Here is a 283096-nt window from a genome sequence, read left to right on the forward strand (position 1 = left end):
ACATCCCATAAATTTCTGGTGAATGTAAGCCTAATATTTACATGCATATTAGCTGATAAAGGATGCAGAGTGCTCTGTACAATGGTCACAGCGTATGTTTGCAGCAGGTAGTGTGCATGCCATATACCTCAATAAAAACCACTACATGAACTCAAGTAATTTTAGAACGTCTCAGAAGGTTACTGGGTTTGAATCTGATGGCTGGTCAGGATGTATTTGGACTTTACATGATCTCTCAGGGTTCTCCAAATAGATGCATGTAGGGAAACTGGTGATTGTAAACTGGACGTAGGTATGAGTGTGCCTGTCTCTCTGTGACCCCCACCCTGTTCTCACCATGACCCTGAACTGGTTGAGAATATGGGTTATTAGATGTCTGACACAACCAAAAGCACGACAGCAAGATCTCGCATTAGATCAGTGCACGCAACACACGGGATGCATATTTTATTGATGCAGTCCTTTCAACAAATTAAAGACATGGTACAACAGTATAATTACATTAAAACTCTAAACATTGTGGCTTTGAAACACATGATTTACAACAATTAAAACAGGCTGAAACAACTAAAGAAACAGAAACAGATTCCTGGTTTTAGGCTTTGATGTACAGCTTCATCTAAGCCGCCTGGTGTAAAGAATGTTTTCCTTTTCTCTCTCAGACTGCTTCTACAAGTGCATCGAACAAAAATAAAAACATCTGAATGTATAATTTCCTCATGGGATAAAAAAAAAAAACACGGGAATTTGGTGAAACCACTACAGAAATCTTGTTTTCTGTTGCAAAAACCAGTGAATTATTACTGCTGCTCTGCCCCGAGGAGGAAATATTTGAAAAATTCAGATGTTGTGCTCTTGTGCTGTTCTCTCTGTCATTAGAAGGTACACATAATGGTTGAGGGAGGGGATGGCCAGATATCACTATCTTGCCACATAGTTATAATATTTGTCTAAATTGCAATTGTATAATTAGTATTATTCATAAAAGAAGAAGGACCGAGAGAAGATGTGGGTCGATTCGTGACGATAAACTGCCTCTGCGAACAGGCTGCTGTTGAGGAATGATTATTCTTCTTGTGTTCAGAATAACTAATTTCCTTGTAGTTCTCTGTTGAACTGTATCTAACTGGTTCATTTACACCTCCTCATGAAATTTGTTATCTCACAGTACAGCCGACCAATATGGAACATGCCCTTCAGCATTGCTAATCATAAAATTACAGCTGTGGGAATTTTACCTTCACACTGCTGCCTGACTGCTAATGCATACGACCGTGTTTCTGTGCTAAAATACTGCTAAAGGGACATGCATATGATTTTTCAAAAGACATGGCAGGATGCGGCGTTATCCTCTGAAGGAAGGATGCCCCGAAACTGTTTAAAGTAGCCTGCATCTGTGTCTGTAACCAGAGGCTTCTGCAGCTTTCCAGCACTACCACACATCAAACTGCAGGGCTGGTTAAGCCGAGCAGAGCTACTGCTCATCTTTGTTTAAAACTGTGTGAGATGGGGAAGGCTAATTGGACTAATTAGCACCAAAACAAGGCTTGACGGAACAGTCTTTCTGTACCACAGATGTTGTGCCTCTTTTTAGTTTAAAAAAAGATGCAGGAAGAAAAGAGGCTCACTTTCAAGGCTAAGCCGGTGTGCCATTTTTAAGCCCTGTGCCGTTACAACAACGCTGGGAAGGCAGTTTTTGATGTACCGATGCTTAAAACTGACCCTTGCCACAATAGCGGGAGCCTTGGGAACTCCAGCCGAGTTTCTTGACAGACCGGGTTGAGCCTCTCTAACCCCTGTGGAATGCAAGATTTGCCAAATTTACACCTTTCTTGTGTGAACTGTCTGGTTTTACAGTTACCCTAAAAATGTTTGAAGTTCCCAACTGCAGTCCCAACACCCCGAGGCTTCATGAAGACTCAGAAAACTGCAGCGCTCTGCCTCAACACAGAGACAAAAACAGTGAAGTCTTGCAACACCTTGAATTCCATAAACAGTCAGTGTGTTTTGCAGAACTGTGCTCAGGATCAGATGAAGAACATGAGAAACATCTGAAGATTTTGTGCCTCATTTGCATCATTTGACACTGCAGAGTTTCACATTATCCTCATAAAGTGACTCCACAGTGCAGCTTATGTCGTCTTTACCAACACAAAAGTAACCCAGAGGCTTTTTTGCTTTTTTTTTTTTGCCTGTCCCGTTTGGCTCTTTTGCCATCAGAATTATTGTCTAAAGGCAAAGAAAGATGCCCAACGGATTTACTTTACCAGAGGCTTTTTTTGCTAAATCTCCCTATCTTGAAAGTCTTACAAGATTGCTGGAAGGTTTATGGGATAGTCTATTTTTAATTATAGTAGTTTATACTAGTATTAAGACTTAGAAGCTTTTGTAGATTTAAATATGTTCATCTGTTAAAAAAAAAAGAAAAAGAAAAAAGAGGCTCATTTCAGTGTTTACAGGGTCATAAAAACTACATTTACAGAATAACCAGTTCAATCTGATAAAAATGCATAAAAAGTTTGCTCCAAAATAAGCTTTTCAAAAGCTTCTTCTCCTTGAAAGTCCAACCAAATTGCTTTTGCAGAGTTCTGCAAGAGATTTCAAGGTTTTAAAAGTCTTTGAGTGCCACAACTTTCTTGTATAATGTGCAGTATCTGGTATAACAACCTACAGTAGGAGTACTTTGTTAAATAGAGTCTAATGCATCACTTTACAGGTTTAACACAACATGTCGATATCTGTGCCTTTTTATTTCACCAAAATATCTTTATCTTTGTGCCACTGATTCAACAATATGGGAAACATTTACCAGAGATTTTGGTCCACACTGACATTATACCATCACACAGTTGCTGCAGAATCCCCCCCCCCCCCCCCCCCACAGTGGGTGTTTAGTTCTTAACAGATGTTATTTTAATGATTCACTATATTAGGGACAAGTCCTTCCAAAGTAAGGCCTTCTGTAAAGCAGCAATGCAGTGCTAAATTCACTAATCACACTACAGTAACTAATCTAACTCAATCATTTGCACTGTGCGGGAGAACAATAAATAAAGGCAAAAAATTAAATAATCAAACTTGCTCTTTTTCTGTGCTTGTGGAAAAATACGAATATTATGCCTGCTTGCTGTTTTCCTGCACCAAAGGACGAGAAGGTGACGGTAAAGGGCGAACTGCACCTTACCCACATACAACTGCTGCTAACACATCAGCTCTCTGCAATCAACCGCAAAGATAACGTGCTAACACAAAGCTAGCAGATAACAAACCTGAACCCAGTGTAAATGAGTTTGAATATTGACCACAGCCGAGGCAAGCATCCAGAACTTGAGCTTCAACAGGTAAGAAAGAAAAAGCATTGAGGCGTGGGAGCGTTGTGGCCTCCATTTCTACCTGTTTGTCCAGCAGAATCATCGCTGTGACCTTTTTTTGTGCAGTGTTTATTAGGATAGAGATCTGCTTACACTGTTAGCTGGTTATTATGTAACAAAGCATCTCAGGTCATGTGGCCAAGTAGCACAAGTAGTCTAATATTAGTGTAATTAATTACTTTCTCCAGGGAGTATTAAATGACGTAATTCATTGCGGCAACAATGAGTAATACATCACTTTTCTGAGTAATGATCCCAACACTATTTATAATACGCAGTATTTAGTTAATGGCATGTTTCTTTTGTCTGAAAGCAATGCCTGACTATAGATGGTGTAACCTTTGAGGCAGCATTCAAGCACAGTTGGTTAATCAAGTCTTCTTATTTTCTGTGTTTTTGGTTTTTAAAAAGGTCATTAAAGAACTTTTTTTGGATACATAAACTAATTACTGTAGCAAAAACCAAAGCCTGATAGACATTCTCATTTGAAAGCACTCAATAGGTGTCATATGCACCACCTTTTTAAATACTGTGAAGGTAATCGTTACTTAAAAATACTTATACCGGTCACTTAAACTACAAGTATAACTTTTAACCACCAATTGTTACCCCTGTTTTACTGTACCTAAATATTAAATATCATTAGGAACTGAAAATTATATCCTAAATTCTGAAAATCTACACGGTGAATGTGAGAAATGGCACACCACCGGTGCAGTAATGCCTTTTAAATCTCTTTAAATCTTTGTTTCCTAAGCAAAAGCTAAAGCATGCAAACAGGTTCTGACATTTAAACAAAAAATCTTATTTTAGCAGCTTTGACATGAAAAAAAAAAAATTATCTCTGCACAAATTACCACCTTAGTACTGCATCTCATCACAAGTGATTTCCAGCTTCACTTCAGTGTTAAGGTCCTTCCTGTCAAGTTGCTCTGCATAACAATTATGCTAATTTTAGAAACCTGGTCATGAGTGTCAGTTTTGTCCAAATTGAAATCCAAATTTAATCGTGCACTTTTTTAAAAACCTTCATAATGAAGAGCAAAGAAATATCTGTAAAGTCAGATAAAAAGAAATCACATCAAGGAGCATTCAGAAGCAATTTTTCCTTGTCAGTGTGTATGTGACTGAGTTTAACTGTGTGTGATGAGCTAGATCTCAGTGAATCTGAGAAGGTGTGACACTTGCCAAGTAATGCAGTCATTAAAATCTCTTCCAGCTGTTCATGAAAATGTACACTGACTGGACACTTTATTGCAACTTGATAGTCTTGGACCCCGTTTTGCCTTTAGAGCTACCTTAAATCTTCGTGTCACAAATTCAACAATGAGCTGGAAACATTGTCCATGTTGACATGATAGGATCACGCATGCTGCAGATTTGTAAGCTGCACATCCATGATTGTGATTTTTCCATTTCACCATACTAAGGGAGGCCGTGGAGTTTGAACAATGTTTAGTTGAATCTGTGTGGATGTTAGCCTCAGTTTCCTGTTCTTAGCTGAAATGAGTGGCATCAAGTTTTTATGTGTTGTGTGTTCAGAGAAGCTCTTCTGCATACCTTGGTTGTAGTGAGTAGTTATTTGAGTTACTTCCTATCAGCTCACAACAGTCTGGAAATTCTCCTGACCTCTGACATCAAGAAGGCATTTTCACCCAGAACTGCTGCTCACTGGATATTTTCTCTTTTTCGGACCATTCTCTGTAACCCTACAGATGTTTGTGTGGGAAAATCCCAGTAGATGAGCAGTTTCTGAAATACTCAGACTACCCCGTCTGACACAAACAATCATGCCCTGTTCGGTTTGAACTTCAGCGAGCTGCCTTGGCCATGCCTAAATGCCAATCATTGCATAGAGTTGCCATGTGGCTGATTATATATTTGTGTTAACGGTTGAACTAGTATACCTAATAAAGTGGCTGGTGAGTGTGTGTAATAATCCTTCTGCTTTTTGCTTTGTGGGTTTCCAAGAACTCGGCTTTCTGCATTCTAACAGAGGATTAGATCTTTTTTTTGTCCTGTCCGCTCTAATTTATTGTGTTGTCCAGCGTGCTAATGAATGTCTAGCACCATTGGGGGCTGTAACTATTGTTTTGACAGTCTTGACATGTCACATCTGTGTGTAAATTTATAGCACAACCAGGCTTTTCTCAGCCATTTATCCCATGAAATCAGATCACTTTCAAGGCATCTGTTTTCCTGGAGGAATCATTCCAGTAGTGAAAATATGTATAGATACAGACTAGCACCACAAAACTGTCTGTGTAAATCAGACGTATAGTTGGGCTACATGACAGGACATAAAGGACACATTGCACAACGGTGTCGAATAATATACAAACCTCTTTTTGCAGGACATGGGTTGAAATTACAAAAGGCAGGACTGACACAAAATGATCCAAACCCTCCTGTGCACTTTGTTAAACTGCCTGCACCTGAACTGTAGATTCATCCTCTTGAGAGTTATTGCCTTGTTGAAGCAAGATTACAGCCAAATCAGATAAAACAAAGCCTGTGCCACGAGCGGCCCTGTGTGTTGAGCGAGTGTGTATTTATCTGTGAGTATTTGTACCTGCAAAGGACACAGCTGAGTTCCAGAGCAGGATGTGTACTACACCTCACCGATTCGTGTTTGAGGCCGAGTGTCAATGACAAGCTCACCTCACACACTCAGCCTCTGTGCAGCTGCAGAGTAACGCAGCCCAACCTTGCCTTATTTGCCAGCATTGTTATAATGAAAATACATGCTGTGGTGGGGGGTCGTGCATGTTTGTCCGCTCGTTTGAGTGCGAGTGCATGTATGCGTGTGTCTGTTTGCGTGCTGGTAGGTGTGTTATACCTGTGGCCACGCGTCGTCCATGTTAATGAGGATATAAGGGCTCCTGTTCCTCAAGGTTACCCACACCACAGGGATTTCATACCTCCTGCTTCCTCATTCCATATGCTATGAATATATCAGTGGACACCCACAGATTAAATTGATCTAAATACATATGGGTTTCTATTTGTGCGAATAGATACATGTATACCCACATGTGTGTTTGACACACTCTAATTTTATTACATCTATAAAAAAATTTCGGACATTCGGACTCTTGGATGAAGTGGTTAAAGTTTGGTGGTCAAATGTCAAAGGTTATGATCACAGTAAGCTCAAAAATATTTTTATGGATATACATTTATTAGTGCTGGGGGAATAAATCCATACAGTGTAGTATCGTAATACTTTGCACTGTTACACCCACCGGAAATATTGATATTTTATTAGATATTAGATACAGAGAAAACTTACATTAAATCGTCTCAAATGAAAAACCGTCCAACACTGGAAACACTTAGCTTGCTAATTAGCAAGCTAATGGCTTAATAATTAGGACTGCAACATCCTTCCATCTAAAAAAACTAAAATAAAATCATTGGCTGCCTGGTGATTGTAATAGATGATTTTACGTTATGCAGCCGATTTCAGCTTGTGGTGACTAAATGGATGCCCAGAACTTGAGGGTGTTGCACACTCACGGCCACATTTGAGCTCGCCGGGTAGAAAGCTGCAATCACTCTCAGAGAGACGGTTGAAGCTTTGCAATAATTGCTGCTTAATTTATAAATGCAGGAGTTTGAATGAGTCTTTGTAATTGGACGAAACACGAGAGGACTCGACCAAACTGGCTGTCTGCTGGTTGTCTGTCAAGAGTGTATATCCCCAAATATGAAACTATTCTTTAGCACCAGGTTACATAGCATGCAGAAACAATTATGTGACAGTGTTGCTATGAAGTGTTCAGTTGCCAACTGGGACTTAGAAAACATCCTGGCATTGCTTCGTCCATTCCACAGTTGCTGCTCTATGGCTGCCTCTTTAAGCCCTGCAGAACGCTTCCAAGGAGAGATTGCCATGCTTGAGCTAATCTCAGAACCCAGAACCAAATCTTTCGCTGTGGCAAGCTACTGGTTGTGTGTCAGGAGAGATTCTGCTCCCTCTACCTTCACATCCGAGCTGACCAGGCATGACCTCCTCCCCTTCAACCGAAGACCCATCTAAAGCCAAGAGTCTCTCCTGCCTTTGTCACTGCGTCTCTTCAAAACGCTGTAATCCAAATTGATAGGAGGGATGAGGAAGGCCTTAAATGGATGCCGAAAAAACCTTTTCCAACTTTTGAATTGTTTTTCCACTCAGCTCTCTCAGTTTCTTGTGGACATAACTGGAGCAGAGGGTGCTCAACAAGACAGTTTCCAGTGGTGCTGCTGTCAAAGTTGTATAATGTGCAGAGCAGCAGCAAGTGAGTGTGTTACATTGTGCTCTCTGTTTGATTGCCCTCTTTCTACAGGTATGGTAGACTGCAGGTTCAGTTCGGGAACTGTCTGTTTTGGGGATTCGTTTTATTGGTCAAGCACACTTGAGCTGAACAGGCTGTGTCTCGCAGCTCATGTACCTGTGGTGTGTATTTGAAGGGAGTTTTTCCCTCGTGACTGTGACAGTCTGATTAGGAAGTACTGGATACATTTGTTCAGGAGCTGTTCTGCGTTGGTTTATCATGTTAAGAGGATGCGAGCGGGATTGATAGCGGCGAGGTAACCAGTGGACACCAGGTTACTCTCCCGCATATGGAGCTATTTTCTCAGCTTAGGAATTTTGTTGTGTGAAGATTGAACAAGAAATTTGGTCCAAGAATGAGGCTGATGTGTCCATATTGCTGATGCACAAGAAATGCTGGAGCAAAGAAATATTGAGTTTTTAGCTTCCAGCTGCATTCATTCAAATGTATCCATCATTCAGTCAGCGGGAGGGGGAGGACTGCATGCAGAGACATTATATGGGAGGCATTATTTCTCACTACTGGATAACAGTCTGTTTCACAAAAGCAGATCTTAGGTAGTGAGTAACCGGCCCTACAGAGACATGGATTATGTGAACTGCGGACTTTGACGCATCTCTACCCCCTAGTCTCTTCACATACTAACATGATGCACACGCTGCCCGCTGTCCTTAAACTCTGCAGCATTTATTTTTCTGTCCGTCCCACATGACTCAAGCAGGGCTCACTTTTTCACACCTCTCTCCATTCGCCCGTTCATCAGTGTAAAATACCTCACCCCTGCAGACAGAGACAGATGGAGGGAGCAGCACCAGCCCCCTGCTCAGCTCCAGTGATTTATGCCACAGTAGCAAAGACACACATGCACGCACACACACACCTATGCATCCACACATACTGTATGCATGTGATCATACATCAGCAGATGAGGTCGCATGCATAAATATACACACACACACTCAGAGCTGAATGCATGACGGCACCTGTCTTGTGTTAATGCTAAATGCCACAACTCGAGGGCTTTTTAAAAGGACATGTGCATCTTTGAAGCAGTGGCAACAGAGTCTGACATCATTTGTCCCTTTCTATGACAGTTAAAGAGGAACAGGCTGCAAGCACATTCTTCCTCCTTATTCCTCCTGACTGAGGTGTCAGACCATAAAAAGCTATGTTATACTCGGCGGCAACACTTCACTGCTAGAATGGAATATCGGGCTCTCTTTCTATTAAATGCCAAGCGAGCAAACAGAGTGAATTTTTAAGGGCAGATAATGAGCATATAACGCTGCAGCAGAAAAAGAGAGTGAGAGGAAGCAGTCAGCTGTTTGTGTGTTTGTTTATGCTGTGTTGTGGTCTGGGGCTCGGAGCTGTTATGCTGTTGCAACAAGGACATGGTTGCTGTACATGAGGCAACGATTTGCGAGTAAGGTCATTGCAGTCCTCTTCTCATCACCCCTCCCTCCAACCATGCACACGCACATATGCAGACGCGCACACAGGCACCTTTATATTATTAATTCTGTTTTGTCGAGGGGTGGAGAGGTAAGAGGGAGTGTGGAGTGCAGAGATGGGCTTGGGATGATGAGGAGAAGGGTTGTGGAGGATGTGCAGGGAAGGGGACAGAGGTTGGAAAGTAGCAGTCGGCAGACAAGTAGAATAGAGGAGATGTGAGCTGATGGTAGAGTGAAGTGAGGTAAAATGGCAAGAAGCGAGGTCGAGCAGTGGTAGAGGGGAAATCGTTTATACTGCAGCCCAGGTAAGGGTGACCTGTTTGTCTCTGTCGACCTCTGCTACTCCCCTGATGTCTCTATAATAGACCCGTGAAGCACGCAAGCACGACAACACAATGCAACCGCCCATAGTAACAGAGGCCCAGAGGCACACTTAAGCGCCGTTCCACCATGATAACTTTGGGGAATTCAGAGAAATTTCAGCTAATGAATTTAAAATCACCATTTGCAAAATACCAAACTCTCTGGGGTTGCTTTGACTGATACAGCATGCATTTCAAAGTAGCTAATGGCATGGCTTTACTGGTTATAATGTCAGCCTGTTAGTTGGTTATTTACTTTGTTTGGTTAGTTGGTCGACCACTTTGGTTTGGAAATAACTAAAAATAGATGCCATGCTTAGACTACCGTGACATTTGCTGTCTCCAGATGATGAAGCTGTTGTGTTTGTGTGTATTTTTCTCCAACTCAGTGTGACAACAAGCTATTGGCTGGACCAGGCTGAACTTTGACTTTGTTGATTCTGTGACCTTTAATCTGGCACCAACGTGAGGTTGACATTTAGAATATTTAGTTAAATGTCTTATGCACTAACAACCAAAGACATGCATGTTAGGTTGATTGGTTATTCCCAATTGGTAGTAAGGTGTGGATGTTAGCGTGGCTTGCTGTCTCTCTGTGTTAGTCCTGTGATGGGCTAGTAATGATAAAGTCACACTAAGGAAAATAGTGGTTGGCGACTACTGCACAATGAACATGAATTCTTGTTGCCTTTGAAATGGTTGCTTCAATGACAGGAGCATGACTTGTCTTAACTTCCTGTTAGTTGCCATCTTCAAAGTGTCTTTGGAGTGTCAAAATGGCAACAAAACAGAGTCAGTTTGCAATTTGCATAGGGTCAAGTTGGGAGTTATACACAATATGTTTGTGATAACTTTTAAAATGTACATCAGTTGCAAATCTGTTGCAACACAAATATTAAACAGAAATACGGGAATTCCTCCACAGATGGCGACATAGTTGCTGCAGGATGGTGATTTAACTACAAAATGACATAGATGGTCAACAACCGTGTTTGCATTTAGCAATACAACCCGAAGAGCTTTATGTGCCCCCGTAGCTCTCAGTCCCTAAATCACGGCTCACATCATGCAATCTACTTCATTGGTGGTCTTTAAATCCAGGTTAAAAACTCATTTTTATTCGCTGGCTTTTGACTGAGTGGGTAACTGGCACTGTTGTTTTATTGTTATTTATTTATTGTATTTATTGTTCTTATTCTACTGTTTATAGTTCTACTGTACAGCACTTTGGACAGCCTTGTGTTGTTTTTAAGGTGCTGTATAAATAAATTATGGTACTTTGTTTTATGGAATACCATAAACCAGTTTGCAACAAATTGCAATGTTTCCCATTTCACAAAGTGATGCGTTGCAGAAAAGTTGCACCCACTGGTGCAGCTGCCTGCGATTGGTCTCAGTTGACAGTAAATTGAAGGAAATCCCCAGACAGCCCCAGATTTTTTTTTGTTGTTGTTGCAAGGAGGTTTCCATTTAACTCTAATATGACTGAGCCATAACCAGGTTCCACTAATAATTTGATGCAGGTTAAGTGGAGTTAGTTTTTGGACTAGATTAGATCAATGGTAATATGTCACTCTTCACCAGATTAACGCTTGAACTGGATTAATACTTTTTTATTTATGACCACAAAAGCTGCCAACAGTCCCCTCAGCTGTATTTTGTTTAGAACCTACAAGTAACAGCTAGCATGCTGACAAGCTAAGCAGAAATGGTGAACATGTCAGAACTGTCACATTATTTGTGCTAAACAACAGCATGTCAGCGTGAATATAGTGTAAATACAGCATCACGGAGTTGCTAGTAGAGCTGCACACTCGAAGTCTTGTTTCCCATTAATGGCTGTCCAAACACAGATGTTGCTACATCCTGTCAAAAATATGTCTATTTAGCCAAACAGCAGAATTTTTTTTTTTTTTTGCAAAAAACATCACTGACATGTTTGTCAACCATCAAAGAGCAGAAGCTTTTGCACCACTGTTCAGTGACTGCAAAGAGGGGAATGCACCGTAGAGTAAAAATGCCAACACTCTATGACAAACAGACTTCTCCAGTCCACTGAACGCCACAGACTGTTGACTTATAACTATCTAAGAGTATCCAGCAGTGGGTTTTTCCTTAAGGCAGTAGCTATAGATCTAGCTGGAACTTGAAATCAAAGTAAGCCAGGCAGCCAGGTGTTTTTGATTTGTTTCTCTGCCCACTTCCTCCTCCCGTTTCTCATTTTTATCATTGTCCTCTCCACATGATACCCCCCACCCCCCACCCCCCCGCAATGAAATCATCTCAGTGAAGATCCATTTTATTACTTTGATTCTGAAATAACACAGAGCGCAGTGGCAAAGTTGAAAATGAGCACAGATGACAAGTAGAAAAAGACAGAGGGTGAGAAGCAAGAAAGGCGAGGAGGAAAGCTTGGCCTGGAGCTATGGAAAGTTGTAATAGATGTTATGTGAGCAGCAGGAGAATAAAAAGCATGTGGGCGTTTATATGGAATTAAGATTTGGGTAGTCATTACCATATTGTCTAAGACTTTGGTGCTTTTTATAAGCCTGCATTAGTTTTTCTCAAATTACATCTACAAATAACACACCCAGGTATACAGTTACACACTTCAAAGAACAATAGGCAACAGGGGGAAGTAATCATAAGAAATATATATCTATATATAAAATGTAGTGTGGCTAAAATACAGTGTGTGAGAGAAGAACTCTGCCAGCCTTTTACAGAGAAATGAAAAAAGTTAGTCCACCCTTTAGCTCCAGACAAAACCAGGTCAAAAGCTTAACCCTGCAGATCCACAACAAAAGAAAGAAGGTCTCTGTTTATCAGCCGGAGAGTTCAGCTAGAAACAGCAAGTAAAGACACTGACCCTACAAAAGTGCAGCTGCAGTGTTATACTAATCCTGGTGGTAATCGAGACTGAAGTGACAGCTGGCCTGGAAAAATGAAAGGTTTCTTCTACGCTGGTGTTCAGGTCGAGTAGCGCCTCACTGTCACCCGGAGCTGTCACCTGAAAACTAATGAGCTGCCGCCACGAATCTGCCCATGTCCCACTTTACTGTCAGTTACGAGCAACATGTCACCCTGATGTGTAAGTCAGACACACAAGACAAAGAACACAAATACAAAAAAGATAAACGCAGTATAATTCAGTATATTGTTGATAGATGTTCACATGCAAATCTTTTTGGAAATGTGCTTGTTTGCTTTTTTTTTGGTGACAGAAACAGATATGGTGCTTCCTCCGGTTTTCCCTCTTTGTGCTCAGCTAAGCCGGTGCTGGTCGTAGTTTCATATTTATTGCAGAAAGTCAACTGTAAATCTCTCAGAAAGAAAAATAAAAGTTTAACAAAACTTTTAAGTGAGGGGACATGAAAGGTTGGATTGGACTGAAATTTATTTACTGCTGTTTTGTGCTTGTTGCTCTTAGTGATAAATTACCTTTGTAAGGTCACCGAGTAGCAAACTGCGTGCTACCTACAATCATAGACTGTATTTAAAAGATGGATGTTTCCACGCTGACATCACTCTTTGATTTGTCAAGCTCTGAACTGTTGACTTTAATGTCACGGCCCTCTCTGTCATGTTTTTTTATACCAGACACAAGAGAGTGGAGGATTTAACTGAGACACAATTCCAGCGATGTGTTCATGTTGCAGCCCTCAAATTTTACAGTGTCTGTTTTACAAAAGGAAAAAGTTCATTTTAATAAGACTTCAAAATGAGCAAAAAATGCAGGTTGAAAGCATTACTGTGTTGGCTCTAGTTTCATTTATTTATTTAAACCTGAGTCCTGTGCCAGTCAGTGGGATTTGAGGTTTAGCACGAGTTTTCAGTTGTTAGTTTTACTTCCTTTTATAATGTCTTAATTATTTTCAGCTGTGTCTTGGTTTACCCTCCTTCGTGTACTGTGCTCTTCTCTGCATGCAAGGAAATTTTTTTGTTTTGTTTTTTTAAAGAGCATCCAATGTCTTTGTCTTTCCCAGAGAGAAAAGTAGATTCTTATCAAGTTTATTCCTGATTCATCTATTTATACCTGTTGACCTTGTGTCGAATTTTTTGCCTGAACATGTGTTTACATTTGGATTTGTATATTTTTTTTCTTGTTGTCAGACAGTTAAACCCTAATGTAACCTGTCAGATTTTCCTGTGTTAATGACAGAGCTGTGAATACTGATCGGTCTGTTAACGTCCAGAGTCGGCTTCTTTGTCCGCTTCCTGGCTTCGGATTGGCTCGACTTCTTGAATATAGGAGGTCTCTTCTAGTCTTACTGACTAAAGCGTACACATATTCAAACAGAGCCTTTAATACTTTTCCTTTGACACAAATTAGTCTCCAGCACCTTTTGCTCCTTTCAGTGTGGATTATGTGTTTAACCCCTTCATATTTTTGTATCAAAATCTGTCTTTCTGCTGCCAGCAGACCAGGCCATGCTTGTTATTGGTCAGATGTTGCCAACACGACCACTTTCATGAAAGCACTCATAGCTGGATTGGGAAACCCTGGATTGACTTATTGAGTTGATAACCACCTCTGTGTGACCACTTACCCTGATTGCGGTCGTTAGCGTAAGTGGAGCCAGATAACGAGAAGATTTCCTGCATATGTTTAACTTGCTTTATCGTACAGGCCACTAGATGAACAAGGCGTCCAATATTATGTGATTCAAACAAGTCGTGTTACTACAAAATGTGTTTGTAATCAACTGCACAGTGACTCTCGGCAGCAATTTCTGATCGATACTGTCACAGCCAGAGGTGGAAAGTAACGAATTACATTTACTTGCGTTACTGTAATTGAGTAGTTTTTTTGTGTATTTGTACTTTTTAAAGTCTGTAATTTTACTTTTACTTAAGTATATTTTTTAAAAAGTATTGTAGTTCGCTACGTTTTCAATCACACCCGTTACTGAGTAAATTAAAAATAAAAAAGAACCATTGCGCTTTGGAAATACTGCAGGGAATGATGGGTAGTAGAACAAATTGGCGCTAAGGTCACGTTAAAGATGGAGTCTGACGTCGGTGTTACGGATCTAGTGAAACAAGAAGCCCCGTCGAATTCTGCTGACCCTGAACTCGAAGAAACGGATGTGAACCCCTGGCCGTATTTAAGGGACCATTTCGGCTTCAAGTGCAAGAAAGGCAACAGCTTTATTATGCAGTGTAAGCTGTGTTTGCCCAGAGAGACCGAGTTAGCAGCTTTTAAAAAATTCCACATCAAACCTGCGCAAGCATGTAGAAGTAAGTTAAATACAACTCGTACCGTTAAGGTAGCAAAAAGTGTCATGGTCGGCTGTGTGGCAGGCAGGCAGGAGTGGTGGACCCAAAATGCAGGACTCTTAGGAAACGAGGTTTCAACTGAAAATGCAGCTTTATTGCTGGAACAAAACTTCAACATAAAATAAAACTCACAAAAGCAAACAAAACTCTAAACTGAGATGCAGGAGGACTGGAAATCATGAACACACAGCAAGTGAGGGTGAACAGACGTTAACGACGCGACACTGACACAAGGACACACTGGGCTTAAATACACTGAGGGAGTCATCAAGGAATTAGAGACAGAAGGGGGACACAGCTGGGAGGAATAAGACCTAACGAGACAGGGAGAGCAAAGCCGGAACACTGACATCAGACAGGAACAAGAACCTTCAAAGTAAAACAGGAAACAAAACACACTTTACTAAGACACGGACTAGACAGAGAGAGACAGACTTGACACTGACCAAGCCTACTAAATAATAATCATAATCAAAACAGTATCACTGATAAATCAACTCATAATCTAGAAAAACACAACACCAAAGCATGAAAAACAGAAAGCTGGGTCAACATGACCCAGAACCGTGACAAAAAGGCTGTGTTCAAATTAATCACATTACGTTAAGACATCTGTGAAGAACACAGATAACGTTGGTTGGTACTAGCAACTTGCTGTAATCGGGCACGTTGTTGTTCACGCAACTTACATTTTTTTTACTGGGTTGGTAAATTGCCAAAAGAAAATGTGTTTACCTACGTTTTTCCTGTTTGTTAATAATAATAATTTATTTTAAAAAAATAGTTAAATTAAAGACAGAAGCGGCTACTTTCTTACTTAACCCACATATGTTCACACTGCAGGCAAAAGAATAACAGAGCGCTCACTTACCTTAGATTAGTCAAAGACAGCTGACTTCTGTTACTTGTTAATTAGCACTTGCAACCTCCCGTTAACTAGCCTGTTACTGTCCAATAAAAAAAAAAAACACGAGGTATATTGGTATAATTTACCAGCGGTAGCTATGTAATGCATTGATGTCTTATTAGGGACGTCAAAAAACTTTCTCTCAAACTTAACACTGGCCTGCCTGCCTCAGCTGCCTTCGAGCGTCTCTTTAGCTGTGCTGGACTACTGTTCACTGCAAAGTGAGCAAGGATGAACTCTACTAACTTTGAAAATCAACTGCTCCTCAAAATTAACAGGAGGTTCAGAGAGTAACACTCTAGGATGGATACAGGAACTTTAATCTAGAGGTACAGTAGGGCAGGGCCAAGTTTAAAAAATTAAAAAACATTTTTAAAGCAGCTGCCGTTCAGTTCAGTACTTGTTCTCTTATTTGACAGTTTAGAACACATTCTCATGTGAAAGAATGATATGGTTTTGTATTGAAAACACTGTGATACCTGACAGTTTGGTTGATTGGTTTGGTGACCATTATCCATTTTCATGTATAGACTTGCAGTTTAACTGCCACTGCACTTTAATTTGTAAAGTTTTTCTTTTCACTAAAAAAGAACTACTTTGAGATTTATATCCCACTGTCTTGTTTTGCACTACTCAGAAGCGGCTGTCCTCCTGCTGACAGAAAAGTAACTATGTAACTTTTACTCTGAGTACATTTTAAATGAGCTACTTTTTACTTTTACTTGAGTACATTTTTAGACAGGTAATTTTACTTGTACTTGAGTAAAATTTCAGCAAAGTAATAGTACTTTTACTTGAGTAAAATATTTTAGTACTCTTTCCACCTCTGGTCACAGCTAAGGTTTCCTTAGATTTAGATATCGAATTAGTTATTTATATGTAGTTAGAACATATTGATGCTGTAAATCAGCGGTCCCCAACCCCCGGACCTCGGACCGGTACCGGTCCGTGAGTCGTTTGGTACCGGGCCGCGAGAGTTGAGGCTCAGGTGTAAATGTATAGTTTTCAGGGTTTTTATTGGTTTTCAGCGTTATTTTGTTATCGTTTTTATCATTTACTCGGTTTTCCTTGGTCTTTTCACGTGTGTTATGAATAAATTTTCTTTTTTTCGGTACCGGTACTAGTTTTATTTTGTTGTATTTATCCGCGACACCTTAAAGGCCGGTCCATGGAAATATTGTCGGGCATAAACCGGTCCGTGGCGCAAAAAAGGTTGGGGACCGCTGCTGTAAATGGAAAGCAAACCTGTGTTAAACAACAGTATACAATGTAAATGCTTCATTGTGAGTACAGGTAATTATTTAATACTTTCATGGTACCTGCTAAGGCTGGGCCATATCATACCGTACGTATCACGGTAATACAGGTATAATGTTAGGCAATGATAAGAAAATGAAATATTGGGATAGAATATGAGTAAAACGTGCATGCGCAGTGCCTTTGTTTACATACACACATGGCGGAAAAAAGCATGGCGGCGACGCAGAATGAGAAGGGCGAAAGCGGATCGTTGAATGAAACAGATGAACCAGAACTGGTTTGTAAAAATGCTGCAACTTCAGTGGTGTGGAACTAGTTTAGCTTTCGTCCATCTGATACACAACAAAGCACTATTTTTGGTAGAGCATGCTAGCGGGCCGTCGTTATTACCGTGTTTTTCGGAAAATACGGCACACTTAAAGTCAATCCTTTGATTTTTCTGAAAAATCGACAGTGCCCCTTATAATCCGGCGCGCCTTATGCATGAATTCTGGTTGTGCTTACTAACCTCGAACCGTTTTTATGTGGTACACGGCGCTCGAAAATCTGTCAGAAATGTTTTAGTACGACTTTCGTAAGCTATGAAGCTGCACCGCTTGATGGATTGTTGGAACATTACGGCTACCGGAGGCAGGAGCCTCGCAGAGTAATACGTACTGTGCTTCAACATAATATTACCGTATTGTGTGTGTATAACCTCTTTTTAAGTTTTGTGGATATTATACATGGTTGTGCTGAGGATATGTCGGCCAATTTCCACTGGAAATGCCTTTTGGTTAAACTGTCAGCAAGGAATTTGCATTTGCACTGTTAAATTTTTATATAACTTTAATGCAAATAAAAAACAGCTGCTTGTTTAAGTGAAAATACATTGCTGTTTGTTTGGTTTTTTGCACTAATAACGTTGTGGAGTTGTAAAGTATTTTGTCAATTATATCATCAGTTTATATCGTTATCGCAAATTTTCAAATGTATATCGTGATAAATATTTTGGGCCATATTGCCCTGCCCTATGCAAAAATATAGCTTGGTGCTAATCAGAAATAGCTGCAGATCAAATTTAGTCCATTTCTAAGCCAGATGTTTCGTCTCTATGACAGAAAGCATCTCGGTTTTTAAAAAAAACGTGTTTTTCCTTGAGCCCACTGTTTGAAGCATCTTTTGTTTCACAGGAGTACAGCACTTTTTCTGTAGTGTCTCTGAAGCATCTCTTGTTTTACATTAATCTTGTCTTCTGGAGTTTCTTTACAGTAATGGTGGTTTATTGTTCTTTCAGCTTATGAAGTGTCTCCTGCCATTTGTTTACAACGTTGTTCTTTGAAAAACCCAAAGAAAAAAAAACGTTATTGTTTGTATGTACATGCTGCAGGAAAAATGTAATTCTACCTTTGTAGATCAATAAAAACCATTGTATTCTAATGTATTCCACTCACTATTCTAATCCATCCTTTCCCATTAGCAAACATATGGGCATGCTGACTGCAATGGCTGTTATGTAATTAATAGTCATGGCGGTGCAATTAAAATTGGGAGACTTTATGCGCTTGCTGATTAAGATATTTAAAGCATGAAGTACCCAAGGCTCTTATTTTTGTGCAAGTTTCTGCTGCGTCTCTTCTTGTTTATACTCGTTCTTTTGTTTCCTCGAGCAAATGTGTGTTTGTGTGAGAAATGAGTGCTGCCTCTGTGTTTATGAGTGAAGCAAGCGTATGTATGCGGCGGGGAACAGTTTTTAACACTTATCCTTGACTTTTCCTTTACCCGCATGCAATTAATTACTGCCCGGAATAACGGCCCTGGGATCAGCTGCTGCTGCACTAATGAAAACACATCAGTGTAAATGCAAGGCCAGCCGGAGTGTTGTCGTGCGGCGCTTCGAGACCCTGCACCGCCATCCATTTGCAATGACAATCATTATCGCGTGAAAGCAGTGGTCTCCAACTCTATTCCAGAGGGATTGTGTGTGTTCACAGTCCCACAGTAATCCATATTCACTTTCTTAATTGGCTCAATTAGTTCACTCAGATACTGTATGAATTTTACACTCTGCCTGTCCCCAGATAAAGTCCAGTTAACGTATTACTGGGCAGAGGTTACAAATTGGGTTCCCAGTGGTAAGGCTTAATACACGGAGGATTTAAAGTCTTTTAGGTGGTTGAGAGAGCTAAAAACTGTATTGCTTACACTGTAATGAGGGAACGCAAGCATCTTGGCCTCACCGTTTAATCTCATGGGAGTCGCATACCCATGGGAATTCACACGCAGAAGCACACTCACATGACATATCAAACAATGATAGCAACACAATGGGAGGTAAATATGCTTATGATAACATTGATGGAGACCCTTTGATTCACTTAACATCCATTCTGTGGAGAATATATATCTTTTCAAACCTCGTGCTCACACACACACAACCACAATAAGCCTTTATCAAGTCAGTGTTGGTGTGTGGATGAAGTTAGACATGTTAAACGGTAAAGCTTAATGTTTATTCTCGTTTAATGTCTGAGTAAGTTACTGCACGGTCGGGAAATGGGAAACAAATGAGGTCGTTTATCGATAACTTCAAATCACGGTGATATGCACTCATCTAACCGTAACTGTCGTCCGCCTACCCGAACGTTACCCCAACCTTAAAACATGACATCACAGGGGCTTGCTTTTTGCCCCTCGTGTTGAGTACGCACATTATGTCCCCACAACATGAGTAAAATGTCACGGGGACTCGTGCACACACCACGACGTCAGACAAATGAGGCAGTTGCATTACTGTCTGTGTAGCGTATGGAGGGCGTGTATCGATCTGGAGCAGAAGCTCGTTCATCAGTGTGGTTAAGCAAAATACCATTAAGGCTCAGGAGAAATTGTGTACACACATGGCCTGCAACCCCACACAATCTTTTTATGCTTTTCTTTGTCAGAAACAAACCGCTGCTCAAACTGCTTTCCCATTTCCCGTTCCTTTAGCCCTGTTTCAAGGCTCCACAAAACCGAATCTGCGGGACGGCGGTGGTGCGGCTCTGGAGAACGTCGCGTATTTCTTCGACCGTGCTGCTTGTGGGGTCTGACAGGTGAACTGGGAACGGCTGGGTGATTCAGCACTACAGGGTCAGGATCTATGATAATGCACCACAGGGAACATTTCCATAAAATGAGCCCAGTACATCTTCTTTAGAGGCCCTCTTGAGGAATGAAGATGAGGACACACAGATAAAGAGAGGTGAAAGAAATAAGATCAAGGGAGATTTCGAGAATGGGGAAGCGAGCATAAAGGAGTAGGATGGAGGAGAGCTCTGACGATGGTAATAATGAGAGAGAAAATTTAATGGGAAACACAAAGAAGTGAGAGAGACAGAGGTGATGTTAGTTCAGTGCACCCAGAAGTTTGTGCTCCCTCTGCAGTGCTTGTGAACTCTCCTAGCTGTGGTGAGCACTTGCGCTTTCATATCAGCCCCCTGCTGCTACTGTAAAAAGAGACAATAGGGAGCAAGTTTTTTTTTTTTTTTTTGTGCGTATGTACTTACGTGTTTGTGTGTATATGTGACAGCACGTCTGCAGCACTTTGTTGGGAATCTAATAACAAATTGTCATGCTGGCTCTTGATTTGTATGGGTAAAAAGAAGCCATAATGAGCCCCATAATGCGAGCTATTTGGCGTGCCATTCAAAGCAAGCTGCCATGTCTGTCAATCACGGGAACTTTCAAGTCTCTCCATGACAAGCCTCGCTTTTGTCCTGAAGTCTTGAATAATAAAGTGACAATGAAATGACAAGACGTGCGCACACACCCACCTCATCTGTGAAACAATTAGGACTCTGTGGCGTCTTGCAGCGGGGAAAACGTCTGGACTGAGCGCGTGAATATTTTCACGTCCGCTGCTGCTCGAGCTGGTTCCACATGGCACACGTGTGTGAAATTGGTGAGTAGATTACATGCGCAGTCTGTGATATACCAGCGGCTGATCAATACTGATCAAACATGGCTGATAATGTGCGGATTGAGTCCATTATTTTTGCTTAAACATGACACAGCTGAGTCATCACATTAGAGAGAATTTATATTTATTAATCAGAGCAGTTATAAAAGACTATACAGTGTAACATCTATATGATTTTCCATCTGATTCTATTTAAACATCCAGTAATTTTACAAAAAAAGGCAACAGCAGTACGTAACACTTTATCATACAACTTACATCTATTCAGTTTTCATAATTACACCCAGTGACAAGAACCCATTCTCCCTTTAAATGCACATGAGCTAATAATGTTATAAATGCTCACCCCGTTGATACATAATTGAAGTTTAGCTCGCGTTTGGCCCAACACTCAGCTAAGCGATCAAGGAACCAATACAATGCCTCACTACCTTCTGTCAATACACTTGGTCTGACCTATTGGCTGAGGTGGGGAGGGGGAGCTGATCCATTGCATTGACAGCCCACCCCCCTTCTCTCATGCTCTCTCATTAGATCCACTCTATTAAACTCCTTATGCATCTGTCTGTACGCTCCTGGTTGGGGGCTCGGAAACAATCGGAGAGCCCTGCTGGGGGTCCTGCACTCCACTCTAACCGAGGAACTGAGAGAAAGTGCTGAAATGCACCGTGTCTACGATCTGTCGAGGACACTTGAAGGTTATTTGTAGAAAATGTCTGAGTAGACGCAAGGCGCTTGTGTGTTCTTGTGCATCTGAGCGGCATTCTGTAACATACTCCATATCAACAAAGTAAAAAGTAATGAATAATTCTTAGGTGGTGCTGGAGGATTAGTTTAGTATTTTGGGAACTGCTCTGTGCTGCTTTTTGGCAGAGCGTTAGATGAAGAGATCGATACTAGAAACTGTAGCCAGCAGCCAGTTAGTTTAGCTTAACACAAAGACAGAAAACAGAAAGAACATCAAGCTCGGCTCTCTCCAAAAGTAACAAAATCTCCCTACCAACATTTCTGCAGCTCACAATTTTTTTTCTTAAAGTCATACAAAAACAACAGTGAAGTACTTTTTCCCTGAGCTAGAACCGGTAACTTAAGGCAAAAAAGAAGAAGAAGGTATTGATATCATACTCTGCTCCAGAAAGCAACAAAGCATTTTCCCAAAAAACGGTGTCTGTTGGATCATGTTGCTGTTTGCATATGGGTGTGTTCATATTTGAGAGATGACATCACATGACTCTGGTGAATGTTGACACTGTATTTGAGTTGTGTTTGCACTGTGCAAGGTGTGTGTGTGTTTGTGTGTGTGTGTGTGTGAGAGAGAGAGAGAGAGAGAGAGACAGAGGCGTCATTCGGGGGTTGAGTTCAGGCGAATGGGACTGTGTGTCACATGGGAGGGGTCAGGTACGGCTGCAGTGGTCACTCCCATCTTCTTAAGGCTGCGCTCATCTGTCACAGAGATGGAGCGAGAAAACGCAGGACGAGGGACGAGCCCTGAATCTGAGACACACAGATACATCCACTGTTACACGAGGCAAGAAAGAAGTTAAAGAGAGGAAAAAAATCAGAAGGAAAAAGGGAAAACTGTGAGCTCACAGCTCACAGACTTGCCTTTTCATTCAATTGACTAGAGTAAATGACATCAGTTTACTTTTATTACACCAGATAAATGAAATGAAAACAATTCCTCAGTCTGTGCAGATCTGCATGCAGTGGCAGCTTTCAGCCTGTAGGGGGGCCACGGCAGTGGAGCAGGCTGCAGCAGGTTGAGCAATGACTGCAGATTTGTTGCAGCTTGATGTGTCTCATCATAACGCACAGAGGGAGAGAAGGAGAGAGAGCGCAGGCAGCAAGATGCTACAGGCCATATTGGGAATTTTACCTTTGATATCTCCCACAGCCAACTGAGGTTCACCAGACTAACCAGCAGGTGGCAGGTTGACCCCCCCCCCCCCCCCCCCACACACACACAATACACACACACACACAATACACACACACACACACACACAATACACACACATTCACGCACACACACGTACCCACACCATATGCCCAGACACATACCCCCACCAGGTCTGACATTTGCAGCTAAGTGCTGCAATGGTCGGTTATTTATGTTGAGAGGGCTCGTGATGGTGAGAGTTCAGCAGGTGGCTGCATTACACTGTTTATCAGACAGACGCAGTGGCATTATCACTTCATGAGCCTTTCTACCCCCCCCGCCCCGAACCTCGCACACACACACACACACACACACACACATAGACACACACTACATCTGTCTTTCTGTCGTCCTTTTCTGGGCATACACCCTCTGTCTCTCCCTCCTCACTGCTCCTTGTGTTGTGAAATGCCTCCTGACTGCTCTTCCTTTCCCATTTTTCTCCCACAGATGTACTCCAGCCATCTGGGTACTTGTAGGGCACAGTGAAGGCACTAGTGGTGCAACCAATATCTGTTCAAGCATGCCAGCATTACATGGTTATTTATTCATAGTGTTTGCAGTTTGTTGACAGCATCTAATAACGTACCAGGCTAAAAAAAAATACCTGAAAACAGCCTCGGTACATCTCTTGCTTATTACGGTATGAAATTAATAATTGTAGAGCACAAATATACATTTCAAACTTCCTGTTCCCTTTTTTTTCACTTACATCTATTCCTACATCTCCACTCCTCTCATATCTACCTCTATTATCCCCCCCCCCCTTCTCGTCTCTCCTCCTCTGTGGTATTTCAGTACAGTGCAGGTCAGATGCTGAGAACTCACCTGTGCTGTTCTGGCTGCATTTGACTTTGCTGTTGGTCTTCTCTTGCATCGTCCGCTCGTACTCTCTCACCTCCTCCAAACAGAGCCCTGTGGGGAAAGCAGTGCATAAACACAGGCATGCATTGAAACAGAGTGGAAGATACATATTTAATTTAACAGGCTGTAGATCGAGGGTAAAACAACAGCAAAGTACAAGTACAAGTGCGCTGCTCAGAATAGATTATCTCGTATCTGTAAAATATAAAATTTAGCAGTTTACTGTAATTTTGACCCACCGTGCCATTCGTCTATCCATGCCACTGCCTGCCGGTGGCCAACCAGGAGAATGTCTCGTATGTTCTGCAATTACACAGAAAACAAAAACCTGTTATGGGAAGCAAATGTAATTAAAAAGCTACAGCTGTTGTGTGTAGTCGTGTGTGAAATGCTGCTTTTAGAATGATTTTACAGCAGATCAGTGTCAAAATCACGACAGTGCCTTTGTGTAATTAATTCAAACATATGAGATTACGGCTGAGATAAATGAGGATTTATTTAATAAGGAGGCTGGGGCGGGTGGATGTGGCTCTGGTTGTAGAGGTTGTTGCTCAATCGTGGATGGTGGCTCAGTCGCTGGACCTTTTATGTGCCAAAGTGTCCTTGGGCACGACACTGAACCTTAAGTCGCTTCCAGTGGCTGGCCATCTTCCACAGCAGATCCCCTGGCATTGTTGTGTGTGAATAAAAGTGGTCCATCATGCCTAGCTAAGGACTCATTTAAATATTAGTTGCTCTTTGATTGTATTGAATTTTTTTGCATTCATCAACAGTTTGCAAGTAGTTGCAGCGACCAACCTCTGCAACCTTTGGGTGACCAAATGCTAGAAGTAGCTGCTTGCAACCACTTTTAATCGCTCAGGTGATTGCTCAGGATCTTGTTTCCAAACAATCGCAGTCCGAATCAGAGCAACTGCGACCTCTCTAATCGTGAAGGTTTGCAAAGGAATGAACACAGATGGATTGCCAACCTCGTTGCAATCAACCTAACTTAGCCCTCTGCAATACGTGCACCTCGTCTGTGATGCATTTCTTTGCGCCAGGGGACTCAATTCTGGTTACATTGCTACATAAAAGCGAGGTTGCAGAACACCTATGTCATTTTGATCTTAAATCACTGTCATCGCAGCAAGTATGCGACCGTTTTTGGAGGAGTTTTTTGTTTTTTCTGTCCCAAAATCTATGAGGCTTTTGCTCTTGATGTAAGTAGTTAATGTTAATGTATGTTATTGGGAATTTCTGTGTATGTAGACAATTAATTTTTGTTTGGTAATGCTGTTCTGCATAGTGTGACTGTAGCATAAGGTTAAAAGACTATGAGTGCAGTGCATTTACTATTAGTTTCATCTGTTTTGCTTGGCTTTGTAAAAAAAATAGAGCCACAATCCAAACATTCTTGCTCCTCACTGACAGCGTTGGGGTGGGTTAAAAGGCATTATTGCTAGTTTAGCTGCTGGTGCTTCTGTTTTCTTTTCACACTTCATTGCTTTGCCTCATTGCAGAGGATAAATGTTGTGAAAGTGTTTTTTTTTTCTTCCCACCAGCTGTACAACTTCTTCCGCTAACTTCCAACTATGCTTTGTTAAAAGTGGAAAAACAGATGTTTTCTTACCGTTTTGTATAATATAATACAGATCAGAGGTCATTTGACGCCAGCAGCCGTTAATGCTGGTAATTATGCTAATGTCTTAAAATTAATGTGGTAGTGATTTATTTGTGTCACAATGCAACACATGGCACATTCATATAATGAATGACCGAATGGCATTGAAGAAGATCGTGATGTCTCCTTGACGCAGTCACGTTACAATAGCAATGGAATGAACATAAAGGGAAAGAGTCCGATCTTACTCGATGTATGAACTCCTCCGTCCTGGTCTGGAAGCCGTAGACCTCAAAGCTGCACTCCACCCTCTTATAGGAGCACATGACAGGTTTGTGGCTGTCCCTCCAGCCCTTCTCCAGAGGTCCTCGGCCAGTTTTACTTGACTGCCACAGACTCAGGTCCTTTACAGAGTAAACAGTGTGTTATAAAAGCTGTGTCTGCAGAAACTGTGACAATATCTGTGTGTGGAGGTGCCAGCAGCATGTTGCACAACACATCGCACAAGAGGAGTGTGATAACACACATTATGAATCTGATGAAAGTATGATGGGCAAGTGTTTGTGTTTGTGATCTTTTATTTCACCTTGTCACTTAATATAATTGATTGGTGTGCTTGTGTAGCATGCACATGTAAAGACGTGTTAAACCTTGGAGGAGAGACAATGAAAATAAGCAGTGATGCAGAGGTGTTTGTGTGGGGTGTGTGTAACTGATTTATTTAGAAGCAGAAACAAAAGGCAGTAAAGTAAAAAAAAACAAAAAACAGGTATGTGTTTTTGTCTTAGTGGATCATTGTTTGTATATTAAGCACTATGCATTATGAGCCATTATCACTTAAAAGACAATATTTTGAGTTGGATGTGGCTTACATGTCTGTTTGAGTAGTCTTAGCTTAATATAAAGTCAGGAAGTGGGAAAATCAGCACAGGAAAAACAAAACAACAACAAAGCCCCACTAGTTTAAGTAATCAACAATCTGATCAATGCAAAATGCAGATAATAAAATGACACATCAAGTTAGAGAAAATTTTAGACTGTTCCACAGCAGGAAACAAGCATATAGATCATTTGCATGAGCTGTTGTTCTGACCTATAGCTGTGGGTTTAAGTGGATCAACCTATAGCGGTCATATGAAGAAATGCATGCAGAATGCATTTTTTAGATATGGCATGTCTTGGCACATAGAAACAAAGTTTCATATCACCTCTTTAGTGCTGCTTCAAAGGATTTATCTTTTCCATCACTGTTATCAAGTTTCTTTGTTGCAACATGTGAAAAATTCTCCCCACCTGAGACTCAAACTTCAGTCACTAAATTGTTTTATTTGCCTCTTTGCGTAAAGTTTCTTGGCTTTGAGAGTAGAAATGCCCATATATGTTGATTCCTCCACGCAAACTAATATGATTTTTGGGTGGAGTTGTTCAGTTGGTTGCATGCTTGCCATTAATTAAAAATTATGTAATTCATATTTATTGAGAAGGGCAAACATAAATGGAAAAACAGGATCGACCTGCTTCTTGTTCTGTTTTCTGTCAAGATGATCCCACGCTTCTTCAGTAATGTTGAGGTCCGGGCAGGAGGCCAATCGATGAACACTAGTGTTTAATTGTTGTTGTTTTTTTTAATTCTGGTATGCTTCAACTGCATTGGCCGTGTGTTTGAGTTCACTGAAGCTGTTGCCAGTCAGACACATTATGGATGGTACTACACAGTGGATTAAGATCTGATGGGACTTATCATCGTTCACAGTTCCATCAGTTTTGATAAGATGCCCAACACCACTGACTGAAATGCAGCCTAAACCATGACAGCGCCTTCACCGTGTTTTACAGATGGCTGACACCAACCTCTCTCCTAATCTGCTTCATACATATCAACGACAGCTTGATCCAAATTTGGATTCATCACTCCATCAGACCTGGAATACTTTGGAATACCTCAGCCTTTTCTCTCTGTTTTCACTTCACGCAAAATATTATTTCATGCCTGTCAAACTGTGATGTCTTTGGTATTTTTCATGGATTCAACTAAAGAAATGTGACCAAATTGACAGACTGCTAGTAACAAAGTGCCTAAAGATGCAATTTAAAACCGGTTCTTTGCTAAATTGTCTATTATGTGTAGACACAACACTGATTCATTCCTCGAGGTTGGTGCCTTTTTATGCTTGAATGATTCATAGTTCAGTGTTAAATGGTTGAAGAGAAAAAAATACCTCTGAAAATGGTCCTGTACAAGGACTGGACTGAGAATTAGTGAAAAAGCAGCCAAAATCCAAAGCAAAGTTAGTGGGTATATGTTTGAATTAAGTAAGCTTACAGTTTTGACTACTTGTCTCCTATTTATTTTTTCACAAAATGCTGAACTATTCTTAGAAAGCAATCACATAGTTTTCCATTTGGAAGAGAAAGAATATCAGAAAAAACAACTTTTTTTGTTCACAGTCATTTGTTTGCACCTCTGTGAAGCATATGTCCATGTTTGTGGGTTTTTTGCCAGTGCAGTGAGTACCTCTGATTCTTTGTAGTGCTTTTCAGGGATGGGGTCACTCAGGATATCCAGGAAACACACATTCTCTGCTGGGGTTGGCTTGTCCCCAAACACCTACATCCAAACAGATGGGGGAGGTCACACAGTTAAATGACAGCAGACGCACATACACCCACCCGTAGTGTCACACACGTACAGTCACTCACTCGGCATAGAGCGGGACTAAGAGAAGATGAGTAACAGTGTAGAAAACGGAGGTCACACACCATAACACCCCTCACTATATCCCACCCGGAGGCCCTTGGAGCAAATCACACTGGCGCAAACAGAGGAGAGAACAGATAGAGAGCAGAGGCGGGGGATGAGGGGAAAAAAAACAAGGACATATGAGGGGTATTAAAAGAGAGGGGGGAAAAAAGTTATGAGAGCCACGTACACTTTTCCTTGAGAGAATGGAAGAAACCTGGAGAGAGAGGGTGAAAGAGACGAGACTGCACTTTTATCTGACCTTGTTTAAAATTTGCTCTAATGCCGCACTGGAGTTGTTCATTTCACAGCTGAAAACTAACAAATAAGAAAAACCTGGGGTAAAATAATAGCCCGCTACGCTCCTGCGGTGTTGTTGTTAGTCTGTGTCTTCACAAGGTCTTGCTCCCTTTTATGGAATGTGTTGTGTTAGCTGCGTGTTTGTGTTGCCTTCTACAAGTTGCTTGGGGTTTTCTCACGGTGTCGTAACGATTGTCAATTGAATTGTATAAACACCATAACTGTTCTAAGGACATGCAAGAAAAAATCTATTCATATATATGAGGCCCTGAAAGCTTAAAATTTGGGGGATTTTTTTAAAAAAAGAGGGAAAAAAATAAGTGTTCAGCGTTGATAGTTCACAGCAAAAAGGTTCTGGCTCCAAAACTCCTGGTTGGAGGTCCTTCTGTGTACTACTTGTGCCTCTGTGTATTTTCTTTAGGTGGTCTTTAGGTGGCATGTTAGGCTAAATCAGGTGTGGCTGTTAGCCAAGGTGTTGTCGCCTTCTTTCCTTGTGATTGATTGGCAGCCTGTCCAGGGTGGACCCCGCCTCTAGCTCACTGTCATCTGGAATAGGCTCCAAACTCCAGAAAATGAATGGATGCGGTCCAAATTGGTATTTTGTTAGCTCAAATTGTATGCACTGCTTTGTAAAAGGATCGTATTTTATAATCTCTCCGCATGCTTTGTATGTAAAGCCTGATTTGTAAAGCATACACTTAGGCGGGTGAATAAGTGCAGCTGAGTAAAAAGTATGATATTTCCCTTGGAAATGTGGAAGTACACTAACAGCAGGGGTTAAAGTGAGTGGGAACGATCTGGAGTAAATAAGTAAATAAGTCTGATTGGCAGTTTCATACATAATAAAGTCCAGCAAGCTCATTTTCCGGGTGCTGCAGCCTGGCGTTCCTTCCAGCTGCGGCCATGGAGCTACTCAGTCAAGAAATAAGAAAGTAATGTCACCCCACGATCCCGCCTCCTCACTCAGCATCCTTTCTTTCCATTCTCATTCCTGCCCTCCCTGCATGCGTGCACGTGTTGATAGTGTTAGGTTCACTTAAATCTAAGTGTCTTCAACACCTTGGTAACGCTAGACAAGTGTAGCAGGCGTAAAAGGAGTTGCTTTTTTCCCCCAAAGCAGCAGATCATTTGAAATGCAGCCTTTCAAATGGGGCTCAACAAATATGACCAAACACACAAGCTGTTTTCAATATGCAGCCAGGCCATCTGTCTTATTCGCTACTGGGAGAGTATCTGTACTTTGCAGTTAGAAAGAGTGGCAGAAAGAGAAAGTGTCAAATTATTTCTAGGATAAAATCTGCTCAGTAAATGAATTTGAACTGGAATAAATTTAATGCTCGCATAAATAGTTCCTTTCATTCAGTTCTTTTAATCAGGCTGTGGGTATTTAGACTACGTGATGTGTAGTTAAAGTTATCTGACTAATGATATTTAGAAATGATACTAAATGAAATGGTAATTGTTTTTGTGTTATTCAGAGGCTGTGTGAGAATACAAACGAGTTCAGGCTCGTGCACTGAGAGCTGTACTGAGTTGGTATGTTTACTGTTACAACAGTTAGGTCAGGTCAGTAGTTCTCAAACTGTGGGGCCGAGTTTGCAATAGTGGCGTAGAGGACGAGGAAAAATATGAAGAGAAGCTGACTTAAATAAATAAAATTTAAAATAAAAAAACATATTTTTGTTTCTGAAGCTGGGCATGCTAGACAAACTTTCAGAATCAGTGGTTTAGGATGGCATTCGTCTGTTCACATTTCCTTCTAGACAACATATCTAAGAGTTGCTCCACACGTAATGGATTAATCCCAGAGTAACTAGATGAAGCACTATGAAAGGAAGATGCTAAAGTAATGTAAATACTTAAACTTTATACTACCATAAACAGCATAAAGCATGGATGTAGCTTCAAGGTCGGAAAAATTAAGCCAACACTTTAAGTGTCTCAACAGTGCGTCCTATCTGAAGGCCATTAGATGATGATAGCTGTGTTTTTAAAAAGGACTTCCAGTCCTTTTAGAAGTCAATACGAAGACAGCTTCTCTAAACACTTTTCTGCTGAATTCAAGGGTTCGGCCTCTCATTTTGGGTCATATTATATTAAAAAAAAGGAGCAGGTGGTTTAACAGGCAGACCCCGCCCCTCCACGTCACATCTGTCTGTTGCAAGATGGCAACAGTGGAAACGCTCATGTTGAGGCTTCAAAGTGAGACAACAGAAAACGGTGGGTGATGTCAGGGTAGCTACATCCGTCTCTTATGCTGTCTGTAGTGGTTAAAAAAGGGGAAATATTTCAGTGAGAAGGTGGTAGAGACCAAAAACTGAGCAAAACGGAGTGATTATTTGATCACATACACCAGTTAGCCATGCAGCGACACGACTAATTGGCTGATAGCGTTGCTTTGTAACCTTTGATGTGTAAATAAACAGCTGTTTGCTAACAAATTACCAACTTAAAAGATTAAGGCATCTCAATTTGTTCCCCCAAGTGTATAAATCACATGTCAGTGTGCATGTATGTGGCTGACACTCAAACAGCAATGGGACTGTTTGGAGTAAACTCGTGTAACCTGAAACTACATGACATAAAACTAGATTCACTGGATGCACAGCCCAAGAAACAACTCTTGGATCTATGCATTTTTTGTTTTGTTTTTTTTGGTCCTCCTGTCTTGACTTTTCTCAATTACACCAGGCAAACACAAGTGTCAGACAGAGCTGCAATTGCTGGTGACTTTCTGTCTGTGTGTGTCTTTGCGTGCCTTAGACAAAATGCATCGTGGCAGCCATGATCAGCACACTGCATGTCTGGTTAATAGATCTGCCAATACTGCATTTTGTGCCTTGCTTGTTTTCCTTGTAATGGGCGCATCAATTTGATGAACATTTTTGTAGTGCTGCAGAGAAAATTGCAATTTCTCTCCAGACCCTTGTCGTTCTCCTCCCCCTCGTCTCTAATCACTCTATTTTTTCCTCACCTCTCACACCCCCCCCCCCCCCCCCCCCTTACGATACTCACGTTATCGTTATCACCGTTGTTGTTCTCGAATCTTGTCTCAATACGGATGCTGAACTTGGGGAGGAATGATACCTACAGGGTGACAAAGAGGAAAAATGGGGGGTGGAGGGTTGAGGGGCAGAGATAGTGTGAAAGCAGGCTGCAGATTAGATCCTCTGATACTGGAAAGAGATGAGCTCTGTTGCATTCATGTACAGTAAATGATGTGTGAGAATACTTACTGAGTACTCTGCAGCACCGGGGACATTCAATATAGATGGGAAGAAAACAGCATAAGTAACTCGTATGCTTGAACATGAAATTGCGCCCACACACATGCAATTTACCACAAGGGAATACATGCATACATAGTTATAAATATTTGATGTCACTTGAAAAAGCATCTGTTTTCAGTAAACAAGCTTTGTATAATGTATTGAGGTTAAAATAACTCTGTGTTTAACACAAAGAAAGGCAAACACGCACCTGTGATGGTGTATGGGTAGAAGTTCCAGGCCTTCTCCGTAACGTAGAAAAATCGAGGGACAAATGGTTTTACCCAAGATGGCAGTTTACTGAAAGCAAAGAAAGAAGGATCACCGTTGCAGAGTGTAAGAGCAGGAGAGATTATGAAGGGAGAGACGGAGAGATCCTGAGTGGGTCTTGTGCCGTTTATAGCCAGATTACCTGTAGGCTACTCTCACCACAGCATTCATTTGTATGACTCATTCTCAATTACACCTGTGGTGATGAACTGTTACTGTAGCTCCTAGGTCCCATGTCAGAACATGATTGAAGTAGAATACAGTGTGTGTGTGTGTGTGTGTGTGTGTGTGTGTGTGTGTGTGTGTGTGTGTGTGTGTGTGTGTGAAGAGAGAAAGAGCATGCGTGTGTTCTTACATATCTTTACTAATGAAGACCAAATGTCCCACAAGCACATAAAGATTAGAAAAATCCTCCACAGTGTGAACATGTCTTTACTTCTTTGAGAGTTTATTTTAGGATTAGGCCTTGGGTTTGTAGTGGTGATTGGAATAAGAGCTGAGGTTACATGAGGGTAATGAGTGAGGTTATTTCAGGGTTAGGAAGTGAATTTAGAGTTAGGAGATTTATGTTATATTTGAGACTGGGCTTTCATTATGAGCACAATTAACTGATGGGCTGTCAGCCTGAGCACAGAGAAAAGTACATGGACACAATACTCTCTCGCAGAGCAGCATTATTAAACCTTTTTACTTGTAGCAGTGCAAACACACTTAATCATGTAGGAAAAATCAACTTCTATTTAAGGTTTATAATCAGTGTGCAGCCTGTGGCTGGTTTATAACTCTTATCACTCACAGGGTGTGAAATACTCCGTTTTGTAAACAGAGCAACAATTTCACCTCTGACTCATCATTTGTGGGACCGCTTGGTTTCACAGTGAAGCACACTGGGTAACTGTATTTTCAGAATATAGTGTTAATATTAATGTGCTATTATACTGGGTATATTGCAACTGAAATTGCAGTCTCATGGCTCAGACACTCCAAGAGTAAAAGGACAAAACCTCAGTGTGACTAGAAACAAATCGGTTGCCCTTTGATTTGGTGACCAATTGCAAATAGCTGCAGTGAACACTTTGATTGGAGGCAGCTTGTCTCCAACCAACTGCAGTCCAACTCAGATTGCCTGCAGTCTTAGACAAATTTGATTAAGTTTGCAAATAGTTGCAGTTGAGTTTATAGTTGAGCTCTAAATGCAGACATGTTACCGACATGTAGCAATCAGTTAGAGTAAGTCTGCGCTGATGAGTGATCTGTGACAAATTTCGTTGCCGTAAGGGACTTGACTCAAGTGACCGCCGACTGAATGTCCTGCAGCAACGTCACTTTTAGGGAGGAATTTCTGAATCTCTGTTTCACATCCCCAGAGTTGTGCAATATTAAGTACTTAGATGAACTATTTAATCTTAGATGAACTATTTAATCTACGTACTTAATATTAGTTTCTGTTCGACTGGATTTTCTGCGTATGTAGATAGCAGCAGATGCCAACAACTTTGCAGTTTTTTGGTAATTTATTAGTTATTTGCCGTATTGTAATGAGCAGATTTATTAAATTAAAATTAATCTAAAATTAAAATGCCAAATAAAATGAGCGGATTCTCCTGGCTGAAAAACTTACTAACCGACCTTCTTATTTTTCAAACATGACCATGAATTACATCGCAGTGTTGTCTTGGCCAGTACTTGAAAGCACTGATGCCAGTGGGCACTGCAATGCCAGTAGCTTTGGATAAAATGGCAGCATGTGACACCCTGGGATGTCTGTATAGTTTTAAGTGGAGGAAAAAAACAGGGCAATACCATGCTAATAAATTATTGTATGAGAGTTGTCACAAATACATTGTAGCACTAGCTTGACATTTTGGGAAATGTCAGTTCTGCTTACCAAAAATGGGATGCTGGCAGCGTACATGCCCAGATCCAAGCCAATAGGCCGGGCATTTTACCCATTTAAAGTTTGAGAATATGTTTATATAATTTTGAGCTGACGACCCCTTATCATTCGCTTTACCAGATAAAAATGTAAAGCTTGAATGCCAACTATTCTGGGGGAATCATCATTGGGAGCCAGGTGCTTGGTGGTTCAATTAGTCTTTTCCCCATATATCCTGTTAGATGACAGATTTGCATGTGAACACCACTGCAGGCCTCTGGTGGAGTTTCCTCTGGCTTTAGCCTGACCAATCATCAGTTCTTTTGTGGTGAAGAGTTGTATGATAAGAAAAACACTCTCAGTATGTGTATAAAACATGAAGTGACACCCACCTAAAAAGATCAGAGAGAAATAAAAGACTGGATATGGTGGGAACAGTAAGTCTCATTCCATCCACAGGCAATAAACTTCACCTACCAGCACTAATTAACTCACTGTCTGGCTTGCTGAATCAACACTGTTGTATAAAAACAGTAGATTTAGTTTTTATTGGAGGTTTTGCAGTCCAAAGTTTAAAAAAAAAACAAAGAACTTGCATGACAGTCAAGTGACGTGGCTTTATGTTTGAGCTAAACACTGTATCATATAATAATTAAGAGTTTATTTCCCAAAATGTTACATAAATACTTAACAGAACATTTTAAACCTTTTTTTTTATGTACTCAAGACTACACTCTATAAACATTCACATATATGTCCTATAAAAATATGCATATAGACAAGTTACATATTAACACCTGCAGTCACAATAGCTATCGATGGCTTTCGCTTTATTCTGTAATTTTCTTTCCTGTTTTTATCTTTTTCCCCCTACGTGTAAATAATATTTGTCTTATGTAAATATTGTCACTTCTTTCTTACAATAACAGAGTTCCGATAGACCACTTAGAAAAGCTTACCAGGGGTTAAACACATCCATTATTTGAGTGTAAGAACTTGGAGGTAATTATCTGTACTTTTTCTATGTATGGTTATACTGTGACTAGACTCTGATTGCCAACAAACTTTGTCAACTCTACAAAGAAAATTTAATGAGAGGCTAAATCTTCCCACATACCCTGCAATTACCAGCACTGGGATGATGTGGACGAGTTATGCCCAGCTAGAGAACTTTACTTACGTAATCCAGTGTTTACTGACCTCACAGTACAGTAATATTTCCACTTATACCTCAGCATGTCTAGACAAAGGGTGTTTGGACTTTGTAAACAGGCAGGTCGCAATGCACGCTGGGTGTTACTGTGTGTTTCATGTAACTTGGATCGCTGAGATGTGAAGCTTTACAGCGCAGCGATCAGAACACGGCAATCAGTTATTCTAATGGCCCGTCATGTGTACATCATTAGTGCAACAACACAATCAAAGAGTTTAATTGTACCTGCTGAGGTAGATTCGTTTCTCGGTCAGCTGTCCCGCTCCGTACTTGGGGTGATTATCTGGCTCATTCCTCACCACCTCCACCCCCTCTCCCCCACCACTCTGCTCACAGCTGTGCTTACTGATCATGTACAACTGCCCAATCCTGTACTGGAGCCCGAGGAGAGGTTTAGGATGAGGTTTATGGCGGAGAGGACGGGGATGGCGTGAAGAGAAAAGAGAGAAAGAGAGAGAAATGTGGTGAGAAAATGGTAAGCACAAAGCAAAAATCTCCCTCGTCCTCCTCCTGCTAATCCTCAAGATGCCATCCAAAGGGACACATTTAGAGTGCGGCCTTAGTTGAATTGACCAAGTGTTTGTTGATTGTGGTCATCCTTCGTTTAAACACACAGGTCCTCACGTTCATCTACCATAAACATGTAGCCTTTGAAATAACTCACACATTTATGCTTCTTTTTTTGCAAACAAACAAAATAAATATGAATTTGCCGTGAACTCAAAGCCATATCCAAATAACATGCACTGCTGCTTGAGTCAGTTCTCAGAGGTTTTGCAGCTGTAGCCTCTCTCGTCTCTCGGTCTGGTACTGGAGTACATTTTAATCCCATTTTTAGTCGCTTTTTTACATTTAAATTACTTCAACATTTATTCTACACATACATTTGAACCATAATAAGGAACTGCATCTTTACTGCTGCATTTAACTAAATCGCAAAGTGCACATTCGATTTTACTCTTCACTCCTCTCTGTGTATCATTATCCAACTGTTGCTCGAGCAGCTGTAGCTGCTCTTCAGAAAAGTTGTATTCTTAATCTGAACTTTTTGGGAGCATTTTAAAGACTGGAATTGGCATTTAAGCTGAAGGAGGGCAGACCAAATTTCTCGTGGAGCATAATAATGGATATGAGGACTTAAATAAGAAAAAAATTCATCCATAACAAATCAATACAATGCAGGTCCCATTGAAGAAAATGTAATACCCATCTGCCACTAAGAGGAAGTAATGAGAATGATGGCAGAAAATCCTCCTGGCAGCAGGTTCAGCCCTGGTTGCTGAGTCCGGTTTTGTCTCGACAGGCACTTACTCAGGGCTGCTTAGGCACAGGCTTTGTATTTGCTCTTCATTTTTCAAATCTTAGCCACTTGCTGTGTATAAAGATTTCCCTAAAGTTCCATTTTAGATATCAAAAAATTAATTTGGCTAGTGAGAGTGATTGCTTAGTGTCTAAATTAGGGGAAGGGACTTTGTTCTCTGCTGCAGCCCCAGTTTGTGCACGCTGATGAGGGAGTATTTTGTGTTAGTTAGTCTAAAGAGGACAAGGCCTTTGGGCATCTGGAGTATCTCCTCGTTTAGCTAAGCCTGATACAATCAGTGTATTTAAAAAAAATCTCTCACAATAATTCTTTTCATTTCTTGCAGTGCTGCTGCTGCTGCTGCTGCTGTTGGTCGTTCTCATCTCTTTTCTCCCTAATCTTGTTCCTATTTGCATTTTTCTGTTTGCTGCAGTTGTAAATCACTTGGTAAACTTTTGTTTATAAAGTTATGAAAAAGCTGAGAAATTGTACCATAAAGCGCTTCGCTGTTCTGCTGTGACCACCATAATGCAATTCATTTTGTTGCCCTATATTGCTGTGGCACTAAAGCATTATTCTAATTAAAAGCAGAAACAGAAAGATTGGGAGGAAGAGAGAAAGAGGACGGCAGACATCAAATTGCCATCCTTCACTGTGCTCTGCTGACATCATGTGACACTCCTCCTTCTTGTTCCAATTACTGTGGAACGTCAACATTCAATATTTACTTCTTGGATATTCATGGGACTTAATTAATCATAGTGATGGGTGCTTTAACACCATCTTAAAGCCAGCAGACCGCAGGACAGAGAGCTCCTCCCACACAGGTTGTGAATCTTTTCCCCCCGTTTTAGGAAAAACAAGGAAGTGGAAAGTATCTTTCTTTCCTTAAATCACTACATACAGGTCAGGAGGGATCGTTGTCAGCTCTTGGAATGTGTTTCCTCTTACTGTTTCGTTTTTACAGCCCAGGATTTGCTTTACAAGAAATGTCGTCAGACTAAAAACACAACGCATTATCAGTACAATGCCATGATTCATGATTGAAATATTTAACACTAAAAACACAGACAGCTTTTGTCTTTGATCGTCAACTAGCAAAACACAACGACAACAATGCAATTAAGGGGGGAAAATTGAATCTTGCACGGTTGTTGGTGCCAGTTTTTCCTGAACTGATGATCTACTGGGACTTTCTCCCATAGTGATCTGTAGGGTTTACAAGAAATGGCCCAGTGAAGAGCATCTCTCCTGCATATGAACGCACAACATGAACCCTCAAGCTGACGGGCTAGTTTCAGAATACCGCTATATTGGCATACTATAGGGCCCTTTGTACCAACTGAGCATTGTTTTAATGTGGCAGCGTGCCCGACCTTGCTGATCCCTTTATGAGCACAGTTTATCTATCTTCTAATGCCTGCTTCCAGCAGGACAATGCGCTATATTATTTTATTAGCCCTTTATTTATCCAGGTAAAAATCTCATTGAGATTAAAAATCTCATTTCCAAGAGAGACCTGGCACCATGGCAGCAAAAATCCAAAACACATGCGGCACATAATAACATAACAACATATCACAGAACTGAGATCATCTCTCAGTGGTTTCTTGAACATGACACTCTACACAAATGACCTTCACAGTCATTGTCATGTGTTGGATGGGGAGATTCTCATCATGAACGTGAGCCGACAAATCTGCAGGAACTGTGTGACACTGTCATGTCGATATGGACCCAAATCTGTTTTTCTGAGGCTTTTCTGAATCTACGCTATGAAGAATTAAGGTCATAATTCTTGGAGTTAAGGCAAAAATTATCTGAGAAACTACTTGACATATTTTTTTTTCTTAAAAAACCCCCCAAACACATTACCTCAACATGCACTTTGGTTTATACTGCATATGTGTCTGTATTTATTTGACCCTGACTCTCAGCTCTGCACACAATTTCCTATGTACCCGGACCCAGTGTATGTGTACAAATGTCACATCTTATCTTTATCTTTATCTTCAAAGTTAAAAATGTCACATTGATTCATTGCTGTAAAGCAATAAACATACGATCTTCTGAGAAGTCTGAATATTTTTTATGGGGCACTGTATGTTCCTGTGACACTGCCTTTTTCATACACGCCTCTGTGAGAGGTGTCTCTCAAATAAGGATACTATTTGTATTATAAGTGCATTAATACTGTACTTCAGTGGAGTATTTGAGTAAACGTGCAAAAAAAGTTACTTTCCACCATGAAGCCTTATCTAGTCTGCGCTCTCATACAGTGGTGCTAGGCAGCATAAGATTAACAGTACCCTAGTGTAAGGGCTTTGGTGAGGGAGAGCCGGGGGGGGGGGGGGGGGGGGCAATCAGTTTTCATACACCCCTAAATGGTTGTAAAACCTCACAGACCCAAATAGCAACAAACAAAATTATGATCGCTGTGAGCGTGAATCCTGTTTCCAGCATTTCATGAAACAAGATTTGTGGTTGAAAGCAGCAATGCTGAAAACACAGACAAAGGGCACGCTTGAGTGAGGCCTTCTTTTCTGTAGCGACTGAGAGCCGTTAACAAGTTTGAACACTGCAGTTTCCTCCCTGCCAAGAGAATAACCAAGACCACAGAGACACAAAAGCCTGTGTTCCTCACTTTCAAATGAAGTTTTTTTTTTCAGATACAAGTTTGTAATTTATTTAACCACAAACGTGAGTGACAGTTTGCACACTGCAGAACTCCAATTTTCTTATTCATTACATCTCGTAGCGTGTGACGTTTCGTGAACCATCTGCTTTTCATCAGACAGTAGAAACACAGGTCAGCATGACTGTGACCGCTGGCAGTAATGTAATAATCAGACAGTGTCTTACATAGGACAAGGCTTCATACGTATCGCTTTGGCCTAAATCAGAAAAAAATTGGAAACAATCCCAGCAACAAATAGAAGAAAAGCAATATCTAACAATAAAATGACTGACACAAATGGTTAGATTACAATTAGATTTCTTTATTTAACTAAATATAGATGGTGCAGTGCTCTGTGTATCCCTTCTGTTCTACAGCAAGTGTCTGGGTTAATTTGGCTGAATACTTTAATGGGGACATATAATTAAGAAGAGTTTGAGAACCATTGCTCCAAATTATTTTTAGCATGTGCCTGTGGAAGAAATAGAAAGTGAATCAACAACAGAATCGACACACCTGCCTACCACCTGAGCCACTATCACCTGCCGCCTGTTTCTTTTCTTTGGCAAAAGCAACACAGAACATTCTTCGCCACGGTGCGGGTGTGCTGTGCATGTCACACTTGAAAATCTGCTCACTTTAATAGTGGAGAAAAGGTTGCGGTCTGTTGCGTGGTTCCTATTATGATTTGATACCTCCTCAAATAAACTGCAGTTAAACTCACATTACACTTAAGCGAAAGAGGATTTGCTGCAAGCTCGAGTTCTGTGTGCTCTGTCCTGATACTGTAAATCCTATTTTGGACTGCTATTTGTCACTGTCATTGTTGTGGTAACAGGTAGAAGTAAGCCGGTTGGGGGTAGTGGAGACGACAAGGACATTTCTTTTTGAAGGGCACTTTAGCGCATAACAACCTCATCCGCTCACCTTTTCCCTCTCCAGCGGGATCTCTTTGTTTTTCCACCCGCAGGCCAAATGCCTTTAAGTTGGGATCTTAACCAGTCTGACTAGTTTGAGCTTGGAGCGCTCAAGCAAATGTAGAACGTGTAGTGCTGTCCAGGTGTTGTACGCTTGACTCATCGCTCTATCCCAATGTGGAAAAAGCTCCCACAGGGCAGCTGCGGGAGGTCTCAGTGCTGTGTTGGCATTTTGTCTTATCAGTACGTTCACACCTTCACGATTACAAGTAAACAGTAATAAAAAAAGACCAAACAAAACATTGCCGCAGTTAAACCCCCAAATTTTTGCTTTTCACTTTTAAGTGGTGGGAATTGTGTGTGTAAAAGCGTGGGAAAGACAAACACACTTACCTCATCCACGGTCAGTGGCATGCATATGCGGTACTCTTTCATCAACATGGTGCTGATACCGGGAGAAGTTTTTTTTTTTGTTTTTTTTTGGGAAGTAAACAGTGGGATCGTGCTTGAGTTTGTCTATCTCAGCTGCCTCGGTTGCATAGTAGACAAACTCAGGCAGGCAACACACCACCACAGTGACCTCTTTTTTCTTTTTTTGGTGACGCTCTTCTTCTTTTGTTTTTGCTGATGTCAGTAAACCGTGGAGTTAAGTCCGGTGTTCTCTGTCAATGAGTGTCTGCAGTTTTCTTACTTTCCCTCCCTCGCTCACTCCTCAGAGCCTCGTCTCTCCCTTCTTGTTTCGCTTCCTCAATTTAATCTCCTGGACTTTTCTTTTTAAACTGCTGTCTCTCACTTTTTTTCTCGCCACTCCCTCCTTTTCTTCCTCTTCTCGGCTGCACCTTCGCTTTGCTGTTTCTCTCTCGCTCTCTCTTTCTTAATTTCTGTTTCTTTTCTTTCTGTTGCAGTGAAAAAGTAGTAATTAGTGCTGAGGTAAGATGTAAACCTACTATCAACAGCTCTGCCTGTCCTTTCCCCTCTGTCCCCGTCTGTGCTTTGTTTAATTCCTCCTCGTGTGTAACCTTGCTGTCTGCTCGGTGCTCCTCCCTTTCCACTCAGCCACACTCTGCTGCTTTCAGTTTCTCACAAATTCCTTTGCGGCTCCCCTCCTTATCTTTTCTTTTTCCCTCTCCCTCCCCCTTCTCCTTCTCTCCCTCTCCCATAGTATCCACTCCCCGCCCACTATACTTTACCAACTCTTCACCTGCATCACCCCCATCCTCCCCTCCCCTCCCTGCCTCAGATCCTTATCTGTTCTTTCTTCTCTGTGGCCAAAACTGCTGTCAGCAATAACACTCGCATCCATATCTGGCATCTGTGCTAGTCCAAATTTGAAGCACATTCCTTAAACTTTTACCCCCAGCTTCCTCCACTCAGGTTATGACAGCACTCAGGTTATATGAATGGCCGACACTGAGGGGTAGCTAGACAGGGCCATTGGTTTAAGTATTACCAAAGCCATGAGAGCTTCCATTAAGCTCAGTGGCAGACCCGCTTACATTGTATTACCTCATGACCTTCAGCTGGGTTTAATTGAATCCGTGTTTGGTCACTGAATAGTGAAATCGAAGCAGTCATAATTTTTCGTCCGTGCCCATCCGTGACCCACAGCCTGCTCTCTTTTTAAATGAGCGAGAACTGACGGTGGTTGCCAAGTCCAACCCCAAAAAGAAATAAGAAAAGCAGGTGTTTTGTTTCTCGGGGTCAATCTGACAGGGGGCAAAACCAATAACCGGCTTCTAGATTCCTCCTCTCAGGTGGAATTTGCCTGCTTTTCTTAGTGTGCCCCGAGACAGGGCCGGAGTGGCTCTGTTCTCCACATGTCTTCGCTATCATCCGCTCTGCAGTGAAAGAGCAGTGAAAACAAATTCCTAGTGGGGTTCGCTCCTATCTTATCAGATCAGTGTTTAGAGAAGGGAAGCCACTTCAGAGAGCTAAGGTGTGCTTTGCTCATCTCTGCCTTGATTTTTTTTTTTTCCCCCCACATTCCACACCGAGCTCTGACAGCACATGCGTTGCTACAGTTTAAAAGGATGATCGCTGGTGACAGATGTGTGCATTCAGCAGTTGATCCAGTTACTTTACTTTGATTATTTAACCGTTGTTTGGGGGTTGTTGGGGAACTGTGGTGAAGAATGGCGGCGCTTTGAGACGATGGATGACACATGTGTTTACTGTAGTCTAGGCTTCTTTGAAAAATTTGAATCAGAGTTGGATGTGTTTACTGCACAGTTCAGTAAACATCATTTCCTGCCATCTCTCTTAAGAGAGACGACAGGAAATGATGGAAAGACATGCAAAAAAATGCCCAATTTAGACTGTATAAATGATAGATATCGCTCCTGGAGTCTGAAAAGTGAAGCCAGCATGAGAGTGTTTTAAAACATGTCTTCTTGGCAATGGCCAGCAGGGGGCGACTCCTTTTGTTGCAAAAAGACCTCTAAAAGAGGTCGACTTTTACAGGCTTAATCATTAGCTTCAGGCTATGGTAAATGCATTTTAAGTTCTTCTTGTTAAAGTTGGAAAGGGAGGCAAATTTATTGGCAAAGGACTTCAACCACAAGCCAACGAGTGTCCGATTTAATGACGGGACTTATTTAGAGGGGACAGCGTGGTTCTGTGGTGGTCCTATTCAGAGCGTAGCTGTTTACTGTCACCAGGGGTGGAGTGGCAGAAACAAGCAGTCTGTGGGCTGCTCTTGCTTGTGCTTTTGTTGGTTAGGCAACACACAGTCCCATGAAAAAGTTGTATTCCCTTCTTTATTTTTTTTGCATGTGTGTCACACAAAGCTATCTAAACCTACCTGGCCCTCTGTGAAAAGTAACTGCCCTCCTCACCCCCAATTGCACCCACCTCTGAATGGCTAAGAGAAAATATAATGAAGGTTTTGGAGTGGCCAAGGCAAAGTCCAGACTTAACTCAGATTGAGATGCTTTGGCGTGACCTTAAACAGGCTGTTCATGCTGGAAAACCCCCCAATGTGGCCGAATTAAAACAATTCTGCAAAGAAGAGTGGGCCAACATTTCCCCACAGTGATGCAAAAGACTCATTGTCAGTTAGGCTTGATTGCAGTTCTTGTTGTCAAGGGTGGCACAACCAGTTATTGCTTTTCACATACAGCCAGGCTGGTTTGGACAGCTTTTCCCTTTAACAAATTAAATCATCATTTAAAAACTTTATTTTTTACTCAGGTTATCTTTGTCTAATATTAAAGTTTGTTTGATATGAAACGTGAAAATGTGGCAAATATATTTTAAAAAATCAATTCAGGGCAAATATTTTTCTTGTACTGCACTGTTCACTGGAGCTGACATCTGTGCTTCTCATACTGTACTTTCAAAGTTTTTCGCACTTTTAACATTCATGGTTTCCAACCAATCACCATTGTTATCCACATCAAGCTTTGCGCTATTGGTTTCCACTAGCACGTCCATGTAAGGTTGCATGTGTATGCTTTATGTAGGTAAATACCCAGGCACAACTGCGAAAGCATAAATTCACCATAATCAGTGGTTTGCTAGTCTTTATTTTATCTCATGTGTGATCAGGATACTTTGCCCAGAGAAAACCATCTAATCCATAACCATTTGCATTTATACTTGATATTAATAAACCTGGAATCAGCTTCAACTGTGATAACATCTCTATAAGCAAATTATTTGGACAAGGCTGGTGGAGTCAAAACACAGTAGCTGCTGCCTGAAGTACAATTCATAGTACTGCATTTTTGGCCATTTGCGTAGGTATTTGTCTATGCAGAGTTAAGGATGCAACCTACACAGACTTGCTTTTATACTTTCCTCCAAAAAACCAAATGTGTTAGCTAGCAGTGATGGTCAAATGATGATTATTTAAAATGTTGGCTGGAACAGGAAGTGAGTAACTACAGTTCACTATGAAAAGCACTACGAGAAGTGTAACCAGTCACCTCATTTGACACTTTTTAAAACTCTGCTTCACTGCACTACAAAAAGGTTTCTTGTCTTTTATGACCCTCTGTGTGTTTTTGTTGAAAGCGACCAACAACAGCACAAATATGAACAAGAATAACCCACAGACCAGTATTTTCTGACCTTGCCCCCTTGTGACGGTAAGCAACATACAAATGATGTTCTGCAAAGAAGTGTGTAGGACCAGTGCACGAGTGTGCCCCTTGAGTAGAGTGCATGCAGGAAGCAGCAAATTCAAGAACTGTTGCCACTCATGTAAAAAAAAAAAATCATGGCGGTTTACTTACTCCTGGAAACGTTTACTGGAAATCTTAAGCAAACAGGGAGGGGTGAAAGTTAAATAACAGCTCAACCTGGAAGCATGTGGTCCCAGTTTATTACGATCACACCAGATTACAATTTAATTCATTCAACCTCCACCTCTGTGGTTTGACTGAGTCAGTACTGGTTAAATCACAGTGCACTGTGTGTGGATTTATAACTGTTTAAAAGGTTGTTTTTGTGCGAGGTCCATTAAATAAGATGCTTCCAACCCCAAGATAACCTTTATCTAATGTATAACCCTTGAATGTGTTCAGAGAAATTTCCCTACACACTTCCAGCTCCCCTGAGCACATTCACATATTTTTACTTGTTTCCATTTTCACTGCCAGTAGCAATGCTAATGTGACATAACAGTAACTGACAGTTGATATAACAACAAGTGGAAACGTAGGATTTAGGATCTTGTGGTCAGACCTGTGTGTTTGCATGTCTCATGGGTTTCATGATGACTGTGGTATTGGAAAAGCAGAGTTTCCACCAGGAAAGTTGAATATTAAATGTTATACTATTACACTAATATTTAATAGCAGAGCTGTGTTGGTGCACTTCTCCAATTGTGGTCTTCATTGTTTGTCATTCTGTTTCTTCATTTTCTCTCTGTGATGCTTGACTGTGTGTGGATGCTCAGGGATGCAAGTAGAGAGGAAATGTCAGCGAAAATATCACTTCGATGGGTGACCATCTCGCTATATTTCCCCTCATTGCATATGTGCTGAACACAGGCCAAGCGACCCCTGACAACCTTGGTTGCTAGGGGGGAAAAAAGTAAAATCCCCAACCGGCTAGTCTGTGAAATCAATTGCTAAAGCCCCAGTCACGCTGCTCAGTGACTCTCTGGCAACCTCTGGTTGCTAGGGAAAAATTTGTACACCCCAACTGGTTGGCGAGTGACTGCTGTTTGCTGGCAGTGAAATTGTTCCAAAGAGGAAGACGGTGCTGCTCCAACATTCTCCGGTCATTTGCCATGGTCGCCACTAGTTTACATGGAAGACGTCACTCGTCTGATTTGTCAGTAGCTTTCTGAGTGGTAGTGAAACTGGCAAGTGTGGCACAAATGTTCACCCATTCGAAGTAAAACTTGTGCTGTTTTGAAATATTGGTTGAGCCAGTGAGGCACCACGTTTATGTTACAGGTAAACATTTGGCCTTGTGTCACTTTTTTTTCAGGTTTCAGCATCATCTTTGCGAACTATTTCACCAGCTTCTACTTCATCAACCAATCAGGGATACAGATTTTTTCCTAGTGACCGGAAGTTGCCGCAGGGTTGTCGATTGATCTCTGGCTTGGTGACTGAGGCTTTACACAGTGTTTTTGAATTTTTAAATATATTTTTGCATGTGGTAGTTGGTCATGCTGCGATTATGTCTACACCATACACTTAAAAGGTTCCTCTTCAGGGTTTCTTCTTCTCTGGATCCTGCAGTGTGGACACCCAAAACAGGAAATAACTTCCAAGGGTTAGGAACTGTGGAAATAACTTGTTTTTTAATTTGATTTAATTTAAATGAATTTGTTTTATATTACAGTATTATGCTTGGAAATAGAATAAACAAAATAAAGTATTGTTTGTTGTATGTATGTTAGAGCACAAGGCTAACTCACTTACATCTGTGATAAACTCTAATTTGTCTTTTAGCACTGATTAATGAAGTTCTTTTGAAGCGTCACAGTACTTGACCTGAGTTTCACCTGACTGAAACATTTTAAAAGATTTCTTCTGGTCAGAGCTGCCCGTCTTTATTTCCTGTCCTGCAGCATGAAGGAGCAGGTGCCAATGAAATTGGAAGGGACTTCATCATCGTGCTCTCGCCTATCAAGTCCCCTCACGTCATTTCATGAAAAATAAATGGGTGCACTTAAAAACTGGTGAGCCGTTCTTTGACCTCCATGTTTCCTGTTCTGATTGTCTTTGTGTGTGTGTGTGTGTGTGTGTGTGTGTGTGTGTGCACTAGGGAGACAATGTGTGTGTGTGTGGCTATGTGAGGACACAATGGTGAGCAGTATGGATCAGTATTAAGCTGAAAAACTGGTGGGCCAGCTGCCATCGCTGCATTACTGGCTCTTCAATCTCTCGGTGTGGTCACAAGACAAGGTCAGAGGTTCTCTGGTGTGTCCCCCACCCCCAGAGCGTGTGAATGATGGACCTCGTGCCCAGGCCAGTTTTAGTAGTGGATTACTGTTTCAAAGAGCTGATACACTGCAGCTTTTTCATCTCAATGTGGGGTGGAAGGTGAGGCTTTAAAATGAGGTTTGACTGGTTTATGAGCTCCGTGTTGTACAGTTACGAAGTGCGGTAAGTACCAGAATCTCTGCATGAGTGTGTCCAGATCCTCTGCCTGCCTTCCTTCTCTCCATTATCACGACAAGCCCGCTGGACGCCTCTGATCTCTGTTTTGGTCCAATCATCAAAAACCTGAAGTATTTAGGTCAGACTTTAGCCTAGCAAAGAGACAAGAGGAGAAAAATAACTGTGAGAAAAATAGAAAGTACACATACCATTAATGCCCTCTGTTCAGAGAGTCTCTCAAAGCAAAAACACCGCCAGATGCAGCCGCACAGCAGACAAAAAGCAGGCTAGTTATTTGTCCTAAAATCTTTGTGCTGTGATGTTATAATGTGTGTTTTTTTTGTGTTGTGCATGTGGGGCCTTTGTATGTTTTTTTTGGTGTCTTGCTCACTCCTCTGTGTTAAGATGTAAGTCTAGTCTTAATCTCCTTGTAGCTGAGTATCAGGCTGGTGCTAAGACATTGATTGGGCTTCCTCCTTAATTGATACCACTGGAGGACCGCCCGCCAGGGAAATGTGGTGTGTGTGTGTGTGTGTGTGTGTGTGTGTGTGTGTGTGTGTGTGTGTGGAGTTTCTGGTGTTTTAGAAGCTAGAAGCGAATTCCCCGGTGACCTCGATGAAACAGAGCGCTCACTTATCCTTATCGAATCCTAATCTTGAAATACATGTGCACACCAGTGAGTAAGATGGCTTCTTATCCAACATCGTTAGGGCTCCAGATATGGTTTCAGGACAAGCCAATGAGTACAGCAGCCCAGCATGATAACTTGGCACAAGAAATTGTATTAGTGTCATCATTAATTCCTCCAAACACTCACACACTTACACATATTGTACCCATATAACAAGTGGTAAATAAATAGAAAAAACAAGTTTCATAGTAAAATGGTAAATGGTCTGTATTTGTAAAGCGCTTTACTTGGTCCTAAGGACCCCAAAGCGCTTTACACTATACACAATCATCCACCCATTCACACACACATTCACACACTGGTGATGGCAAGCTACAGTGTAGCCACAGCCGCCCTGGGGCGCACTGACAGAGGCGAGGCTGCCGGACACTGGTGCCACCGGGCCCTCTGACCACCAACAGTAGGCAACGGGTGAAGTGTCTCGCCCAAGGACACAACGACCGAGACTATCGGAGCCGGGGCTCGAACCGGCAACCTTCCGATTACAAGACGAACGCCCAACTCTTGAGCCACGATCGCCCCAGTAAGGTGTATGTCCACACATGCCACCAGAATACCTTCACTGGCAGTTAGCACTGATTCTACAAGTACACTATATCCTTGTAATAATAACTTTATTAGTTGTTATTACAATGTGATAATAACTGACAATAGAGTTACAAAATGCTTTGCAGTTCAGATTAAAGCTTCACATTGAAGATAAATGAACATGTAAAAAAAATACATACACATAAACACACCCATAATCACCCATATAGACTAAAGTACTGGGTCATGTTCACTTAATTCCAGCATAATACTGTGAAAGGATGCCAGTGTAGCAGCAAGACAGTTTGTGAAGTTCTTTTCCCCTTCTAGATATTCAAAAATCAGCTGCAAGTGGTAAAAGTAAAACCAAAGTAAAATCATTTAGGAAACACAGTAACTCAACCATGAAGTGGCAGACCACATAAAGCTACAGTTGCCGAGTGCTGAGGTATGCGTAAAAGTCACTAACGCTCTGCTGACTCAATAACTGCAGAGCTGCAAACCTCTGGCATTAACATCAGCACAAAACCGTGCACCGAGCGCTTCACATGGCATGGGTTTCCATGGCTCCCTTTAAGTGTAATATGGAGATGGCCCAGTACTTATGTCCATATAGTGTATCACAAAGTCTGTTGGAGGGATGGGAGCACTATTTTACCAAATAATATCCCTTTGGTTTGTTGGTTTCCACTGTTTAACACTTGGATACAAAATCTCCCACAAATGTTCAGATCTGGTAATTGTGCATTATGAATTTTATACTCAACAAAACATTTGGTCACTTCGGGTTCTTTCTAACTTTGTGTTTTCTTTTCATTATTCTTTATGTTTTTAATTGCAGTGCTTTTCTTGTAACGTGTATGCTTTTTTGTTTCCAGTTTGGAATGTGGTGCTTTTTGGCTATTGTAAAGACTTTTGAGACTCTAGTGGGTTAAAAGTGTTGTATAAGTAAACATTGCATGCTTGCTTTCTATGGATGGGTACATTCCTATCCCGGAAGACTTCACTCCCATCAGGATAGGAATGTTTCATCAAAGGATGAAGGTGAAACTGTTCCTTCTAAAGGCACAAACACACCACCAAAATGTCCACACAACACGACAAAGATGACCAATCCCCTCCCTGCAGGGGTGAAGTGACTGTTAGCATTCGCCTTTAATTTATAACCCATTTGCATTTATGTTATCACACACAGGCTTCTCCTTTAAAATCAAGTATTGAGACTACAATTAGATTTATGTGTATAAAAAAAAGAATAATTAATTTGCAGCTTTACTCCTTGTCCATGAACTCAGCAGTATAGATTGAATTGCGCACATTCAGTCTATACATTGCTGAAAGTATTTTCCCCAATGAATTATGGATGTTATTTGAAAATGTTCAGTGTTCTTAAATGTCATCATTAAGCAGAACAAGGAGCAGCATCACCAGCTCATATCCACAGAGGAGAGCGAAAATGTGTTTTTGTCTCTGCAGAGTTTGTGTGCGTGTGAAGAAAAAGATAAAAGATCCAGATCTATTCTATAGCTTGCATTATTCCTTTGTGTATTTGTGAGTCAGAGAGAGGAGGGTGGGGGGAGGAGAGACAATTCTTATGTGCATTGGAGGCAGCCAGAAGCTAGTGTGTATCTAAAGGCGTTCAGAGCAGGGATGATCAGAGGTTGCGAGCCCAACACATTCATCAGGGCTCTCCACAGGGACAGAAGTTAAGGCATGCCACTGAGACGAATAAAAATGCTGCGGACCAAAAAGAAATGAAATAATTTATTCCAGGAATGGAGTGGAGGGGATTTGGAGACAAGTGTGTGTGGAAGGGGAAGGGCAAGGGAATGGATTAAGGCTGCGTTCAGTGTCTGCATGAGATAGAGGCTAGCGCTGTGGCCCTGCACTTTTTCCTATTCCACACACTGCTCTGAAAGGAAATTCAATTGCCACTTTCCCTCACTTTCTGCTGGGTTTGTGGGACAGAGAGAAAGGGAGAGAGGGATGGACTCAATGACTGAATGCAAAGTAAAAGCACGCATATAGAGTAATTTGCAAGGTGGGGGAATTTACAGAAAGATGAAAAGGCATCTCGAGCTTTATTAAAGACATGACAATGCTCTATGGCCCTTGCACATTACTCTACCAAACCCCTTCTCCAGTGTCTGTTTATCGCATGTAACCAGCCCCCCTTCATGCAATTTTACGCTCAATTTTATAGCATATAGTCTCACCAGTACTATACAATTTAGTGGTTTCTTAACAACTGTTGAATGCAGCACTGTGTGGAAATTTCAGTGTATTCCCTGTGGCTCAAGATCTGTTTGTTTAATGACATCTATGCCAGATGGAGGAACTTACCAGTCACACTGAGCGAAAACAACCGGATATTTAAGAAGAAAAAAAAAATAAAGCAACAAAAACAATAAAACTGAATGTGAATTGGTGAACAAGGCGAAGAAAATATTTTACCAGAGGATCAGCCCTCAAATACTGCAAGGTGTTTGAGGGCTGATCCTCTGTCATGTGGCCTGCATGAACATGCCAAATTCAATTTCAGGTAGAGTACACTGCCAGTCTAAACCACTCCTCTGAAACACTAAGCCTTCTCACTACTCCTCAATCTCTCACTGCTTGTGGTATTCCCCCATCTTGGATATACATTATGGCATGCCTATGTTTCAGTAGAAATAACTGTCTTGCTGCAGAACATATCAAAGATATCCAAACCTGTAGTCTATGTAATAAACTGCAGTTTGAATTAGCTGAGGTTAGATTCCAGTCATTTATTTGCCTGTGTGTCTGCAGGTGCTGAAAGGAGGTTGGGTTGTTAACGTCCTCCTTCTAGCATTGATTAAACCCCTAAAAACTCATTACATATTCTTTTCCATAAAATTATCCTTTCACGGGGGTGGTTGTGGCTCAGGTGGTCAAGCACGTTGTCCACTAATACTAGGGTTAGCGTTTTGGTCCCTGACCATCGGGAGGCACTGGCTTGTGTTAGTGTGTGGGGGGGAGTGTGAATGGGTAAATGAGAAATATATTTTAAAGGGCTACAAAAGCATGGCTTATTCACAATTTAAAAAGCTTTAATTGCAACAATAATCTTTTGCTTCATGAAGTATAGTGTGTATATATTCCGGCAGCCTCTCTTTCTGCATTGTAAAGCTCCACTGTTGTGTGGTGTGCAGTTTTAAAGTGCTTTGTAAAACCTAGTTAAGGTTATAAAGAGCTACAGCAGAGCTGAAATTGAAAAAAAAAATACATAGACGTCATGAGCTCTGGAGCTGACTAATGGCCACTAATACATTGCTTGTGCTGAAAAGTTCATTCTGCAGGTTAATACTGATTCACTAGCTTTGTTACAAGTGAAACCTAAGGCGGACTGAATTGGATGCAAACCCCTGAGACTGAAAATGGATGCAGTGTGAAAAATTTGCAGGTGCAGATCTGATGTCTCCTCTTGGTGTTGTTCCCACATCATTTTTAATAATGTTGGTCCAGGATTAATATTGCAACTGAAAAGTCACATTGTTGTGATGTCATAGCTTCGAAATGTGGAGGACAAAGAAAAAAAATGCCTTTGCTTATATAAAACAATGTTTTGGAACAAATGGTAAGTATTTAGGTGTTTTCTTCATTCTTTTATAAAATATAATAAATATATTATACTAACTTAGGTTTGCTATTATTATTAGCCAAATTTTGGTTACCCGTGCTGGTTTGCTAGTGATTGTTTTTTATAGCAATAGCTAATTGGCTAATGCTAACTCAATGGTCAGACAATATCACTGGTCAGTAGCAATGCTGATCTTGGACGAGCTTTATTAAGATGATGGGTATATTAGATCAGATTTGTCGTTTTGTCCTGCAGTTTTCGGGTTATCCTTGGGGGAAATTTTAGACGCAGTTCTATTTTTTGGTTTTCCTTTAAAATAGTTTTTCACGTGCCAAAATGAGCATTCCACCTAATGTCAACAATATTGCTAGCATTAGCTGATAACTACCAGCTCTAACCTCTTACTCCTGCTTTCACAAAGAACACAATGGCTGTGGAGAAATATGTCAGCCAATTGTCAGCTTAATATAATGCAATTTCATTAGTGAGAGTTTGGTGGTGGCATGTTCACTAAAGCTTTTACTTTTACTTTTGGCTGCTGCCTTCTCACAACAGGTCGCCATAGCAGGTAGTTTCAGCTTACTCAGACACCCTACCCGATGCAACCCATAAGGTGATTCGTGTCACCGGCTGGTATTGAACCAGCAGCCTTTTTCTTGCTAAGTAGATGTACATGACTACATGAGTTTACATAATTCTCTAACTGTTCTAAAATTCACGGTTGTGTATCCTAGCTGTCACAGGGTGAAAGAAAGGGTGCTCCCTGGGCAGGTTACAGAACAGGGAGCGAGTCATTCAAACTCACATTTACACCTGCAGACATTTCATCACAAACTGTAACCTAACATGCACATCTTTGGACAAGGGGAGGAAGCCGGAGTACCCAAAGAGGACCCAAACAGGTAAACTCCACACAAACGCCAGCCGGATTCCAGATTTGAACCAGGAACGCTCTTGCTGGGAGGCAACAGTACTAACCGTTGCACAACTGGGCTTCCCAGTAATATAACTCACCCCTAATGTTATTTTATTAAAAATACTAATTGGTAAAAATTATGTTATAATGTTCAAACAATTCACCACCTGGCACACGTGAATTATTTTCTCCAATCCATGTTTCTCCCTGCTTTCACTTGGAACTAGGAAATCAAATTCATTTCCTAGAAATCTTGTAATCCCTAAATGACAAATCTTACAGAACTGGCTTGGCGACAAATTTCTTGCCAGTGAAAAGTAAAAACAACTCTTGTATGAACACGCTCCTTGTGGGTAGGAAGAGTCTTAAGTAGAGTTTGTTAGGCTTATTGTGTTGGCTGTTAATCTGCAGGCCAGCCATGTTTGTTTATCACTTGTCTTCTGGGTTGGATTTTCAATAAAACAGCCACAGATGTTGGATCTTCCTAACAGCACATAAATGCAAAACAGTGGTATTCAGATGCAGTGCTTGCTTATCTAGTATAATTACCATACTCAAAAAATACTACATTACCAAGTCATCGATTGAAAATGTTTTAAAAAAGTATCATGACAGTGGCATGTGTGAAATATTAAATGTAAAAGTACTCAGTGAAGGAAATATACAAAAAACAAACAAGCACATTAATACATAAAAAAATAAAGTGTCAAATGCTGACAGCTGGAGTCATGCACGCGTTCTGGCATGAAAAATGCTGATATGATGACAACATTTCCAATTAATATTTTGCCATTCATTTAAGGAATTAATACCCGAATCTTTTTTAACATATGCTATTAGTTTATTAAAAACAAAGAAGCAAATGTGAGAACATCTTTGGAGAAAATAATCTTAAATGATAACTCTTATTCACCTTTACAATATTTCATCGGGTATTCAGTCACCATTTCTGATGTTACCACTAAATAAACAGTGCAATGCAAAAGTCTTGCAAAAATTGATCCAACCCTCATTTATTTATATCTTGCTAGGAAAATGGAAAACAGATGTTGCAATCTACTGAAATGTGCAAACATCCATGGAAATACAGAATTTAAGGCAAAAACAAATTTTGTACAATACTAACGAGTTGAAAGTCAATATTTGTTGTGACCGTCTTTATTCTCCAACACAGCCTGAACTCCTTCAGGCAGCTTTCTTATAATTTCTTTAATTAGTCTTCAGGAATAGTTTTTCAGGCTTCCTGAAGGACATTCAAAGCTCATTTTTGGATGTTTGCTGCCTTTTCTTCCATTATAGGTCAAGATGATGCCTCAATAAGGTTGAGGTCTGGGCTTTGGGGAGACAAGTCCATGACTGATAGTGCTCCACTGTTTGTGTTTGGCATTATTTTCATGTCATTTTCATTACCAATTAGACACTTTCCAGATGGTATTGCCTGATGGGTCAGCATCTGATGCTACTTTTCTGTGTTCATAATTCAATCAGTTTTAACAAGATCTCCAACACCAGTGGCTGAAAAGCAGCTCCAAACCATGACTGAGCCTCTACCGTGTTTCACAGATGGCTGTAGACACTCACTGCTGCACCTCTGTCATGACCTTTGTACATATTGATGACAGTTTGAACCATCACTTTTTGATTTTCAACTCAGTTCTTGTGTAGTTTGGCATACCTCAGTGTTTTCTCCCTGTTTGCCTTCCTTAAAAATGGCACCTTTACAGCCACCTTTCCCTTCCACTGAGACCATTTGTGATGAGGCTTCAGTGAACAGTAGATGGATCAACTGAAGGATCAGATGCTTCTCTCAGCTCCTGTGTCAGGTCTTTGCTGGATTTTTTTACACTATTTCTTAAGGACGTTACTTTGCAATACTACTACTATAGATACAGGCCTGCTAATTCTTTTGTTCTCTACTCGTCTAATTTCCTGATATTTTCCTAATATTTTAAGGGCATGATATGCCAAGTTCAGCAAATAGCTCTCTTGAAACCACTTTGTTGGTACAAAAGTATTATTTTATGCCTGTCAAACCGTCTTATCTTCAGCATTTTCTATAGATTTGACCATTATTTAGTCTAATCTAATCTATGACTGAATGATTCATAGGTTAGTGTTAAGTGGTTTAAAAAACAGGATTGGACTGAAAAGTGACCAAGATTTGAAAGACCTTCATAAAGCCTGGAGAACTATTGCTCAAGACCACTTTAACTATGTACAGGAAAGTCTGGCTCCTTAGAAGCAAGATAAAAAGAGATAAAGGGGAGCTCGAGACTTTTGCACAGCACTACATTTAGTAAATCTCTAGCTTAGAAGAAAGATTTTTCTAAAAATTTAAAGACTTTTGTGTCATGGTGGAAATATACATTTCAAATAATGTGTTTAGGTCAAGGTCAAGGTCAAATTTATTTATATAGCACATTTTAAACAGCCGATGCTGCACAAAGTGCTTAACAATATAAAAATGGTATTAAAAAGCAACAATGTAATACAATAATAACAATAAAAAACAATAAAAGGACAGTAAAAGAATTAAAACAATAACTAAACTAATTCAAATAAGACCAAAATGCTTGGGTCATAGTGTGTTAAAAGCCAGGGCATAGAAATGTGTCTTTAGTAAAGATTTAAATTGCTCAAGTGTTTGTGCAGATCTAATATTTAAGGGGAGACTATTCCAAAGTCTGGGACCTGCCACAGAGAAGGATCTATCACCACGGGATTTGAGGTTAGTCCGTGGGATGGACAACATTAGTTTTGAGCTAGACCTCGTGGTTTTTCCTGGAGCATAGGCAGAGAGGAGCTCAGACAGGTAAGGAGGGGCTCGGGCATTAAGTGACTTAAAAACAAAAAGTAGAAGTTTAAATTGGATCCTGTAGGAGACAGGAAGCCAGTGTAAAGAAGCTAAAACTGGGGTTATATGCTCTCTCCGTTTGGTACCAGTTAGCAGGCAAGCAGCAGCATTTTGAACCATCTGAAGACGATGGATGGTGGCCTGATCTAGACCATAATACAATGAATTGCAGTAGTCCAATCTGCAAGTAAGAAAAAGGTGAATAACACGCTCAAAGACGTTAGCCGGAAGGTATGGCTTTACCTTGGCTAGCTGTCTTAACTGAAAAAAACAGGACTGAACTACTGCACTCACCTGCTTATTCAATTTAAAAGAACCATCAATGTAGACACCGAGGTTTTTTACATGTGTTTTACAATACGAGGAAAGGGTGCCCAGAGTGCTGTCGATATGATTAAAGTTGCCAAAAATGACAACCTCAGTTTTATTTTCATTTAGCTTTAAAAAATTTAATGACAACCACTGTTTGACATCATCAAGGCAGCGTAATAAGAGCTGCGGATGGTCTGACCCTGCTTTTAAAGGTAGATAAATCTGCAAATCATCAGCAAAACAATGAAATGAAATGCTGTACCGCGAGAAGATGGAGCCCAATGGCAACAAATAGAGTGCGAACAGGGCAGGACCCAAAATAGAGCCTTGAGGTACACTTTATGCACATTATCTATGCACAGCTTGACGTTTGTAGTTATTTCTATCTCATAACAGTTCTGTATATTATTCCGTACTTCGACTTTTTGCAAATGAAAACAGACAGCATACTGATGACTTAATAAAATGCACAGTGTTAAATTAATTACCCAACAGAATATAAAGAAATATATATTAGTTTCTCATTAGCAAACAACAGGAAAATGCTGCTCACACTTTAATTACATAAGTGATGATGTAATGTGTAATACATAGTAAGGCACTTTAAATGCATTTTTAGCACTGGATCTTTGATATTTTACATCTGTTTTGTCACAATATGTTTTATTTATGCAATAAATACATAAACTAGTATTTTTTATGTTGTATCAGCAAAACTTTGCCTAATTAAGGACCCAAATACTTCCTTCACCACAGGTTCTATCCAGATGTTTTTAAACTGATAAACTGTAGACATGGACAGAAACAGAAAAACCACAATACATATAAGGTGGGACAACAAGTAAGAACTGGTTTACTGGGTTGTGTCTGATATGTGCACGTGAGCATTTCTGTGTGCATGCTTGCGCCCCACAGTATTTGACAAGGAGTCTCATCTTAGGGAGGAGGAAGAAGGGACAAGAAAATAAGTAAGCTGGTACTATTACTGCCATCTTTGTCATCTCCATCATAATTACAAATGACCTTGTCACGTCAGTCGGGGGAGGAAGTACGTCAGCCACCAGCAGAAACGGTTAACCATGCCTGGTGAACAATAGCTCTTGAGTTTTCTTTATCTCTTAAGATAATCACCATTGGTGTGTTTCCTGTTCTTTTACTGACATATTTTACATGTATGTAGACACGCAACTGCTAGATGACCGACAAAAGATATTCTGTTTTTGTGGCTCAGGTGGTTGTTTGATCCCTGGCTCCTTCAGCCTTCGTGTTGTTTTATCCTTGAACAAGATACTGAAATCTAATGAATCTTGAAGGTTTAAAAGTGCTTAGGCAAAGAAAAAAAAACACGTTTTTGTTAAGGAGTGAATGAGCCTTGTAGTAAGAAAGCACTTTAAACGCTTAAATTGAGTAGAAAAGCACTGTGTAAGAGTCCATTTTCTTTATTTTTTTACATCAAAGCAGCGGACCCATGGATTCACAATAATTTGGGTTTCCTAATTGGACAGATTGATAATCAATTGTTATGGGAAGAGCCTGACCTAGTGGGTTTGATCCATTTCAAACCTCTGAAGAGGTTTGTAAAATGTTTTTGCCATTATGAAAGTAAGAAATGTCCATTTTTAAATAGTTTTTGAAGAAAACAAATAGAATTTAAGGAGGAATCTTGTCATGGAGTCCACCATACTGAAGGCAATTTCATCCTTGCGCTTCTCTGCATCTGTACACAAACTATATGTGTATTTGTTTGTGTTTTTGCAAGAGAGAGAGACTGTAAGAGAACGAGGGAGAGAAAACCTTACTGTTTGATTGTTAGCTCAGAGCTAAACAGATGCGTAAATAGAGATAGGAGAACCTAGTCACATCAGATTACAGCAAACAGCAAAAATCAAACTGTCTCTCACACTCTCACTCTCCAGCACACAAACACACATATGCAGTCACAGACAGTAGTCATACCCTGGAAAACAAACAGACATCAGCAAAGCAATGTGCCTCGATTGTGCATCCAGCCTTTATTTGTCACAAGCGGAGAACGTGTTCCTATACTGTAACTATCCAGTGAACACATTCAGAAAGCGTGGGTCTTTGTGTGCTACAGAAGCATGCCGACGCGCATTGAGGAATAAATACAGTGATGATGCATACCATCACATGCCTCATAAACCCTAATGTTACCACTTGAACATCTCCGTAGACCCCAGGCAAAACGGAGAGCCCACCACAGGGACAGGGGGAAAGAGCGAGAGAGAGAGGAGCGCACGAGCGAGCTGTGATGATGAATTGATTGATGAATGCAAATGAAGATGAATGCATGTGGCAAATACAGATAACAAGAGGAATATGAAGAGCACAGCAGCTGGTTCACCCCCCCCCCCCCCCCCCCCCCCCCCAGCAGAAAATAGGAATAGCTGATATGTATCTAGCCTATTAATACCATGACAGCGACAGTGAACGCACCACTAAACCAGATATGGCTCTCTTATCGCAAATCCTATGGCCTAGGAACAGCGGCCACCAGTCTTTCTATACCATCTGGAGCCTAATCACTGGGATGGGACAAACAGATCAGCTTCATCGCCTAACATCCTAACCTTTATTGCCATATGGAACGTGCCCTTAAACTGACTACACATCAGTGTGCATGTAGATTAACGAGCAGTGGTTTATGTTCGTAATTGTTTGTCCCCAGCGCAGCATCGCTCCATCACAAAACATACCGAGTGGAAACAACGTGGTGGGCACTGGTGTGCGTGGAGGTGGACTGCGCATGCTTGTGTTTGTGGACTTAGCTTTATGATATCAGCAGATGTCTCACAGAAGTATCTGTCAGTATTTGCAGATTAATCAGTTAGTAATCACGATAAGTGAGAAGATAATAAATAAAAGTAACTTAGTTGCCATCCAGGTAATGTGGATGAACATGTGTGTCTCTTTTCCTAATTTTACGTGTAGAAAATCAGCTTCTTCACCACCAAAATAAAAATCTAGTTTTTCTTTTATTTCACCAGCAGCGAAATTAGTTTTGTGTTTATTTCCCAAATTTTTATCTCTGAGTTTTCTGTCTCGGTGTCAAGAGGTAATGTTTTTCCTAATGAAGTTTAGTCTGTGTGAAAACATTTTGCAGCTCCTAATGACGACACAGATTCTGGAAATAGATTCTGTCTCAACATTTTTTTTCGCTCTGTTTTTTAAAATGTTGTGATTAACAAAAAATAGATTTTTCTGTTTGGAATATTTTTGGATTTTTTTTTTTGTAACTTACATCTTGAGATAATAAAAAAACACTTTACCAACAAAATCTTTTTTCATGCACATTTGTGATGATGACTGTGTGATGCAGTATCTTTAAGACTGATTGCTCAAAGTCTGATAAAGGACTTTGAGCCTCTAGACATTTGTCTGAGTCTGCATCTGCACAACTGCAGTTTGTGTGCACACAGATAATTTTCAAATTGATGATGGCTCAGTTGGAAGCGAGGAGTGCCTTCATTTACTAAGCTGCAATACTCGAATACATCAATACAAAGAGACTCTGTCTCTCTTTCTGTGGTTTCTTTTACATGCATGTCTACTTTTTTCCCCACAATCTCAAAGTCTGCTGGAAAGGTTAAACTCCTATCACAGCACCATTTCCAGAGCGATCTGAGACTAACTATTGATTAATGCTGATTTGACATTACACACAGATGAGGACAACACCACCTTCTACATTTAACAAATTAATTTTTGGGAGAGAGAGGACTGTAAATAAAAGAGGGAGTAATTTAGTTTATTATTTACCCCACTGTTTCATTTGCATTTCTCTTTGCAAACGGTTGTGAAAAGTTACTTTAATATAAATGTGTAATTTCAGCTCTCAGGCCTAACTCAGCTGCAGCGTTATGATCCTACTGCATGCGTCTTGATCCTCCGCAAGCCGCTCACACATGGTCACTGACATGCTACTGTAGTAAAGATTTCTCATTCACATGCACGCTTGCGCACGCGCGCACACACATTTAAACACACACTCCATGCAATGCAAAGACGCACCAGGCAGGATGACACTCACATGTGGATCCACAAACGCTGGTGTGGCGCCTCCGTTTTGCTTGGAGAAGCAGAAAGAGGCGATAGGAGGCAGGAGGGAGGGGAAAAAAAAGGCAGGACGGCGAGGGAGGGATGCAGGGAGGCAGCCGGTGATGGATGGATGGAGGGAGGGAGAGAGGGAGGGAGGGGAAATGCGGAGGGACGCAAGGGAGGTGGCGATGGTGGTGGTGGGGCAATGAGAGGGCTGAGTGGTTCTAGTAAATATTTATATTGCATTATGATACGCGCGACAGTGAAAGAGGGAGACGGGGAAGGCAGAGAAAGGGGGGAGATATAGAGCGTCCATCCCTTTATTAATTTTATTCCGGACCGCTAAGTTTAGCATTCAACACGTGTCGCCAGTGATGGAGAGAGGGAGGGAGGGGGGGAGAAATCGAGAGAGAAAGGGGGGAGAGAGAGAGGTTGACGGTTGCTAGGTGACGGGGCGCATATACTGAATTTTAACAAAAGATCGGGGAAAGAGGGAGAGCTGGAGAGGGAGAGAGAGAGAGGAGAGGAGAGAGGGAGGGAGAGGAAAAGAGAGAGATCGGAGAAATTGAATACATGTAGAACATATATATATTTAGATATATATTTTCACAGCGCGCGTGTCTGTGTGTGTGTGAGTGTGTGTGTGAGTGTGTGAGTGTGTGTGTGTGGCGGCGGCGGCGGCGGCGAGAGGGGGACACCCGCAAAACGGATACCTCAAAAAGGAAGGATGTGAAAAAGGATGGAGGGACCCAGGAAAAGAGGGGGGACAGGCTGCTGAAAAACAGTAAGTACATTTATTTTAATGATATTTGCAATGCGGAGGCATCTTTTCTTTTTCTTTTTTCCCCCGCTGCTTCACTCCTCGCACACAGACTCTGTGCTGCTGCTTAGATTAATTGCGGCTCGGGCAGTGAGAGGGTGCTACGCGTCATTGAGACGGGGATAGCGGGCTCGGGTGTCGGCATCTGTGCGGACGCCGGTGATGGAGAGATGGATGGATGGATGGAGATGTGGAAACGGCCGGCGCACCGGGGCTTTGACCCCTCTGTCATTGCTGCGCCTGAGAACTCACAAGCACCTTAACGCATATGTTCCTTACAGCAGATGGGATAGATAGTCTAATGACACACACAGACACACACGCAGGCACACACACACAGTTTACCGGTAGTTCAATTAATCATATGGACTAAACCTTTAGGCTATGATTTTGTCTGCCAGGAAATTTCTGTGCATTATTAATAAAGACAGAGTTTGGGTTCCGTTTAAGTCTTCAAACACCGGCGCTGGCTGCAGTTTCCCCCTCACTTTGCTGCGGATGTATTAATTGAGGCGATCATATCTGTTGATGCTCATTTTGTCGGGCTGCGTGGTCAGTGTCAGTGCGTGCTTGTGTTTGTGTGTGAGTGAGCGCGTCTGCTCGCTCGTCTTGCACAGCTATAGCGCTAAGCCCGCAAGATTGCCGATCAGTTTTGCCTCTTGATCTATTTATATCCCGATATGCTGAATATTTGGGCGTATGGCAGCGCGCAGTTATCCCTCTGTTGCCACCGAGGAATCTTCCCCCAACAGGCTGACTTGCCTCAAACATTCTCAGACAGCTGGAACAGGCGGTTTTTTCCTCTCTCTCTGCTTTTTTTTCTTTCTTTGCCCAGCTGCGTAAAGGAGTATGTGAGAGATTTCACTCTGTATGTACATTTTCTGCACCTCTTTGGGTGCCCAAATAACTTTTGTTTTTGCCTTATGGTACTTTAATAGAGTGAATAACAGGCACAACCAACACCATCATCATCATCATCATCGGTCATTTTCTAGAAAAAAAAATAGGCCTTGGACCAAAGAGACCACCAATGGAGAAGCTCATGCTGTTGACCTGTAAAACGGAGAGGCACAGTGTTGCTTCTATTACAGATTTGCTGCAGTGTTTGAGAGTGGCAATGCATTGTGAGGCCAACATTTATCCAGATGGAAATTGGAATTAATGTGTTTGTTTTCCCCCGTTTCTGTGGGGTGTTTGGTCTCCCCCCCGCCCCCCTCACCCCTTCACTCTCTCAGCTGAATTCTGTAGCTGATATCCATTTCAATCAGCTCTTTCACCCACAGGTGACGTGCTCGGTACAGTTTATCACTTTGCCTCACAAACCCTGTGAAATCTATGCACAGGCGTACTGCAGCAGTGTGCTGCCTGCACTGCTGCCCGTAAACTGTTGCCTTCAGTGTCAGTAGAGCCCCCCTTCTCTGACGATCTGTCGTACAGTTGCCCAGAGAGAGCTGTACTGTACCAGCTGTGAGTAGGGGCAGGCAGGAGGGGAGGGGACGAGGATGAGAGAGACAGCAGGTGTGGAGGGGCAGAGAGAGGAAGACAAGGATGAGAGGTGTGAGGACAAGGGGGAGGGGGGGTGGAGGAGGGATTTGAGCGGGACTACTGGGCGAGAGATTGGGAAGGCAGGAAAACGAGGTGGAGAGTAAGAGAAGGAGTTGGTTGGAACTGAATCTGGGGGGGTGGGGGGGGGGTAGTTGGAAAAGCACATGAGAAGAGATGAGGAGAAGCAATAGAGTCAACATTTGTGTGCTTGTTTTCTTCAGCCCCTGCTCTTCATCAATTTCATCTCATTGATTCTTCGACTCTGGCACAGAAAAGCTTAGCTCAGTCCCTGCTTCGCTTGTCTCTGCACCCCCCAGTCCCCCGTTCCCTATCGCCTTCATCCTTTCCATCAAAACTCTCACCTCTGCAACCTGTAACTTCCGCTGCAAGGTTTCCTGTTCTCCCCCCCTCCTTCCTTCTGGCCGCCCTTATATCATTTGCTCAACGCAACGTTAGTGGATGGTTTCCTGAATTCTGCCGCCCACCCAAACCCCTCTCCCAGCGTCTGCACACGTGGCGCCCAGTGTTCTTTTTAATACCACTAATTAAGGTAAAGCTCGTTAGCATAGAACATCAATTAGTCTTTAACGAGATCAGAGGCCGCTGTTTTGGAGCGATTACTGTACTCTCCTCTCTCAGTCTTCTCCTCTGGACACTTCTTTGGGTTGTATTGATAAACGTGTTGCATATTCACTTTGGCCTGCAGCAGTGCAGCTCAGAATTTAATACATGTGGTTGGGAGTGTGCTGTGAGATGCCCTTTTTTTGATGAATTAACTGACTGTCTTGTGCTATTTTCATTTGAAAACCCTTCTTTGGCTTACTCACAGCAATAAATAAATCAAACTCATTAAGGACAAATCTGTATTTTCCTATGATAACACCTCTGACTGGTGCTCATTAAACAAATCCATATAATTTCAGGAAAGAATGCCCTGCATTGAAATCAGCAGGGAACACAATTTATCAAACTGACTCTTCTCTACAGTTTAAATTGATCTAAAGTGTAAAATTGGATACTACAGTCGTCAAGCTTTTAATGCCTCAAATCACTTAAAACATTTTTTTATTAATGATGCAGGTGTTTAGAAATTAAATGATGTTCTGTTATGGCTTAAAAAAGAAACTGCCACTCAACACAAGACTTACAACTAAAAGTCAATTTAATAAATCTGAATCTTTTCAGGAAGTGCCATTGTGAAATTTTGCACAGTTGAGATAATAAATTAACTGCCTGCACAAAAAATAATAAGACATCTTAAAATTTCTATCATTTTAGACCTTTTAAAGCAAAAACATATTTTAAAAAAATCCAAACGTTTCTCGCTCCAGCTTGTCCGGTGTCTTTTTTTCCTTCATTGAAATTCTGGGTATTTAAAGACAGTAACACACGTCACACTGGACAGGGAAGTTTATAAATTGTTAATGAAGGAGTCAGGCTTCATTAATGAAGCTACAAATAGGTACATTTAGTAGAGGATGTTTATTTATGGCTTTATTTCTAGCAAAATTTTTAAATTTCCAGTTAAAATCAGGAAAAAAAAGGAGTATAGTAGTGATTCTAATATATTCAAATTGAAAATGTGTCTGCTAGTCAGATTTTACAAAACAACCTTTTTGGTAAAATCAGTGCAGGTACCTCAAATTTCTGCTGATTAGCTCTTACAGCTGCCAAGCTATCAGTGACAACTCAACCAACCTACTAGTAATTAGCTATACAAGTAACATTATGATGCACTTGATTGTGACAAGTGCGAGGAAAAACACAAAAATCATCTGGTTGCACTGGTTCACCATGTTTTAGAGAGCGACGTCTCCCAGAATAAGGTATTTGGATAAACTTGTAAATGAATTAGTAGCTGTTGATGGAAGTGGTGCAAATATAGCTTTCAATATGATTTAAAATAACTGGAAAATCCAATACAGTAGTACAGTATCAAATCCTTTATGCTGATAGAGCTACACAATTGTGTCATTTTAGTAGAGTGACTTCAGAGGTGCATTCAAATACCTGGACTATATCACCTGTATAGTCACCTAACAAACAGATGGGAAGTAGAATCAAATGGACAGGTGGACAGGCTGGCTGACAGACACACTGATAAACAAAATCACACAGACACACACAAAACTGAGGGACAATTTAGCGTGCACTCCTTGCACAGTGCTGTCTAACAGGTGTGTGCACACACTCAAGCAGGCATGCACACACACACAAACCTGAGCCAGAGCCCCACGGCTTGTTTTGGGAATACAAGTCTGGAGGCAGAAAGCAGGCACGCAGCTTCACATGGCTGCATGCAATACACAGGCACACAAACTCTCAAAAAGTACATTCAGGGAGAGACCCATGGGTATGCAGTCAGACACACACGCACACACACACCAAAGCATACCCCAGAAATACACACAAAAGGAATACTGGCACTCAAACAGACACAAACACACAGTTTTGGATCAGAGAGGACCTTGGCCACAAGATGCGCACATTTATACACTGTATATATACACTTGTGTGCACACTGCATTGAGACACATGCGCACACACTGACAGACACAAAGAGGAAAGGCAGGACGAAGAAAAGTAATGAAAGAAGATAAAGAGATGCGCAGGAATGTTTTGCGGAGCGCAGCGTTTTGCAGCAATGTGGTGCGGTCCTTCATGATGATGGATGGGGCAGGAAATGACAGCATAAGTGGTTATTAAAAGAGGAAATGGGGCCTTTATAAAAAACTACGTTAGGCTGTGTCTGCAGTCCATGTCTAGAGTCATCCCGAGCTATTGTGTCATGCCTTCGGATCTGTGAGTCTTCCCCGAGCTGCATGCGGAGCGAGCTTTGTTAAAACTCAATGTCATTCTCCTTTCAAAGAACTCGGGAGCTGGCATTTATAGTAGACTTTGTACAGTGTGCGATTTACAAGGTGCAGGTCCCAGGTGCGAAGTCAAACTTGTTTTATTGTCTTATCACTTCATATAAAAATAGCTTTGCACTATTTTTATGTTAAGTTTGAATGTGAAATTCCTCCATAAACAGGTGCCAACCATACAGCTGCTGCAAATGCAAATATGTGTGTTTGCACCTGAGTGGAATTTGCACAGTGTGTTATCTACAGTACAACAAGGAGGGGAAGACAAGGAAGGAAGAGGGAATGTCAGCGCAGAGATGGAGAAAAGGCTCTGATGAAGATAGTTTGATGTTGCTGTGCTGTTTTAATGTGCCTCATCTCTGCATAAATAGCTCCAGCTTCTAAAACTGGCCTTGTGATTTGAGACAGTTCTACAGACTCTCTCCTGCTTTTTTTTGAGTGAAATGTACAACGTGCACCGATGCTGTTAGCCTAACTCAGGATTACAATTAATTTGTTTTCATTTCTGGTTGCGATTTTTCATTATTCCTCCCGAATATTTTCTCACATCGAAGTCCTCTTTAGTTTATCTCTAAAGGTAATTAGGACCGAATGCCTTCTTTTCAATTATGTAATTGCAATTTGAATCTGATGTGTCAGATTGTTGTTGTTCCCTTGTTCGGACTCATCAGGGCGATTGTTATGTGATCTGTCCCGTGGTGAACTGTGGCATATACTCTATAAAAGACTGCAGCTTTGGGAAAAGAGAGACACTTGTTCACACATTTTGCACGGAGCAGTATAGGAGACGGAAAGGAAATCAATTCTTGGCACTACATGCTCCATGTCATCTATACCCAAATATTAAGTCAGCTGTTTGCAGCTCCTATCATGAACTGTCCGGGGCAATGTCACTTTGTGAAGACTAGTTTATGTGAGTATGTGTGTGGATCAGTGTTCACTGTTATGCTGTCGTTAGCTTTTAATTTGACTCAGTATTATCACTGACTCGACAAAGATGAATCATCAGTCATATGTTAGTCATGCCATAATGGCGGAAAAAGTGGGTAATGCGATTTTTATTAGAACTTTTCCACTCAGACCAGATGAATCACATTAAGACTAGTTTTTCTTTTTCTTGTGATAAAACACACTTTCATGTGAATGCTGTTTTAACACCTAGAGGGTGTTGAAGACACTCCCCAGTGGCAGTGGCCTCCTCCAGAAGGATAAAGTGTTCTGCCACAACACTAAGGGTCAGAGTTACTAAATTGGGCAACATAGCGCAATCCCCAAATAGCACTGATAGATGTGGTTAGCTTTACAGGTTATTCACAAATGTTGTCCTGTTTTCTAAACAGAGGTGCAATCAATTAATTTCAATACCAACCGCCAAAAATAAGCTTTAACTATTGGTGCAATTAGGGTCATCCGCACAAACCTGAGTTTCCACCTTTTATACACAATCTTGTCACTGCGCTCTCTTTATAATACAGAGAGTGCTTCTTTTTGTATATCTGGCACTCAGAGTGGTCAGGATTGTTGTGAGGAACATGTTGAAGAGCCCAAGGCACTAACCTGAACTCCAAACTCTCCAAATATCCAATCTGATCAGGCATCAGTGGGATGTGCCATTTCTGTGTCCCATCTTTCAGTTGTGTTTTGCTGGCTCGATAAAAACCTGCATGATATTGGCTGAAACATTATTGTTGTGGGTTAATGGTGTTATTTATTTACATGTAAATTAGGCCCTGTCACACAGGTCTTGAGAGTCACACAGATCACTAGGAAAAAATGTATATTCCCTGACTGTTTGGTGAATAATTGCTGAAAGCTGATGGCAGTCACTGTGAAATCGATTGCTGAAGCCAAACGCCCAGTCGCTAGGTGAAACTGGTCAGAAAGAAGAATATGGTGCACCACAGAAAACATCACTGCGATCGCTTTGCTCACTTGCAGGTTGCTTGTACGTTGCAAAGTCTGAGCTGACTTCCAAGCTACTCATCGAGTGCTTGTGTAAAGTGAGACGTAAACTGCAAATGAAGACTATTTGCTTTCTAAGTCAACGTTGTGCCTTTTGAAACATGTTGGTTGCAGCAATAAGGGATGACTTTCACTTTTGCAAGCTTTACCTGCACAGTGAGTGATTGCAGACAAGTTGCACTGTGCACATGATGGGCTGCTGTGGCAGAGACCAAAGCGACCACAGGGAGGTTTTTTCCTTCTTGGGGTTTTTTCTCCTCTAATAGCAAAAGCACAGCTGTCAGAAATTTTTGATATCTCATGACACGAACCGTTTTCTCACTGCTTATAATTGCATTCTGTAAACGATAATATGAAATCTGCTGAAAGAGCTGTGGCCATCTCAGCCTACTGAGCACATCTCTGATGAGATACCACAGTTTCATATGTCAGGACTTTAAAAAAAAATGGAGAAGACAGACATTTCATATTTGTTACTGTGAAGCAAACATCATAGCATTAGTGAACTCCGAGGGTGAAGAGAACACAGCGGGGCTCTGACATCCCCTTCACTAACCTCTCACCACCTCTTATTATTGAAAATCATCCTGAGTCCTGATTTAGACTTCTGCGGTAGGTAGGCAGGTAACTTTTGCAGTTAGTGAGGTTTGGTTAATTGGTGATTCTAAATTGGTCATAGGTTTGAATGCAGGTGTGAATGGATGTGTATCTCTCTGAGTTGCGACAGACCGGTGATCTGTCCAGGGTGTACCCTGCCTCTCGCCCAGTGGCAGCTAGGATAGGCTCCAGGCCCCCTGTGACCATGATAAGGATAAGCGGAAGAGAAGGGATAGATGGATAGATTCCGGTGTTGGGTTCAGAGGGGTTTGCGGTTACGCCGTAGGTTGCGGCATAGATTTCCCACTGAAGCTATAAATCAGACCCTGAAAATGTTTGCTGGTCTCGATCTTTATATTCTTCTCCCCTTGCTGGTTAGGGTTGCTCTGTCTGCGTCGGAGTACATTTCCTGATCCACCAATGTTTAGACGATAGGCTGACAGAAGTGTTGCTAACACCTTTGGTTATGAGCGCGGGTGGAGCCAGATGTGCTGTGAATGCAACTCAGACCTGCATCCAATATTGTTACGCGGCTTCAAATTCAAGCAGAAGGAATCCAGCTTGATTCAGCAACATTTGGCACCTTCCTTGGAATGAGACGAGCTTAATATTTCTCCCACTTTAAATTTTCCTGAACATTTGGATGCCTGTGTAAGTGTCACAGACGAGCTATACACAATCACCCGTACGTGCAAACCTTGAGCACGCTCGCCTGCTTGTGCAACTGTGTGCGTTGGCACTTGCCTGTGTGTGACCTTGTACAAAAACACAATAGTTATCAGTGAAGGTTTCCCACACCGGTTTAATCTGTTTATCCCCAGAATAAGATTGTGAATCATTACTATGCAGAGCCAGGTGCTTTTTTCTGCTGTGAGTCTTGAGCAGCTTCCTAGTTTGTAGTTGTTAAAGAATGTTTCACCTTACAGGTCCTGAAGGGCTGCTGTGTCGGCTGCTTTTCATCTTGCTCTTTTAATTAGTGACTGATTTAGATCTGGCTAGGTGATCCCAGTGTCTGGCCAATCAATGAGGGAATTAATGGAAGCAAAGCAACAGTGTGGCTTTGCGACTACTGGTTCGAGTTAGAGTGGGAAAATAATCTGTTTAGCTTCAATCCTTAAAAACGTGGTATTTGTTCAATGCTTTAATGCGATGCCGCTAAATGGCGAATATTCCGAGGCTTATTTCGACTGCCTCATCACGTATGCTGTGACTCCTTCATCCATTTTGTTCCTAATTTCAGTCTCAGTGCTTGTTAAAAACATCAATCAGTCAAGCATTTCATTCATGAATGTACAGTATGTTATGTAAATGCTCAGTATGAATGCATTTTTATTATTAGATGCATTGATAGTGCTCTAATATTGAAGCTATTTTCCCTAGACCGAAAGCCCTCGGAGTTTCTGGATGCAGGTTGTGCAGTGAGAATTTATTCCTTTTTAAAACAAACGTAATAAGATAATCCCCCAGGCTGTGCGTTGTAAGCACATCTTAAGAGATTTGAGGGGGGGAAGGAACTACAGAAAACAATTTATATGTACATTAGAAGGAGTAAATTATATGATATCATAGTCAACCTGGGAAAAGAAGGGAGGGCCAGGGACCAGCACTGCAGTCCTTTGCTGCCTTTTGTGTTGGGAAAATGAAATACCTTTGCTCCTTTTACCAGCATTAGCACTGGACATATAAGCTATGTAGTCTCCCTACAAAACCATTTTTCATTCATTCTAGTAAAGCTAGTATAGGCTATTTAGGCTTATTGAAATAATGCTTTGTAAGGTACGAATTCCAGCTGCAAGCTCCCCAGACGCTGGCCTTTCCACATGAAAGTTTATGACCTCGCTGGTATTTATGTCTGAAAACTCATGAGAGTAGTAGATCATTTGTTGCCGATGTTTACTGAATGGATGTGTTGGTTGTGAGTTTGAGGGAGGGAGAAGATAAAATAGAGAATAGAGAATATTTCTGTTCATCATTCATACACAAATTGATTTTGTTTATGCAGACTGTGCAGCTCAAAGCACTCTGTGTGTGAGCTTGAAATGCCCCGAGGATTAAATGAATGACGGGGTTGAAAGATAACACACACACACAAGATAGTTGTGTTTTCATCACTTCTTAGGACATAGCACTGACTTATTTGCTGTACATGTACCCTTAACCTAAACCTAAGTACTACTTGGACAAAACATAATTCTTAAACTAAGGATTTATGTTAGGAGGACATGCTTTTTATCCCGAAAAGTGAGGCAGGATCTTCAAAATATGACCATGTAAACAGATTTATGTGCCTGTAGCTTGACTTATAAAACACACACACACACACACACACACACACACACACACACACACACACACACACACACACACACACACACACACTCAAGCACACACACAAAACCAAAGAGAGAGAGGGGGAAAGCAAGAGAGTGTGGATAATTTAAGATGCCTAGGCTTTATTACAGAGAAAAATTAAAGGCCATGAATTTTATCAGCTGATTTTTCCTCTCGGGTTACGTGAGTTCATTTTTTTCTGAGCATTACAGCAATTACCCAGCATGTGCAGGTTCATAATAAGCAAAATCAAAAGGCATTCTCCACTTAGGTAATTATACACTCTGTCCTGAATGCTGCGAGTTAGAAAGATGAGATGTGGATAATGTCAAATATTTCAATAATGATCATCCGTAATGGATGTGATTTTCCCGTCACTGCTTTGTGTGTCTGGTGTGCCAGAAACCACAGAGGGTAAGACTAAGACATTTTCCTTTTTGTTAAAAAACGAGGTCAGCGAATTGTTAGTGCAACACTGAGGCAGGGTCCAAGGTCAGCTTCATCTCATTTCCATCAATCCATAGAGGGATGAGAAACAAGGAGTGTCCTCCCATTCAAGTAATGAAAGTTATCCCCTCAATGTACAGAAGTGGAGCCCAATTAATTGACACTGTCTCTTGGCAGGAGAGTTTAATCCGAAAGGTAAAAAAAAAAGAAAAAAAGCCTGAATTAAAGGCAAGATCCTCTGAACCTCGGAGTGAGGTGCATTTTGTACGACCACATGGAAGCTTGAAATGTCAGAATAAAATGCCGTCTTGCTGTGAAGAAACATCAAAGTGAGATGTCAAGGTGACTGTTTCATTTTGTTCTTCCAAAGGGTTACGAAATATGAAAAGGACATGTGGAGACTACCTGCCAGAAACAAATGTTTGGCATGAAGAGCCAAGGGGAGATTTTGCTTTCCCATCTCACATAGTACTGCAGCTTATATGAAATAATATCATATACAGTATATAAATTTGCATTTTGTGGGAAGACAAAGTAAAGCGGCGGCCTTGAGACTTAATATCGAAGAGTTTTTTTTTATTTGATAAAGAGGCAAACTCGATTTATTTCGCATCTTCTATATCACCTAACCTTAAATTTAAACAATCCATATGCAAAGCTGTCTCATAACAGAAGCAACATATTGTGATTTGTCTTTCGTCTTTGAGGACCTGCTGAGCTGATAGATGCCTGTGTGATTTTTTTTCCTTGAATGGCTTATGATAGTCACAGCTCTGCAAGTCCAAGCAGGGCAGCTGTGGCTGCAGCAAGCTTTACTACTGCTGTTTACAGCCATGCAGTAGAAACACACAGAGCACTGTACGCCCTACTGCTGCACGCTGAGCTTCTTGTCGATCACTCTGCACACTATGCACAATGGGAACAAGAGCCGCTCGCCTGCCTGGTGGCTCTTCTACTCGACAGGGATCAAAGAGAAAGAGAGCGATAGGGACAGGGAGAGAAATGGGAGAGAGGAAGTAAGTGAGGGAGGGAGGGGAGGAAGCAGAGAGTGAAAGAAGCGCAGGACAAAGATGTGCGTGAAGGGAAAGAATGGGGAGCGATAGAGGAAAACAGAGGGAAAGGAGAGAGGGCAGGAGAGTCGGTTACAGTGGCATGCTGCAGAGTGAGGTGGTAGAGAGACTGAATGAATGAATGAATGAATGAATGAGTGGATGAATGAACGAGTAAAACACCAAAAAATCCAAAGTGACTTAGTGAGACAGACTGAGTGAGGGAATGTGTGTGTGTGTGTGTTAAGTGAGGGTGCATGAGTGAGTGGATGAACAAGTGCAGCAGGACAGAGAGGGAGGGGGGAAGGGAAAAAGAGAGAGAGAGAGGGTGCGATATTGGGAAGGGGGGAAAGAGAGGGAGAGAGGATCTGTTCCGTCAGAGAGGACACACTCCAGTGGCTGTGATTGAAGTATGGGCCAATTAACACGAGGAGCATTGAGCTCCAGCTGCACTCTTCTCTTCATTCCTCCGCTCCCACACACTGCCATATTATCCCCCACAACACACACACACACATTGATACACTCACATATATGCACACTATGGACACCACACTGTGCTGGCACTTTATCTTATCTTTTAGTACAGTATAGCTATGTACCAAAGAAAATTATCGAGGCTACACATGGCCGTTTTCTCAAGCACACTGTCGGGCTTAAATGTGGACAAATGAAAAAAAAGGAGATGAATTGAGTCTTCATCTTCATGAATGTGTGTTTCTTAACCTAGGCACTTAGAGCGAGAAGCTGCAATCTCTTCTAATAGAGTATAGCACAGTATTTATTAGATTGCATATATTTCAGATATGTTTTTTTGTGTGTGTTGGCTGTGGAAAATGGCCTAAGCTGATTCAGTGCAGCTCGTGCCACAGGCAGCTGAGAGCAGGTCCATTACTCTGCGTGACAGCAAGGAATGAAGCAGCAGAGCCTCATTGTGGGCTAAACACAACGCTGAACACCGCACTTCCGCAACTCCACACTGCACAAACTCCAGACTACTCAAACTCCCATCCCCGCTCACGTTTCCCAGCAGATCCGATGCAGCGCGCGGTCTGGCACGCTGCCTCCATTGGAGTTCAGTGTGAAAGGGGCTCAGAGAAGTGTGGATGCCAGCAACTGACATCTACCCAAGAGCTCCCCACCTCTCTCAGGACGTGCTCTTCTACAGTCACCGCAGGCGCTCGAGCATACAGAAGGGGGAGTAGGTGATCTTAAACATTGTGATTGTTTCCCTACCATCGCACTGACACCAAGAATCAATTTCATTTTTGTGTTCAGAGGCTATACAAGTTTTTTGGTCCCTTTAGCTTTGGCAGGAGTAATATAGGCTTCGCTGTTCTCCTTTATAGAAGGATGTACTGTACCTTCAAAGCTGATTTGCCTTCAGCTGCACAAAGCTGCAAACCTATTTTGATATTTCACAGACCAGGGAGAGAGTTTTCGCATAAGCTGCACATACACTCGCCATTAATTCCTATAAGTAATGATTTGAAATGGCAGCGAGCGCATTATGCAGAGTAAATCAAATGTTTAAGCAGAAATATGATAAGATGTGTTTTGATTGTGAAGTACTGGCTGGCAATTTTGGAAGAGAAAGACGAGACTGGCTTGCCTGTGTGAATGTTTTCTCTCTCATCTTCTTGATTAGCTGTCTCTGTCGGCCTAAGAATATGCTCTGCTCTTAAGTACCCGGTAAATATTCCTGAAGGTGTTTTTAGTTTGCTTCTAAGAGTCACTGGCATGTACGCTGGCTTTCTATGGTGCTGTAAATGCCACTTTCTTTGTTTAAAAAGACAAACTAAACAGCCTCAGCAGAAAAAAAATTATAATAATTAAACTGTAGCTACAGTAAGCGGCTTATTACAAGATTGATTGACAAACGGAGAGATCAACACTACACAGTGCACATAGTTTTAATGGAGGCGCTGATGTAATGATTTAGAGAGCTTATAATGATTGAGGGGCCATGATGAATTTAAAGTTGTGGTTAGGTAAAAAAATAAAAAATAAAAAAAATCAAAGGAAGCACTTTTCCATAAATTCAGATTTTCCGTTACATATTTATTGCATCTGCAGATGACAGACAAGGTCCAGGCAGTTCACCTAATAATGCACACGTGTTTAAGAAATGACTCTACAATAATAGATAACTTGCCTTTAATGACTTTCAGTAAGAAACAGAAATCTATACACCTTTTGATTAAGTGATCCCACGTAAAGCAATCCCTGGATTGTGGGCAGCCTCTTGCCAAGTACATTTGGAGTATCCAGCGCTCGTCTGGAGGAAGCTCCAGGGGACTGAAGAGGATGGTTTTTAAAGTTGGGGGGGGGGGGGGGGGGGGGGGGGGGGGGCATACTAAAATGGAAGAGAATAAAAAGCATTTTAACTAAGGATTAATTTACGTTAGAAAATCAAATGGAACTGTAATCTCTCACTCGTTCTCTCCCACTCCTTTTCATTCCTCGCGTGTGTGTTAAATGTAAGCCTGCTTTTTTTATTCAGTCTGCAAAATTTCACAGATTGGAGGAAAATAATGAACTTATAGTAAGATATATTTAAATGAGGATTTATTTATAATTAACTTTATTGAAGCACGCCCCAGTGAGATGTTGCACTTTTGATAACGGGCAGAGTGCGCTGTAAGAAATGTGGATGCTGAATGTAGTAATGCGCTGTTCGCGCTTCCAGCGAGGCTCACCGAAGGTGGAATAGCACACGCTGGTTGTGCAGTGCAACGTAAACACCTCGTGAGACTGAAATACGGTGACAGCCCTAACAGTTAATGGCTGTGAGCTCGGCACCGTAGAATACATCTTCTCCAAATGAAATGATGTACTGTATTCCTGCAGTTCTATCTCTGGCTTTCTCATTTTCTACCTTTCTGCCCGTCTCCGTATGTCCTTTCCTACTGCAGCTTCCTTACCTCAAAAAACACAGAAACCAAACCAAAAAAAGAGGAAAAAAACCCAACAAAGCCCTGTTTTCCTACCTCTCCTCTTCATTATTAGCTTCTCCTTTTCCCTTTCTTCTACTAACAAGTTTGTCTCCCCCTATCTCTCCACATCTCCATCTCTTTTTCTTACCCTTTTCTATCAGCCTCCCTTATTCACCCTCTCATCCCACTCTCGCTCTCTCTCATTCTTCCTTTTTCTCTCTACTTCCCCACCCCACACACCCTGTCACTCAAAACAGAAGGTTTGGCAGTACATTTGCCTAGGCCAGACACGTATACACATCCCAGTGATCAATATTTCTTTTCCTGCTACTCTCCCCTGTCATATTTTACACCACCTCCAACCTCCCCACCCACCTTCGCCCTCCCCTCTCCCCCGCCACCGTGTGGCCTGCTCCTCCACACAGTCTCTCGCTCAGTACATCCTAAGTCATATGCTCCGAATATTTACAGTACTTTTCATTCCTATTCATTGCACAGCTCTCTCTTGTGGCTGCTCCCTATCTTTCATTCCTCCGGTCCTTCTTTTTCTTCACTGCTGTCTTTTTTTATCCAAAAGACTGATCAGGGTCAAAGAATCGGCAGACTGTGACAAAGAGAGGCGAGTCGGATGAAGACAGAGCGAACAACATAGAGGGGAGGATAGGCCAAACAGAGGCACAGAGAGGGAGAGTTACTGTAGAGAGAATATTATGTCAGAAGGCCCCTGCTAATCAATGCAACTGTGCCTGGTACCTGAAGCCATGAAAAACTGGGAGAAGAGACGGGAATGTGAAAACGGCAGAGCACAAGAGAGTGGGCTGAAAGTGAGGAGGACGTGGGGAAAGGGAGGGAGGAGGGAGGGAGGGAGGGCAGCTGGCACCAGGAGCAAATTGAAAATGATTTGCTGTGTTTTTTCTCTTTTTTTTAGTGAGAGTGTGCGTGTGTGCACATATTAACCCTGCTATCTCCCAGGTAGTCATTATCTTTCTGTGTGGCTGTTTGCGTGGATGTGAGCGCGTACAGCCATGCATACTGCATTAACCCTCATATCTCTCTATCATTAAGGTGCTCTACAGGCGCAGTGCTGCTATGAATTTATCTCAGGAATGTTTGTGTGGCTTCAAACGCTTGCATGCTTGTGTATGCGCGTGGACGCGGTTGCGCGTGAGGGCGAGTGTGTTTACAGTTATCTTAATTGTTGTTATCATTCATGCAGCACAATAACCACCTCCGCCCCAATCTTTGTCTCTGTCTGCTATTAACTCTCTCTCCCTCTCACCCACCTTTTCTCTAACGGCCAGTTTCTATTTTTCCTCTTATTGTTCCTCCTCAGCCTGCAGCCTAAATAGCACCCATTTCATCTTCTCTCTGTCTTCCTTTCTTCTCCGTCCTTCATTGTTTTGTTTTGTTTTTTTTCTTATCCTGCATCTTTCGTCCAGTATTTTCTTCAACCAAAACTAACTTTCATTACCTCATGATTGGATTCAGAATTTGTTTCCCAGTCGACTGTATGAAGTCTCTGATCACTTTCTCTCTCTTTTTCTCCCCCGTTCTTTCTTCTACAACTCTTACTTAGTGTGTCCTTCTTACCCTCTTCTTTTCTTCAGTTTTTCTTTATTCTCTAATTTGATTTGATGTCCTCTGTATTGGACATGATAGAAAAGTCTAACTTAATGTCTTTGCTCTTGCTTTTTTCCTTCTTCTTCACCTCCCTTTTTTTCTTCTCCTTGCTGTCTCTCTTTCTTTCAGGCACCCTCTCTTAGTGCGATATATATCTGCCTCCCCCCCTCGGCAGGTTGCCATGGTCGCCATACCTACTCTCTCTCTCCTATTGGTCCTGGCAGAGTGGGCAGGTCTGGTGGACGCCTCCCCCCACCTCCTGCTCCGGCCGAGTCCGCGGGAGCGTGATGCAGGGGCCATGATGAACTTCAACATCGCCGTGATCCACGCCGGTGCGACAGTGCAGGCGGAGGCAGCGGTGGCGGGGCCTGGGGGAAGGGTGCTCTATCCCGGCTTTGGCCGGGTCTACGGCTCCCTGGGGGAGAGCGTGGTCACCCAGTGGGGCTCTGCTAACGTCATCTGGCTACAGGTTAGACACTGTCTCCTCTATCTAGTGCTTGTTCAGCTTTACTTGAAGGAGGAGAATAACAATGACGATCCATTATTCATAATCACTCATTATTTTAGCTGAATAGGCAGCACATTGCTGCTGTGTGTATAGGCCCTGCTGAATGAGCAGGGAGCTCTGCTCCTTGACCACAACTTGTATGAGGAGCCAGACATGCCATGAATACTACAGACACCTTCTTTGTGACTAAGGCAAAGTCAAGACACACTGACCCACTCTCTTTTTCTCTCTGTCTGTCTTCGTTCCTCCCTTCATCTCGCAGGTGAATGACAGTAGTCCTAAGACAGTACTGTCCCAGCTGTGTGAGCTGCTGGCGGCACGGCCCCTGCAGGGTCTGGTTTATGAAGAGGAGAGGCCCCCTCGCACAGCTTGGGGACCTTTGGCCCCCATGCTGGAGTTTGTCTCTGCACAAACAGGACTGCCCATAGTGGCTGTAGGAGGGGGAGCGGGGCTGGGGAGGATGCCACAGGTAGGAGGAGGGAGGTTGTAATTGGGGTAGGTGAGGAGGTGTTTGCGACTTGAGTGTGTGTGAGATAAAGTTAGGAGAGAATTAAAAAAAAAAAAAAAATATGTATGTATACAAGAGGCCAGTGTCCCAGATTGTGTAGCTGCAATTGAGAGAAAAAGCAGGTAAAACAATCTTAGTATGATGTGTCGCACACTGAAGCATCTCGGATTGACGGGATTTTTAATGGACTATAAAGGGAAAACTGCTATCCCCATAACAACAATGTCACAACTTTGCACATCCTGTTTGTGAAGAAAAGGTGCCAGGGAAGTGCCTGCGGGATGGAGGGCAAGCTGAAGGTCAGGGTCACTGATCTGCAGAAACTTTACAGTGTTTGATCTGTAAATGGCACCAACTGGGGCTATTGCTATGCCTGTGATGTTTTGGGGAGGGAAGCAGTGAGCAGACACGAGTGTGTATGTCAGTGAGTAAGGATGTGTGTGCAGACTGTACATTTTTTTTTTAATTACATGATTGTGTATGCATCAGAGAAAACTAGTGCCAAATTTCATCACCAAACAGGGGGGGGGGGAAGAAATAAAAAGCAGTGCATTTGTGCTTACAAATAACTGTTTTAACCATTTACTCTTGAGGAATTAAATTGTAGCACTTTGATGAACTTCCTTTGAAGCTGTACCCTCGCCTAATCCTCATTCCCTCCCACCTCCTGCACAGACTTTTTAGAAACACTCCCTTCTGGATGTCATAAGAGAATTCGTGCAACAATCCAAGCTGTTTTAGCCCTGCGGCGGAGCGATTGCTGCTGCTCTGTAACAACTACAAGCCCCGTGATGCCTCGATGTTGTGCATAAAGATGGAGCAGTCCAGGGCATTGTAGTTCTTTTTAGTGAAAATATTGTTTGTTAGTTACTCATGCTAGTGCAGCTACAGTTTAGACACAGAGGGGGAATTTTAAAGTGAGATTTTTAACCACATCTGCCACTATCTTCCCCAAATTAGGAATCAGGTTCCGTCTTTCTCCAGTTCAGCTCCTCTACCGCACTCCAATTAGAAGTCATCTTTGAGGTGTTGGAGGAGTACGACTGGACCGCCTTTTCCGTGGTGTCCACGCGCCACCACGGCTACCAGGATTTCCTGTCTGTGGTGGAGGGCCTAACGGACGGCTCGTTCATCGGATGGGAGAAGAAGAGCGTGGTGATCCTGAACGTGACCGACGACCCTGGGGGGGCACGCACACGCAGGCTGCTGAAGGAGAACGAGGCGCAGGTGAGACAGGGGGGAGGGAGGAGGGAGAGGGGGAGGAAAGGGGAGGAAGTGCTGCAACTATCATTGGGGGCCCCCCTTTCTGACAGGTGGCTTCCCAGCTTTTTCCTTCCTTCTTCATCTCTCCCTCTGTCCCTTCACGTCTCTCTCTCCCCTCTCTCCTCTATCCCTCTGTTCTTCTCTTCCCCTCCCATCTTGCCAAAGCATAAAGAGTTCATCGGTACAACGAAAAACCACGAGTCGGTCTGACTTTGCCGACTGGCTTTTGTGTGACATTGTATGTTCTGTGGTGATGCGGAGCGCTGAAGAAATCCAGCACTTATTGTACAGTTTTCACCCGTTTTCCTTTTAAGAAGCTTTAAGGTTAAAAAAGTGGACAAATGTCTTATGTCGTGTTCTTTTTTTTGGTGATTTCAGCCTGTCATACTCGTTACTGTATGAATAGAAACTGGATTGTAAAAAAAAAAAAAGATAACCAGGACTGTTTATTGTCTTAAAAAAACAATATTTAGCCGCACAGAATGAGTTTGTAATGAGCGATCAGTTAGTGCGCAGCTGCTTGTTGGAAGAAAATGACCGTAACCGATTTTCTTTTTTCCTTTTTCTAATTCATAATTCATCCATTAACAAGCTGATGCTACACAATTGCTTCCCATTATGTAACTCTCACTCTCTTTATTTTGGCTTAAACTTAAACTGGCTTTAACTTAAAATATCCAAATATTACAAGAAAATCAATCAATTCTAAAGCTTATGCTTCAAATTTTCTTTGACTTATTAATCTCGACCAGGATGATTTGTGGTTTTGCTTTGTACTTCTGACACGTTTCATTCCTTTGTACTGTATGCTTGCCCCTTCTTACCTTCTTTCATACATCCACTTTCATCACACTGTCTTTCACTCACATTTTTTTATACCACCAACCTCTCTTAAGCCCCCTTTTAACCCCCATGATCCTCCTGTTCAGATTTGTTACTAATGTCCGTGTTCTTATGCCTACCCCACCTCCCCTTCAAAGCTCCCTTTCTCCCTCTCTGCCTCCCCTCCTGTGCTTCTTTGCCTGGAGACAAGCTCAGTCTCCTCTGCCGCTTTGCTTTTCACCTCCATCTCTGTATGGCTACCACTCATTCAGTCGCACATCCCTCCTGCTGCACGTCTTCCTGGCCACAGACTCTGCTTACCGTTGGCTCGGTTTAGTCTGGGTCTCAATGTCATCGCTAATGTCCCAGAATGGCTACTGCAGCTCTGCGTGTGTGTGTGTGCGCGTGTGCATTTGTGTCTGTAAGTGTGTGCATGTGTATTGGATTCCTTAGGCTCCACTCAGCTGGTGTCACTGTTAATCTAACATACCGCCTGCGGCGAGTTGCCTATACGGAGAGCCTGCTTTTTAACCTTGCTTTTCATGACAGCTCCCTTGTTTTAGCTTTTCTCTATTGCGGCGGCTAATAAATGCTCGTGATTGGCTAGTGATGTGTGTGTTTGCATTGCATGCTCTCTTCTCTCTCTCTCTCTCTGTCTCTTTCTCTGCGCTACATTTATGATAATGTCTTCCACATTGTAGATGGCCCCGTGCAGGTCTGGGTCAATTTCAGCTCGGCTCTCTCGCTGTCTTTCATTTGTCCCATTCCTCTTCCAGCTTCTGCTTTGTCAGTGTTTCTTCTGCTCCTTCTGTCTTCATCTCGCTCTTTTTGTCTGTTTTGTGTTTCTCATCCTCATTTCCTATCTTTAGATATTGTGTGTCTTTTTTTAACAGCTGATTTCATCCTTCCTTCTCAATTAAGTCTCCCAATCTCTGTCTTCCACCCTCTGTCTCCCTCCTCCTCCTCCTCCTCCTCTGTCACTCTCATTCCCTGCCTAATTCACTGGAGGTTTATTGGCATACAGGCAGGATTGTTTTGCCAAGCCATTACAGTTCAAAATTCAATGAAGGCGCAATTCTCAAAATGTGCTTTCAGTCTGTTTCCCTGACACCCCCCTCCTATTGCATGAAAGAGTTGTCTTTCTCTTTTTTGCCCTTCAATTCTGCTTTGTCTCTTTTTTTCAAGCTGTAGTTTTATTTTTGGTTTCCTCATTTATTCTAAACACTTCACTTCTTTTTTGGTATTTGCCCTCACCTTCTTTCTCTGACTTCCTGCTTCCAGATTCTGCTTCCTCTCTCCACTTCCTTCTCTCTCCAGTTTCCCAGTAACCCCTTAAAAACCCTGTCAATTTCATCCCTCCTTACCTCAGCATTTGCAGCAGGACGCTCATCCCGTGTCACTTCTGTCTAGCTTTAATATTTTTTTCTCTCTTTCTTCCCAGCCCCACTCAATCATCCAAACCCTTCTTTCACAAACATCTCTTATCTCTCCAGGCACTGATTTCACCAAAATATCATCCTTTGCTTTTCTTCTCTAACCCTCCTTCCCCCCTTTTGATCTCCAAGGACTGACTATTCTCTGACTATCCTCCTCATCCGCTCATTTTGCCCCGGTTGTCTCCCGTTGTCTTTCTCTATCCTGTTTTTTAATAACATGTCAGAGCTTAACCTCTTCCCCCTTGTTTTCCCTCAGGTGTGTTTGGACTTTAACCGCCACCCCTCCTCCTCCTCCTCTTCTAGATCCCCACCTCTTCCTTGCCGCTTCTCTGCTCCACCGCTTATAGTTGTTTGATTTTTTTTCCCTTTCCTTGTTTTACTTCTGTTTTTATTAACCATAAATGTAACTTGTTTCATTAGGCCTAAGCTCATCAAGCACTGACCTTTACTGCTACGCACCTCTTAGCACACATCACATGCTGCCCTGCAGTCTTCCCTCTTTTTAGAGCACCTGCATCCCTCTTGAAGTCTAACACCCGACTTCCATGCACCTTATCACATCAGCTTACAGCTATCGCTCCTCTTACCTCATCCAGCATCCTTGTTATTTGCTGATATGGCCTTTTTTTATCCAACCTCCTCCCCTCCCATTCAGGTACACCTCTTCTCTGGCTCTATCTTTCTCCCCTTACTTCTCCCACCCTCTGTCTCTCTCCACGTCTCCCCTTTCCCCTCCTTATCTCACTAGTGTGTATGTGTGTGTGTGTCTCCCCTCGTCCCTGTTCCCTCCCTGCCTTCCTGCTGTCCTCCAGGTACGTTTGCTGTACTGCTCCCAGGAGGAGGCTGAGCTGGTTTTCCGAGCTGCCTGGGCCGCAGGTCAAGCCGGAGCCTCGCACATGTGGTTTGCTGTGGGACCAGCCCTCTCCGGTTTGGGCATGGAGAACCTGCCCCGGGCTTTATTTGCTGTACGGCCTCAGGGCTGGAGGGACGAGCCCCGCCGAAGGATCGCTCGCGGTGTGTCGGTGCTGACTCATGGGGCAGTGGCAATGCGAAAGGAATACGGAACCACGGGCGGGCCAAACTTTGTCACCAACTGCATGACGGATGCCAATCAGACCCAGAGGCTGCGAGGCAGGATGAGGTGAGAGAGATATCGGGGAAAGAGTGAAGCTCTAGAGAAATGAGGAGGGAAGGAGGAGAAATATTAGGTTGGAGGGTACAACACAGCTGGCAAGCTCCAGACAAAATCTTTGAAATAGGAAGGAACAGAAATAGAGATGGAACATGGTTTAGTCTATGAAAGGAGGTCTGGTTCTTCGCCAGAATGAGCTGGAAGATATATGGGTGGAGCTGGTAAATTCAGTGTCAGAGAGCAGGCACAAAAGGGATATCTGAATTTGGAGCTGGCTATCATCCATGCAAAATAGATGTTGTTGGTGCGTGTAGTTGTGAGTTGGCGAAATTACCACAGCATCTGTAGCAAGCAGACCATGTCTCATGTATATTAATGAACTAGCTTTAATATATTCCTCGTAGGCTGTACAAACGCACAAGCAGCACACTCTTAACAGGTATCTCAGGTGGCTGTGGTTACCCCGGTTCATATATAACATCAGTCATTCTCACTCTATGTGCACATTGAACACAATATTGTATGGAGAGAGTACTCTAAGTAGTTTCCAAACATGAAATTGATTAGTTTATTTGCTGTAATTTTTTTGGAAATGATCCTCAGCACAAACGGTGAGGCAATTATTGGGAAATGATTAATGGATTCTCCTCTGTTTGTTTATAAATTATGTCTAGGAACAGAGCAGAAAGATGTTTTCATTTCCATTTTTTTGCACTGCTACCTGCTGTTCACTGTCTGCAACTACAAGCTGCTGTTCCATATGAAGCTTTCTGTCATGCATTACAGAAAAAAAAAGAAAAGCTCTCATATTTTGTGTTTTGAAGCCAGCAAGATGACATAAGGAGACAATTAGAAAGCCTGTCCTGCGTGATTACCAGACAAACTATAGAGCCCGCAGCCGATGCCGAGAGCAGCAGTTGTTTGACTTCAAAGATCCTGACAATTCTGTGTGTCTGATCATTCGTCTGTACATTTGATTAACAGACAAGCCCTGACTGTCACCACAGAGGATCTGTGATTTAGTTTCAAGTGAGAGCAGGGCAGGCATTCTGTTGCATCAAACACAAATGATGTTTCTTTTCTCCTCATATCTTTAAGATGAATGTTAATTAATTCGCTGATATTATGCGCTTTCTGTCCTCTCCCCTTCTGCCGCTCTTCAATGCAGATATTTCAGCAACATCACGCTTGGTGGTCGAGATTACTCTTTTAATAGTGACGGTTACCTGGCCAACCCCTTCCTGGACGTCATCTCGTGGACACCTGGACGTGGATGGGAAGATGTAAGGACATGACATAACTTCTTTGAATCTTTTATTTGCAGATTTATTGAGGTGTAAAAGGATAATTAGTTTTTTGTTGACAGTCTTGAGACTACAAGTAGGGAAAAAAACAAAAGCTCTTAGCTGCTGACCCCCAGAGCAACTTTTTTTTGCTGATTTGAGCAAAATGAATAATATCTCTACAGTATGAGAGCAAGTAGAAGAGATTCATGTTCGAGTAATAGGCACATAAACTTGACAGCGAAGATATGCAGGTCACAAAGGTGCATGCTCATGTGAAGTTCATGATTTTGCTGTTGGTGCCTCAGGAGAGAGAAGCTGGCTGCTGCTGCTGACCATCTGACTGCGCTTTGTGAATGTGCACACTTGCTGTACTCTGCCTGTTTGGTTAATGCTGCTTATTCAGTTCATTTCATGGTTACAGTGCATTCACGTAATACCACAAACAAGATTGCACACACACACACACGCACGAACGGACACACTTATTACTCCGTAATGATTGGAGCATTGACAAACATCTAATCATCATCAAGTTTGATGATTATAATTTTTTGAATTCACCTATTAAGCAAAACATGCACGTTCTCCAGCTTCTAAAATGAAATTTCCTGCTTTTTTTTAAAATATATATCACTTTAAACTGAATATTTCTCATGTTTTTTTGTTTGGTTTTCTTTGGTTTGACCAATAAGCAACAATGGCCTCCCCCCATGACCACAGGGAGGCCATATTATTTGATAATTTTACTGAAATTGCTTCAAAAGGCACCAATAGAGCTCCAGTTTAGTGACTTGAATTAGTTGTTTTGAAGTTGTTGGAAAGGGGCATGGAAACATATCGCCATGGGAGTTTATGAGGATTGACTTGAGTGGCCGCTGGTGGCAAAGGTTTTATTCTTGGACTCTAAAAGAGCAGTGTTGCATGATTCATGTTTCAAAATAATCCCTATTTATCTTCAACATGGTCTGCAGTCCCACAGTTCATCCACTGTCTGAAACAAGCTGCTTTAGCTCCCTTTCCTTTAAGCCATCGTTCTGTTTGCCCCATAAAGAGCACACTCTGATGAGCACCACCTCACTTGCTGGTGTGGCGGCTCTGGAAACAAACTGTAAACCTACCAAAAAATACCAATTCCATTCCACAAATAACTGTAACTTTGCAAATCCGTTCCCAAATGTCAGTTTATATTTGAGCATGAATCTAATGAAAATTAAGATTGGACTGCAGCAAAAACATTTCAGTATTTAATCATGAGCTCCTTTTTTGGAATAAATAAATGCACTCACCTGACACTTTATTAGTTACATCTTTCTGGTGCCAGGTGTGTTGGCTCTTGAACTGTTTTAATACTTTGTGGCATAGATTCACCAAAGTGCTGGAACCATTTCTCTGAGATTTTGCTTCATGTTATGATGATGTTGCTGCAGATTGGATGTGCATTCATGATCTCACATTCCTATTGGATTGAGATCGTCATAGTCAAGAATCTACTTTGGAGATCATTTAAGCTTTGTGACATAGCTTGTTATCAGAAGATGGGCACCAGAGATGGGCAGTAACGCGTAACGCGTTACTGTAATCCGATTACTTTTTTCAAGTAACGAGTAAAGTAAGGGATTACTATTGCAAAAACGGTAATTAGATTACCGTTACTTTCCCGTAGGAACGCTGCGTTACTGCGTTACTAAAACCGTGATTTTTTTTTTTGCGAGAATGTCTCATGACAGTGACGTAAGCGAGTGCGACATTTGTGACAACAGCTGTGTGCAGATCAACAGTGGATCATATATCGAGTGCGGGAGAGAGTATGAGCTTGCAGCGTTTAAAGCTTGGAAGTACTGACCTTACTTTGAGTTTGATTCCATAAAAAGTGACAAAAACATTAGTGTCCGTTGTGCATGGGAAGAAAACCTCTTTTTACAGCGAAAAAAACCCCCTAAACTTCCAAGCAAACACCGAGTGCGCTATGACGTAATGGGAAATTCACAGAGAAACTCGCGGATTCTTCCACTGACCACTGCGGCACACCTGCACCAGGGTAAACCTCCGCCTACGCCACTCCTGCTTTACAGGTGAAAATAGAGCAAAAGGACCGCTAGTCTTTGACTTTATTTATTTTCTGCTGTGTTTTACTTGCATCTATTTGAAAGAGTGAGTGTAAACACACACAAAAAAAATATTTTATGTGCTGGAATGTGCAGAAAATAGGTTTAAATATTAAACTAATTTCTTCCAGTCAGAGAATGTTGCATATAATTAAATTTTTGCTTGATGCATAAAGTTAAAAGATTAAAACTAATAAAACAAGTTTTAAAAGGAGACTTTTCCATTTGATTACATTTTGTATGATGGATTATGCAGAAAAAGTACAATTGGGCTGAAAGATCTATTGCTTTATCACCTATTCAGGTTGTAAATCGTGTTTTTAAAAAGTAACTAAGTAACTAAGTAATTAATTACCTTTGAAAATAAGTAATCAGTAAAGTAACGGGATTACGTTTTTGGTCAAGTAATCAGTAATTAGTTACTGATTACTTTTTTCAAGTAACTTGACCAACACTGATGGGCACACTGTGCTCCCCATGGTCAGCAACAATACTCAGGTAGGCTGTGGTGTTTAAATGATCCTCAGTTGGCGTCCAACCTTTGCCAAGAGAGTATCCCCTATATTCTCACACCACCAAAGGCCTGAACCATTGGTACAAGGCAGGATGGGTCCATGCTTTCATGTTGTTTATGCCAAATTGTGACGCTACCACCCAAACATGGCAATCAAAACTCATCAGAGCAGTCTTCTATTGTCTAATTTTGGTGAGAATGTGTAAATTGTAGCGTCACTTTCCTGTTGTTAGCTGACAGGAGTGGTCTTCTGCTGCTGTAGCCCATCTGCTCCAAGGTTCAGTCTGTTGTATCTTCAGATGTGCTGTTCTGCATATTTTGGCTGTAGCAAGAAGTTACTTGAGTTACTGTTGCCTTCCTATTAGCCCGAAGCAGTTTGGCCATTCTCCTCTGACCTCTGGCATCAACAAGGTATTTTCACCCAGAGAACTGCTGCTCACTGGATATATTTTCTCTTTTTTTGGACTATTCTCTGTAAACCCTAGAGATGTTTGTGTGGGAAATCCCAGTAGATAAGCAGTTTCTGAAATACTCACACCAGCCTTTCTGGCACCAACAACCATGACACATTCAAAGTCACTCAAGTCAAAGTCCTCATTCTGATGCTTAGTTTAAATTTCAGCAGGTCTTTTCGACCATGCCTACGTCCCTAAATGCACTGAGATACTGTCATGTGATTGGCTGATTAGATATTTGCAGGAGTTGTTGAGCAAGTGTACCCTAATAAAGTGGATAGTGAGTGTATGTAGCTGATGACTGATGTTTCTATGTGTCTGCATACGATCGTACTTGAGATTTAACATTTTTATACACGTAGTAACAGCTGCAATTATAGAATTATCAGAATTATAAGGTTCAGTAAAGCTACACTGAAATATTCCCATTGTCTTTACAGAAAGTATATTAACAGGCTATTCAGTATGATCATTAAGATCAACATTTCAGTGATATGTTAATTATATCTCGCCATTCTCACTCACTATTCCCCTAGATGAAACGCTTTGTCTTTTATCTTTAATGAAGCAAAAATCCAGCTGTATACTGAGCTTTGTGAACAAACAAAGCTCAGTATACAGTCTGTGCCACTTTTGTCTGTTGATGGCCTTAAAAAAAGAAACTATATCTTAAGTTAAATGTAAAGTATTCTAGCTGATGAATTTTATTTTATTTTTTTTTTTGCTTAACCTCCAAAACTCATGAGTACTTCAGAGCGGTGAACAAACTTTTCAAGTTAGACTAGAACTGTGTGCCCGACAGGAGTGTAATTAAAATATCCTCAATCTTTGATGTCATCCAGGTCTTAGAGTAGAAGAAATTGACTGTTTAGAGCAATTCTAATAGTGTTTATATATGTGTGAATTTATATATGTATAAGAGAAAATAAGTAGAACTTTAAGAGAATTTTATTCAAATGAAAATGCAGTTAAACATGTTTATTTACTTTATTCTTTGTCCATTCACAGAAAGCGATTTCTTGATGTTGTTTAGATTAATAGTTGCTGATTTGTTTTTTTTTTCTAAAATAAAGTGAAAACCAGACTTAAATAGTCCTGAAGGTTTCTGGGCTTCATTTGCATCTGATTGTAGCCTCACCATTGTTTTGTGTGCACATCTACCGAGCACCTGTACGCCTGACGTGTCATGCATATTCTATAAAACAGCATTTGTTCAGGAATCCTTAATACGAAGCCTTGTCACCTGTTGGGGATGTTTTCCCTTTAATGCGCTGGGATTTTCCCCTCGTCAGTGTCAGAGGAGAGAAAGCGAGGCTCATTTTCACACACACCTTTCTTTCCCACACTGCACATGCATAAAGACACAAAAATCTCAGAACATTAATTCTGCGACTGGATTCAATTCTGCACAAATACAAACAGCAATGCACCAACATACGCTCACACACAACCACAAATACACACATTGGTGGTTCTCAGCCTCCTGCTGGTTTTAACAGCCCACCAGAGTCCAGTCTCAGCATGTCGTAACATGCTGACTCCTGCCATATCCCTCAAATCCCTTTCAATTAGAAGCTCCTGCGCTGGTCCTTCGACTCTGTGCAAACGTAGGGTGCGAAACTCGCCCACATACACACATGCTTAGAGCTCACATGCAGACATCTACGTATGTGCACACAAATGAGAGAGCATAGAATATGCCTACACCCTTCTTGCACAATCCTTATTACACACACACCCACACCCACACACACACACACACCCTCAATAAGGATAAGACGCCTGCATCTGCCTATTATGCACATCCACGCTGTTGGCTCTCCCTGAATATTTAATGTTCTCTTTACAATGACTGCACCATTACCTAGAGCATGGGAGCACCCAGCTTAGCACGCTGAAACACTGCAGACTAGTACTGAAGGTTGTCCAGCTTTTGCACGGCTTGTTTCGCATATGAGAAAAGCACAGAGAGACAGATTACTAGAATGAACCTTTATTAATGACAATCAGAACTGCTAAAGAAGAAGGTTTGAGTTTAAAGTGGCTCCCAGTTCCCGAACTTATGAATATATTCAGCAATTTTCATTTTTTATGTTTTTTGGCTGGTCTTTTTCAGACATTTGCGCTTTTGCCTTTTGGGGTATGTGTCTTGTAGAAAGTAATGTGTTCTCCCATAAGCTTTGTCTGTTTTCTCTGCGTTTCCTGAGTGTGTTTTGATTGAACGTCTGCTGTGGAGCCTTGGTCGAAGTGCTGTCGAAATACAGTCATTGTTGTCACCGCCTCCTCTTCTCTGCCAGTGCTCGCATTATACAGACAGGAAGGCGGCACAAAGCTGTCAAACTTTACAGTACTGGCCTGCTAAAGCACTCACATTTTCATTTCTTATCTTTTTTTATGTGACTGTGTGTGTGCGTGTGTATGTGTGTGCATTTAACGGCATATCTTCTTGTTTGTGTTTACAGTTTCCATGTGCACTTTCTATTATGTTGTGTCTTTTTCACTTGTCACGACACTGTGATGTGACTTTTATTGGGTGATCACGCCGAGAATTGTCAAGAGAGGCAGCTAGAGGAAGTTTCACAAATAAACTCACTGTTCCTGGGTGTGGTTCATCCTTGTGCTGTTTAAGAAGTGTGAATATCCCAGGCACCCAGGCAGAGGCATCCAGTCCATCCCGGCTGCATTGCTATAAATAATGCTAAGAGAAGGAGACAACGATGATACTAGTGAAAAGATGCTTGATAGACATTTTCAGGTCGATAGTGGACACAGAACAATCTGGTCTCATAGCTTCATGTAAGATTATCAAAACAAAAATAAAATTTTAGGGCCAGTTTTTTTTTTTTGTATTAAAAAAAGTCAAATGAAAGCATAACTTTGGCTCCAGGCTGTTAAATGTCCAAGATGTTAAAGCTATGGATTTAAGCTCAGCACAGTTAGCCCCATCTCAGTAAAGCCCTCCTTCTATTTGAAACTTAATGGCAAGTCAAGTCAAGTTTTTAACCTTGTTCATATGGTGCTTTATTTATTTATTCATTTATTTTTGGAAGTCGGATCATGAGTAAAAAATAAAAAATAAAAAATCCAGTCAGAGTTGAGGCTGGACATGCAACAAACCGATTGAAACCAGTCCTGTGAACTTGCTGCATCTGGCTAATTTATCAGAGCAAAGTTTGTATAACATCAGAAAGACACTATATTAACTGATAAATGACATCGTGAAGGGTGATACTGTTTAAGGGCGCCTTTTAAAATTTCCACTCAGTGTGTGAGTCTTCTGCTCTCTGTGTCATCACAAGTGTCTCACCTGTCCTCCTCTTCTGCTCTGCTTTACAAACAGACAACAGACACACAAGGAATGTAGCAGAGAAAAGACAGGTGAAGTAAGGATAACGTTACTTAAGTCATCAACAAGCTTCCCAAGAAGAGTTAATCCATCAAAATGCTTTTGTTGTGATTGTTTAGTTTTAACACTAAGCTTTAGCATCATCTACTCCTGGAACTGGATGCAAACCTTGGTTTTGTCTTTCCTCTGAAACACAGAAACAACATGTGCTTTGGACATCCTGATTTATAAATTAAGCACATTTTACTCTACTAAACAACCCTAACAAAACGTGCACTTCGGCTGTGTAAACCATGATGTATTTAATAAGAGAATTTGTAAGGCAGATGCAGAGGGTGAGTGGAGATGGTCTGCAGGCAGTTAGCTGAGGAATGATGTTAATTAAATAAGTTAAAAGCACAGAGTTGCATCTAAGGCATTTTAAGACATGAAGGCTTTATTTTCAGGGGGGGAAATGAAATTTGTCATTTTAATGAACAGAGGTGAGTTTTGGCAGATTTAATCAATGCCAGGAGATGGATTTTAATTGCTTCATTCTACTCAGAACCATTACCATGAATAATGTTCTTATTTAGTTTAATGTCTGATTTGACATGATGTAAATTATTAGTACAAACATATGTGAGTAACAGCTGCACCCTTTGCACAACCACAGATTGGCCACATGACAGTGAATATTAAAGGCTCGGTTTTCTAAAACAGAGTGAGTAAGCGCAGCATCCAGTATAAGTTATTAACAGTAAATATGATTACAGCCTTTCACAAAGTGCTACCTTTATGACCCCTTTAAAATTCAGTTTTTGTTGAGACTGTCAAACAGATCTTCATTGTAGCTGCAATCATCTGGTGCCACTATTTTGTGTGGTTGCTGCATTGGATTGTTTTTTCTGTCTTTTTTTCTATTTATGTAATACAAGGATTTCAGAAAACATCCAAGCCAACAAAAACTACAGATATAAGTGTATTTAATAAACATGTCTCTGTTGAAGGGCTTTCTGAGATCGTGTTTATGCTCTGCCCTTTGGTTGTGATAGGTACTCTATTACTTCATACAAGCATACATACACTTAGGTCCATAATTTGTTGGACAGAGATAACTTCTGTAAACCACAGCAGTGGATCCAGCCATCGATATGTGATGGAAGTGGAGACTTTGAGCTTTAATTCAAGGGTTTTTGTGAAGAACACTGGGCAGAATGGACCCAATAGCAGGATTTAGAGTGGTCAACTCGAGTGCATTTATTAACAGTGAAATACCAGGGTGATACATACAGATAGTGATCAGCAAGTTCTCTATAGAACTTGGCTGCCAGCATGCAGTCGAGTCCTATAGAGTCTTGCTAATGACCTACTAATTTTAGTCAGGTGTGTTGCAGCAGGGACACGTTTAAAAGTTTCAGGACACCAGCCCTCGAGGACTGGAGTTTGACACCCCTGATATAGAGGCTTCTGAGGACAACGCTGTGAGAGCGTTGCCCATAGTGAGACTCTAAAGCGAATGTTTGAAAGAGACATTCTGGTTTTTATTCCAGTCTATGTTTTGGTTATGGCGTCTTGACCAGGTGTGACTAACTTCGAGAGGAGCGAGAGGGGCCTCAAGAAGACAGACAAAGTTGTTTTGAGTTGTTGCCAGAGAGAATGAGAGGATGATTTAAGATGATTTCTGCTGGAAACATTAGCCTGGGTAGAGTTGAGCCATTTCACTGCTCGCTCGCCAGTATCCCTACTACTACTTGCGAGCGTGGTCTTTTGGGTGCACAGGACAGGCATGAATGAAATGTCCTTTCACTCCAAAATAAAGGCACTCGCCAGCTGAGAGCTGTTTTGCGAGGGAGAGTCGGCCCGCGCAAGTTGCACGGGTTGTTCCTTATTGTCTTCACTAACGCTCGATACCTGGTAGCAGGTGTGTTCAGTCAGAGGCAAACCGCAATGAGTCCCGTCTATGAACACAGATACAGAAACTCAAGCACAGAGAGAAACAGGAGGACTGAGGGGGACAGTTTTACAAACATTTTGCATTAATTTTTTAGCAGTTACAGCCATTTTTATATAAAATGAATTGTTGACTGTTTTTAATACTTGGAAAAAAAACCAGTAGATTCTCAACATTTTTTATCAAAACTCTATAGTAAGTGTTCACATAAAATTATATTTATAGTACCACCTGTGCCTTTAGACACTTTTATAATGAACTAGTCTCTTTCAATAGTAGTTCTCACAAACTGCTGAATGTAAAGGCGCCATCTTGTTAAAACACAACTAGAGTTCAGCTTCTTGCTGTAAAAAAAATCTTTTTTTTTTACAAACCTCTCTACCACATGTGCTCAACTGTTGACCTGCAGAAGAAGAACGCCATCTAAGTTACTGTTACTGTGCCGCATGCATAATTGCGAGCATTTATTTTACAGGCTGTGTGAGTCTGCAGGTAAATATTATAAACTTCAGATAGCGCATTATTTCTTTCTTTTAAAATTTTTTTTTTTAAATGGCATATTATTTCTAAGCCCCTCAGCCAATACTTATTTTTGACCGACATTTCACTATGATTTTTTGTTGTGTTTGTGTTTGTTTTTTAAATATTAAGGTGCTCTAAAAACCACTGCTGAGAAAAGACACGCAGAAACTATTTTACTGTGAATTAGTCTGTGTGTGGAAATGTGACCATTTGGTCCTAAAACACTGCAGTCTGCTCTGCTCACTGTTAAAAACAACGTGGCTGTGTGTGTGTACCAATATGTGCACCTCAATGTGCGTAACTTGTACTGGGATTCTTCCTCTGTGATCAAGTTACCAGTATGATTGAGGACTACAAATATATGGGACTGAGATCTAATAATAATTTGCAGTGAATTATGCCTCAATTTTTTGCCCTCTGAAAGAGAACAACAAATACATGGACGGCCACAAAAACATCTCTGTTCAGTTGGAAAATCAACACTGCCCCCCTTTAGTAAATACCAGCAGCAGCTTTTTAAACAGAAAATCTCAGCTGTAGCGCAGACCATTATTAAATCTCGTCTTAAACTGCATAAACAGTATTTTCTGAATGAGAAGTCCTTTCCATGCCCCTCCTCAAGCCAGCTAGACATCAGAGAGATATCTCGGGAAAGTCCAGGAAAGAAGCAAAGCAGACCAATAACTGGAAGTTAATAACAATTCATGATCTGACAGGAATGAAACTCGGCCGTGAATTTCGGAGAAAGGAGTCTTCAGTCAGACACTGAAAACTTCGCAGTGCTGCTGGGAAACGTCCACAGGTGCATAAAACACAGCCTAACAGAAATACTCTGAATTTCTAATGCAGATTATATGCACATGGACACACATAAATTTATAAAGTAAATGGGAAAGAGAGTGAGTCTAACACAGTTCTCTGAAATATTTTGTTACTTGTTAAGGTTAATTCAACCCTCCTGGCCAATCAGAATCCAGACTTAATTTGAGATAACTCATGAATGAACTGGAATACTGCCATCTTACACCTCTTGCTTCTCTGCCAAGGTCACACATTTTTATCAGCCTTTCAACCAGATGCCCAGATACAAGATTAAAATCAGCCCTTGCTTCCAACTTTCTTGCAGATTGGTGAAAAAGACAACCCCAGAAATGGGCCTGAAAAAAGCCTTAAAGATAGCAGCGGTTTGAGCCAAATTATCTTCTGAGATTAGTGAACATTCTGTTTCCAAAAATGGTTACACGAACTGATTCTGTTACACATTTGGAAAACGCTTGTTTGAATTACTTGAAACATTAATCCAAGTCAATTTAGCTTTTACTTTCCAACAAGTCTTGAGACAATGTGAATATGACCTGTCTAAGTTTTTTCTAATGCTTTTTATTCTATATGGGAAAGATTACGTGCTTATTTATCATTACAACTAAAGGTCTTATGCACTAGAGTACTGCACTTCCTCTAATGTTTCTCTTGTCTGTTCCCCTAGGTAGGCTGGTGGGAGAATGGCGTGCTGAGGTTACGGTACCCAGCCTGGTCCCGCTACGGGCCATTCCTTAAACCACCCGATGATGCCCAGCACCTGCGTGTTGTCACACTGGAAGAAAGGCCATTTGTCATTGTAGAGCTTGCAGACCCTGCATCTGGAACCTGCATTCGTGACTCAGTTCCCTGCAGACGACCCCTTAATGCCAGGTTTGAAAGCCTTTAAAGGAAGAGGGAGAAATGTAAAAGAAATAACTCATGTATTTTATTATGTATGTGATGTGATTATCTTTTCCATACCTTATTTTTGGACACTTTCATTTCAAAGATGGTGGTACTTTGGGAAAAGAAATAACGGAGGGTAATCTAATTGAAAGGAGTACTAGAAACTGCTTTATTTACTAGTGTTTGGAATGGAGTTCCTAAGCTCTCATGATGCCATCCAATTGAGGTGACATCAGTCACCTATCAAAACTGTGGTCTCTTCACTCCCTGGCCGTAATCAATAACAGACTGCTCTCCAGAGGATCAGTGGAATGACTCAGGGGTCTGGAATCAGATATGACCACAGTGGAGCTTTATGGTTCATCAGCTTCTGAAGGGATGACAGCACCTATCCTGCACAGGTCGATCAAACCTGTCAACAAGTGCTTGGCCACAGTACTCCATTTTTGTGACCATATCCAACTGTCTTCCTTTCCTTTCCTTTCCTTAAAGATTTTTGCCTTTAAAGTCTTACTATGATTATTTTTTGCTATTATCTTTTACTCTCTGTGCTGTGTCTCTTTCATAGTGCCATCCACGAGGGTGTGGCTCCAATGAAGCAGTGCTGCAAGGGTTTCTGCATTGACATCCTCAAGAGATTGGCCAAAATTGTCGGCTTCACCTACGATCTTTACTTAGTGACCAATGGGAAACATGGGAAGAAAATTGATGGGGTTTGGAACGGCATGATTGGAGAGGCAAGTCTTTGTGAGTGTGTGTGTCTGTAAGCCCGTGGAAGCTCCCGGTTCTGCCTGTCTGCCTTTGTGAGCAATGTGTTCTCAATGTCGCTCCCGTATCACTTGTGCATGTGTGAAAAGGGTGTGTGTGTGTGTGTGTGTGTGTGTGTGTGTGTGTGTGTGTGTGTGTGTGCCTCTGCATATTTGAGTTGCATTTTCGGTCAAGTAGTAGCATTCCTCAGTGTGTGGTCTCGCGTCCTGGGTGACCAGTTAAACGCTAAGTGTCACATCAATCGCTGTGAGAGTTATGGCCACTTAACCACTGCTAGCAATCAGACAGCTGTCATTTATTACACACTGCAGCAGGCATGCACACACACACACACACACACACACACACACACAAAACAGAACGCGTACTGTATTAGAGAGAAAATAACTCACGGTTAAACAAATTAGAAGGACAAGCATAATGTGTAACACATGCAGTGAGCTCACTCTCCTACAAACGCATCCCGACAGTGTGTTATCTGCAGAGACACATCCTTAGTCACAAACGCGCACACACAAACACACACTCTGTCAGATACCCCCTAGCTGGTAGTCCTTGATATTTTCGTGGTAATATAGTTCATGATCCACCATCAAGTAAAGATACAGAGATGCTGGCAAGAAAATGAAAAAAAAAAAAAAAGAAGCATGCACAGACAGACAGAAAAGCATGCACACATCCTCACACACCAGCCGAGATCGATATGGGAGCTGCTGTTTCATTGAAGCGCCCTGCTGTTTCTATCTTTGTCCCAGAGGGAACTTGCCAAACGCCAGTTGTCACAGGTTCCAAAACAGTTCCACTGCGCTCTCCTGCTCTATCATTTATAACTTGAGCCCGTCTGTCGAATCTATTTTTTACATGCAAAAGGGCAAGCAAATTTTGTTTTCTCAAACTAATGTCTGTCTTTTGATCAGATGTTCCAAAGCCTGCCATTCTTTGATCAGGTAATCCAGAGACTTGGCAAAGTTGAGAGGAGGGTGCTTTGCTTTCCACTTCGCTTAATTTTTCTGCTGATTTGCTCTGAAGAGCGAATGTGCCATGTCTAATGTAGATTAACATTTCACTCATACAATCAGCGGACACAGCGGTTTTCAGGTTTTTGCTAGATGGTGGCAGGGTTGAGAAGCGTCCTAGCTCATTTTGTATGCTAAAGGGATGCTGAAGAGACACGTGTTCAGTATTTGTACAAGACCGAGTTTCTCATGCAGGCAAATTTAATGATGTACAAAGGGTCAAGGTGTGACTTGTCAGCACCTTACCTGAAAACCTTCTGGACTGAAAAGGATGGGCTTTGTCTAGCTGTAACAGGTACACGATTTACTCATAATTACAGCCGATTTATTTCTTAGCGGTGCTGTTTGTCCCCCTTTAGGTGGTGTACAAGCGGGCAGATATGGCCATTGGCTCGCTGACTATCAATGAGGAGAGGTCAGAAGTTGTGGATTTCTCCGTGCCCTTTGTGGAGACGGGGATCAGTGTCATGGTCTCCCGTAGCAATGGGACTGTATCGCCATCAGCTTTCTTAGGTAAGAGGCTGTGTTTGTGGGCGGCGTGTAGCTGATGTACAGAATCGAATCTAATTGTGGAGCGCTGAGTTTGCATAAAACGCCCCAGCCTTTGGTTGCTAGTTCTTTACATCAAGATTAGCCATTAGTTTTTCTTAGGTTCACGTCTTCTTAACTTTTACTTTCACTCCGTCAGCAGACTCCAGGCTCCAGCGGGGAGAACAGTGTTATGGGCCTATAGACTACATTGAGATGATTGAAAAGAAAAAAAAAAAAAAAAAAAAAGAAGAAGAAGAAAGAGAAGAGAGGGTGTTTATGGGCTTTTGGAGAATATATTTGCTCCAGTGGTTTTTATTTCTCTGCATATATAGTCTCCATTATGGGCTGGATTTATGAAATTCTTGTTTCTTATACTGATAATGACAGTTACGATAATTTAATAATGCAATAAGAGTACAAAAAAGTGCATGTTTTTGTTTTTTTCCACAGAGCCCTACAGTCCAGCGGTGTGGGTGATGATGTTTGTCATGTGCCTGACCGTCGTGGCTGTGACTGTCTTTATTTTTGAGTTCTTCAGCCCCGTAGGCTACAACCGCAGTCTCCAGACCGGCAAGAGTGAGTGATGAGTCCAAGCTGTCTGTGTTTCCCAGTGTGATTAATGCATCTCTGTGAAGTCCATCACTGTTGCCAAATGGATCAAAAGAACAAACATTAAACACACTCCTGGAAAACTGGTTAAAAAAAAAATCTTAGTCACAATGATCTTATGAAAGCATCTGATTGTTTTTTTGTTTTTTGCTGTCTCGTTAATTAGCTGTTACATTAGAGGGGAAAAAATCGATGTGTATTTTGAATCAGCTGCCATGAATCTTTAGCTGTGAGTGTAGCAAAGAGGAAATTATACCTACAGTATACTGAACTCCTTCCAAGTATTCTCAATACCGAAGAAGCCATTTATTATTCAGCAGCATAGTTTGTACCCCTGTGATATTCAGTATGCCTGATGCCTTGGTCCAATACCCAGCCTGGCTTGCCTCTTTTACTGCATGATTGCTGTGTTCTACATAAATTTACTCCTCTGTCATCCTCCCATATATCCCTCTTATTCACTCTCGCCTCTCTTCTTCCTGCCTCCTTTATTCCCGCTGTGTAAAGGCAGGAGTGTTTGAGTCCTTTTGAATAGTGTTTTTGCACCAGGTGGTTTGTTTGATCGTGTAGCAGATGAATTGATATCTGCCATCTACGTAACGTATAGGCGCCACCTTATGAGGTTTGTTGTCAAAAGAAAATCTGCAAGGTTTCCTTTTTCATATGCTCTGAGACTGTTTTTCATTCAGACGCGTTTAATTTGAGTCAGCCGCGTCATTTACAGATGCCTGTGAATACACTTGTGCTGAGTACCGGCTGGATCACTTCCTAGAAGTAAATATAGTGTTACAACTGCTCTTTTTAAACTGAAAGGTCTTCTTTTTAATTCCTTCTTTTCTTCCTTATCTTTCTGGACAGAGGCTGGAGGGTCTACTTTCACTATAGGAAAGTCTGTCTGGCTTTTGTGGGCCATTGTCTTTAACAACTCTGTGCCAGTGGAGAACCCAAGAGGAACCACAAGCAAGATCATGGTGCTGATTTGGGCCTTCTTTGCTGTCATTTTTCTGGCCTCCTACACTGCTAACCTGGCTGCCTTCATGATCCAGGAGGAGTACATTGACACAGTGTCAGGCCTCTCGGACAAGAAGGTACTTCATGGCTTGAATACTGATTAAGCAGAAAAAGCAGAAGGAGAATTAAAGTCTTAGAGTGAGCTAAATCCCATGCATTTGAATGTTAAATTGATTAAAGCACAGGAATTTAGAAATGAATAAAATCTCATTTAACAGAACTCAATTACCACAGTTCTCGAATACTTAAAAGACAGTCCTAAATACTAATTTAAGTCCACAGACTGCTCTCTTTTCAAAGATTTGACTGTGCATGGAGTGTTGTAAGTTAGTCTGGAGAGTGGACAGAAATAGGTCAGACAGATTGGTGCACAGCCTGGTGTGTCTCATGCCCCTTCCGTCTCCCTCCCTCGTCTCCCTTTGCTCTGCTAGTTTCAGCATCCCGAGGAGCAGTACCCACCTCTGAAGTTTGGCACGGTGCCCAACGGTAGCACAGAAAAAAACATCCGCTCCAACTACCCAGACATGCATCAGTACATGGGAAAATACAACCAGAAAGGAGTGGAGGATGCCATACTGAACCTCAAAACCGGGTCTGTCTGCCATGAACCTTTACCTTTGTCTTACTCCACTCCTCTCTCACTCCTTCATCCATCCGTAACTGCCTATCTAAATAGAGTAGCAGGGACTTTGGGTAAAAGGAGGGGCGCAGCCTGTCAATCACAGGGTTAACGTGGAACGACACATCCACACCTGCAGCCAATTAAGAATCACTCACATGCTTGTCTTTGGGCTGTAAAAGGAAACCAGAGTACCTTAAGAAAACCCGCACATGTGCAGCTACCCCACTCAACAAGCAGACTGGAACCCAGAGCCTTCGTTTTGTGAAGTGACATCCACTGGGCCAACGTGCCACCTGGTTTGCACATGTGCTCATTTTTGTAAAATGTCCTCAAATTTAACATAAAATCATTTGACTTTAAGGGGACAACAGATAAACCAATATATATTATTACATATCAAAGTAAGTATACAGTGCTCTGAAAAAGGTTGTGCCCGCTTTTTTTCTTTTCGTATGTTTGTCACACTACATATTTGAGATCATCCGACAAAGTTTAATATTGGGCAAAGACAACCCGAGTCGATGCAAAATTCAGTTTTTGATAAAGGAGAAAAAAAGCGATTCAAACCTGCCTGAGCTTATGTGAAAAAGTAATTCCCCCCCTTGTTAAATTATAAAATAACTGTGACTAACCACATATTTAGAAAGCTGGATTGGATTTCACTAGCCACACCCAGGCCTGATTACTGCCAGACCTGTTGAATCAAGAAATCCTTTAAGTTCAGCCTCTCTGACAAAATGAGGTAGGCTGAAAGATCACGATTCAAAAAAGCACTGTGTCACAATCTAAAGAAACAGCTGGGAAACAAAGTCACTGACATCTATCAGTCTGTAAAGGATTGCACCACCATTTCTAACCACTGTAAACCACAGTGAGAGCCATTATCCACAAATGGAGAAAACCTGGAATGGTGGTAAAGCTTCAATGGTGAAAAATGGCATCTGTGTGAGAGATCCTAGCAAAAACTACTGTTTGAAAAATATTCTGTGGACTGATGAAGAAAAAGTTAAACTTTCTGGAAGGCTTGTATCCTGTTACATCTGGTGTAAAACTAACACAGCATTTCATAAAAAGAACATCACACCAACATTCAGGCATGGTGGTGGGAGTGTGATGGTCTGAGGCTGCTTTGCTGCTTCAGGATGACTTGCTGTCATTGAAGGAACCACAAAATCCTGAAGGAAAATATAAGGCTCCCTTCGTGCAATGAAGCCCAAGCACACTTAGATTATGCAGCAGGAGAATAATAGGAAACACACTAGCAAATCAACCTCTGAATACCTCAGAAAAAGGTTTTGTTGTGGCCCAGTCAAAGTCCAGACTTAAATCAGATTGAGATAATTTGGCACAACCTTAAATCCTTCCAGTGTGGCTGAATGAAAACACTTCTATAAAGAAGAGTGGGCCAACATTCCTCCACAGTGAAGTGAAAGACTCATTGCCAGTTATCGCAAACTCTTGATTGCAGTTCTTGCTGCCAAAGGTGGCACAACCAGTTATCAGGTTTGGAGGCAATTACTTTTTCACACAGGACCAGGTAGACTTGGATAGCTTTTTTCCCTTAATAAATGAAAACCTCCATTTTGTGTTTATTCAGGTTATCTTTGTCTAATGTGATATTCTATTAAATATTGTCTAAAGTTTAAATGAGTTGGATGCTCTGAAACATTTAAATGTGCTAAATATGCAAAAAATAAGCAAAGATGAAGGGGCAAAACAGGCATCAGTAGCCATGGATGACATTTATTAATTCAGAATATCACGAGTGGCATGAAATGGAGGAGGTGGTTTGCAAAGTGGTTTGCAGAGAAAGCAGCACTTCTGTGCAGGCTGAAGCATCTCAGATAGCGTGTCCCAAATTTGCTAGTGAGATGTGCAGCAGGCCAAACAGCTGTGCTATCAGCTGATGGGAGTTTGAGCTGGAGTCAGTGGCCTGCGTTTGCATAAATGCAGGTTCCTCCTTGACCTGGGAAGCTGCAGTTGACATTCAACAAATCCGTGTGTTTGAAACGCCTCTGGCACGTTTGTTTGCGTTGGACGGAATGGAAATAATTGCAGCAATGAACGACAGCAGATATGGCCCGCTGTCACTGTTTGCTCCGGGTTTTTAATGTTCTCAGTCTCACACCAGCAGGCCATCACACACAGCGGCATTCTTTTCAACTCCAGCTAACGTTTCACATCTTTTGTCACACTTCATGCTTTCCCGCAAAGATTCTCTCACCTTTACTCTTTCCCTTTCTCTCTCCACCTTTGCCGCTATCTCCACCCACCCACGCAGTGCAAACAGCATTTCCCTCTTCAGTTTCTAGTAGAATCTCTATCACCCGTCATGTGTTGGATAATCCCAGTTTACTTTATCCTAAGCTTCTGTCACCCCCCCTCCCCCATCAGCCCCCACTGAATCTTGCCTTGACACCACAATTATAACTCAGTGTTAACATGCAAAAGAATGAGGAACACCTGCTTTTCTCCAGCAGCTTTCTCTTCTGCTCCTCGGTACTTATCTTTCCCTTCTCCTCTTCATCTGCCCTCCTATGTCGCCATGTCTTTTCTTTCTCCTCCTTTTTTTTTTTTGGTCCATTCTTTCCCCTCCCAGTGTGCTTTCTCAGTGTGTCTGTATTTAAACTTTATAATCCTCATCACTCTCTAGCTCTATCCCATGTCTTTTCCCCCCTGAAGTGTGTAAATCTCTCCCCCCCTCTCTCTCACTCCCTGTCACAACGCTCTCTGCACCGTATAAATCCCCATCCTCCTCGTCCCCTCCGCTGCCTCCACCACCATCCCGCTCCCTCTTACCCACACATCTTTTCCTGATCTCTGCCTTTTTTTATTCTCCTTGTGTTTTCACTCTTTCCGCCGAACCTGCTTTACTATTCCACTCTTCTTCCCTTTTCTTGTCATGATTTAACTTTTTATGCCCTCTCTATCATTCTGTGTGCCTGTCTGCTATATATTTTTGCACCCTAACTCTCTTCCCAGGTACATTGCGGCGCTATACCTTTATATCCCCTCTCTTGCCTCAGTCAGTCTCTCCATCCCTTTGCTCTTCTCTCCCATTAAATGATGAATGAATTCTCCCTTCATCCCTTTACAGGAAACTGGATGCCTTTATTTATGACGCTGCAGTACTGAACTATATGGCTCGGAAGGACGAAGGTTGTAAGGTGAGGACTTTTTACTCACACGTATGTGCATGCGGCATGCATCCACCTCGGTGGTTTTCTCAAGTTCTGCTCGTTGTCCTCTCTTTCAAGGTGATGACCATAGGCTCGGGGAAGGTTTTTGCCACCACAGGCTACGGTATCGCCCTGCACAAAAACTCACGCTGGAAACGTCCTCTTGACCTGGCCCTGCTGCAGCTGGTGGGAGATGGTGAGGACTGTGAGGAGGGGAGGGGTTCAGATGAAAATAATTAGGACAATGCAGGAGCAAAGAGAAGGTTACAGTAAAAATGAAAAGGATAGAGAAACAAGCCACAGAGTAGTAGTTGTAAGGTGTGTGGAGAGGCTGAAGGCTCTAAGGTGTTTTGATTGTGACACAGGGAATAAGAGTGTGTAGGAGAGGGCCGATGGCGCTTTTAAAGAGGTTTGCACATCTCTTTATTGGCCAGAGGAGAGGAGGAGAAACAACAGAGCAAGAAGAAAATTGTTTTGTTTGTTTGTTTCTTAGCAAAAATGACTTGATTGTGTTGATAAATGTCTGCCTCCCCCACTGTCTCGCTACTCTCGTACAAACCTGTCTGAATTTCTCTGGCTTTCCTTTTCTCCCTGTTTGAAAAGCTAACAGAAAAAAAAAAAGATTTACTTGTGTGAGTCACTGTTGTAAAAAAAAAAAAAAAAGAAAGTCACAACTTGTGTGGTGGTGACAGATTTATACCTATTGCAGATTAGCTGAAACTGACATACAAAGTGAGGAAGTGTGGCAAAAAAGTGAAAAGAAACACCTGAAAATGCTCTGAATAGGAAAGTAAAACGAGGTATAAAAAACAACTATCATTAAATAGAGATGTTATTAGTGCACTTTGTCTACTTTACACACTCGTGATTAGCACATGAGAATCTGTTTTTAGTCGTCGGTACACTAATGCTTGATTGTCATTTTACACAGTCCGCCACACACGTTTATTGTCTCAGTCGGATGCCGCTTGTTTGGCTTTTTCTCGTGTTTTAAATCAGCTTTGCTTATGGCGTGGCGGACAAAGCCCTTTAGCTGTTTCTGGCATGCAGACGCTTTAGCTGCTTACACACTGATAATGCCAATTTGGTGCCAAGATCTATTAAATAAGACTGGCGTCTGGAGCTGAATAGCTGGACCTGGAAAAGGATGCGAGTGTGTGTGTGTTAGCTAGAAAAATAGGGAGCCCAGACAGCCTTGACATGCAGTGTTTGTCATTTCTTTTAATTCTTGATAGATTTCCTTGTCCTTGCTTATGTTCATTGTAGCACAAACCCTTAACAGCTGTGCACGCTGGATGGATCTAGTTACAGGGTGGTGTTGAATGCTGAGAATTGTAGTTGTAGGAAGGCATTATTGGAGTGGATTACTAAGGAAGAGGATTAGTTTGTTTGGATGCGGAGAGCAGCAGGGGGTGGGGGGTTGGGGGGCTCGCATTCAGCGTGCCCTCAAAGGCTGCATCTCAACAATCGCCCTGCGGCTCAAGGACTCAGCGTCGCACCTTCAGCGGGGCTAAGTCGTGTCACAGTGTTACATCATTATTGTACCATGCTGTGTTTGAGTGCTATCATTTTTTTTTACAACCGAATTAGAGGATAGCAGAGCACCCGAGATACTTTCCACTGCTTTCTCCAATGTGAGCACATTGTTCTCCTTGTTGCCACCTCTTGTGATTCATACCACAGCTTTAAGAGCTGGTCCATTGATCTCACTACAACGTTTTTTCGTGATAAATCAAAACTGCTGAGTAACAAGATTTCCCTTTCCCCTTCTTATCAGATCCACTCCTGTATTTTGCATAGTATCATGATTTTGATTCTAATAATATATTATTCAGTGAGTAGATATTAAAAATGTGAGAAGCTGGGTTTTTAGCTCTTGGCTGGCAGATTTTTAATTTTTTTTTCCCCAGAAATCTTGCAATGAATGCAGAGAGGTTTGTCATGTTGCGATAAAAGCATGGGATTGTACGGGTCATGGTTTGCTGCTCAACAGCTGTGGAGCTCAGTGTCTCTGGACATGTCTGGCATCATGCCCCATCTGGCACAGTGCAAAATGCAAATGTACACTTGTACATTTACATATGCACACTCGCCCACACACTTAGACACACACACACAAATACGTTTTTCTCTTATTAAATAATGTCTTTGTGGTGCGCTGCCAGCTCCGTGTTTGCAGTGTTGCCAGCTCTACCTGACCTGACCTGCCAGAAATGACATAGGTAGAGTGTGGATTTGACACACCTGTCAGATTTGGCAGACCTGAGCTGGCTGTGACTTAGAGGCAGAGACAACCGCCATCATAAAGGTCTAAGGGAGAGAAGAAACATGCACATTGAAAAAAGAGTCCAATTCATGAGGGAGACGAAGAAGCAGAAGATGAATCACTCGGAGTCAACTGGCAGCGGAGCCAGGAAATGAGAACGAGAGATCGGAGAAAGCATTCAGCTGAGACTTGTGAAGTACAGGACACTTGTGGGACTACCTGTTTATCTGCACCCTCAAGTAAGATATTTGATGTTTCCAAATCGGGCTCCTGTTTGGACACACAACTGCCACTGAAGGTCAATAATTCCAATGAATTCTCCACAGTGGGGACTACATTATAGAGTTAAAAACAGACATTGTGTCTAAAAAAGTGTGAGCATAAGATAAGACAGTGAGTTGTTACCTTAAACTGCCAGCGGGCTGCAGTAGCAGTGTGTCCATCTGTTGATGTAGCTGGAGGCTACGGCCTGTTGGCTGATGATGTTCTACAGGAGACACATTAACCAGTTCACACAGATGACTGCATCAGCTTCATCTAAGCTACGCGAGCAGGGCTAATGATGGCACAAATGAAAAGGCAAAAGGTTGAGTTTTCGAAGAGAAGTGCAGTGTTATGATTAGATGTGTGACTTGTCAGCTTTTAAACTCTGCTCTTGCTTTTCATTTGAAATAGTTCAGAGACTGCAGTGTGCAGTGAAGGCAACTTCATACCTGGTTATCGCAGCACTGCTCATCGGGCCGTTGTTATTAGTGTGACAGAAAGCTCTCATTATGACTTCTGTTAGTCATGATATAACTCTAACATGAATCATGCGCCGCATCTTGTAAATGATCAGCACTATGGTTACACCAGTAACCCCTGCAGACAGTCACACATTTAGCCTGGAAACTCTGATTTGTTAAGAAAAGATATAGTTATGGGTAAAAAGTTGGTTCTCGGTAGGTTATTAGATGGGGATCTTAAAACCCCCTGAGCTTACCACCTGGGTGAGGATCCTGACCATCCCTCCAGCACAATTAACTGATTATGATCTTCTCTCCCCGTCTCTGCCACTTTCTATCAAATCTCTCTCTTCACATTTTTCCTCTTTTTCTCTCCTCCCATCCTCTTCAAGCTGAGGAGCGTTCCACTGTTTGTCATGATGACACAATCTCACACAGTCCTCCATCTCTGTTTTCCTTCTTGCAGCCCTCTCTAACTCTGTTTGTCTCATTCTCCCTGACACGTTCGTGGACGGAGAGAGAATGCCGTTCCTCCTCTCTCTTTCTAAGGCTCCCTCATTACCTCTCTCACACTTTTCCATGCTCGCTCAACCTATCCAGCCATCTCACTGTGGCTCCTGGTCTCTCTTCTCTTCTCCTCATTTACTCTGGGTTACAATGTTGAGATTAGGTTGTCGATGCCATTTTGCTTCTCAGTGCTTCTTCATTGTTTTGGACCCTCTCTCCCTCCCCCTCCCCCTCTCTGTCTCAGTCCCCTTTCTCTTTGTTGTTTTGGACTCTGTTCTTTGTATTGCTGACCTCTGACCTTGAAGTGTCACCTTGGATAATGGGCAAAAAACAAGCCTACAGACCTGTACTTCAGTGCTTATCTATCTATCTATCTATCTATCTGTCTGTCTGTCTGACTCCTTAAACTAACTAAAATCCTATTGTCTCTTTCCCTTCATTCCCTCTACTTTCACTCGTTACCCCCCTTCTCTTCTATCCTTTATCCTCATCCTTCCCTTCCAGATGAGATTGAGATGCTGGAGCGCCTCTGGCTGTCAGGTATCTGCCATAATGACAAAATTGAGGTGATGAGCAGTAAACTGGACATTGACAACATGGCTGGGGTCTTCTACATGCTGCTGGTGGCTATGGGCCTCAGCCTGCTGGTGTTTGCCTGGGAACACTTAGTGTACTGGAAGCTGCGCCACTGCATGGCCACTAGTTCTGGAAAATTGGACTTTCTCTTGGCAATCAGCAGGGTAAGTGTTTTCCCCTTCGTGTGTGGGGTTTTTTCTTAATGTGCAAACATGTTAAATTTCTCACTGTTTTGAAGACATTCTGGCTGTCAATGTGTTTTATGTCCATGTGTCGACGGCCATTTTCACCCTGAAAACCTCTTTTTGTGCTAAATCTGGCAACATGATTGTAGACAGAAGGCTGTGCTTGTCACCATCTGAACACACATGTGTAAGCATGATCCTGTGTGTGACCTTTCCTGTTACTAAGCGTGAGTGTTAGAAATTGTGAGCTTTGGGGTCATTTCAATTCCCCTCTGTCAATTCGGGAGATTAATTGAAATTCAATTCTGCTCACATACTGGATATCCTCTTCCTCTGACAGTGACCTTGACAGAAACAACCCACTCCATGTATGTAATTATTGTAGCTTCACTGACAAATTATCCATTTCCCACTACTGTGGTCTCAGTTTATGCATTTATGAATGCATTTTATTAACCGTGCAGCGCACAGCTGTACTTATAAATAGTAATGAATGTAAAACTGAAAACGGCAAATTTGCATTTCTTTAAAACACCGTAAGTTTATGGATAGCTGTTTTATTCTTACGCGCTCCATTCTTATTCTGTTCTGCTCTTCCTCGCTCCTTCATTATCTTTAATGTAAGCTACATATACAGTAAAATACTGTGCCTTTTGTAACTTTGTAGCAGTCACTTTTAGGGGGTTTAGTCAAACAGTTTGCAATGTAAACTGCCATCGTTCTTGAGGTCCTCACCCACAGGAGCATTTCCAGGATTTTAGAGTAAAGCAGCAAAAGCAAATTAGAATATTTAATCAGAAATAAAATCAGTGTAGCAAATTGGCACAGAAAACATTGGGCATTATTTTCAGACTGCACCCCTGTGTGCTATTACAGATTTGTTAAGTGAAAAGTGATGATGCACAAGTTTTAAAATATAATTTTGTGTTAGATAATTGTTTTGCAAAATGTGGGAAAAAGTATTTAGACTTTTATTAATAAAAGTTATAATCCTACTTAAGTTTTATAATCAAAATATATCGAAAGTACCGAAAGTAGTAAAGCTCATTATGTAGAATGGCACTTTTCAGATTACTACATATGTATCTATATATGTATTACTGGATCACATTTATTGATCATTTATGTGTGTATATATCTCACTGATTTTCCAACTGCTGATGATTTTAATTACTTTTATATATGATTGAACTTACTTAATATGGCTGATGTAAAATTGCAATTGATTTGCAAAATAATAAGAAACTAAAGGTTTAAAATAAATGATATGAACTACAAAGTATAATATTTGTATCCAAAATATAGTGGAGTAAAATCAGAAAGTAGCATAACATAGAAATAGTTAAGTACAATTACAATAAACCTTTAGTAAAGTACTTGAGCAAACGTAGTCATTTCCATTCTGCCTGGATCTGTCCATGCTGTTATCCAGTGGTGTTGGGCATTATAAGATTAACAGCACTCTAGTCAAGTGACATTGGAGGGGAGCTTTATTGCTATTATAGCGGCATGATAAGACACTGAAAAGAAGCAATGTAAAAGTGGAATGCAGAGCGTGGATGTAAACGCTGAAGTGGGTTATGGGACAGGCTACCCTCAGGAGGCTTTTGTGACAGCCATGGTGGAGAAATGGAACGCTCACTTGATCAATGAGCTGCTAAGCTACCAGCTGTTAGCTATTGGAATGTTAGCCAAGCTTTCTGGTGAAATTCACAGTTAACAGTTTAACATATTTTTGCGGTGTTGTGGCAAGCATGTTGGTATAATAAGAATTGAGAAATAGCTTATCTGGGTGTTGAATGGAATGCTAATTAGCCATGTGGAGGTGTGGCGTTTAATACCTGATTAAAGCATTGCTAATCTAGTGACAGCTTAAATGTTTAAAGATGCTTCAGGTGAGGAGGTATGAAACAAACCGTGAATTTAAAAAACTGTTACATCCCTAATATACTTACATTTATTCCCTCCTCAAAGCAAGATTTAATTAATTATGTCCTGATTTTTATTTGGGAGAATACATTTGATTCTTTAGCCTTTTAAGTGACTAGTTTTGTATTTGTTCTCTCTTTGTCTTAGGGCATGTACAGCTGCTGTAGCTTTGAGGATGAAACAGCAACAGGTGGAGCTAAAAGTCTGCCAACGCATCACCACACAGCAATGGTTACAGTTCCGTCACAGTCACATGTTGTCTCAACGTCTTTGACCAACCCAGCAATTGCAATGGCGCAACAGCAGCAACAACCGCAACCGCAGCAACCGCAGCCCGTGTACAAAACACCTCTACCGGGCTCTCCTCCCACCGTGGTGCATTCTGGGACAGCACTGGGTCCAGCTAACACACCGATAGCTGGTGCGCCCCTACCTTGCTCCACCTTCCTGCCACGACCAGACCGCAGACTGGCTGTGGTGGATCGTTGGAGGCTGCCCAAATCTGCTACAGCCACCAACCCAATGGCTGTAAGGGGGGGTATCAGTGACATGGGACCCTTTGCTCAGAAAGTCCCACCAAACTGGGCTTCCACTGCTGGAGGGGCTGGGGGACTTGATGGTTATAAGCGTTACTATGGTCCCATTGACCCTGAGGGACTGGGGCCCTGCATGGAGCAGCAGGCAGGGTCCCAGACCCCCAAGACTATGCCCAGGGGCCACCCTCAGCCCCCTCCAGCCAGTGTGGCCTTCTACTCAGAGAAGGGCATCGACCATGGGGTGGGGAAGAAGGTGGTAGGAGGTGGCAGCGGGGGTCAGGGGAAAGGGGCTGTTAAACCTCTGGGCACTCCCAGACTGCCTCCTAAGAGTCAGGCACCTCTACCTCCTACACCCCCGCTGCCACACCCCTCCCCCCCTCTCCCCTCATCCTTCTTGAGGAAACGAAGGCCCAAGAAGCCCAAAGAGTCCGGGGGGCCACTATATGAGAACATTCTGCCCCTAGGGCGGAGGGGAGGAGCACGAGATGGTGTGAGGGAGGGAGTAGGGAGGAGGGCACGCCCCCTCTCTCCCCCACTCTCACTTCCTGTACCGGTACCCCTCAGCCCCTCCTATACCCCTCCTTCTCCCTCTGCATCCTTGCACTATACATCCTCGTCCTCTTCGTCAACCACATCATCCACATCCACGTCGTCATCTGCCTCATCTTCTCGCTCCACCTCTCCTACTTACTCTTACAGCTCCTCCAGGAGCACACGGGACAGAACTGGAGGAATAGATGGAGAGGATGATGATGACGATGAGGAGCTGACAGAAGAGTCAAGCCTCCTCCTTGGGAGGGGAAGAGAGAGGGAGCGCTCAATCATCCGGCCTCGTTCTCTCAGTCACGGCCGCCTGCCACCACCCATACCCCCCAGGAAACCACGCATGTCCTGGGGTGACAGAGAAAGGGAACGAGGGAGAGAAAGAGGTGGGAGCCAACTGTCTCAGCTCCAAGAGTGGTGGGCAAGCTGGAGTGAGAGAGAGAGGAGTGGAGCAGGTGGAGATGCTGAGCGGCAAAAAAGGGAAAAGAAGAGAAGAAAAGAGAAGGAAAAGGAGAAGAAGAAAAAGAAAAAGAACAAAAAGAGGAAAAAGCGAGAAGAAAGGGAAAGAGAGCGAGAGAGAGAAAGGAAGCGTAGAAAAGTAAAAAAGAGGAAGAAGAAGGCCCTTAAAACAAAGAAAAGGAAGAAATCAACAGGGGGAAAGCGGTCTGAGACAGAGGAGGGTGATATAGAGGCAGACAGGGAAGGAGAGGCAGAGGGAGAGAGGGAAGGAGGAATACAAGACTACTCTTCATTTTCTGCGCAGTATCGGAGCACATTTGGGGAAAAGGGGCGCGATTCATGGGAAGGAGATAGGGAGAGATGTAGAAGAGAAGGAGGAGATGAGGGCAATGACAGGGAAGAGGAGGACAGTGGAAGAAGCAGGGATAGGCGCCCTAAATCCTCACACTCTCATTCAAGGCATCGTACACCCAGTAAGCGCTATCCTAACCTGAACAAGCTCCCTGCGTCCGTCAAATTTTGGGTAAATGGAAGAGGAGGTGACTCTAATGCTCCTCCAATATCCCTCCATCCGCTTCTTCCGTCCTCTAAGCGGCGAAGAAGTGGGGGGATGGATAGAGATGATAGCGGCAGGCTTGGAGAACGGCGTCCTTTGTTAATGCGTTATGAAAAAGAGAAAGCACACACAAGAGAAGGGCTATCCTTCCATGAGTGGGACTCTGAAGACGACGATGACGATGATGAGGAGGAGGAGGAAGAGGAGGAGAGGGATAGAGTGAGGGAACGGGTGGAGGGCAGGGGAAGGAGGGCAGGTAGGGGGGCCGTCTCTGAGTCAGAGAGGGACAGGGCCAGGGCAGAGGACAGTTACTCAGATGAGGGCTCGTCAGGGGAGTTTGGCCGTTTTGAAAGATACTGGGAGGGAGGTTCAGGGGGAAGCGTCACTGGGATAGGGGGCATAGGAGGAGGAGGCTGGTTCTTTGGTACCTACCCCTCCAGAGAGAAAGGGGGCAGTGTCAACAGTCGAGATGATTCATTACTAGGAACTAGAGCAGAAGGCTGGATTGGAGCTGATTTCTGGGGATCGGGACCAGGTGTTGGTTGGGGTTCTGGAGGAGGGAGTGGGGGTTTGGGTTCGCAGTGGCCACCACCTCCAGCAGCTTTCCCTCCACCTCGACGATACTGGTCTATGGACAAAATTCCTGTGAAGGGTGAGAAAAAGTGGAAGAGTGGAGGAGGGAAGAACAAGGGACGATCTAGGGAAAGGGAGGAAGAAGCGCCACGGGCGACCATGTGTTCCTGTAGCCTTTACCCCCAACCCCATCCTTATCCACATCCCCACAGCCGCTCACACACCTCCCATTCCAAGAGAGGATCCACAGCACTTTCCCATAGCCAGGAAGAGCTTCTCCCCCACTGCCACAGCTTCAGCGGTGTCTCTCGTCCTAAGCCGCTGCCCCCCAAACCCGATTCCAGCCAGGCCAAATCAGGCAGCCAATCTAACCTCAGCCTTAGCACACAGCCCACAGACCATCCGCCTCAGCCCTCACCGTCACCACCACAGCAGCCGTCCATGTCTCCCACGTCCCTCCCAATGCCCATCCCACCTCCACCCTCCTCATCCTCTGTCTCGCCACCAGCAGGGGTAGGGATGGAAGGCCAGGCCCAGGCTCCGGCTTCAGCCAGTGCCAAACTCCAATATCAGAGACTGCGCTCTGTGCCACAGCCACGGAGGTTCTACTCTCCCCACCTGCCACTCAAAGCCAAGAGCCTGTGCTCACGTCGAGGGTCGGCCCACTTCTCTAGCCTGGAGAGCGAGGTATGACAGGGGGAGAGGAGAGAGGGAGACGTGAGAGCGAGCACCACTGCTGTTGAGAACCGTGGTGCCATGGCAGCTGGAGCCAGGGATGACGTCGGAGATATGGCTGCCCAGGTGACCACAGGTAATCAATTAGCAACTACCACTGCTGGAGCTGATACGGACAGTAGCTCTATTGTTATCACGAGCCAGTGTGAGAGCAACACTGCTGCCACCCGCTCCATCGTACGCGTTCTAGTGAGGGCGACAGTGAGACGCCATACCAGGGTGAGCTATGTGCGCCTGGATGGTTCCCACGATGATGATGAGAGTGAAGGTGAGGCTGCATCTCCGGGGACAGCAGCCCCAGAACTTCTTCTCTGCTCAGAAATGAGCTTTGTGATGTCATCTTCGGTTCTCCTCCCCTCCCCGAGTCACAACTATGGATAACAGTAGTCTCCAACCTGTGAGTAATGATGTCATGTTTGTACACACACACACACACGCACGAACACACACACATACACAGATAAAATGCTCAAAACGTCTCCCTCCCTCTGGCTTTGAGAACACACCTCGGTGGGATGAGGAAAGACCCACCTTCTCCAAAAAGATGCCAGAATAGTTGTCGTGTCTGGCTTCCTCTCCTGTCTGGGTTTTGGCTTTTGAACTGGACTGGAGGACTGCTTGTCATGTGTTGGAGAGACCACTCCTTCCTCTTCCCTTTTGTAAATCAGATGATATGATAAGCAATGCAGTCACCTCTCTCATGCACTGTCTGCCTGATCACCTTTCACTGGGCAGTGAGGACAGTGCTACTTATTTGCCCTTTGACCTCATGACACCATCAGACCCATCTAGCTCTACCCCAGGACCATCTACGTGATGTCATGTTTTACTAGAAACCCTTTTAACCAATCAGAGAGAAAAGGAACAACTTCTCCTCTTCCCTGTTGGAGCTTGTAATGCTTGAACACAGTTGAGTATCGACATATTTGAATAACAAACTGGAGATCAAAAAGAGAAATAACAATAAGAACAAAAAAGACATGTAGCAGATTTTCTTTCATGTCTGTCTTTTCTTTTCTTATTCAGACTTTTCTCCCCATGCCCTCTTTTTTATTCTATCAATATCTGATTGTGTTAGTGTTTTAATAAAGAGGAGGCTGGATGTGGCTAGTGTTGGAAGTGGGAATGATTCAACAGCTGTGCCAAATTTAAGTGAAGAGCTTTTAAGTAAAATTGGTTTGCAAGTTATCCGTCTTCACAGATGAAATCCCATTTTTTATTTCCACATGCAAACAGCGCATAATTCACCCTCATATGGAAGTGGATCAAGAGGATGATTGGTGCAATATCTGTAATTGGCACTAGATGGCTGCATAATATTCAAATAAGCTTATGAGACAATTGTGCAGGAGGCAGGAGTTGGAAGCAGGAGTTGGAAGTACATGATATGGAGGAAGGGTTGTTTAGCTATAAACTTTATTACTTTTATGAAAGTGGCCAGTCAGGATTTATTCTGAGGAGCTGAGGAGAGTTAAAAAAAAAGTGCAGTGCATTGGAAAAAGCTCTCTTAGGATGTGATTTTATGTTGCTACTCTATTGTACCTTGGCAGAGTTTGTAGGTGATGGATTATAAGAAGCACAATTCCTCATTATATTTTTTTTCAAACACGTGTGCCACACTTGTGCATGCACAATCTCCAGGTACCATATTTTGTTGGCGTAACTATTAATTTAATGTTGAAGTCATGTTGCTATAACGGAGAATAAAATCCACTGTAACCAGTGTTTAAGTACCACGACACTTGTGCTGAGGAAACTGCCCGCTGTGGCTGTTTCCTTTTGGCAAATAAGACTGAACGATATATATACTGTGAACGTTTTGAGGTGCACCTACACTAACTGACACTTCACTGAATGCAGTCAGTGATAACTCGCGTTATCAAGATTATCAGATGACTGTTTGACTCTGAGCAATATTCCCACCTCCAATGTGACATGGATGCAATAGCACATCTTTTTGCATCGAACACATTCAAGTTTTATCTCTATTTTAAAATGTAAAAAATCAGAGGTGTTCCATTCGTTCAATTATTTTCTTATCGGTAGGACAAATTTCATCTAACCTGGTCAGATGCGATTGTGATCAGGTCTGTACGTCCAAAGCACCAGGCTGTAGCTGACCAGTATGACTATTTAAAAAATGTGTTTCAGAGAGGGTAGTGTTGTGTAGCATTGCACCTTCTGTGAGCTGTGCAAAAAGCCATCTACTGTGTAAACTGTGCCAATAATGCAGTGCATAGACTCTGTATTTTCATAATCCACCTCATCTCTCACGCTAAGACCAGCCACAGCCCAGCTCTTCTTCTGTCGTAGTTGAATGTAGCTTTCACATGATGTAGCAAAAGAACACCTACTTTTAGACTTTGTAGCTTTTCGTTTTCTTTTTCTTTTTTTGGATGCTGTTGATAAGGGTTAGAAGGAGGGAGGGGGTTGACCTGCTATGTCATGGGCTGTGCGTTGTGTTTGTGCATGTCGTCACAGATCGAAGGGTTAGTCGACCTTCTTGTATCCCCCTTTTTAACTCCTTTGCCTTGCAGTGAGGCCAGACTGTACCTTTTATCTGCACATGGATTGCTTTTTTTCTAAGTCTGCGTGGGGCAATTTTTAAAAACAATCTGTCGCTGTTTTTAGAGAAATGCTTTTGCCGTTTCCCATTCTTTGGAAAGCCCCGGAATCATTGCATGTTTAGCTGAATGAAACCTCAAAGATTTGTGGTGGGAGGGTTGTGTAGTTCAGTTTTAGCTAATGCTTAGGACCCAGGACAGCCACCTTTCAGTGAGATAGCAAGCTCGCTCTACTCTGCACCCCAACAGTGGAAAACACGTCAACAGTGCGACTGCTTCCTGCACACTAGAACAAGGTTCTTTCCAACCAATCAACAGGGTTTAAACCTGGTATGTCATTGAGCATTATTGATTTCTATTGAGGCGCTAATACTTAAGTCTGTGACTGCATGAACAGAAGTGACTCTTAAAAACCCTCTGGCTTATTTTGTTTTACTTATTTTATTTTATGCTGAGAAAAAAAAGAATATATTAAAAATATACTATGTTTTTGAGAATGTACCATGTTATACTGTGATTTAACTGAGATATTTTATTGTATTCAATTATCATTTGAATTCTATCATTTATCTATAAAGAAATATATATGTACAAATAAATATATACATATATATACATACAGGTATATATATATATTAGTTAAGTTTGGTATATTTGGAGGAAGTGTTAGATGAAATAGTTTTAAATGTTTTAGCTTTGTAGCGATTCTAGACACTGAAATCATTTTTGAATTTTGATTCCTCCTATATGACTGTGAAGACATTAGTGCCTGTGACAAAAAAGACAAGTAAAAGTCGAAACTCTCTATTCATCTGTATCTACTATAGCTATCAGTCTGTCACTCCTCTACAGTACTACCTAACATGACTTTTTTGGCATTTGCTGCTTTTACACATCAGTATGTTTCTCCCACACAGTCTGCTGTCTCTTTTGCTTTTTACTGCTCTCCTCTGCAGTTCCTTCTCCTGTTTTTTATTAACAAGCTATGAACACTCTCCACCTCTCCTCTTTTAAAGCCGCATCTCATGGTGATTACATCTCTTTGTTAATTAACCCATCCATTGACCTTTGTTTTTGTTTCCTTTGATCACTTTCTTTTTTTTTTTGTTAAATCAGCTCATTACTCTGTCTCTCACTTAGCAAAAAACAGAGACCAGTAGATACTGTGTTCTTGCTCCTTTTGACTGATTGTTGATGATGATGATCAATTAATTGATTGATAAAAAATAATTAATGAACAATGTTGCTATTACTGATGTGACTGAAGTGTGTATCTGACGACCACACCACTGTAGCGAGTCTGGGCTGTACCACACCACCAGGGAGCAAATGGGGCCACAGTTGCTATGGTGTTGCCATGGCATTTTCATGGCGTTGCCATGGTGTCCTCTGCACCGCCACCACCTGGTGCCTGCTGGGTAATATAGCATAATGTCCTTCACTTTCCCCAAAGTAATGGTCATAGTTCCGCTGTACTTCCCTCTGCATAGCTTAAGACCTTAAGATGTAGGAATGTTGGAATATTTAAAAAGGGGCAGCATGGTGGTGACATGTCTGCTGTTGATGCTGATCTAGACTGGACTGGTTTGGCTCGAAATGGCTATGAGTGTCAATACTGAGTTGATCACCTAATCTTTAAATCATCTGTGTGTGCTGCTCAGCATGTTCTCCCTTCACCTTCATATCACTTATAGCCTGAAACCAGTCGGGATCCAGATGTGGCTCCTTTGCCATGTTCACACTGCAAGCCTCGGTGCTCAGTTTGAATTTCTTGTTCACATCTGCCATTTTTTTCTTCTTCTTTTTCTTCTTCTTTTTTTGCTTGTTTAAATTAGTTTTTGACCCCTGTATGAATAACCTGCATGGTAGAAAGAACAAATCCAAGGGCATTACAAGCAGAATGTTGCTGTAAATATAGAGACCACTGAACACAGCGATTAGAGCATCGTTAATAGGCTGATGAGCAGTGGAAGCTAGCAAATTTGTGAGCAGATGTTAACAAGGGCTAGGATGAGAAGAAAGAGACTTCTCAGTTCTGACATTTTTGATGCAGCGCCACTTCTGTAAAAAGAAGTGTGTAGAAGCTAGAAAAATGCACCATGCCAAGAAGGGGCAGGTGCTAGGTTGAAAACAGGCATACAGCAAAGGAAAAAAATCAACAGCTTGCACACTGCAGGGCTCCAGTTTTACCTATTTATTGCACCACAAAGAATGCCACGTTTCCAACCACTGCTTTTCATCAGAACTCTTCAGCAGTGGTGCTTAAATGTCACATTCTTTGTGATGCAATAAATAGGTAAAAATGGAGCCCTGCGGTGTTTCTTTTGTTGCAAGTGCAGTTGAAGCCAGGAATGGTGGGATTATGAGGTGAATAGCCTCAGTGAAACAGATTTGGTCAAAAAAAAATTAAGGATATTTTTTTTTGATAAACTATATAGCAGTGTACCTCCATCCCAACACAGTGAAGTAGAAAAGTGTGTCATTTCAAATTCACTGTTCAGACTGAGTAAAAGTAAAAATCTGATTTGTATCCAATTTAGCAAAACGTGGAGTGGTCAAAATTAGAATTGAAAAGATAGGATTGCATGCAAGTTGTGCAGACACACACACACACACACACACACACACACACACACACACAAATCAGATCTAAATCACAAATGAGCAGAAAAACAACAAAGATCAGAACACCTTTGCCTGCAGTCTGAATGTAGCCTTTGTCTGCAATTTCATATTTCTGATTTAAAAGGTTTTTGTGTCATGGTGACATATATGCACGTGTATCATGCGCATAAATGATCAAAAGCATTATTTCGAAATTTTCCTGTTCCCGCTTCACTCAAGCAACAATCTTCATCTTCTCCTAACCCTCACTGCAAATGAATCATTGCCTCAAGTAGTCTGATGATGTCACACAGGTAGATGTCTGGCTTTGAAAACGCTCAACACACACTAACACACCCTGTAACTTATTTCTTAAAAGTGTCTTTTTTGCAAATTTAGCTACCCTGTGGAGGTTAAGTACATTCACAATGACTGTTCTGCTTGTTTTAAGCTGTCGGTCTCTTGAGTTTTCTGTATAGCCCTGCACTCTGCTTTGCTCTCTAATCCTTCAATTCTTGTGTTGAATAGCCAAGTTCAATTTATTTTACTTGCTCTTCCTTTGATTTACCCCGCTGGCTTAATCTGCTTTGATTCATCAGATTTTCCGTTTGTTCAAAATGCATGCATTCAACAGTCCAGTCCAGCCTAGTACAGTGTGCTGTAGTGCCTGAGTTTGTAAGAGATCTTGGTGCAGCCTCAAGCTTATTCCCTCTGTCTATTGGCCCGTGACCTGGGAACTAATACGTGTGGCGCTCCAGAATTCAAACAGGGTCCTCATTGGCTGAATCGGCCATGAATTATATCACGGAAATACCGGAGTGTCACACGTTAACACTCGTCAGGTCTAGGGTCTGCATGTCGCTCTGTGAAAAGCTTATCCTACCACAGTGACAGGGCACATATACCCACAGCAGCCAGTGCGTGTGTGTGTGTGTGCATGTGTGTGTTTTCGACATTGTACAAGGCCCAGTTTTGCTCTAGTAACCTTGCCAACACTACAGGCCTACTTATGGGTTGCTAAGGCGGGTTGCTAGTTGGGTGATGTCGCTCCTAGCCCAGACTGGTCTGGTCTATGCCCTAATTTAAATGTGTTAGTTTATTTGACATTGTCTGTCTGGGGTGGGGCTGGAGGGTCAGTGCTGCACTTACTTCCTGAGAATTGCTTCATAAAATATGATTCTCTTTAATTAATGCCAGTGGTGCTGTGTTTCCTTCCAATTCTGTTGTCTCGAATGCGCTCATAAATAAGGGCCGCTGAGATTGTGTTTGTGGAGCGTGGCATGTCTGTGTGAGTGTGTTTTAGCTTGTGACAGTATTTTCCATACAAGCTATTACTCAGTCAGAACTCCTTCAAAGTAAATTTATGGAGAGCTCAAAGAGTAGTTTCTTTGGCATTCTATCAGGCTGTCCTGCCAGAGTGTGCGTGCGTGTGTGTGCGTGTGTTTGTATATGTGTGTGTGTGCATGCTCTGTAGCATATTTTTCCTCAGAGTTTTCTCAGCTCCTGTCAGACTTCTGCTTTGATCTGGCCAGAGTTGACCTAACATAATCCACTTCTTTTGCCCTCAAAAAGAGGAACACACCTAACACGCTGCCTCAACCCACAACTTCAGGCTACAGAGTACAAATCAGAGCCGCCTGACCAGCTCATGCCCTGCTAAAACACACACACAGATGTGTTTTCGATGATCAGAATAGAATTTCACACACAACAGACCTTTTCCCTAATGTCAATTTCTAAGACGTCAGCTGTAGACCCTTGTAGCATGTTTGTATTGGAAGACCACTGTTTAAACTGCATGGACAGAAGTCATTATCACGAATAGTGAATATAGAAAACACAAAGTTATATGAAACTGACTTTGAAATTGTCATCATCACCATTTCTTAAAAATCTCTTATCTAGTTGCCACAACTGAAAATATATTAAAAGATACGGCACAGCCAAGCGAGAAAAAAACATCTAAATATTACCTGACACATGATATTCGATAAGAGCGTTGAGGGGGTCTTAAATATGTTTTGTTCAGCTCCCCGTGCGCCTGTGATCTCCTAATTAGCCGTGCTTTGTCAGTGTGATGGGCTAATGGCTAATTGCATTGTGAGGCCTCTGTGTGTACATGCAGTAATGACTTAACGCTCTAATAAGATTGAGTTACAGGCAGTTGGATCATTGTGTCCCCAAGCACTGATCTGAGGTCAGTGTTATGCTTTTCTCTCTAATGACTATGATGGGAGAGTAGATGGGGATAAACTGTTCCATGATCTCCCATGTGATACTTCTATCAATTGCATTGTGTCTCATCATTTATCTTAGAGCCGTGTGCAGTTGGATGCCAGCAGTGATGTAGTTTCCCACTGAGCGCTTTTGTGAATGTCAAATATGGGAATACAAATTTTATTTGATTAAGTATACATTATATTAAGTGCATGCTGCTCAACTCTGCTTTTCTCTGGAAGTTTTATAGTAAAAACAGTAGTGTGCAAAAGTCTTGAGCCACCCCTAATCTCTTTATATTTGCCTTCCAAGGAGCCAGATTTTCTTGTAATTTTTAAAAGTGCAATGGTTCAAGTCTTTCTGAAGTTCTGTCAAAGTTTTTCTTTTGACATTGGCTGCTTTTTTTTTCTTCTTAATTTCAGTCCAGTCTTTCTGTCTGACCATTTTCAGTGGAATGTTTTTTTGTTAAACCACGACACTGACCTATGAACAGTGTTGGGGAGTAACAGAATACATGCACCGGCGTTACGTATTTAAAATACAATATATGAGTAACTGTATTCTGTTACAGTTACCGTTTAAAAAGGTGGTATTCAGAATACACTTACTTTGTTGAAATAAATGGATTACACGGCGGTCTATTCCTGTTTCATATGTTAGGCTGTGCCCTCTCTATTTTTGGTAATTCCACGCCGGTGGAAACCCAAGCAAAACACACACTAAGAGGCTCTAATGCCTGTGTCTCAATCTCGCGGCCCATGTCACCTCTACTTGCGGCCGCATAATGACGTGACGAAATATTTGTAAAAATTATTATTCAAAAAATGATTTAATATGAAGGCAATAGGCAGAGTGTTACAGGTATAGCCCTAAAGAATGTAGCCTCATGGGCAGTGTTGCCCAGTTGTAAGTGAGCTATTAAGACTCGACTGTATACACTTTGTTCATGGTTTTCTCCGAAACAGTAAATTTCGTTGGAGCAACCTTTCAACGCCTCTCTCTGTCTCTCACTAGCAAAGTTGACCCAGACAGCAGAGCAAAGCTAGTTTTCGGCTACGAGCCCAACACAAACCCGACGTATTAGCCAGAGGTCCCTTTACTACGGTTCGGAGCCGCGGACCTGTTTTCTATACGAGATCACTGCAAAAATTGCAGCCTTACCTAATGTCCACCCTACTGTTACTCATTTTATGTTAAAAATTAAAAATCTAGTTGGTATTGGTATGGCAAGTATTCTTCAGTAATCACACAGCAATAGTACATTCATGTAGTTGTAAAAAAGTAATCCAAAATATTCAGAATTCGTTACTGTCATTGAGTAACGTAACGGATGGGATGATGAATGCAGAAAAATACCATCAGATTTTGATCCACCATGCAATACCATTTATAAAGCTTCTGATTGGCAGCGTCTTCATTTTTCAGTAGGACAGTGATCCTAAAGACACGGCCAATGCTTTACGAGCATAGCTGGATAGAAAAACACACAGTGGAACTATCAGTCATGGATTGGTCTCCCTAGAGACTTTGCAGATGACCTAAAGATATATTTGCCTATAAAACCAACAGCCATGTTTCTATTCAGACACTAGTAAACAGTCGCAGAGATGTACAATCCTGGTTGGAGATAAACTTCTTTAATCTGAATTTGGGTGACCCGACCTCTTAGATGGATATGACAGCGCCATCTGTCTTTTAGCTTTTTTGCAAGGAACCTTGGTGTGAGTTGACAGTGCTTTAAAATTTGATGTTAAGACAAGTTTCTTTCAACTAAGGCTTCTCAGTAAGGTGAAGGTCTACCTCCTGCCACATGACTTTGAGAGATCACACTATAATTTACTTTTTGTCTAAACTATTGTAACACTTTATATGTTGGCTCTGATATGTCCTTACTTTGTCGCCTGCAAGCTGTTCAAAATACAACAGCTGGCCTTTCGACTGGAAAGAAATGGTGTGATCACATTACACGTATACTGGCCTCCAGTCCATTCCAGTTTTATTACTTGTTTTTAAGAGTCTTAATGGAACTTTTGAAATCCTACCAGAGTACCAAGGTTAAACTAGCTGCTCCCAGTCTCTCAGTCATTTTAAAACTCTTTTAAAAACGTATTTGTTGCTTTCAGGTCTAGTTGAGCATAATACCCTGGCTTTGATTATCCAATCAGTCTTATTTACTTGTTTTATTTGTTTTTTTAGTTTATTTTTATTTTTAATTTAGTAACTGTTTTCTATGGTGTACATTTTGTATATTTTGCACTTTGGTCAACGAAGGTTGTTTAAAACATGCTATATAAATAAAGTTTCTTTGACTTGACTTATAAACTCTGTTTTTGCCTTATATACTGCTTATGTTTCAATAGATAATTGGACCTATTTCACATTTTCCTCGCAAAATATAAAGAAATGAGAAGTGGCTCAAGAATTTTGCACAGTACTGTAGTTTGGGTTAATCTGCTGATGAATAACTAAACCCAACCCAACCCCCAATTTTCCCATCTTCTCCTCCACACACCACCACCCTAGCCCACCCCACCTCAGGTACTCACACACCCCCACCCTAGCCCACCCCAACTCAGGTATTCACACACATACAGTATGATGACACACACATTGATGAAGGGTGTGTGGGAATTGAAGGAGTGTTCTGCGTCCCTGCTGAGGTGCAGCAGATTGATCCTGTACTGATCTGCCACCGGCTCCCTGGGGATTTGTAACGCATGTCTGCAGCGCAGGGCTTAACACTCGCTCACTCTCTTTCTGTCTTTGTCGCTATCATTCTGCCTCTGTCTAGCGTTGTGTCTTGCTAAGCAGTGCAGTGGCTCCATCCTCCTACACCTCTCCAATCTCCATCTTTCTCACTATTCTGCCAGTAACAGGTTTCCTTCATCTTGTGTTTTGATCTTCTTTTGATTCTGTTTCCTCCAACTGACTCTGTCATTTCATTTATATTCTGCTTTCTCTAGTTTATCCCTTCCTTAAAATATTTCTAACCAGTGTGTTCCTGCAGTATTTGATTGATAATTCCTACATTGTTTCTTCTTCTAATCTTTTATTGCCTGTTGCACATGCCATATGCATTTTTGTATAATTATACATATTGATATGTATACATTATTATATAATTTCTTATCTTCTTTCTGTCTTTATATCTATATCCATGCGTATCTACGCACACTTCACTCAGACACGCAGTACAGCACATGTGGAAAGAGTGCTCTGTTTCTTTTTTATCATGTATGCTCCGCCACAGGGTTCTACAACTCATCAGCTTGATCTCTGAAGTTGAAAAAACATCCAAGCATCCTTTCATCTTGCTCTTTTTTTCCCCAGCTACACAGCCAATTTCTTGCTTCTTCCACACGAGCCACACCGAGCTACATCCGGGGACAAATGGGCTAACTGACCCACAGCTAAAACCAATGTTTGTTTATGTGTGTGACAGAGAGTAAGAGAGAGACAACATGTGCACAAATGTGTGTTTGTATGTTTGCACTTCCTTTATTTTGGCCATCCCAAGCAGTGTTTGTTGCAATCTGTGGCTATTTGATTAGTTTTAATGGTAATGAGCACAGAGGGTGTTTACACAATAATGCACATGCAATTTTTTATGCAAATTTTCTCATTTATTCGCATCTCTACGGATACTCCGTCTCAAACCATTAGAGTAAACCACAGCAACGTGTATTTTCTGTTGTTCTGTATTGTGCTCATGCTGACACAGATTACCCAAGATGATGTTTTTTGTTTGTTTTTTTTCTCAATGAAGTGCTTGTTCTAAGAATAGTCCAAAAAACGGCCATCGCAATGGCAGATTGCTGGAGGTGATGTCTTAAAAGCCTCTTTTTAGTTCAGCCTACTATCCCGAAGTTATAGATATTATATTTACATAAAGATAAAACAGAGGAGAGCAGGGTAGTACATTTGAGTAGCCTTAAGAGAAAAAAAACACTGAATGAATCATCTTGTTTAAAAAAAGTAATTTTCTATGAATGAACTGAACAATTAATAGAATAATCATTTCAGCTCTAATCTAAGCGCCGGCGCTGTTCACCCTATTTAAATTGTATTTTCTTGATTCGTCTCTAAAGTCAGTGTTTCAGTGCTGACAGTCCTTATGAGAGAGCTAGTATGTGTGCAACAACATTAACACCGCATCTAGGACACAATAATTATTCGTATTACATCCTTATTTGCCACTGCGCGTGTGTGTGTGTGTCTGTAGTGCCGCCTGCCCAAAGGGAATTCATCCTAGAAAACTGGGATGAAGATTAAGATATCCTCAGACTTTACCTTGTTCTCCACATGCCTCATTATCCAATCGCCCCTCTTACCCTGAAACCCCTGCCCTCCTGCTTTCATCCTTCCCCTTGAGCGCATTTTGTTCACAACCTTCTTTTCCTCCTTGTAGCAGTAAGGAAGATTTTGCAGCCCAAAAGCTGAGGCTTTGAGTTCTTGTTAGTTTTTTTTTCTTTTGCACATACCCAGTGGAGACAAGGTCTGCCAATGGTGAATGTTTTATATATCAAAATTAAAAAATGGTCAAGGTAGAAAGAAGTTTAAAGTTTACAAAGTCCTTATTTTAAAGTAATGGTATAATACATAACTACAGGTATATGAAAGAAGTTCATCATACAGATGTCTGTACCGCTCAGTATTCCCAACAAAACAGCTACAAGAAAAGTGAACTTACATTTACGCGAATACTCATGTTCCTCTGTTGCTGTTGGATGTGTAAATAAAAAACTATTAGTTAACACAATCAGACATCAGGGTCAAGCTCACTGCCTGAGTGTTTCTAAAAGTTTCTAAAACATTTGTAAATCATATGCATTTATACAATCATTCAAGTTAAGCAAGAGCCATTACATATGGTTTCCCTCTGCGTATGGTAATGCACAGTTACACATCAGTGGAAAGCATTATGCTGAAGCAGCATGCTAGAATGTGCTAAAACAAAATAGGAAAGCAGTTTGTTGCGCTACAGGCATACAAAGGAAAAACAGTGGTTGGTTGGAGATTAAAAAATCTAGAAAAATCTAGTTACCTTTAAAATGGCTTCTGCAAAGATGTGGACCAGGTCGGCCACCACTCACGTCTTCAGAGTGATTTTAGTGCATCAGGACAGATTAAACGGCAATGAGATTATTAACTATTTTATAAACTATGATTATAAATTAGATGGCAATTTTTTTTGCAAAGCGGTGGTTGCAGTCAGTTTTGTAAATATTTAGAGACAGGTTGGATCCCATCAGGCAGCCTCTGCACACACCTTGCAATTGAGAATAATCACCCAGAAGTTAAGGGTCTTGCACGTTCAGTCTCCGGGCAACTGCTGCAAATACTTGCAAACAGTCAATGAATGTCAAAAAATTCTGTGCAATCATCAGGCAACAACATTTTTCTCAGTCATAAGGAGGTCCTGTCCCATTTTTACTCTAGTGCGCCCGAGACAGTGTTGTATTTAAATCGATGGATAGATTCTTTGTATCTGAGAAATGAAGCCAGTGTGGAAAAGCCAACCTTGCATTCTTTTTAGCTTCCTAGCTGAGGACTTGTAGGTGGTCTGGATACTCCTTTGAGCATCATTTTTTGTATATGCAGTTGTAGTAGTCTGAGAGTCAGTAGGACGTACTCAGCATTTGAAATTGGTCCAGTGAGACCAGGAACAGTGCTCTGGTGGTGTTGCCTCAGTGTAACCGTGGTGACCAAGGAGCTGTCAGACAAGACTCAAACTTCTGGTTTAAGGTTGTGCAGTTGTGCCATCCACCACCCCCATGGCCTTCTAACGTGGGCATAGACTGTAGGTTTTCTTTCTTCCTCACACGTAAAAAGGAAACTACAGGGAAAATGACACTAAGTGGAAATATGACTAGAAGCATTCCCTGACCACACATCAGCTTGTGATAAGATGGAAGAGAGCATGTGTTAGCAGATGGCAACTCCTGTGATTTCTAAAAAGTCTAATTGTATAGAAGTCTACGGCTCACTTGATTTAATAGGTCAGTAAACACGTTCCTATTACAGTTATGGTTTCAGATGCTAGTTTAAAGTCTTTTTTAATACACCATGAGGTTCATTTTCTAAGTTATGGCTGTATTTAGAGGAAAATAAAAAAGAAGGATTTGCTTTAGGGCAAGGCATGCTTTATGAGTGTGCAGTCTTCTCAGCTCCTTGGTCATATCCACCCCACGCTTGCTTATTTGGTTTCAAAACACCAAGATGGTGAATGCCTGAAATTCAATATTTCAAAATGGGATCCCACAGCTTGAGTCCATCTTTAATCAAGCTATGACAGAGACAGACTTCCTGGAACTACACCGGTTCAGCAGAGTTGTAATGAAAATCATAACTTGTAAACGACTGCACAAAGTGATGTAATATTAAAGACATTAATACCTGACACCTCTTACACGCTTAGATGTTTGATTTGCTCAAATGCCTCTGTTTAGGCGTGCGGTTTTCCACTTTGCAGCATTTCACATTGCACTGAGAGGCAGGTCAGGAGTAAAACAAATATGGAGAGCAGGCTTATTTGTTTCAGGACTGAGAGTTTTGTAGGCCATGTTGACAGACCCTAATCGCCTGCCAAATGTCTCATCTGACTGGCGTGGAGGTTTGTTGCTCTCTTTGAAAAACACAGCAGACCACACTTCATTAAAAAAGCAAATAGAAGCCAATACTTCTATTTCTTCTAGCCAAACAGAGCCAATTTGATTCTGAAGAGACAAATTTAACAGGCAGATATGATTACCTCAGACACCACTTCTCCCCTGATTCCACAAACAACAGTTAGGCAAGTCAATTTACCTTAATTTCATTGGAGAAAGCCAGCCAGCCAGCAAGGTTGAAGTCGGTGCTTTATACGACTGAGCACTCGTTAGATGATAATGGATGCATGTAATTGGTAAAGTGCTGATTGCTCCCCCCTCAAAAAGATTCTATCGGAGGAGAATTTTCTGTTTCATTAAGCCATGGTCAGAAATAATGAGATGGCCATCTGTAGACTGTGAGAGAAAAAGAGTGAGTAGGGACTAGTGGTTGGTCATAACTGAGACAGGTTTTTTGTGGTGTCTTCAGCCTTCTGTTTTTTTCCATTGTCAGATATATATTTCCTTTTGGCTTCAGTTCTTTCTGTGTCTATAGCATTTCCCTTTGCTGTTAATCACGCAGGCTGAATCAGTGTGTTTTTCACACTTCCACGTGTATATGTCTTTTTGGTTTACAGCCTTAATGCATCATTGGCTGGCTGCACACCAGCTCACTTTTATGGCCCGGGATCAAACACGCACACATGCTTCAATGGGCATGCAAAAGCACACTGATACAGACACTTTTAGAGCCATAAGTGCTTACTCATCATGCCGCATGGAGAGAACGCATTGGGAGCCATTTATGTTTTGTTTTCCAATGCATTTATTACTGAAGAGTGCATGGTCTGCTGCTTATATTTTTGTGCCCCTGTGTCTTTCTCTCACTGCGCAAGGACATCTTTCTCATTTAGTTGTGACAACAGAACAAGAACATGACTCATCCAAGATAAGACCAATGAAGACTGGGAGTCTTATGGGCCAGAAAATGAAGACAGCAAAGGCAGTTCTATAGAGAAAAAGCAAAGGAAAGCCCCCTCCCTATCATTTCCAATCAGCTGCTGGTTCTGCATGACTAATGCTGAAATGACATATATCATTGTCAGATAGGGCATGTTCACACAGCTGTTATTTTTTTTCACCAAAAATGACTGACTCTAACACACACGCACACCTTATGCACGCTAGCTCACTATTATCTTGCTGGCTGACACCATTTTGCTCTCTAACAATCTTGCTAATTATAATTGTTAATTAATTCTCTGCCAGTGTCCTCATCAGGAGACTAATAACCTACATTTCCATTAATTAGACCTTCAACCCTTCGCTCCCTCTCTCAGTCTCTCTGTCCCACTCCAATCCACCCCTCCATCCTCTGCCTCTGATCCTGCCTGCTGCTCTCTTCTCCCAGGATCATCTGTGGACCACACATGGCCTGCACACATACATGCACACATAGACTGTGATTAATTGTGTCTGTGTGCGCTTGCATTAGTAGCATTGTGATGACAAACGTTTGTTCTTGCTGTCGCTTCATGAGCTTTCAACCTGTGACTGAGGGTGAAAAAGGGATTGTGATTTTAAAGTTAAACTAATGAATTATGAAAATGTGTTTATTTACTTTTGAGTGACAGTAAGGTGTAAAGATCATTGCAATCTCTCATGAATGACTTCTAAATATAGCCTGGCTCTTGCTGACATCTCAGCACATCCAAAGATCATAATGAGCATTGCACTGCTAACCATGGCACGTAGTCTCCAAAAACAGCGGCATCATTCTTACACTATGATTGCTGCATGAATGCTATTTACAAAGACTTGCTGAGAGCTCAGTAGTGCAGATTGGTAGCTTTTGTTACTGTCTAAGCCACAGGTGTCGAACTCCAGGCCTCAAGGGCCGGTGTCCTGGAGGTTTTAGATGTGTCCTTGATCCAACACAGCTGATTTAAATGGCTAAATTACCTCTTCAACATGTCTTGATGTTCTCCAGAGGCCTGGTAATGAACTAATCGTGTGATTGAGGTGCGTTAACCCAGGGTGAGATCTAAAACCTGCAGGACACCGGCCCTCGAGGCCTGGAGTTCGACACCCCTGGTCTAAGCACAGTAAGAAGGTCCTGGGTTTAAATCCAGTCTGGGTCTTAGTCTTGGTCCCTGACTTTGTGTGGGTTCTCTCTGGTTACTCTGCCCTTCTCCCACTGTCTGAGCGTGGCTGGTGGTTACCCACTGTTTTATGTCTTTTTGGAAAGCTAACCAGCTGTTTGTTCCAGCTCCATATTTACTAAACGGACATGAGATGTCATTGTTCTCATCTGGCAAGAAAGTGAAAAGGCACATTTGCAAATATCTTATATTCTAGTCTTACTTTTATAAGTAGAGGCCATTTATCTGAATTTGACGTGCTGGAGCACACCCTGGCCCTTCTGGGCTGTGGTATAGACAAATCACCCCTTCTGGTCATTTGTCTATAAATTTGTTCCCCTTCTTTTTGAGGTTATAAAGCTCTCTCAAAGGTATCAGGGGATCTACCAGGCCCATAGCAGCCACTGCCAATCCATAATGATCTCTGGCCTAGGTTGTTTATTCATTATCAAGAAACATTTTTCATTTGTATATGAAGCTCTTGGAGGGGCAGGAGCGTGTGTGGTGCAGTGATCAGCCTAGCAAGAAGGTCCTGTGTTCAAATCTTGATTGAATGTGAGTGTGAATGGTTGTCTGTCTCTATGTGTTAGCGCGTCTACCGTTTGGCACAGGGCAAACACTCCTTTTTCCTTATGACATCTGGGATAGGTTCCAGCCCAACTGCAACCCTAAATTGGATAAGCGGAAGAAAATGGATGGATGCTTCTACTACAAATCTGGAAGCGTTTAGTTCTTTGGACTCTTACCGGGTCTCAATAAATATGTGTCCCTATAGAAAAGGTAAGAAGCTACTGCTCGGCTGTGTATGCAACAATAGGTTGCATCTGCTGTTGTAGTTTGGACTGTAAGGCTTTGTGTTTTTATGGGCCATGTGTGTCTCACTATCTGCCTGTCCTTTGAATGCCCACAAACTGTAGAGGCAGTAGACAAAAAGTCCCACTCTCATGGAGACTACTCTTCCCATCAGGCTTAGCTGACCTGGTTTCAGTGCAGAGCGGAGCAGTGTTACTATATCACCACTCTACTCCTGATCTCAGAACGCTGATGTGAAAAGCCCGAAACTGAGCCGTAGCAGCATGGACTAACAGGGTTGTTTGTTTTGCAGGCCTGTTGATCCTTCAGTCAGCTGGATCGGCAGCAAACTTGAGTTTGTTTCCACTTTTAGCTACGCTCAGCCATTTCTCAGAAGCTCTGCGTTTTTCTTTCAGACTGAATCCTCTCTCTCCATCTGGCACAAGAGGAAGTGAGAGACAGTTGGCACTTGCTTGTCCATACTGTATTTGTGGTGCTAAAATGGCATGTTCTATCTCATCCGTCCTCCTTCCTCTACCTCCCTCACCCTCTCCTGAGAGAAGTAACCCAGATTTCAAAATGAATCGCCGCCTATTCCCTCAATCTTTCTCCTCTCTCTCTCTCTCTCTCTCTCTCTCCATATTTCTGTTTTTACTTCCTCTCTCTCTCTCGCTCTTTCTCTCTCCTTTTCTCTTTCTCTCGTCCTCCTCCTAGTAAAAACCGAATCAATCTTGGAAAGAGAATAGCACCTCTCTATCTCGTCCTCCTCCTCACCCTGCCTCTGGGTTAACGGATATATATCACTTCACTTCTCTATATTTGGTTCCTAGAAAGCTTGAGTCTCTCAAAACGCTTGTTGCTTACCCATTTTTCATTTTTACATTTTTCTTTTCATTTTTTTCTTTTTTTGGGGCTGTTTTTCCCCTGCTAGCCACTGCTTTTTCTTCCCCCTGTTCTCTTTTTCCTGAGGTGACCAGCTACAGGTGTGACACCTTAGCCTTTCATTTGAAGTGAGCCAGACAGAGAGGAGGAGGAGAACACGAGGAGAAAGACATCTTCAGCTCAAAACTTTCCTCCAAAACTGTCCCAAATTCAGGTATTAAGTCTTTATTATCGTTTCCGTGTGAGTCTGTACAACATTTATTTCTTCTTGTCATTATTCTACTCATTACTGAGCCCTGTGCCATTTTTCTTACCGTCCACTTTCACGCCTTTGATTGATTTGCTCCTGCTTCTTTGCTGAGACACAAACATTTCATCACATTTCTTTTATGGTATGGGTTTTCGCTGTGGGCTTATTTATTTATTCATTAAATCTCTGTTGGTGTTTCATTTATCATTTAGTAGCGTGCAACTCTTGCACCACAATCTCTCCAGCTAATATTGCCGTTTTGCACTTTTTCCAGCGCATCTCATTCCCTATAGACATGTATATATTATTCTGTTCCAAACTTTTCTTCAGAAATGGGACTAATTGCTAAAAAAGGCAGGCAGGAAGATGAGGAGAAACCAGGCTCTAATATTGGAGCAGCTGGTGGGGGTGTTGTTGACATGGCAACAGAAGTACAGTTGACATAACGACCAGGGGGTAGGAAGGGAAGGGGGGTAGTCATAGCTGCGAGGGACATGGATATGTATGGGTAGCATGGGCAGGCAGTATGTGGGACACAGCGAGTTGCACTAATCGTTTAGCGTCTCTTAAGAGACTCCTGTCTCAGTATGTGAATTAACCTCCCTGTCTCCTTCATTATATCTCTTCTTTCTCTTTCAATCTCTACCTGCCACTTTCCCTGTGCTCCCTCTTTCGCGCTGCACTTCCGGCCCATTCATCCCTTCTCGATCTTTCTCCTCATCACGTCACTCTTTCACCGCTCCCTACCCTACATCCCATGTGCCATTAATACAACTTCTGACCCATTACACTTTTCATCCATCGTCCTCCTCCCGCTCCTCCTCCTTGTCCTTGCTTCCTCCTCTCCGCCCTCTCCTCTGTTCTATTCAAGGTCTTCTGCTCAAAGCAAAGCCTTCGTTACTGACACTCATCATCCAATCCCCCTTACCTTTTCATCTTTTTACCGCATCCTCCAGGCATCATGTCTACCCCAGTCTCCCCATCCCCCTCGCTCTCCCCACTGACACTGGCCTCCCCTACATCTGCAACCTCCCCCGGTGCCTCCCCTCTGCCCTCGCCTCTCTCCCCTCCGCCCAGGGTGCCCGTGTTTCAGAGGAAGGGAGCGCTCAAACACAAAAGGATTGTCGAAGTGAAAGACCACCAGTTTACAGCACGCTTCTTCAAACAGCCCACCTTCTGCAGTCATTGCACCGACTTCATATGGTAACACACGTACACACAGACTCACACACAGCTACACAGAAACCACCCCAACTGTTCAAACACCACCTCCTCAGGCATCCCACCACTCCACGTAGTGCTGACTTTCACTGCTTTTTTTTCTTTTCTCTTTCTTTCACCCTTTCCAGCTGCCTGCTGGAGAGACTGCCCACACTGACCTGCTCTGATCACATAACCTCACCTCCACACTGCCGCCCACATAATCCAGGCGTTACTTTAGGAACTCACACACGCCGATGCATTGATATATATACTGAAAAAACACACACAAACAAGAACTTAATTAGAATATGAACTTTAGCCTGACTGCATTAAAACAGACAGGCGCCAACCGTGAAGTAATTTAATTTTTTAGTAATAATTAACTTTCTGTTTTTAAAGGGGTACTCTTTAGTTTCATAAATCTGAAGGACTCATAAGGGATGGACTGAAGAATCTGAGATATCCACAATAATAATGCAGGAGTAGAAAACATTCAGTCTGAAATTCAGACTGAGACTTCAAAAGGGTTAATGTTTCAGACTTCTGCAGTCTCCTCCTGAGAGGCAAAACACATCATAGGATTGTTTTCACAGACTTAGTAGTATGCTTTTTAATGAGTAAACTAAACCAAGCAGTAAAATTAACAGTAAAAATCAGTAAAAATTCTAAAATGCAGTCGGTTTGGCACTGATAGAGTTTTACCATGTTTACTATCTGCTGTAATTGCTCCAGATGGTGCTGGACTCTGCATTTGGAGATTTGAGATTAATGTTACAGAAACTCTGACATTAATCTCAGAAACACCTAAATCCCAAACTGGGATTTGGTGTAAGTATTTAAGGTTTTAAGTATCTAGAAGTACATATAAGTATTTACAGGTGACTTTAATAACTTAAAATATTAGATTACCTTTAAAAAAAACCTAAGAGTAAAATAACATACCAGTCAGTGTTGGTCAAGTTACTTGAAAAAAGTAATCAGTAACTAATTACTGATTACTTCCCCAAAAAAGTAATCCCGTACTTTACTGATTACTTATTTTCAAAAGTAATTAATTACTTAGTTACTTTTTAAAAACACGATTTACAACCTGAATAGGTGATAAAGCATAGATCTTTCAGCCCAATTCTACTTTTTCTGCATAATCCATCATACAAAATGTAATCAAATGGAAAAGTCTCTTTTTTTAACTTGTTTTATCAGTTTTAATCTTTTAACTTTATGCATCAAGCAAAAATTTTATTATATGCAACATTCTCTGACTTGAATAAATTAGTTTAACATTTAAACCTATTTTCTGCACATTCCAGCACATAAAATAAAATATTTTTTGTGTTTACACTCACTCTTTCAAATAGATGCAAGTAAAACACAGCAGAAAATAAATAAAGTCAAAGACTAGCAGTCCTGTTGCTCTATTTTCACCTGTAAAGCAGGAGTAGGGTAGGCGGAGGTTTACCCTGGTGCAGGTGTGCCGCGGTCAGTTGAAAAATCCGCGAGTTTCTCTGTGAATTTCCCAATACGTCGTTGCGCACTCGGTGCTTGCTTGGAAGTTTAGGGGGTTTTTTTCGCACGTTTTTCTTCCCACGCACAACGGACACTAATGTTTTTGTCACTTTTTATGGAATCAAACTCAAAATAAGGTCAGTACTTCCACGCTTTAAACGCTGCACGCTCATACTCTCTCCCACAATCGATATATGATCCATTGTTGATCTGCACACAGCTGTTGTCACCAACGGCGCACTCGCTTACGTCACTGTCATGAGACATTCTCGCAAAAAAATCACGGTTTTAGTAACGCAGTAACGCAGCGTTCCTACGGGAAAGTAACGGTAATCTAATTACCGATTTTGCAATAGTAATCCCTTACTTTACTCGTTACTTGAAAAAGTAATCCGATTACAGTAACGCGTTACTGCCCATCTCTGATACCAGTGCTTATCATCATTTATAACATTTATGCGCGTATACATGAATTTAGAATCAGATTTGACTTCTTTATGATCAGACGACACCCTGTGAGCGCGACCACTGAAGGCGCAGTTGTCTGTGTTTATCGTTGTGAGTGTAAGGGGCTGTGTGTTTGAACATATGGTGGGAGTGTATGTTGGATGCAGGGCGCTGTACGTGCCAGCAGCCTCTGGGTATCTTTCAGGACATTTCTCCAACTGGCTGCTGTCTTGGCAGTGGTAGCAGCTCTTAGATGAGGTTGAAAACTCTCTTATTTTGCACAAGATGTCAGAGCAGACGCTTTCAATCACGGTGTTAGAGGCCCCGGGGAGATTGTTAGATTAATTAAAGACTAAGGCAAGATTGTTCTAATTTGTAAATGTAAATATCTTGTTTATTAAGTCAAGGTCTTAAAGAGGAGTGGGTTGTACCTGTTTTGGCTCCTTTGGGTAATAACTAAGCTAAACTGTCTGAAAACATTAAAAAAGTGAAATTGCTTCGTGTCACAGTCCAGTCTTAGCATACTAACAAGGATCATAGTTTTTAAAATATTTGTTATGATACTTAAACCTTTTAACATCTACCAAGCTGCTGGTCACCTGCTTACTGTTAGGGTCAGATGGTATTATCCATATACTAAACAAGTGGATTATTTAAAGAAACATTGCATTTTGCGTTGCATTTTTGTCCTGTGTTTATTTTTTGTTTTTTTTTTATTCTTTTACAAGCTTTTCCACTTGTGTGTGCCAAATGGGACAAAAAAAACCCTATCTATAAATAGACTGGATCCTAACCTAATCCTTATCCTAACCAGAACACCTGGTGGATGTTAGGAGGCTGAAGAAGGCTGAATTGTGATTTGGCATAGATGGAGATCAGATTTGCTGGTCATAACGTCACCATCAAGTGTCTCAATAAGCCATAATAGTGAGCCACATCAGAATGGTCTGAAATTAAAGCATCCGTATTGTCAAGGTAGAGACAAGTCTCCAGTGTGTCACAGAGCTAACAACAGGACACACAATTTCATGCTCACATTAGCATCTGGAGCCAAATTAGAATCACCGGTTAACCTAACATGCATGTCTTTGGGCTGTGGGAGGAAGCCAGCAAACTTGGAAAGAATCCACACAGGCACATGCATCCTCACAGAAAGGCCCCAGCCAGTCATCGGGTTCAATCTCGGGCACTTCTTGCTGTGAGATAACAGTGCTAACCACTGCACTGCTGTGCCACCAACTGCAGCATCCATCCATCTAGTTATCCAATAAGGGATTGCAGTTGGGCTGGAGCCTATCCAAGCTGTCATAGGGCGGGAGTTGGGGGTGTACACCCTGGACAGCTCGCCAATCTATTGCCGGGCTCACACAGAGAGGCAGACAACCATTCACGCTCACAGTCACACCTATGGCCAATTTAGAATTACCAGTTAACACCTAACAAGCATGTCTTTGGACTGTGCCAGAGTACCCGAAGGGAACCCATGCGAGCACGGGGAGAACATGCAAACTCCACCCATAAAGGCCCCAGCCGGCTGATGGATTCGAATCCAGGACCTGCTCGCTGTGAGGGGACGGTGCTAATTACCGTCAGAGAGAGTGTCATAGATTCTCTATCTGCAGCAGCAAAATGGAATTTAGCCATAATTCATTTGTTTATGTGTTTGTTCTATTGTCACATGTCAAAGTGTGTTTTTTGATAAAGAGCTTTCTCAAAAAAAAAGCTCCAAGAGGGGTTAATCTGATGTTTTTATAGAAGCATTTTATTCAATTACATGTGTTTGGTAGATTTTTTTCACATCATTAATTCAAAATGCAGTTATCCCCTACATTAAATGCTCTGTGATATCTGGCCAGAAAGCAGCTCTGTGAATCCTCACCATATCTGGTTCTCTAATGCTCTCTGCTGGTCAAAAAGCAGAACTGGTCGGATACATTTGGTGCTGCAGACACGGACTTCTGTTGAGTGCCGATCAAGGATCAGATTACCCTCAGCAACCCTTTCTTTAATTATTACTCAGCCAGATGGTGAACTGATTGTAGATCAGTGATTATGGTCAGTTTCCTATTAACCCCTGAGCCTCTCCGGTATGACTGTAGAGGAGCTGTCGAGGTCTCTCGTTTGCCTGCCTTTCTAAGCCTTCTAATCAAAACTCGATCCACAACAGGCAAGCTGCTGAGTGGACTGTTTAGTCAATCAATGACTTAATTATTCAATTAAAGCTTTAAGGAGACCATGGAAGCTAGCCAACATTGCAGAAGCATTGTATTGGTGTGTGTGCGTGTAAGTGTTTGACCTGGTCAGCGGTGAGGCTTTGAAAGGAAAAGCACTCAAACTTCACACATAATGACTTAGTGTATCAAGTTGTTGGTGTTTTTTGTCTTTTTCTGAGACAATTTGTTCTCCACTAGAGTCTGCATTCCTGTCTTTATACAGTGCAGAGTAACGCAATAGCAATATCTCATTCTCCAAAGCTAAATATTTCACCTTAAGGAGGACTGCAGAAAATTGTTTTTGTATCTTAATCCATGTGTCTTTTTCATGCAGGGGCATTGGGAAACAGGGATTCCAATGTCAAGGTAGAGATAAACCTAGCATTATTGCCTTTCCTTGCAGCGTTAATCTTCTCTGATGTATTTTTTGTCCTGCAAAGCAGATTCATTCTGAGATGTTTGCTTTCTCTAGTTTGCAGTTTTGTGGTCCACAAAAGATGTCACGAGTTTGTGACCTTCACGTGCCCCGGCTCTGTGACCGCCCCCAGACCAGATGTGAGCAGACGTATCTTTTCCCTTCTTATTTTCGGTTTTTGTGAAGATTTGCATCGTCATCATCATTTTTCAACATCCTTTGATGACAGTAGCATGTGTGCGTGAGTCAGCCATCAGTCCATGCATCTTTCGCATCACGCAGCCTGTTTCCATCCATGACGTCTGCACTCATGTCGTGCAATCCTACAAGGCATCTGAAATGCTGGGAGTGGGAGATAGGGTGTGGGGGAGACACAGGTGGAGGGCAGGATGGACTGATAAGAGTGAGAATTAGCGGGGGGAGAAAGAGAGCGAGAGCCACAGACTGCTCAGTCTTCTTCTGTGTGTCATTTTGAGGATTTCAGGGAGATTTGTCTTTCACTCACATTTTTTTCTACCAGCTAAATAAACTGCCTGAGAATTGAGGTCAATGAGAAAATGTGTGTAACTGTGTGTGTGTGTGTGTGTGTGTGTGTGTGTGTGTGTGTGTGTGTGTGTGTGTGTGCATGCATGTGTGAGAGATCGAAAATGGATGAGACAGTGAAAGAACACACAGAGGGAAAGAGAAGAAACAGGGTGACAGTTTTTAAATAGCGACTCAGTGCGACAAGGGAGGGAAAACAGTTTGGGAGAAGGTGGTGTATGAAGCGTGGCGGTGGGGTGGTCTGATGAGCTGAAGAGAGATAAAAATGATTCATCCCTCTGTGCACAGTATATACACGCTCACACACACGCAGCCTTGCAGACACACTGTGTGTCCTCTCAGAGTGGAGAGATCTAATTGGCTTGTCCACGAATGCCCCACTCATCTTCTCTCCGCTAATCACGCTCTGCACGTGTGTGTGTGTGTGTGTGTGTCTGTGTGTGTGTGTGTGTGTGTGTGTGTGTGTGTGTGTGTGTGTGTGTGTGTGTGTGTTCCACAATCATCGTATGTATGTGTGTGTCAGAGAGAACGAGTTCTCAGTGCAGATTGTTTTTCTGTTTTATTTCAGGACCTGAAGAGTCGACACACATTTAAGATCCACACGTACTCCAGCCCTACATTTTGTGACCACTGTGGCTCGTTGCTGTATGGCCTCATACACCAGGGCATGAAATGTACCAGTGAGTTTCACTCCACTCTATGAGATACATAAATCTACGTGCTTCGAGCCTTTATTAGCTATTATGCTCAGATGAATATCACTCCACATATGCACATTGCTGAAACTTACATCTGGAGAAGACTTCCAGCTATTATTATCATATCATATCTTTTTTTCTTTTCTTTTCTTTTTTTTTTTTTTGGCTAAGATAAAGGAATAGTTAGTTACTTTGGAAAAAGTGCTTGTTCATTTTCTTGCTGAGAATTAGATGAAGAGTTTGGAAACTAGTGGAGAGTCCAGGAGGCTGCTATACCCCGTGAAGAAAGTCTGGCACATACCAACCAATAATTTCAGAACTTGGCATTTCAGAACTTGCTCACATAAATGTTCTTGTTTTTTGAAAGCTAGTGAAGCCCACAACCACTATTCCTCATCTCATCTTTTTAATTATTATGCTTAATAAAGCTAGTGGATTTAGACTGATTACAGCTAATTACTCCACACGTATCCAGCGCATGTCTGTGTTCACACTTTGTCTTTTGTGCGTCTTTGTGTGGTGAGGTTGTGACATGAACGTCCATCGGCGATGCGAGACCAGCGTCCCCAGTCTGTGTGGCCAGGATCACACAGAGAAGAGAGGGAGAATCCATCTGACCATCAGAGGAGAAAAGGAGGACGTCTTTGTCACAGGTGGGAGGACCCGCTGGATTCAACCAATTTAAACAAAAAGCAGGCTTCTGCAGGAAATGTAAGGTTTCTCTCCCTTTTATTGTTTCACTGCTGTTTCAGTGCGGGAGGCTCGTAACTTGATGCCCATGGACCCAAATGGCTTGTCAGACCCGTATGTTAAACTGAAATTGATTCCAGACCCAAAGAGCCACAGCAAACAGAAGACTAAGACCATCCGCTCAACACTCAATCCCGTCTGGAATGAGAGCTTCACCTTGTGAGTCCTTGCAAACTTTAGGGTGGAAAATTTACAGGGTTCTGCCACAAACGTTGCTATATGTAAAATTGAATTACTCAGCGGCGTTAACCTTTACTTTCTTATAGGTGCATCTTTGATATCCAGGGGAAATAAGACATTTCAGCAAAGGTCACACTGAAAAGGGATGATTTCGTTCTATGCTTGTGTTTCATCATGTATCAAATTGTCACAAGTGTGTGTTTGACTCCTCAGCTCCGTGCGTGGTCACCAGTGGGACAGGCGTCTGTCTGTGGAGATATGGGACTGGGACCGGACGTCTAGGAACGATTTCATGGGAGCGCTGTCGTTTGGCGTGAGTGAGATCTTCAGGCGTCCAATCAGTGGTTGGTTCAAACTGCTGGCCCAAGATGAGGGAGAGTACTACAACATTCCTGTGCCAGACCCGGACCTGCAGGTAGGCAGCAGGCTGCTTTATATGGACATAAAGCCATCAGATGGGCTCAAGGTGAACAAAAAGCAAGTGACGGGATATTTATACCTGTATTCACCAGGAAGTGGAGCAACCCTTTATTTTGTGCCATGCCTTTGACCATTCATCCTTAGACCTTGGCATAGCTTTTATCAGCTTATAATTACCTACATCTAACAAACAGCAGCTGCCACAGCTCATACTGGGTTAGCGTCTGTCCTGCTGAACTATCCCGTTTCCTACAGTTCTATCTAAGGAAGAAAAAAAAACTTGGAAGATTAATGCCGGTGTTATTGCTAAATAATTAGATAATAAATTATACCGAGTGCCCTTTCTTCTCTGTTGCACTCTGCATCCACCAGGGTGCAGAATTGTGCTGCCTGACTGCAGTCCAAAACTGGGGGGTAGGAGAGAGTTTGAGGTTTGTCTTGGGTTCCTGTTTTATGGATCTGTGTGGGTGTGTGTCATTTATGTTTCGAACATCCCATTTTATTTCTCCAGGAGCCTCAGCCAGATGCTACTACACCTTCTTTGCCTCAAGCGATGCCTTCCCCGCTGTCTGAACCATTTCCCGTGGCCCTGTCCCCGACCCTCGTTCCCTCCTGTCCCCCTGTCCACACTCCGGGCCCTGGCAAAGTTAAAATGGGCATCCACGATTTCAACTTCCTCATGGTTCTTGGAAAAGGCAGCTTTGGCAAGGTAAACGAAATGCCATCTTTTCTTTTGTACACACAATCATCACCTCTTATCCAGCAACTGTGAATGATATCAAAGAGACCATTCATGCTGGAAACAACAAAGATTATTCCTGGATTTAAATCCTTTCTTCTATCGATGGACTTGACCTTCAAGTGGCATTTCATGCAGCAGCTCCCAGGCACAGGAAATCAGAATTTCTTTGAAAAAAATAATAAATTACCCTTTCTTACGAACATACTCACTGTCTCTACTTCTGCTGCCAAATGATTCATTTAACCCTTTGCTTCTTTTGTGTTGTCAGCAGTCGTGAGCTTCCCACATGCTACACAGGCAGTCATCCTGGAGGTGTTCATTTCAAGGGAGCCTTTGCTCTCCATTTTCTCTTTAATTCCCCAGTAGATGAGACATAATGAAGAGAGAGGAGTTTTGAGTCCTTCTTCCTCTTCTGAAATCCCCCTGTGCTGTTTCATAACTGTCAGAGGAGAGTCTACAGAGGACAGGAGAAATAGACTCGACTTACGTAAGATGTGAGGAGAGAGAAAAAAAAAAAAAGGACCCAAGAAAGGAGAGACAGACCCCGGGGCTGCTGAGTGAGGGAAAGTGAGAAGGAGACAGACAGAGATAGAGGGAAGAGAGAAGGATTACTGTGCTGCAGAAAGTGACAAAATGACCAAAAAGGAAATGGGATAACAAGAGCGGCAAATAGAAAAAGTACATGCTACTAAGATTTGTAATATTCTGCAGGGTGATGAGTCCTATTTTTATGTGAGTTGGTTTAAAACCACGAGGCAGAGCAGGAGACACGATCACAGATGGTAGGATTTCTCCTGCTGACTGGCAGTTCATCAATAGCCCTGCACACACACACACACAGGGAGTCATCTTAGCGTAGTCGCACTGTTTTATATATATAATTTTTAAAAACGGTGTAATTTTCAGTGCTATTCACCTCCATTTGAAAGTAAAATGAGATCCTTGATTTCCACTCGCCTCTATTACAGCTCAGCACTGAGGGCTGATCATTTCTAACAGTGTTGTTGTCAGCATTTTCCATATTTATTGACCATATTTATCTCAGTGAAACCTGGATCACGTGGCACTCATTGTGGAAAATTATAGCATCATTAGCACTCAGAGCTACCCACGAGCAGCCAGTTTAATAGGAGTGAGAAAATGTGTTTTTAATGTCTGATTAAAACACGAGAGCAAGCTTTTAGGGCTTTCCCTGTCCACTCGAGACATTAATGTTTTGAAACCCTCAGGCCTGTTTCAACTTTAATTAAACTTTACATTGAGTTATTTCATCATACATGTACATTACCAAACTTGCTGTTATCCATTCTGAAGTCATAACTTTTTCTTTTCCTCTTGCACTATATATGCCTTTTATTCATTTTACACGGGCGTTGGTTTATTTAAACAGTGGAACTAGTTTTCTCCTGCGACCAGTGCACCTCATCACTGCTAACACAATAACCTAAAAAACACTCAGACCTGACTGCAGTACAGCACGTCACATGCATGGCTGTCTTTGGAGCGAGAAGAGTTGGATTGGGGATTTTTTTTTTAAGTCTGAGAGCACTTTTATGTCAAAGCTGTAATCATTTTTTAAAGCTGCTCCTGGTTTGCTGCTGTTGTGTTATCCGTTCAGAAATGTTCAAAGGGGACTTTGGAATTTTGGGGAAATTGTGTTTTCTCGACTCTCTAACATTTCAACCCGAAAGCCAGTCCTGTGTTTTTTGTAAACATTTTGTTTATTTATGGGTTTTGAAGACATACGGTAGCTGCTTTGCAGACTTTTGGGATTCACGCTTGTCTCCTTGTTTCTTCAGAAACTTTCTCTTCTCTTCCCGCTCCTGCCCAGGTGCTGCTGGCAGAGGAGCGAGGCAGCGAGCGTCTGTTTGCCATAAAAGTGCTGAAGAAAGACGTTCTCTTCCAGGACGAGGACACGGAGAGCGCTCTAGTAGAGAGGAGGGTTCTGGCGCTCCCTTCTCGTCCTCACTTCCTCACGTCCCTCTACTGCGGCTTCCAGACTGAGGTGTGTGGGTATCTGGGTTCCCAAATGAACTGTCTAAATTTCATTAAATTGGCCATAAAACTGCCTGACACTTTGGCTGCATCGTCCTCCCAGGAGTTGTTTCGGTCCAGGTTGGGCGAATTCCGATTAATAAATGAAATAATTAGCTTGCTTTCTTTAACAAGGTCCTCGGTCCTGAAGGAGGTATTTTAACAGATTGCTTTTTAATTTGGACAAGAGGTGCTTATGCATGAGGAGCTTGCACATGTGTGTGTGTGTGTGTGTGTTTTTGCTTCTGCAGGACCGACTGTATTACGTGATGGAATATGTCAACGGAGGAGACCTGATGTTTCACATTCAGATAGTTGGGAAGTTCAAAGAGCCTCACGCAGCGTATGTAGTCAAAAAACTCCTTTAATCACCGTCCTTATCTACACAAAGTCTCATTTCCTGCCTTTTTGTTCTGTGCTCTCTTACATACACACTCGTCTCTTAGCTTTGTTCATTATACCTGGTGACTCATAAAAAGTCATCAACTCAAGTGCCAGCCCTTTTCTCTTCCCCGACTTTCTCCTCCCACTAATCTTATCGTATCATCTACATTTTCCCTCCCCCTGGCTGTTCTTCTAATCAATAATCTTTGATCAATCATCTAAAACTAATTTTTGCCCTGTTGCTCATTTCCATCTCTCTTTCTTCATTTTCCTGCCTTTCATCTCTTTGGTTGCTTCTCCCTTTCATCACCCTCTCCAGCGCCATTCCCTCTCTCCTAACCTCTTGTCATCATCCTCTTTTGAATTAGCTGATTCTCTGTCCCTCCTTCTCCTCCTCCTCTCTCCCTCCAGGTTTTATGCGGCAGAGATAGCGGTCGGCCTCTTCTTCCTCCACAGCAAAGGCATCATCTACAGGTAAAGAAGTGGGCTGCTTCATAACGTGGCCTGGTTTGCCCGTGTTCACTTCAGTCTGCATTCGGCACAGACACGACACAGATTTATCATGTCTCTTGTAGCTAATGACTGTTATAAAGATGGTATCTATCAAAATGATTCATACCTGTGTGGCGTTTCTCCCCTCTCAGGGATCTAAAGCTGGATAATGTGCTGCTCGACAGCGAGGGCCACATAAAGATAGCAGACTTTGGGATGTGCAGGGAGGGCATGTTCGAAGGCGACACCACACGTACCTTCTGCGGCACTCCTGACTACATCGCCCCTGAGGTACAGTGACTGCTGCCCTCACGCTATTGTCCACAGTCACTCCTGATATTTCCCTCATTTGTTCCTTATTTTCCCTCATTTTCCCTCATTTCACCCCTCTTAGTTTGCTTGACCTGTTCTGCATTGCCGCGAGACGCCGAGTTGCTTCGCTGCAGCTCCCCCTCGTCTCTTCTGTCCTCTCTGACCTTGTCAGCAGTTTGTGAATAATTAACTTCACATGATTCAGTAAGCAGTGGTGTGTGATTGTACTATGAGAGTGTTGCATAGAAGTCACTACTGTCCTTCAGAGACATTGTTTTACGAGCATAGCGCCGCTTTCTCACAGCCGCTGACAGGTTTAACTTGCATGTAAAGTCTTTATTTAAAAATAGTTAAACAAACCACTACAATGGATAGCTTGCCCTCGCTCATACCCGGCAGTTATAAATTTTGCCAACTTTACTTTTTAGTACATTTCCAGAAAATGTAGTGAGGTTTATTTCATGTTATTATGGGATTTCAGCAGTCTCCATTTGTAAAATTAAGTAGGTTTTTATTTAAAGTTATGGTTAATGAGTTAAAGGAAGAAAACAAAGAAGTGTTTGTGTTGAGCTGCGGTGGAGCACTTAAAAAATGATTCTTTGCCCTCATAAACATGAAACATGAAAGGTTAGTCAAGTAATGAATAATTAAGGAAAATATCCTTGGTATAAAATGAGCGTATACCAATAAAATACATTTCTTTTGACCAGATTCCATTGAAGTTAATGTTCCACATTGTACCTATGCAATAGTATTACATTGAGAATTTACATGTAATCACATTACTTCAAGTCAGCAGTTTATTTTTCTGAATGAAAATGAAAAGAGTGGCAAAAAGCTTGGCTTTTTTTTTTTAAAGTAGAAAAATCCGTTTCATCGGTCAGTATAAATTTGTAACAAAGAAATCCTGTTTCAGTTTTCATGTGTGCCACTGTCTGTGGTTGAAGACGGAGCTGAAATTGTGTGAACATAATGAGATGAAGCACCAAAAGACTAAAAGGGATGTCACTAATGTCAGTGCAAATATCAGCCGCAGTGAAATAATGCAAAAGTGAAGGTGGTTTTGCTTGACGTTCTTTTGATATGCAAACCATAACTGTCTGCCTGTATAATGTTTACCTTACAAATTGTTGGAAATGCGTATGTGCGCCTTACCGTGTGAAGTGATCTTAAACAATTTACTTCAGAGAAGGCGTGAAGGCGCATCTCGGTCGGTGGACTCGTAGCTGAGTGATACGGGGGGGGAGAGAAAGTGGGGAAGCGACTGTTGTGTGCGTCTTTGATATTGTAAACCTTGCTGTGGAACCCCTGGGTATTGACTCTCTTATGTAAACACCCATTGATTCTCCTGTGTCTGCCATTTTGGAAGAGTTGCAATATATTTCCCCAGAGGCTGGGGATTGTTCCCTCGTGCCCCTCTGCACAGCACACCACCACCTCCCCCTCCTGGCACCCACACACACACGCGCACATATCGGGGAAACAAACAAACAAACACACAAGCTTGTGAACACAAGTGCAAATCCAAATCCGTGTGTTGATTATTTCTGAGCTCATTCACACATGAACCCTCCCTTACGCCGCACTTTATCCTTTCGCTTCTCTCTGTTTTTCACCCCTGCTGTTTCTTGTAGCTGCATATCATCCAAGCAGCCAGCTGCCTCTCTCTTCCTATCGCTGCACTGCCATTCTTCCCCATTTATATCTTCTCATACATTCTCCATCCTTTTTTCCCTCCCCCAGATTGTGGCCTATCAGCCCTATAATAAAGCAGTGGACTGGTGGTCTTATGGAGTGCTGCTGTATGAAATGCTGGCAGGACAGGTAACACTCAGCTTAATCCTAACAATAGCGTGCACAGACACTTTAAGCCCCCAGTACTCGTCCTTTGTAATCACTTCAAAAGACTTTCAAAGAACTTTAATTTCATTATATTTGTTATCAATTTGCCCACAGGTCTGTGCTTAAACTCTTCCGCTCTCTCCCTCACTCTCTTTTCCTTTAAGCCGCCATTTGATGGCATTGACGAGGAGGAGCTGTTTCAGTCCATCATGGAGCAGAGTGTCTCATACCCAAAAAGTCTCTCTCGGGAGGCTGTAGCTATCTGCAAGGGAGTGAGTTCAATCCTCGTTTCTCATATTAACTTTTAACACACGGGCAATTAAGATAAAAGTTCATGTACTGTAAATCAGGAAATGAAATAACTCTTTACTCGTGCAAGATTGTATTCGGTCGCCTAAAGGAATAGTTTTTGGAACTATGTTAATTTGCTTTTTTACAAAGAGCTGGACCGACACCACTTTTACAACTGCCTGTTAGATATCAGGCTGGAGGCAACCAACTTTACTCTTCAGCGCAAAACTTTTTATTTTTACACTACAGTGTTTTTATCCATGTTTTGGACAGCTGAGTTTTATTACTCACAAATAGTGAGTAAAAACTGTTTTGTTTTTTTTCCGGTTGTTTATGCATAGCTAAGTGGCTGCTGGCTGTAGCTTCATAATTGGTGTACAGATAGCAGAATCTTAATGATCTTCATCTCTCTGCAAGAAGCAAACAAGCATAATTCCCAAAAAATGTCAAGGTTTTTCAAAGTGATAGCGCAATAAAAATCCATTCGTTGGCAAGACAACAAAGGAATTGGATTACAGTACATGATTCCAAAATAAAGCAAAGCTTATCATGCACACCGACTGCTCTAACCGAGGCAGATCATAAACAGAATTCATTTATCGTATCACATTATTAGCCCAGCCTAGTCGCTTTTTCTCACATTTCTCCCCTCATTTCCTCCTCTCTTGACTCAGCTCCTGACAAAGCACCCGGCCAAGCGCCTGGGTGAAGGAGAAGATGCAGAGAGGGAGATCAGAGAGCATCCGTTCTTCCGCTGGATTGACTGGGACCGTCTGGAGAGACTGGAAATCCCGCCACCTTTCAAACCCAGAACTGTCAGTTCAGTTAAACAGATGAACCACATGTTCCTTCTTTCTTCCTCCTCCTCCTCTCTTTCTTCTCTTCTCTGCCTCTCTGAGGACACTTATAGGGAATTGGAGCTGTCACTTTCTTCCATCTGTCTCCTTTTTCTCTGACTCCCACATTGTCCCTCGTTTCCCTGCATGTTTCCTCCACATTTGCCTTGGCCTTTTCATTCCCTCTTCCTCTCTCTGTCTCTCCTTCTCTCCCCTTCGCATCCCCTCTATTTCCTCATTTATCACCTCTTTGGGTTCTTAGATAGGCTTTAAGAGCTCAGGAACAGACAGTTCAGTCATAACAGACAAGACCTTCTGACCTTGGGGTCTTGCCTACTCCTCCCATATGCAAATGTATGTCATCATTAGCCTGCCACTTGCCAAAGTGCCGGTGCACTGGCCGTTTGTGAGGTGTGCCTTGAGTGAGCCGAGTATGCTCAGGGGTTAGAGGCCAGGCCCATTAGCCAAATGAGATTCATATCATTCGGCAGAACGGCTGTCATATGCTGTTAGGCAGCTGGGGAGGATATGGGATCAGCTTTCTTCCTGTGTGCTTCTGTAGTGAGATAAAAGGAGGTCTCAGTGAGGAAAAAACGTGGGGGTGGATTCTTTTTATAGTTTAACATTTTTAATAAACTAATTTTGTTCCGGGGGGAGGGATTTTGTAAAGTTTATTGTGGATGCAATATCATGCATGCATGAAGATGTGCCCTAATCTCAGTCTTGTGTGTACATGCCTTCTCTTCTTCTTCATCGCCAGGGTGGGAAAAAAGGTGAGAACTTTGACAAGTTCTTCACAGCTGCTCAAACGGCGCTCACCCCCTCGGACCCGGATATACTCGCAGCCATGAACCAGGAAGACTTCGAAGGCTTCTCCTTCATCAACCCAGACTTTGCTCCGTCACCGCTCACCGCTGTTTGAAAACGGCTCCCAAATCTGCTCCAGCCGCCGTTCCAAGTCTAGCCAGATGATCCTGTTATCCTTCCGATTGTAGTTTTATAGCAGAGAATTTGAACTTGAGAGCTAGCAGCGAGTATTACACCTCTCATAACCAAATTCAGACGTTTACATGAAAATGCCAAGACACCTCGATTTTCGGGCACTCTCTTTGATGCATGTCTATTAACTCACTCATCACAGAATGTGTATCAACACTGCAAACATAGTCAGTACTATGGACTGCCATCTTAGACTTTTTTTTTATAAGACTTAACTTGATCTAAAGGTACTGTAGTATGAACATGAGAAAAATAATCTCTATGCATGCAGATAGTTTTTATAGCACTAGACTATCCAAGGCAGATACTTTACTTTCCTTTCCTTTAAGTAAAGTAGTCATATGTTGTGCACACGTGTAATTTACCAGTTATATTTCACCAGTCAGGGTTTCATTCAGTATGTAAAAGCAGGACATCTCACCATTTTGATGCCAATTCCATCTTAGCATTGTGTATTGTCCATTGCAAGTACTCAGCATCAACAGCACTTAAATGTTTCTTTCTGACTACCTACAGTATCTCACTCTGGGTTTTTTTTTTTTGTGCTCTCTATTTTGGATAAATGACATGTTGACTATGAAGCAAATTGAGCGGGGAGCCATTTTTAGGTATTTATTTATTTTATAAGAGTGGCATCCTGTGGAAGCGCATAGTCAGACTCCTCTGACCTGGCTCGACCTCAGGGTTTAACGACTTCAGATGACCCACTGAGATGTTTAAACAATGCAGTTATCACAATGTGACAGTTAGGGTGGACCACCGCTCTGCTCCACCCACCCAGGCCCACACTGTGTGGTGTGTAATGTCACTGGAAGGGAGACATTTGACATTTGACATTCACAGTTTATCTGCATTATTTTATTTTTTTTTATTCTTGAGCACGCTATGGAATATGGCCTATCTGCATGGCAACTACAAATATCCTATTACTCCAAGTAAACATTACAGTTTTATCAATAAAAGCCTCTTTTTAATGTCTTTACCAGACGAGAGGCTTGTTAGCTTGCACAGGTACATATACTTATGATTTTAATGGTGTATGCCGTAAAGCTTTTTGCTGTGTAATGACGTGCTCACAGTATTGATTAGGAGTAATTAAAAGTGAGGCTCACTGGGACTGTTCAATACATGGAAAAATAACAGCAGTGCTGTCATTAAGCCCTATCTGAGCAGAGCAGGTGGCTGCAAACTTGCTGTGCAAAAATCTCATCCCCGTGCTCTTATCTAATGAACCAGCTGGTCATTTTACACATAAATATGGTTTATTTCTTTGATTCTTTTTTTCATGTACAGTTTTGCTTTACATCTGTTTGCCTGTTATTTTAGATCCAATTGAGCTGAAGTCAGATGTCAGTGCACACAATCCCTCAGTACGATAATTACAATAGATGATGATCAATAGTGCAATAGATCATTGATAGATCATGTATCTGATAGGTTTTGTTTTTATGTGCTGGAAAAAGAAAAAGAAAATAAAGTTGATGGGAAAAAATGATGAAACAGCACCAGTGAAGTGTGTCTTTCTGTGATGGCGTGCGAAGCTGCTGACAAACAAACACGCACGGCCTCTCGCTTTGTCTTCACCACGAGCCTGCCTCCCTGTCATGCTCCCTCCACCCCCCTCCTCCCCGCACTTTCACACATACTCACGCTCAAAAGTGCAATCCCTGGCATGTGAACACACTCACGCACGGAGAAGATGCTGACCCCTCTGTTCAGTGGGCTACTGTAGCTGTTGAACCAGCAAAAACACCTCTCAGGCATCTCCCTCCGTGCCCTCCTCCTCTGAAGCAGCCCCCACCCCCCGGCCCCTCCAGCATCACCATGATGGGACTAATATCCCTGTGGAGATCTGAGTTATAACAAGTTGACCTTCACATTAAAATCTCATCAACTTCCCATCTCCCTGTCTACTTCCCTCCCTTCTCTATCTGCCCTTCATCTCTGTTCCCCTCTGTTTGTCTTTTCTGTCAGTTCTGCACTGTAAATGCTTTACTGCATCGTTGTACATCATTCTTCAATAATCACCTGTCCAAATTTATTGTGTTGCTTGTATCTCTTTGAAATACTCCTGTTGCTGGCTGTTGATATGTGTAGCTTGTCTTCTCCCGGCTTCTACATCAGTATTATGATCTGATTTACACTTATACTGTATTTTCTATGCTAATGGTGTTCAGGCAGTGGACAAGTAGGAGTATAATTTTGAGTGGACTATATCATATAAAAGCATATTTTAATGAAAAAAAAAACCTTTTTGATCTTTGTGTTGATTTATTTCTTTATTTTAAAAAAGCCATACTTCATACTTGCTTACGTTAAAGTGACTTTAATCTGAATATACCTGAGGTAGATATGTTTGTAATGACAGATAAACCTTCTTAATAGTCTGGGATATGTTTCTAATCTGCAGTGCAGACCTGAAGAGTGTCAAACAGAAAATAAAGCACGTAATGACACTTTTCCTCATCAGCCTGTTTCTTTTACATCTAAAGCTGATTCTTAACTTCCATCACAATCTTTTCTCCAGCACTGACAGCATCAGCCTTGGTGTAACTGAACCACCAGCGCTCAGTGGTTGGAGTTGTATGTGCAGTCCATCATTCACTGTCACTCTGACACGATATCATCCCCCTCCTTCGCCACTGCCTCCTCTGCTTCTATCTCTATCCTTCGTCGCTCCTATCGCGCCTCAGTCTCTTATTCTCGCCCCCCTTAATCTCTCACTCTCATTCTCGCTCGTGCCCTGAGGTCAGAGTGTGCTGTAGACTATTGATATCGTTGCTAAAAATATATGAATCCTCCACCAGCCAGCTAAAAATAGAGTAAGGGACACAGACCACAGGAGACAAAGAAGGAGGGGACAGGAGGAGAAAGTGAAGGAGAGGTTACTACACGTTTTTCTGATATTTATCAGTACTGTGGGGTTGAATGAAAGTCCTTATTCAGTCATTAGTTATCTACTGTGCAATACTGAGGGTACGTAATCTATCGTTTGTGTTTATTTTCAAAACTACACAGCAAATGTGTGAAATTTGGAGTTTTTCAACCTTTCCATCCCTAAAGATACTCACTACTGAGTCCTCAACTTTTTTCATTCAGCTTCTCTTGGGTGGAAAACGTTATATTTATTATATAGTTATATATAATATTGTATATTACTGTTCATCATGTGAGGAAATTATTGCAAAGTTTACCACATGGACGTTATTTATTCCCTTAAAATCATTTTAAAAGATGTGACATCAAGTAATTTATAGAAACTGTATGCTCATGGCAGCTTCTGTGAAGGTTGCTGGGACAGTTTCAAAGAGTTTTACGGAGTGAGTACAAAAGCAAGTATTAAAAAAAAGCCTATATTATTTTCTTTAAATGTGACAACACATCCAGAGAAATTGATGTTAAAAAGGATGAGTGAGTATTACTATACAACAGTTTATACAGTGAAGTGCGATATTGCGGTTTGACATCACTCCACTCCACCTCTCTCTCTCACACACACATACTCACATATACTCTCTCTCTTTCTCTCTCACTCTCTCTCCCTTCGACACTTTTACCCCCCTGCTCCCGCTACAGTATGTTTCTTTGGTAACCAAAGTAGCTTCCTGAACCGATCCACCGCAGTGCCTGGGACAGACGGAGTGAAAGAGAGAGTGAGGAATTTTAGAGGATGGGTAAGGGGGCTTAAGGGAAAACACACAGAGGAGAGAAGAAGACAGGGAGAGAGAGAGAGTAAGAAGGAAAGGGGAGAAAGGAGAGAAGAGAGTGAGAGGAGAGACAAAAACCCAGCAAGCCTCCCTGGTGTGAGGTTTCTTGGCTTACTGACGTGTGCGCACGACTCTCGTGGCACGGTGAGTATTTCCCCCTCTCATTGAATACCTGCAGTTATGCGTCTTTTCGTAGTAATTATAATCATGACTCCCCGTTTTGTTTCGTCTTTTTAACCCGACTTAAAATGTACGTGCCTGTGTGACAGCTGTGAAAAAGAGCTGAATTCATAAGTCGTGTTAGCGTAAAGATAGCCGCTCGTGCTCCAGTGAGAGCGCACGCGAGGTGGTGGGGGGTCAAAAAATGTTCTTACCTGACAGCTAAGTCGTTGAGCAGCTCTGTTTATTTTACCCATTCCGGTTTTTCAACGTGAGTCGCTCACATGTTCCCTGCTATGTGTTTATCATCTCAAAACTCCGCGTGTGAGTGCGTGTGACAGCTGCGGGGGTGGGGGGCTAAACAAACCCGTATAGATGCTCGTGTGACTGCCTCACTCAGTACTAGGGTGTTCTTTTGCGGGTACGTGAGAGTATAGTGGCAGTGTTTATCTATCCGCTTTGCACCGTGAAAAAAAGAGAAAGAAATGATGCGAGTGGATTGTCAGAGTGTGTCTGCGCAGAAACCACGAGCAAAACCTTCCACTGAGTCATGGTATCTACGTTTAGTTCCCGTGAAGTCTTTTATTTCCTAATGAGTGGTTTCATTGATTTCTCCGGGGCTGACAACCAGTGCACACCTTTTAATTCGGGGTACGCGCACTCCCGTCGTGCGCGTCCATGTTGAGTACTCCTTCCATTTTTTGGGCCAAGGTCTTTTCTCGTGTTAACCTATATCTTCTCGATACACTCCTTCTGTGCCTGTCTTTAAAAGATCTCTCCACACGTAGTTCGTCCCCATCTTCTCTTCTTTCTGCTGCTTTTGCTTTCGTTTTATTTAAGCTGGGTTGTTTCTTTCACATCCTCTCCTCTTTTCCATCACTGCCTCTTTCTTTCTTGGTGTCTCTTTCCTGAGAGGCTTACAGGTGATGCCAGTCTGCAGATTGTGACAGATTGGAGTGAATTAAACCTTTTGTCCCCCTTGTGGCTCCTATCTAACCAATTCAATTGGCTCATTACTTTCAGGATGAAGGAGCTGAGGGGCTGTGTCAGAGCACTAAAATGGGATTGTTATCACAAATCTAACAGGAAACTGATTTTTTTTCTCTCCTTTGCTCTTTTTTCAAACCCAATCTTAAGTCTGAGTGCTTATTTCTTCAAAAGCCACAGCAGCCCTTTAGAAGATTTCTGGCACAATAAATCAGTGCTTTTAATTTTTAATCCCAATCTCTTATGAGCTAGCAGGTCGTATTTTTGTTGTTGTTCTTGGATTTCAGTGTTTCTATGACTTTGTGCTCAAAAACAGGGTGCTGTCCGTGGTGCTGAACAAGTCTGAAAACAGGGTGCTGTCCGTGGTGCTGAACAAGTCTGAAAACAGGGTGCTGTCCGTGGTGCTGAACAAGTCTGAAAACAGGGTGCTGTCCGTGGTGCTGAACAAGCCTATGAGAGCAACTCGGGCACATCCACTCGTTTGTGCAATTTTGCAACTCCACTTTGATTCACACTCGTTTCTGACCACTCTGGCATTTCCTCCAACAAGTTGGGAAGTGTGATTATTTCTTCGTGAGCCCACTCCTCTGTGCCCTCTGATCTTATCTTTGTACCTCATCGGTCTATCCCTCCAATCATGCTGTGTCATTTCACGGAGTTGTTTTTGAGTTCACGGTGACCCTGCCTTGAACTCTTTAACTTAAACTTTTCAGCACCAGTCGACTGTTACTGTGGCAGCGGGAGCTGAAATTGGCCTGCCGTGTGATTTAGACCCCCCGGTTAAAGAAGGAAAGTTAAGACCAGGGCAGCAGGAAACTCATGTGCAGCTTAAGCCCATGCAAATCCTCAGTTGTTCCCTTGTGTGGCAGATGACAGTGCCAATTTGCATCCTGCCCTTTATGTATCTTGTAAGTTTTCCTTTTAATCTCAGTGGCTTTCCATCTTTCATGTGTTTGTCTGACTGGACTTTTTGTGGTTGTGGTTCCTCACTTCTGTCTGCCCCATTAGTAATGCACTCCTTACTTCATCTGCTTCTTTCAGCCTTTCAGATGCCCAAACTTGTCATTTCTCAGACTATTTCTCTAATGTGTACCCTCTACCATCACCCAGTTCTGTTCTTACACATCATTATTGTGCCTAGCGCACAAAAGAAACTCTATTCATCCCCGCTGCTGCATAGAAACCGAGGGAACTTCTATAGTGGTCACATCTCCCACAATGGGTGTCCAGATAAGACGAGACCAGGCTTAATCTTTAAGAGTTTGTTCCCCAGTAGACTACTTTTTTTTGTAACCAGACTTCTCAAAGACTCAAAGGTTTGTCATACAAAGAGAGAGCAGAATAATAAAGTGGTTCTCATGTTTTAGTCATTATTTGACATTAAAGTTTCTGTTGTCACAGCCGTCGGAGGTGCACGATAAATGGCCCACGCTGTTAAATTAATTTGCGACCCTGAGCGTTACTTTTTTAAGTCATTATTTTATGCAGATGTATTGTCGTATGTTTAATAGGTGTGAATAATTGATTTGCAGTTTCTGTGCAGCAAAAAGGGGGTCAGGATTTACAGGGGGTGATGCAAGAAACTGTGGAGATTTTTATTAATGACCGTGAAACAGTGTAGTGTGAGTTCAAATAAGAGCTCAGAGCAGCAGTGATATGCTGAGGAAAGGCTCAAGCGCACATTTTTCAAACCTTAAAGCAACGTGTTACATCAGCTGAAGAACATGGATGATTCCACTCCCGTCCTCTACTGAAAGAACAAGAGGTTGAAGCTTGAGTTGTTGTTTAAAGAAGTTCTTTTGCTTTCTTTCCAAGCTCCTTAGATTACCATGACCTGGATGACTGAGAACCTACACAAATGAGTTGCTACATGTTTACCAAAATTAGATGGTGTAATGGTGAAAAAGGGGCAGCACGGTGGCACGGTGGTTAGCACTGTTGCCGCACCGCAAGAAGGTCCTGAGTTCAATTCCACCATCAGGCCGGGGTCTTTCTGTGTGGAGTTTGTATGTTCTCCCGGTGTCTGCGTGGGTTCCCTCCGGGTACTCCGGCTTCCTCCCACCGTCCAAAGACATGCAGCTTGTGGGGATAGCCCACAGTTTCGATGAACACAGCCCTGAAAAATGATGTTTCCTTAGTAAGCACTAGGACACTAAAGTAGTTTTTAGTGGCTTATGTCAGATTGCAGTGCTTATTTAATGCTTCTATTACACTGTCAGGTTTTATTTATTTCACCTTAATTGCTGCACACACTGCAAGAATGTGAAAGCCACAAACTAAAAAAGTGTGCAGCTGCTGATAAATGCAAGTCATTCCAGACACATCTCCAGCATCTAAGTGATTTCAAATGTTGACAGTTGGACCTAATTAGGTGTCTAAAGCTAGAGAAACATATTTTTCTAAGGAGTGTTAAGAATGTTTAAAGATTATATGATCATACATAGGGAAATGTGTAAAGAAATGCAAACACCATGATTAATTAGTGGGAGTGTCTGCAGGTGATCACCACACACTATGCAGCTCAAAAAACCTGTGTTAATAAGGTAAGGGAAAAACCAGGGTGAAGACCGTCTGGCAGACACTCACGTCTGCTCATTAGGCTCATTAAGCTCGTTAGGCATGTTGTGCATCATAGTACCTGAAAGCTGTTCTCTCTTCTCTTCCTTCATCTGGATTTAAAGAGATTTTTAGCAGGAAAAGCAAAGGGGGCAAGTATAAGATTTTGAAAAGTGAAAGGAACGTCATCCTCATGTCCTCCACTTCACACTGCAGTGAATACAAATCAAAGGAAAATATTCAAACTCTCAGGCTGACAAGTCATCTTCATTATTGTAATAAACCTCACAATATAGCTATAACAAATTACAGTAAGCATCAGCCTTCTCTGTGTTTCGCATGCCTCCATTACTTATGAAGCTGATGACACTGAACAAGGTTCCAAATTAAGCAGAGGCTACACAGACACAGAAACTCTTAAATCTATACAGACAGCATGTTCAAGTCTTTCCCGGTCAACCAGAATTAAGTCACAGAAAGACCATGTGTGAGTCACGTAAGACCTCAACTCTCCTTCCTAATCTGTGTATCTGTTGTTCTGCTTTTTTTTAGTCCTTCCATAATTTTATTTGTGAATTCATCATTCGTTTTGTTGGCTCCTCTCTAACCTTAAACAGGATTGGTTGCCAGTGAATGTGTCACTAACTCATCTTTAGCAATAACAAGGCAGGACAGGAGGATAGCCTGTAGCTCTTTTTCCCCATGTGAGCGTGTCACATGTCTGTCTCAGAGTTTCCCGTCTCTAATGACCTCCCCTTACTGAGCCCTTCCATATCTACCTATATTTCTGTCTGCAGTTTTGATGTGCCTCTCTCATCCTGCCTTCCAGATGAGTACGTGTAGCAGCCGTGCGTTAACCATCCTGTCCACAGTGTTCGGCGCCTGCGGACTGTTGCTGGTCGGGGTGGCTGTGTCCACGGACTATTGGCTCATAATGGTGGAGGGAATCATCCTACAGCAGAACCAGAGCCAGGAGGTGAAGATGGCGCTCCATTCAGGCCTCTGGAGAGTTTGCTTTGTGGCTGGTAGGAAGATACAGCACTTGTATATACATATATGCAAAGAATGACTGAATTCATATTTGATCATCACACAGTGACAAACACACAGAAAGAGCAGCAGAGTGAGAGAGCAGAAATCAGAGAAAAGACAGATAGCAACCTTCCGGCCTTTGGAATCATAGCTGTCACAAAACATGATCGTTACCTGTGAGCAGGACTGCAGAGACCCACATGCTCTTTTGATTTTAGTGTGTTTCTTCATGCACCACTGACTTTGATCCTTGACCAACCCCAACATTTTCCACCTTTTGTGGTTGCTCACAGGATCAGAAAATGGGAGATGTGTTGCATCAGAGTATTTCACCGAGCCCGATATAGAGATCACCACTGAAAACACTGCGAACATCCTGAGTGAGTAAAACACAGCAGCGGCATTACACTTCATCTACTGTGTGAGAGCCTGCGGCGGTGTCCCCCTGCTGACTATTTGAGGGTACTGATGTTTGAGTGCAGCAGTTCATCAGTGTTAAAATTCATCAGCAGGTTCTGTAAGTTGACAAGTTTGAGAAAAAGAAATCCAAAGATGTTGAATTTAGAAAAATTATTCATCCAGTGATTCAAAGGTTTTATTTTTTCATGGTAAAGACTTTGCATGAGGTATAATATATTTTGTGTTAAACCCTTCAGATTGCAGTAGATTACCAATGAATTAGTAAATTCAGTGATTTAACTCCATAATCTGTTTGATATTTCACTACATTATTTTATTATATCCTATATTATCTTTTTCATCTCATAATGACAATGAAAATTTTATTAATATAGCACGTATTAAGTGTAGGACTGTGTTAATAAAAAGGTTTTGAGTCTGTTTTTGAATGTATGCACAGACAATGTATCCACACTAACTGAAAGCACCCTTTGTGGACTGAGATCTGACTGATGACCTGAGTGGTCTGTCTGGGTTGTAGAGAGTGAGTGATTATATTTTTGTATATCTGCAATTGCTGTAAAGCCATTTATTTATATATTGTTGTCAGAAGTCAGAAAGAAGAAAATTACAAGGAATTAGAGGGGGGGAAATGACAAATTCCTGTTGTCTCCAAGTGGAAATGTTTGTGTTTTACAAGTTTTATAGGACTTTCCTCGCAGACGTGACCCCATTGTAAAAAAAAAAAAAAAAAAAAAAAAAGTTTATTCGATTCATGCTCAATTCATCTAGGATGAGACATAAGTCTTATGAAACATGCAATACATAAAAAATAATGTAATTTAACTCTTTTAAGGCCAAGATTATCATCTCCTCTCTCCCCAGTTTAAGGTCACATCCTAAAACGTGCATTTAACACTGTGACCTCTCCTTCCTCCAGAGATGGTGCGTACGGCCACGCCCTTCCCGATGGTGTCGCTGCTCTTTGTCTTCACTGCCTTCGTCATCAGTAACATCGGACACATCCGACCTCAGCGCACCATCCTGGCCTTTGTGTCCGGCATCTTCTTCATCCTCTCAGGTGGGACCCATTATTCATGTCCTGCTGTTACTGCTCCCTCACTCTGTGATTGATTACAGCGTCCTGGTGTGTCCTGTGTCACACATGCAGACACTCCATCACAGCTCTATTTCTGGTCTGTGATGCAGGTGTGGGGAGTGTCAATAGAAAAGGTCAATGGATTTGCTTTGAATGTTCCCGCTGGGTTTTTCATTTGACTTTGTCTCATATAAACTTTATTAACTTGTTAATTAGGAGTAGCTCTTCCTCCATATTTTAGTGGCATATTTTTAAAAGAGTGTTAAACAAAATTTGCAAAAACCTTTGAATATTTCTTAAGCAGCTTAAGCAGGTTTTTCAGCAGCATTTTCTTCATTAGTGCAGCCGGTCTTGTTGAACAGCAGATGGCGGTAATGCTCCCGTTTCTGGTGCTCAGCCTGATCGTTAGTGGCCACATTGGAGCTTGTGTTCTCTGGCGGTTCTTTCTCCTAACATGCACTTTTGAGGAGGAAGCGTGACCGCAGAGCTCAGAGGAGTATCACACAGAGTCTGATATGATGACTTCGACATGCCATTTCAGAGTATACGAGGTAATAAATGTTATGTAATGAAGGTTACATAATGTTTATAGCCTCTGCTGGAGTGTCACAGTGTTTTACTTTATGCCTTATTTTGATAATAGGGTGATAATAAGGTGCAAGTGTATCAAATTGCTTACATACTCTGCTGCACTAAGCCTCTCTGTGCCTTCCTCCTGCCTTCCCTACTACACACCCCTCTCAACCCTCCCTCCCCAGCCCCTCTCCTTCCTCCTATTCCTTTCCTCACCCCTTCATTCAAAGGATATTATTTCTGAGTCATTGTTGCTGCAGTGGTGTGTGCGGAAGGATGTTCCACTGGCATCCCTGACGCAGTAGTCTGGTAAATATTGTAGTTTGTATTGGCAGGCTGGGTGCAATGGCACCCTGTTCTGGTTAACATAACAGTATTCAGCGCAGGAAATAAAAAAACAGCATGGGGCCACAGATGTTTAATCTTGGTTAGAGGCTCTCCCGCTCTCTCTGTTACTCGCTTTCCCTCCCTCTCTTTTTCTGTTTATCTCTTCCCCCAACAAACACACCACAGATGAGCTGCGTATGCACGCCTCCTTGCACCATTTACCTTCATGTTTGCTTCCCCTTTGTCTCACACTCAACACTTCTTCTTTTCCTGCCTCTGACTGTGCACGTGCCTGTGTGTTCCTCTGGATTTTCAGGCATTAACTCAGATAAAGATGTACTTCTGCTGCAGGATTGACAGCAGCACGGTTTCTGCATTTCCCACGCGTTTCAAATTTAAGGCAACAACGAAACCAGGCCATTCACGTAGAGGGCATAAGCACTTGACAGCCCTGTGGTGCACTTGAATGTTGCGGTGAAATATTCATATTCGCTGCTTACAGCATGATGCTGTCTTTGAATATTGATTCTGTGATGTTGGCCATATGTTGCATCTCATAATTTTAACATAGCCAAAGTAAGGTGGAGGGCAGGTAAGTGTTCCTGGAAAAGAGAGGTTTAAATGTTGTATGGGATGCTTCTGGCTGATTCTAGATCATCCGTTCACTTTTGAAAGGCACTTCTGTTTCCAGTACAGTGAATATACTGAATTTTTCACTATAACATATTCAAGTTTTCACAGCATGCTGCATCAGTTCTGACTGCATGACTTTAATTAGCATGCTATGTTAGAGTAGCAGAATTATTCTCTTTCTTTTGTTACATTTTAAGTGTTTTTTTTTTTCAGGGTTTCTTCTTCTTCTGCCTTAAGATAAATAGCAAGTAACTGTTAACTGTTTAATAAAGAGAAATATCCTTACATACACCTAATCAGAAACAGCAGTCATTATAAGAGAATCTTATAATACTTAAATTATAATTTTCCTCCCAGAAATTCATTTCCCCACCTTTCATACCCTGACATGCTGCCAGTCTGTCTTAGTGAATTAAGTTATTAATTAAGTTGTGCTAACATAATAAGACATTTTTATAATGAAGATTTATTATTATGTATTTATTTATTTGCCCGATGAGGATATGAATGACATACAGTATGCCAGCATGTTCATTCATCCACTCATATATTAAAAAGAATGTGGCTTTCCTTGTAATGTGTTGCAATCCTCACATTATAGCAACTAAAGGATTTGAAACTTTTTTACAGGATTATGTTTGAGGTGGTTAAAGGTGTGTTAAGCACTTGGTTATAGAAACACTGGTGTTATGGTTAAACCTGGAAAAACTCAAAGGTGGTGTGACAGGTTACGTTGATATATCCTGATATATCCTTCTTAAATTGTCACAAAAGTGCTTTTGAATCCTGAACCTAGTTACATGTTAACTGCATGTTAAAATCATTTGCGGCTGAAAGTAATCCACAGTGACAGTATGCTCTATTTTATTTCTTTTTATTTTATTTTTTGCAAAAAGAATTTTATTTTTTAAAAAGACTGTTTTCATTGTAAAAGGAAAAATGTTCAAAGGTCTTTGTGAATAACTGATATGAAATTTCTCGTCTGTCTCTCTGGTGTCTTTTCCATTTCTTTATCAGTGTAAGTATTTTGAAAGCTAATTAGCTGATGTGGCTCCTCCCCATCTTTCTCTTTCACTCTGCACACATTGGTGTGGCTGTCTGGATCACTTTTGTATGTGACTTTCTTTCTTACGCTCAGTGTCATTGTTAATGTGCTGTGTGCAGGCCTCAGTCTGGTGGTGGGGCTGGTGCTCTACATCTCCAGTATTAATGATGAGGTGATGAACCGACCCAGAGAGCCTGAGCAGTTCTTCAATTACCACTACGGCTGGTCCTTTGCCTTCGCTGCCTCTTCCTTCTTACTCAAAGAGGTCAGTCGAGGCTCTGTGTGTGCTAGTTAGAAAATTTGGGAAAGAGAGTGAGAGGCCCTTTTCAGACATGAAAACGTGAGGCTGCTTCATCTTTTTGTTAAAGCACAGCATTTTGTCATTCAGACATGGTTCGCTTATACAATATTTTCCTCACTGCTTCATTAAAATATTCCCACTGCATCAGGGGCATCTCCAGATTCCCATTCCTGTGTTAGGTGTCTGCCTCAGAGTATCAGAGTGTGCAAAAGCACTATATTGCCAAAAGTATTCACTCACCCATCCAAATCAATGAATTCAGGTGTTCCTTCCTTTGTACACCTGTGGCCACTTCCATACCACCTTTACAAGTGCGAGCGTGAAATTTCCTCGTGGCTAACGGTCAGCTGTTAGTGGTTTTATAACAAAGTGGAAGTGAGTGGGACTGACAGCATTTTAACTATGAAGTGATAAGCCACGTAAAATCACAAAGCGGGGTCAGCAGATGCTGATGCTTTTAGATTAGCTCGAGAACAGTGCATAGAGAGCTTCGTGGAATGGGTTTTTATGGACACCCAGCTGCATCCAAGCCTTACATCACCAACCACAAAGTAAAGCGTCACGTGCAGCGGTGTAAAGCACGCTGTCACTGGACTATAGAGCAGTGGAGATGTGTTCTCTGGAGTGACGAATCTTTTCTTCTCCATCTGGCAATCTGATGGATGAGTCTGGGTTTGGCAGTTGCCAGGAGACCAGTAGTTTTTGAGTATAGGGGATTATGGGGGATTCTAGTGTGGGGTTGTTGTTCAGGTATGGGCTCAGCCCCTTATTTCCAGTGATAGGAAATCTTAATGCTTCAGCATACAAAGACATTTTAGACAATTTTATGCTCCCAACTTTGTGGGAACACTTTCGGAATGGCCCATTCCTGTTCCAACATGACTGAGCACCAGTGCATAAAGGAAGGTCCATAAAGACGTGGATTAGCCCTGACCTTAACCCGACAGAACATCTTTGGGATGAATTAGAAGGGAAACTGTGAGCGAGGCCTTCTCATCCAACGTTAGTGTCTGATGTCACAAATGCCCTTCTGAAAGAATTGTCAAAAATTTCTGTAAACACACTCCTAAACCTTGTGGAAAGCATTCCCAGAAGAGAAGAAGCTGTTATAGCTTCAAAGCGCGGGCCAACATCATATTAAACCGTATGGATTAAGAATGGGATGTCACTCATGTTCATATGTGTGTGATGGCAGACGAGCAAATAATGTGCTGAAAGCAGGCAAAATGTAGTTTTTATAGTTTACCCTTTAAGCCGCACAGTGATTATTTCCAAACCTCGACCATTATCAGTTCTGTTGTTAGCAATATACTGTGTCTATATTACATATTGTGCTGGTGGTGCAGGGGTTAGGTCTGTCAGCCTCACAGCAAGAAAGATGTTGGTTTGAATCTTGTGGTGGGCGGGGGACTCCCTGTGTGAAGTTTGCATGTCCTCCCCGTCTCTTCATTGGTTTCCTCATGGTACTACAGTTCTAAGATTCTGGATAAAGCAGATGAAGTGCTTAAGTTGCATTGATTAAAGCATTTTATGAACATGTGTTTAAAAGTGATTTGTACTCTAATGCACTGTAGAAATTTGGGTGGTTGTAGCTCAGGTGGTGAAGCAGGTTACCTAGTAATTGGAAGGTCGGTGGTTCGATTCCAATCTGCATGCCAACTATCGTTGGGCCAAATGCATCCATCAGAGTGTGAGTGTTAGATAGAAAAATATTAAGAGCATTGAAAAAAGTGTATCAGGACACAACAGACTCGAAGATCTCTTCTAACACAATCCTTATTTTTGAAAGACATTTATGTTTTCCCATAGTCTCTATGACTCCTTCTTGGTTCTTATTGTGCCATTCCTCTTAAAAATATATATATCCTAGAAACACACCTACACTAATCAATTACGTTTGCTTCACATCTGTCGAAAAACATTGCCAGTATTGACTGTTGTGAAGTATAACAACACTTTTGAACACAACAATTTAAAGTGTCCTATCAACACTTTGTTGTTGTTTCCACTAGTGTAACTAAGAGCAGGATCTCTGCAGCTGAGAGAAAGCTGGCACACAGGCTTCAAGAGAAAGACTTTTCTTGTCTCTTGTGGATTTAGAATAGCAAAAATGCATCATGCCAAATGTCCCCATGTTAGGGTGAGAGTTTAACAGCTCACAAAGTAACAGAAGTTGTAATATTGTGCCTGCTTTCCTGTAATGTGACTGGAGGTAGTTCAAACTTGTGCTGCTTAAAAATTGACAAGCCAGCATTAAGAAAAAGTGACCATGAAGCTGATGCTGTAATATATGAGAGATGTCTGACAGGGGCTATAGTGTGTGCTTGAGTGTCTGATTGCACACGTGCAACACAGTTTGTATGGTGCAGGTACTCCCTGCTGAGTGTGATGATCTGTATTCTGAAGGTAATGTGAGGTATCAGTGGTTATGATGCAGAACAGCAGGGTTTCCGTACAGCTGTGCTCATGTGTGAATTCGTGCATGGTGTAGTTTCACGTGAGACTTCATCTTCACATATCCCTTCCTTCTCTCCTTCCTCCTCCCCCTCCTGCAGCTGCCTCTCTCCTGTCATCAGTGGCCCTGCTCTTAATGTGCTGCAGTGGCTGATTCAGTGTAAACTAACTGTCTCCTCCGATTTTTCCCTCGTCTTTTCTTTTCTCCAGACTCCTTGTTGGCTATTGTTTTACCTTTAAATTTATTTTATACATTCTTCTTCATGTCTCCTTTTATTAGTCATTTATAATCACATCCCACACACCTACTCGTTACTGTTTCTTTGAAATGTTGTCTCTGAACAAAATACGCACTGTCACATATAATCTAATCTCGCTCATCTCTTTAGGGGGCCGGTGTGATGTCAGTCTATCTGTTCATGAAACGTTATGCAGAAGAAGAGATGTACCGCCCCCACCCTGCGCTCTACCGCCCCCGCTTGTCTGAGAGCAGCGACTATAGCGGCCAGTTCCTCCAACCAGACTCCTCCTGGCCCCCACCAAAACGTGGACGCAGCACCTCTGAGGCCTCCAGCGACATCTCCATCCAGCTTAACCAGACTCCGCCAGCCCCATCAAAAAGCAACCTCCAAGCGGTTGGTCCGGGCAGCCCACCTTCCGGCTCTTCTTCCGCAGGAAGCTACCAGATGCCCCCACAGCCTACCGGTTATCCCTCCACACACACCCTGCCCAGGTCTCACTCCTCACATCCCCAGGGCCAGGCTCTTCCAATGGCCATGCCTCCATCACCCGTACCTCCCCCTCATTATCACACACACGTGCACATGAGCGCTTCCCCCTGTTAGGAATAAGGAGCTTCAGGAAGGAAAGTAGACTCTTCATAATCATGTACATTTATATGTGATGACAGTAAATGTTGAGCTTGAATTGCAGATCATGTCAGAGGAAGTGGAAGGAGACCAAATATATTTTCAAATGTTAGTTTTGGAGCAAATATGAACTGAGATCAAAGGCAGTTTTGGAGATTGAACGGGAAGCTTTAACAAAAACTGTGGACTGAGAGAAACAAATAGGACAAAACATGGAAGAAGGGAGAAATAAATGGGAGGAAAAAGTGATTCCTAGAAAGACATAGAAGGTTAAGCTGAGTTACAGAGGAGATACCAGCGAGGGAGAGTGAGGCAGGCAGAGCGTGGGGCTGCGGTATAATACGGAGATACTGCAGTGCTGCAGGAAATTTGTATGCACTTGGAAATGTACAATGCAAAACACTCTTCACAAAGAGAGAATGCACATAGCTTTTTTTTTTAACATACATATACTATGCCGATACATGAACTATGTACATTTTTACCAAATGGCAAATGCAGTTAAATATTCTATTGTCTTCTCTGAATTTAGTAAATCATCAATTCAGTTTCACAACTCACACTGTCAAGTTAGAGTGATCAATATCATGAATTAAAAATAGTTTTAAAAAGAAGTTAAGTAATGCTGAATTGAGAAAACTGTGTATGAATATCATGTGAAAATTAAAAAAAACACAGAAATTGATGATACAATGAAACATCGTCAGGAGAAATCAACTTACTGTTTTACATCTTTGTATAAGATACAAATTTCTAACTTGCTGTATATAATTGCTCACGAGGGTGTCTGTAGTAAACTGTAAATGAAGCTTTGGCACAAATTACATCAATGAAAGGTCTGACTCATTCTGCTTTGGAGGAAGACTCTGCAACAGGCGCACCACAGTCAACAACACGCCCTCAGGATGCAGGCATGCTGGTTTGAAGGAGGAACCACCCAACAATGATACAGGCGGCTGATGCCCTCTACTGGCCACTGTCCTGCACTGACCCCGGTATCAGCCATGGGTCTGGTTCACTACTTTAATGCACTCTTCCTGCTTCCCTGACCTCCACTGTGTGTCTATGGCTGGTGCAGCACAGATGACAAAGTTACACTCATGTAAGGAATGTATGACGATGATGAGACGAGTGTTTGTGAACGATACAAATCAGGAGTGACACATAACTTTAAAGACTGATTAGAAAGATTTTAAAAGCTTTGTAGCTGTAAATGTCAATCTGGAAAAAGTCACAACTAAGTATTAATTGCATTTTTACTTGCTGCTTAACGAACAGCGGCACACACCATTAAAGGCAACATTTAATTTAACATTTTATTATTGCAGCATTGTTTGGCAGGCATTTGTGACAGCATTAGTACAAAGTTTTTAGAATATCTGAAATAATGTGAAAAACTAAAAAATATAATGTTGATCTCTTTCTGTGTGTTGATGAGTCTCTGAGTGATCCCTGTGTCTATGAAATGCCGACAAATGACGATTAAAAATTTGTTATAATTTTTCATTGCAGTTCCAGAGTTTTCAACATATTCAGCTTGCTCTCAGGCAGGGAACATAAAATCCTCACGTAATGATGCAGATTTTTTTCAGTAATAATTAACATGATTTATAGATTTTAATAGTTGCAGATTAATTTTCTGTTAATAAACTATGGATAAACAGACTTCAGCATCTCTCTCTGGGATGGATTCACTGTACCAGCAGACATAGGAGGCTCTTCTGTAGGATGTTTGTAGCCACACATGATTATTTTGTGGTGGTTTTGAAATGTAGTGAGGTGCTTTCTCAGACGGTCTAGAACAGGGGTGTCCAAAATAAGGCCCGGCGGCCAGAATCTTCCCAGAAAAGAGTCCAGTTGTGAAGAAGGATACACATTTTGGATTTTTAACTGTGCTTTCATAAGTTTTACAACTTTTCCTTCCCCTTGGCTATTCATAAAACACTAATAGATAAACATTTAAGTGACAGAAAAGTTTACACTTTTCCACTTACTAAAGAAATGTCTGTTTTGTTTTTTGTTTTTTACATTGGATCCACAGTAAAAAAAACAACAACAACAAAAAAAACAACAACAATTGTTTTATAATTACAGGACAGTCTGGGAAATGAGTTCCTAGAACTTTTTCAGTAATTTTACACATTTATTTCTGACAATTTTAGCACAAAGAGTCATGCTGACCGATTTCTTTCATTTACTGCAGACACTTGAGACACGTTGTTGAAAGTGCACTTCTTTTTCTTATATCAAGATAGCGATTAAAGGCATAGTTAAACTTCTTCACACTGACAGAAAGGGGTGTTTCACTGGTCCGGCCCATGATGTACAATGAGTTTGACATCCCTGCTCTAGAAGTTGAACGCTTGTTAAATGATGCAGAGTATCACAAAACCCAGAGCAAGGCAAGAAGAACCTGCACATCAGAAACATAATTCTTTCCTCTATAATAGACACATTTGCTGTTTGTTTTAAGGTGCATCTCTCACAGCGAGACATCCCTATAATAACAGTGTGTATGGGCTCATTATAAAGATCACTGTGATGCTGGAGAGAGGGAAACACACTGATGTCTTTCACTGCATGAGTGGGATGAAAATTATAGCTCACAACTCACAAGTATAAAGTGAGATCATTGTGATGTCATGTTTTACCTACATGCAGGGTTATACACTCCCCTGTTTTTTCTTTAAGGACTTGCACACATTGGAATTGAGATGACACCCAGTGTACCTGCAGCTGTCTTTGTTGATTGTGCTGTTGCAGTTAAGGGGTCAAGTGCCTTGCTCAGGCACACCTCAACAGTAGCTGTTGAAGTTTTTCTCCAGTCAGTTAAAGTCTCCTTCACTAAATGACTTTGGAACAGCTGAAAATAACTTTCCCTTTTAATTCTCAGAAGTATTTAATAATACTTTTATAACTCCTAAACTCCTTTCATCCCTGCAACTCTTTGTTTTTCCATCTCTATCCCTAGCCTCATGATTCGTTTGCCTCATGATTATATAAAAGAGTGTAGCTGTGCTTGCTTCTGCGGAACAGCCTGATCTTCTTCCACATTACCAGCTTTCTAAAATAAAAAATGGGCAAAAGAATCCTTTTTTAGTGTTTCAAAGATACTAATGCTGTCTAATCTGGTGCTATATGATGCAGCAGAAAGTCACTGCTTTTAAAAGGTTGGTCTCTGACACTCACTTTGCTCTGCTGTACATCACTTTTGTACAAAACTTTTAATGTGGGTTGATTGTGCTCTGTTTGCACCTCTGTTGTTAGATGTTCGAAATGTTGCCATTTCATTTTAATTATTTTATATATTATAGCACTACTACTACTACTACTACAATATTGAAGTCATGTGATTAGACATTGTCCTGGCTTCTGGCTGCTCTCTTTGATTGAGGGAACCTGCAAGTGGATGGATGCTGTACTGCAATGAATCACTGGGTGTTAACTAGACTCCCTCCTCAGTCATGGCACGCCAGCACAGCCTGAGGGCAACAATTGATCAGAGTGTTGTATGGGTGCATGTGCCTGTGTGTGTGTGTGTGTGTGTGTGGGGGGGGGGCTGCATTTGCTGGCATGTGTACTTGTGTTTATCACAGTGAGACTTGAAAAAATGATAAGAATTAACAGTTGAGATATAAAATTATTTTTTTACTTATTCCTGTCTCCAAAAGCAGGGATGTCTGTGCTGAACACTGCGTCTTTTAAAAGTGTGACACAGTAAGACAGAAATGCCAGTTTTTGGTGAAGGTCACAAAGGAAGTACAAAAAAGGAGGGCGTCGTGTAGGTGAACTAATAATACTTACAGTGCAACAGCCTCGTTGTGGTTTATGACCAAGCTGTAACTCATATCAATCTTTAGAAAAAAAATTAGCACACATATTTCTGACTGAAACCATTATTAATTAAAAATGAAGCGCAAGATGCTAAACATGTGCATAGATGCATATGAGGTGCAGCATGCCTGGTTTGACATCAGAAAGTCAAACATCCACAGTCAATACAACTAAAACAATGTGTAAACTCGGCTGTGTGATCATCTGGACTGAGGGTTTCCTGTGTGTGAGCGCCTCTCCTGATGAATGAAGCCCAACTGTAGCTGCAAACAAGTGAGATTAAACTGTGGCCTGTGCTTGTTTGGACACTTTTCTGCAATAGTGTACTTTACACCGTGAGCGTGTGTTGACTTCTGTTTTCCTTTGCCTTTTGTTTGTGTGTGTACATACAGAGTTTCGTGTGTGTGTGTGTGTGTTGAGTGGATCTCTCTTTTCACCATCACCATTACTGCATGAAAGACCTGTCAGTCTGTATTAGGTTCTGCCTTTTCCCCTCTGTGTGTGTGTGTGTGTGTGTGTGTGTGTGTGTGTGTGTGTGTGTGTGTGTGTGTGTGTGTGTGTGTGTGTGTGTTTGTGAGAGAGAGAGGGAGGGAAAGGTTGAACTAGGCAGTAAAGCCATTTTAAAGCTATTGAAGGTCATTGTTCGCTCACTCTGTTTTGTGCACACTAAATGCTGTGTGAGGTCAGCAGCTTCATTTTTATAGATCTGCGCGTGAAATAATCCGATCTATACCATCAGCAGTGAGATCCCACACCAGCTGTGTAATTTCCCCAGATGATTTGATCATTTTACCACTAATATTACAGCGCTACTGCTGAATTTCCGTTTTTGCTGATATTGCTGATACACTGATATTAACCTGTGGATGTTTGATTCCGTCTTATAACACCCCCCCCCCCCCCCTCTCTCTCTCTCTCTCTCTTACTCCTCCCCCTCCTCCTCTCTCCCTCTCTCTGCAGGGCTGCGCTTGTGCTCCATTTCCCAGAACTACCAGCGCGGCCCTCATCATCAGCATCATCACTACAGAGGAAAAGTGTCCCACTGGCGCTCCATCAAGTCGCTCTCCAGCAAAGGAAAAAAGAAATATCGACATCAATAACACTCGCGCACTTACGAGCTGGTCATAATAGGCTACGAGCGCGCAACCATGAGCGTGTGGCACACACTCCAATAAGCACATCCAGACCAATTCCCTCAATATAAGAGGGGGGTGAGGGGGGTCATGCCTTCGTAGTGATCTCGTAGCACAACATAGGCTACTGTGGGAGATTTCATCTTGTGTCGACGGTCCAACCTCATTCACATTTAGCGTGGAGTTTTAGTGTGATGCGACAAGTTGCTCGCGCCGCGCGCAGTGTGGAAGAAATAGATGGAGGAGCAGACAGGCGGGCGAGCGCTCATCCAACCGGAGGGGAGGGGGAGACGCATTCTCCCCGAGTACACACAAGCAGCGGCCACATCCACTGTAGACAAATCCGTGTTCAGTGACGTGTTTTGTACTAGCCTTTTTTTAATATATACACACACGCTGAACCATTTTCCATCTCAGACTTAAATTTAACCGGGACCTGAGACTTCACTCTTTTTATTTCTTTTTGCTCCTAAATTCATGATTTTTAATCACCCCTTTCGATTTAATTATTTATTTTGTTGCCTCGATAGACCCGTTATTTAGCGCCGTCCACCTCCTCTCTCCTGTTCCCTCCATCCCCTTCTCTCTCTGGGAGTGCAAGGCGCTGCGAAGCTCGGAAATTTAAAAGAGAGAGAGAGAGAGAGAGCCTGCAGGTAAGACCGCTGTAAGCTTCTTTAAAATGATTATAATTGCATTGAGACACTGTTGTTTTGACTTTGCAGCTTAATGAATGACAGTTCACCCAGGCTCATTTTCATAGCACATTGATTTGTTTCAGGTTTCCTGCAACTTAACACACTACTGACAGTGTTGATATCGTAATTCCAGAAAAGAATAATAATATTTCTCAGACTTCCACCACTCCTCTCCGTCTCCCTCTCTCTCTCTGATTAAATGCTGAATGATAATATTCCCACCTATTTTGCGCGGGCCTATAATTAGCGACCGCAACGTCTATTATGCAAATGATCATTTTAATAGCTCGTTTTTAAGCTCTGCCTGCATTCACGCCGCAGCTGTGGAGACTAAAATATCTGCTGCGTTCGCTGACATGATCGGCCGCTTCCCCGAGGATGGAGAGTTATTTCAGCGTGTGCGAATGCGAGTCTCGGTGTGTCATTCGTGTCCCAGTCCGCTGAGTTTTCTCTGTACTGGTCTCTCGATGCTAGGCGTCCATTTTCCACCGTGCAGCCTATGCAGGCAGGGTGATGTGTGTAGCGTACTCTGTTAACAAATGCACCGCAGTCCGCATCACTATAAGTCAGCTCTGCACGCTCTCGGCCCCGTGGCTCTGAGCTCGTATGTGTCTCATCAGTGTGTTATGCACCGCTTTGGAGTGCAGGGCCAGCATCTCATCTTGGCTCCATGTTGAACCTGGGCCACATCATTGCATCAGACGCGTATTTTTTCCATTATTTTCCACAGTCTTCTCTCACTGAACAACCTGTGCAGCTTCGACAGATCCAGAGGTAAAGGGCACCGAACACCTGGCACGCGATCAGCCATTCAGTATTCATCACAGCTCACATCATGTCATTGCTAAAGGAGGACTGAAACGTCTTGAATTGGAAATTATGTAGGAGTGTGCACTGCAGTATTCAGGAGTTTCTGTGCACTGTCAGCAAACAGCACAGTGACTTATACCTGTCTTCATTGTGCCTGCAGCCCATGGCAGGTTGCAGCTCTGAGTGTTTTCTCAGAAATTTTCATTATTCAATGAGAAATACGCTGTTGTGCTCGCCTACAGTGTTGATGACTGTAGCACAAGTTTATACCCACTAAGCTCAGCTTCTCACTGAGTGCTGCATCTATTCCGTTTGGGGACCAGCCTTTGGTTTTAAAAAGCCAGCATAAATGACCATCAGCGCTCTGCTTTTACACTGTTCATTTATACCCTTGTTTTGTTTTCTGTCACTTGATGTTGCAAGTTTGCTGTTGAACTTTTCCTGTGTGATCATGCCAAATGTGGGCACTGGGTGGCAGCTAAACTGAAATATTTGTGCATTTCTTAAATATTATCAGCAATGAGATAATGGATGAGAGCCTAAAATTGTTCATTTCTTAACTACACCTCAAATCATTAATTAACTGCGTGTAATTCTGTGCAAATGCATGCAGTTACTGTTTGCGCTATAACTTCAGTTGTGTGACTTAATGACAGCATAAAGTGCAAGTTTCATGTTACACACTGCACACCGAAAGGGCCTAAAAGGTTCGGTTATGTCTGATGAGAAATCAAAGGTGTCGTTTTTGTATCACGGTGCTGCCATTTGCCGCCCACCTCTTTATCAGCTATCAGTGATTCTTTCATTAAGTGATCTTGGCCCTGTCACACCCCCTCAGTTCCTCCGCCTCCCACGTGCTAAACACTGTCTGTGCCGTGTGTGTGTGATGTACGTGTGGCCTTGATGATCGTCTCTGTGGATTTTGGATCACTTTCAAAACCCCTGAGTTGGCTCTAAGATCTGCTTTTTACACTCTAAGTTGACTCACTGCAGTCAATACTGATGCGTAGCCCAAACAGGCTGTAGGTGTGATTTAACGCTGGCCAAATTATAATCATCTAATGCTCAAGCGGTCCACAACAATCGGAAAGGATCTCTAACTTTTGACTGTTTCCACTCGTTTACCTGTCTCGCTTAAATTTCACTCCTGGTTGGTCTCTTTCTCTCTCTGTCTCGCTTTCTCCCTTTGAGGAGAAGCAATTCTGCAATGATCATCACATCTGTCATGTAGCTGTTGTTCAGAGGATCAATGCCTTTGCTGCAATTTTCTTGATGGTCTGAGATTTCACACTGTTCATTCCTCTCTTTAGTGCAGGAGGAAGCCCGGTGCTGTACAAGAGCCACAAATGCCTCAGTTTGAAATACAGCCCCTTAAAAATCTAATGTTCATTCACATTACTGCATAACTTTTCATCTCTACCCTATGAGTAAAAAGAAACTCCTGCATATTTAAAGAAAAAGTCTAAACTTACACTTGTAGCAAGTCTTGCAGTATTGGGAAAGCTTACATTCAATACACAACACTGCTTATAACTCCAGTGAGCAGAGGCTTTTATCCAAAGCATTCTAAATGACTCCGTTCTCAGTGGCTATGACCCATGCATCAATTAACCCAGAGCTTTAGTGTTTTTAAGTGCTCTGCTTAAGCTTGTATAGCCTAAGAGCAGGGTTGTAAGAGCCTGTGATCGAACCGTGTTGTGTCAGTGATATGCTGTTAGCTGACCTGTCCGTGTGTGCAGGAGCATGCAGCATAAAAACACGACAGAAACTGTGTTAGCATGTCTGATAGGCCAGCACAAGGCTGGAGATACAGGTTGCAGCACCTGTAACTAAATCCCACAAACAGATTACAAAACGGTGTAGGTGTGAGTGAGAGTCTTAGTTGTTTATATTAGAATATTGAAGCTGCTCACACATGAAATAGATTATGTGACTCAGAGTAGGTGCAGACATATCACTCTACTATTAAGCCTATGAGTAAATAAATGAATGACTATCTGCTAAACATCTGTTTGAGATTAGCTGAGTGATTAACAGAGCAGACCCCAGGTCCACAAGAGTTTGCTCATTTACATTTGTCATCAACTCTTTTCCCTATTTATTTATGAAACGATCCAGAAATTATCTAGTATGCAGATCTTGAGAAAACTCTGCTCAACAGTTTCTTAAATAGGCTTATGTGTATTCTCATAAACCTAGAGATGTCACAGGAGCCAAGCGTCCTAGTGTATCGTTACACACTGAAGAAAAATGACACCCACAAGTGCAGGAAAAACCACACTCGGAAAAGCAAAAACTTCATGATGGTGACTCGTGTAGCTGCCACGAGGCAGTAAGAGTCGGGTTTGAATGTACTTTGTGTTGTTACCCTGAATTCCTAGTTTTTTGATACAGCTGGCATTACCATTGTAATCAACTGAAAGGTTTGCAATGGGTAATGTTAAATGTACAGAGGAGGTCAGGATAAGGTACAACAGTGAGTGTCTACAGCCGTGTGTAAAACATGCTGGAGACTCTGTCATGTTTGTGGCTGCGCTTCAGTCATTGGTGTTGGGGATCTTGTCAGAATTGATAAAATTGGGAAGGTAGAAAAGTACCATCAGATTTTGATCCACCATGCAGTACCATCTGGAAAGCATCTGATTGATAACAGCTTCATTTCTTAGTATGACGATGATCCCAAACACACTGCCAGTGCACTAAAAACATACCCGGATAGAAAAACACACAGTTGAACACTGTCAGTGATGGATTGGTCTCCCTTGGAGCCAAACCCTGATTATTAGTCCAGGACTGATCCATAGTAAACTCAACATTAGTGAACCAGTCTGGGATCATCAGAGAACAGAACAAAAGGCGGCCAAAATCTGAAGAAGTGCTTTGAATGTCCTTCAAGAATCCCAGAGAACTATTTCTGAAGACTACTCAAAGAAATGACAGGAACGCTTGCTTAAGAGAGTTCAGGCAGTTGAAAAATAAAGGTGGTCATACCAAATATTGACTTTCAAACTCGTTAGAATTGTGCGAACTGTTTTTGGCTTACATGCTTTATTTACATTTATGTTTGCAAGTGTTTTATTAAATCGCTGCACCTCTTCCCATTTTAATTGCGAAATGTAAAGATACAATCGGTGGCTTTTTCTGGCAACAGGCGTGTTTGGAATCCCAACACAGTCAGCTGATCCAAGCAGAGGAGGACAGAGCGTAGACGAGTAAATAAATCACCAAACATAACAAATGTTCAGGAAATCAGTTTATGTTTCACATGTCTGAAAGAAAATCTGAATATCATATTTTTAAACAACTGGCTGAGATCTATCAACGAAAAACTTGTAAATTATAACATTTATCATTTTTTTTCTTTCTTTCTTTGTTTTTCAGTTTTTACAAAAATAAAAAACACCCATAACATCACTGCATCAACCTAAGAAATAATGAAGATGATGCGGCAAGTGTTTAACTTAGTATCTTTAGTTACATATTTAGATATGCTACATATGTTGATATTCTGTTTAGTGGGGTTGAGGACTCATTTTTACCTTCTCATTAATGATGATTTCATGCATTTCTCTTACATGATGCACTGGATACCCTGTTTGTCAGACAGTTAAAACATCTTTAAATCACCTGCTTGGGCTTTAGGTAAGTTTGATATTTTGTTAACAGGAACCAAATCATAAAGAAAACAGGCACCACATTAGAACTACTCATTTATGGTGAAACCTATTAGTTATTGTTACTTTATTTGTATTTAAGTGCATTTCTTTGAACATAAATTATAAATCAACTGGAAAAAAATGAAATAAATAATAAATAATAAATAAATGTGAACTGAACTAAATATGCCACAGCATGACATTGTGTATTTAGACTTTAAGGGAGGTGCAAAAGTGAAGAGGGAGAGGGATTCAAAAACAGAATGAAGTACAATAATCATTTCATCTCAATTCTCTCATTTTATTAATCATTTGAAGCCAAATGGTAATTAAAATTAAATTAACGAGACAGTCATATAACGTATGAATCAGTAATGAAAATCTGTTGCAGGCCTAATTTAACTGCTGATCACACATTACTGGAAGATATCTCCCTGGTTAAACTGGATAGGCACTTGTTTGAGTTTCCCAAAGTCTTGTTGACTAAACTCTGTATTAGAGCAGTAATAAAATAATTATAATCCCCAGTTTTTCTATCTTTACAAAGGGCAGCTTTCTTCTTGAGTTATTTGCAAGCTTGTTTCCTGGTTAATTTGTTTCTCCCCTGCTGCACTTACATAACAGGATAACTCACTCTTTTATGTATAATAACTATAAATTTAAAGGGCAATTTTGTGTTAGAATTGCTGTCAGAAAGCGGTTTAATCTGTGAAGACTGGAATATTTAAAGTTCATGGTTGCAAGTGTCCATGTGTTTAAGCATGGATTCACGGGTTCATGAGCATCCAGTCATTCAGAGACACTTTATTTTGAGAGCCTCTTAAACCAAGGTGTTACTGCCACTGCCTCCTCAGGCACTTCTGCTCAGACAGGCAAAGCCTTGGTCACATGGAGTCAGAGGATCTTAGCAGACTCTTCATGAGGGCTTAATGGCAGTTCAGCTACACTATAAAGTACCTTTTAAAGATGACCTATTTTATGCATTTGTTGTCATCATTTTGACAGTTGTGGGTGTTAAAGGCCGCATATGTGCTTGGTTCGTTTGCATGTGGATTTCTTCCTATTTTTCTTTTTTTTTTTCTGTGCATTCGCGTGTGTGTTTCTGCATGTGAGCGTGCAAAGATGTAAATGTGCGCCTGCCAGATGTGGGAGCTCAGCAATGAGCTCAGGTGTGTAGCTCTTTCTCATGATTAAGGGGAAAAATCACTGCGGCTACCAAAAGTCACTGCTCTGAATATTTGTGCATGTTTTCCTAATGTTCACTGCCGCCATCAGGACCTCAGAATAGAATACTCGGCTTGTATTTTTAGATCTGCCATCATAAGTAGGCCTAATGCATGTTTTTGGTCAAGCACTCACTTTTGGTCAAGCACTCACTGTTAGCTTATGTCATTTTCAATAACTACAGTCCCGATTCTGGTCCTGTGGAGACCAGACATAATTCTTCCTTCCATGTGATACCCTTGTGTGTGTGTGTGTGTGTGTGTGTGTGTAGATGCTGCACTGAAAACTTCCACACTTGCCCACGCAGGACCACTGCCTTTCACATGTGTGGAAAAACTTATTACGGCTGTCATCATTTATTCAACAAGCAGTTTGGTAGCTGATTTATGCAATGAATAGCTAATGGAGCAGCTGCTACAAAATTCAAATCTCCTGTGTGATTTATGGCTGTGTTATTAGCGCCACAACTCATTGGGCATGCTTGTATTTCATACAAGCAAGGTGGCCTGCCTTGCTGGGAATGAGTCACACAGGTAGATCTGATTATATCTGAAGTTTTTTTTTTTAGGCAAGTGAGAGCCTGGTTCTGTAATGGTCCCTGCAGCCGCTTGCTTCCAAAGCCTTTGTTTCTGCAGCAAGTCCAGCTACAGCTAATTGCCCCTAGCTAGCAACATACAATGAAGGCATCACTGTGAGGGTGTTAGGTCCGGGATGCTCAGATTTATGGCAAAGGGGAATGTGTATATTACATCCACACAAACTCCAGTACTATCCAGAATTTATCACCACTCCTGCAATCATTTGCTATTACGACCAGTGTGAAAATTATTGCAGAGAAGAGCGGCTCTGAACCCACTATTTCATAATGTAAAATAGGTGATGCTGCAGTGCACTCTTATGACATCGTCAGGTTTGCAACAGTTTAAAAAAGGATCAGAATTGAGCTACAGGTACTATCTTATTTATTTCTCACATTCTTCATCCTTCAACCTGGCACCTGCATTAAGCACGGTACACAATGGCCGCTGACAGTGTGGATTTGAGATTCAGGTCTGCTATGTTAGTTGTGGTTAATGTTGCTTTGATCTGCTAGCCTCAAGCAGGGGTGAGGAGAGAGTTAGAGGTCTGGCTAAGCTCACCTCTTTCATATTCAAACTCCCCCTCCTCCTTTTTTTGTATTCCTCAGCTCAGATCAGCACTGAGTCAAGTGAAATCGCTTGTCAGATCTTGCGCAGCCCCCTTGGGAGCCACAGAGGGCATTTGTACAGATTTCTGCACATATGCAGTAGTACCCCACAGGACCTGCAAACAGAACTAAATGTGTAAAATCTTTTGTCCACATTAACGTTTGAACTAATCACTGTGACGCAACTATTGAAATAATACTGCCACTGTTAATTATCCACTATTTCCTCAGGGTGCAGTTAGAAAATCTTGGACTTTAGAAGTCATCTACTCTTCAACCAAAAAACATATACAGACTTTCTATCTATATATGCCACAAGGCACTTGAGTGCATTGTGGCCTAAACTTGAGTGCACTCCACCTGTGAGACCTCCTGGCCTAAATGAATTATAAACAGACATTAAGCTTGCATTGGCGCATCATAAATCATTTTAACCTTGTTATCTTACACAGAAATGATAACAACAGACCTGTCCATATCTTAATAAAATACACAAAATCCTTCTGCCTGCCCGTCTGTCTGCGAACTTCTACCAAGTCAGAAGTTGAGCAGCCAAACTTGGCACACAGGTACATCATAGACTCCTCAAGGTTCTTCTATATCTATATCATGTGTCACTATAATTTTATTCCAATAACATTTAAGAATTTAGATCCACAAAACCTGAAGTAAACATGATATATTATGACATCATCGTGTTTTCTGCCAACCACCTAACAATGGAGTAGAATTGCAGAGCATACACTACTCCAACATGTGCTCATTACATTCCAAATCTGTATCTCTAAATATCCAGAGCAACAACACATCTGACATTTCCTATCATGATATAAATTTTACTTTTTGATGAGAGAAAATACTTTACATCCAGCTTGGTGTAGGTGGACTGCTGCTGCTGCTGCTGACAGACAGCTGTTGCCCACTGCAAGTATTCTAAAGAGCAATTATGGGACAAACTATATTAAAATACGTTAATTCTTGATTTACAGAACATCCTGTTACTGAAAATGTAGCCTACGGTTTTTAGAGTACATACTTTGTTGGTTGTTGCCTCGTTGCCCTGTGATTGGAATGTTGTCTCTTTGATTTTTTTTTATTTTATGAAATGCAGTCATGCGGACAGTTTGTAAAGGTTGAGTAAGTTAGACTTAGAAATCTCGTTTAGGTTGGGTAAGTTCAAAGTAGTAAAGATGCCCAGTGTGTTGCAGATGGTGTATTCTTTCGGTAACACTTTGCAACACGGCTCGTTACTACGGGTCTAATTCTCCTGCAATAAAAAGGGAGTTCAATAGATTTTATTCAAAATTACATTGTAATTATATTTACATGAAAATATATAAAGGCATTACACAAGAATAAGAGGGTAACAAGTCAAACAAACCAGAAATTATATTGCAAGTAAATGTATGTAGTGCATAAGCAATTGTAAGTACTGGATAATTTCCCAGTAATGTAGACAAAGATGTACAATAGACAAACAATATTTTCCCATCTTACATTTTGGGGCAAGGTCCATATTATGTAGTGACTTAATCTTTCCTAACTTCCAGCTATTTTGCAAGGAGAGTGACACAAATTATACTGTATGTAATTTTAAGTAATGTGTGTTTACCTTTGAGCAAATGCAATATTTTCCCATTTTATGTCGGGAGTACACCATATTATGGAGTGACTTAACTTTGCCTTTTACGTCTTTATTTTTTTTACATCATTATTTAATATTCATTCAGCTAATGTGCATGATGAATTTTGTGTTATGCAGCTGTCCTTTTTTACTTACACTGTTCTTAAAATTACTTCAAATACAATGTGTGTCTCCTTTCTTATAAAATACCCAGAAGTTAAGCCACTTTATAATACTGAAAAGTCTTATTCTTTCCCCATCTCACATCGTAATTATGCTGATGTATTACCACACTTAAAATAACTTAAGCTTACAGTATAATTTGTATTTCTTTTCCTGCAAAATACCTGCATGTGTTGTTACGTATGCAGTACTTAAAATGACTTACACACTACTGAAATTTACCTACAATATAATTTTTTCTTGGTTTCCTGTAAAAAGCTGACTGAGCCCCTTAATCTAGTTTACTACCTTTAGTTTGTCCATCTAAACATTATTACAATGTTATTTACATGGAACAACAAAATACATGGAAATTCCATTTAATTACAGAAGAATTATGTCTTTGGTTGCAGGCTGTATTATAAAGTGTTACCGTTCTTTCTGCTGCAAAAATGGGTTAACTCTGGCATGTAACTGATGTCCCACTTGTGTCAGTAACACAGTAGATCATCGAGTGTATGGATTGGCCAATCAGCAGTCAAGAGTACAACCCCAGTGCTTGCAAGATTAACAACACTGTCAGTTGCAAATATCTGCTGACAAAAGACTCTGCAGAGCTCAACACTGACCACTAGGGTGTGGATGCTGTAGCCTCAAAATTATATCATGATATTTGCAATAATGGTATTTATCACTAATGATAATGATATTTATGATGACATAGAAAAGCAATACTGATTACATGATATATTAATGATTGCAGTTTGCAATACAGCAATATGTATTAGTGTAAACAAAACAAAAGATATATTCCATTGATGAAAGACTGCCTAAATCAAACTGTGAAACTGTTGCTGCAAAGTTCCAGCAGCACCACCAGAGTTATAGTCAAACAGTAGCATATAGCCAGTTCACAGAGCTCAGGTAGTGTTTTCAGTGGAGAAGTAAAAGTGTTAACATAACTGTTTAACACTTTAACAGTAACTAACCTTGTAAGGCTTCAGGAGCTGCACAATATTGTCACATAATATACTGAAAAAAAAATTCAGCCTGGGATGTTACATCTTGGGTCAAGGTTCTTAAAGCTGTTTAAGACCATCACCATATAATGTCATCAATATTTCCCATCCACTGTTTGCTCTTTCTGTCATTTGGAGTGCAACTAACCAGAGTTACAGAGATTAATTATTTACTCTGTGGTTTGTTAGGATCTTCTTCTCACATGCCATCATAGCCTGCTTATGCTCGACATTGTGTTTTTGCCTCAAGTGTTGAAACAAGTTTGTTGTTTCCATCTTTAACAAACAGTTTGGGGGGGAAAGTATTGGAAAATATCTTGCAAATTGTTGAAGTAGTGCTTGGTTATGATTACTACCTTTTTAGGTAGAAATGATCATTCTGCCTAAAAAGAAAGGCTGGTGTGGTGCACAAGTGCGTGTAAATGCATGGCTTCCCTATATTTTAATTATATTGTTATATGACACTTTTATTTTACGTAAAAGTTTATACCGGTATTTTTACAGACAATAGAAATTCCACTTTTATAAGTTCTCCATTTCAACAAGTGAACTTGCTGTTTGTGCCTTCCTTACACTGAAAAAAGCTCTGTAAAGTTACAATCTAACGTACCATTGTGTTTTTTCTGTATTTTCTAACCAGACATTGAATTTTTAAAAAAAGATAATACTGGTTGTCAGTTGTATCGTGACCATAAAAAAATATTTGGATCAAAAAAGAAGAAAAACAAAGCAAAAAAAGAAACTTTAAAGGACCGAACATAATTATTTTAATGGTGAAGGAACTACTCCTTAAATAACCAACTGTGAGTCTCTAATTCCATAGCAGTTGAATTGAATCCTTTTCATTATCGTAGGGTTTGTGATTAATGTGATTAATAATAGTGTTGTATAATAACAATATGTAGGTTTTTTTTGTCAATAATCAGGCCGTAAAGTAATATAGCCTGGTTATGGTACAGTGCTTCGCTCCTGAATGCAATCACCGCTCTGATGGTTTTTGAGGTTTTGTGATCAATAAGTGACATGATGTTATGGGGTTTAAACATTTCCACAGTAACAGCAACTCCCATCAGTCAGAGATTGTATCAGTTTAGGATTGTAGGTAGAGTAGTTCTTTTCTGCAACATTTCAAATTAAATGCATTTTTGTCAAAGATTGTTAACGTAATACGGACTTGTTGTTTCCACAGGAGCACAAAGCATTGTAGTGTCATAGCTCATAATAAGTCTACTTTGCATGGTTACAGCATTATGGCTCATTATCAAAATGCCAAAGTGGGGTTTCATAGAGCAACAAAATCCCTGCATGGAGGAGGTTTTTGGTAGAGACAGTGTTATTGCAGTCTCTTTTTTTATTGTTTTACCCGATACAACCTAGCCTAAATCAGTATATGTTTCCCCAAAGTACAAAGTCTTCTCATTTTAAACTGCAAAAGAAGCATGTCATGTTCACATACCCTTTTAACTACACCATAAAGACTTCTTTAAAAAAGCAAGACTCCTGTTAGCCTAAAGAAAAGTTACAATGCCTTCTCCCTTATCTGACCTTGAACCCCTTTAATATTTTTTGTGCAGCTCTTTAATTTTTTTTCATGGCCTCTTGTTCTTTCACGCTCTCTTGCTCTAGCTTCTGTGCCATTCTCTTCTTTCCCCTCTTTCTTAATTATTGCTGGAAAATAGAAATTACAGATAATTAAATGACAATTATGATCTCCGCCCACGCAGGGGAGTTTTTACTCGGGAGAGTAACTTTGTAGGTTATTCTTAAGGTCATTCATTACATGGAGTCAAAGACTATACACACACACACGTACACACAGATTAGATACTGTATTTTTACGCCTTGGAGATAGTGTAATCCCTTCTAGAAATGTATTTTCCACAGGGAGAGGCAGCATGTTGATAGGGTTGGAAGGTCATACGGCACGCACACACACACACACACACACAATCACTTTCGCTTGTTTGCTTACACATATTCAACCACAGTGTATAAATAATAAGCCACACTATGGTGGTGTCATTTGACAGTTTACATAATAAGATGCCTGAAAGCAGAGATACAAGGCTAACTGTCTAACCAAAGGGAGCTGAGGGGAACATTGCTGGGATTCAATAAGATTGGACTAGACCCATCCTCAGAAGCACTGGAGAGGAAATGTGCACACACACACACACACACACACACACACCGTTTCTCCTTCCATGTCTTTTTTTCTGTCTCTGAGGCAGCTCTGTTTTGGGCCTCACAATGCAAACAGGATGTAACCTATTTTGATCACGGTGCCATATTGCATCATCAAATATTAACAGACTTGACTGCACTGCATTATGTCTGCTAAATAATGTTTGCTGAATAATGTGTGCTGCTCCATCCTACCCTCGTGTTTGTTTCAAAACCCATCATACAAAGACGCTGAGAAAAGGAAATACTTCCTGTGCCCTCGGTAACGGATGCCGTTTAGTCTTTATTCATGTGTATTTATGAGCGTGTGTGTGTGTGACCCAGAGCATCTGTGTTGCTGTGGTCACACATTTATCTATTGATAAAGCTTTAGCGCGCTCGTCCTTCTGCCCGGGTCTCAGAGTCAACACGCTGTTAGTGTCTTGAAATATCTGCCTTATTTCTGCCTCTTTCTTTCCCATCTCTGCCCCTTTCTCCCTCTGTCTCCCCCCACCACCCCCCTCGCTCGATGCTGATCCAGACTTTGGAATTCAATGTTGCTATGGTAACAATGTCGGGTTGGTCCTCCCTGCCTCCCCCTCTTGCTCCTCTTATTCAGAGTAGATGCAGTTTCCTTGCTCTGGATTCATTCTTTCGTTAACCTGTAAAGCTGTCCCTCCTGTGATTACACTTTCTGTTAACAGTGTTAAAACACACAACTGAGCGTAGAGCTGAAAATGGAAAAACTAATTTGGCCATAACCCTAAGCATGGAAAATAAATCATAACTCATGCCATACACTTCACTTCCATTAATTTACAAACCGTCTACATTCCTGAATGCCACACAGGTCTGTTAGGCAGCAGTCGAGCTAAATGCTAACATCAGCATGCCTCACGGTGTAGTGATGGGATTTCCGGCTCTTTTTAGAGAACCGGCTCTTTCGGCTCGGCTCACTAAAAAGAGCCGGCTCTTTCGGCTCCGAACCGGCTCTTCAGGTTGTTTTGTTGCTTTAATTAATTTATTATTAACAATAATATAAAATTATGCACAAAAGGAATTACTAATGTAAAAAAAAGTGGTTTTATTTATATATGTTTATATATAAATATATGTGGTGGCCCCTAGAGACAAAACACGTACAAACTCCAAAACACATTTCTAGCGTTAACTGAACTTCCAAAACAGAGCTACCTAGATCACTTAAATTACACAATTGAAGGCATATGTGTATGGTTTGTGTAGTTATACACAAGTACACATATATATTCAAATAATTTTAAAAAATGTTCATTTACCTGTTACTACCACACACCAAATCCGGTCGTTGGTACTTCCTGGCTTGTGTAGCCACTAGGTAACAAAAACTCAACACTGCGCCCTAGCATCCTGGAGCACTTCTTTTGTCTTTTGTACGTGTTTTGGAGTTTTTACGTGCTTCTGAGTTTTTACGTGTTTTCGAGTTTGTACGTGCTTCAGAGTTCGTACGTGTTTTGAAGTTTGTATGGGCTTTGTCTCGAGGGGCCATCGTAAATATACATTTATTTATTCACTCCACATAAAATGTAATAAATAAATCATATAATACAAAAACCAACTATTCACATTTCAACTTTTAACTATTTAAAATTTCAGCTTTTTCATTTTAAACAAATTTAAAGTGAAACAACACAAAATACTGCAAACCACAACACAATTAAATATAAATTAAAATATGAAAACAAAAAGAAGATGCACATTCTCTGTCATATGGGCCTGCATGAATAAACTTTCTGAATCCTTTATCATCTGCAACTGAAAATAGTTGTGGATGATTACTATACCTTTCTAATGTGACGTTGTTGTCCCTGGCTCTCTTTCTCTGTCTCTCCCTCCCGCTCTGTTCCTGTGCTACAAGTGTACAAGTCCTGCAAGTGTAACTACCGCCCCTCCCCCTCTTCCCAGCGCAAAGCACAAGGCTCGCGTGCGGAGTGAAGCAGAAAAATGTGCGAGAGAGAGGGTGAGAGAAAGAAAAAAAAAAAACACGGCTCGCGATAAGGAGCCAGCTCACGTCGTTCACATCAAAGAACCGGCTCTAAGAGCCATTTCGTTCACGACGACACATCACTATCACGGTGACAGTGTGCTGATTTCAAGTACATAAAATGTTTCACCATTTTTAATTTCAGATTCAATAACCAAGGTTGGAGTGCTAATTTATCCATGAATGCTAACAAGTAAATGGTCTATATTTGTATAGTGCTTTACTTAGTCCCTAAGGACCCAAAGCGCTTTACACTACATTCAGTCATTCACACACACTGGTGATGGCAAGCTACATTGTAGCCACAGCTACCCTTGGGCGCACTGACAGAGGCTGCAGGACACTAGCACCACCGGGCCCTCTGACCACCACAAGTAGGCAACGGGTAAAGTGTCTTGCCCAAGGACACAACGACCAAAACTGTCGGAGCCGGGGCTCGAACTGGCAACCTTCCGAATACAGGACAAACTGACAACTCTTGAGCCATGATCGCCCCAAGCTTAGCTAGCTGAGTGCATCTCACATACACCTGCTAACTGTGATGTGTAATTAAATAAACATAAGACATTCACTCACCAAAGGGGATGCACAGAATTTTTGGGAGGTCCGTTAGTACATTTAATTATATAAAAGGCCAAACTGTAAAGAGGTCAAGCTCAGTGAATTAAAAACAAATTGGTGAATCCCAGCAGAAGAAGCTAGCAGTTAGCATTGGCTAGTTAAGGCAGCCACGGCACTAATAAATAAACTTTAAGCCTGAATAAAATTCAAACAGGTGAGCTGAAAAAATCTCATTGCTTGTATATGCCACTAAGGGGTAATCAGCTATTTTTGTACTATGCTTTACATTACAGCTACTTCCATTTATTACTTTCATGCCACTAGTATTAGTGCTAAGAATAATTGCCCACTTGAAGTATCTGATAATTTTCTTACTACCAGCAATCCTGCTGTAATCTTTAAAACCCAACAATGAAATAAATAAAACTAACAGGGACTGCATAGCTATCCCAAGCCTGACATACACCAGCTACTTTGTTAAGTACATCTGTTGAGTTGCTTGTTAATACAACTATCAGCTAATCCCATACCAACTCAGTGATTTAGGCATCTAGACACATTCAAGATGATCTGCTGAAGTTCAAACCAAGCATCAGAATGGGGAATCCAGGTGATCTAAGTGACTTTACTAAAGTATGGTTGTTGGTGTCAGATAGGCTGGTCTGAGAAATTTAGAAACAAATGATCTGCTGTGATTTCCCCACACAACCATTTCTGTGTTTTACAGAGAATGGAAAAACACAACATATCCAGTGAGCAGCAGTTCTTTGGGGGGAATACTTTGTTGATGTTAGAGGTCAGAATAGAATGGCCAGACCACTTCAGGATAATAGGAAGGCAGCCAAAGTTCAAACTGTTGCCTTCCACTTGTTACAAACACGGTATACAGAAGAGCATTTCTGATAACACAACATGTCAAACCTTCAAGAAAATGTGCTACAACAGCTGAAGACCACACCAAGTGCCATTCATGTCAGCTAAGAACATGAAACTGAGGCTACAAATCCCACAGGCTCATCAAAATTAGACAGTAGAAGATTAGAAAAACATTGCTGCAACATTCAGAAGGTAAGGTGAGAATTTGACATTAGCAGTGTGAAAGTATAAATAGTAAATTAAGTGGTTCTTGTAGACCGCCCTTCTGTTCTACTCAAAGTGCTTTATACAACATGGCCCATTCACTCATTCATACAAGTATTGTTTGCTACACATAAGTGCGTTCTATCTAACATACTCCATGGAAGACATGGGAGAGCCACTTGGGGTTCAGTATCTTTCCCAAGGATACTGAGACATGCAGACCGGAGACCAGAGGAGCCAGGGATCGAAACACCAACCTTCCGATTGGCCTCCTGAGCTACAACCACCCACTGATAAATTATTAAGTATTAATGGTTCAGGCTGCTGCTGGTGGTGGGATAATGTTGTGGGGGATATTTTCTTGGCACACACTGGGTGCCTTAACACCAGCTTTAAGAAGGTCCAACCCATTACTCTCGAGATGGACCTTACAAATAGGCTGGTGAATGTATAACGTTGTTGTAGAGCTGTGCATTTGAGGAACTGCATGTTTCTATTTCAATCCACGGATGTTGCGACTTGGTTCCAAGCAAATATTGAGCATATTATAAATCTTACTTGGGATAACTTAAATTAATTCATAATAACTTAAAAAATTTTATGGAAGTCTTCCCAAATGACCACATGCCAACAGAAATATCATTTTTCTCAAATATAAGGATATGAAGGATACCCTGGCCCTAACCCTACTGTTGAGCTGGCAAAATGAAATTTTAATTTAAGGAAAGTAATGTAATGTGCCACATTTACTTTTTCATAATATGTCGTTGACCCAAAAATCACAGCAACAATAAGAGTCCATTTACTAATTTAGTCCTAATTTATACAGCTCTTTGTTATCCATGATACCAGCTAAAAAGTCTTATAAATGCACATGGGAAAAAAGTTAAATACAGCAATGGATCATGTCAACCGTTACGTAATAGCTCTCATCTGCAGAGTCATGACTTAATATTTACTGCTGTACATAAATGTAATACAGTGCAATATATTTCTGTCTTTGTTCATGTGCAGCAGCAGAGCAGTGACCATGGACTTCTATCTGCAAGTTTCCTGCTAACAGCAGACGAGCAGAGGGCGGGACAACCGTCCACAACTTCCACCAGCACCAACTTTCCAGTGAGTCGAAAAGAAAGAGAGAGAAAGAGACAGAGGCAAGAGAGAGGACAAGAGCAAGAAGGAGAGAGGAGAGCGGGTGAACACAGTCGATGGATGCTGTCCGGATCGAGGGGACAGCACGTTCTTCACTGACGAGGAAAAGAAAGATTTCAAAATTGAGTCGAAGGATAGAAACTCGCCGTCAGGTAGGTCTCACTTTGTCACTCTCTGCACCGTCAGGTTTAGCACATTTGTGTCTGTGAAAAGGAAACTTTTAACACAACAGAAATATCTGTGGAGGTAACTCTGCGATACTGAGGCAACTTTCTGTCTTTCACACTTGCCTGGTTCAATGTGAAAGGCTGTAAGTGAATTATGTAATGTGTGAGTGTATACATGGATGTTTGTATGTAAGAGGTTCACCAACATTGCCTCTGTAATAGAAGTAGGTGCAAGGTGATCCCATGTTTCATCTGCTGTGTGTGTGTGTGTGTGTGTGTGTGTGTGTGTGTGTGTGTGTGTGTGTGTGTGTGTGTGTGTGTGTGTGTGCATCGAGCCCTGCTGATACCGAGGGGGAGAACATTGTCAGGGTCATGAATATGGAGTAGACTGAGTTTGGGAGGGTGAAATCTGTTGTGCTTCACATCAATTCTGTCTTGTTAAGCAGAGTCAGCAGAGTCATCAAACTCTCCTCCAAGGACACATCATAGAGCCACTTATGCACCTCCCACATCCGCCTACACCTCGCGCTCATCTTTTCTCATCGCCTCCCTCTCTCCCTCCCACCGGTGCCCCTCGCCTCCTCCTGCTCCTCATCATCTCACCTTCTTTGTTTGCTGTCTTTTTTAATAAACTGCACTTTGTTAAGTTCTTCCTTGTTCTCCTGCTCTTCGATAAATGCTTTTTATTTGCACTCCTGATGCCCACTCTCTCCAACTTTCTGGTTTCCCTTAAAGGCATGGTGTGTGAGAAGGGGATCCAGATCCTTCTCACCACCGTGGGGGCATTCGCTGCCTTCGGCCTGATGACGGTGGCAATAGGCACGGACTACTGGCTGTACTCCCGTGCCCTCATCTGCAACAGCACAGCCAACGTGACCCAGGATGACCCTCATAATAAGGACAAGAAGGACCCTGGTGCTCTCACCCACTCCGGTCTATGGAGAATATGCTGCTTGGAAGGTAACAAAAGAGCTTTCATGGACAGGAATCTGTGTGCGGGATTTGGACTTAAGTAGATGCATGTTTGAAAAAGTTTGAAGTTTATAGCTACTTTCTGGATCTTTAGGTTCATATTCAACTGAGAGAGATAATAGAGTTGCAGGGTGGACGGGCACTCACAGTATTGTTTGACTTTAAGTTATGGTCGTGGTGGTTTCAGACTGGATGCTATGCAGACAGCAGATGAATTGAACCACTGTTTAAATCACGTTAATCACTGCATGCTGTAATTCTGATACTCTGTTTATTATACTGTATTTATTGGCTCTTTTTTTAATTTTCTATATTCAACTATTTAACTTTCAAGCTGGTGGCCTGAAACCCGCTCCTGAGGTCCAACTAGAAAATCGTATCTCATTGAAATGTTAAAGCTTATAAATGGGAATACATTTCCCATTATTCAGTCACATATTTTTTAATAGTATGCATTGTTCTTCTGTTAAATGGGATCAGAGTCTAACAGCAAGAACCTCTCACTTGACTTTAGAAAAACTTTGTTCAGGAGGGCGCAGCACTGCAGCAGCACCAACATACACATTTCATTTGTATTTGGTCGACCGTGCCACAGGGCCAAAAAAACAATTTTGCATAATTGCAATATAATTACGTGATACTGAAGCGTAACCCTCATCCAAAATAATCCATTAATCATTGTCTGTGATTCAGGATGCATTCATTCAAGTCAATTGCTGAAACAAAAGCCTCTGTTCACCCATCGGCTTCTCATTTCAAGTGGCGGAAGATACAGAATCTGGCAGCAACCATCTCTCAATCTTCACTTCTTGTGTCACTGCAACACAAGCTGCTAATTCATTATACATTACACTGCCTGCCTGACACTCTACAGTAAAAGCTGGGATGGAGTTAACAGTGAAGAAGCAAAGGGGTGGTGTGAGTTTGCGATCTGTGCCTTTGCTCACATGCAGACTGAGGTAAAAGCTTTTTTTTGTCTCCAGGAAAACCGCTTGGCTCTCTTTATAAAGCATCCCTGGCCCATCCTGGGCTTGGTCATTGTACAAAGCTAATTTGTCCTCATCTCTAAGCTTCCTGATAGCAAAGCAGCCAATTAGAGATAAGCTCTAGCCCTTGCAGCTCTGCTGCAGTGCACCCCCACCCACTCTTTCCCTCACCCCTTTCTCTCTCAGTTTTTTCCACTTGCTATCCCTCTGCCTTCCTCCCCCAAAACATTTTTACATTTCATCTTTCACTGGTTTGTCCTCATCTTTGCCTCCTTGTAGTTTCCTCTCGTTTTCAGCCTTTTCTGCTGCAGTAAAGCTGACAGAGTCTTGGCGTGGCTTAGAGGTCAAGTATCCTTGATGTCTGTGGAGTATTCAGCCAAGATAGATGCTCAGTAGTTGTGCAGTGATGCAGTGAGGTGTAGAAGGGGTGGAAATGCAGGACATGCTAGCTCCAAAAGATTTATGCCTGCAGGTGGGTGGCACATTGTGCTGTGGATATAGACGTGTCCTGTCCTCTTCTCCCCTCTGCAGACTCATTCAAGGTGGGGTTGCACTGACTTACCAGTCAATGAAGATTTTATCTGTCTGTGTGATTTTTTGTTAGATAATCCCACAAATGTGTGAGCCGATACTGAACATGTCAGCTGCCAGAGTCACTTAGCACAGCTGTGTTTGAGGTCATGTAGTGAGATAATATTGGAAGCACGTTCACATACACTCATTGAATACTTTATTCAGTTGACCCTTTTGTCTTCAGAGCTACCTTAATTATTTCCTGGCACAAATTCAACAAGGTGCTGGAAATGTTCCTCTGAAATGTTGCTCCATATTGGATTGACAGCGTCACACAGCTGATGGGAATCCATGAAATGAATTGAGAGATGTATATATTGGTTGTAATGAGGTTTATTACACGAAGCAGTCCTCTGTCCTCTCATATCAATGAAGCATTTTCACCTAAAGAACTGCTGCACATTGGATGTTTTCTGTTTTTCAGACAATTCTCTGTAAATCCTAGAGATGATTGTGTAGGAAAATCCCAGCAGATCAGCAGTTTCTGAAATACTGACTAGCCTATTTGGCTACTGAAACGTTTTATTCACTCTCTCTGCCTCTTAGGGCAGCAGACCACATGAACCAGTGTTTCTAAAACTAACTCTTACATTTATATAAGACTATAGATATAGAATACTCTAAGAACGTGTGTGCATAAGGTGGTATTTTCACAGTCCTGGATTTGTGGTTTAATAAAGGACGATGGAAAATGCCAACATAGACTAATGCAGGGTTTCAAAAATGCCTGATCCATGTGGCTCATCCAGTATTTCCCTCCCATTGTACCACCATCTGTTTCTTTACAGACCTACCTGTGGAAATGTAGGAGCACTGAGAGACCATCTCACCCCACATCTGTTCGTCTCTCCCTCAGTCTGTGTCTCTTCATTTCATCACTCCACCTTTCTCAAAATCCATCCACCAACAACAGTGGTGGGCTGTCATCATCGTTCCGTGCGTCCCTCCGTTCGTCTGTCTGTCTACATTCAAGACCCCGCCGGGTAGTTATCGGTCTGCCTGTGTGTCTGCTTGTATGTATTTACGTTGTGCCTGTGCGTTCACTGTGTTTGTGACATTACTAACATAAGCTGTAATTACAACAAGAGTCATTAACCTCGATGATGTTCCTAAACAATATTCCCAAATTTACCATTCAGCGCATTTGCTTGGATTCATTTTCGAATCACGGTACAACATTTTCCAGGTCAATCAGTCTTTTCATCAAGAGGATAGAAACTGTTCTCATAAGGCTTCAGCTTTGAGTTGTTGCCTTTTGTTGAGTCTGGTCACCATTTTTCTTCTTGTCTGTCTCAGGAGTGAAGAGAGGAGTGTGCTCTCAGATTAACCACTTCCCAGAGGATGCAGACTTTGACCATGATGGGGCAGAGTACGTCCTACGTAAGTTATTACCTGAAGTGCCAGGCGTGGGTGATGTAGAGGGGGAACAAAAAAACAACCTGAGAACAAATTAAGAGCAAAGTATAAAATGACGCCTTGATGCTTTAAACTTGGCGTTTTATTGCTCATTCTCTCAATCAAGAAGAAATAAACACGTGACAAGGTTTACAAAGCCATGAGAGAAGGGGTGCCCTAGTTCATGCTCAATGCCCTGCAGTCATGTCTTTCTGCACTGATATGATGCATGTGTGCCCGTGCATACGTAAAGAAAAGCTTGTGCTCTGTTTACAATGTTGCAGAGGCATTTTGCTGGCATTTAGGTGGCATTTTCTCTCCTGTGGCCTAGTTGTCCTAGATGAGAGAGGCATGTTAATGTGTGTGTGTGTGTGTGTGTGTGTGTGTGTGTGTGTGTGTGTGTGTGTGTGTGTGTGTGTGTGGTTGGCAGGCCTCCTGAAAGGACCGGGGGCCACATGGGAAGGGTTTGATTCAGTTGGGTGCCTAGAACTGAGCAATTAATTTCCTCAAAAAAGTATTCTGTGTATTTTATTTAAAGCAAATTTCAACATATTTAATTATTTCATAGCATTTTTACCCATTTTTCTCACATTTTCTAAGCCTTGGTTAACAAGGACATAGAATGTTTTTCTCCACCTGTCACTACAGTAGGAGCACAGAAACAGGTTGGCTATAATTTCTTCCTTGTAATCCTTATAGGGAAATATGCTTCTTACAGTTTCAATGTTAGATGATCATATTAAGCATAGCGAAAGAAATCCCAGTGAGCCAAAAGGTCAGGGGTCAGACAGCACTAAACGCTTGGTTTCCAATGGGTTTTCTACTCTTGTGTGGAGTTGATGTCAGCTCAGAACGATTTTCCTTATATTTCTTATTTTAACATGGCTTAGGTTACCATGCCATACCACTTTATTTATAAAACACTACAGTGCGGATCAAAGTGCTGCACAATAACAGCAAACATAAAAGACCAAAGGGTAAAAGTTACAGAACACACTGGGTCAAAGGCCATGGCGTAAAAATGTGTCTGTAAACAAGAGTTAAAAACAGCAAGTGAAGGAGACTGCCTGAAGTGCGATGGCAAATTGTTCCACATACATGGAGCCGAGGCTGTGAAAGCTCTATCGTCTTTGAGTTTGTGTTGCATCTTTGTAACAAGCGAAGTCGTCTGGTCTGCTAACCTGAGAGAACGAGACGGGATGTAAGGATGTAACAGCGCACACAGCTGAAACGGGGGAAACAACCACTTAGAGAATTAAAAACAAATAAAAGGATTTTAAAGTGGATTTGTAAAGGCTCTGGAAGCCAGTGTAGAGAAGCTAAAATTGGAGTGTTATTGGTTGCACCAGATAAAAATCTAGCGGCAGCGTTCTGCACCAGTTGTAGGAGGTGCAAAGGAGCGTGAAGTCAAGCTAATTCCTATGAAAAGTGCATTGCAGTAATCGAGAGGAGACGTAATAAAAGCATGTATTAATGTTTCAAGGTTTGCATATGGACAGGAGAGGCTTGATTTGTGACAGCAGCCTCAAGTGGAAAAGGCAGGAATTAGACACTGTGTTCCCATGAGGATCGAACTATAGAGAATGATTCATTTTCACACCTAAATTAGTGATAATGAATTTCTTATATAAGGTCAAGAAGAAAATGTGACACAGGAGGTGCAGTTGGTGCCACTGGAACAACATAACTTCTGTCTTGCTCTCATTAAAATTTGGAAAATTTAATCAATAAGCCAGTTAAGGAAAGGCTGGACAGGACATGCACCAATGTGTTTCACTATAAAAATAAACTTCATAGTCATAGTCAGTCATAACAGTTAAAGCAAATATTATGGGTACAAAGAGAAAGATGGAGGTCCAAAAATGGAGCCTTGTGGTACTTTTTTCAGACAGAGAATAAATGTTTTCTTTAAATGTGAAAGTGCTACAAATGAGCATAAAAAATTTAGTCCTAGTTGTCGTAGTGCCAGGATACACTCGTTAAGGCTGCAATAAACACTCTCTGAGCACCTACTTTGTCAAAAACACATCAGAAGAGCAATTTGTAAATTTGCCTGCAGCACAGGCACAACAATTGCATGTTGATTTAATGAAGAAGCCAATCACAGTTGCAACAATGATCTTATTTTTTGTATAGGGTTTTTCTAACAGACCCATTTCAGAATAAAATGCTTGTGATACTCTGTTAGAAAACCTATGACATAATTGACTGTTCTGTCCTGTATACAAGAGCTAAATAACTTGTGCTTATTTAGGCAATTTGATTATATTACACAGACTTTACCAAAAGCAAGTTTTGATCTGGTGAAAATCTTCTATTCATTAAGTTTCTTGATGTCATGTTGCACAGTAATAGCTTCTTGCTTGTTTCATTTACTCTTCATCTTCCATTCTTTTAGGGGTAGTCAGGGCTTCCAACATCTTCCCCATCCTTAGTGCCATCCTTCTGCTGATGGGAGGAGTTTGCATTGCTGCTAGTCGTTTCTATAAAAGCAAAAGGAATATTATCCTGGGGGCAGGGATCCTCTTCGTGGCTGCAGGTAAGTGAGGACCGTTTTACATAACTCTGTATGTAGCTCAGTATCTGTGCTTGTGTGCACATGTCTTCATGTATTTATCTACACTGCTAAAAACAAAATACAGGAACACGTTTTTATAGTAGTGCCAAGTCAGTTACACCTCTGGGATATTGATCTGGTCGGTTAAGTAGCAGAGGGGGTTGTTAATCAGTTTCATCTCTTTTGGAGTTAATGAAATTAACACGGATGCACTAGAGGGACAACAGTGAGACAACCCCCTAGAGAGGAAATGACATTTTTCCCTCCTTATTTTTCCTGACTGTTTTTTCACTAGTTTTGCATTTGGCTAGGGTCAAAAATTACCTACAGCAGGCCTCTAGTATGAATGTGCCTGACCAAATAATCAAAAACAGGCTTCATGAGGGTGGCCTCGGGGCCTGACATTGTCTAGTGGGCCCTGTCCTCACTGTTCAGCGCTGTGGAGCCCGATTTGGTTAGCATTTGACATAGAATACTAGAATTTGCAGGTCCATCATGGGCACCATGTGCTTTTCATAGATCAGACCAGGTTCACCCTAAACACATGAGAGATGTGAAAGGGTCTGGAGAAGAACGTTATGCTGCCTGTAATAGCATTCAGCATGACTGTTTTGGTGGTGGATCAGTGATGGTCTGGGGAGGCGTATCCATGGAGGGATGCAAGGACCTCTACAAGCTAGGCAACAGCACCCTGACTGCCATTGGGTATCAGGATATAGTCCTTGGGTCCACTGTCAGGCCATATGCTGGTGCAGTGGGTCCTGGGATCGTCCTGGTACATGACAATGCTCATCTGCTGAGAGCATGGAGGCAGTTCCTGGAGGATGAAGGAATTGATACCATTAACTGGCTCCCACCATCACTTGATCTAAATCCAGTAGATTTAATGTCTGGGACATTCTGTTTCAGTCCTGCATCATTTTTTCACTTCGGTTTTGCAGTGTCTTTGAATTCAGCTCTCTGTAGGATGACAATTTTCTTCTCCTTGAAATGCTGTAGGATCCGTTTGTACCTAACGCATTACCCAGTCCATATCAGTGTAGATATCCTGCATTTTTTTCCATTGAGATCTGATTGGTTTTAAATGGTTGTTATACCTTTTTTTAGCAGGGTAGATGTGTGAACAGTGTTCTGGAGAATATCATGTGGCACAACAGTTTCTATGCTTTGTTTGGGGGTACCTGTCGCTGCCAATTTAATGGCTACCTGTTGTTTTTATTAACAAATGTCAGACAAATTTATGTATTAGCACTGTATGCAGGCCCATGTTTGTGTACATCTTTTATAAATATCGTATTTCTGTGCTGTCGCAGGTCTGAGCAACATAATTGGTGTGATTGTCTACATCTCGGCTGCACTGGGGGACATTTCTCCGAAGAAGGATGAGGATAAGAAATGGCAGTACTCCTATGGTTGGTCCTTTTACTTTGGAGGCCTTTCCTTCATTATGGCTGAAATGGTGGGGGTGCTGGCTGTCAACATCTACATCGAGAAGAACAAGGAGCTCCGCTGCCGTTCTCGCACCGACATTTTCAAAAGTACCACGCACGCCATGCTCCGCCTGCCCAGCTACCGCTTCCGCCGCCGCTCTCGCTCCTCATCCCGTTCGACCGACCCTTCCCGCTCCCGAGACCCCTCGCCTGTGGGGGGAGGTGGAGGAAAGAACTTCGGGCTGCCCCCCTCTGCACTACTTTCCCAGGGCCCCATTTCAGTGTCCACTCTACCCAACCCGCACTCTCGCTCCCACACAGCCCTGGCTGGAGGAGACATCTCCCTGTACACGTTGTCCCGTGACCCCAAGCTGGGAGGGTTGCCGCCCATGTATGGAACGGTGGACAGGGCCACGCTCTACCAGCTCCACAACTGCTTTCCAAAGGATGGAGGCGTAGGGGGAGGGGGGGTGATGATGAGCGGTACTCTCCCATCACTCAAGTCCCACAACCCTTCCAATTCTTCCAACTCCAATCCACCAATTCCCAACTCTGTGGGCTCTGGCCCTCCGCCCTTCACCTCATCCACAGTCGACAGGGAGCGAGGGATGGGGACTCTGGACAGGCTGAAGGGAGACAGGGAGAGCAACTCTAACACCCTCAATAGAAAAACAACACCTGTGTAGAGGAAGGGTATTAGAGGGGTAGGTGAGGAGGGAGGAGGATGGGTAGTAAAGAAAGAGGGAAGCCAGAAAGGAGCACTGCAGGCTCAACAGGAGGTAGAAACACAGGCAGACAGGTAAAACGCTACATCTCTCCCTCCATGTTCACTGTTATTTAGTCTACTCAATCTCACTGAGGATAAAAAGAAGAGTAATAACAGAGCGATAATAACAACAACAATGAACTTTCACAATAAAACTATTTTGATATTTTAATGTGCTAGAAATGATTTATTTTGTTAATGATCAAACGCAATTAACCTTGGGCTATTATGAAAATGTTTCACATAATTTTTGTGCAATATTACCGCTAATTTAACCAGGCCATCATTGATGTAAAATTGTTGTTGTGATTATTCTTAGAGTTATTACAGGCTAGCTGTATGTGCAAACACTATAATTTAGAATGAAATTTTAATTTTCACATTTTCTTTTCCTTTATGACTTTTACTGTGAATCTCTTCCATGCAGAGCCACTGGGACTAACAGTGAGCTGTAATATGTCAGTGTCCAGCATGAGTGTGCACAATAACGTGGGAGAATGAGAGCCTGTATAATTATTTTTTCTTTTTTAACCCAAATGTTGTATGATTTTCATTTATATGATGAAGTCAGATGTGAATACTGTAAATTGTCTTCCAATATTGATACTGAAAGAAATGCAACAATAATGTGAGTGACTGCGACAGCTCACCAACTTCATTGTTATTATGAGTCTGAGTTTTCTATGGGCCTCTGTTAGTCTTATTTCCATTCTAATCAGTGTGAACAGTAGTAATTGTAGCTCTAGTCGTGTTGAAGATGTTTGTTCTTGGGCATTAACAGAACCTCTGCTCAGACGTAGCAGGAAAAAAAAAAGAGACATAGAATTACACATTTGTACAGAATCAGGTGAAGGTTGCTGCCTGAGGAGAAAAACAAAACAAAAAAAAGCAGATTTTTTCTATGAAAAGTCCCAAAGTGACACATGCAAATCATCATTTTCAGTGGCAAAAAAGAAAAACACTCTGTATATGTGGGTTAAAGGGTTTAAAAAAGATACCTGTACATTGTAATTATGCATACATATATTTGTAACGTCTATAGACATGTTTCTCGGGACCACTGTTCAAAATGGGTATGCATTTTGGAACGAGCCGGTTTGGCTTAAGTGTTTTGCTCCCAGTGCCGTCCCTGGACTCTTGTCGGGTGGTTTCAACCGCCAACCCTGGCCCGCCATATCTGCCCATTTACGGCCACACGATCAGTGTTTTCCCTACTTTATCACCAATGGCGGCTTCACCACAGACAACCCCTTAAGCTCCCCAAAGATTCCTTTCACTGTGCTTCCCCAGTAACTCCTGAGTCTGAACTCTGCGCTGTTTATGTTGATGAGAATGTAGACACATGTAACACCCAGCCATCCCACCCTCTTCCAAACTGTCCCGAGTGACTGCAGATCTAGGTGGAGACTGTGGATTCACCTGCTACGTGGTATAATGAAGAAACAAAAACAATGACCAGATGCTTCCAGATTATTTTCATTTGTTTGATTTCATTTCAGAAAAAGAAAAAAATGTGATTAAAAATGCACACAGATAGCATTTATGTGGGCAATATGAATAGTATGTAGTTGAGAATAGATATATCTAGATAAATGATTATGGTTTATCTAAATGTGTGATAAACTTAAAACACTGTATTGCACGAAGTTTATAAAAAAAAACAATAACAGAAATATTTACAGAGTACTGTCTTTTTTTTCTTTTTTTGTTGTTCAGTAGAACCTCAGAAGTAGACTGAAAAAAAAGGTGGAATATTCTGATTTTTTACACGAGTAAATGAAGCAATACAATATTTTACAAATACTGTACTAAAAAAAAGTCCTGCAGTTAATTTGTGTTTCATGTTCTTTCTCCTATTGTTGCACTACAGTAGAAGGCTGTGAAAAAACACAGTTGAATCATAAAGATTCAGATTTAATTCTGTTCATATTCAGTGCAAAGCCACTCATATATAAAATTATTTAGTTTATTTTAATTTGTTATGGTGGTTGACAAAAACAAGTTAATTAGGCATTAACTTCATAGACACTTTATTATGTTGTCAACTCAAGTATCTAATCAGCCAGTCACATGGCAGAAATTCAGTGCATTTAGGCATACAGATATCAGCAAGACAACCTGCTGAAGTTCAAATCGAGCTTCAGAATGGGGAAGAAAGGTAATTTAAGTAACTTTGAAAGTGGCATGGTTGCTGTTGTCAGTCTGTTTCAGAAAATGCTGATCTACTGGGATTTTCCCACACAACCACCTCTAGGGTTTACAGAGAATAGTCTGCAGGTATGCAGGTGAAAGGTATGCAGAGGAGCATCTCTGAACATGCATCATGCCAAACCTTGAAGCAGATGGGCAACAGTAGCTAAACGCCACATTGAGTATGACTCCTGTCAGTTAAGACTCTCCAGTCCATATAAGTGGATCAAAAAGTTATGAAAACAACAACAACAAGAGTCCCCTATAGACTGCTTACACCGTGACCTGCAATTTGGCAGAGGTCATGGACCTTATACCTGAGAGCAATCATCAACTTCTGTTTCAGACTCACCTAAATATTGTGCGGAGGATAACTGCTGATTATGAAAGCTGGGGTGCTGGGTAAGACCAAGTGGTTTTCAGCTGTTCTGAGTTGAGTCTACAGATTTCAAGATTAGGAGTGAGACTATGTTCATCTTTTCTTTTTCTTTTCCTTTTCTTGGGCTCACCATTGTGAATTCAGCCCCCAGGGACAGGCTGTAAAGATGGAGTTCTGCTGTAACGTCTTAGGGAGAATATTCCACAGAAACCCTCTGAACTGTAGGGCATACGAGTGTGACACCTCGTGCTGGCTCAGAGTGCACTAAAAAGCGCAAAATTTCTTGGCTAGACAAACACAACCTTTGCTCACCACCAGATTTGGCTCCTTGCAACTTCATCCACTTCCCAAAAAGGGAAATCAAGTTGAAGGATCCCCATTCTGACACATTGGAAGAAATCCAGCACCCACTGCAGAGAAACAAGTGCCAAGAGACACAGTGGGACTTGTAAGGAACAATCTAAAAACAGAATGCTGCTGAAAACCACCCAGAAGTGCACCAAACTATGACCTTGAAAGTGAGATCTGCAAGTCTAGTTCATGACTGAGAATGGAGTTAACTAGAAGATCCTTTTTTGCACTTAATACTTTGAAATAAGCGAATATTTGCATATTTTTTTTAAATATATTTTTTCACTTACAGCTAAGGAGAGCAATTGATTTTTCTGCTCACTCTGCAAGTGACAAAATGGTAAAATGCCAAAGCTTGGCCAGTTACATTGTTGCAGAGTTGAAGTTAGTACTTCACCGTATCATTAGAGAGCTAAAAAATTAAGGAGAACCCAGCTTTCATCTCTACACCATCATGACTGTCACAGAGCTCCAAGTGTTGTGCGACAGTTTGTCACGTTACATCACATGCCTCCACTGAACGTGTCTTGAAGCCAGTAGTCTGAACATGATGTGAGCATATTCAACTGTTTGGTCAAGAGACCATTTCACAAACTCTGATCCATATCAAAGTAATCTAAAAAAAAGTGCCATGACATAAGGTATTTACATCAAAATTTACTTAAAGCATCAAAACTAAAGGTACTCATGATGGCCTCTGTCACTTTTATGTTATGAAATAGTTAGATTATTATCATACTGCGATTGTGATGGACATTCTGACAGATGAGGTCAGACAGGAGTCTCTGAGGACTGTGATGTTTGCAGATGACAATGTGATTTGAAGTAAGAGTAGGGACCAGGTGGAAGAGAACCTGGTGACGCGGAGGTATGCTCAAGAGAGAAGAAGAATTAAAGTTAGTAGAAGTAAGACTACATGTGTGTGAATGAGAGCTAGACAGGAAAGGTAAATTTGCAAGGAGATGTAGTGAAGGTGGAGGTGAGTTTAAATACCATGCAAAGCAGCATATAGAGCACAAAAAAAAGGTGAAGAAGAGGGTGTAAGCAGGGTGGAGTGGATGGAAACGAGTGTCAGGGTGGTTAGTGGCAGAATTATAGCAGCAAGAGTGAAAGTTTATAAAATAGTATTAAGACCTGCTACAGTGGCACTGACCAAAAGACAGGAAGCTCGAGCTGGAGGTGGCAGATTTGAAGATGTTAAGATTTTCACTAAGCGTGACCAGAATGGCCAGGATTAGAAATGAGAAAATCAGAGGGAGCAGTTAGGTTGAGTAGTTGACAAGTTAGACACGCAAAGTTAGGATGGTTTGGAAATGTTCACATAAGGAATAGCGGATAAATTGGACAAAAGATGTTTAAGATAGAGCTTCTAGGCAGGAAGAAAAGAGGAAGACCACAGAGAAGATTTATGGATGTGTTGTGAAGGATATGAAGAGTGTTGGTATGACAGGGGAGGATGGTAGGGATAGGCTGAGATGGAGGCAGATGAGACCCCTCAAGAGAGCAGCCGAAAGATGAAGAAGAAGGATTATTATCGTCATCCTTTAACTAACATACAGGCGCAATTTTAATGCTGCAGTTTAATCTGCTAAAGCCAGATTTAACTGTTTGACGTATTGGAGCAATCATTGCATTATTTTCCATAAATATTTGGTAGAGTAGAATTTTAAAGTGAGTGCAGTACATTACAGCAACTGTGATATTTCACCACTTGTCAATAACACACAGTTTGTCATAAACACTGCTCTTAGTAGTTACTGTGGCTCAAGGACTCTTAGCTAATGTTTTGTTTGCTGTGATCCTAAAACGATTTCAACCTTCCCTGTCAGTCTTGAGGCTAATATTTGCAAATATATGGATAGTGCCAGATGGGTGGTACTTGCCAGAGAAGATAATGAGAAGAGCAACTGAAAGTTAATTCACTGAGCCCTACCTCCAAATAACTTTTTTCCCCCTCATAGGCCCATCTGGTACCTCATGCACGTTTTTTGCACAAACGATTACAAAATACTGTAAAGGTGTGCTTCGGTCACTACTCTCCTCAGAGGGATGCAGAGGAGTGGCAGCTCAAAGACTCCCATTACTGACAAGAGATGATACTCCAGATGCATTAGAGCAGGAGGAAGCAGTGACATCCTTGACAAGGGGCCCGAGAATCCTAGAAGTGCTCCAGCACCCTGAGGATTAGTGAGTGTCTTTTCCTGCATATTATCATACTGCAGTCACAATAAGGATGACTGTGATGAAACATTTAAGGAGAGGGACTGCCAAAGCAAACAAATCTACTGCACAAGCACCATTAACAGTTTATCATATATATCATATAGATACATATATATTTATATATACAATCAATAATGCCAGCCCTTCATCATTTCATGCTCTTTTACTTGTCACATTCAGTCTACAGGTCCATCATAAAGAATTACAGGAAGCATTTCTCCATTTACAAACACGTAACAAGTGCCTACGAACCACTTTTCATGCAGTCTCAGTAGAACTATTAAACAGCTATATATACAACCCGGATAGTGTGTCATCTGGATTCAGTTTCTGCCCACTGGGGAGGTAAAAACATGTGAGTCTACATGCACACATGCATGCATGGGAATGTATGTGACTGCCAGGATGTCAAGTAGTCTCCAGAGAGGTGAGTGTGAAGATTTGTTATTTCTGAGATAATCAGTCGGTTTTTGGATGGAGCAAAAAACTCGGGTGGCATGCTGGTGGTGACGCAGTGAGGTCGGGGTTGCAGAATGAGACGGGGAGGCCGCATAGGTATGAGGATAGGGGTACATAGTTGAAATTCAAGTATTAAGTTTCCCAACCTCTGCAGTGAAATGCATTGCGATGAGCTCTGGCCTAATTATAGAGGAGTCTGGGGGAGGGGGGTGTTTGGCAGAGGGGTTAAGAGTCACGCTGCAAAGGGGTGAAAATGGGTGAATGTCAAATTGGAGGGCAGACATGGTGTCGTGCCAGCAGAACAAAGGAAGGCAGCTATTTTATGTCAAATCGTTTTAATAATAACCAATAGTGGTGCCATATACTGTACATATATGAGCAGAACAGAGCACAGTTTACATACTGTAAACCAACGTTTCCTGTTTGAGACGTTAGCATCCTATGACAAAATAAATTGTATTTACTGCATTGCACATAGAGTGATTAGAGACAACACCACAAGCATTGACCATTCATAAAACACAAAACAAATCCTTTTATATACAGAGGACGCATGCCCACATACTTCTCTGATGTCCAACATAGTGTTTCATCTATTTCATTCTACTTACATTCATCTGATACACTGACGCAGCATTCACACAAGTGTAAAACACAGGTAATAAAATAAATAGTAACACATAAAATATTAAGATTTAAAAAGCTTAACAGAATTTCCTCCATGTACATCATATAACATACATGATATGATTACTAGCGCTATCAAAACAAAGCATTTGCTACTGTTTAATGTTGATATATGTCAATTTAAGCATGATATAAATAGAAATAAAAAAGAACAATATTAAGCAGCCTGATTCCAAAGTTTTCACTTATTTATTTATAATTCGAACAGATTAAAGTCCAAATTTGGTTTTGCTATTGCATTATTTTGTGTCACATTCTTCCAAGAACAGCAAGCGGAGATTAGAAAGTCAGTTGATATTAGTAGGCATGAGAAATGAGTGAGTGTGTGGGTCAACAAAACATTTTCCCCTTATCTTAAATTATTGTTATACCAATCTAGGTCATGTAAACGTTCTAACTTGTGTCATGATCTAACCTAACTGTGCCCTCATCAAACTTAAATTATGGTGTAATGTAATGAATTCTTCAAATGCACAGCTAAATATTGTAATTTTGCCAATAGTCACATCAGAAAACATTAGTATAAGAAGAGTTTCTCCAGGGCATGGACTACACTGTATATTCTAATTTAACTGTGTTTTTAGGGAGAGGTGAGCTTTCATACAAAGCAGACTATGAACATTTTCAAACCTCAAAAAAAAAAAAGTCTTAGCAATTAAAAAGAAAAGCATCTACATGACTTATCCCAGTATAAAGGTTGGGTTTATATGTTTGTACAGCTACAGGCGGACTAACAAACCTATTTGTGACGCAGGTTTGAGTAAACACTAAAAAAGTCAGCAGTAGCCCCGTCAGTCATTCGATTTTATGCTAAAATGAACAAAAGCACTTCGTTGCAAAATCTACCTCTGCAGGCCATGCTGTGTTGTGTATGTGTTGTTGACTCCCTTTCATAAATTTAAGACCAAGTTAGTATGGCTTCTCTGGCAAAACCAATGCCAAGAGCAAGCTCGACATCACAGCTGTCAGAAATTAATTTCTCCTTCCTCATAAGCAAAGACGTCGTGAATACTGTGTGCAGCATCGGAGGGCTAGGTGTCGCTGTTCTTGTGTGGAAAACATTTCTGCCATGGGCTGAAAGGAAGAGCGAGAATGATGAAGAGGACGCCTCCAAAAATAAGAATGCCTCCCGCTGAGCCCACGCAGGCCACAGACCAGGACAGTTCATGGTGTAAAGGTATGGAGTGGTCACTGGACAGTAAGGCCAGCACAGACTGGTGGAATATGAGGACAGAGAGCAGGACCAGTACACCTGCATGAGAAGATAAAAAGTAACAGAGGGAGTGAGAGGGTCCAACATTTAAAAGTTCAATCAGCAGTTACAATCCTTAAAATACTCATGAAAATGTTGTCCTAGCATGACTAAAAAAGAGTCACATCCCACCTGATAGGATGAAGCAGAAGGAGGCTGGCTTAAGAAAGAATTGCACTCCTTTGCTGAGCGACATGGCAATGCATATGGAGCCCATCACCATCATGGTCAGACTCAAAAGGGCCAAGACAGCTGCTGCTAGATTCAGACCTGTGAGGGAGAGCAGCGAGAAATAACAAAATATAAAGCGCAGATGTTCAGAAGTGCATGCAGAAATAAATCTGCAGCACAAAAGATGGAGGAATTATTGTGAGGTCTGGAAACTAGTTATGTTACACCACCTCACACATGTTTGATTCCTCTGGGATTCTGGTTAAATCTGGATTTTTGTTAAAGAACAAAAATGATGTCATCTGTGCTGCTTCCTGTACTGGCTCTGCTTAAAACAGATTTTCCTGGCATTCCAAACCTGAACAGGTGCGACCACAAAAAATAGCCTGTGCCAATTGTGCTGTTTTTGTTTTGTTTCTTGATTCTCCAGCACGTAGATATTATTTCATTAATAAAAGCATTGCAGATAACAGGAATGGTCATAGTTGGTCAATTCCTTCCGTCAGAGTAATGAGTAACATCACAGACTAGCCACCTCTTATTATCATTTTTTATTCTCTTTTTAAACAAATAAATAAAATCATATAAATATGTAACTCTACATACTTGTGAGTAATTTCAACAGAATTTCTGTTATTACTGTGGCCCAGTTGCAGTACTTTCATAGCCCACCAGGGGGCCCCGGTCAACACTTTAGGAATCTATGCTTTGAAAAATTGCCACAAAGTTAGTATAAACCGTAAACACAGTACAAAATAGATATGCTAGCTTCCCGGTAGCTCAGAACCTAAAATGTACTTTTCTGTAATAACCAGCAGGGGGCGACTCGACTCTTCTGGATGCAAGAAGATTTGTGGTTGTGCCTATGGGTAAATGACCATCAGCTTCCTTTCCTATTTGACCTCTGTAAAAAATTTACTGACACGTTTATGGGCTCACTCACTAGTTTCGGGTCATATTCAGTAAAAAACTAAGTATATTTTGTAAATTAAGGTCACTGTTAAAGTCAGAAAGGGTTAGATGGGATATGCTCATTGGCTAATGACTTATGATTGAGAAGTGGTATACCCTTACTTATTTTTCACAGGACTTTGCATATCTGTTGGTGTGATTATGTCCAAGTCTACTGTGCAGCCAATGACAGCAAATCTTTCCCACAGCTCATATGTCAAATGCCGCCTTCTCTTTAACCATATCAGCAAGAAAATTTTCAAAACAGCCTCTGCTCACAACTTATGACCAAAAGATAAAAATGACTGATGTTTGCTGTGATGTAAGTAGCCTATTAATTCTCATCCAGCTTATCTCCAAACTACACTGAAACCAGTGGCTCCCTGGGCAGCACAGCAAACACATTAATCAGTCTGATAGCTTATGGCTTGCTTTGGAAAAGGGGTGGCAGTGGAAGTTAATGGTCTAAAACATGCAAAAACCACCAGTACGGTCTTGTGAGCACCGCAGTGAGCATCTTTATTGAAAGAAGAAGCTGCTGGTGTAACTGCTAATATGTATGTCCAGGGGAAGGTGTAACATCTCACTCTTCTTAGTTGTCTTCTTGAATATCACTGCATTCTCCCCAGAGGTGAAGAATTTGAAGTAAGTACAGTTGGATTCTGTGGGCATAAAGAAGAGATCAGACAAAGAAACACACATGCACCCACGCGCTCGCACACGCACTTACACACTCGCTCTCCTATGGACGACTTCTTGTCTTCTCTGATGTGCCTACTATGCATCCATGCACTCTGTCCTTCCAGGCATCATTCCTATTTATATCGAGCATTAGCTGGAATACCCAGAGACACACACCTCTTCGCACACAAACACACACACATACGCACACTCCAGCACTGCACATATGGTGCCGCCAAAGAGGGTGAGAGACAGCAAAACACTAAGGGTGGATGGCAGAGGGGAGAAATAGTGGTAGACAGAGAGAAGGGGCAGATGGAGGCTAATGAAGGGACATGGCTACAGAAAACGGGAAGAGGATGTGCCGGGTGAAAAAGAAGGAGGAAGATGCGAGAAGTATGGATACAGGCTCAGAGGATGAGAGCGGTGAAAAGGAGGAGTGAGTTGCTGGCAGATGGAAGGGTGGTGAGTGAAGGGAAAGAGAGAGGGTAGCCGCAGATGGAGAAGGAGGTGAGACGAGCGAGCAGGAGATGTCAAGAGGGGGAGGAAACACAGGGGGGTTAGTTAATACTGCATTAGTTATACACTCTCACTCGGTCCCTGTCTGTCCCCCCTCGTTTCCCCTTCTCTATATTTAGACAAAAACTGTGAAGTAGTCAGATTCCGTTTGGCTTCACAAGTGCATAGTGATGACTTTCACCCACTGAAAATTATGTGCTCCAAGATGACCACGTGCATGTGCACACACACACACACACACACACACATATTCTGACATCCTTCCTCACCACACAAATATAGCTGTGGCTGAGGGCATTTGCAAACATTTTTTAATGAAGCAGACCGTCCATTTGTCAACCATACTGATTTTGTAACACATTATGCTATCACAGTCAACTGGTTTTGCTCCCACTACCCCTGCTGAGACTGTAATTATTGAGCCGCCATGTTTCTCTCCAGCAGGCAGCGAAGATGGATAGCTGGTGTCGGGATGACAGACACGGCATCGTCAGGCCGCACTTTGAGCGGGACGGGAGCCAGAGGCATGTAAACAGGGATGTGAAATGGGGAACCATAGATGGCAAAAACATTTGTTTTCCTGCAAACATGATGAGCCCACGGCCATCTGTGACAGGCGGCGTGGGCCAACAGTGTTGGGACGTGTGATGAAGATTGTCAGAAGCATACTGGCTTCTCTCAAACACCAACAGAGCATCTTGGAATCATATCTGCCAGCTCGAAGCAGTCAAAGAGGCACAAAAGATAAATTAGCAAAGGATAGATAAATTATCCTTGAAAACTGGATCATTCAAGGTGATGACAACATGTTAAGTTGTATATGTGAACCACTTGTGTCTCTGAAATTTAAAGAGACTTTGTGGTTTCTTCAGACCGCTGCTGGGTCCTGGCAGAATCCACGAGACATGTGATTCCAGGAGCAAGTCTTTCTCCTCCAGTACCTGCCTCTTTCCATCTCCAGACTCACTTTTCAGACAGAAATAGGTCATTGTGCAGATAATCGGCGCACTCCGGAGAACATAACCATGGTCAAGTTGAATAAAGTGCTTTTAGAAAGAACCTGTCACTACTCTAAACATGGATGTCCGTCAGCACAATAAACCTCTGGTTTGCCCCTTTATCACCTGTCTGCACTCTTGGAAAAACAGGAGATGATTCGATGCTTAGTCAGGAGAAAATCTTAATATTAATAATGCCCTGTTACACAGATCGTGTTATGACTGCCAACAAATATGCTGTATATTGTACCTGCATGCTGCTGTGTGTTGGTCCAGCAGGATCCGAACTGATAAAGCACCACTGTATTTATGCACTTGAATGCATTTTCACGCTTTATACTTTTTAATGATTCAATTTGCACATTATCTGTAGGATGACCTAGATACATACTGTATCTACACAAGCGGCTTCAGATACCCAACTCTCATTATTCCTTTGCAAATCCACACAAGTGTACATACACACAAGGAATACATTTATTTTTAAATCTATATCAAAACTCATAAAAATGTTGCTCAGAAAAATGAAGACTGTTCGCGTTGGATGTAAATGACTTTTTTAAACAAAGTGGCAACAGAGCTTTTTTCAGCCTCTTATGAGTTCAGATACAAAGACCTACAAATGTATTCCCAGGGGGCATACATTATATCAGCTATGACAGCTCACTCTTATTTTACAACATTTGTCATGGCACAGAAAACCTGCAGTGATTAAGGGTGATGTCAGCAACTTCTTTCCACAAACAGTCTCTGACCCCTTGCTGTTAATCCACTTTGATACCGATACACATACTGTAACATGGTGGCAGCTTCAATTCAGACTTGCAAGGAAAGCAGACAGGGAGTTAAACACAAAATAGTCCCTGCAGAAACTCACCAGCTCATCTTGTGCAGATCAAACAGATTTACACAAATTCACACAGACACACACACAAACACCACTCTGAGGTCTCACCTCCAGGTAGATCAGCAGGACCACAGCTTGTCCTCTCTGGGTCTATTTCATCCACCCGTAGGGTGCGGATGCAGCCCTTCCAAAGGCCGTAATGGGCCATCTGGCAGGTCTGGTTGCCGCTGAAATTCTTTGGTTGGGCCAGCTCCACCCAAAACTCTGTCCCCATGCCGAGCACCGTGAGGGTCACACCGACGATAGAGACAAAGAAAGCCAGCTTGATCTTTCCCTCCTGGCTGTCGCTCAGCTTGTGGATCCGCCTCTGTCCCCTACCACCTTTCATTCCAGCCAAACCTCCACTCTGTCCTGCCACCCCTGTGCGACCCTCCTCATCCTGGTGTACAAAGAAGTTGGACCACATACTGATCTAAAGTGGCCAGAACCGAAGAAGTACAGGGGATGGGACGGGACACCTCAAATGAAGATTAGAGAAGCAGATAATAGATGAAAAGTGTTTTAATTAGAATCAAATAATGAGATGTTTTAGGTTCGGAAGGCGAAAGTTTGCAAGAGAGCTATCAGCTGTCCTGTGATGGACAGGAAAATTGAGCAAAAGCAGTGAGAAGATCAAGTAAAAATAAATGGGCTGGACATAAGAGATATGAATAGAACTACTGTGAAGTGGAGAGGGGGGCAGATGAAGTGAGGTAATGACAAAATGGGATAGATGGAGGCAAGGACCAGGAGAGCTGTCTGTCTGTTTTCCGTCCAGTCCTCTGAAAAAGAGAGATGAAACAGAAAGATGAAAGAGTAGCCAGCATATGCTTCACCAGAGCAAAATCCTTTCATCACCAGCGTAATATTTAATTTCCAACAGCTTTATCAGCATCTACAGTATTCCCTCCCTAAAAGCCATATGAAATGCTCTCAGCCAACAATAGATAAGCCATATGGCAGATTTTGCAGGAGATGTAGAAACAATTCGACTGGAAGAGCTACTGGAGTAGGTTTGTGCAAGGTCAAGGTGAGAGATAACGCCACAGTGTCACACCGGACCACCCAGCTTCCAGTTTCCCAGAGAGTTGACAACCCATCGTCTCTCTGAGCAGGTACACTATCTCTGGCTTAGACACAGATCCCCTTTGATCTGAGGGGATAATGGATTGCCACAAATACCTCTCAGGCTGCATTACTTATACCGGGAACACTGGGAATATGTAGCAGCGGCTGTGCACTTGCACATGTGTGCTTCAGCACGAGTTTGGTCCCAGCTTACAGAGACTTTCAACTGTGAGCGAGGGACCTTTGGAGCGATTTAAACAAAGTGAGTGACGGGGCACAACGGTGTCGATGGTCTGCACAAGAGGTGATAATTCAATCCTGAACCCTCTGACAGAGAGAGGGGGCTATAGTAATTAACTCTGCTGTGAGGTCCAACAGGTCACAGAGTGGAGGCGAGAGGCCTGGCCAGTTAGGAAAGCAGCACCAGCAGGCCACGCACAGTTGGCGGATCACCTAATTCAGAGCTTTGGGCTGACAGCATCAGAGGTTTTATTTAGGCAACATGTGCAAAGTCTCACCCCAAAGCCTTTGTCTTTGATACTTTGTAGTATGTGAGGAGACATAATAATAAACATAATAAACATGTAACAAAAAACATTTCATTGTCATTTAGTCGTGCTGCGTGTCGTCTGCCCCGCAATAATCACAATAATAACAATTCAGTAAGAGCAGACAGCATTTACACGGAGCATGAGAAGATGGTTCTGCAATGTCAATAAACAATAATATCAGCTTATCAACAAGCACTAAGTGACAGTTGGGGTAAAAATCATTTTATAGCTAACAAAAGGCAGATACATATGTGTCACTAGTGAACCAAAGGTATGGAATAGCAACCGTGCATTAAAATAACCCTCCAACATTAACTGTAATAAAGGACATCAATACTGCAGCTGCTGACAGCCAAATTAGTGGTCATAGAATTACAAACCTTGATCACATTACATTCATATTAACCACAGTGTGATCAGACGGCTCAGAGGAGCCAAGTTGCTCTCAGGGTGGGCGACACAAACAAGTGCTTACTTTGCAGTAAGTGAAGGATTATCCTTAGCAGGGTATATAGAGCATGTATACAAAGTTATATACTATAATGCAATGAAAACTTTGGTGCAGTAGCCTAAATTCTAAAGCGTCTGAACACAGGATATAACTTCATGCTGCATTTTCTGTCGTGAAAATTAGAAATTCTCTCTACCGCTTGACCGGTGACAGCCACCGCCACCTGTGTGACACGTGGGCGTAAGAAAGCAACAGCTGGCTAATGCACTTGATTGAAAAGAAGAATAAATCTGACCTGTGTCGTGTGTGTTGTTCAGTTCGAGAGGAAGAGAAGCATGAAACTTAATAGAGGGGGGAGAGCAGTGATGTGAGAGTGAGTGTGAGAGAGAGAGAGTGAGAGAGAGAGAGGAAAGGGGTGGGAGAGAGGAACGTAAGAGTTATGGAAAGTGAGTGTAAAGGAGTAGAGGTGGGGGATGTGAAGGGGGTTAGAGTCTGGTTGGTTAACACTGTCGCCCATTTAATGCGTGTGCGTCCGTCTGTGTGTGTGTGTGTGTGTGTGTGTGTGTGTGTCTGGTGTTTGGCCCCCAGACTGTGCTTACACCTCACGTTTAATCTCAACAGCATCCAGCTCATGCTCCATAAATGTTTCAAATTTTAAATCAGCAAGGAAAGTTGCTGCAGGGTGGTCCGCTCACATGATGACAAGCCTGCCAGCATGATAAAAAACATCTCTGTATCTGCGACAGCCTTGCTGTTTGTGTGTGTGTGTGTGTCTATTTCGGACAGCCACCTGTTAATGACATTAAGTAAGAGTGAAGGAGGAGTCTGTGTTTATATGAGAGGGACCAGAACAGCATTTTACAGCAACACAATACACTGTGAAGAGGTGAAAATCTAACAGAGAGACAGATTGAAAGTGTACTCGGGGTTTAAAAAGAGCCACAGCATGCAGGGACGCATATAAAACGGGGGGGGGGGGGGAAGACGTATGAGAACAGGAGATAAAAGGGGAGTAAAAACTGTAAGGGAATGCTGAAGTCTGAGGTAGCTGCAGAAATGGACAACACTGGCTGAAATGAAGCGGTACAGAGAGGAAAATGAGAATGTGCAGCCCCCATTTCATTCCTCACTGAACAAGGTCCAGGGAGACTTCAGAGGCTCAGGCTGATCTTGTGGAAAGCTTTTCTCATGGCCCATCCCTGCTTGGCCGTTCCACAGTTTAGGTTACATACGTGGCACAGCGAGAGAGAGAGAGGGATGGAGGCCAAACCCTGCAGCCAGCAACACTAAGGGAGGGCGGGGGTGGGGTAGGTGGGGGCAGTGCGGGGATGCAAACCGAGAGTGAGTCGGGGACAGAAACACAGAACAGGAGACAATCGCAGAAAAGGGACAAAGTAGGCCACAGGCTATGACAGGGAAATAAACACCTGGAATGTCCAAAAAAGTCAAACTCTGCTTCTCTTTTCCTTTTTTCAGTCTGCAGACGGCCTCTTCAGACAGAGGTCACATGCTAAATGCGTGACATCCATGATAGATTAATTAATGTGGAGGACAGCTATCTGTTTTAAGGCACACATGTGTGCCAATTCTTTAAAATCGCTTCCTCTAATTACTCACACCATCACTGCTCATCCATCATATAAGATAGATCCAAAGTGTCCACAGGCAGTTGGAGGCCATCAATATTCTACATTATGCTGATATGAACAGTCTTGTTCATATGTCTTGTAGTGCCCCTGTCAGCAGTGCTGATTTATGCTTGTACTGTACGCTCATGTATGCACTCGTGCGCATGCCGTTCACACTTATGCATATTACAGCTACAGAAAATTCTTAGTTTCATGCTGCTAAGTAGTACTGACTAAGAGTATTTGCCCACTTGAAGCATCTGATGATTTTCCTACTACGAACAATCCTGCAAAAAGCTTTAAAACTCAATAATGAACTTGATAAAACAAAAAAGGGACTGCAGAAGTATCCTGAGTATCCGGTAAGGGAAAGGGGGGACTTTTATATCTGTTCACCTGCTGGTTAACACAAATATATAATCAGCCAATCACATGGCCAGTGAGCGGTAGTTCTCTGGGCGTCTCTGCGTTGTTGATGCCAGAGGTCAGAGGAGAACTGCCAGACTGTTTCGACCTGACAGGAAGGCAAGAGTAACTCAGATAATTTCCCGTTACAATCAACGTATGCAGAAAAGCATTTCTGAAGGAACAACACATCGGACCTTGAAGCAAATTCATATATATACACAAATGTACCACTGTGTCACATAAAGAGATACAGGTTCCTTCTATTAGGTAGTAAATTGTTGTTAATCAATCTAATTTTTGAACAGATCAATGAGTAACTGATCTGATACGATGCTCTATGATATCTTCCTGGAGAAAAAGACACATTTTTATTAACAGCAGCTGTCAAGGCAGATGCCGCTGAGACAGCAAAAGATAAACTGACCTTTTGGTATACGCCTGGAGATCACTGAGAGCGATGTGGACAGTTAGGAAAAAACCCTCAATCTTTTCAGGGGTAAGACTTAATAACTAGATTAAAGTAAAAAATGAATGTTCAGTCATACTGCTGGATGGCTTTTATTAAGATATATTAATGTATGTGTCTTGGTACACATTAACAGCTATACACCAAATCCATATGTGCACTTAAACTTTTAATAAGTGGTGCTGAAAGGTCTCGACAGCCTTTTAACACCACAAGGGCAGGGTAGTTTCTTTTTTCCAGCATGCAAAGGATTTGTTTGACATCACTCTTTCGACTGACCAATGCTGGGAACAATGGGAAAGTGCAAGAAACTCAATGGAGTTATAAGAGGGAGAACTGCAGATTTAGAGAAGTTGTGAAGGTCTCTTGAAGCTATTTCCAAAAAAACATTCCAAGATCATCCATTATTTTAAACATGTAAATGTAAGTACAAGTAATTCAGGTATATCAGCACATTTCCACAGTCCAAATTCTTCATCTTCACCTCGAATCAACAGCAAGATGGCTGAAACTTGGACACTGTTGGGTCAATAATCACAAGCATGTTCAGGAACAACCAGAACAAAAGCAAAACAAAAGTGGTTTTGAAAAGCAGGCTAACATTAGCTAATGCTAAACTAAGCCACGCTAATGGACTTACCAAAGCCCTGAACTCAACCCTATTGTATGTTTGTGTAGTTATGCTTAAAAGGTGTCTGTGCCAGGAAACCAACCAATTTTAATGAACTCTACCAATTCTGCCAAGTAGAGTAGTAAAATATCCAACCACAAAATGCAAGAAGCTTGTTGATGGATGTTCATGGAATTTACTAATAGACCAAATATTAATATGATGGATGTATATATCTGATGGCGTATATTCCCACCCGGGTAAAAGAACAGTTCAAAGTGGTCATTAAAAGCCCATAAGTACCATAACATTGTTGAATGAATGTATGTAAACTATAACTATAAATTCCCAAATTTCATCACCACCATTACCTTATACATTAATTCATGCATTCTGGGAGAAACTGCCTGCAGTCTTTGTGCAGTTTACGTGTTCTGTTTAGTAACAGTTATGTTACTCTGTAGATTCATATTTTAAAGTTCCAGTTTCCTGCCCATTGACCCTTTTCTAAATGATAAACACTACAAATATGGCTTGTCTGCATTGCATTAATGTTTGATCTCTTCTATTGCAAATCATTGACATTTTTACACAGGTGGAAGAACATCAACAGGACACATTTCTACTAATGTTTTTGACATGTACGTATCATTAAGTTCTTTCTTGTGAGGTGTTTACTTCGTCTAACCTCCTGTGGATTAAATACAAACTGGATCATGTACTCAATGTGTCCATTCTATTCCACTGTTGCACTCTCCCACTGCTGCAGTGTTCTATCTTTTTGAATGAAGATCAATGGGGATGCACTGCCTAGAATGACAATGACCATCACCAGTCTTGCATCCGCCACTAGAGGGAGATAATGTATTAACAAGCCTTTACTGCAGCGTTAGGCCTGGGGAGGGGATACAATGCACTTGAGAGAGGGCTGCCAATAACATTCAGCAGCTCTCATGACAGACAGCCATCTCTAAAAGACTCAGGGTCAGCTCTCCATTTTTGCTCCAGTGGACATGGTTTCAACTGCATGAGAGAGCTGCTGATTTACCTTTGTCCTGAGGGAACAACTGGGTAGTGAGTGTTGCATCAGAGGCCCTGCTGCTGCTGGGTTTTGTGCAGTGAGGTGCAGCGATGCAGATAGAGATGGGTAGTATAGAGCTGACACAGGACATTATTGCATGACAGAGTATAGTTGCTTTCCTGTAACCATTTTACATGAAATCCCGGCTGAATACGGCAATCCAGCTTTTGCTCTGCCTTACTCTTTGCACCTTGTGAGATGTAGAAAAAAAAAATTGGTTAATTGGAAGAACATAAATTACTTGACTCAAAATAAGCCTGAATCTATCATCAAGATTGACATGATTCAGTTGGATTTTTTAAATATCTATCTATCTATCTATCTATCTATCGCTACACACACACACACACACACACACACACACATATATATATATATATATATATATATATACACACACACCTGTATTTGGAATCAAGTTGAATTCAGTTTGTCCAATTCAGGTGGTTGAACTTTTAATTTGTCAAATATATAATATGTACAGCTATATATATAAAAACTATATGCTCACGGTCACTTTATTAAGGACACCTGTTCTAATCACTCATGGCAGCAACTCAATGCATTTAAAGCTTGAGAATATGGTCAGGATGACCTGCTGAAGTTGAAGCTGAGCATCAGAGGAATGGGAAGACAGGCAATCACTCACTTGTTACAAGCGAGCTATGCAGAAGAGCACAACACACAGAACGATGAAGCAGATGAGCTATAGCAGCCGAAGAGCACGCTCCTCTCTGTTAGCTAAAAACAGGAAAATGAGGCTACAATTCACACCAAGATTGAACAATAGAAGACTGGAAAAACATTGTCTCGTCTTGACTTCTACTTCAACATTCATTTGGTAGGATCAGAATTGGGCTTAAACATAAAAAAATCCTGTCTTGTATAAGAGGTTCAGGCTGTCTGGTGGTGGTGTAATAGTGTGGGGATATTTTCTTGGCATACTGTGGACCCCTTAGAAGCAACTGAGCATCAATTAAATGCCACAGTATTCCCAAATATTGTTGTCCATCCCTTTATATCTATTCACTTTTGATGACTTCTTCCAGCAGGTTGACACACCATGTCACAAAGCTCAAATCATTTCAAATTGGCTGCTTGAACGCAACTATCAGGTCAGTATGAATCAAAATCTCTGAAGAATGCTTCAAGCATCTTGTTGAATCTATGCCATGAAGAACTGAGGCAGTTGTGAAGGTAAAAAGGGGGTCTGGCCCCTGTGTGTGACCAATGTTTATGCTCTTACATAAAAAGTCAGTCTAGTGACTGTGAAATAGCACCATCATTTGGACATTACCAATAACTACACAGTTTGATTAATTATGCTATCAGGTCAGTGAAGCTGACTGTAGCTCCAGTCTACTCCATCTCCATTATTAACTGTGCTACAGTGTGGTGAATGGATGTGGGCGTGCACAGGAAAAGGAAGCACAAAGGGAAGAAAAGCAGTCATGTAAATTCATGTTTTAATCAACATTTGAAAACAAACTGGACAAATGAAAGACTGCTTCTGCTTTTATAAACTATATGTGGCTTTTAGGTTTTAAATCATTTAAGAAATCACATTTTTTTCCAGAGAAAAAGAAACTAAAAGACACTTAAAAAAAAAAAAAAAGAAAAGCAGATTTTCAGAAAGTAAGGAGTAACATCTCTAAAGTGTTATCACTGACACGGTCTCTCTTTCAGCGCTGTAAAGCAAACCAAAGGATCAAATGAAAGCACAGTCTCAAGCCCATACAGTTTGAACATGTGGTCCTCAGAGGATACAGGGCAGAAGATGAGGGAGATGAGCGATAAGCAGATTGTGTCTACGTACACAGGGACTGTTTTCTATCAACCCAACAGCTGACCTCAGATTTAGTGAAATTACCAAATAGTTCAACAGCAGAAAAATGACTAACAGTGAACACTAAAATTTAAAAATCAGGTTTATTTAGGGAAAACAAATAAAGTATCTCCTCAAAGCCCCCAAATTTCTGAAGGAGATTGTAGTATTGATTTTACTTTTAACTCTGATTTTAATTTTTTGAAAGACAAATCCGGCATTTTGTGATTTTAGTTTCACTCTGCAGTACAACATGAGTCGTGGGTATTAGTCTCGTGTTTATTTGGTCTTGTCAGAGGAGAGACGCTGCACAAACAAACAACTGGGTCCAACACATCTTACATCCAAAATCTGCTGGGAAACAAGGAAAAATGTGAGCTGGCTGAAGGACAAGACCGTAACATACATGAATATATAGACATCATTGGTAGAGGGGTAAGCCATATTTCTTTCAATAGCAAATTGACATGTAATAACATTAAGGCTCGTTGGTAAGGAAGAAATATATATCCCCCCATGAAATCCCCTCCCAATCTGTCTTTATTGTCTCTTAAACGAAATCAGGGCTGAACTGCTGAGACAAAACAATCTCACCTTTAAAATGCTGTTCACAAAAGATGGACGTGACAAAAGTTGCAAAAATTAGAACAAAAACAAGAAAGCGCATAATTAAAAAAAAAACAAATTTTCTTTTTTTTGCAGTTTGTGTTATTCTAAGGGACTGAATGCAGGGTGATATTACAGCTGAAATCAGTGAAGCTACACACAGTATCAGAACAATTACAGTTGACATTCAGGTAGAGTCCAATCAGACAACAGTTTTACCAGAGATCATCCTGAAGGGCGGGGGGTGGGGGGCAGCAGTCTGATGAAAATGAAGGAACATAAGGAAAGGACAGAGTCCAGACAGGGGGTGGAGGAAAAAAATAATAAAGAGTGTTCTTTTGCCTTTCTAATGATGACAGAAAAGCTGAAGTGGATGTTACAGCTACTGTGTATCTACACTGGATGGTCAAATGAAAATGCCCTCCCATCTTCCTCTCCATCTCCCCAAAACCTCCCTGTCACAATTTTTTTTTTTACCCCCCCAACCAGAATCTTCCAGTAAGTTCCCTACCGCAGCTCCTTCCTAATGTACTTAAAACAGGCTAACTCCATTTAAATACAAACCTTAAAGTGTGGCACCCCCCCTCCCACCCAGAAATGACATCCCTGTCTCACAAAGTATAAAAAAATGTTCGCCCAACCCCTGGACCTATTATTACACTTTTTTTCTCAAAAATCTTTAACTTGCCCACCCACCCACCCAGCTACACCACTAGCAACCAAACCTAGCCCCCTTTTATTATGTACTGAAAACAAACCCCACAAATTCTCCTCCTCCTCTATTTCCAATTCTGTCTTAACTGCTGAATATTTCGTGAAGATCTCCAATGATAATCTGGATATCACCACTGCCAAACAAATAATACTCCCAGATCGACCTGCAACGTTGCGCTACACACACACACACACAAAAAAAAAAAAAAAATCACTTTGGGGGCTGATTTGGAAACTGGCAGTGCACACCCTCCCCATTCCCCTCTTCTCGTCATGCGTCCTCTACCAGAAATCCCGGCGGTGATAGGCGTCTGGATCGCAGTATTTGGTCACCACCACCCTGTTGGCAAACTTCCTGCCTGTCAGCCCCTGCATGGCCTTCTGGGAGTCAAACACTGATGTGAACTCCACAAAGATCTGAAATTTTTTAAAAAGATAAAAAAAAGCAGTGAGGGCTTGTAACATCTCACAGCATTGTTTACCACAAGTCAAATGTAAACGGCTCCTACCTTGCCGGTTCCAGGCACTTCCAGGCCATCGACAGGTCGAGGTATCTCAATGCTTTTAACTTGGCCGTACTTGCTGCACTCATCCCTGACGTCCTCCACAATCTCCTCGTACTCTTCATCATCCAACAGCTCTTCAGGGGCCACCATGTTCATCAGGCACAACACCTCCGTGGGCAGACCGCCCATCTGAGTCACGGAGCTGTTCAGACCTGGCACCTGCAGCGTCACTGGAGTCTGGTTTATACTCGACTGGAAGGAGACACACAAAGGTTAGATGAGGCATTTTATAGCACAGCTTTCTCTACATTTTACAGTAAACTGTATAAAGCCAACAATTTAATATTCTTTACATCTATTTTCACAGCTAAAAAAAAAACAAACTACTGGCCACTGCCACCCACCAGGCAACCCTGTTCCCAAACAATCTCAGTCCAGCTTAAACTCAGTTTGGTCTCCAATCACCGTTTTCGTAAGTGTGGTTGCAGCTTTAACCCTAGGTAGTGTCGGCTGCAGGTTCATAAAATATTGAGAAAATGTGTTTTTGGGTGAACAGGTTTTAACTGATTTCATGCAGAGCTTCAGTCAGCAGTATTTCATTGGCCATAGCCGGTTAGTAATAAATACGATCTGTTTCGTATTTTATTATTATTGTACCGTATCCAATTGAATCCGAATGGATGTACTACACAAAGGTTAGCCCAGGCAGTGATAAGGAAAGTGCTGCTACATGCGTTTTGCCTGCTTTTATTATTATTTTATAATAAAAGCAGGGGGAGGCAACTAAAAATGTTTTTATTATAGTGCACATTTAGATGTGCACTTGTAAATGGTTAAATTTAAGAGTAACTTCATGAATTGCTGGAGAAGAGTGGCCAAACAATCTTTATGCATTTTACACTCTCTAAAAGACCATCGATCCTCCCACCACCCACTGTCATCTGTCCAGCTCCTGGACACTTACCAGAGTTGCGTTCTTCGATCCCACACTGGCTCTTTGCACCAGAAGTTTCTTGTCTCCCAGCTGCATGCCGTTCAGTCCAGCAATAGCCTATAATGACATAACAACGTTGAAAACCATGCCTTCAAAAACACATACTACAGAGATAGCATTGTATATTCTGTTGGACTGGTTACCTGGTCATTAAGGTTGACATCAACATATTCACAAAAGGCATATCCTTTGGATAGGCCTGTGGCGCTGTCCTTCACCAGGTTAAAAGCCTTCAGAGGGCCAAATGACGTCAACAGCTCTTTCACCTAGCACACATGATGCATAAAGGTCACTGCAAGGCATTTCCAATGGTTTCCAACAGGTCTCATGAACACCAGACATTCCCAACATGACACCACTGTTCAAGGTGTGTTACTGGGTAACATGACAGCAAACATAAAAAGAATAACACAATGCTCCTTCTCTTTCGCTTCTTCCAACAGTATGTATAGTGTCTCTATGTTTCAATACTGGGGGAAATTATATGCCGATGTATGCACATTTTTTTTCTTCAGAAAAGCACAAGAAAGAACAGAGTACACTCTGGGGTTCTTTAATCTTTAGTCATGTGAGAAATACAGGACTCAAAGTATAACAGAATGCAATGTATAGTGTTGTTTGGGCCATTTTGCAAGGCGAGTGTGTAAGTGTATTGTGCAGAACAATTGATACTGAACAAGCCGTACTGCACTTATAAGAAAAGATGAGCTGTTTAAGGCACAAACACTGACCTGGTCATCATTAAGGTAGTTAGGCAAGCCACCAATGAAGAGCTTGTGAGCAGAGTCTGGGACTACTGTGGACACCACACCTGCAGGAGCAGCAACAGACAGAAACATTAATGGAGAAATTGAGTTCACACAGATTACAATTTGCTGAGAATTGTGCCAGAAGTAATTAGAGTTAAAAACCATTAATTGTCTGTATACCAGGCACATAGACACTGGGGTTCTCGCTCATGCCGGGCAGGGGCTGGTAATCGTGGGGACGGCGAATCTTAAGACTCTGGCCTTGAAAGATGATGCCATCGAAGGCCATTGCCTGTGTTGTTTCATCCACAGAACGGAACTACACAAGACAAAAGATGGCTGACTTCAAAACTGCGTATTTTAATAAGGTTTTAGGATTATACCAAGAGAGAACAATCAATGTTCATGGGAAAATTGACTCACCTCAAGGAAGGCAAAGTTCTTATCCTGATTGATCTGTACTGCAAGAACGGGATTGCCGGGGGCCTGAGTAAGACCACCCAAACGCATCTGGGCATTAAAGAAGTCCATCATTGACTCCTAAACATAAGGGAGGGGAAAAAATAATAGATTGTGTTCATTTGCACAATAACGACCAAACACAAGTATAAATTACTGCAGGATGTTTATAGGGCAGGAGCCAAAGTCAAATGCTGTCCTGTTACTCACCTCTGTGATACCAAAGGGGATGTTGCCCACATAGAGCCGACGAGCCTGTCGGGTCATCTGGCTACCCACTACAGGTACTGGGGTTGGAGTAACAGCCAGGCCATCTGGAGTCATGGTCGGCAGGAGGGCTGTAGCTGGGATCTGGCCTGCAGCTGGAGCGTGAAGACAGGAAATATTTAACAACCTCATTCTGTTGTTTCAATAAAGCCATGTGGCAGATTAATACGCACATAAACGTGGAACTATTATGCTCATTTCTATTCTTCATATTTTGCATTTTTGGACTCCATTAATCATTTATCATCTTAAGCTGGGCTTTGGTATAGCCCCTTAGTTCTACTATGTTTCTGTTAAGGGTGAAAACGAGTAATTTGACACTGACCATGTTTAAAATATGATGGGAAAATAAGGAAAAGCATAATAGATCCACTTTAAATGTGTCTTTCAATCAAGTAAGGCAGCATCAAATATTGTAGTAAACATATAAATAGATGAGATGAGAAGGAAAATGGATGGTTACCTTGCATGGCTTTGTACTGCATGGGAGTGATGTGTTCAAAACCAGGTGGAGGGACATCCCAGTACTTCTTCACCTTCTTCTTCTTCTCACGGTGGGGAGAACGGCTGTTTGAGGAACACACAATCATCATGTAACATATCTCTCATTAGCTCACACTGGACTACTACAGGAAACGATGGTTTGATTTCAGAAATGAACAAAACAGACTACATTTCAATCACAACACTGTAAAACTCATGTTAAAGATGATAAAAGGGATAGAAAACCCTCATCCAGGCAGTTATTTACATACTAAACGGTAGACAGAATCTAAGAAGATAATTAAAATCCAGTTGCTGCAGTAATGCACAAACCAGCTTTGTGTTAGTTTGCTGTATTACCTTCCAGCATTGTCCTGGGGGAAGCTGGATGGTGAGCTGAAATGACATCGGAAGGGTTTCACATTTCTCTCAAATAATAAACACATTAACCAACATTTCCACTTGACAAAATTAGAGCTTCCATTTTGAATACAAGTCAGTCACTAAGTGAGCCTCACAGCTGGCACGAATTCAAACTATTAATGAGGCAATGAAAGCATAAATTACATCGTTAAAAATTGAGGAGCCAGATATTACATCTTTTTAACTACTCACACTGCATATCTGCAAGTAACGTGTTTTATACTGGTACCGAGAAAGAAAAGAGTCAAGCAGCAGTCAAGCAAAGAGGTCACATTCACAGCCAATAAGAAGCAGGAAACTGGAAAACTTTGCAGAAGTCCGCAAGAGAGTGAACATAATGAAGCAGTCACAAAGGAGATGTGTGACTTCAAATGAAAAGTTATTGTATATAAATGCAATCCAAAGGTGAAAGTGAAGGAAAGACTGGCTAATCGTGAGCATAAACACATACGGTTATGTGTTCCCCCGTCAACAGGCAAGCTTTTGTCTCTTTGGTATCAAAGATGATGTTCTTAGAAGAACGGACAATTTTCCCACAGCGAGAAGCTTAACGAGATTTGATCAAAGACTGCAGATCAGGCTTGTCACGAGAAAAAGTGGGAGCACATTTCAGAGACACCCGATATTATGCAACTTCAGAGTGAATATGCAAATAATCTACGTTTCAGAAAAGATTCTTTCTGGAGTTTTATTAATAGCACTTTTTGTGTTTTAATCTTGGACGGACCAGAAATTCTCTTTAAAAACCAGTTTTGACTCTTGATATTCTGCATGATGAGTTCCACAGTCGACAGGAAGTGGCAGAAGCTCATTGCCTAAGCTAGTTTTTAGTTCTGATTAATGTGTTTAAGTGCATTTGTTGTCCTGAACAGCAACACAATATGCTATTAAGACACAGAAAAAACAAACAAACAAACAAAAGAAAAAGAACAGATGACAGCAAAAGCCAGGAAGGAGAGGGCTGCATTTTGCAAACATAACAAATTTTTATAGTGTCAGTTTTTTGTGCGCATGTGCTTGAGTTTGGAATTTGCAGCCACCTACTGTGCGGCACGAAACTGGCTGGATGTCAGCGCAAAGTCGAGGGTGTTTAGACAAGCTGGTGTTTCAACACATTTGTATTGCATATATATATAGGGCAATTTAAAACTTCAAAAATTTAGTGTTTACATGTTTGTGAGATCCAAGTTTACTTGGACTCACAAGGTGAGCTTCTTACATGTAAAGTAGCTTTCATCATTGTACTAGGAAGGTGTCCAGGGGTTAATATAATCTGATCTATTCTTTGCAGATGCTTTATTTTCGGCCAGTGTGATGACTATACAATGTACACTACATTCCAGTATAGTGGGGCGATTCTTGAAGCAACACAGTAGCTTTGACTGCTTGTTGGCCCAGATGTGGTTGCATACTGGTACTAACCTGCGTCTGTGTCTCCGCTCCTTACTGTCTCCACGGCGGTCTCTGCTGCGTCTGTCCCTGTCTCTGCTCCTCCTCTTCCTCTCTCTGCTGCGGCTGCGGGACGAGGACCGACGGTGGTGGCGGTTCTCTTTGTCCCTTTCAGCTGTAGGAATTAAATATTAAGTGTTTAATAACTTGCATGACTGCACATAAATGGGATACATAGCTAGCTGGGGATATACACCAATTAGCCACAGCATTAAAACCAGTGAGAGGTGACACTTTTAACACTGATCATCTTGTGGATGTTTAATTGAAATGTACAATCCACATCCAACTACACCTCGTTCCCACTGCCTTGCACTCCTAGATAGCATTTTCACCACACTGCAAAAAGGAAAAAAGAAAAAAAAACTGCAAGGGCCATGAGGAATGGCTCAAAGCATTAACACAGCCTCAAAACTGCATCATAACAATTTGAAAGAGTATTTGTAGGATCCATTCAGACAAGCTGGATACAGAATATCCACTCACAACCTACAGGACCCAAAAAGATCCATTGCTCCCTGTCTATGGTTGAACAAAAAGCCCATGTCCATAGGCCACAAGGTATTTCTGAAGCCCTGTGGAGACCACACAATATTAGTCCTGTGTACCGTATGGGTGTACACATAGCTTAACTTACAGATTGGTAAAATAAACAAAATAAACTTTACATAGACATAAGACCAACGCCTTCTAGTGCTATACAGCAGGATATTTGAAATTATAAGGCAATGCTAAAGTAGTTACGTTAGCATTTTATAAATAAATACTGGTTATGGTAGCATTTTAAAAACAAGACCACAGCTTTTATAGATGAATAACGTGAATAACAGCTCGTAGAATTTAATAAACCCCATCCACTACACGGATGCAGCTCATAGTGTGTGTATCTATACAAATCTACCTTGAAAACAGTCTGTGTCGGTTAAGTTTTTTTTTTTTTAACTGGTACAGTTACTGGTTGTGTGTCGAAAAGTTAGAGGCAATAATCTAGTAGTAATAGTAATCTGGATTAGAAACGTTCAGTGCACGCAACAGCTGCAAAGAATGAATGCTAGCTGCACCAATTATTCAGTCAGCTAGTCTTGACTCATGATATAAACTTACAATGCTTTAAAGAAACAGTAACCTTTATTTAGTTTGTATTTGGCTACCGGTAAACTTACAGAAAAGTCGGAAAAATGCTCATCCAACAGAATAAAATGACGAGCAATATTCCCGTAAAACTGTGGGCTAGTAATTTGCTTAATACTGTTCCAGTAAATAGACATGGCCACAGTAGGATACACTGATGGCGGCCTGTACAAACAAAGGCACCATTGGCGTTTCTAAATGCTGATGCAAAAAGAAAAAGTGATTTACCTTGTTTGTTTTCAGATAACTGTCTTTCGAATTCGTCGAAGTCCGACATCTCTCTGCTGAAGCCTGCTACGCTTTCGGAGACTGCGTTGCTCAGTTGGCGGTGGCTAGCTTAAGCTAGCAACAAAGTGAACAACACTTTTAAAAACAAGTGTCTTGCAGATGCAGCCCCGGAAAGTTAGCCTCGACTAGTAGCTTACCTAACGACAGATTTATCGAAAAATGTTTAATTAGAACATATATTAGCGGCAAAGTATTTGTTTACAACGTAACAGCAGAATCATTGATAAAGAAAACGTGTTCGCATGGGTTAGCCTGCTAACGTTAGCTAACTAGCTTGTAGCAAAGTCCAGAAGAATAGTGGGCCCGTGGCTCCTAGCTAGCTACCAACGCCGAATGAATGAGCTTCTTTTCGGAGCCCAAAGCGGATCCGGGGAGTTAATGATCCACGGGAGCCAGTTGTTCGGCTTTACAAGACAAATATATGCGCTTTCAAATATTTCGAAGCTAGAGAAAACAATTAAGACTTCGGTATGCCCGCTTTTTTTGCTCCGTCTCCCTGGAGCTCCGTGACACAGGAAGTTGATGAATGCCTTGTTTCCGGTGAGTGAGAAAGAAGAGACGCTCCGGTGTCCGTTTTCGCTTGTTTTTTATTCTTTTCCCATCAAAGTTAATTTATCTGCTAGGGACATGCTAAGTCCCAAAGTGTCAAAGTTTTATTTTGTAGTTCAAGTGAAGATGAAACCTTTAACTTCAGTCTTAAACTGCTTTTTTTTTTTTTTTTTTACTTCTTCCTTAGAGGTCGCCACAGGCCTCCATATCACTCTCTCTTCTTACCTTCAACATCAGCCCAACACTTGAAATAATCCCACCCACACCCTGAACCCATCTGTCACTCCTACTGTAAACCTGACTGCTGTCTTGTCTTCTGGCTCAGGACCTGGACAACTTGCTGTAATTACTGGAATCATGAATTCTACCAAAAAATCCTGAAGCAAAAAATTCTGGCCATAAGTTTGTGCCCTGAGGCTTACCTGGGTTATGGAGCAGGGCAATGATCTGAAACACACCAGTAAGTCCACCTCTAAAAAGAGCGATTAAAGTTTTGGAGTGGCCTATCTAAACTCTGGATTTAAATATGATTGAGATGCTTTGGTATGACCTTAAACAAGTCATTTCTGCTGCAAAACTTTCCAAGGTGGCTGAATTAAAACAATTTGGCAAACAACAGTGGGCCAAAATTCCTCCACAGCAATGTGAATGAGTCAGTGCCAGTTATTGCAAACACTTGATTGCAGTTCTTGCTGCCACAGGTGGCACAACTAGTTATTGGCTTTAGAGGGCAATTACTTTCTTTTTCCCACAAGGCAAGGTAGGTTTGGATAGCTTTTTTCCCCTTAATAAATGAAATATTGTATTTACTTGGGTTGTCTTTGTCTAGTATTAAACCATTTTTAATGATCTAAAACACACAAGTCTGACAAATGTGCAAAAAACTAAGAACCGAAGAAGAGGGAAACACTTTTTCACAGCACTGTGAGCTTTGGCAATCACACTCACCAGTTTTCACCCATTTAAACATCAATTTGGATTTTTTTGGACTGACATGTTGGACAGTATTCTCCATCAAAGTAGTAAAAATGAGGAAATATCTTTGGAAAAATTATCCTCCATCCCTTCAGTTGAATCTCTGAGACATAGAAGCTGGTCTGGTATCTGGTGGTGCCACAATAACTTACTAAGACATTTTATCACCTATTTATTGTAACCTGACTTCTCCTCACATCTCACCCAGCACCAGCAATGCAACAAATCCATTAAAGTAGAAATAAAATTAGAAGTTCGCACTACTTGTCAGAAATGAAATCTTTTAATTAGTATTATGTTTCAACAGTAGAGTTCATGAGTCATAAACAGTGGAGCTGTGCAATTTTACAGACAAATAAATCTACATTTTTGTATGAAATCTGTGCTGTAATGAATTCTGAGTCTTACTATACATTAGGTGAATAATACGTTACATTATTTAAACACTGCACACTGGTATGACTTTTAAAAGGCTCTTCAGCAGATTCACTGTCTGCTCTTTAGCTCCACAACCAAACACTAAAATGGCTTGAGTTCCACAAATTGGAGTACTTATCACTGTTAGGAAAACAGGTTATTGAGATATGAAAATTTAAGCCACAGGTCACAGTATTCCACTGTAACTTAGTCTGTTTTATTCTAACAGAACTTACTGTCTCACTTCACTGGAACACACACTATACATTACTGTACATTATAGTCAATGTGTGTGCCACTTTGAAATGTAAAAGATCCCTATAAACTACAGCTCACTGAAGATCTCTTTAACATGCACTTGCAGCAGCATCGAGAAAGCATTGGGAAGGAATAAAACATCTTTTGTCATCATGAGTAAGCTGCTTTTGCTAAAGTTGTAAGTGACACTGTAAAAATGTTTCACAATTTTTCACAAGGAACCAAAAGTTACACAATGTTACAGAAAACCAGTATAGTAATAATCATTTTAAAGGCTCCAAAACCGTATTTTACAAAAATGTATTAGTGTCACAATGCATTACAGAAGCCTCGGTATCAGAAGCATAAGAAGTGACATCTACTGTAATTTAGTGCAGGTCATGTACAAAAAAGGATTGGTGCACTCCTCAGTGAAACAACAGAGTAATGCAGACACAAGAGCAGCTGGAAGTCATATTACTATTATTACTAACCCTTAAGCAACCAAGATATTTTAATGACTAACATGACAGAGTGGTCATTTATGACCCTATTATTGATGTTTACCATACCTAAGCGGTTTAGATATTCTAATTTGTTCCAAGGTCAGATCCACCAAAGCTTTATGCCATAGTTGGCTGGTTTAGAAGGAATGCATTGCCTGAAACTCCACCTGCCTCTGAAATCTACCAGGTGTTCATTCATGCTGCGAAATGATCTTGACAGTAAAACACTGAACCCGTAACCTCTAGCTGATTCAGATTTTGTAAACAGAAAAGGAAACAACAGTGCAGCTCTGCACAATAAAGGCTGAGACCTAAATGAGGTAAGCTAAAAACGCTCATTTAAGTACTGGAAAAAGCAGTCTCCTCTATAATCCTGGTAAAGACACATTGTTTTTCACCAAATCTGGATCACACAGACATACCCTCCTGGCCTCAACAACAGAAGCATGTTTTTTTTCTTGTATGATGTTTGTAAAAGTAACACGTGAAGGGTTCGTCCCAGGTTACATAGCCACAACCAGATTGCTGAGATAGCAAAATAATAATAAATAATAACAATAAAATGATCTTAATATTGTTTCTTGGGGGTGAGCTAGCCAGCAGAACCTAACTGCCTTTCTTTTTACTACTCAAACCACATTTGTTGTTTAGAGAGATCTCCCATTATTCTCTCTTTCTTTCCTTAGTGTCTGAACCTGTAGGAGATGGGCAGAAGCAGGTTATTCTTCTTCAGGGCTTGGACTCTGTTAAGTGTCTCTTCATCCAGGGCAGTGTAGCAGCGCCGGGCATAATCCAGCAGCTTCTCCTTGGATGGATCGAACTCCCCCACCTCTGCCACCTTCTCTGGGGCAACTAGCAGCAGCTCAGCAATGGGCGTGGTAGACGCCACTGTGTTGCGGTCAACGCCATGAATTTGGAAGGCTTTGGACATATTTTTTAGTCGCTGGTATGTAAGTAGGATCTTCTTGTAACGGAAAAGCACTCCAGCAGCATCTTTCACTGAAGAAGAAAAACACACAGGTGAGTCGGCTACAATCTCATGAGCATTGTGGTAACTCATGACCATAGTATGTAAAAGACAGATTAAACAGCCATGATGTAACACAGTGGTTTGTGAAATGCTATTTTTAACCATTAACTTGACATTTTTGTGGCCAGATGTCACAAATCTGACTGAGAAAGAGAGGGCAGTGCACACTCACAGCACAGGCAGCGACTTGTACGTCAAAAGGCATCCACACACTAAATCATAACTACATTTTATTATCTATTGTATTTTAAATGGGACCACATTTTACAGAATTAACCTAATGCTGTATTAAACAAGATTAGAAACTAACAATTGAAACTATCAACTCATCTGGAATCAAGTGTATTCTTTTTATGGGTTAAATTTTTTTCAACCAGGAGTTGCAGCCTGCTGGTCATTAGAAAGAACACAGGTTTAAGACACCCAGTATCGTGGTCCCTCGGTCTTGGACCCAAGGCTTTTGTGATTTGCTATCAGTTTTGTGATTTGTTGTACTTCATGTTGTGTGTTTTGTTGTTTTAATCACCTCTTGGTTTCAGTTAGTTTGCTCCTGCTCTGCTCTGTCTTTATGTTTTGTTAATCAGTCAACAACACCCAAAAGCCATGTCCAGCTTTTATATACAGTCAGTATTAAGGACACTGAAATGTTGAGATTTTCCCTTCCTCACCTCTTTGTCGCTCTCTTGGAGGTCTGAAGACCCGCCTTCTTTTTAACTGTCTGTTGCTGTTAATGGCGTCTGACATCACATCTTCCCCTGATATCATTTCCTCCTCCTCAATGTAGCCATCCTGCTCAAGATACTCATCTGACTCTCCCAATAGTGAAAGGGAATCTGACGAGACAAAAATGTTCTATTTAACTAAACCCAATAGTTAAAAGACAACATGTATAAAGCACTGATTGCATTCAGTTAATTACGGTGATTCAAAGCTTTATGCCGTGTCATGTATATTACCTGGACCTACGTTACTATGCCCACTCATTTCATTCATGGATGACCTTGCAGCACTGCTACTGTTGCCACTGCTGCCACTGGCTGTACTGGAAGTACTATGGCTATGGCCTTGCAAAATGGCTTGGGATTGTGTGGAGTTGAAGAGAGCATTCATAGATGCAAGCTGATTGGTCAATGGACTGGACACGTGGTTTTTCGAAGTCACCATAGTTGGAGGACCAGGCCTTCGCTGCATAAAGTGACGTGAGGGGAAATGCTGAGAGTCGGTCTTTTGTTGTTCTATAAAGAGAAGGAAACCTGAGAATCTGCAAGCTAAGCCCAAATATATGAAATAAAGTATAACATTAACGGCTGTTTGGGTATGTCTAATTATGACTTTTCAAATTTTTACCAGCGGGACGATCTTCCTCTCTTCTTGCCCTCCAGTTAAATCGTCTTGATTCATATCCTTAAGAGAAACAAATAGCAAGAGATAAAAATTTTTTTGATTCTAATAGACTTGCTAAAAAATCTGTTTCTCGTTGACCAAGTAACATTAATGAACCCATTTTCTCCCCCAGTGACAGATAGGATAGCTGCCAGTCCCCTACATGGATTAACCACGGGTATAACTGTTGGACGTGTTATTAACTCACACCTGCCCCCTGTCCTCACCATTACTGTATTGGCTCTGACTCTGCTCCTGTCCTTGGCTCTTTGTGGAAAAGATGAAGCGGTCCAGCTGGCAACGGAGGAAGTCCCTCTCCTCTTCCAAGTCCTCAATTCTTTTCTGCAGCCAAGAGTTTTTCTCCAGAGAGATCTGCAGCTGGGTCCGCAGGTTGGTGATCACCATGTAGGAATTGTTGACTGGAGATGGTCCAGCAGATGACGGTGACTCTGAAGAGTAGCGATGGATAGTTAGTCTGGCCAATAACTAATAATGCACATCAAGAGATTGTGTGTATGGAATTAAGTTATTGTAGAGTAGATTTAAAGTATTAATGCCGATGTTCACCATCAAAATTTTGATCACTCTGGTTAAAAAATCCCTGCTGCTCAAAGTTGCCCTCCTCATAGGGGATGGAAATTTCATAGGCGTCCTCATTTTTTGGCGCTGAGAAGAGACAACTTAAACAAATTAATTATCATGCTTGACCCAAAGACAGGACGACCATATATGCTGGGACCACTTCGAAATCTTACTCTGCAGGTGGAGTGAGCCTGCGTGGCTCTTGGATGTGGACGCAGCATCATTCCTGTTTCCGTCCTCCATCTCACACCACAGACAAATCTTTGCTTAGTGCACAGTTTAAAAGGTGTCTTCAGTGACTTTGTTACATTTAGCGATGATGTGCTCACATTTATCTAAACAGCTACAGCTCACCGGAAACCTTTCACAACGTGGGGGTGTTGTGCTTTATGCATACGCAGTGAGCCTACAAAGCATAGCTAATTTTATCACACAGCTCTCTCCCATGCAATTAGAAATTAAAACAGTGAAACTGATTGTATTACTCAAACATAAGTTTGTAGCGCCCTGCAACGGCGCTCAGAAGAGAGCCCTATGTTAGCGTCCTGTAATATTAGCACAAAAAAATTAGCTACAATATAAAATTACAATCCATTTCTTTCTGCACCCTCAAGTTTAATGATTTCACTCTCACATTGTTAAAATCCCCGAGTTACGAATATCATCTGCAGAAACTGTTACATACCACTTTATGTTTGTAATAACTTAGTCTTGCACATGTAATAAGACGTTATAACTCCGTCATATCTCCATTTCACCAGTTCGTCGGCTAGCTAACAAGCTAACAATAACAATTATCGGGGTTTTTTTTCTACCGAGACTCTTACGTCACTTCCGGATGACCGCCCGCTGCAGATACTTTTATTTTAGAAAAAGTGTCGGGTTTTTTTGAACGACGGTATTTAATGCGTGTGTATAGTTAAATATGTAAGTAAATATAAACGTTTAGGTATATTTATATAAAATATATATTATTTGAAGATATTTGGGAAACTTTTTACTTTTAAACTCATGTTTCTTGACAAAATGTTACTTGTACAAAACAAAAATAAAATACCGTAACTTTTCCACTCACTTGTTTCGAAACATTTCATTGTTTTTTTCTCTGGTGTAGGAAAACTACAGGACAGGTTGAACAGGTGACGAGGTGTCAGGTTTCAGCTTTGTCTACTGGTCGCTTCTGACAAACTGTATGCGGAAGGACAACAAAAGCGCAGAAACATTTGACTTTTAAGTACTAAACAACGTAGAAGGGGGTAAGTTTCTGTTTTGTTTTTTGTGTGTTTTTTGTTTAGTAAAATATTTTTTTTAGCTCATGTAAACAGTAAAATCTGTTTGTAAAAGGCGTTAAACGCGCATCCACAGGTGTTATAAGTGTGGCATGGCCGGTGTAAACAGTGCTATCTATTTTTAACAATGGAGTCAAAATATATAAAAGCTAATATGTTAAAGGAACAAGCTTCCCTCCCTCTCTCTTTCAGTGCAGTAATGCCACCGAAGTATGATGGTTTGTCCCACTGTAAGCTGGCTCTGGTGTTTGCTGTGCTGATGGACCTGCTGGGTGTGATATCCCTGCTGCTGGGGGTCTTTGCCCCACTGGAGATCAAAGGTCAAGACTTTGGGGATCTGCTGGTGTACTCGGGAGCTCTGCTGGTGCTGTTTTCCCTAGCAGGCTGGGTCATGTGGTACAGTGGAAACATTGAGGGTCTAACCTCCAAAATAGAGCTTGGTGGAGTTGTGGGTGGAGCTGTGGACAGACTTGCCCGCAACCTGAGTCGCAGGATACGGCTGCCCAGGACCCAAAGCAGTCCATCGTAGGTAGAGAAGCCTCACTGGACCAAAGACTAACTGACTTGAGCTGTTCTTATTTAGGCAGCAGGCCAGACTGCCTTAGGCAAAGGAGTGTCATTACTGTTTGACTCTTTACAAACACTTCCTTTGCTGACACCACCTCATTTACTTAAAAAAAACAAAAAACGATCTGTTGTGCTATTTTCTATAAGGAAAACTATGATAATTTGTTTCATCCTTACCTAATATATAAAAGGAATAATTTATAGAGATTAAAGAGATGAATCTGCAACATTGTCTCACAGTGCTAATTGAAAATTATTCATTCATTTACTTGTGTCATATTGCTGGACCAGATTATGGCAGCAGGATCACTCGAAGCTAAGGATTGTACATTAACAGCTGAAGGCATTTTAATAACAATAATCATATTTGCACAAGGTTGAGTCAAAACATAATTTCAAATCTTTTGAAGAAGGATACAGAGCCGCTACGACATCAACATGTGTGCACAAACTGCATATAAATACTGCAAAGGACACTTGAAAGATTTTATCTCCCTTATTTTACAAGGAAAACAAGAACAGAAATTCAAACATAACTGAAATTAAAAGAATTGCATAACATCCAAAGGAAGACGTCAATTAAACAGCCAATTGAGAAAATAAAACATTTTTAACAACAGCTTCTGAAGTTGTTCCTTTAAGCGAGGGGATATCGGATATATTTTCAATACGGACACCTCAAGCACTGTGAACAGGTAGAAATTGAGTTAACACTCATGGCAGGAATACCCAAAAATATACATCACAAAAGATGGAGCTTTATAAGACAATAAAATGTCTGATTGTGTTTATGGTGCGAGACCAAAAATCTGTCTCCAGTTCACAATTAACAACAAAGTATGTACACAGCAGCTACGAGAGAAGCCACATCACCAGCTTAAACGTTTTTGATGCATGCACGACTGCTCTCTACATTTTTTTTCCCACCAAGTGAGGGAAAAATGTATAATTCAGCTGACAGTCAGCAATACTGCATTGATTTTTAGGGCAAAGGTATTGATCTATTAACCACCAGGGAGCTGAATTACTGACCAGTTATACAGCAGTGATATAAAATGAGATGAAGGCACACGGGAAGGTTTCACCATCCATTAGGATAATTAGATATCAAAAGATATATATATATATGAGGTAAACAAGTATGATTCATATCTTTAAATGGTATTTTATTGCTACCACATTAAGATGTTGGTTCATTCAGTTCCACGAAAGACCCGTTTCAATGCTTTGTTGAGTCTGCTCCATCTTCATCATAAGTGAGAAGCATGGAACAGTTGCCTCCTTTCCATCAATGCAGTGCTGGTGCTGAGGGAACAAGAGAGCTGCCAGAATTCCAGCAGGTTTAAACCTGGGATAAGTTGGGATAAACTGAGTCAGAAGAATTTCTTGCATTAGTCCCTCTCACACTCTCGCACAGCTGCTGACATCAGTGGATCAAACTTCAGGTACAGCAATATATTTAGTTGGTGTTGCTTCTAGATTGGGCACCAGCACTGCGCTGAAGGAAAAGGACGTGTGAGATGAAAAAGCTCAGAGTGCAGGGTTAGGCACAGGTGGTGTGGGAGTCTGCCAGATGATCATGTGACTACGTTCAGCTCGCTGTGGCGTGGCTTGGGACACCTCTTCCGAGTCATCGCTTGCATCATCTCCTGGAAACAAAGAGGACTTTGTCAGCCTTTAAATAGACCAAGTAGTGCACAAATGATGCAATGGATGAGACAGACTTAAGTACAGTTTTATTATTCTTCAGCTTACCAATTCGAAAGTTGATGTAGCCCTCTCCTCCACTGAGGATAAGCTGAGCAGTAGTGACATGGCTGCTGCCAGGATTGGTGATCAAACAACCTGACAGGCACAAACATTTTTTGTGGTCACTCAAACACAAAAATAACATGCATGTGCAATCTGAAGCGTCTCACTTAATTGTTAAGAAGTTACATGTAATGGCTATCTAACTCTTACCGGATGCAGCAATGATGAATCTGACAACTTGTCTATGTCCATGGTAACACAGCTGGGCAGATGCAGTGGAGCAATAAGGGATGGAAACATCCTCTGAAGCTGCAGAGAGTTAGTAATATGGTTAATAGTACACAGAGACCATTTATGGCCAAATAACTTTAAGTTCCAGGCATTCTTAAGCTAAACATACTTATGGACAAAGGGATGGAGAAAATGGCACCACCTCCTGTGCCCACCCACAAACGGCCACAGATAACAGTGAGAGAGGAGATCTGGAGAGGTGAGAGTGTCAGGAAGGGCTGGCCTGTGGAGAGAGAGAGAGAGAGAAAACTGGTTAGCAAAGCTGTGAGATTAAAGTTAAAGTGGTCGGTCACAAAACAAAATGTATGTAAAACAAAAATAATGAATAAAATATACACACAGTACTCTGAATCCCTTATTTCTTTATATTTTCTTCGGAAAATGGGGAAAAGGGGTATCAATCTATTGAAACGTACATACATAGAAATATTGTACATAAGGCAAAAAAGTGTACAAGCTTCAAAGTCAATATTTGGTATGACCACCTTATATGGTGACAAATTACAAGAAAGCTTCTAAGAGAGTTCATCATTACATAGGAATTTTGTGTAATTTGGCACATTTAGCCTTTCAAATAGCCAATGTCCAAAGAGAAATATCTTCAGAAAGCCTTCAGAAAAACTATTGCTCAAGACTGATTAAAAAAGTACAACAAAGTCTGGCTCTTTGGAAGCAAAATTTAAAGAGATGTATTACTTTTTTTTTCAGTTACCAAATAAGAAATGATAGTAATAAATGTTCCCATTACTGTAGTCCATCAAATGATTTTTTTGCTCTAGTAGCTGCTCAGTAACAACACTTAAGTCATACATACAGGTATATGTATTGTAAGGAAAAAAAACAAAAAAAACACAAAGAAAGAAAAAAACAAAAACAAAAAAAACAAAAAACGGTTTGACTACCTAATGTTTTAGTGACCAAAGCTGCAAAGTCAACTTCCTGTAGTGGCCGTCCTGTGGACCAGTCAAACAGCCTGAGGATTGGGTCCAGTCGACAGGAAGTCCATACCCCACTTCCACCAGCGCACAGAAAGCGAACCTGCTGCTCGCTGCGCTCAGAGACTGAGAATGTTTGCTGTAAAGTAGGATAAGGAATAAAGAGAGTGAGTTAAAGATATGGTATGAATGAGACACAATAAACAATAATAGTTATCATTTCCTCTGTTTCTTACCTCCACCTTCTTGCTTTCAGTGTCTACCACGTAGATTTTATTCCAGTATCCCACCCACAAGCGGCCGCCTTTTGCAAGGCAACAACGAATGGGCTGCACAGGATTTGATCCAAGAGGCATCAGAGAGTGTGACTGCAGATTCCAGCCATCTATTAATCACACGACTCATTGCATCATTATTCATTTCACTCACTTATGCAAATCAAACAAAATGAAGAAATTAATTAGCCGAGACAGTTGGATGTAAGTTTGAAACAAATCCATTACCTGTACTGTGTGAGAAAAAAGCCAAAGTCCCATCACCTAAACCAGCAATGACCTGACCCTGTGAATACCTGTGAGAGCGAGTCAACACAAAGTAGATTGTTTTCAATTCTGCTTAGAGACTTCAAGGTAACTCATCTCGTGTTACAACTAACATCCAAATGCAAATGGACAGAACTCACGTGAGAGAATGAACACTCTCAGAGAAGGATACAGACCGCAGACAGAGCCTTCTGCCAGCAGAGGCCAAATGCACCAGTATACTGTGAGAGAAGGACAATGGGAGAAAGGAGCCAAGGGAAGAAGAGGCAGTCTGTGATAAACTAACAGACAAAAAAGTGTTTGAATTGTTTAGATGATATTTACTGACGTAAACTGCTTATTCAGCTGGCACTACCTTCCTTCCTGAGTTCCAATCCACACAGTTCCTGCAGTGTTACCTTAAATAACAAGACAGACAGGCCTGTCAGAGCTGAGTAAGCAATGTTCATTTCCAAGAGTTTCCAGTAAAACAGCACGGTAACAGGGGATAATAGAAGTACAGAATACACTCGACAAGTCATCTGTGGGCAGCTGCTGCAGCCCATTGTACCAGCACTGACCTATGGGAGGCACAGCACAGATGCAGAGGGCAGGAGCTGTGGGAGGGAGGCTGAACTGATCCAGAACTGTGTTGGAGCGTGCTGGATCAATCACTGTAATATCACTGCAGGAGGCAGGGCCAGAAACTACCCACACAGAACACTGGCAGAAAAGGGGTGGATATGAAGTTTGAAAAGATGAATGGCATGAACCAATTTGTGCCTCGACAAGTGTTAGTCATGGATGGGTGATCATAATTAGAGGATGACTGTAGCTGCTTCTTAACTAGGATTATGACAAACTTACTGTGGCTTCGCCAGAGATCTCAGATGGGACTGCGACTGCACACTTAAGCTGAAGGGAACAGAATAAATGAGGAGCCATGTCAAACTGCACCGCAGATCTGGTTCACTTAAAGTGACTGATATCATTCTCCTTGGATTATATTGTAGTAGCTTTGAATTCATGGTTAAAAACAAAAAACATTTATCTTGTGCATTATACAGTGCTGTGCAAAAGTTTTGAGCCACCCTTAATTTCTTTACATTTTGCAAGGAAACTGGGTAGTAGTCTTCAGGAATAGTTCTCCAGGCGTATTGAAGGACCTTCAAGGCTCTTCTTTAGATGACAGCTGCCTTTTCTTCTGTTCTCTGTCAAGATGATCCCATACACCCCTTCAATAATGTTGTGGCCTGGGCTCTGGTGAGGCCAATGTGTATGTTTGGGACCATGGTCATGTTGAAAAATGAAGGTATTGCCAATCAGACACTTTCCAGATTGTATGACATGGTGGATCAAAATCTTGTGGTACTTTTCTGGGTTCATATTTCCATCCATTTAAAAAAAAAAAAAAAAAAGGTCCCCGAAACCACTGAGTGACATCCAGTGGGGTAGTTCAAGACTTTTGCACAGAAAATAAGCCTCCTTTGAGTGACATTTACCTTGGCAGTCGATTCTTTGTGATCCAGCAGTCTGAGCTGCATTAGAACAGGCACGTCTTTAGGCTCTGGTACTGGTTCACTGGAGTCCTACAGTAATTAACAATATTTTTTACCGGGGTATTGCTTGTATAGTGATCTGCACAGTAAATATCCATATTGTGCAAAAAAGTCTTGAATGAAAGCCAGACATTTTTTTTTATTGGTATAGTAAAACAATTTAAATAGTAACTATTTTAACTATATAGACTCAATAACAGCAACAGGAAGCTTTTTATTCCACTGTTTCCCATTTATTCTCTATAGCACGTCACTATTTATTTGTATATAGAAATGTGGTTCTACTACCTGTGTGTTTGCTAGTGGCAGGCTCCAGCCATGTAACTGCTGCTTTCCCAGAGTTCCCCAAATCTGGGAGCGAATTTCTCTGTAGATTTCCCTCTTCCTGACACGTGGTGAAAGAGCAGCAGGAGAAGCAGACCTAGACAAAATGATTCTGGTATTTATCAGCTTCACATTAAATACGTTTTATTTTTTAAGTGAAATAAATAGAGCCACGGTAGGACACAGAGCCTTCACTGTTAGTATCTTGCATTTCATTTACTTAATAATTTGGAAAGTGGAAAGAAGTATCCGAGGCCGGTGCAAGAGTTTGGACACTCCTGTTTCAGTAGTTAGTGACCTCTCCTGTGGCCGAGGCAAACACTTGTTGTATATAAATAGAAAGTGTCTATTTATGATTTTCATCCACTGTTTCCAGCTTATCGCTTTAAATTCTGAGATATTCTTAGGCTGTCTTGTGAAGCATGCTTATGAATTTCCCACAGATATAAAGGGAACGGATAATTTTTCATGTCTGATTCTTATTTCACTTGCATTAGCAAGTAGCTGAACCCCAACCGTGATTGAAAAATATTTATTGACAATGAGGTAATCAGCTAGGCCAGACTCTGTAGTTCAGAGAAAACCTCACTCAAATCCAATCTCTATTTTTCTCACTTGCATTTTGTCTAAATCGTTGCACACAACTGCTGAAAAACACATAAGCAAGAGTAACTTATTAAGAGACAGATGCTTACTCAGCCTGAGTTCGACTGATGGTTGGTGGTTGTGGAGAGCCCAGAGCAGTGCGAGTGAGTGATGGGGAAGGTCGCAGAGCTGATATGGAAGCAGGAGGTGAAACTAATGGTTCTTTGGACCGGCCAAAGAAGCGGTTGAATCTTTAATTGAAGAAAAAAATGAACAATAAGTATTTTAACCATGAACAAATATACACTTCTTAATTTCAGCCCACCTAATGCCAGGTGCATTTAGAAACACCACAACACCAAAAGATTTGTCCCTCTCCTGCATTTTAGCTGACGCCTTTTCACTTTTATGTAATGGTTCTAATCTCCTGTTGTTTTCTGCACTTCTTGGCTACTGCTAGCTGAATGCTCAGCCAGTGTGACTGCACAGTTGCAATGATGATCCTGGACTAACACTGTTATGAAGATATCAGCTCAGATATCAGATCATGCGGCTTGCACCACCCACCTCTGTTTGGGTTATAAGAGCTTCAACATCATCTTAAGGTACGGGAGGATGGGTGTGTAACAAGTCGTAAATTATTTTTAAAGAGAGATTTACTTACTTTCTCCAAACACTTGACCTTCCTTCTTCTGAAAATCTCTCCTCCTTTGTTGCTCTAAAGAAAAAGTAATAGATGAGGTTGGAGGCAAAGATTTGAGCCACTGATGTTACACGAGTTGTTGTAATCACACTGCAGATTCTCAAATGTAACAATTTTTTAAATCTTCAAGAATGGCACAAAAGTTACCTGAGTGTCTGACTGCGTCTAACCGCCTCCTGCAGTTCAAACAGACGCTGCTTATACTGGTTCTTCTCCATGACCACGCGAGCCATTTCAGAACGGGAAAAGTTACGCATGGATGCTGGCTGAGACACCTGAAGGGGAAAATAAATTAATCCATCAAACCATCTATGAGCAGCTAGAAAGGCAGTGAAGACTACACCTACAGATAGTACATCACAGCTTACATCAGAATCCTCAGACTGACAAGTTTCCAGTTCTTTCCGAAGTCTGTAAAATAAAGGGCGAGATTATTGTCAGAACGTGTATGTAATAACAACAATGAACAGGTTATTTATTGAACAGCTGAGTGATCCTCTTCACCTCTTAGTTTCCTCCTCCTTCTCCTTCACCCGCCCCTCCAATCGGGAGAGTGTTTCCCGAAGAGTTTCCACTTCCAGTTTAAGAGCTGAACGCTCATCTGTCAGCTCCACTACCCGAGATATCAAAGTCTTACGAGCAGTTTCAACCAATTCACTGAGAAAAAGGAAGTATAGCATCAGATATAAAGCTCAGAATTATGGTGGAAAAGAAAAACAGTGGTTAATCATATTAGATAATACAAAGCTTTCTGTTGGTATTTAGTGAAGTAAGAAATCCAAGTGTTTGGAAACTCCCCATGTCCTCAACAAATCACAATAGACTAGTCATAGAAAATAAACTGAGGACTCACTGGGTGACTTTCAGTTCCTCATACTGAGAAAGAATCTCCTCAGACTGGTCTACACTGCCTAAAAACACACACAAAAAAATTAAACTGCGTGAACGCACATGCAAACAGACAAGTACTGAAGTTAATACATTTCTAACCTGTATTAAGGACTATTTAACCTGCATTCATGTTCAAGAAGAAATCAGGACATGAGATTTTGTAGAATGGGAAAAGGGGAAGTAAAACTTTGTGAAACACATACTTGAACTTAATGTAAGTAGAGTATAAATAGTCTCCCAACAGAGCCTGATTATTTTTGGATACCAACTTTCTGTCACTTCTTTTGTCTCTGATCACTTTGTGTTTCAAAGAAGCAGCAAAGATTCTATGTTTGTGACATTTATTTCTTTAAAACTCAAAAAAGCAACTCAGGAATGCAGATCTTAACAAAAAAACAAACAAACTTGCATTTACCTCTGACACTGGCCCCTCGGTCTACACTCTCCACATAATCGCGGCTCAGCTCAGACAGTTCAGAGAATACAGAGTCAGTGTTGCGGAGCTCCCACTCTATACTATCCTCGTCCTCTCCCTCCTCTCCTTCATCCTTTTTGTCCGCCTCTTCTCCTTTTTCTTCTTCTACTTTGCTCTGCCTCAACTCATTCATCTCCTCCTTGAAGCTGGTCTCCAGCTCACCTTTTAAAGGTTCTTCAGTGTCAGGTTTAACTGGGGTGCTGAAAAATTTAGAGGTGGTTGATACAATATGTGTGCGAGCAGATGAATTCAAGTAAATGTTGGCTTAGTCAATAAATATAAAGCTGAAATAAATCAGTTAATGCTTTCAGGTTAGTACCTTGCATTTACACAGCCATTAAAATGTGCCAACTCAGGAGTGGAGTTTATAATGTCAATGACAAACTGATTTGTGGAAGGCTTTGCAGCTCTATCGACCTGTTTTTCTTTCTTGGCCATGAGATCGTCCAAACAGGGGGGACCAGAGTTTGAATGTGGTCTTTTAATCATCTGTAAAAGAAAACAAAACAAAACAACAGAACACGTAAGCTACATCTTTGGCAAAATCTCGAATTAGAAATTTGGAAGACGGTCATTTTAGGTGCAAAGCCATTTACCTTTTCGGTAACACTGGGTTCTGGCAAGACCTGATGTGACGGAAAGTCAGCATTCCTGGAACGCACATGATTCCTAAACGCAACAACTCAGTTTATGCTTTTTTTAAATCCTCTTATTTTTAACATGTTCTTGCAACAGTGTTTCTAAAATATATCCTGTGACTTTAAAAAAAAGTTTCCTAGTTAATAATCTTTCACTAATCACTTTCCACAAATATTGCATTTAACATCAATAAAGGTAGAGAATTTGCGAGTATCTTGCCAAATGCAACTAAAAAGCTGAAGTTAACGCTACAAAGTAGCTTCAGGTTTTCATTTTCAGTCACATGTGGTATACACTGTACTTGATATCCCTTTCAAACAAAGAAATACCACCAACCTGCTGTCAGAAATGCCAGAAGCATTCAACATTTAGTTTAATATTACAACAAGCTGAGAGTTTTTCATTTTGCGCATGGCTACAACACGATTCACAATAAAGCTGCTGCTACTTAAAGTCTTCCTGTGTGATACTTTATGCAGAATAGCAAATGTGTTTTAGCATAATGTTGAAAAGAACCTTAAAGGAGAATCTCTTTCAGACTCCTTCCTCTTTTCCAAAAGTTCCCGATATGTCAGGGCCAACTAAAAAAAAGAAAAGAAAAGAACATCAGCTACATGTAAGAAACCTGACGACTTAAGAATAAGACAGTGGTTACTGAGCATACGCATGGAGGCTAACCAAAAATATCTGACCTTGTTGTGGGTATTTCTCAGTGCGCTCAGTTCTCTACTGAGATTTGCCTTTTGTTCCTCCAAGGCCACCACTGCAAGAAAACAGAAGGCATGTAAGAACAGAATACAGTCTAGACACCTAAAACTTTAAAGACTTGAGTTGCTCTTTGGCATTTATTCCTGATGCACACCAGTAAGCCACAACTTTTAAACCACTGACATTTGAAATGAAAATTGTGCTCTGTGGGAAAACTTTGCGCCTTCACATTTATTTTTGTGTAATGTGATTTATTTCAGGGCAATGTCCTCTACTAAAGAAATTGTCTCGAAATGGCTAGAGAAACACAGAAAGAAGGGACTGATGTGGCCTTTAAAGCTCCCAGATCCTGAATGCCTGGGGGATGTTGGAACAAGCCTATTCCATTGTGCAAACCATATTCAAATGTCCATCAATCCACCTTCTTCAGTTTATCCAATTCAGAGTCATGAGGGGGAGGGGGTGCAGCCTATTCCTTCTGTCATGGGGTGAGAGGCAAGATAAACCCTGTATAAGTCACCAGTCTGTCACAGGGGTCACATATAGAGACAAACAACTATTCAAACACCTACGGACAATTTCAAATCAGCATTTAAGCTAACATGCGTATCTTTGGACTGTGGGAGGAAACCAGAACACCCGGTGCAGACTGCACCACCATGTCACCCCTGGATGGCAAACCCACACAATCTGCTGCTAACCTCATTGTGCGTGACTCTTTGTACACAGCAAAGACAGGATAAACTCAAAAGAAAAAACAGAAATGAAACCAAACAACTAAACGTCCTGGAAAAAACTGTGCATGAGAGCCCCACAAACCTGATTAACATGTTAAAATTATAACCCCCGAGTAGTCATTACTGTATTGTTACTGCATGAATCTAAGACTTTATTTTGATCTCAATACGCCTGTACAGTTGTGCTGCTGTCATGTTGACAGTATCTGTCCACAGACATATGAACACCAGCTAAAAATCCTCAAATTGCCTTTGCAGTAGCTTCTACTGAAGTAGAGGTTTCCAGAAACATATTTTATCAACAGAGACCGACGTACAGGGTCAAAACAATACCAGTGACATTACTGTTGCTGGTAAATATTCAAATACGCACGCTGATCAGCTTGTTGTCTTGCTTTCTTCTCTAGATCTCTCTCTCGCCGTTCTCGCTCCTTTTCCCTGCCCCTCATGGCTCTCCTCTCCTGTTCAATTTGGTCATCCAACTCAAGATACCTCTTAAGAAAAGAAAAAGACTTGAACAGTGAAATGCCTGCTTTTACAATAAAACCTGCAATAGCACACCTTCACAGTATCATGACTCACCTCTTGACTTTCTTTCCTCAGTGTTTTCTCTGCATGATATCGCTCGAGCAGCTCTTCTCGTTCAGCTTTCTCCCTCTCAGCCTCTTCCTCCCTGTCCCTCAGCTGTGCTTTGCAGCTGGCCAGGCCCTCCAGTACCCACACAAATATGGGTACCAGAGACTCCACCACGCTTTCACCATGGATCTCAATAACCGTCTGTGATCGAGTAAAGCAGCAGAGAGAGAAAACAGGTATCTGTGACCACATGTAAATATTTCCACCCAGATCAACATAACATTTTGTTCTCATTCTTACCTGTAATTCTGAATACAGCTTTCCTGCCTCTTCACTCACAATGTTTGGGTCCAGCTCCACCTCCCCGGTCCCACAAAGCACTCTCTCACTGTACTCCATCAGCCAAAGATTTTTTTCTTTTTTTTCACTACCTCTGCTGCAACACAGTTGCCAAAAGCTCAAAACCAAAAACAAACAGATCTGTGAGTCGATGGTGTGTTACAGTTTCTCACTAACAACTCGTTTGTCTAGGTACTTAACCTTTCTCCCAACACTAGCACCTCCCATTCGCCACATGTTCATTCATACAGCAGCATCCTCAAAGACTTCACTTTCTATAGAGGTTTATCTGATGTCTGGAGGTGTTTTAGAGTCCATCCTGCAGAAAAAAAGGGAGGAAAAGGTCATGTCACTTTCTTCAGAGATGATTTAACTGGAAGTGCACTGTCAGCTGTTTTGGCCATTTCCCTTTTCAGCATTACTATAACCTTGGAAGTGACACAACACAATCATTTGGTTTTCTTGTATTCCGGTATGATTCTTTGAACTTTTTTGAGACCATGAAGCAAGCTATTAGGTTTTGATCAATTAAATATTAAAAGAAATAAGAAAAGGAAGCTATTCCCTGGTTTTGGTGTATTTTCTATTTTTAAACGCTTTGTTTTGCACTTTTACTCAGCTAAACGTCTGTTTTCACACCAAATAAATTGATCTTAATCTATAATAGTTTCCCCAGTAGTTCAACCTTGGGATCAATAATAATTTAAAAAAAACTTATAAATCACAACTAAACTATAGATACCTAATGTGATGTTGTCCGTTTCCTTGGCTTTCCAGGCTATAACACAAGACACAACTATGTTCTGTGAACTAGCAAATAGAGCGAAGAATCACATACTTCATATTTGACTTTAGAGTGGAGTTGTGTGCTTCAAACAACTGCTGACATTTCACCTCAGTACGGTGAGGCTTTCTGTTAATTATTTATATGGATCTAATGAGGATAATACCATAGCATGCAGGGACAGACCAAGTGACCTCCTGTGTGTGTTTTTAAAAGCTCCACAAATAGCACCAACTCAGCAAACATGACAGACTATGACAGCGATAGGTTTTATTCGTCGACCCTTACTCTAATTATTAATACTCTCGGTAAGCATTACTAGACCTAACAGACTCGAATCGGCGTACTGTATAAATAAGTAAGAAGCCTGACAGTGGACACCTTGAGAGTTCGTTAGCAGTAGGTTCACAAAGTTGAAATCTAGCCAAAAACAAAGCCGTGTTTCTTCAGTTGTTCGGCTGCCGTTTTACAAACTTACCTTAGCGCCTGACTTCCTCACAACTTTCATTTTACTGCCCCAAAATAAGGAAACTCCAGCCGTCTTTTTCTTCGGGACGATATCAATTACACATAAACGAGTTTAAAGAAGGGGGTGTTGCTCGAATTTGACGTGCGCAGACATGTCCTCAGATTAACCAATCGGAGCGCTGTAACTGTTTGCTCTAACCAATGGACGGTTAAATGGGCGGGACATTGTTAGTTTTGTTTTCGAGAGGAGGAAAAAAACGGTTTCCTGAAACTTGCGCGACGACACGTGACCAAGGAGTTTGCAGCGGACTGTCAGGTGATCTGAGGAAAGCACGTCCGAATCCGAAACCTGTCGAAATACCTTACATGCCTGAGAACAACTCAATCTCTTTTCCCATGTTGCCACAAGTGGTTGGAACAGTTTACCGCAATGTTTGTGAGCGAATCATTAAAATAAAAACATTACAAATGTGAAGTCAAATTAAAAAGTCGAAAGAGATGAAGTGTCTTTAAGTGATATTTGTGCAGGGATCTCTTTCCTAGTGAGATGGGGGGAAACAATCATGCAAACGTGTTAAATATTACACCGACGAAACTAAAGTAAAACTACTGCAAACTTGCAAAAGCTAGAATTGTCTTAGGATAAAGTACAGTTAGTTTTCCTTCCACTAGATGGCGATATTCTAAAAAAAAAAGACAAAAAAAGAATAATAATTCAAATACTTAATGTTTAAGGAAAATGTGCTTAAACTGAATGTATATCAATCAGGTACAGTTAATTGGACTCAATTTTATTAAATGTAACTTTTAACATTGTTCTTATGTAACAAAACTAAAGGGAAAATGAAGGTAAATGTAAGTAAATCAGTTAAGTCAGTATTTTGGGCAGTATTGGTCCCTCAGTATATTTCATGTTCATTGTATGTGGTTAGAGCTTTGTTTTGTTTGTTTGTTTTGCTATTTTTGTTTTCTCACAACTTTTTTACATTTGCTTTTACAAGCATAAAAGAACGTTACACTTCCTCAGTGTCAATGAAAATAAGCTACGGAAACAAAAACAAAGTCTTTCGGAGTTTTGTCCTTTTTTTTTTTTTTTTTGTAAAGTATTATACTATACCTTGATGATCATGAATCCTATCTGCAGGATGTCCATCATGCAGCTACCTTCACTTTAAAATGCCTGCTCCATGAACCTTAACAGGTAAATGATATTTTACAAGGTAAATTCAGCAAAAAATGAACAATACATTTAAACTCTCATGTTAGATACTCACAAAAACCTAATATCCGAAGTCCTGTCCCTCTTTTTGTCAGAAGATAGTCAGAGTGTTACTATACAAACATTTTTAATTGTGCTAGCCTCCTAGCTAGCTCTACAGGATTAAAATAATTTGTTGAATAATTCATCAAATAGCAAATTTTAGAGTTGACTAAAACAAAATGACTTTGTGACTTTGTGTGCCATGAAATTCCCACAATATGGTAATTTTCTTTGACTAAATAAAATATTGATAAAAACAACCTGAATTGCATTGTTGGATATCAAGTATTTCATTGCTTTTGTTTATTTTTTAATGTTATTTGTGATATTAAATTAATTTTCTAAACTTTGTTTTGCACTTTATTAAGTTAGCTTAACTGTCCCTGTCTAGCTAACTTCTGTGGGTCTTACTGGTGATATAGTTTCTCTTTCACTTTTTTTTCCTTTTCAGGTCAGTGAGCAGCAAAGACATATGGGCACATCACATGAGAAGCACAGGTCTGAAATATAACATTTATTTTGTAATTTATTTATTCTCGTTACAGTAGCCAAAACATTAAACATAACCTATAACAAAACATCACAAATCAAGCAGGAAAGCTCAATAAAATCAAATATGATATGACCAAAAATACAAAATAAAGGACCCCAGTGAACACAAATCTTAGAAAAATCATATAACAATTTAAAATTATATTTAGTATTTTATTGTCACACACACTCCTGAGACTCCCAAAAAAGAATTAACAACTTTTTTCCTGTGCATTAGTAACTCCAGTGCTTTTTATAGTCTACCTTACTTCTGTTGGTCTGCACTTTTATGAATCATGCTCACTGTGATTTGTAAATTTGTCTGGTTTCTAGTAACTTTAACTAAACCCTCAAATGACATTTGTGGTGCTTAAAGTAAAAAAAAAAATCATAAAAGGCAAAATACTCAGAATAATGTAGCTCAGGATAATCCCCATATCTGATCCTAAAAGATACATAGACAGGGAGCTCTCTGTTATCCCAGAAACATTGTGAAAGGCTTTGGGTTATCCTCACTAACCAGTGTTTCTATAAAGATGTCGTCCTGCTGAGTTTTTAATATCACATTTGGGTGCAAATACAAAACCTAAAAGGTATCTGCATGCATGGGACCCACTAGGTTAAAATGAGCAATGTCTTGTATTCTGTTGTAATAAAACACTGTCTCTCTCTTCCTTTTTTTGAATCTCTCACATTTTACCCAGTCCAATTATTGCATTCTGTTTATGCTCTGTGCACACATTACAAGCTGCAGGAGTGAAAAATAATAATAGCATTATAAGGAAAATAATTAGTGGGATTAAACATTTATATTCATAATTTTAATTAAGTGTAAGTAGCACAATGTGCATAATGTAGTCGAATAGTGTTACATTATTGGCTTATTATTATTAATGTGACACGAACCACTGTTCAAGACGAAACTCATTTTAACTGCTTTTTTTAGATTTACAAAGCAACAAGTCATAAGCAGCAATAACATATGTTGATCATTAAAAAGAACTTTGCCAGCCTACACGGCTCAATTAGAATGCAAAACTACAATATTAGTGTGTAAAATTTTAATGACTGTAAGTTGAAATAAAATGCCTCAAAACTGAATAACTGCATTTCTACGTTATTTAGATTAAAGATACCTAATACGTTTTGGTACAGAGTTGGGTTGGAATGGAGATAATTTATTTATAAAAGATCAGAGATCTTTTTTCCTTAATGTCTGTCATTAAACACTGTTTATACTGTGACTTTTTTTATTACCCTACCACTCTCTAAAAGAACTTCTTTCCCATGCTGTCTCACTTCTTTTGTCATCTGTCTTTTTCTCTTGGTTAGGAGGTGAAATGTTGCCACACCCACCACCACCACAAAACTGAGGGCCAGTATCACAAGCCCCAGTCCCAGCAAATGAGAGGTTCCCCCTTTATAGAAGTTCAGCTGGTCCCACAGCCCCACAGCCAGGCAGCTGAAGCCGATGAGAGTTCCCCAAAATCCAAAAGCCAGCATGCAGGATCCACAAGACAGTTCAACGCCTCCAGTAACCACAGTGACGCCCGCCACTGACACAACTCCTCCTGGTAAGGTCACGGTTTCCGATTTAGACCCGTATCTCACAGTAGAGGTGACATCTGATAAAGTTGAAGGATCAAGGGTTTCCATTTTGGACGCCATGGTCTGTTTTTATTGCTTGGTAGATGGCCAAGAGGGCTTTTTACATGCAGCTTCTTCTCTCTTCTTTCTACGATATCACACATAGTCTTGATTAGAAAACCCCCCACTTTGCTTTCATGTCTGGTATCAGTTATGCAGCTTCAAGTTTAAAATAAATCATCCCAAGCTGTCGGTATAAACTTTGTATAATTATATACTGTGTCAAATTCCCATCAGTGTGTTTGAGCTTTCCTTGAAATAACTGAACCTGTTTAGGTAGGCAGCCAGAAGAAAACGTCCAAAGCTTAGGATCTGTATTTTTTAATGATAGCCATACATATTATACACATTTCCTAAAAAACCTTACCTGATGACCTATGTGTATTTTGTGGCTGTAAAGTATAATATGCATCGATCAATTCACTGCAGGCTCAGTGAATTAAATGTAAACCAGCTCAGTACACACTTTTTTTAAAGATTGGACATTGTTTTAATCTGATAATCGAAACAACCTTTCACACACGCGTTTGTCACGTCAGGTTTTCTACCAGTATTTGTAACTGTAACTCTTTACTTTTTTAATTGAATGGACCTGAATATTAGGATATAAAAGCTTTTTATTCTAGAAAGCCAAATGAACTGTTAATATTTGTAATTTTAGACAGCCAAAAAAGTCCTTTTTTTTTTTTTACATTTTAAGTGTAACATTTCTTACCTCAGTCTTGATCCAGGAGCTTAGACGTCAGAGGAAACTTTGTAAAAGTGAAGGTCCTTAAATAAAGTCTTAAAGTAAGTATCTTTTAAATATGAAACTCTCTATGATTAGACACTAAAGGCACTCCTGACTTCTCTCTGGACAGTGGGTGTAGAAATGGGCGCCAGCGGCAAAGTGCTTTTCTGAAATACATCACCTACTCGAGGCCTTGCAAAATTGTGGACGCAATCATCAAGACTTCCGCCACAGCATGTTTGTTCCCCTCTTTCCTTGTGTTTAGTAGGAAGCTGTCGTCTGTCATTACGCGTCATTATGAGCCATTACCAGATATTTATCTGGAAACAACTCCCTTCCTCTTTTCCTCTTGCTTTCAGTCTTAAGATTTGAGTTGTGTCCCACCAAGGCACTGTTTGGACTAAGATTGGTTTTTTTTCTTTAAACATTTTCCTGTTTGGCATTCCTATTTCTCGAATTATTTTCTCAGTGCTCTTACATCTCAAACTTTATACTTGTACTCAACTTTGAAATGTTATTGGGGAATTTCAATCCTGAGCCTGTCTATATTAAAACAGAACTATAGGTCAACACAAATTCAAGTTATAAAAGATTAACTTCAAGACAACCTTGTTTCAGAGATCTGTTACCAAATGTAGATAGTAATTAATAAGGCTGATCCTTCATTGACACATTAAGTGTTGCAGATTTATAGAATACGTCAGTACTGACGTTTCACAGGTCAGTGCTGTAACACATGCGACGCTTGATACAGCCCATTAATACCATATAATGCTGCCAACTAGGAGGTTGTCACTGACCTAATTGTGGATATTTATAGTCATGTTATTTTCTGATACAAATAAACCTTTGAGTTTTCATTGTTTACGTTACTGTATGTGCATGTGTTCCTGCCTGCAAAAGAAATACATATTTAATGTTGCAAAGCAATGTTAAAACTTCTTTCATAAAGTTCTGACACTGTCAAAATCATAATTAAACTAAGATGCCAAACACCCATGTTACCGATATTTTTACGCACTCTCTCCCCCGAGTGGAAAAACATCTCAAGAGTAGCTACAAATCCTTGCTCGTTCTGGCTCTAGCAATTAGCCCAAACAAGAGTAGAGATCACATGTCAGGGATTGTTCTGTAGAGAAGGGGTAAGTCAGTTGACCGTCACCCTTATAGGATGAAGACGGGGGTAATTGGCTATTCTCTGGCTTGTGTAGGAGAGGGCGGGGCTTGACTAATCCAGTTAGCAAATTATAGTTTAAACATAAAAAATTAATTATTGATTATCATACAGGGAAATACATGTCCTAAATACGATAAGTGCATGCTGCTTTCATCTCTGGTGTTTATGTGTGTTTCTTATACGTGTGCATAACTCATGAAGTCTCCTTTACACATGCTATGTTGGTCTGAAACAACACCTAAGACAATCAAGATAATACTTTCGCTCTAATTAAAGTAGACAAAAAGTAAACAGACTAATGACGTAAATGTGGCAGCCAAAGTGTCATGAAGTGAGTTTGTTATACTGATAATTACCTGATAGCCTCCAACATAGCTGTTGGCAATGAATATGGAAACGTCAACAAAAAGTAAATCGGAGCTGAGTTACAAGAGACTAGACAGAAAAGAGTTTCTATCAGAAAAAAATTCAAGTGAAGTCATCAGTGTGTGTTTTGTTAGTGTGCAGTTCAGTAAGCCTTTAAAACATGAAAGTACCTTATGGCGGAGAAAAGAGAATGTAAGTCATGTCCGCGACTATTAATGTTGAGATTAAAGAAATTCATACAGTCAAAAAAACATGTAAAAAAAACCCCCAATGTTTAGCTAGGTAATATAAACCTAAACTAGTGACTCAAAGGAAAGCAGTACTGTAGGACAGGAAGGAGGACGTGCACAGACGGGGTCGGCAGTGACAGGGATATTAAGGGCGCAGGTGGGATTGGACGTAGACGTGGGTTGCTGAGGGAGTTAAAATTGCCTGGACAGATGGTGGAGTGGCTTTCAGTGCTCAATCAAACCTATGGAAGGTCATACCTAAAACAGCAAACACCCACCTGAAGCTTTGTTCACAGTTTGCTAGAAAGCACCGACTCACTTTGTGGTGAGTTTACCGAAGTAACGTTTGGCTCCCAGAATGAACTGTAACTTACAGTTAGATGCACTAAACTTCTGTTTATCGGTTCATATTCAGCAATTTAGTACTAGTAAATTAGTGAGTACAAGACTAACAGGGATAAATTGATTCCCAGAGTTCATAAGTAATTTAGCAGGAGTATAAACGTACACTAGAGCTTTCCGGGCTTTTCAAACAGACAATAGATAAAATTAGGATCTGGGGTTGCAATTTGGTCAAATGCTCATCCACCTTAAATCCCGCATTAACAGACTTAACCTAGTCAACTCCTGTAGGATGTGCTTTCCCCCGCCCGCTTATATCTTTCACTGTCTTACTGTCGAGAGAGACACTCGGTTCCTCAGCCATCATCTGCTCACACAACACACAGGTAAGGTTTCTGCACATTTTGCACATATTAACAAGCAAGTTGTTATTAATTTAAAGTTAAATGAATTATATCACAATTCTAAATTATATTTCAGATTTCTGCTTGGTTTTTGACATCGAGAGAAGACATCAAGCCAGTAAGCAATAATAGTTTGGAAAAAGAAGAGTCATTTGACACAAGAGAAGAAAGCCTATCAAGTGGCATATCCCAGCCAAGCAGTTTAACACATTGCAAAGATATTAAAAAGAAACTACAATGGGAAATGCAACCAGTAGCGCGATATCAAAGGAGATCCTGGAGGACCTGAAGCTCACCACAAAATTTACTGAGCAAGAAATCTCCCAGTGGTACGAGAACTTTCAGAAGCAGTGTCCATCAGGACGCATCTCACCAGGGGAGTTTGAGGAAATCTATGCGCGCTTCTTCCCTGACAGTGATCCTAAGAGCTACGCAAGGCATGTGTTTCGCTCCTTTGACACCAACGATGACGGCACTTTAGACTTCAAGGAGTACATCATTGCACTACACATGACCTCCACTGGGAGGACAACCCGAAAACTGGAGTGGGCCTTCTCCCTGTTTGATGTAGACAAGAACGGATACATCACCAAGGCAGAAGTGAAAGAAATATGCCAGGTGAGCGTGGTTCAGTTTATAAAAGCGACATTGATGAATGGATGAGTGGCTTTAATGGTTCTAGTGTGACAGCAAGCAGTTAATGTTAACTCAGCACTTTGGTCTGCCTGGTGTGTTCTTAAAGTGCTATACAAATAAACGATGATGATGATGAACTCATATCCCATCAGAAAGAGATTCATTTTAAACATTGATCTTTTTTTCTTATTCTGGTTTTTATTAATCCCAAAGCCCCCAAAAACCTAAAGTGTTATTTTTCTTTCACTATAACAACTTTGTAAATCAGGAGTTCAAACTATTCTCTCAGTCGTGGTTTCAGTGAGGAGGGAACAGAGATGTCAGATAAAATTTATAGGATTAACTAACATAAGGCAGCATAACGCAAAACCTTACATTAATGCCTGTTATTGAATCTAATGTTTTTGCTTTTTTCTATGTTTAACTGGTTTAACTCTGTAACATTAGGTCAACTAGCATTATTAATGGATTATTTTGTTAGGTTATCTCCTTATTTTGTCCACGTTCTGCAAAATCCATTAAAGCTGTGTTGCTGTTAACTAAGAATTTACTATTCTTCTCATGGTATGTAGGTCTCAGTCTTAATTGGCAGCCCTATTAGCCAGTCTATTTGAGCCTAAAACTCCTGATAATCTTGGCGATTACAGGTTTAGCCTGCAGACAATATAGGGAGCCCTACTCCTGAACAGAGCTACTCTTAAGTTCCACTCCTAAACAAGAGTATACCCATCATCTCGATTCTAATCCACGGCTGTTTTACTTGTGAGACTGCCACTGTGGACTGAAGACTGTACTATAATAAATGTTATGAAACTTATGGAGTCTTATGGAGGTTTTACACTTTTCTATATTCTCTCTTCGGACAAATGATATGGAATTGTAAGAGGTTTAGACAGATGAGCCAAGAATCCAGCTGGCATTGTAATGGGATTGAATTCCTGGCCAACTGGCTTGAGTCCATAAGCACCATGTTTACAGCACACTGCATAAAATAGCTGCATTTTAAAGCCCCGATAGCAGTTCAAAAACTTACTATAAGATGAGATTCTTTCCGGTCTGTAAAACACTGAGGTAGAGGTCGACAAATACAAATTTACTGTGTGGTAAAAGGATACACCGCCTCCATTTTCCAGAAAGTATTCTTATGTAATGTATAAATAATATGTTAAATTAGAAAACATAAGTGAAAAAGGTGGAAATGCCTCAAAACCAGCCCGCAAGTACACTGTTCTGACATGTTAGACAAATCCTTAAAGACTGCAAGTGTGATTTATTTTAAGGAAACCAGCTGCTTAATTTTATTTTTATGACTTCACAACCTTGATGTCTGTCAGCATAGATCACAGTCTGAAGTCTAAACTCTACTGACCATAACATCAGAGCAGGAGCGAGATTGAGGGATAGTCCAGGGAAAAGAGATGACATCTTGGTGTTTGGCCTGTGGCCTGAGTCTTGGCACTAATCCATGTTAATCTAGGTGTCTTAAATGTGGGAGATGAGTGCTCCCTCTCTAAGTGGGACACAAACTTAAAGGCCTGAACCTAAAGTGCACACTCAGGAGGTTTACACTCAGTTAGTCATTCAGTCCACTGCAGATCAACTGTCTGAGAGATGACATGAGATGCTATGAAATGCTGTAGCTTGTTTGAATATTTATGTATTCGTAATAAAAGAATTTTGCAATTTGTATAAATAGTCTATGTTTAAAAACGATATAAAAAAAATACTGGCCTCCATATTTTCACTACAATACCAGTAACTCCAAATATGCACAGGACATTAATAAATTAACTGAAGAAGGCTGTTAGCATCCTCAGTTTTACTAGTGCTTACATATTCTTTGGTCAGTATCCATCTGCTTTATGTACTGTGCTGGTGATGAGAAAAATGATGCAGCATTACTATCCATCTTATACCCAACCCCCTCTCAGGCCTTGTTTAAGCTGATCCCCAAAGAGGACCACAGCAAACTACCAGATGATGAGAACACACCCGAGAAGAGAGCCAAAAAGCTGTGGGGCTGCTTTGAAAAGAAAGACAATGGTAGGACATGTAGTGGTAGTGCTTCTGCTCAGAGGGAGATAATATCAATGGAAGCCTCTGCTACCTTTCTTTAGCTGATGTTGCAGCATCCTGTGGGGGAGATTACATTTTACAATCAGCTGTTTGGCTTAACAGTAATACAAGTATTAATCCACCTGGGGGCAAGTCTCCACTTACAGGATCACTTGTGTCACGCAAGCTTTATTACAAATCATTGGCCCAAAAACATCTTAAGTTATACATCACATGCTACTGTGTACCAAGCACACGAGATAAGAACAGGTTGTTTAGATAACAATAATCCATCCTCGTGTTATCTCACTTTCCTGGCTTGTTTTGTACTTATACGTTTCTCGTCTTAACTCCTTATTTTTTCCTCCCTTCACAGATCGACTGGCTGAAGGAGAGTTCATTACAGGAGTGATCGAAAATGAGAATGCAATGCGTCTGATCCATTACGAACCAATAAAACATTAAATCCCTTCTCATTCCTACGTTTCTCCTCTTTGCACCCTTTTCTGTTTTTATTAAACTATTTTTCTTTTTTTTTTAAACACACTTTTCCCTCTTCTTTCTCTCTCCGTATCAGATGTTTTCTCCGTCCTCTTCCTTAAATTCTCGGCCCCTCTGTAAATAAGCATTCCTACAGTTTCTGTACATTTGTGTGTTACACATACTTATACACATTAAGTATCATACTTAATTATTAGCTTGTTATGCTTTTCTTGTTTTTTAGAAATTTGAAATGTCCTCCAGTATTGTAATTTACTCACTTGTACAAAAAAATTAAAGATTTTATCATTCATCTGGGCTTTGGAAATCTATTTATCTTCTCCTGGAAAACAATTAAATCTCCTTTGACCTAGAAACATACTGCATATTATAATGCTGGTAGTTGATAAAATTTTCACTTTAGGTTTTACGTTTTCAGTTGTATTAATCCCTGACAGTAAATCCAGGATTATCTCAAATGTATAACCTACAAAAATTAAAGGTAAATTTAACTACTTGTTTTTGACTTTTGTAAAAAAAAAACAAAAAACAAAAACTCAGTGCTTATACAATTTTATCTCAAACATAGTATATGACAGGAACTAAATGCAGTTTTTTAGAGCATTGTTTTCCTGAAACTGGTGTCTCGGTGTTGCAGATATTAGTGTGTGCAGGCATTTCTTTCCAACTTTCATCCTGACCCCCCCCCCTACATGCTGCTCCTCTCTTGCTTCACTCTCCTCCCTCTATTCCTCCTCCCTTCCATCCAACTCGGGATTACTGGTTTACACATAATCTTCTGTTCAACATCAGAGAGCAGACTTTTCAAAATCTCTGTAATCTTTCCATCTCTATGGGTTTGTCTGTGCATCGCCAGTGAGGCTGTGCTTGTAGTAGCTTCTGCTATACATGAATTGCATTAAAAATTTTTGTCTCTCAAAAGTTTCTGACCAAAGAAGTTTAAAAAAGGAAACATGTTTATGAGCAGCATGTTTCTCTATAGAACATGCTGTTCTTTCAGGAATACATGCATCGTCCTCTGAAACGAACTGTTCGCTAAGATGATGGTTTTCAAGTTAATATATAAACAATAGAATAGAGGAAGCATTTCTTTCCATTTGCAAACAAAGTCATACATTTCTTTCCTACTATGAGGCACTGAGAAATACCCAGAAAAATGCAGGCTTGCATGTGAACGAGATACATACACAGATACATACGTTGTAGGCTTAGCGTTTTGATATGTGTGGATTTCTTTGGACCTTGAGCCCAATCAGTACATCCCATGTTCACAGAGAGTCAAAGTGGACGACGAGAAAGAAAGGATGTGTTTGCTTACATTGACCTTCTCCACCTTAGTTAAAGTGTCTTTCCTTTTCAGATTTTCAGCCCTTTCAGTTGATACGTGTTACTGATTCCCTAACAAGGTGAATCAACTCGGTCCATGGCTTCCCCCATCTCATCCATCTCTCTCTCACAGTCCTCACACCCCTCAGGGCCACAGCCTCCTACTAAAACCAAAGTTGGTACATCCCCATTTCCCACTCCGACTACGCTGCCATTTGGAGCCCACGCCACATCAATCATCCCATCTGGACATTGCAATAGGCCACTGACAGAGTAGAGCCCTCCCCCTGGGACCACCTCGTCATAGGATGGAGCGTGAGTGGTGGCTCTGGCTTCCTCTAAACGTAGTCTCTGTCTGCGGCGAAGCTCGATGATGGTCTTTGTGTATGAGTTGAGCGTGACGACAGCAGCTCCCATGCAGCAGCTGAAGGACACCCAGGCGAGACTAGGAGCAGGGAATTTAACATAGTTAGGAGATGAGAAATATCAAGCTTGTAGTGAAACATTAAGTCCTGAAAGCTTAAATCATATCTGGCACCTACGCAAATGACCAGCCGTAGTCCCAGGATTGAGGCCTCCAGTCCTTGGGGCCCACAATTACTGTCATCTGAAACACTGTGGTGTACATCATATGTGCCACCATCCCAAGAAGACCTACACAGGAGGTGAAACAGACAAAATTAATCCAACATAAACCGGAAAGATCAGAGGAACATGCAAAAAAATTGATATATTATATCTGAATATGCAGAGGCGGGTTACAAAATAATGTAAAAGTGAGCATTAGACTGAGTCTGACCTGATAACACAGTGCAGATAGCTGCATAGGCATTGATTTTTAGTGAGTGCATCTCTTTATGGGAACACAAGACTTCCAGCCACATGAGTAAGAACCCCATTCCCAGCAGACCGATGTATGTAAACTCAGAAATAACTGACAGCCAGAGCACACCTGCAACATGTCAACAACAGTGTGAGCACACTATCACAAGCTAACTTTTAATCAAATGGCAACATGGCGATATTAAGGCAGGAGACTGTTAAGCAGTTCACAGCTCACCTTGAGTTTCTCCTGGAGTTAAGTCTATAAAGCTGCGACACTTCTCCCCTGCCAACAAAATGTCATGATTTAAGGATAAAGTTTTGTAGTTGAAAGTGAAAAACATCAGCTTTGATTAACAATCCAAGTTGAAACCAAACGGCAACCAAAAAAATGAACTGCACAGGTGTGCCTCTTACCATCACTGTGTTTTTCACAGCTTTCCCAGAAGCCCGTGTGGAAGTATCTAAAAGCAAACTTGTCTTCGCCCGTCTCCCATATGTAGTGGACAGCGTTGGCCAGCTGCCTTTGTCTGATCTTAGCCAGCTCCTCTCTCCTGGCTGGAGATAGCGTGCGGTTGTATGGGTTCTGAGTGGGACTCTCTGAGAGGGTGACAGTGGAAAAAAGCTAATTTAAGGTTCGGTTCTGCATCTGCTCATTCTTAATGTGGTCAGAGTATAATCCAGCCTTCACTAGGGGTACGTTCTGTCTCCATGTAGTTTCTCACCATATGATGCAAATATTTAACAAATTCAGGAAATGTTGTTGGTGAGGCGTGAGTATTAACAGCGGATCCACTGACTGTCAAACACATAATGCAAGAAAAGGCAGTGAGAACATATAAATGACGAGGGAGTTAGACAGCAGAATAGCGGGTATCAAATTGAGGGGTAGGCATGTAAAAGTATGTGTCGTTAAAAAGAGAATGGTTAGGGGTAAACACAAAAGTCCCGCAAGTCTGCTAATTATACCGGTGCCTCAAAATCAGCAAGCCTCTGTGTACATGCAGTCTTGTCAGTGTTCACTATGATGTGCCAAACACGTCCTCAGGTTTAGAAGCATAAGGGAGAGTTAAATCGACGCACTGTACATAGTAAAAATGAAATATTTCTGTGTGAGTTCACAAAGCACGTGTAGTGTCAAAGATGATTGTTTTATGCAATAAGAGCTGTCAACAACTAAACCTTTAGAAGCAACCTCACACCCCACAGATTAATACTAAGCCATAACTGAGTACACTGTGGAACAAAGGTATTGGGGGGAAAGGAGATTAAAAGTAAGGACAATTGCTTTCTAACAGTTCAGTGTCAGAAAGCCTCATCCACTTTATTGTGTAAGCCGATCCACCAACGCAAACAATCTCAGTGTGCCTGAGGAGCAGATTTGAATTCTCTAGATACCGTTTAACTTAGGATAGAAGCATAGCCTCAAAAAGCATCTAGGCATGAAGGTTCAATCTTAAACTTTAAAAACGTGGTTTTAACAGTGTTACCTAAGAGTCCACCTGTTGAGCTTTTTTTTTTTCAGCAGAGCTTTCTTTTCAGCAAACTTCCCCCAGATGGAGTTTACTTCAGATGAAGCAGATGGAGTTTGCTTCAAGCAAAGCTGCCTCCATCTGCTTTACATGAAGCGTTCCACTGAACACTGAGAACCAGAGAGAAGCTCCAGAAAAAATGTAAATTATTTTGACAAATCTGTCTAATCAAATCAAATCTTATCTATTGTCTATAAATGATAGAAATCCCTAATTAAATCCTATCTTATTGTATTGCGTTGGCGATTATACAACCTACTGCAATAAAACGCAATGAAAGACAGCATGTTTGCTTTTGAAGGTGTATCATAAGGCTGTGGCTATGATTGGCAGTACCTTTCTACTTACAGTTAAGACTTTCAAATTATCCCAGACTCTTCAAGTGGCAAAATGCCAAGATAATATCACAACTGTTTACATAAGAATGAATCCAAGAATTTTTGCTGTTACAAGCAAATTGTGACATGTCTGTGAACATGATGCAGCAGACTCTGGATTAGTCACCAGTGTATTTTCCCAACTTCTGTGCAGCACAGAAATCGACTCAGATTTGATTGTTTGCTTTTTCTTTTAGTCCAAGTCAAAACCTGATGTTCTTAAATACTCCTGAACACTACTATGAAGCATAAGCATTTCCACATGGTCCCACATTTCATGGAATGTCTAAAGGTCAAAGGACGATGCACTTTGACACTGAATTTCTGCTTACGCCCTAAAGATTTAGTGATGCTATTTCAAAACTATACTATAAAATATGATGACTCACAGATCATAAAAGCATAAGTCTTAATAAACAGGTACACGATAAAAGGTTAAAGGTTACCAAAAAGCAATCCAAACATACAATGCGATGAAAAAAATATTTGTCCCCTACTGATTTCTTTCTTTCTTTTTTTTTGCATTTTGGTCACACTTACATGTTTCATCAAACAAATAATAACATTAGACTAAGATAACCTGAGCAAATAAAAAAAAAGATACAGTTTTTAATTGATGATTTAATTTATTAAAGGGAAAAAGTTATCCAAATCTACCTTCCCTTATGTGGAAAAAGTAATTGTGCCCTAAATCAAATAACTAGTTGTGTAACCCTTGGCAACGAAAACTGCAATCATCATTTGCCACGATTGAATTTTGAACTTTGACTAGGCCACTTCAAAACTTTTATTTTGTTTTGGGGGTTTTGAACCATTACTGATATGTTTTATTGTCCTGCTGCATAAGCAAAAATTCAAACTGATGGCCGGACATTCTCCTTTAGCACTTTCTAATAGAGAGCAGAATTTATTGTCCCATCAATTACACCAAACCGTCCAGGTCCTGAAGCAGCAAAGCAATCCCAGACCATCACACTACCACCACCACGTCTGACTGTTGGTGTGATGTTCTATTTATGAAATGCTGTGTTAGTTTTACTCCACATGTAACAGGATTCAAACCTTCAAAAAAGTCCCAGCATTGTCTCATTAGTTCACATAATATTATCCCTAAGGTCTCGGGGCTCATCTAAAGTTTTTCTTTGCCGAATGAGAGATGAGCCCTTGTGTTTTTTTGGTCAGCAGGAGGTTTTCTCCGTGGAACTTGGAACTAACACTGACCTTAACTGAGAGACGTGAGGCCTGCACTTCTTTAGATGTCGTTCTAGGTTCTTTTGTGACCTCTACAATGAGTCGCTGATGTGCTCTTGGAGTAATTTTAGTAAGCTGGCCACTCCTGGGAAGCTTCACCACAACAGTGGTGAAGCTTCTCCATTTGTGAAGTGTTCTCCATTTGTGGATAATGATCTCACTGTGGTTCACTGGCACTCCAAAGCCTTAGAAATTGCTTTGTAACCCTTTCTAAACTGATAGATGTCAATGTGTTGGCTTTTGAGATCTTTTAGCCTACTTCACTTTATTGACAGGATCTATTTAAATGATCTCTTGATTCAGGTTTTGATAGCTTTTAACAAGTGAAATTAGCATCTGAAAACTGCATTTTGTGTTTACTCTGGTTATCTTTGTATAATATATTAAAGTTTGTCTGATCTGAGATATTTAAGTTTAACAAATATCCAAACAACTAAGAAATCAGGAAGGGAGTAAATTCTTTTTGACAATGACACTGTAAGTGTATGTACAATACATTAACAGTAAATAAATACAGAACTCCTTTGGATATGTTGAGTTTCCTACCTGTGGTGTAAGGCTCACTGTTGTTCTGACCACAGTTCTTCATTTTGACAGGCGACAGGCAGAGGGGCTTGACCACCTTGTGAGTGCCCTCACACCAGTAGGAGGTGCAGAGAGCCAGGATAGAGAGGGCCAGAGCCAAAGAGGTCAAGGTGAGGGAGAGCAGGGAGCGAGAGCGACGGGACATGCGTTCCAGCATGGCCACGTGGGAGAAGACGGAGGTACGGGTGGGGTCAGATACAGAGAGAGGAAGGTCAAAGTAAGACAAACAGGGGACAGAAAGGGGCAAGGCACACGCGAATAGCAGGACAGAAGGTATGAAAACAGCCACAGATGGAGCTGAGAGGGTGGGACAGATGCTTTGTGGGGGTTTTAAGAGGTTATGGGTGGCCAGGTTTAAAAAGAAAACAAATAAAAACGTGATGTAACAGTAAAGAAAGAAGATAAGAAAACAGATGGGGAACGATATTGTAAAGTCAGTGGGATTAACAGAAAGGAAGATAAAGAAAGAGAGAGAGCAGGGAGCACGACAAGATGCTCTGATTTTGATACACGTGGGAAAGAGGGACAGAAGGAACAAAAAAATGAACAAGAGGAGATTTAGGTGGATGATTTGGGCACAGTGGGAGAGAACCGAGGGATTCCAGGATATTACTCTTTGTTGCCCTGACTTCTTCAGTATGAGGAGCGATTGATTCCTGTGGGAACAGATACAGACATGCGTCCTCTGAAATCAACACTCGAAGCCCTTTTTTCTGTATTAGATCAATTGAACTGTATCAAAAAAGCTTCTACAAATACTAGAATTTATTAATAAAACTTGTATGTCTAAAGAGGACATCAAATAGATTCCTGAACTTATTATTTTGCAAAAAAAAGTTAAATGAAATTGTGAGCAAGTGAGCATAAAAAAGAAAACAGAGGGTAAAAGGAAATTGCCCAAATAATGAAATCTAGCTTTACACTGTCAATCACTGCCTGAAGTCACATAAGTCCTCCAGCTGTTTAAAGGGGGGTTGTGAAAGGCTGAGTAATGTGTACTTTCCTGTGACCCCGGCTAACATATCTGTGCTTCCTGATTAACGCACTCAGGCCCGAGCCTGCCGCTCATTATAAACTGTGGGCCTTAAGTGGAAGGCACGATGCAGGGGAGCAAAACACTAGATTACTTTTTTGATGAAATTATAGATAAGCCAGAGATCTAAATGAAATTTTACACGTAATCCCTGGAAATCTGCTTTAATCTGTTTTTGTTAGGTGTGTTTTAGTGTGAAGTACACTTTGACCATGTCTGCTGCCAATCTTTCTCTCATGCAATGTCCCCCTGTCAGCTCACAGCCCCTGAAACACAACACAGATCAAATCAGGTGAATGTAGCACATCACTCATCCCTTAGCAAGGTTTCTGTCATCTGTACTGCTGGAAATAAAACTCCATCAGTATGATAATACGCTTAATGACCATTGGAGTGTTACTGAGGCAGTTAAAGCCAATGCTCAGCAGAGATAAGGCTTTCCTAAATACTTGCATTGCATTTATTCTCAGATGTACATTATGTCCTTTCACAACTGCACATCTTTTAAGCACTGTTTGTTTAGATTACCGCTCAGTGCGTCACACCATCACAGAGATGCCAGTTTAATTCATTCAGCACTGAAACAATTACCACACAAAGCACCTAGATAATCTGTGTGAAAGTCTACCTCTGCGTATTACTGATGGTTTAACAGCAGCCAGTGACCAAGTATTGATATTTATAAGATTATGTTTGAAATGGTTACTCTTAGCATGAACCTTACCATGTCGACTGTTGCTAAGACAATAAATATTTTCAGCCTTTACACGTCAGTAACTAGCTGATGCATCATTTTCCAGTTTGCTCAATTTTTGCAGACGTCGATCCAAAATAAGTCGTTCAGTTTTTGTTCACAAATGACAAATTTAATTGAACACTCAGTGTAATAACGACGGGGTTTTTTTGCTATGTGTAAATATTAGAGAAATTATGTTTTTGCAATTGCTGATGAAGAATCCACAAATGACTTCAGAACAAATTATTTTTAAATAAGTAAAATACCTACCAGACTTTGTTCTCGCCCTCTGTAGTCTTTCATGTCCATCATAAAACATATTTCACTGCCTTGCAGTGAACTTACATTGTGGTTTTTCTCTGCCTTCTTCATAAGCCCTTAATCAAAAAGCTCGTTCATAACTTTAGTTCAGCTGCTCCATCTTGAATACCCTCTCTGTTGCTACTCTCTTCATCTTTTCTCTGTGCATCAGTTTTCCTCCTCCAGTGTGAGCATCAGTGGCCCTTACCTCTCTGGCTGCAAGCCCCGTGTAATCCTCCTCCGATGGAGATGCGAACCGATGGAGTGACTGCATGTCTGTCTCCAAGCCACTCTACTCCCTTTACTGTCTTTCTTGGTAATTTATGACACAAACCCACCCTGAATCATGTAATCCCTCTAAGTCCATCTGTTACTACAGTGCCCCCTCTCTTCCCGTGTCTGTCCCTTTTCAGCGGTGGCCTTCACTAACCCTCCCTAAACTTTAATCAGCAGTTTAAGTTCCACTGCATTACAGCTCTATTTTATTTATTTTTATTAACATTATAGTACCTTATATACATTTCCCCAGATTAGCAACAGCACAAAAAACAAGAACAGTGTCAAGACTTTTATGATATACACAATAATTTATTTACAGTGTATTTACAAAAAAAACTGTAAGACAGCAAACAGCAAAGGGGAAAGACAACACTATGTTGTCGTGTTTGTGAAGTTAAGGATGGGGATAGGAGGGAAAATGTAGTTGTAGAAAGCAGCTAACCCCAGGCTTGAGATTTACAATAATGTAGAATCAGCTTGCCATCACTTCCAAAACACTGAAAGACAAAGAGACGGGAATACAAACGTTGAAGTTAAACTGTCAAACACAGGAGTGAGCTGTCAACAAAGTCTAAAATCAGTGTTAACTGCTGTTGTGACATCAGAAAGGACCTTTTAACTAGATATTGATCTAGCAGTGAGAGCAGAGAGGTGATCAGCTAACCACTGATCTAGACTTTGACGTTTTTAGTGTTACTTGTTAAGACATTTACCAGGGGTCAAGGATTTAAGATTATGTCACAGAAGGCTTGTCTCTTATTGCACCCTCTGCTGGTAGAAGCTCTGCATGACCTGTCCAGTCACACAGGCTGAACCTGCAGAAACAGGTCTATAAGTTTCATACGTTTTTGGACATTGACTGTTTTCTCCCCTCTGTTAATTTTGCATCTATACTCCACCACAGTGGATTTTAAATCAAGAAAACAAGATGTGATTGAAGTGCAGATGTCCAGCATTAGTTTAAGGGGTTCAACAGAAGTTTTCATTAACTGCCTAGGAACCACAATGATTTTTATACAAAGACTTCCAGAGTAGTCACCAGGTGAAGCAGGTTCCCTTGTTATTTAACGACAAATTAAGTAGATAAAAGATCTGGAGTTATTTCCAAGTGTTGAACATGCATTTGGCAGCTTTTCACTGGAACTCTTGATAAGATGTCCAAACAGTAGTTCATGCAAGTAAAGGAAACTATCATTAGGCTGGAAAAACAAAGTAATGCCATCAGAGAGACAGCAAAAAAAATTTAGGAGTGGTTAAGTTAATAAAAAGGAGGAATCAACTGGTCAGGCAACACCAAATGGCCTGAAAAAACAGACAACAACTGAAGTGGATAAAGCCGTAGCATTGTTCAGGTCCACAAGCAAGAGACAGTTTCATGAAAAGGAATGTAGAGGCTTTACAATAACATGTAAACCACTCAAGAACAAGAAGGTTTGATTAGATTCATTTGTATCAGAACAATGGGAAGAGAAAAGTATGGAGAAGGAAAGAACAGCTTACGAAGCATATGACATTATCTGGTGGAGGAAATGCCAGTGGAAGCTGGTCACTGGTGTTTACTGATGATGTCACTGCTGGTAGAAGGAGCAGGACAAATTGTGAAGTGTGCAGGGTTACACTCTGCTCAGAGTCAGCTAAATGCTTCAAAACTTTGCAGACAGCACTTCACAGTCCAAATGGATAATGACCCAAAACGTACTGCAAAAGTGACTCAAGAGTTTCTCACGGCCAAGAAATTAGATATACTTCAATAGCCATGTCAGTCGCCTCATGACAACCTGATAGAGCAGATTTTCAGTTATTAGTTGTGGAGAGAACCACAATGAAGCAGCAACTGGCTGCAGTAAAGGTCAAAACGCTTAAGAGAGGAAACACAGCATTTAGTGAGGTCTCTGGGTTCTCAAGCTCAGGCAGTCTCTGACTACAAAGGATTTTCTTTCAATTACTAAAAACAATACTTATATTTAAAATGATGTTCATTTGTCCAATTAATTTTGCGCCTCTGAAAATGGATTCTGTATTAAAAAAAACAAAAAAACAACAAAAACAAAAAAAACTCTTGAGTTAAAGCTGAAAGTCTGCACTTCAGTCACATTTTGATTGTTTGAGTTAAAAATTAATTGAGCTGATGTACAGAGGCAAAAAAGTGTCCAAAGAAGTTTGGACCGAGTTAAATACTTGCCTAACACCAGCGCTACTGATGTAATATTTCAGTGAAGACCAACTCGGTCTGTAACTCCAGACTGTGCGCTATTAAATTAATGAAACAACAGGGAACATAATGTTGTTGATAAACTGTATGTCTGTGTGTGCTGCCACATTTAAAACTGTGCATATACTCACATCAAAGAGGACCCCTACTTCTTGATCCGGTGAGGGGGCAAAAGACTGGTTAACATAGATGAACTGAGAAAAAAAAAGATTTCGTTTTCATAATTGGTTTTTAAATCATGTCCATTATAAGACTTCAGAAATTAACAAGCTGGTAGAAAAAATGTCATGCTTACTAGTTGTTCATTGGCATCAAGCTTGAGGAAGCGAGATATGAATTGTGAAAGAGACTGTACTGTTCTCCCCCTGTCCACTGCCCACTTCTTTGTTTTCATTATAGGAGTGTCTCCCACTGCCTTCAACAGCACATCGACTATAAAAATGAAGAAAACAAAACTGAAAGTTATTCAACAGTGTTGCAACGCTGACTGGCACAGGCAAATCTCAACTTGAATTTACAGTGGAATTTCTGGAAAGGTGCAGTCACTGATGCATAGACACTATGGTGGAAAAACAAAAACACTGTAAAGGCAAACCCTCATCCCAAGTAAACATCCACCTATGCAACTAAGCCAGTGCTGCACAGAGTTCAAAAATGTTATTTTCCCCCAATAGTGTTTTGGTGAAATATCAAACACTCCCCTGTGGAAATTTTAATTTCATATTGCTCTAGGTGTTGTTGTTTTTTGTGATGTGTTTAATGTGGAATGTGCATAATAACCGCCTTTAACTTCTTGTCTTCGTGTTCTTTCACATAAGCTTTTCTGAAGGGCAGAACCCCCCCCCCCCCAAAAAAAAAAAACCCCAAACAGTGCCTAAGCTTAAACATAACCTCTAATAGTAATATAAACAACATTCAACACCCAGATCTAATTCAATTACTAAAATCTAGTTATAAGTTACTATGACCTCATTTATTTGTTTCATTAAATTTTAGGCAGGGTATTGCAAAATTGAAATTAGATGTCTGGCTACATACAGACTAAGCTGTCTCTTTACCTCATTTTAATTTAAATTTCTGTTGTGGTATTTGTGCAAATTAGTCCTGCAAAACTACGCAGGTTAAGTGAGTTATTATCTTTACTTTTCTTATTTTCTTTACTCTTGAATGTTTCCAGTGCAGTAGGTCTCAAAAATGAAAAATATGCATATATTTAACGTTATTTCCGTAGTTATAATTGATATAACATCTGCAAACTCCAAATTTTGTTCATTAGACTGTCTACTCATATTTCTGGTAAATCCAGCAGGAAGGTTGAAGGAAAGTATCATTTTCTTCATTTTTGTGACTAGGAAGTTCATGTTAAAAAGTATTATAGTCATTATAGTCAGCTATATATCATTCAAAAATAGTTGCTGTTTTTCTCTTATTACCTATTATTATTACTTTCATTAGTATGTTCTTAGTATGGAACTTTGAACTGCTTGAATTGTTTTTTGTACAACAAGGAAATATTCAGACCTTTTTAGATCAGTCCCAAATTACAGATCTTGACTCACTTTTATGGCAAGAGAGGCCAGTGAAAACATCTGGCTTATCTTTTATAGTTTTTCCATGTTCGAACATCGCCTAAGTGAGTATCCTGGGAGTGGATTGACGGACAATTTATTAAAACAAATATATGTTTAAAAGTATTTGATTTATGAAGCTAATATTTTAACAGCAGTGGTTTGTATATATATGAAAACTTTGGAGCTTAACATTTTTAGGCAAATGGAGACAGTTGAGCAGCAAATGTAAAAGAAATTATGAATTGAGATGGAATGTTCTATTTTTAGTGGTATGTTCAAAGTAAGCGCACATCGGGAGCTAACAGAAAAAGTTATGTTTTTAGAGTTCATATTATAAAGTGATATCAATCTTTTAAAGCCTTTTAATTTCCCCTTTGTGTAGATCAGAAGATCAGTAGTAGCTGTTGTTATTCCTTTTGCAGTCCAGGATTTGACTCTATAAACTATTTTATTAGGTTTAAACTCACAGTCTTAGGCACACCATGCAAGTTTTATATATTCTAGTTTATGTTCTCTTCTTAACATATCCCAGATTTTCAGCTGAGACTTGATCCATGGATTTTGTGACATTTTAAGAGTTTTGAGCCAAGTGTAGCTCCTTAAGATCCTTGTTGCATTTGCACGCAGAATATGTTGCTATTGAGATGACTGGTTAGTATATTTGATCAAATATGGCAAACAGAGACTTCCTGTGAACTATGTAACATATAAGAATACAAAATATATGTAATGTTTATTAGCATTAGCTTCAGCTGTTCCCCAAACCGGCAGTACCACTTGCTAGAAAACGACGTGCTTATTGGTTGAAGAGAGAACATGCTTCCACCCTAGTGGCCGACTTTCACTGTCAATCATATTGTACGTCACACATCCGGATGTGTTTTCTTTAGCATTAGCAACAGTCATCAGAAACACAATTGTTTTTCCGTAACTGAGAAGTTATTTTCCGCTCTCTTACTTTTCTTCTTCTCGTCATTTGTCGTCGAGTCGTCTGACGGCGGCTGTGTTTCTTCTTTCTGCGTCTCTGTTGGGGACTCTGCAGTGTCAGACATCTTCGGTTCACCACTCCGGGTTACTTTATGGTTTCCAACCACCTCAACATTTGCATAGCAGCGGCGGCTATTGGCGCAAAAGAAGCGTCAATCTCTACAGCTCGCAATACTATTGGTCAATAATCGCTCCCAGGAAGGCAGCGCCTGTCAAAGAAAGGCTGAAGCCGAAGTTGAACTCCGTGGTCTTCTTAGCTTCGTGCTAGGTTAGTTTTTATTTTTACATCCGACTATAGATGCTATTAACTCTTTAATAACAAATTTACTTGTTTATTTATTATTAGTTAATATGATTACATATACGCAATTTTGTCTGCAATGTTAAATTCGGTCGTTCTTTTTTCTATTACAAGTAAAACATGTAAATGTTTTATTTGGTTTACACAGGCGACGTCACATGGGAAATAATACTTTAACCTGACAGTTAAAGTTTCTGCAGTCCCCTTCAGCCTGTTACCCACTACTCTCTACCTCACCTCTGGACTATTAAAGCAACAAGAGTAAGTGACATTTCTCATGCTTTAATTCGCTAAAACGAGCCATGATCTTAGCAAATTCCTTTGAGTCTAGCTGTCTTTGAGTTGTCACTGGTGCCTTTGTTATCAAAACAGTGCAATATCAAAGAAGGAAATAATGTCCTACAAGGAAGAAAATGCACCATTTTAGACTCATGCTGACAGGTTAGCTAGAGTCTATGATTGTCCAAATAATGGTTAAAGACAGCAACAAGCAGCTGTGCTACAGTTGTAAACTATAAAACTTATAAGGTTTCACCTTTATAAATTTTACTTCAAATTTCTCTGATGATAGTACAAAATTGTATTAAATCTACCTGAATGCCTTCTGTGACCTTGCTCTTGTAGTGGCAAACATTGGCAGGCTCTCCACCAAGGATGCAGTGCTTTTCCTGTGCGATATGCAGGAGAAGTTCAGACCCAACATCTTCCAGTTCACCAACATTGTCAGCAATGCAGCCAGACTGCTCCAGGTTGGTTCTCCTCATCAGCACAGTTGTGGAGGATGAATAATTTGGACAGTCTGAATCAGATTTGCCAGGTTTCTCCTCTTCTCTGACAGGCCAGTCGTATCCTGGGCATCCCCCCCATTTTGACAGAGCAATATCCTAAAGGTCTTGGGCCCACAGTACCAGAGCTGGGAGCTGAGGACCTAAAGGCCCATGCTAAAACTTCATTCACCATGATGATAGAGGAGGTGCAGAAGGAGCTGGAGGCCCTGGGGAACCCCAAACAAGCCATACTGTGTGGAATAGAGGCTCATGCCTGTATCGCTGTAAGACACAAATGTGATTCAGCATCTGCGCCGTTAAAACAAGACAAAATCTTTTCATTGACTTGGGTTTTTTGAATAGAGTGACATTCAGTATCTGTTATTCTGAGCATACAATTATTCAATGAGGCACCAACTCTTTCATATTTTTCAAATGTATATTTTATATGCGAAGCATAGTTGTAGTTATCAGGAGACAATTATATGGAGACGTTAGTCTTCAACTGGATTCTCTAACATGCACAAACAATGCATGTCACATCAGTATGTGTCTTATCAGTTGTTCCACAAAAGAAGCAACAAGCAGTTTATCTGTGACCCGCAGAAATGACAAATATAATAATTTAAGGTGCACTTGGATGCATGCATTAACCGTATATTGTATCTTCATAATGTGGGCCAAGTGTTGAGTTTTAATCACAAAAACAGAGTGGTGGAGGTAATGATGTTAGGTGATTATTAATTTATTACACTGTCATTAAGTAACATAAATATGTAATTTTGTAACTGTGTTTGACTGACTTTGCAGTTTTAGTTGACAAATAGAAAACTTTCCTCCTTGTCTTTTGCTCAGTGCACAGCTTTTGATCTGCTCGAGAAGGGGATAGAGGTTCATATTGTAGCTGACGCCGTGTCATCCAGAAGGTATCGGTGTATTTGAACAGTATTTTTTCATTGCAGTAAGAGATGTCACACACACGGAATGAGTGTGCCTTGGGGAAGTTACATGTGCACTTTACTATAACGTTTTCACTTCCCTCCTCAGCCAAACGGATCGTTTGTTTGCTCTGTCACGACTGAAACAGAGCGGAGCATACCTCACCACCACAGAGGCTGTTCTGCTGCAGCTGGTTCAAGATGCCAAACACCCCAACTTCAAGGAGGTACCTGCTACAGATGCTTCCTGTCGCCCTCCTGACTCAGTATTGTTTAGCTTAGTTTATTCAGTCAACACATATTAAATACCATAAACAGTTGGTGGTCAATGTACAAAATAGACACTGAATAGGCTTAACCCCCTAACAAAAAAACAAAACAAAAAACACAATAACTACAATATTAACACAAATTCCTTTAATGTTTTTTTTTTTAATCCTTTTCTTTGGTGAGGAAAAAAAAAAAAAAAAAAAAAGAAATGCACTTCAATCTGTTGCCAGTAAACCTAATTAGTTGCAAAATGTTCCTCCAGCTGTTTTAATTCCAACCCTTTGTTTTCCCCCATCCCAGCTTTTTGGAGACAGTTTGCTGTCATCAAATTCAAAATGACTTTCTTTTCTTGCAGTGATACAGCATGTCAGTTTAAATGTTTGATGATGTCTATGCTCAGACATGCATAAGATAATGTTTTGGCATTCAGGGGCTGAATAAAAAAAAAAGGGAAAATTCAAACAGAGCTAAACATTAAAGTCACACAAAACAGACAAAAACACAAACAAAAACCAGGTGCAACAGAAATGGCCCATGCACGCTCTCCCTCTCTCTCACACTCACACACAATAAGCTGTTGTGAGTGGTAATAATTTGCGACTTATCCCTACTGACCCTTTGTTGTAAAGGGTGCAGCAATCAGACACCTGTTTTTGCGTGTGTGAACATGCCAAAATTTATAGGATTACATGACTAACCCACGTTGTAAACTGTGTTGACAGATTCAGAAGCTTCTGGCGCATCCATCTCCTGACACCGGCCTCCTTGCTTTCTTCAGCGCTCTGTAAAGAGACCCATGTCCTGCCATTGTGTACCACTGTAAAGAGCTGTACCAATAAAGCAATGCTGCTACTTTAAATCTGCTCTGTGTGTGTTTGTGTATATGAATCAGACCCTTGTACCTTGCATAACAGCTTGGACTTGTCTTAGTGGAAAATTCAGGTGCATTATCTGTAACCAGAACCTGACAGGCAGAGAAAAGGCAAAGAGGTGGAACCAGCTCCCAGAGGCGGTGCATAGAGTGATATCACGCAGAGGAGGAGTGAGTGACGTCATTCTGGTAAACCAGAAAGGGAGGGGAAGCAGAGAGAGGGAGGGAGAGAGAAAAAGGAAGCTGTCGGATAAGTTTTTTGTGTGTATATTTCTCCAAAGTTACACAAACTTTCACTAGCCGAAGGTATGACTGCAGGCCTGTGGGGACCGACATGCTGAGGACAGAGACCTGAAGGAGAGGACGTACAGCAGTTTGTTAGCAGCTGTGCACAGCTGATGACAACATAAGCCATTAACACTTCTGAAGGCCTTGGGCCTCGAGTGACCATACAGAGGTAAGTAAGTCATTCTTCCTTCTCATAAAATAACACAAGTAGTTGGAAATGGCACACATATATGCACTTATAGTCATGCTATGGCTTTGCTGGTGAGTGGAAACTTTCCCGAGCAGCACAAAGTGTCTTCTGTCTGAACTTACTGGTGTGTAATAGACGCTAGTTGGGAAGTACAGGAACAAGACTGCTGACACAGTTACAGGCAGAGGGAAATCCTCTGTGGGAGTGCTCAGTGTTTTGACTGCCTACTATATTCAGAGTAAGCAAAAAGTAAAAAGACTTGTTGATCCAGTACTTTCTCTTCTGATCCTTCAGACCCTGGACTGAGAAAAAAACAAAACAAACTAAAACTGAAAAATGTCCTCTGACTTGGACTCCAGTCTTACCAGTATTGACTGGTTGCCCCAGCTGGGAATCAGCAGCCTGCGCTCTGGGAAAGAGAGAGGAGGAGGAGGGGAGAAGGAGAAGAAAAAAGACAGAGGGAGGGAGAAAGGAGACTTTCTACCCTCAGTGCCGGACCCCTCCCCTTCTAACTGTAAAGGGAAACCCCCTCACAGCTATGCTACTCTAATCGCCATGGCAATAGCCGCTGCACCTGAGAGGAAACTGAGTTTAAATGACATTTACACCTGGATCAGTGACACTTTCCCCTACTACAGCCGGGCGGGCCGCGGATGGAAAGTAAGCTACAACATATTATCAGTGTGGGCGAGCAGTAATAATATGTCACTAAAGTGTAGTCAGTGTAACATCTGCTTTACTGGACATTCCTGACACATGTCATTCCCAACAGAATTCCATTCGACACAATCTGTCCCTTAATAAATGCTTCAGGAAAGTTCCTCGACCGCAGAACGACCCTGGCAAGGTGAGTTACTTCTACCTACTGTTGGAGTTTTCATCATTTGAGATTGATGACTGTTTAAAAGAGCATGAGTTCACAAACCTGTGGTGTCTTTCCAGGGTTCCTATTGGACAATGGATGGACCTTCAGACGGACATCAAGTGAGGGCACCTAAACGTTCCTATCCTGAAGAGGACGAGGAGAGAGAGGATGTATGTTTTTGGTTTTCGGGGGTTTTTTTTTTGTGACAAAACCTTTATTCTCCACCTGTCAAATACATAGAGGTTTAATGAGACCACATAAAGTGCAAACACAGGTGTAAATTATAGCCCATTAACGCTTAAAACTCTTAACCAAACCTCAAGCATGTGGCAGATTATTAAAACCGCCACATTTTTCTAATTATGCCATTATTTGCAATGTGTGAGAACATTAAGATGGACTAAGATATCAGTTTTGGTATGGCTACGTCTTATGAAAAGAAGTGTACCAATGAAATTAGCCTAACATGGCAGGCTCACCTGTGCTTTCCCAGGTCTTTAAAAGTAAAATAGGAGGCAGAGCGTTCAGCTTCCGGGCCCCTCCCCAGTGGAGCCAACTCCCAGTTTGGATTTAGGAGACAAACAGCATCTCTAGTTTTAAGATTAGACTCAGCAAACTTTCTTTTTTGATAAAAGCTGAGAGCTAAAAGGGAGTTGTTGTTTTTTGTTTTTTTTTTTGAAAGGAGGTAATTTCTGGCTGTAGTGGAGGTGCTCAGTCTTATTTAACATTTAATGTATAGATTAGCCTGCAGGATATTGACAACTTTTTTTTTGTTGCTGTTGAAAGTATTTATGCTGTGCTGTTACAGGTTCCTCAACTGCAGGAACTAAAAGCAGAGACAGGGCTCTCTCCTCATCAGCCTCAATCAGCTTCCCACACAGACCAACAGCTCTTTAACTCAGAGTCACTTGGAGCCATCCAGCAGCAGTCACCCCAGTCTGCCTCCCTCTCTCCTCCCCCATGCAAAGTACAGTCACTTTCTCACTCCTTTTATAAGGTTTACTTTAATTAAACAACACCTTGCTCTTCATAACACCTTATTCTTATCTTTACAGCAACCATCTCCCTACATGCCCACCTCTGTCTCCAGTCTCCCTGTCCCTCATCCATCCGTCTCGCCATCAGCGGTGCTCCCACCTGCAGCCCCTATGTCATCCATCACTTCTTTCCCACCTTCTCACCCACCTGGCCCCACTTTCTCCATCCCCCCTGCTTCTGCTACACCTCTGGCTCCTGCCAACATGTCTACAGCGTCTCCAGCTGCTCCCTCCTTCTCTGACGCTGCGCTGTCTTTTCCTGTGACTTCAGACCCTGTGTCTGTTCCCGCTTTCTCCTGCGCGCCTGATCCGACAGCTGTTCCCATTTGCATCGTCTCGGGACCCAATCACTCATCCGAACTGACTGTCCCATCATCAGCCGTCGCCCCTCCCGTCGTTTCAATAAACCCCCCTACTGATCCCTTGCTGCGTTTCACCTTTGACGAGCTCAACTTACCTGATCTGTATGCGTCTTTCAAGTCTCTGTTCAGGACAGTGCGCGAGAGGGGAGGCTCGCAGTGTAAGTGGCATGTGTGTATCTGTGTTTTGACTCTGTACAGTTTAGATTCTGCATAGATGGATTGAAGGAATTGCCTCTTTTCTTTCCAGCGGATATAGTTCCTCTGGCGATCCCAAATAATGACATTACCCCACTTCACACTCCAACTCTGCTACCCATGTCCCCCCATCCTGCAACCGCACAAATTGCACCACCTGCATTGGCTGCACCAGCTGCACATCCTGCCGACACTGAGCGCATTTCACAATTAAGTAAGTCTCATGTGACTTTCTCAAACCAGAAATGCATAAACTGTATAAAAGTTCAATGCTTCTAAAGTTGCCTTCTTGCCTTCCACTTGTAGCGGTGCCGGCTGACTGGTTCAGTAACCCAGATTCTCTGAAGGAGAGTGTCCGCATTGCCAGCAACTTAGACTGGGCAAACATAGACCTCACTGGTCACCCAGGTCTGTTTTGTTCTTGTTTAAATGGGCACATTAATCAATCATCAGGGTTCATAGATCTGTGGAGTTTAGAGTCGTGAGGACATGGGTAAAAATGTTTAATCAGCCAGTTAATAGAGTGATTGGAATTCAGTCATTTTGATCATTAATTCATCATTTAATTTAATTATTATTATTTATTTTGTCTTTTCTGGTTTCACCTTTATCTTTGTCACATGTAACACTGAAGTATTTAGTTTTGTATTTTGGAGTGATGGCTACATAAAGCGAGCAGTTAGAAGATTTCACGGCAGGCCTGTAAAAAGGAGATTAGGCAATTTTTCACAAATGATCAGCTGATTAGTAAAAGTAATTATTGTCCTAGATTACAGTCCTCTTTCACTGCGACCATTTGACATGAAATAGTGGTTAAACACAGACATGTTTCTGTGCTACGTACGTTGACGGGAAAACAAAAGATTGCAAAGAGTCCTCTGAAAAACCATGCACACATTTACAACTTCCATAGGATAAATATCATCCCTACACTTTTAATCAAATACACTTGATTAACTGATCCTAATCAAACATTTTGGAATTTTGTTTGTCTGAATCATTCAGTCAATCTCACAAACTTCCAAGAAGTGGACGTCCCAGCAAATCCCCCCCCCCAGGTGCAAGACTCAAGAACTCTGAGAACTACATCTCAGGCTCTACTGGCCTCAGGACGTTAAATGTTAAAGTTCACGGCTGTAAAATCTGAAAAACACTGAACAAGTATGGCTTGATTAGAAGAGCTGCCAGGAGAAAGAGTCTTCCCTCTAAAAAGAACATGACAACGCAGCTTATGAATAAAGAACCAAGGTTCAGTCAGACCTCAACCTGACTGAAAGGCTGTTTCATGTTAAATGGCTGCTGTGAAAAATGGCTGTCTGCAGACTGTGTGCAAGTTATTATTAAGCCAAGAAACAAGAGTTGTCGTAGCTATATTCCTCCAGTGTTTTTATTGTCATTTGGGCGGCCTGACTCTTTAGAAGTTAGACAAGCACATCATGCACACTAAACAATCAATCCAATCCAGTGAAAGCTTTGCTGTATTTTGTAAAGAAAGGCCTGTGATGTTTCATATTGTGCTTAAAAAGCCACAGACTGGACCTTCGTGCTCTGATCTGCTGTTTCATTTTATTTTTGCAGACCTTGTTCAGAGCATGAGACAGGCAGAGCTCTGCGACTGGGCTCTGGACCCGGCGGTCTTCACTTCCCTCTGCGACTCTCTGAACCGCTTCTTCACTCAGAAAGGCATGATCACCCCTGGGAATAACTCCCCTGTAGCCCCTGGTGCCCCTCAACCCTTACCAGCCTTTAACTTCAACCCACCCCCTACCCTCTCCAGCCTCACTCAGCCCTCACCCCTTCCCTACTCTTCAATAGCTCCCCCTGCCAATGGTGCACAACCACCGCGGCGGGCTCTGCCCATGCAGGGACCAGGTCTTCAGAGACCACAGCTAACACAGCCTGCAAGCACAGCCGGTGAGACCTGGACTTAAAAACATATTTTCTTCTTTACTTTTATGAAATAAGACAGGATGGGTTCATATTTTCCCCAAGCCTGTTTTAGAATAATCTTCCAGATCAGTGACATGTTTGTGCTATGAGAGCTATTTATGGAAACACTGAATTAAAAACAGTTTTTCTCCTAAGATTGAACAGAAATTGTTATAAATCTGGACAGCAGGTTTTGTCTGTTTAAAAGAAGTTGTTTAGATAGAAAAATATGATTTGACATTCTCTCACTTCCTTCTTGTTATATACTCAGTCCATGTGTCCTCTTTTTTTTTTCTTCTCAGCTGGGATTCATCCTCAGCCGATGACGCCACGACAGCGTCCCCCACTAAAGAATCTGCACAGCAACAGTGAGGAGATCCAGGACGACTTTGACTGGGACTCTCTGATTGTTTGACCCTCTCGCTCTGTGTGGAAACCCCAAAATGTTTTCGAGAAAATACTCTACTCTTTGCAGAAGCTGTCTCACTCTGTTGTACATGTTTAAAGCTTCTCTGACAGCAAGTATGGGATCGAGTTTGTCACATATGACTGAATGCCCCCCCCCCTCCCCCGAGGTTCAATAGTTATTTTTTCAATATTACTCAAATTCATATGCTGTAATACTGTTTGTTTAGCATATCCTATGTAGGTAGTTGGGAGGCTGGTGTCTATTGGATTGTAAAATACAGAACTGTGTAAAGGTCTTGAGCCTCACCTCATCTCTTTATGTTTTTCTTCCAAGGAGCCAGGCTTTTGTAAAAGTGTTCCTGAGCAGTAGTTCTCCAAGATTTCTGAAGGTCTTTCAGAGCTTTTCTTTGGACATTGGCTGCTTTTTTTTTTTTGATAACTCGTTTTCAGCCAAGTCCTTGTCCCTGACCATTTTCAGAAGAATGTTTTTTTTTTGTTTTTGGTTTAGCTACTTAACACTGACCTTTAAATCATTAAAAAGACACCAAACTCAAGGGATGAACCAGTGTTGTCTACACATAACTTATAAAGAACTCAATTTAAGTTGCATCTTTAGGCTCTTTGTTACTTGCTGCCTGTCACAGATAGGGATGGGTATCGTTTAGGTTTTATCCGATACCAGTACCAAACCAGCACTTTTGAAACAATGCCGGTGCTTAAAGAATGGAGAACACAAAATTGGTCCAAAAACCTCTCATGTTCAGCTGTTTTTTTGTAAAAAGATATCAATGTAAGCCTTTTCTGCAGCTATAGGGCATATATGGCATCACTCTTGGTTGGAAGCAGTGCTTAAACAATGGAAAAAACACAAACTTTGTCCAAAAACCTCTCATGTTTAACTGTTTTCCACTTTTTCTTTGGTCATTTTAGCCTTTTTGGCCAGGGTGAAGGGAGTATCTGCCATCAAACAAGGAGACAGCCTCATGTAACTATGACAGTGTTTGCTAGTTCACCTTACATGCATTAATTTAATAACGTGGTTAACCTACTCAACGTAAATTACCCATGAACAACATTAAGCTACTCACGCAGAGAAGAACGGCTGCTGCTGCCATCATCATCCGTCATCATTTCTGCTACACTGGCAGGGCTACGGGCCAGGACTCTCCTCTTCGGGTTTTTGGGGGATGTTGCTGACTCCGGGTCCGATAACAGGCACCACACCCGCAGTAGATGTGCACGGTGTGAGGTCTCGCAGCAAGCTATCAAATACGGCGCATTTCTCGGCTTTTAAAAAAAACCGCTATGAGTCGCCAGGTGTTTCATCAGATTCGAGGTGTTACCTCCTTTGACAGTATCACAGTATCAGCTTAAAGCACTTGTTGCAGGCTGCTGAGTTTGCATCTTTTGCTGTGAAGTACAGCCAGACTTTTGACCGCTTCGCCTCCTTTGGGCATTTTTAATCTGTAGCTCTGCTCTAAAAGAACATACGTACCTGGGCCCGCTATGGAAGAAATATAGTGTCATCAGAATTCAAGTATTTTTAGACATTGAATTTATAACACTGAATTTTTATCCTCCAAATTTCCCTGCAAAAAATTCACCTGCAAAAAATTCACCTGCAAAAATTCACCTGCAAAAAATTCACCTGCAAAAATTCGCCTGCAAAAATTCAACTGCAAAAGTGGTGAACTTGAATGACCCAAGCCAGAGCAATCAGCACTAGATCGAGTCGAGCGGCTCTCAGCCAATTAAATTACGCTGTTTGATCACATGACACCGTTAGCCAGCAGTGTGTCTCCTAAAAGAGAGCTGTTTAAAGGTGAGTGATTAAGTTTTTCTCCTAAATAGAGATCATTACAGAACGCCTAGTCCTACTTAAAATCCCATTTATTTTTATTTTATTTTATCATCTACTCGAACTAAGGAAAACGTTTGACTAACTCAAAGACAATTTCCACGCCTCCCCTGCCTGTCTGCAGAGGCAGTTTTGAATTTAGGAGCAGCAAGATGGAAGCGGCAAACCCTGGCGATTCTCCGGTAAGTATATTGTTTTTTATCTTCAAGTTTGTCTTTTGAAACGTTAATTTTATTTAAATCCGTTGCTCACGTATAAAGTACACAGACGGGGTCTTTGCTCAACTCGTCTGAGGCGTGTCTCACTAAGCGCTACATGTAGTATGGATATATTGATTTTTGGTCTTTTCAAAATATTCAAATTGGAGTAATCCTTAAGGACAAAAATAGTGAGTTTTTAGTTAACAATCTCATTATTATAACAAAGTATTACATACATAAATGCCGATATGCTAAATCCCCCCCTTCATGGCCTGCTCTTAAAAACGACCTCTCCCTGTTCCGTAAATCTCTTAAGCTAATAAATAAGCCCCAAGCAATCAAATTGCATAGATTTTTAGAAGAGTTTGATTTTTCTTAGCCCCTTATTTAAGTTATGTGTCTTGTTTATGGAACCTCACTTTTAGAGATTTTATGATCCCCCTTGTCTTCTTTATTTCTGTTCCTTGTTTTTCATTCTTTTTTTATTGTTATTTATTTTTGTATTGGTTATTCATCTTTTTATATTATTATTATGTAGATGTGTGTATATGGATGTGTATGTATGCATGTGTATATGCATATATATGTGTATATATATGTATGTGTATGTATATGTGTGTGTGTGTATGTATGTATGTATGTATGTATGTATGTATGTATGTTTACTTTCAGTTATTGTCGATTTCATTGTGGTGTACAGGAGATGTGATTCTGTTCTGATTGATTTAATATGTCGCTTGTCTCTTTGAGATTGTCATTGTTATTGTTCTAAATAAAGTTCATTAAAAAAAAACAAAAAAAAAACTAAGCGCTACATGCTAGCATCCTGCTAACCAAGCTACCCTTTACTTTAGAAAATAGGATACTCGTTAAAAAAAAAATACTCCGCAGATATTGATAGATAGACGAACACTGCAAATATAATGTTGGAAACGAGAACGGCCTTTGGTGAAGGGGTAAAATACACCATGAATAAAGCCATAGAGTGAATGGCTGCCATGGTTGCAGAACGGCCTGATTTAATGACAAGAAAGGGGAAGAGTGAGGTGAAGTGAACCAAAGCCACAAAACACGGTCAGACAAGGCGGCAAGATGTTCCACTGTTGAAGATCAGCTGTGCCCATTTGTTGCACATTGTGGGAATGGAGAAGTTGAGGCCCTTGCAGGCTACCCACAATTTCCCCAAACTGAGCGATTATACATCTTGCTTCCATATTTGTATCTTGTGTCACTAAAAATACATTTTATTTTAATTTTATACATTGATTAATGACCTGCAGAATCTCCTCATCATATTAAGTGATTCATAATTGTCACTTTATGCTTTCTCCATCTCTAAAGTGATGACATCCTTGCATTACATACTTTAGGTTCATTTTCTGCAGGCAGGTTTCTGACAGAGAACAGGCAGATTTACACTATAACATGCAGCGTTCTATAGATGGACACATAAAGAAATGAAAAATTACATGTGCTAACTTTCTAAACACTTTGTTACATTAATGATTAAGTAGATAAAACACATTTATGTCGGCCTTGGCTCATAGTTCTTGTCTTTAAATTAACTTTGTGTGTGTTTCAGGTCCTGCACTCTCAAAGACTGAATGAACCACCATTGCAGCCATGGGTCACTGTGAGCATCACAGGGAAGGTTGAAGCCGCCCACTGCACCTGTAAGGCCGGAGTCGTGGAGACCTGCACCCACGTCACTGCTCTTCTGTTTAATGTAGAAGCAACAGTGTTGATCTGTGGCACAAGGACTGTTACAGATGAACCAGCATACTGGGTTTTGCTGGGTAATATGACCAAGATACAGCCAGAGGTTGGCCATAAGATATCCTTCTCTTCAGCTGCCCCAAAAAAGGCTCTTGATCAAAACAAACAGACCATCTGTAGTGACAGGTAAAAGGAGCCGTCCTCAAAGAAGAAAAATCCCACCTGCTACTGTGGAGGAGTTGTCACTGCTATAATGCCATAATGTTTTATCTAGGGGTCTAGATTTATGCCTGTAGTACACTGCTGTGTAAATAATTTGCATTTATTGAGTGAGTATCACTGTTCAAAAATTGAATAAAGAAACAAACTAATTTTTGCCTTTTTTTCTTTTTATTAAAACCACTTTATAGAACATCACATCAGTTACAATGTAGAATCCATGTCACTGGAGCATTTTGATTCCATAAACAGTAAAAAGGTGAGCTGTGAAGACCAAGGACAAGTGCAGTTCACAGGTTTTCTATCTAAGGAATCCCAGAAGATTGCATGGTGTCATTGCCCAGCAGTTGTTCGCAGGACATATGGACTCAACCTCAACAATCCCTCACACTGAGCAGCATGAAGTGACAGTGCAGAGGAAAAACTCCCCTTTAACAAGAAGAACCCGGTTCAGTACCAGCAGCCATCTGGGTTTGGAGGAGAGAGACAGAGACAGAACTACCAAAAGTATATATTTTTTTATGTGATTGACTGTTGTTGTAATTCAAGCCCTGAGTGTAGAGCAGGTAAGATATAAAGTTGCATCCTAAATTCCATGCTCATGCAGAGTGTTTAGTTTATGACTTTTTCACCTGGTCATTTCTTGATGAACGGATGGTCTTTCAGGGTTGACCAAGCTGGTACCTTGACTCTGTTCTCTGCAAGATGTTGCAACAAACAAAATCATATGGAGACAATATTGGACACAAAATATATAACAATTTAGTTAAATGTAGCATTAACTCATAAGTCTTGCTAAAGTACCTTGTATTCTGATTCATCACAGCAGCAGTTCAGTTGGATGATGTCAGCAACTGCAGCAAGTGTCTTGCTGACTGAATAATTTCATCTTGCATAATCTGAAACAAACACAAAGACAGAAACAATTTATAAATTAACGTTCGATAAAATCTAAGGATTAATCATTTATTAGATACCAATATGAATATGTCTACCATAAAACTTGTGTGGAGCGAAGTTACATTCAATCAAGATGGTCTGGCATGCTACAACTTTATAGTTGTTAAATTCTGGGTACAAGTATACATACCCATCTTGTACATGTTTTTTAATAATAATAATAATAATAATAATAATAATAATAATAATAATAATAATATTATTATTATTATTATTATTATTCTACCCAATTACATGTTTCTTTTAATCAGAGTATGCTGTTTTAATGACTTTACAATATCATTTACATTGTGTTCCTTACATTTTCCCTAATTGTATGTTATATTAATCCTATATTTCCGTTTTAATATTTCTAATGTTTGCCTTGTTTTCTTCACTGTCTGGTCTGCCTCTGTCTTGCCTGTATGGATGCATTTACACCTAAATGTCCCCAACAAAGGATGTTTTAATTCACCACTATTCCAGTGAAACACGAGTCTCCCATCTTCCTGCTACCGGTCTGGAGTTTTTGTTCACCAAAGCACACACCAACTTCATACTGACGGACAGATCACTGCCCTTTTGCCGCCTTGTCTGACCGTGTTTTGTGGCTTTGGTTCACTTCACCTCACTCTTCCCCTTTCTTGTCATTAAATCAGGCCGTTCTGCAACCATGGCAGCCATTCACTCTATGGCTTTATTCATGGTGTATTTTACCCCTTCACCAAAGGCCGTTCTCGTTTCCAACATTATATTTGCAGTGTTCGTCTATCTATCAATATCTGCGGAGTATTTTTTTTTTAACGAGTATCCTATTTTCTAAAGTAAAGGGTAGCTCGGTTAGCAGGATGCTAGCATGTAGCGCTTAGTGAGACACGCCTCAGACGAGTTGAGCAAAGACCCCGTCTGTGTACTTTATACGTGAGCAACGGATTTAAATAAAATTAACGTTTCAAAAGACAAACTTGAAGATAAAAAACAATATACTTACCGGAGAATCGCCAGGGTTTGCCGCTTCCATCTTGCTGCTCCTAAATTCAAAACTGCCTCTGCAGACAGGCAGGGGAGGCGTGGAAATTGTCTTTGAGTTAGTCAAACGTTTTCCTTAGTTCGAGTAGATGATAAAATAAAATAAAAATAAATGGGATTTTAAGTAGGACTAGGCGTTCTGTAATGATCTCTATTTAGGAGAAAAACTTAATCACTCACCTTTAAACAGCTCTCTTTTAGGAGACACACTGCTGGCTAACGGTGTCATGTGATCAAACAGCGTAATTTAATTGGCTGAGAGCCGCTCGACTCACTCTAGTGCTGATTGCTCTGGCTTGGGTCATTCAAGTTCACCACTTTTGCAGTTGAATTTTTGCAGGTGAATTTTTTGCAGGCGAATTTTTTGCAGCGAAATTTGGAGGATAAAAATTCAGTGTTATAAATTCAATGTCTAAAAATACTTGAATTCTGATGACACTATATTTCTTCCATAGCCCGCCTACTATCCTTGGAAACGTAAAATGATTGGCTAGAATCTAAAGTGTATCACATCTCAGGAAAAAAAAGCACCGAAATGTGCGCTGCTTTTCGGTCTGGTTACTAGTACCTTTATGTCACAACCCATCCCTAGTCACAGAGCTATTTTACTACTTGGCATGGTGTGTTCTTAAAGAAATCTGAGGAAACTGGACAAAAGGAAGTAGCAAGCCTAAAAAAAAATCTTCCAGCAGATGGATGGTATCTGAAAGTCATATCCTTAAAAAACAAGTGAAAATCCAGCAAAGACCTGACACAGAGATACATTGGACTTCAGCTGATCCATCCAAGAATAGGGATGGGTATCGTTTAGGTTTTATCCGATACCAGTACCAAACCGGTACTTTTGAAACGGTGCCGGTGCTCGAACCGGTGCTTAAAGAATGGAGAACACACACTTTGTCCAAAAACCTCTCATGTTCAGCTGTTTTTTTGTAAAAAGATAACAATGTTAGCCTTTTCTCCAGCTATAGGGCATATATGGTATCACTCTCGGTTGGAAGCAGTGCTTAAACAATGGAAAAAACACAAACTTTGTCCAAAAACCTCTCATGTTTAACTGTTTTCCACTTTTTCTTTGGTCATTTTAGCCTTTTTGGCTAGGGTGAAGGGAGTATCTGCCATCAAACAAGAAGACAGCCGCATTTAACTTCGACGGTGTTTGCTAGTTCATCTTACATGCATTAATGCACTCATTTCCCATTTTCCTACTCAAATAATGAAACAAGATTTTAGTCACATTATTGGAAGAACGAAAAAGCAAAAGACATTTCGTGTTTTTGTTTTATTTCATAAATTTCTTCTGATTTTTTTCCATTTTACTTTTCAAATGTGAATGTTCACAGTCAACACCACACAAAATTCCACCTTACCCGATAAAAGAGATATTCTTCTTGTTGATATAAAATAACAATAAATTCATCAAACTAAATTAAAAGAACAGCATGAAAAGCATATTGTCGAGTCCCAGTTTTATCTCCTTCCATTTGCTGAAATAATTGTCTTTTTTTGTTTATTTCTTATTTTTAAAGAAGCATCAGTTGCCGTCCCTCTCCAAAGGAAAGGGGGATGAAACACAAGGACAGTGCTGCTCTGGGACACCTGCATGCCAGGAATCCCATATGAAATGTGTGATTAAGAAAAACTGCTTTTAATTACTGAAAAGAAGAGTGTGAAATATGATTGGCAGGGAAAAAACAAAAAACAAAGGTGACCCTTACAACACCTCATTTGAAATCCCCACATTACATCTTATTATTACAACTTCCAAAAGCAAAAATAATCAATGTGGATTCTTCCTTTCTGAGTCACTGAAATGAGATCGGACACGGGGAAAAAAAAAATGGAGACAGACACATACAAAGACATGAACATTTGAACAATTGCGTACTTGCACACTCAAAAATGAGCATTTGTGTTCTCATTCGCACTTTGCCACACACACACACACACACACACACTCTCAACGAACATCACTCCCTCCCTCCCCCCATTGGATCACAGATGTCAGAGCTCTTTTAAGGTTTTCTACAGTAACCAGGAAGAAGCAGAATAGAAAAAAAGGGGGGGAAAAAAAGGCATTTGATCTAGATGGCATCATCACACGATCCTCCTTGTTTATTTGTTCCCAAAAAGTTGGAAAAAATAAATTACATTTACCATTAAATTAAAAGTGAAACAATTTGACCACATTGTGCCTGAAATGTTAATGCAGGTTGTTCAGCCCGTATCTCAGTCTACAGTTCATTAAAAATAGCTCTTCATGCACTCGTTTCATTTCAGTGATTCAGTGTTTGTCTTCATCCTAGAGGGAGAGAAGAGGAAGAGGCAGGTACAACAGTTTCTCTGTCCAGTTTGTTAGTGGCTATGTCTCCTCATCCTCCCTCTCTCCCAGTGCAGTAATGTTAGAATAGAGACACTACTGAAAAAGCCTCGAGGTATCACAGACTTACCTTCATTTCAAGACAGGACTGAAAGGACCAAAAATGAAAAACAAAAACAAATACATGAAGTACGATACAGAACAGAACAGAATTAAAACAAAATAAATAGATCTCTATTTCCCACCCGTAAAATAACCCGTGAAATGAAAGGACTAAATAAACGAAATAATTATTCTGAAATGAAATAATGCTTTCAAAAAAGGAAAAGATGAAACATTTTTTTGATTTCGTTTTTTTGTTTGTTTGTTTTCTTTAAATATAGAGATGTAGACATTTTTCCTTTTGGACACAAATTGCATTGGTGAGGGGGGGGGTGACTGAAGGGGGCAGCAGGTATGACAGAGGAGGCTGAAAGGTGAGCCAAGTAGTGGTGACACTTCCTCAAAGAAGAAACGGGTTGGTGCTTGTGCCCGTCGTTCCTCCACCTCCCACTGATCCTCCAGCACCCATCACCCCTCCTGGTCCTGTGGGCCCACCCAAAATCAGCTGAGGAGGTGGTGCGACTCCGGGTCCCATCAGACCTGAGCCTGGGGGTGCCATTGGGGAGAGCCCGCTGTACGGCATGCCCATGGGGCTGGGCTGCATCATGCCCAGGCCCATTCCCGGAGCCCCCATTCCCATACTCATTGGCGCCATGCCCATTCCTGGTTGCACCATGCCCAGCATGGGATTGGGAGGCACAGGACTGGTGCGGAGGCCGCTAAGGCCGAGTGAGGAGGGCTGAGGTGAGATGGAGGTCATAGGAGGAGCCACCCCAAAAGGGTTAGATGATGCAGGTGTTGGAGAAACCCCCCTACTGGAAATGGTACTGCCCGGAGTCACTGCCATGCCAGTAGCAGGAGATGAACCTGGGACAGAAGAAACACGTACACGGGATAAATCACAAAGTTCACTCGTCTAACACATTTTTAATTTAATGTTATTATTAACAGATCACATTAACATGTGTATCTCTGTATTAACAAACATGCCATATTGGCCCAGTTTATTTTTCTTATCATTGTTGTGAGGAGACCATAAATAGCATTTGCATTTCTGTTGTACAGTTCATTTGCTGTTATGGAGTTCTTGTTATGGATAAAAAGTGTCTGTTTTTTGTTTCAAAATAGCTGATAACTATTCGCTGAGAGTTGCCAACATCTACAAACAAATATAATTTTATAAAGTGGTTCTATATAGTGTGAAACTGTTAATATAGAGCGTTATTAAATTTATTGCTAATGCAATCATATGGCACATTGACTTCTGAGGAAAGTTTAGACGGCACACATCATCAGAAAGGTTGCCTACCCCTGGTCTATATCATAACATCATCATTATTAACATCAGAAAACCTTTAAGACATAGTAAAGATACATTTTTACTGGCTTAGTTCACATTGCATATATATCTTAATATATCTGGCTATGACCTTTGACAGTATTTGAGATTATTATATATTTTTGCAATTAAGAAAATGTTTTCTTTAAAAAACAACAACAAAAAAAACTAAACGTGAATATGGCACGCACATACAATTAAAAGGGTTGCGTTTTGTCTTTGCTTTGCTGACAGACGTTTTATGGAATTAATTTTTAATACATTGCACTTTCTAAAAGAGCAGTTCATTCTGAAACTTCTGTGTTTTTTGCCATTATTTTCTGTTTGGTCGGTAACGATGTGTGGATTGTGATTAAGAAGTGGTTTTTCGTTATCGAATCAGAAAATGCAACAAACGTTATTTGTAAACCACAATAATGAATAAAAGAATGGAGACAGCTTGACATCTCCGAGTTAAAATCTCGTAGAGAAGATTAAATAAATTTTCGCCATGTTAACCTAGAAGTTTTAAAATTTTAGCAAACAAAAAAGCAAAACAATATTTTGGACTTCAGCCTGGTTTCTGCATGTTGATCAGATATTTTACATCTTCATTTTATTTTTATTTCCCTGACAAGCATGTTTTAAATTCATTTTTATCTTTCAAATAAAATACTCATATTTTGTTTCAGTCCCACAAAATAAAGGTTAATGGAAACACAAACATTTGCTCTTACATTTTACTTTTACATTTAAACAAATAAGTTATATATTTTCTACTGATTTATTAACTCAATGATTTTCTTTCCTTTTTCAATTTCTGTAAATGTTTCCATAGCCTGATAAAAGGTACGCCCCTAAAGTTTGCAAAGCACCATTACACAGCAGTTTCATGTTAATGTCAGTCATTTTCATATAAATGCTTACAGAAATTCATGAATATTCCAGGCTCTCCCTAAATACGAGTCACAAGAATTCAGCGAGATTGAATTTGTCTTTCTGGACACAAAACGTCGAGCTCATGAAGTTCAGCTGTAACTAACCTGTGTTCTGAAGGAAGGGGTTGTGTGCTGATGAGGACGAGATGGAGGGAGGCGGTGGCTGTTTGGGTTTGGGTTTAGACGGCACCAGAGAATCAAGATCCACCAGTGCTGCGTTGGGGCCCAGGAAGGACTCGGGAGTCTTCCGAACAGGAAGTGAAGAACCAAGAGAGGACAGGTCAAAGGGTACCGGTGAGCCTGTGCTGTCAGCGCCTGCTCCTGAAGATCCTAGTTGCTCTGGATCTCCTAAGCGAGGTAATGAGGAGCAGAATGAGTAAATCAGACTCTTAAAAACGCACTCATAACAGCAAAAAACAATATCCGAGTAGATACTCACACAAAGGAGGATGAAATGTTAGACAGGACAGCTGCTGAGTGCATGCATTTGGAAATTTGTGTGCAAAATATGTAAATTCTGTTTACAATTTTGCGCCAGAATCCGAGCATGTGAGAGTTCACGTAGTTTTAAGTGTCAATGTACCTGTGCCGTTAGTGTGTTTGGCGGAGCCACTCCAGATGTCGGAGGTGATAGGGTCAGAGGCAGGGACAGGCCCGTCCTTTGCCCAGGGGTCTACTGGCCCCCCGGAGGAGGAAGTGCTGGGAGGCAATGGAGGACCCCAGGGGTCAGCACTGGGAGGGGTCACAGCTACAGGGGAGGGAAGGACACGCAAGGGAGGGGAGGGTTAACACAACACCTTACAGGTACAACTCACAATAAGGCGGGGACAGGAAGCTGGGCTGGGCAACAACAGTGGTGTTTCTCTCTCCTCAACCTCTCCATTGTTAACTTTCCAGGACTGATGCAACTGACAGCCACATTACTTACTCCTAAAGATAATCTGAAACTTATCGGAGGTAAAGGAGAGATAAGAAGCAACCTTATACATTTAAAAAAATAGATAAATAACTGAAAAAGGCATACAGAGGGCAAGAGAAGAGAAAGCTCTGGTTGAGACACAGCCACAGTCAGTCCTGAGTAAAAACAAGAGGATTAAAAATCCCTGGTTTAGACACAGAGGGGGAATGACATGCTTGCTTTCTTCACTACAAAGAGAAAGCATGTATAGACGGATGAAAAGATCAGCTATGACAGCATGGTGACATGTATGAGGGGAAATGCAACCGTGGAGTGAAGGGGAGAAAAAGTCTCCACATCCTCTTTCACCCACAGAGACAAGGTTCTGTTTTAATCACCAGCAACAAGTACAGTCCCACCCACCTGACTGCCGACAGAGGTCAAACATGACCACG

At 41.3% G+C, this 283096-nt stretch overlaps 17 protein-coding genes and 2 long non-coding RNA genes across 40 annotated transcripts in view; 9 read left to right on the forward strand and 10 right to left on the reverse strand.

The window, feature by feature from the left end:
• Nucleotides 1–21004: 21004 nt before the first annotated feature.
• Nucleotides 21005–59768, reverse strand: pitpnc1b (phosphatidylinositol transfer protein cytoplasmic 1b). Of its 4 annotated transcripts, none has more exons than XM_084943317.1 (11): nucleotides 59369–59768; nucleotides 46430–46567; nucleotides 35187–35335; nucleotides 31814–31902; nucleotides 31570–31577; nucleotides 31349–31420; nucleotides 27809–27901; nucleotides 25542–25697; nucleotides 23930–23993; nucleotides 23655–23741; nucleotides 21005–22381 (listed from the first exon to the last, which is right to left on the reverse strand). In XM_084943317.1, the coding sequence occupies exons 2-11, from the start codon at nucleotides 46532–46534 to the stop codon at nucleotides 22230–22232; spliced, it is 975 nt and encodes a 324-aa protein (XP_084799443.1). In that variant the 5' UTR covers nucleotides 46535–46567; nucleotides 59369–59768; the 3' UTR covers nucleotides 21005–22229. The 4 variants fall into 4 exon arrangements, with proteins under 4 accessions (XP_084799443.1, XP_084799444.1, XP_084799446.1 ...); XM_084943318.1 differs by having other exon boundaries at nucleotides 59350–59768; XM_084943320.1 differs by lacking the exons at nucleotides 46430–46567; nucleotides 59369–59768 and adding an exon at nucleotides 40249–40938 and having other exon boundaries at nucleotides 35187–35330.
• A 308-nt stretch (nucleotides 59769–60076) lies between these two features.
• Nucleotides 60077–116772, forward strand: grin2db (glutamate receptor, ionotropic, N-methyl D-aspartate 2D, b). The gene is made up of 16 exons (XM_084943311.1): nucleotides 60077–60160; nucleotides 75680–76019; nucleotides 76321–76527; nucleotides 77527–77793; nucleotides 80900–81228; nucleotides 82388–82502; nucleotides 92867–93072; nucleotides 93656–93824; nucleotides 95231–95384; nucleotides 95853–95978; nucleotides 96870–97099; nucleotides 97454–97614; nucleotides 100742–100811; nucleotides 100902–101019; nucleotides 104826–105061; nucleotides 107159–116772. The coding sequence occupies exons 2-16, from the start codon at nucleotides 75732–75734 to the stop codon at nucleotides 110369–110371; spliced, it is 5889 nt and encodes a 1962-aa protein (XP_084799437.1). The 5' UTR covers nucleotides 60077–60160; nucleotides 75680–75731; the 3' UTR covers nucleotides 110372–116772.
• A 103-nt stretch (nucleotides 116773–116875) lies between these two features.
• prkcg (protein kinase C, gamma) lies at nucleotides 116876–146262 on the forward strand. Of its 2 annotated transcripts, XM_084943312.1 has the most exons (17): nucleotides 120391–128414; nucleotides 129322–129653; nucleotides 134154–134185; nucleotides 134292–134374; nucleotides 135346–135457; nucleotides 136000–136128; nucleotides 136228–136384; nucleotides 136619–136820; nucleotides 137337–137534; nucleotides 139399–139572; nucleotides 139853–139944; nucleotides 140397–140459; nucleotides 140630–140768; nucleotides 142533–142613; nucleotides 142796–142903; nucleotides 143597–143737; nucleotides 144519–146262. In XM_084943312.1, the coding sequence occupies exons 2-17, from the start codon at nucleotides 129412–129414 to the stop codon at nucleotides 144678–144680; spliced, it is 2115 nt and encodes a 704-aa protein (XP_084799438.1). In that variant the 5' UTR covers nucleotides 120391–128414; nucleotides 129322–129411; the 3' UTR covers nucleotides 144681–146262. The 2 variants fall into 2 exon arrangements, with proteins under 2 accessions (XP_084799439.1, XP_084799438.1); XM_084943313.1 differs by lacking the exons at nucleotides 142533–142613; nucleotides 142796–142903; nucleotides 143597–143737 and having other exon boundaries at nucleotides 116876–128414.
• Nucleotides 146263–148259: 1997 nt separating this feature from the next.
• cacng7b (calcium channel, voltage-dependent, gamma subunit 7b) lies at nucleotides 148260–162402 on the forward strand. Of its 2 annotated transcripts, XM_084943315.1 has the most exons (6): nucleotides 148260–148608; nucleotides 152996–153191; nucleotides 153492–153578; nucleotides 154538–154678; nucleotides 157394–157539; nucleotides 160419–162402. In XM_084943315.1, exons 2-6 carry the CDS (start codon nucleotides 152996–152998, stop codon nucleotides 160872–160874), a joined length of 1026 nt encoding a protein of 341 aa, XP_084799441.1. In that variant the 5' UTR covers nucleotides 148260–148608; the 3' UTR covers nucleotides 160875–162402. The 2 variants fall into 2 exon arrangements, with proteins under 2 accessions (XP_084799441.1, XP_084799440.1); XM_084943314.1 differs by lacking the exon at nucleotides 148260–148608 and having other exon boundaries at nucleotides 148622–153191.
• Nucleotides 162403–166159: 3757 nt separating this feature from the next.
• On the forward strand, nucleotides 166160–193741 carry cacng8b (calcium channel, voltage-dependent, gamma subunit 8b). Of its 5 annotated transcripts, none has more exons than XM_084943327.1 (6): nucleotides 166160–166529; nucleotides 183083–183372; nucleotides 184123–184347; nucleotides 187215–187298; nucleotides 189712–189852; nucleotides 191184–193741. In XM_084943327.1, the coding sequence occupies exons 3-6, from the start codon at nucleotides 184125–184127 to the stop codon at nucleotides 191984–191986; spliced, it is 1251 nt and encodes a 416-aa protein (XP_084799453.1). In that variant the 5' UTR covers nucleotides 166160–166529; nucleotides 183083–183372; nucleotides 184123–184124; the 3' UTR covers nucleotides 191987–193741. The 5 variants fall into 5 exon arrangements, with proteins under 5 accessions (XP_084799453.1, XP_084799452.1, XP_084799455.1 ...); XM_084943326.1 differs by having other exon boundaries at nucleotides 166160–166518; XM_084943329.1 differs by lacking the exon at nucleotides 166160–166529 and adding an exon at nucleotides 166901–167334.
• A 3661-nt stretch (nucleotides 193742–197402) lies between these two features.
• cacng6b (calcium channel, voltage-dependent, gamma subunit 6b) lies at nucleotides 197403–206270 on the reverse strand. Its single transcript, XM_084944853.1, has 5 exons — nucleotides 206179–206270; nucleotides 203883–204595; nucleotides 201317–201391; nucleotides 199740–199877; nucleotides 197403–199607 (listed from the first exon to the last, which is right to left on the reverse strand). Exons 2-5 carry the CDS (start codon nucleotides 204238–204240, stop codon nucleotides 199387–199389), a joined length of 792 nt encoding a protein of 263 aa, XP_084800979.1. The 5' UTR covers nucleotides 204241–204595; nucleotides 206179–206270; the 3' UTR covers nucleotides 197403–199386.
• A 5255-nt stretch (nucleotides 206271–211525) lies between these two features.
• On the reverse strand, nucleotides 211526–220508 carry u2af2a (U2 small nuclear RNA auxiliary factor 2a). Of its 4 annotated transcripts, none has more exons than XM_084944122.1 (12): nucleotides 219911–220507; nucleotides 218525–218666; nucleotides 217040–217075; nucleotides 216660–216763; nucleotides 216140–216291; nucleotides 215894–216010; nucleotides 215651–215789; nucleotides 215453–215532; nucleotides 214865–214987; nucleotides 214692–214778; nucleotides 213731–213979; nucleotides 211526–213638 (listed from the first exon to the last, which is right to left on the reverse strand). In XM_084944122.1, the coding sequence occupies exons 1-12, from the start codon at nucleotides 219957–219959 to the stop codon at nucleotides 213504–213506; spliced, it is 1413 nt and encodes a 470-aa protein (XP_084800248.1). In that variant the 5' UTR covers nucleotides 219960–220507; the 3' UTR covers nucleotides 211526–213503. The 4 variants fall into 4 exon arrangements, with proteins under 4 accessions (XP_084800248.1, XP_084800247.1, XP_084800249.1 ...); XM_084944121.1 differs by having other exon boundaries at nucleotides 215633–215789; XM_084944123.1 differs by lacking the exon at nucleotides 217040–217075 and having other exon boundaries at nucleotides 215633–215789; nucleotides 219911–220508.
• Nucleotides 220509–221758: 1250 nt separating this feature from the next.
• ccdc106a (coiled-coil domain containing 106a) lies at nucleotides 221759–226476 on the reverse strand. Of its 3 annotated transcripts, none has more exons than XM_084944779.1 (8): nucleotides 226335–226476; nucleotides 225823–225892; nucleotides 225635–225733; nucleotides 225295–225516; nucleotides 225032–225088; nucleotides 224641–224919; nucleotides 224353–224517; nucleotides 221759–223653 (listed from the first exon to the last, which is right to left on the reverse strand). In XM_084944779.1, exons 2-8 carry the CDS (start codon nucleotides 225890–225892, stop codon nucleotides 223337–223339), a joined length of 1209 nt encoding a protein of 402 aa, XP_084800905.1. In that variant the 5' UTR covers nucleotides 226335–226476; the 3' UTR covers nucleotides 221759–223336. The 3 variants fall into 3 exon arrangements, with proteins under 3 accessions (XP_084800905.1, XP_084800906.1, XP_084800907.1); XM_084944780.1 differs by having other exon boundaries at nucleotides 225823–225915; XM_084944781.1 differs by lacking the exons at nucleotides 225635–225733; nucleotides 225823–225892 and having other exon boundaries at nucleotides 226335–226475.
• A 209-nt stretch (nucleotides 226477–226685) lies between these two features.
• Nucleotides 226686–227760, forward strand: LOC146377840 (transmembrane protein 238-like). The gene is made up of 2 exons (XM_084944672.1): nucleotides 226686–226905; nucleotides 227131–227760. Exon 2 carries the CDS (start codon nucleotides 227138–227140, stop codon nucleotides 227465–227467), a length of 330 nt encoding a protein of 109 aa, XP_084800798.1. The 5' UTR covers nucleotides 226686–226905; nucleotides 227131–227137; the 3' UTR covers nucleotides 227468–227760.
• A 217-nt stretch (nucleotides 227761–227977) lies between these two features.
• On the reverse strand, nucleotides 227978–239941 carry LOC146377841 (C-Jun-amino-terminal kinase-interacting protein 3). Its single transcript, XM_084944671.1, has 28 exons — nucleotides 239803–239941; nucleotides 238502–238859; nucleotides 238208–238402; nucleotides 237999–238119; nucleotides 236873–236943; nucleotides 236697–236761; nucleotides 236138–236210; nucleotides 235861–236030; nucleotides 235482–235741; nucleotides 235029–235086; nucleotides 234680–234832; nucleotides 234544–234586; nucleotides 234323–234450; nucleotides 234137–234190; nucleotides 233583–233723; nucleotides 232852–232984; nucleotides 232507–232593; nucleotides 231872–231919; nucleotides 231586–231727; nucleotides 231381–231423; nucleotides 231166–231246; nucleotides 230987–231054; nucleotides 230720–230868; nucleotides 230451–230622; nucleotides 229658–229771; nucleotides 229468–229566; nucleotides 229261–229350; nucleotides 227978–229154 (listed from the first exon to the last, which is right to left on the reverse strand). The coding sequence occupies exons 2-28, from the start codon at nucleotides 238598–238600 to the stop codon at nucleotides 229036–229038; spliced, it is 2976 nt and encodes a 991-aa protein (XP_084800797.1). The 5' UTR covers nucleotides 238601–238859; nucleotides 239803–239941; the 3' UTR covers nucleotides 227978–229035.
• A 1030-nt stretch (nucleotides 239942–240971) lies between these two features.
• On the reverse strand, nucleotides 240972–244136 carry LOC146377842 (uncharacterized). Its single transcript, XM_084942605.1, has 2 exons — nucleotides 243947–244136; nucleotides 240972–243319 (listed from the first exon to the last, which is right to left on the reverse strand). The coding sequence occupies exon 2, from the start codon at nucleotides 243250–243252 to the stop codon at nucleotides 242818–242820; it is 435 nt and encodes a 144-aa protein (XP_084798731.1). The 5' UTR covers nucleotides 243253–243319; nucleotides 243947–244136; the 3' UTR covers nucleotides 240972–242817.
• Nucleotides 244137–246188: 2052 nt separating this feature from the next.
• Nucleotides 246189–249636, forward strand: rcvrn2 (recoverin 2). The gene is made up of 4 exons (XM_084943350.1): nucleotides 246189–246462; nucleotides 246557–247098; nucleotides 249048–249159; nucleotides 249548–249636. Exons 2-4 carry the CDS (start codon nucleotides 246718–246720, stop codon nucleotides 249634–249636), a joined length of 582 nt encoding a protein of 193 aa, XP_084799476.1. The 5' UTR covers nucleotides 246189–246462; nucleotides 246557–246717.
• Nucleotides 249637–249914: 278 nt separating this feature from the next.
• Nucleotides 249915–258097, reverse strand: LOC146377844 (germ cell-specific gene 1-like protein). The gene is made up of 6 exons (XM_084943346.1): nucleotides 255527–258097; nucleotides 252238–252420; nucleotides 252059–252106; nucleotides 251798–251950; nucleotides 251541–251652; nucleotides 249915–251443 (listed from the first exon to the last, which is right to left on the reverse strand). The coding sequence occupies exons 1-6, from the start codon at nucleotides 255720–255722 to the stop codon at nucleotides 251071–251073; spliced, it is 1065 nt and encodes a 354-aa protein (XP_084799472.1). The 5' UTR covers nucleotides 255723–258097; the 3' UTR covers nucleotides 249915–251070.
• Nucleotides 258098–258187: 90 nt separating this feature from the next.
• On the reverse strand, nucleotides 258188–262761 carry atg12 (ATG12 autophagy related 12 homolog (S. cerevisiae)). The gene is made up of 4 exons (XM_084943351.1): nucleotides 262655–262761; nucleotides 260421–260557; nucleotides 260257–260319; nucleotides 258188–258410 (listed from the first exon to the last, which is right to left on the reverse strand). The coding sequence occupies exons 1-4, from the start codon at nucleotides 262746–262748 to the stop codon at nucleotides 258351–258353; spliced, it is 354 nt and encodes a 117-aa protein (XP_084799477.1). The 5' UTR covers nucleotides 262749–262761; the 3' UTR covers nucleotides 258188–258350.
• Nucleotides 262762–262835: 74 nt separating this feature from the next.
• isoc2 (isochorismatase domain containing 2) lies at nucleotides 262836–265818 on the forward strand. Of its 2 annotated transcripts, none has more exons than XM_084943348.1 (7): nucleotides 262836–262951; nucleotides 263133–263245; nucleotides 263609–263733; nucleotides 263823–264035; nucleotides 264607–264677; nucleotides 264799–264916; nucleotides 265682–265818. In XM_084943348.1, coding segments are annotated over exons 2-7 (594 nt in total). In that variant the 5' UTR covers nucleotides 262836–262951; nucleotides 263133–263244; the 3' UTR covers nucleotides 265748–265818. The 2 variants fall into 2 exon arrangements, with proteins under 2 accessions (XP_084799474.1, XP_084799475.1); XM_084943349.1 differs by having other exon boundaries at nucleotides 262880–262951; nucleotides 263099–263245.
• Nucleotides 265819–265894: 76 nt separating this feature from the next.
• Nucleotides 265895–271662, forward strand: foxj2 (forkhead box J2). Its single transcript, XM_084943345.1, has 10 exons — nucleotides 265895–266287; nucleotides 266603–266968; nucleotides 267081–267155; nucleotides 267251–267343; nucleotides 267982–268140; nucleotides 268229–268730; nucleotides 268820–268981; nucleotides 269074–269175; nucleotides 270346–270681; nucleotides 270999–271662. The coding sequence occupies exons 2-10, from the start codon at nucleotides 266645–266647 to the stop codon at nucleotides 271109–271111; spliced, it is 1866 nt and encodes a 621-aa protein (XP_084799471.1). The 5' UTR covers nucleotides 265895–266287; nucleotides 266603–266644; the 3' UTR covers nucleotides 271112–271662.
• Nucleotides 271663–272419: 757 nt separating this feature from the next.
• LOC146377848 (uncharacterized) lies at nucleotides 272420–275189 on the forward strand. Its single transcript, XR_014801613.1, has 3 exons — nucleotides 272420–272926; nucleotides 273087–273144; nucleotides 274745–275189. It is a non-coding gene; the product is annotated as an uncharacterized LOC146377848 (long non-coding RNA).
• A 60-nt stretch (nucleotides 275190–275249) lies between these two features.
• LOC146377849 (uncharacterized) lies at nucleotides 275250–277343 on the reverse strand. Of its 3 annotated transcripts, XR_014801579.1 has the most exons (5): nucleotides 277246–277343; nucleotides 277028–277085; nucleotides 275902–275996; nucleotides 275730–275795; nucleotides 275250–275564 (listed from the first exon to the last, which is right to left on the reverse strand). It is a non-coding gene; the product is annotated as an uncharacterized LOC146377849 (long non-coding RNA). The 3 variants fall into 3 exon arrangements; XR_014801577.1 differs by having other exon boundaries at nucleotides 275250–275795; nucleotides 277246–277342; XR_014801578.1 differs by having other exon boundaries at nucleotides 275250–275795; nucleotides 277028–277140; nucleotides 277246–277333.
• Nucleotides 277344–278332: 989 nt separating this feature from the next.
• The window catches only part of epn1a (epsin 1a), a 16694-nt gene continuing 11930 nt past the window's right edge, over nucleotides 278333–283096 (reverse strand). For 4 of the 5 annotated variants that reach the window (XM_084943731.1, XM_084943727.1, XM_084943730.1 and 1 more), the window contains 3 exons: nucleotides 282327–282491; nucleotides 281849–282091; nucleotides 278333–280354 (listed from right to left, as the gene is read on the reverse strand). In XM_084943731.1, coding sequence (XP_084799857.1) covers nucleotides 279888–280354; nucleotides 281849–282091; nucleotides 282327–282491 — 875 coding nt within the window. In that variant the 3' untranslated portion in view covers nucleotides 278333–279887. The remainder of the gene's footprint in view (nucleotides 280355–281848; nucleotides 282092–282326; nucleotides 282492–283096) is intronic. The other variant, XM_084943732.1, reaches the window with a different exon arrangement.

The sequence above is a fragment of the Perissodus microlepis genome, chromosome 11 (assembly GCF_051167445.1).
Source record: "Perissodus microlepis isolate ML-2025 ecotype Zambia chromosome 11, ASM5116744v1, whole genome shotgun sequence".
In the NCBI taxonomy this organism is placed as follows: Eukaryota; Metazoa; Chordata; class Actinopteri; order Cichliformes; family Cichlidae; genus Perissodus; species Perissodus microlepis.

What these genes read in the sequence shown, in the direction of transcription:
- ccdc106a (XM_084944779.1), bottom strand. Translation starts at nt 225,892, where the DNA reads ATGGAGGACGGAAACAGGAATGATGCTGCGTCCACATCCAAGAGCCAC. An exon ending in AGGCTCACTCCACCTGCAGA is followed by an intron (nt 225,734 to 225,822) that starts GTAAGATTTCGA and finishes GTCTCTTCTCAG; the next exon opens with CGCCAAAAAATGAGGACGCC. An exon ending in TCAGAGCCAATACAGTAATG is followed by an intron (nt 225,089 to 225,294) that starts GTGAGGACAGGG and finishes GTTTCTCTTAAG; the next exon opens with GATATGAATCAAGACGATTT.
- pitpnc1b (XM_084943317.1), bottom strand. Translation starts at nt 46,534, where the DNA reads ATGATTGGACCAAAACAGAGATCAGAGGCGTCCAGCGGGCTTGTCGTG. An exon ending in ACAACGGTGATAACGATAAC is followed by an intron (nt 27,902 to 31,348) that starts GTGAGTATCGTA and finishes GTTTGGATGTAG; the next exon opens with GTGTTTGGGGACAAGCCAAC. An exon ending in ATGCAGCCAGAACAGCACAG is followed by an intron (nt 22,382 to 23,654) that starts GTGAGTTCTCAG and finishes TGTGTGTCTCAG; the next exon opens with ATTCAGGGCTCGTCCCTCGT.
- prkcg (XM_084943312.1), top strand. Translation starts at nt 129,412, where the DNA reads ATGTCTACCCCAGTCTCCCCATCCCCCTCGCTCTCCCCACTGACACTG. An exon ending in ACAGGGATTCCAATGTCAAG is followed by an intron (nt 134,186 to 134,291) that starts GTAGAGATAAAC and finishes TGCTTTCTCTAG; the next exon opens with TTTGCAGTTTTGTGGTCCAC. An exon ending in TGACCGCCCCCAGACCAGAT is followed by an intron (nt 134,375 to 135,345) that starts GTGAGCAGACGT and finishes GTTTTATTTCAG; the next exon opens with GACCTGAAGAGTCGACACAC.
- LOC146377841 (XM_084944671.1), bottom strand. Translation starts at nt 238,600, where the DNA reads ATGGAGTACAGTGAGAGAGTGCTTTGTGGGACCGGGGAGGTGGAGCTG. An exon ending in TGAGAAATACCCACAACAAG is followed by an intron (nt 236,762 to 236,872) that starts GTCAGATATTTT and finishes TCTTTTTTTTAG; the next exon opens with TTGGCCCTGACATATCGGGA. An exon ending in GAGGAACTGAAAGTCACCCA is followed by an intron (nt 234,833 to 235,028) that starts GTGAGTCCTCAG and finishes CCTTTTTCTCAG; the next exon opens with TGAATTGGTTGAAACTGCTC.
- cacng6b (XM_084944853.1), bottom strand. Translation starts at nt 204,240, where the DNA reads ATGTGGTCCAACTTCTTTGTACACCAGGATGAGGAGGGTCGCACAGGG. An exon ending in CAAGAAGACAACTAAGAAGA is followed by an intron (nt 199,878 to 201,316) that starts GTGAGATGTTAC and finishes TCTCCCTCACAG; the next exon opens with GTCTGAATCTAGCAGCAGCT. An exon ending in CTTCTGCTTCATCCTATCAG is followed by an intron (nt 199,608 to 199,739) that starts GTGGGATGTGAC and finishes CTTCTCATGCAG; the next exon opens with GTGTACTGGTCCTGCTCTCT.
- u2af2a (XM_084944121.1), bottom strand. Translation starts at nt 219,959, where the DNA reads ATGTCGGACTTCGACGAATTCGAAAGACAGTTATCTGAAAACAAACAA. An exon ending in CCCCAGGACAATGCTGGAAG is followed by an intron (nt 216,764 to 217,039) that starts GTAATACAGCAA and finishes TTCCTCAAACAG; the next exon opens with CCGTTCTCCCCACCGTGAGA. An exon ending in AAGTGCCTGGAACCGGCAAG is followed by an intron (nt 213,639 to 213,730) that starts GTAGGAGCCGTT and finishes AAAAAATTTCAG; the next exon opens with ATCTTTGTGGAGTTCACATC.
- rcvrn2 (XM_084943350.1), top strand. Translation starts at nt 246,718, where the DNA reads ATGGGAAATGCAACCAGTAGCGCGATATCAAAGGAGATCCTGGAGGAC. An exon ending in AAGTGAAAGAAATATGCCAG is followed by an intron (nt 247,099 to 249,047) that starts GTGAGCGTGGTT and finishes ACCCCCTCTCAG; the next exon opens with GCCTTGTTTAAGCTGATCCC. An exon ending in CTTTGAAAAGAAAGACAATG is followed by an intron (nt 249,160 to 249,547) that starts GTAGGACATGTA and finishes CTCCCTTCACAG; the next exon opens with ATCGACTGGCTGAAGGAGAG.
- atg12 (XM_084943351.1), bottom strand. Translation starts at nt 262,748, where the DNA reads ATGTCTGACACTGCAGAGTCCCCAACAGAGACGCAGAAAGAAGAAACA. An exon ending in AAATGACGAGAAGAAGAAAA is followed by an intron (nt 260,558 to 262,654) that starts GTAAGAGAGCGG and finishes TCATTTTTATAG; the next exon opens with TCGATGTGCTGTTGAAGGCA. An exon ending in TTGATGCCAATGAACAACTA is followed by an intron (nt 260,320 to 260,420) that starts GTAAGCATGACA and finishes TTTTTTTCTCAG; the next exon opens with TTCATCTATGTTAACCAGTC.
- cacng8b (XM_084943327.1), top strand. Translation starts at nt 184,125, where the DNA reads ATGGTGTGTGAGAAGGGGATCCAGATCCTTCTCACCACCGTGGGGGCA. An exon ending in GAGAATATGCTGCTTGGAAG is followed by an intron (nt 184,348 to 187,214) that starts GTAACAAAAGAG and finishes TGTCTGTCTCAG; the next exon opens with GAGTGAAGAGAGGAGTGTGC. An exon ending in TGGGGCAGAGTACGTCCTAC is followed by an intron (nt 187,299 to 189,711) that starts GTAAGTTATTAC and finishes CCATTCTTTTAG; the next exon opens with GGGTAGTCAGGGCTTCCAAC.
- grin2db (XM_084943311.1), top strand. Translation starts at nt 75,732, where the DNA reads ATGGTCGCCATACCTACTCTCTCTCTCCTATTGGTCCTGGCAGAGTGG. An exon ending in GGCTGGGGAGGATGCCACAG is followed by an intron (nt 76,528 to 77,526) that starts GTAGGAGGAGGG and finishes TCCCCAAATTAG; the next exon opens with GAATCAGGTTCCGTCTTTCT. An exon ending in CTGGACGTGGATGGGAAGAT is followed by an intron (nt 82,503 to 92,866) that starts GTAAGGACATGA and finishes CTGTTCCCCTAG; the next exon opens with GTAGGCTGGTGGGAGAATGG.
- LOC146377842 (XM_084942605.1), bottom strand. Translation starts at nt 243,252, where the DNA reads ATGGCGTCCAAAATGGAAACCCTTGATCCTTCAACTTTATCAGATGTC.
- isoc2 (XM_084943348.1), top strand. An exon ending in ATGCAGCCAGACTGCTCCAG is followed by an intron (nt 263,734 to 263,822) that starts GTTGGTTCTCCT and finishes CTTCTCTGACAG; the next exon opens with GCCAGTCGTATCCTGGGCAT. An exon ending in AGGCTCATGCCTGTATCGCT is followed by an intron (nt 264,036 to 264,606) that starts GTAAGACACAAA and finishes TCTTTTGCTCAG; the next exon opens with TGCACAGCTTTTGATCTGCT.
- cacng7b (XM_084943314.1), top strand. Translation starts at nt 152,969, where the DNA reads ATGTGCCTCTCTCATCCTGCCTTCCAGATGAGTACGTGTAGCAGCCGT. An exon ending in GAGAGTTTGCTTTGTGGCTG is followed by an intron (nt 153,192 to 153,491) that starts GTAGGAAGATAC and finishes GGTTGCTCACAG; the next exon opens with GATCAGAAAATGGGAGATGT. An exon ending in CTTCCTTCTTACTCAAAGAG is followed by an intron (nt 157,540 to 160,418) that starts GTCAGTCGAGGC and finishes TCATCTCTTTAG; the next exon opens with GGGGCCGGTGTGATGTCAGT.
- LOC146377844 (XM_084943346.1), bottom strand. Translation starts at nt 255,722, where the DNA reads ATGCTGGAACGCATGTCCCGTCGCTCTCGCTCCCTGCTCTCCCTCACC. An exon ending in CTGTGAAAAACACAGTGATG is followed by an intron (nt 252,107 to 252,237) that starts GTAAGAGGCACA and finishes TTTTGTTGGCAG; the next exon opens with GGGAGAAGTGTCGCAGCTTT. An exon ending in AACTCCAGGAGAAACTCAAG is followed by an intron (nt 251,951 to 252,058) that starts GTGAGCTGTGAA and finishes GACATGTTGCAG; the next exon opens with GTGTGCTCTGGCTGTCAGTT.
- LOC146377840 (XM_084944672.1), top strand. Translation starts at nt 227,138, where the DNA reads ATGCCACCGAAGTATGATGGTTTGTCCCACTGTAAGCTGGCTCTGGTG.
- foxj2 (XM_084943345.1), top strand. Translation starts at nt 266,645, where the DNA reads ATGTCCTCTGACTTGGACTCCAGTCTTACCAGTATTGACTGGTTGCCC. An exon ending in TCTCTCCTCCCCCATGCAAA is followed by an intron (nt 268,141 to 268,228) that starts GTACAGTCACTT and finishes TTATCTTTACAG; the next exon opens with CAACCATCTCCCTACATGCC. An exon ending in AGACCTCACTGGTCACCCAG is followed by an intron (nt 269,176 to 270,345) that starts GTCTGTTTTGTT and finishes TTATTTTTGCAG; the next exon opens with ACCTTGTTCAGAGCATGAGA.